Consider the following 288358-nt stretch of genomic DNA (forward strand, 5'->3'; position numbering starts at 1 on the left):
CACAAAACCATGGTTTTTAATCACTGAATTAGCTTGGTAATGCATTTGTAAAGGACAGATATTTAAGAAATCATTCGAGCCATTAGAACTTGTATCAAATTGGTGAGCAAAGTGTAGGAAAACACTGTTTTAGAACCAACAGGAGGTAATGAATAATAATGCAAATGATTCTGGGAAGATGTTAGCAAATCCTGCCTGCAAGGTCATTTACGTAGGCCACAAACATTTCTGAAGGCCCTGCTGTGACGCACGCATAGCCAGCGCTGAGCTGGGTGATGGGATGGGAACACAGGCTGCTGGCCACCTACTCCTTCAACAGTGGTTGTGGGATCTGCCCGTCTCTGCACTGAGAAACAGGGTAAACAAGTCAGATGCTGCCCCTGCCCTCACGCAGCTTTCCTGGGGAGAAAGACATTAAACAAATAAACAGATGGAGATGGTACCAGTGTGCTCTGAGAGAAGGGGGCAAGGTGAGCGTTGGGGTGCTACATAAGCTCTAAGCTGAGGCCTAATAGGTGAGAGTGGGCCAGCCTTCCGATGAAAGAAGAGTGTTTCAGGGAGAGACTAGCAGGGTCAAAGGGCTTGAGTGAGAACCAAGGTTGGCAAGTCCTGGGAACAGAAAGGCTAGTGTCATCAGTGAAATAAGTACCAGGAAGAGGAGGGTGAGGAACTAGGGCAGGGTGGTAGGAGCTTCCATTTAAGTGGGGGTGGAAGCGACTGGATAATTTTGAGCGAGTGACATGACCTGATGGACATGTCAAAAAGATGGCTCTGGCTCTTGTGTGAAGGATAGACTATAGTGAAAGTGGAAAGAGAGGGACCCAAGAGGATGCTGTGGCTGACAGCACAGAGCACTCATTAAACCAAGAGCACTCCCCTGGTTTAATCAAGGGAGATGGAAAAGCACTCTGGTTTATAATGTAGGGTAGAAATATGAGCAACTATCACAATACTTTTCTGACTTAAGTATTCATATGTGATTCAAAAATGCACATTAGTTTTTTTAAAAACAGTTCTAACAGGAGGCTGATGGGGTAGAGAGTGAGTCCAAATTTTGTGGATGATCAGTGCAAATCCTGATCCCTTTTATAACCTGGTTATAAAACCTTAGTCAAGTTAGCGTGCCTTTCTAGCCTTCATGTTTTTCACTGTAGAATGGAAAAATAAGAATACATACCTCAGGAAGATGCTGGAAGGCTTTTATGGGATAATCCATGGACAGAATTTAGCCCAGATTAGTGCTTTATCGTGTTAGTTACTTATTAATCTCTCTGAACTTCAGTTTCTTCTTCTATAAAAGCTTGTAAAAGCTGTGTCAAATTATAATGAGATCAAGTATGAAAAGCCTTAGTATCACAACAGGTGACACCCAGAGGTGCTCAGTACATAAAAGCATCTAAGGGAAAAGATGATCAGAGTTGGAGACACTGTTCATGGCACCAGGGCTGATGTTCAAGTAAAAGAAGACTGAAAATGTTTCACATCTTATAGGTCAGATTTACAATTATACTCTGAGAATATAAAACAAAATTTTTCTTTAGTCAATTACGTGTACTCCAAAGACTTAACATTTCAATGTGCCCTCCTCCCTCCCACACAAAAATAAACACCTCTTCACCCTCAGAGTCCAGACCATCACTCTGCATCTTCATGGACAGAAAACATAAATGTTGCAGAATTTTCTGTTTTGAGTTACTGTCTGTTATTTTCCTGGGTTTCTGCTGCTGAATTCAAAATCTATCATTATCATCAAGGATGAAAACTGAAACAAAGCCGAGATGAAAAATGAGCATTTCAAAGCTGAGTTAGAAAGACTGGAGAAGATAGTTTTAATCACTGAAATTTATATCCAAATCAGTTAAATGGAAAGATACTCCCTCATAAATGGCTAAAAATTCTGGAAAACAGAGATTATGTCTTTATTCTTTGGATAACTAACACCATGCTGTAATTTCATTTAAAGAGTGGATGAATAAATGAAGATATATATTCATTATATGGTATCAATTGAGACCACTACCCAAGCTTGTCTGTCATCCTCTCTGTTCTTCAAAGAATCCTGCTATAGACTGAATGTTTGGGTCCACACCCACTCCCCCAAATTAATATGCTGAAATCAAATTCCCTAAGTGATGGAGTTTGGAGGTGGGGCTTTGGGAGGTGATTAGGGATTAGTGCCCTTGTGAAAGAGGCCCCAGAGAGATCCCTGGTAAGTTTCCCACCACGCAAGTACAAAGGGAAAACAGAGCCCCTTCCTAGATACCACATGTGCCCTGATCTTGTACTTCCCAGAGTTCAGAACTGACAGAAATAAATATTTGTTGTTTACAAGCCACCCAGTCTATGCTATTTGTTACTGCAGCCAGAATGAACAGAGATAAGCCCCTCCAACCCGTGGCTACATGCAATACTAGGAGAGTTAAATCTTCGTGTTTCATAGTAGATTCTGCAGGAGGTAGGGAAGTCAATAATCACCAAAGAAGGAGAGTTCATAAACCATCTCACACTCTCAAAGCATCAAACAGTGATTCCTAACCTAAATATGTGTCAGAATCAACTGGGAAGTTTCTCTAAGTACCCACGGACAGACCCCCCCCCACCCCCCACCTCCCCGATTTACTGATTCAGTCGTAGGTGATTCTGATGCACATCTCTGGTTCAGAACTATTGTCTTCAGAATCTCATAGGTTATCAGGGATATGAGAATAGCACCCTTGACAAATATCACTAATTGGTTGTCACACCCTTACTAAGTCTATTCTAAAAAAACTGTGGTAAAATACATGTATAAAATTTAGTTTTAATCATTTTTTTTAAACAGTCGCATTAAGTGCATTCACACCACTGTGCAATGACCATCATCACCATCCATCTTCAGAACTTTACCTTCCCCAACTAACTCACTAACCCACTAAAGCCACTAATTCCCCATCTCTCCCTACCCCCAGCCCCTGGCAACCACCACTCTATTTTCTGTTTCTAGGACTTTGACTATTCCAGGTCCCTCAAATTAAGTAGAATCATACAGCAGTTGTCCTTTCAGGACTGGCTGACTTCACTTAGCATAATGTCTTCAAGATTTATCCATGTTGTAGCAGGTGTCAGAAGTTCCTGACTTTTTAAGGCTGAATAATCCACTGTGTGTATAGACCACATTTTATCCATCCATCTATCAGTGGACACTTGGGTTGCTTCCATCTTTTGGTTACTGTGAAACTCATTTGTAACTTGGTTGTAGAAAAAATTGTTCAAGTGAAAAGCTTTCACTTTTTTTTGGGGGGGGCGGGGGGAGTATATATCCAGAAACGGAATTGCTAGAATATATGGTAATTTTAATTTTTTAAAGAACTGCCATACTATTTTCTAGAGTTTGCACCATTTTACATTCCTACTGGCAACGTATAAGGGTTTCCAGGTCTCTGCATCCTCGCTGACACTTATATTTTCTGCTTGTTTTGGATAGTATTCACTCTGGTTGATGAGTCAGAATTCTTACCTGAGCACTTTAGACAGCCATTATCAACTGACCAAGTTGACAAATGAGATAAAAGCCCTTTGTTGTTCCTAAACTGTGATCATAAGACTTATACACTTTTCAAAGTGAAATGACTGAAGAATTTACCATGTGGGGATGGTCACAGTGCTCTTGGGATTGTATACACAGCCTGCTGCTTGAAATGGGGAAGAGGTGGAGGAGGAGGAAGGACACCAAGAGAAAGGATATCAGAGCTGCCATATGCAAACTGGCCAGATGGCAGAGGTTAGGTCTGAGAAAGGCTCTTCACTAAATAGCAATGGGCAGGTGGGGAACCATTCTGAGACCAGCTCCAAGCAAAGCACCAAATCCAAGAAACGGGGGATTGAGGGAGTGTGAGGGCTGTCTCTATATCCTGGCTTAAGTGGCAAGAGGGCTTCTATTCCTTTTCTTTATTCTCTTTTCTTCTCTGTACTCTTTACTTGTTTACTGGCTATGAATCCATGATATGAAAAATCCATCTTACAAAAACGGAGAAACAGAAGAATATATGTACACTAAACATACAGTATTTGCTTGCAGGTGGATGAGAATTTCTGAAAGTACACACATAAACCAAGTACAGTGGTGTCTCTAGGAAGGGACCTGGGGATCAGGGAGACAGGATGGAAGAACATTTTTCTTTTTATCTATCTTTTTATATGTTTTTATTAAAATCTTGACTGTGGAAATACATTCCATCCTTTTTCCAACATGCATGTCTGAGCTGCTGAGACCAGGAAGTTCCAACTCCTTCCCAGACTCCCTTGAAGTTGGGGATCAAGAAGAAGGTTCTGCCAACTGCATGTGCTTTCATGAGCTATAGACAAGATGGAAGTGGGTGAATGTCATCATCCTGCTGCTTTGTGCTGTGACTGCTGACGAGCAAGGCCATGGGTGTTGAGAGGCAACCGTGGTGGAGCTGGTGACAGCTGGACATTGTTCTTGCGCCCAGTCACCAGCTTCCTGGGTGCTGCCATGGGGCAGCTACGGCGGTGACAGACACCTCCTGAATCTGTGCGCTGCTCCCTGGATCACAAGTACATCTGCTGTTTTTGACCTCAATACCTTCCACAGCAGCCTCTGCGCTCCCTGAATTCCTTAAGACAGACGTTGTAGTTCCCCTGGCAGGAGGGTACTAGAAATTGCTGGGGCATTCTGGAAATTGTGCCTAGAGGCCCACAGGAGGTCATTCCCTGCATCCTTCTAAAAGATTCTGTAAGCACTGTTTCTTATGATTCCATTCTGCTTAAAACACCTACCGTAGTTGTGGTTTCTATTTCCTGTAATGGAATTGAAGTGAACTATGAAAGGACAGAGTAAACATTTAAATTAAAACTAAAAATGAAAGTCATCACTAAAAAAGATTTTAATTCTCACAAAAGATTCCTTCTTTTGTGACACACATCATTGGTGTGTCACCAATGATGGTTGATCTTTTTTTTTTTTTTTTAATTCTTACTATCTTGGCAAATAAATTATTTAATGCATACCTACTGGCTTAATAGGTGAGGTAATTTAACTCTTACCTTGTTGGATTAGCAATAAATGTTTATATGAATATGAGAGAAGGTTTGTGTGTGTGCATGTGAGTTAAAAGAAAAGACAGTTTGTGTCTCCATTATAAGATTCTGGCAGTAGAAGACATATTCAAACGCTTTGGGTTCTTCATTTTTATTTAACTCAAAATAGCTAATAACAAAAACATGTTAAAAAAAATCTCCAACACTTGACTCTTCAGTCATTTTTGGTTGATGACACTTGGTTATTCAGTTCTTACTTTCTTTCCCATGTTGTCACACATCTAGCATAAATACATCATCAAGAATTTGCAGCAAGCTTTAAACCTGTATGTTTAGAGCTTAGTCAAAAACCATGATCTACTTATTAGTTTTGAATTTAAATATTTTTCTCCTACACAGAAGCTTATTAAGCTAATAATCATAAATAGGCTAGCTATTAATTAGTTTTCAAGGAAATGCCCAAATACAGCACACATACACAGGCTGCATATACACTTTTATCCTTTATTAGACAAAATCTGAATGTCTGTAAGATGTACAGTGGAGGTGCATCATAAACCCATTTAATTTATATTAATGCAAAATATGAGGTCAGTGAAAAGGAAACGATAAACAATAAGGAAGATAATAATCAATCTGGCAACTATACCACCTATTCAATGAATGGATGCCCTTGAGTAGACCAAGATGAGTGTTGTCAATCTGGTGTTTCCTCAGTCACCATCAGGTCACATTTACCTTTTATAGGGCAAGCATCTTGCAAGGCTACATATAATTCTAGTGTTTAAAGGCATGTGTTTCTTCTACAAAATGGTGCCTGAACAAACACCAACAAATTTAATTGGTCTTCAACAGTTCTCTCTTCCAACACTGGAGGAAAAACTGACTGTGGTGGATGGAGATTTCCAATATGGCACCATTCTAAAGGGCTTTCAAGGATAATCTTGAGACCCCCATTCTATCTTCTGTGCTGACATTAGAAGCGAATCCCTGCATATGATGCAACTCCACTGTAATGCAAATTAAAATGCCATGATTTTTTAAATGCCCTAGTATGGTCAGTATAATTTCATTTCCAGTTCAGCTCCTTTTAGCAGTGTGTTTCTGTAATGCTCTCCTGGTGCCAGCATTTCAGAATGTTATCTATCATTGGCTGAGAAAAAAATCTCAGGATGAAAATATTAGTGTGCCATAGAATCTGAACAAAAAAAGCTACCAAAGCTGATCAGTCTCACAATGATTCAGGGTGAGGTTTTCAATTAGCAAATGGTGTGACTGAAGTGGAGAGGAAGTGTTTTGCTGCACTTGGAGGTCCCAAAGATCTTCTTTAGTCTTCTTTTCCCGGGGTTTCTAAATTGGCAGCTACATTCTACTTCTTAAACACTTGACCTTAACCTCAGCACCGCCCCAATTCGGCTTCTATTTTTAAAAGCACCATTCTAATGGAAATGTCCCTGCTCTGAATTACGCTGGGACTGTGAATTTTACCACTAGTGAGAGAGCCGTTATGTCATAGAGTTTAGGTTAATTTGGTAGGTATTGATTTCCTTGACTATGACTTCGAAACCTGCTTCAGCTTCTTCTAGCCATGGAGGATTTCTACCTGGGCTGTAGATGAGGGTAAAATATCCCATGGAGAACTCCTTCAATAACCACATTTGGAAAATCTGAAAAACAAAAGGAAAACTGATTTTCTTATGCACATCAATGAAACATACGTGCATTTTGCAGAACACCACAAGGTAAGGCCTGGGCATAACTTAGAGGTGTGTATCACCATATAGTTCGCCCTTGTTTCAGACGCGACATCAGACATGCTGCTTTGGCCTCGAGTCACTTGAGGGTACCACTGCGAGCTGCAGGAATGCGCAGCCAGATTTGTAGCTTATTGATTTAAGGGATGTTCTAATGGTTAATGCTGCCAGGCCCCAGCTCTTTATCTGAATGTTTTCTCACAAGGAAGATAGATTACACTGGCAATTCAATTTCTAACAAAATCTCAATATACTTGAAGGAATTCCAAGATTTCTACTGGGAATACTTTGCGGCAGTTTTTCCATCATGGTTTACAGCAGCGTTTAGCCCAAGGTGTCTTGAATCTGCTTGTTCTATTACACTAGTTTCTAGAGAGCAGGAGGATGGGAGCCTGTCTTCCTAATGTAAAAGGGCCAATCTCTGACAAAAGGCCCCCTTTGTCAAACTTGAAAAATCAGCTCCATTTTTATGGGAGACACAAAGGAAATTCAGAGGTGTAGTTTCTGTTGTATCACATTTTAGTTATCAGAGTAGGTAAGACATGAATGGATAAATTGAACAGGGAACCAATCGATCACATCTACACATAATTATACCCAGGATTTACATAAATGTAGTTATTATATGAGGAAAGCAAGAGATTCCTAAGTGTGTTCACTTATTAATTCAACCTGTACAGAGGACCCACTACATAAAACCACTTACAAGGGAATTGGACCTCATCAGGAGAATAGAGAGGCTCTTAGAGGAGAGAGCTCAGGAGAGGGAGCTGACTGGCTATGAATTCTGAGGCAGGTGGATGCCCTGTGGAGGGTTCAGAGACCTGCATGGAGGCTAAGGTAGCAAGAGGAGTTGCCTCAATGAGGGCAGGGGGACAATTCAAGCCTGCTAAGAAGGGACAGGAAATCTGGCTTTATCTGAAAAACAAGGAGACGCTATGGAGGGACATTAAACAAAGTGAGACAGAAATTAATTGTTTTGAAAAGTTGTCTGTGGTTGAGATTCAGACAGCAGTTCAGGAGCAAGGTGGTGATGGCTTCGATGGGACTAGTGAAGAAGGATTTCACAACAATACCTACAAAAGAGGTCACTGTAAAAATTGGTGAATGAAACAAAGTGTTTGGACCTGAATTGGCACAGGGTAAGTACCAGCTATTATGATATACCAAACACTGCCTAATTACTGGGGATATAAGTAAGAGTGCTTGCCTAAGCCATGGAACTTACATGTTAGTCAGGGAGATAAGTGAATAAACAAACAAAATGTGTTTAAAAATATCTTTTTTTTTTTTTGTAGAAATAACATTTTTATTTTTTATTTTTTTTTCATTTGGGAGGGGGGATCGGGATGGGGAATACATGTAAATCCATGGCTGATTCATGTCAATGTATGACAAAACCCACTACAATATTGTAAAGTAAAAATATCTTTAATACACAAGCAATTAATTATTCCATGACTGCCTGAATTACTCAGAAAACTGCCCTTGCCTTTGCTTCTCACTGAGAGGTGATGAGAAGGAATGTGATTTAGGGTAGGTTTTGTTGTTAATTTTGTTGGTTTTCATTTATTTTTAGAAACATTTATTGTGAAGCTTATTTAAAAAAAAAATAGTGAACAGGGTGGAAGGGCTCTTGGAGGTTACTCAAAAGGAAAATCAGTAAAGGCTCCCTGAAGTTGGACCTGAAAGAGGAGTAGGACAACGATGTGTGAGAATGAGAAGCGGGTTCGAGAAAGAAGAAACGGCAAGCACCCTGAGGGGAGAATTCACTACATCCGGGACCCAGGAGGAACTGCAGTGTGGCGGGATCAGAGTGTGTGAGGGCGTCCCGGCAGAAACCTGAGCCAGGGCCAGCCCATGGAGGGCCGTGTCAACCACGGCGCGAGGCTGGGGCTCACAGAGAGGGTTCAGATGGAAAAATAATACTGCGACTCAGCGGTACACTCAAGGTCTTCAAGGCCACAGCAAGGAGGAGATTGTTCCAAAGAAAGTAAAAGTAGAACAACAGAGAGTCGAGGAGAGCCTTCAGGAGAGCTGCCAGAACCAGGAAGAAGAGCAGAAAGGTGGGAAAGCCAAGGGGAGGTGGTGTCTGAAGACAGGGAACGTGGTCACCAGTGGCTAAAGTTGGGAGGTCAAGGAAGCGGGCTGAGAAAGCCCACAGAGGGTAAGTCACACAGCTGGCCCTGGGGACCTGCACAAGAGTTACCAGGAATTCCCCAGAAAAACCTAAACAAAGGCCAAAAACCACATGCTAAGGGAATAATGCTTTATTTTTAGCATTTTAGAAGAGGACAGTGCTTAACTGCCAAAATTTTAAAGACAGACACTCCTCTGGCTTTATGGGTCTCATTCTCAGTGTCTGTGTGAAAGTATTTCCAGATTCTGTATCCTCTGGAAAAGTAACCTCAACATTTTGTTAAGAAGCCATACAATGTGAATATGTGACCCAAGTAAAATTTATCTTTAAATTAAATGCTAAAGAACTGCAAGAATGCACCACTAGTATAATACCTCTAAGACAATAGGAATCTGATTTATGACGTGTCCAGCCAAAGTTCCATGAAAGGAGATTTAGTGACTGGCTCTCTCACACCTGGTTCCATCCTTTACATCAAATTCATGATTTTCACTTACTCTCAAGCAGGGATTCCCTTTTGGTGCAAGTCATTCCACTACATCAACATTCTACCAACGATCCATACTTTACTCTTTCCAGCTTCGGACTTTGGCCCCTGATACTCCTTCCCAGAAAGTTCTGCCATTCTTCATGGTCAAGCCAAGTGCATAACACATGTTACTTAACAACCTGGGTGAATTGAGTTCAAAGACCACAAAATATCTTCTCTCTTCTAGATAGCAAACTGGCTACTCTAGTCCACGGTGATCACTCTACTCTACACTTCTCTAGGAATTTCAGTCAAATGCACAAAATATCTGAGCAGAAACAATACCTGGAGAGAGTGCTTGTGGAACCATTATTAAAAGTTAGAAAGACTACTTTATAAATTACTGCCCATTTACTCTACACTAGGCTACATAATGAATATTTGTTAAATGTAACATCTTGTTAACATAATATCAACCTAACACACCAGGCATATTCGGTGCACATTAGAAGCAAATGCTAAAGAAAGGTAATTATTCCTCACTGAAAGAATTTTATAGGGAAAATACTATTACAAGACCATATGTGTATACAGTCAGATGACAAAAGGCAGCTTTCTTCTAGAACTGTCCCTCCACAGAGCAGGGCTGTGTCCAAGCCAGACTTCTTTAAATGGACAGCAAGTGGCTGACTTGAGCACAAGAGAACAGTCCCTTCTCTCTTGCTGGGGATAAGGTTTTACTGCCAGAATGTAGGAAAGGTGTCCACAGATAATCTATCTATTGCTATTTAGCTGCTATGCTATTTAGTTACTCGCAGAAACAAAGGCTGCAAATCCACTATATGCAGAGAGCACAGAAGGAGAGATTAGGCAAAAAGAGAGCCATCCCCCAGACCTGTGAAACCAGGCAAGTCAGGGACCTCCCTGAGATCCACTTTTCTCAAGATCCAATGATGATACCTGCCCTGCCAATTTCCTAAGGTGGTTAAGGAAATTAAATGAGACAATGTCTGAGAATACACTCAGAAAGAGCTGAATATCAGAACACTTTGAGAGGGACTCTGAATAATTTAAATTTCTTGGCACAAAGAAAGCACTTGGGCTAAAATACAGCATTACACTTAAATTAATCCCTTATACTTAAACATACAAGCTTTAAAAAGGTATATTTGACTGTCAAAGATGATGTAATCTAAAATGGAAATGGAGACAAATGCAATGTTTATACACAGTTTTGGGAAAGAAGCATAAAAAAAAAAAAAAAAAGACAAGGGCCTTGGATTCAAACCCTAGCATCTGGATAAAAACTGGCATAGTCCAAAATAACACCATCCCCCAAATTAATACCTTTACTCCCTTATCACTCTAATTCAAAACAGCCTGGAGAGAGAGAGAGAAAAATTACATTTCCTCCTGAAAGGCCTGCCCCAATTAAAATTCTGAATGTCTCTTACACCAAGAGCACTGGTTTATTGGCAGATTATTAAGCCCTGGACCAATGTCACTCTGTTAGACCTGTATTAAAAACGTGGTTTATGTGGTGCAGGGTCAGATCAGTAAAGAGCTGTTAGCAGATGACAGGTTTGATTACCGCTGGCTGCAGGCAAGACGTATGGATCCCTGAGGAACAGCAGCACCGGCTGGTGGGACAGTTTGCTGGAAAGGTCAAGAACAGCCATGTCAGCATCAGGGGACGACGGTAAACAGAAAACACTACAAACTAGCTTTGAGGGGATCAAACTGCTGTGCGGGGACATCTCAAGGTTTATGTATCTAACAGTGTGTGGGTGAACAATAGCAAGCAGGGCTGGAGGAGCAAATCACCAGCAGCGCGCTCATCTTCCATTCATGTCTTTGTGGAATCGGAAGCAGATATACAATAAATCACTGATGCAAAGTGTTTTATTTTTTGAAATCTTGTAGTACGACTATTGATGAAATAGTATTCTTATTTCATGTGTGAAACAATGTAGGGTTTTATTCCTTCACCCTTAAATAGAGCTGGCCACTTCTGTAACTTCCCATCAAAGATCTGTCATTTTAAAATGAATCTTCTATCAGAGATTTTAAAGAAAATCTTGACTTGAAACAATTAGATGATGGTAATGAAACATCTAACAAAACCACAGTTCTATTCTCGGTTTGCATAACTCCTGATTGACTGGTATTTGTTCTTACCTTGACTCTTCAGATTCTGTCTCATCAAAAGATCTAAAATTTTTTTGAAAAGAAAAGAAAAAGACAACAAAAGCTGGGTCAGTGTTTATGCTAACAAAGGAAGATACAGCTAGTATTCTCAGAGCTCTAAATTGGCAGACATTTTGAGAAAGAGACTTTGGTATTTTCACAGAGTCACAGCATGGCTGATGCCGCTTCCTAATGAATCCTAAGATGGTAATATTCTTGTATTTCAGTTTTCCTGAAGAAGATCACTCAAAAATCTACAGTTTTGCTTTTGGACTTATATAATGGAGAAAAGACTTCACTCACTTCATTCCCACTACTTCTTCTTAAAAATGCATAACCACATATGAAGCCCAACATCCCAGCAAATGCACCAAGTTGAAACAGGAACACACCGGCCATGTATGTGATTTGGCGAGTGGGGTATATGGTTCTTGTTCTGAGGTGACTGAAAAGTGGCCCTGAGTGAATGCTACCAGTGAGGGAGCTGTGAAGGTCTTAGTGACTTCTCAACCAGCAGACGGCTGGGGTTTAACAAGCCTTTGGGTGTGGTTAGCTTAAACCCCTTGTAGCTAGTGTGGGTCCTTCAGGCAGGTCTGGAGACAGCAAGCAAATGGATCCAACACTCTCCCCAACGTGGATCTGCAGAGAGACTGTGACGATGGAGTTCTGTGTGACTAGATCTAATATGTCAGGGGTGTTGCTGATGGCCTTTGGAGGTCAGATCATCACAGATGCCCAGAGCTGAGTGAGTGGCTTGGTTCAGAGTTAACTCTTCGGAAGAACTTTTCTTGATTGCTGCTGATATCAAATCTCTGGTTTCGTGGTACAGAGAGATTAGGATATGCAGCTCTGCATTCAGAAGTTCTTGAGGGAGGCAGCAGGGAGGCAGGAAAAGAGTTTATGACACAGACCTGGACTCTGCCAGCTACAAAGCAAGAGATTTGGGGAAAGGAGCTTTATTTCTGTGGCTCAGTTTGCTCAACTATAAAATGAAGGGAATTGTGTAAAATCATTTTTAAGATCATTTACAGCTTTAAACTTACATGAATAAATGTGTCGAGGGGATACACACTTTGCCCAAGTATCCACAAATAAATATGTGCTGTGCTTAGCTGCTCAGTTGTGTCCAACTCTTTGTGACCCCAGGGACTGTAGCCCGCCAGGCTCCTCTGTTCATGGGATTCTCCAGGCAAGAATACTGGAGTGGGTTGCCATGCCCTCCTTCAGGGGATCTTCCCAACCCAAGGATCGAACCCAGGTCTCCTGCATTTCAGGCATTTTCTTTATCATCTGAGCCACCAGGGGGGTCAAAAAATACAGGAGTAGGTAGCCTATCCCTTCTCCAGGGGAGCTTCCCAATCCCAGAATCAAGCTAGGGTCTCCTGTATTGCAGGCAGATTCTTTACCAGCTGAACCACCAGGGAAGTCCACAAATAAACATATCAATTCTTGAGCAGGCTATTGAGAGTCATAATTCCCATCATGTAACATCATTCCATGTAACTGAATAATTTAAAAAGTCAATTCTTCAAGTCTAAACCCGAGTTAGTTGGTCCCCTGGCCACAATATGGAGATGAGAACTCAAGAGCAATTCCTTTGACTACGAGTAGGGGGCGAGCGAGTGCTGTCCCAAGCCAGAAGAGTGGGTGTGCCCAGGCTGGCCCTTCTGGCATCATTAGGGTTATTTGTCAGGCCAATAAGTGATTGCAAAGCAACTTAAAGTACAAGTCCAATAGGTAAACAACAGCAACTCTTACCCACAACTCTCTGTCTTTGGTAGAGAGGGCAAATGTCGCACATTTAGGAAATCAAGAAACAGCTTAGGAAGTTCTTCATTTTCCAGAATGACAGCCTGTGAAAGTAGAAAACAATTAGAAAGTGAAGTCTGCTAGACAATCAATCAAATAAACTATTCTGAAAAGTCATAACCATCCATCAAAATTCTTACCAGCGTTATTACTCAACAGTGAAAAGAGAGTGGTCCCTATTTCGCCCACCAAGAATTCAGGCCAATACACATGCTATTCGGTGTCAGCAAATGCTCCTTTTATCTATTCCTTCACCCAACCAGCATTTACAGAGCATTTTCTATACATTAGATGCTGACGAGGGGGCAAGACAGCTGGGTACCAGGTAGACACAGTTCCCTGCCTTCAAGGAGGTTCTAATCCAGAGTACTTGAAAATCTGGGAACACTAACAATACTGCTAAGACAGTTTCATCAAGTTTTCTTTATTTAGTGATGAAATGGTTTGACTGTGTGTATATCTATAAGAGACCACAATTGTTCAGGAAATGTTATATATGGTTTTTTAAACCACAAGATTTAGTCAAGATCTTTTATCTATTACCTATTTCAGCAACAGGATCAACTGACATTTATTGCTATTTGGACAGCTCCACTTAAAGGGTCAGTAACAATTTTACCACTAAGTGTAAATCAGTGTGAATACTGAAAAAAAAAATCTATAGAGTTCTTCCATTTAGGGAGCTCAGCTAAATAGCTGCCATAATGGCATAACTATGTCAGTTCTCAGATACCCAAATTATGCAATTTCCAGGAGGGATCGAATAGAGAACTGTAAGAGTGCATTTTCATATATATTTATTTTTGAAAGGGTCTGCCAAAGAAATGATTGCACCTCCCTCCCCCGCTTTAAAAAAAAAAATAAAGACCATGGGAAAAGCACCAAACATTGTGCAAAAATTTCTAAAATTAATATAACTATTTTAAGGGTCATTTTTTGAAATTTACCATGGCTTTTTTTTTCACCCTAATACATACACTATTTAAAAAACAATGAGAATTAATGGTGAAATGTCACTCACACAGCTGATCAGGAATAGCTATGCAAGGTGATGCAAAAGGTATATAACAAATGACAAAAGTAAGATCAAACTGCATGTATCTTGTATACACATAATTCTACATAATGTATTGTGTTTCATTATGATTTATATCTGGAGCTGCCCCATTTCTCACTATGTTTTGGAATTCTGTTACCCAGTTCAGGACACATAAGTGGAATGAGCTACCACAGAGGTCACCAGTGCCAGCAGACCGATCTCTGCTTGATTCTAGTGCTCAACGCTCCTGCTGCTCCGTCCCTGGGGAGTCATCAGCTGAAGAACCAACCTTGTCTGGGGCTCTTACTATTCCTTACACAGCCCACTGTACTCCCTGAAGCTTAAGCAATGAAGAAGAGAGGGGAAAAAAGGGTATTGGGGGTAATACTTTATTCATTAAACAAATACTTACTGAGCACCTATTATGTTAGGCACCGGGATAGGGCAATGAATATTATGCGTCCAGTGGAGTGGACTGGTGTAGAAAATTGGTGATAAACAAGTAAACACAAACACACATATCTTAAACTTGCCTTAGAATATAGTGACACGGGGTCTGCACCCTCTGAATACTTTCGCATCCATCCATTCCCCCATCCGCTCATCCATCCATTCATCTTTCTCAAATGTTCACTCTTTTCTTGATTATAAAGTAGAAAAATGAAAAATTGACAAAATGGAGAGAACAAAAAAACAAGTCCTTTATTCAGAGGCATAGTTCTATTACTATTTCTGTGGCCTTCATCTAACTGAGGACATTTTGGGAGGTACCCAGAAGGTAATTATTTCAGTGCCCAGAAATGAAAGATTTCAGGAATCATGATACATGTGCGGTTCTAAGGAATTTCTGCCATAGTGCAAGATGCAATGATTATCTACTTGTTTGTAGATTATCTGTTTAAGAAGATGATATACTTATTTGAATAATAAAGCTTCATGTTGTAACAAACGTGGAGCTGTTCACCCTGGTGATAGTTTTAATTACGTGAACAAGTGGTAGCTTTCAGATTAAAAAAAAAACAACAACACGACAGGGGAGGGGGTAACCGTTCTTATCTCCACCCCCACCTTTTAAAATAAATTAAATCAATAACAAGTGTGGGACACTTTTAATGACCCGAACTACTTAATTTCCAGGATCTTTAGACACGTCATCCATCACTGTAGTATGCAGGAAGACATCTCCTGAGTGTTCAGGGGGTTACTTTCGTTTTATTAATGCAAGATTTAGGGAATTTTAACAAGGTGAATTGTTTATTGGCTTTGACAGATTGGCTTACAATGCACTGGGTACGTCTACAGCATGATCATTAATGACAAAAGACAGGCAAAAAGCTGTTTACACTGCAACACCAAGACAGGAATTAATCCTGCTCACCCTCCCTGAACAGAGTACTCCAAATAGATGGTCACACTGTTTTAGGTCAGATATACTGGGGGAAAAAGAATAGAGAAGACTTTAGAAATTTGTGAGCATTTTATTTAAATGTTCACTGTGCTGTGCTTAGTCGTTCAGTTGAGTCTGACTCTTTGCGACCCCATGGACGGTAACCCTCCAGGTTCCTCTGCCCATGGGATTCTCCAGGCAAGAACACTGGAGTGGGTTGCCATGCCCTTTCCAGGGGATCTTCCCGACCCAGGGATCAAATCCAGGTCTCCAACATTGCAGGCAAATTCTTTACCATCTGAGCCAGCAGGGAAGCTGAATAGCCTCAAATAATATTTTCCATAAAACAACGGCCAATGTGGATTTCAGGATTTACAGTTGTAAGAAAGCAGCACTGGGCAGTTAGTTAAGCATTCAGTTATGTGGAGGGAGTATTCCCTAAACTCTGCTAAGAAGTCTTGTAAGAAAATAATACTTAAGTCCAGAGATAGAACTTAACTAATTTAATAAAATATGTATAAGTGAAATGACTGTCATCAGTTAGTACAGAGATGCAGAAGGGAAACTGAGTTCAACCAAATCTTTTGGCTCAGAAACACATGACCTCATTCCATGAGAGATCCAACAGTGAAGAAGGGCCACATGACCTATTTCACTTAAATCTTCCTCAGTTTCTCAAAAAGCTGCTGCTCAAAAAGAACCACTCCTTCTTGATGCTGCATCCTGGGCCATTCCACATGCTTGGGACCCCAGTCTGGTCTAAATCATCAGAACTGTTTGCCAGATAAGCTCTTAATTAATATATATATATCCCATGGATGGAGGAGCCTGGTGGGCTACGGTCCATGGGGTCACAAAGAGTCGGACACGACTTAGTGACTTCACTTTCACTTTCTATTATATATATAAAAATTATATTTTAAATATCAAATCACATTTCCCTGTTGTTTTAGCTTGCTTATCTTTATTTTTGATTGATCTTCAATGGTTATTTTCATTCTTTATAGAGGTAAGTTGTGTAGCTAGAATATGTAGATTTAGACCAAGACCTGAGCTTGAGCATCTCCTCTGCTTACCCTAAAGGTCATTGTAAGGATTAGGTGATGTCTTCAAGACTCTCTGGCATAATTAGCATTTGATAAATGTTAATTCTCTTTTCTTTGAGTTTTTTTTTTGCTGTATCAATTCTCAACAATCTATTAGATTGGTTTTGGAGGTCTGGATTATTGTCTATTTAGTAAAACTTCTCAGTCCTCTGCGATTCATGGATCCCCTTGAAAATGATGAAAGCAGAGAATCTTGCTTGCTGAAACATGCACACACATATATAATTGCGCTGCCAGTGGTAGGGGGTCCCGCAGCCCTATGACAGCCGCACCAAGGATGCCTCCTCTCAGCTCGGGTGTGGAGCAGCACTGCTGGCCACATTCTTCATTTGGCCTGGAGCCTGGAGCACCGCTGAGCCTGTGCTGAAGGCCAGCCCCCTGAAGGACACGCTAGCCTAGCCTTCTTGCTTCAGTTTTCCACCTCTTTGTCAATTAGAACCCCGCTGCAGTGCGTGCCGCCTTGCTATTAGAATTCATGAGTGCTTTCGGCTCTAGGCTGCGGGTCTGGCGGTGAGGCAACCCTGGAAAAAGATTTTTTTTTGAAAGACCAAAATATATTGCTGTGCTGGATTTAGAAAGCAGTTCATATTTATGGCATCTACATCTTCTATACATAACTCTAGAATTCAACAAGCCATGGTGCTAAGGTTTCCTAAATTAGCCAAAAAGGAGGGAAAGATTTAAGCTCTATTTCTGCAGGGTATATGATAGTATGCCACACCTGTTATGAGGGGGAATTTGAATTGCTGGACAGTACTGGGTCCTGGGCTGAGTGCTTTCTAACTGATTAATAACTCGGAAGGTAGAGTCCTGACACCAGATGCAAGTAGAGATGGTGAGTTAGATTAACTAACCATTTTGTTAAGGAGGGTGGCATGGTTTGGTAGCTAATTTATGCAGTAAAACATCAGAGTTCAAAATGAAAGTAACACATTGGAGAAAAAGTTAGAAGTAATCCCATTAAACTGCACGGGTTAAAGTACCAAGTCAACTACTGTAAGAGGCAGAATGAAGCCCCCAATGCAAGCTGGATAATAGGTCATAAGCCCTGCTGGTTGCAAGTGGTGGGTCAGCAAGAAAGTGCTATTTCCACAAAGGTCTAAAATGAGCTGAGCAGCCCTCTCACTCCACTTAATGCAATACTATTTAACCCCTAAGGAAAGATAAATAAAAAAAAAACTCAGACAAGCTAGAGGTAAGCAGTGAAAATGACTAAAAGGTTCAGAATGGTTTCCATATGAAGAGGTTACTCAACAGTGGGTACCAAGCGTGGAAGGGGGTGGTGGAGGACCAAGGAGATCATGTGGCCTTTAGGTTAACTAACCATTCTGCTAAGGAGGGTGGCAGTTCCCAAAGCTGCTGGAACAAGAAGAAACTACTGTCTAAACCAGCAGAGAAGGAATCTATCTCTAGCTGCAACCTGGGCCATAAAACTAGGAGAAGCAGGGTATGTATGGGAAGAGTAGGCTCCTAAGAGCTTCTAAATATCTGGGTTCTGAATGTCTGTTACTTGCTCTTTCATACACATGCAGACTGGAGATGCTACCAAATTAACTGAAAAACCACAGTAAAGAAAGTTCCATCCAATTTGCCACAAAGGAAGGACATAGATTAAAAACCAGGTTGTTATTAAGATACACAAAGGAAATGGGGCTAAATCAAAGAATTTTAACAAGTGTGTGATAGATCATGTAACAGACTTTGCTAAGATGATATCCAACTCTGATAAACATGAACACAGGCAATTGGGTGTACCTTGTAAGAAGAAAAAAATAATCATTTTTTACAACCATGTTATTCAGTCATAGAAGAATAAACGACTTTCCTTATTATAGACCAAAATATCACTCTAAAAGAATGGGAAGAAAAAGTCTCTATGAAAGTATTTACCCAAAAATTGCCTAAAGGGGGCAGAAAAACAATAGCACTGGTACCAGCATCCTCCGCCAGCTAAGTGTTTACTCCAGGAGAAATGTCTCTTTTATTGAAAAGGTGCAATTATCATCATGTAACACAAATCACAAAATCCCGATTTTTCTACCTTATCAGCTTTATAAAATCATGTTCCCAAAGGATAGCATTGATTAGTTGCACATGTTCTTTCTGTGACATCCCAAACATTTAATTGTCAGTTATCTTTTCTTCTTCAGTAAGTAAAATGCAGTCACAAAATTACAGAGGGACCCGTGCTGCCTTAACCTTCACTAGATGCCATCACGCAGTGGAAAACGCTGGTAAAATATCACAGGATAACGCTGTCCGACAAGAGAGGCGTATAAACACTGTAATGATTTCCCACGAGTTTCCATTTTAGAAAATTGTCACTAAGGCGAGCATAAACGGTGACATATCTCCACCGAGGACACGGTGAAATCGAACGCTGGCATTCTAGTTAGGTCCAAACCTAGCAAGCAGCCAATTATAACAGGAACGGAGAATCTTGCTGAAAACTTGGACAAGACCACTGTGCTAACCTTCCAAGATCACTGCACAAAGCTGTATTGGTTTCACGGATTTGATCCTTTTATTCTCTTTTCAAAACATTAAAGGGAAAAAAAACCCCACCACATTTCTTCCCATTGTCTATCAAGGTTTGTTATGAACTGGAAGGAACCTCCTGGTCACAAAATTCAGGGTACTGAATTAAGTCGGGAGGTTTCCAAGAGCTTGGAAAGCTCTTTTCCTATTCCACCTCATTTGGTTTGAAATGTCCGACTAGGGTGACCAAGTTCGTGACAGTTTTTTCTCTCTTTACCAGAAAAGATGCTGCGCACCATTCTGACTTCAGAGGTGCAGCTGAGAACAGGGAGGGAGAAAAATCAATACCTTTTCACTGCAGTGAGTGGGCTTCAGTGTTCTGTCCTTTGGGAACCAAACCTACCAGCTCAGAGAGGCTCTGCGGGCCTCAGGCCTCCATGTACCTCCTCCCCAGCACTTGCTCACGATTTCACAAAATGAACCACAGGAAGGTTACTGAAGGAACTATTTTGAAAAAGTCAGCCAGTAAACAGATCTAAGAAGGTTCATGATCACCTGAAAAATAAAAATCAGATGTGCTTCCTGGGAGCCCACTGCAGCACACATCCTTCTGTGTCCCACCATTCCTCTGATGAGTCTGCTCTGGTTCTGTTGGAAACTGCACTATTCAGAGATTCAAACAGACATCTGCTATCGTTTCACAGGGCTCTATAGACTATCTTACAAGAAATCTGAGGACCTGCATGAAAAGCTGAAGGCTTCTGACAAGGGCCTGTTTAAAATGGTAAAGAATCTGTGTAAGGAAACAATGTGATTTGGCTTCAGGAATATTTGACAGAAGAAATCTAATTTCTGATAATATGGATAAAAAGATAAAACCAGGGGACAATAGAGACTGGAAAACAACCACCATATGAGCTATTCTAATATCAAATTTTAAGTCTCTTATGTTTCTAGAATATCTACTCATAAAAAAAGATATCTATTTACCAGGCATTAAGTACAACCCCTGGCATAATGGGTAACCACACAACCATGATCTTGTCTTCCCAGGACTCACAGTCTAGTGGGGAAGATGGATAGTGTTCAGATAATCACAGGGATGGATATGAGATTACAAGCTGAGATAAGTACCCTGAAGGGAAGGAATCTGTTTCTGTAAGCATTAGTAACAAATCACCCCATTTATGTATATGGATGCTCAGTCGTGTCTGACTCTTTACGACCCCATGGATTATACAGTCCATGGAATTCTCCAGGCCAGAACACTGGAGTGGGTAGCTTTTCCCTTCTCCAGGGAATCTTCCTGATCCAGGGATCAAACCCAGGTTTCCTGCATTGCAGGCAGATTCTGAACCAGCTGAGCCACAATGGAAGCCCAAGAATACTGGAGTGGGTAGTCTATTCCTTCTCCAGGGAATCTTCCCAACCAGGAATCGAACTGTGGTCTCTTGTGTTGCAGGTGGATTCTTTACCAGCTGAGCTACCAGGGAAGCCCCCATTAACTTGTGAAGTATTAACAAAGCTTCCCTGGGAAAGTGACCCTTGAGCTGAGAGTTGAATGAGCTAACAGAATAAAGGGAGTGGGATATTTCAGATGCAAAGCACAGCATACTGTTCAAAACCTAATGTGTTCAAAGGCTTGTGGAAGGTGGAAGCATGGCATTAGGAAAACAGAAAGGTCAGTGAGGTTGTGCCTGAGGAAAATAAAGCTGAGCAATCACATAGGAGAGTCTGAACTATAAAGGTGGGCTGGGGCCTCTGTGTCATATGAAAGATGATTTATGTTTTTGACCACAACTGGAACATCAGTGGCATTCCTCAGATCAGTGATCATGCATTATGGCCTCTCTCTTGCCTAAAAAGTTCAATGGACAGAGGAGCCTGGCAGGCTACAGTCCATAGGGTCTCAGAGTCGGACATGACTGAGTAACTAAGCATGAGCAAAAATCTACGGAGTTAATTAGATTTTTCATTTCATATTTGGTTCCTTTTCAATCCTGCCTGTTTTGCTATTTGTTGGTTCATGATCTTTTATGCCTTCACCTGTTTTAGACATTTTAATTTGGACTTTCCATTCAATCACGCTTGTACTTGAGCTTCTTGGGATTTAGTTCTGTTTTTGTGTCTCTCACTCGGAGCTGTTCATTTCTTCTGTTTTGCAGTTTTGGTTCATGAACTCATCTTCTGCAGGGATATATCTGTGGGAAAGGCTAGACCAGGTTCAAGGTATGCACTTCCTGAGTGGTTTTGCTTCTGCTCTGAGGAAACACATCCCTGACAGATACAGTCAGCTGGGGGAAAATAGGTTACTTTTCTAGATTGGAGTCATGAGATCATGCAGATGCAGAAAATGCAAACCCTAAACTCTCACAAAACATGGTTGGGAAGCAGGAGGAAAACTTTTGTTCACATTCAATGGATTTTCATAGGCCAGTGATCTCCAAAGTGGGTTACAGACATGTGGGGAGTTGAGCAAGATAATTAATTGTGATTCTGAAAAACAAATATTAAAAAAGATTAAAAATATATTTAAAAGATTGAAAATAATAATGAAAAATAAAGAAATCTATATTTTCTAATTTTTAATGGATTTATAGCAGTATATGTAAAAAACATGACTAAATATGCATATACTGAAGTATTATGCTCCAACTTTTTTTTTGATAAGGATAATATAGTCCTAGGTTAATAGATTATTACTCTGATTACAGTGCACACAGGGTTTATAAAAGCCATTAAGGACCAATCTGGCCAAACAATACTATTCAAATATTCTACCTTAGACTTGGTTATACTTTTACCAGGTGGTGGTGGTTTAGACACTAAGTCATGGTGGATTCTTGCAACCCCGTGGACCATAGCCAGCCACTCTCCTCTGTCCAAGGGATTTTCCAGGCAAGAATACTTGAGCAGGTTGCCGTTTCCTTCTCTAGGGGATCTTCCCGGCCCAGGAATTGAACCTGAATCTCCTGCATTGCAGGCGCATTCTTTACCAACTGAGCTATGAGGGAAGCCCTACTTTTACCAGGGGATAGCTCTATTATTAGAAATGCCCTTCCCACCTTCTCAACAGGCCAACTCCTACTTCTCCTTCAAGCCTCAGCTCAAGTGTTACTTTCCTTAAAAAATGTTCCCAAGATCCTCAGGTTGGGCTAAGTTATCACTTTGTGTGTGTGAAATAATAAAATCATTTTGTGATGTGATTGAGTCATACTAGCTTTTGACAATTTTAACCTACCACATATGGCATTTTTCATATGGTTTATAACAACAATAAACTTTATTTAAAGCCTGGTCTGTGCTGGGGTCTTATTTAATTTCTTACTTAATTTTCACAGTACTATGAGATATGTTCATTATCCACATTCTACATATGAGGAATCTGGGGCTCAGAAAAGGCAAAATCACCTGTGCATATTTTCTCAAAGGTAAGGGGTCAAGCAGGATTGGAACCCAAGTCTCACCTGCTGTAAAACTACTGATCTACAAATGTTATCTATTCACTGGGTCTATTCACTGTTATCTATTCATTCTGGAAATATTTACTGACATTTACTGCATGCACAGCAGCATTTGGCTATATAGTTTAGTTATTTTCTTAGTAAGTTTTATTGGAATCCTTTATCTTTTCCAATACATATTTTTCTACTGTTTTTATAGATTTAATTTATCCCATAAATAAATTTAAAGGAACCACTGAAATTAGCTCCCTTAAAATAACACTTCTAACTTTCTTTGGATTTAAAAATTTTCTAGGAACTTGCCTGGTTGTCCAGTGGTTAAGAATCTGCCTTCCAATGCAGGCAATATGGGTTCAATCCTTGGTTGGGGAACTAAGATTCCATATGCCTCAGGGCAATGAAGCCCATTCGCTCTAGAGCCCATAACTAGAGAAGCCCGTGTGCTGCAACAAAGAGCCTGCATGATGCAAATAAGACCCAACACAGCCCAATAAATAGATAAAATATTTTTCTAAAAGTTCTTAAGTCTCAACTAATTCTTACAAGTATATAAGGACTCCAAGAAGGAAAACAATAAACTCATTAATTTGTCCTATATTAAAAAAAAACAAACAAAAAACAGATGACAAAAAAAGAACAAAGACAGAAACATTTCAAAATCTATTTGACAACCTCCGACCAACTCAGTTCTTCTTTGACTTGGCAAAATGCTTTAAAGTGACATCTTATATACCTTTGATCTATTTAAACTACCTAACTATACACTGAAGAACAATGTGGCTCAATTACACATTACAGATAATGTCAGATTTATAAGAACAAGATGATCGTGTTCTTGATCATCCAACAGAAAAAAAAACATTCTAAAAGCAGTTATAAACTAGCTACTTACCTATAAGCCAAAACTGAGATCAAGGGACTGACACATTTGAATAAAACCATATATTACAAAGCACCTCAAAACTGATTGAGTTTTTCAAAGAATATGGTATGACACCAACTGAAATACAAATTATAGAATATGCCTATGGAAGCACTGTCTTTTTACTTTAAAGAAGAAATAGTAATCAGAACTAGGGTTGCAAGATATTGCCTGGAGAGAGTCTCTAGAGACTGGTTTTTAATGAAAGATTTACAATTAGCATAGCCTATGCATGTTGAGGAATTGATGTTTTTAAAGTGCTTAAAATGCTTGAAAACCATTTGCTCTCTCAAGTCACTTAAACATGCTCCCAACTATCTGCTGTATTCCTCTGATTTATTTAGTATTCTCTTTCTTCACATACTGTATACTGTGACTTAGCTCAAGCACAGCTGAGTTTGAAGAGGTGTAGTTTTTTTAAAAATTTAATTTAATTTTTAATTGGAGGGTAATTATTTTACAATATTGTGATGGTTTCTGCCAAACATTAGCATGAATCAGCCATAGGTATGCATATGTCCCCTCCCTCTTAAACCTCACTCCCACCTCCCTCCCCACCCCACTGGCTATCTATCTTACATATGGTAATGTATGTATTTCAATGCTGCTCTCTAAGTCATCTCACCCTCTCCCTCTCCCACTGTGACCCTAAGTTTGTTCTTTATGTCTGCATCTCCTTTGCTGGAGGTGTAGTTTAGATCAACTAGGCCTTCTGAAGTATTGCTTTACAGGTAAGATGTAGCATACTGGGCAAATATCTTTTTAAAATTTTAAATGAAGACTGCCAACAGTAACTGCCAACAACTTATAGTTGTTATAAGTACTGCATTGAATCTCCTGTTAAAATGCTGAAGTTATACATGTAATGTTTTACGTGAATGTAAGATGCTTGAATGAAGTTGAACTTGAAAGTTGACAGTGAATAGAATTCAGTGGGAACACAGTGGGAAGCAGCTAGAGTGAGACACAGACTTATTTCAGGATGCAGTAGCAAGTCCTCAGAGAAATGTGCCAGAAATGAAAAGTAGCCCTTGTGGAGACAGTTCATAGGTCTATAGTTAAAAATAAGTCTCTACAGGAAAGAATAATGGAAGTGGGAGAGGGACCCTTGACCTCTTGGCAGCAAGGCAGAATGCAGTCAATGAAATTGTCCACATAAAATACACAGGTGGGCTACCAGTAGCCCAAAGGGACTATACTAAGAAAGGTAAACCATAACAGCATGAAAGATGAGAGAGGGTCCTCTATACACATGACTACTAGCCATTGCATTGTATGTCCAAGCAGGAGCCTGTGCTCAAGTCCATGGAAAGAAGAACATACCTACTCTGGCCCTTCCCCCCAAATCTAATGCTGAAATAAGTCCTCCCATAACTTGGAGTTAAACTATACATGTCTATTCAGGAATTTATGGGCTTCCCTTGTGGCTCAGCTGGTAAAGAATATGCCTGCAATGCGGGAGACCTTGGTTTGATCCTTGGGTTGGGAAGAAGGGAATGGTTACCTACTCTAGTATTCTGGCCTGGAGAATTCCATGGACCCTATTGTCTATGGGGTCACAAAGAGTTGGACATGACCACGTGACTTTCACTTCACTTTCATTCAGGAATTTACACTCAACAATGAGTATGGATCCTTTCCTGGTGGTTTTCAGATTACACCAGACTTTTTCTGATAGGTTCCAAGGTTTTCCAGGAAGCAGGCAGAGAATGATGGCAGGGACAACTGCTTCACACATAACCTTGAATTCTCTCTGCCTTCTGCCACTGGAGGCTGTGACAGACTGTCAGTTGCTTAACACAGATTCATTCTCCCCTTCATCCTTATTAATGAAACACCAATTTGTTTTGGGGGGGGGGGTGGCAAACTGCCAAGCTAAAAAAAATTAAACAAGAATAACAAAAAACAATACCCGCCCCCAATACTTCCCAGATTCCCTTACCACATGGCACAGACCTGGTCACTAAGATGTCAGTGGTAGTCATTGAATGGAAAAAACCCAAAATGTTCCCTGAAAGTGAATAGTGAGGCTCTGCTGTCTCTCATCTTTTTGCTCATTTTCCCACCCCTTTCCTCTCCCTTCATGCCTGGAACAGGGGTGTAGTCCCTGAGTTTATCTATTATCTTGTGATCCTGACGGAAAAGCCAAAACACCCAGAGATCCAATCCCTGATGATTTTTAATTACGGTAACAAAACCCACAATTACCTGCCACTGGCAATGCTTGAGGAAATAATAAGCCTGCGAAAGAGAAATCCCAATTTCAGTTAAGTTCTTTCATTGGATTGTTACCTGTGGTAGAACACAAACCTCTACTGAGACAGACTTCTTGCCTCTGCAGATCATAAAGTCCAATTTTTGGCCCAAAGAGCAGAGTACTGGGTAGAATAATTAAGAGAAGAAAAGAAAAAACCCAACTCTGCTATTTTACTTTTAATTCACTACTTTAGTACTGGGTAGAATACTTAGGAAGGAGGGAAAGAAGGAAGAAAAGGAGAGAAGGAGAAAGAAAGAGAGGAAGGAAGCAACCTAGATATTTTTATTTTTAACTTACTAAGATCCCCTAGAGAAGGGAAAGGCTACCCACTCCAGTATTCTGGCCTGGGGAATTCCATGGACTGTATGGAATGGACTGTATGGACTGTATGGGATCGCAAAGAGTCAGACACAACTGAGCGACTTTCACTTTAAAAAAGCCCACAATATAAATGAAAAATGAAAAAGCAATTAGGGTTCACACATACACAGCACTGTCTATAAAAAAAGGACCAATACATGAAAAACTTGTCTGCCTAAAACAGTAGGTGCCAAGAACACATATTACCAAACAGTAAAGAATTCAAGCATATACGTAATAAGACTAAACAAGTCTAAATAAGAAAAATGTAAGCTGATTATCCAGAAAAATATCCTACTAAATTGAGTCTCTTACCCAAACCACATACAGCATCCCTATGTGTTTCATTAAACTTATTTTACAAAGGACTGTCCAAATCACTGTAAAATGACCCAGAGGGAATAATTTAGCATTGGCTAGTGGAAGAAAACACAATTCTACTTTAACTTTTTAATCACAAATTTTATGATCTTTTAACAGCTATTAAGAGCAATTAAAGGGAGATACCAAAGGTTTACAGTGGTACTTGAGCAAGTTGAAATGACTATATACATTTTCAAGCAGAAGCTTTACATTTTGAAGATCTTAGCAAAGTTTGAGAGTAAAACATGAATTTATTTTAAAAAAAGGAGGAGGATGAGAACAGGCTGGAAGATGTGTCTCTGGGGCCTGAAGAGAACATTTTTGGATTCACTTCTGCTCCCCGTCCCTGGCTGTCCCAGTGCTGTCTGGCTGTCCTTCCTGCTGAGGAGTCAGACATCACTGGGGCGAGGCAGGGATACAGGAGAAACACAAGGGTACAAATACAACAGTGGGACCGATGCACAACAATCTGGACATCTCATCAGGTGTACACACTAACCACACTAGTTGACCAGATCAACCATCCCAGGGAGTGGTCTACTCAACCACCGTCAGCCTCAGCCTGGTCCAGCTGTGCCCCAGGGAGGGAGCCAGGGAGCACCTGATCGGCATGCCCCTAACTTTTGCCAACACATCTTTTTCATGCATGTTTCCTCAAGGCTCACCTGGGTGCTATCACCTGGGGGTGGTCACTGATCAAGTGAAAACTACACTTTATTCTTTTACAGTTACTGAAGAAATGGTAGGTAGGTTGTTTAGGTTTGTAAGAATTGTATGTACTTCTGAACATTTATTTACTTAAATTGTTTAAAATTAATCATAGGCAATTTTCTTAGATCCTCCATGCTTCAACAAGGTCAATAACAGTCTACTCCAGAGGCTGTGGTCATGATGAAATAAGACTCATGCCTATAAGGAAACTTCTACAGTGCCTGCTGTATTGTAAGTACCTAATAAATGCTATTTATTATTATTCTGAGTAGCAGTAGTTTAAGATGAACAGAAATAATCTCTCACAGAAGTTGAATAATTTAAAAAGCTGATTTAAAGAAAGTAAACATTTTCTTATATGGTTTTACTTGTGTCATTGCTAATTTTTTTTTTTTTTTAAAAGGCTTGTGCTTTGTATGAGATCCAACTATCTTACAACTTCCTGGCCTCTTAATGCATACACTAATGCAGGCACACAGGCCAAGTATTTGTTTTACGGAATTTTTACACAGAACTCATTTAGTCAGATCTCTAAAGCACTGTCTCTGTGAATGCACGAACTCAGACATGACCTAGTGGTGCCATACAGAGCCCTTCTTTTCAACGGTGTTACCCCCCGCCCCCCGCTACCATGTGTGAAAACTTCAACTGATCTGGAGACATCTTTTTTTTTTAATTAATTATTTTAATTGGAGGCTAATTACTGTACAATATTGTGGTGATTTTTGCCATACATTGACATGAATCAGCCATAGACCTACATGTGTTCCCCATCCCGAACCCCCCACCCACCACCCGCCCCATCCCATCCCTCTGGGTTGTCCTAGAGCACTGGCTTTGAGTGCCCTGTTTCATGCATCGAACTTGGACTGGTCATCTGTTTCACATATGGTAATATACATGTTTCAGTGCTATTCTCTCCAATCACCCCATGCTTGCCTTCTCCCACAGAGTCCAAAAGTCTGTTCTTTATACCTGGGTCTCTTTTGCTGTCTCGCATATAGGGTCGTTGTTACCATCTTTCTAAATTCCATATATATGTGTTAATATACCGTATTGGTGATTTTCTGTCTGACTTACTTCACTCTGTATAATAGGCTCCAGTTTAATTCACCTCATTAGAACTGATTCAAACGCATTCTTTTTAATAGCTAAGTAATATTCCATTGTGTATATGTACCACAACTTTTTTGTCCGTTCGTCTGCTGATGGACATCTAGGTTGCTTCCATGTCCTAGTTATTGTAAACAGTGCTATGATGAACATTGGGGTACACATGTCTTTTTCAATTCTGGTTTCCTCTTTGTGTATGTCCAGTCATGGGATTGTTGGGTCATATGGCAGTTCTATTTCCAGTTTTTTAAGGAATTTCCACACTGTTCTCCATAGCGACTGTACTAGTTTGCATTTCCACCAACAGTGTGAGAGTTCCCTTTTCAATCTGAGACTTCTTACTTTCATTGGCCCCTTCTGACTTTTCTGTCCTCCTTCTTCAGCTTCAGATTGCATGACTGACCATCATAATCAGTTCCCTGAAATGCTTCCAGCTCCATCAGGCCCCCTCTCCCACCTCTGTGTACTTAGGACCTCTCAGTTCTAGTTGAATCCTGGCACCTCTCACCCATGCCTCAATCCCAGCTGCTAAGCACCAAGAGAAAACCACACAGTACAAACTGGTTTCACTTTAAATTCAAGGTTTTAGCTACAAAATGTTGTCTTGCTACTTTTCTCTAGAACAGTGGTTCTCCAACTTCAACTAGCATCAGTATCACCAAGATGACTTGTTAAAACACAGATCTCTGGCAGACCTCACTTTTCCTCCCTGGGATTCAGATCCGGAGTCCTCGCTATAGCGGACTATGGTCCAGAACTGTGGCGGTCATTATCCAAGTGGTTTACTGTGGCACTTAAGTATCTTCAAGTACTGTGGCACTTCAAGTATCTTCAGATCAAAAAGAAGTTAGAAGATGGGTTCCCAGATGCTTGGACATTTGCGGCGAGAGGACTTTCCAGGTCACTGGCTTCTTTGAAGTGTTCGTAGCAGGGAAGCTGGTTCACTCCAAGAAGGGAGGTGATGGCTATGTGGACACGGAGAGCAAGTTTCTGAAGGTGGTGGCCACCATCAAAGCTGCTCTGGCTCAGGCCTCACGTGCCCTGAAGGCAGAGGCCAGTGACCTTGGCTCAGCCCCTCTTGGCCGATGCTTCATGACAGGAAGGACTGAAATGTCTTGTGGACACCTGGTCCTTCCCTAATGTTCTCATGGCCATTGACTGAGGAGAGATAGACACTCCTGGTCTTTGCCTGTGTGAGTGCGTGTGTGTCCCCAGGAGTCTAACTTTGCACCCTGGTTCTGCTTCCCTCCTCCCATTTCCCTGCATGTCTTCTTTCTACCCTCCGGGCTTTGGGGTGGCTCTGCTCCAGGCTTCCTTTTCAAGGGGAAGTCAAGAGAAGGATCAGGATGAGTGAGTCTCAGATTTCAGCAATGACTGCAGCAGTTCACGACTCAATAAATGGTAAGGAGGTTAACAACAACGAAAACAACACAGATTGCTGGGTTCCACCTCCCAAGTTTCTGGTCTAATGGTACGGGATCTCAAAAACTGCATTTCAGAAAAGTTCCCAGGTGATGCTGATGCTCTCGGTCCAGGAACCACATGTTGAGAACCACTGCTCCAGAGGAACCACCATCAACCATGCCAGACCTTCCCCTCTTCTCTTTGAATCTCCCTTGCCCCTTCCTCCACCCTCCCTCTGAGCTGAGAACTGCTCTTCACACTTCAAGGAGAATACAGAAGCCATCAGACTTGACATCCCTCATCTTTACCCCTACTCTATCCGCATCACCCTCCCACAAACCTCTCTTCCTTCCTCTGCTATAGTGGAGGGAGTGCCTCTCCTTCTCTCAGAGGCCAATTCCTCTAGTTACATTCTAGCTTTCAGTCCACCTCTTGACTTTCTCGGATATTTCTTTAGTTATAACCCTTCCTTCCTCTACCTATTCACTAATTAATTCCACCCATCCATCTTTCTATTATCTCTGCTGAATCATTCCTATCAGCTTACAAACATGCTCTAGGATCTCACAGAACCAAGTAAACAAACAAACAGAAAGTCCCTCGGAGAACACAGCTTATTTCTCTGCTTCTTTTCATGGCATGCGTTCTCACCAGTGTACAACAGATGCTGTTTTCTTCTCTCATTTCTACTTCATCCATTACTCTACCTTGGACAAAAATGGCTTTGGTTGCCACCATTTTCAGCTTGTTAAGGTCACAGATCTCTTCCGTGTTGCTAAATTCCATGGCCACTTTTGTCCTCACCATATTCAACTTCGGAGCAGCCATCATTCAGCCAAACAACCCTTCTCCCACTTCTTGAAAAACTCCTTTCTTTGTTTCTGTAACTCTTCCGGTTTCCTCCTATCTCATTTTCACTCTCCTTTCTTGTCTCTTTCTTTACCACCTGACCTCAAAAATGCTGGGAGTTTTCAAGGCTTAGCCAGTGCCCTCATGTCTCCCCACATTCTAATTGGAATGTATCAATTGCCATGGATTTTAAAACCTTTATTCTGATGAGATGCAAATTCTTTTTTTTTTTTTTTTTTAGATGCAAATTCTTATCTCCAAGCTGGAACTTTCTTCTGGGCTCCAGACTCACAGAACTAAATACCTATGTAACATCTCCACTTGAGTTTCTTATAGATCCCTTCAACTAAAAATGTGCAAAACAGAAATTGATATTTCCTTAAAAAAATTAAATAAACCTGCCACCCGCCTCCTCTACCACCTCTTCACCTAAGCCATTGAAAGCACCGCCCGACCCAGCTGCCAAGCTGAAGGCTTCCTTCCCCTCACCTTCCACATCCATCACCTGGAGCTCCCCTCCCGCCGGCTCATAAAGCGATAGCCACAGTGGTCTTCAGAGCCACCAAGGGGCCTGTGCTCCTTCCCCAGCCTCTGCATCTGCGGTTCCCTTGGTCTTCTCAGGCTCGACATGATTAACTTTCCTCAGTCTTAGTCTAAATGTCACCTCAGAGGTGCCTTTTCTGACCATTCAAGCACTTGCTCTCACTCCCTGATCATCTTCTCCTTGCTCCATTATTTTTTGCTTCCCTTACAATGTTTGCAGTTATTTCATTTATAAGTTGACTTGGTTTTTGTCCCTTCAACTCCAGGTCCAAGATGGCAGGTCCGAGTCTGCTTCATTCACTCTTTTATCTCTGCATCCCAGACAGGCTGTGAATGCGTGAGGGTTATTCCAGAAGCAGAATGCAGCAGAGACAAATCCTGAGGAGGTAAATTTTGACCAAATATAAAGAGAAACTTTATGACTGCATTCTCTGATGGAAGATTATGCTTTGGGAGATAACAGGTACCACCCCAGCAAATATTTGACCAAACGTAGTCGAGGCCCAATTGCTGCAGAATGTTGTAGAAAGAATTTACAGACAGGAAATTAAGCAAGGGATTTGCTAAGGAAAACAGTAATATATAATACTGGCATAATATTGTATGGCTTGCTAAGTAGCCCTACATATACACAATCACTTAATTCTCATCACCACTGTTGAGATAGATAGGATCAAGAACATTTTATGGGAAAATAATTCTGTGATGTCAAATGACTAGCTGTTAATAACATCCTCTAAGATGGACAGTTTGCCCCTTGACGTGGGTGAATTGAGCATCCGGGTCTTGTACTATTTCCCAGCAGCATTGTCTCCCTAAAGAGTAGTTTCACTTCCTTCTTTAATAACCTTCTGGTCCTTCAAGAGTCAGCTGCTCCCCCCTCACCCTCTGGCAAGAAGGGGGCCCACAGCCCCTCCCCTAAGCTCTGGAGCTCAGCCAAGGTGTGGTGTGATCAGCAAGACTCAACAAAGGAGGGTGACAGGGGGAATAAACAAAGGGTCATGAGATTAGTGGCTTACAAATAACAACAAGTTTTAAGCAATTGCTCATCTATGTCTTAGGGAAAAGGAGCCAAAGAGAACTGTGATGCTGCCATTTGTTGTCCGACTTACCCTGCTACTCAAATGAGACCCCTTTCAACCTCTTAATTACAGCTCATTATAAGCTGAACGTCAATATGGATAAAAAGAGAAGCTGAAAATAGCCTTGTTTCAGTATACTTTTTAATGGGCAAAATGTAAGTCAAAAATTAATAAGCTTAATTTGTCTTCAATTTTTAAATCTTACTTTCATAAGAAATGCTAAAACTATTGTTAAAATGTCAACTATTTTCTTTTTTTTGCACTCAGCCCACCATGTCTTCATTTTTAGAAGGGGAAAACAGCTACCTGCTAGAGCAACTTTGTCTTCAGCACATGTCTGCAACCAGAAAATTACTGAGCCAGACAGCAAATAGGACTCTTTATAAAAACATGCCCCCGAGTAACGAATAATGCAGTGAGAAGGAGCTTCCCAACTGTGATAACTTTTCTTGTTTTGTCTCACTGATATTGTCTTACAAGGGTTTTTGGGTCAGAGTAAACTCCTGAGGACGGATCTGACATTCCCTTTGAAACTAATTACGTTAAACAGCAGGTACCCACTTCAAGTCTGAGCAGGAGAATGCAAGACGTTCAGGGAATTCAGTGCACTTGGGGTTAATGTTCTCATCTTTTAGGAGCTTCTTTAAGCTTAGATATCCCCAGGTCCACTAACGGTGTCATTTGTGCAGAGATAAAAGAAGGATTAATCTGATAAATTGGGGAGAAAAAGTGAAAAATGCTTTTTTTTTTTTTTTTTGCTGTATAGTAGCTGCTCTTAGAATACACTCTGAAATGTAAGTGCTTAAGAACTAATTGACTAATTATATTTTAAGGGGACAAACCTCTCAAGTTAAGACTTTCAACGGACTGTTGGATGATCATACACATATAAGGCAGGAACAGGCTGCAGAGAGAAGGGTGATGGATCTGTATTTCTGTCTGAACCTTCTACCAGTAAACCCAGTTTCAATAGATAGGCGTTTCTTCACTAATTTATGCAAAAAGGGATACTCTGAAAAAAGCATTGATGCTGACACTATACCAAACCAATGGATTTCAATGATTTTTCAGTGGCCTTCTATTATTAATTTGATGAATGACTACCACAATTAATAAGAATAGTTAGCAAACCCCAAAGTATACCTTTTCAAGTAACTTCACTATAAATAAAAGCAGAAGTGGTACAATCATAGCTTTAAAATAACTGCTCATTACTTTGCTGCATGTGTTTAAAGGATTTTGATGAAGTCCGAGTCATGCTAATGCTATAAACTAACTCTTGATCTTGGTTTGAAAGTCTGTTATGATCGGTGACTCACATGAAGCCCATGCAGGGCAGCTAGAGAGTAGCTCCCACTCTTTGCAGCTAGAGAAAGCCCATGTGCAGCAACGAAGATCCAGTGTAGCCAAAAATAAATCATTTTTTAAAAGTTTTCAAAATGGAAATATCTAATGAATAGGTAAATAACTTAATGTAAAAGTATAAGTAAATAACTTAACTGTACAAGATAATGTCATTATCTTGTAGATAATAGAAAAAACTCTCCAGTGGATAAATTTAACCTCAGTTACTCTTACTTTCTAATTTAATGCCAGTTTTTATTTTACTAAAATGCTTATTAGCAGTTAAGTAACTTCTGTGAACTGTCCACATGACAAATAAAATTGATATCCGTTTAGCATTTGTGTATTTCATCTACATTTCTTCTAAACACACACACCACTTCTTAGTTACTTGTTTAGGTACTGAATGGCCAAACCAAATCCCTCAAAGACAAGGATTAGGTGTGAATAATTTACTCTGTGCCAGGCAGCACTCACAGTAGATACTCAATAAGTATATACTGAACACTGACATCTTTTCTCTCAGCTGTTGACAGTAAGCTATGTATTTTGATAATCACAAAATTTATTCCATAAGAAATGCTTCTGTATTTTAGATGACCCATCAGTCTTTTTTCCCCATAGCAAAATAATTAAGTTGCCTAAATCCTAAAGCTTTGCAATACTTTAATACTAGACTATTAGTATTAAATATAAATATACTAAAGTATATATTAAATATATACTTTCAGTTCAGTTCAGTCACTCAGTCGTGTCCAACTCTTTGCGACCTCATGGACTGCAGCACGCCAGGCCTCTCTGTCCATCACCAGCTCCTGGAGTTTACTCAAACTCATGTTCATTGAGTCGGTGATGCCATCCAACCATCTCACCCTCTGTCGTCCCCTTCTCCTCCTGCCTTCAATCTATATATACACATATTTTCTAATACATTAATATTAAAGTATTAGTGCTTTAATAAGGCAGTTTAATTTGCTGCATAATACTACATTTTACATGCTAAATGGAATACGATCAAATATATGGTAAAAGAGCTATTCAAAAGGGGGCCTCGATCTTCATCAGGTGAATAAGCAGCACTGGGATTTGACACGTCAGCTCCTTCAGTTCAATTCTACCACATCTAGGAGCACCAGGGGGCCAGAAACACAGCAGGTGCTGGACGACCTCAGTTTCCCCTCTCTTTCCCAGTAGCATTCATTTCTATCTGGGAGACAGGGATAAAATCAATGCAGAAGAGGTTTCTATTATCTACCAGTCATTCTTCCCCGGAAAACCAATGTATGCCCCAAAGAAAATAACTCAGGCACAAAGATAAAGAGTTAAATTACTGCCTTCCTGCCTTTCTTTCCCACAACTTCCTATCTTCATTTTGTTCTCTTCACTCTTTGGGGGTACAGGTTCAAAAAGCCACAATTAAGATAAAGCTATCATCTTTCAAGATGGTCTACAGTGCAAGAAGTAGTCACCTCCCAAACCTGAAGCAGACTGACGAGAGTCAAAGACTAATGAATAAGAAAAGGGTGGCACCTTCAGCTGTTAACATGTATTTGTTTTTTCAAGTTTATAATAAGAGTTGCTCAAACTGGGCAGGAAAAGAAATAGATTCTGTAGACATGAGGATAATTGGGGGGGCGGTGTCATAGAAGTATTCTAAAACTGGATTGTGTTGATGGTCACATAACTATACATTTGCTAAAGATGACTGTACAATACTTAAGTGTATTTCATGGTATATAGTTCATATCTCAATAAAGCTATTTAAAAGTGTATCTTTTCTGTCCTTTCATCCTCCTGCAGTTGATCTTCAGGAGTCTCACTGTCAGTTGATTTTGCTAAATAAATACTGCAAGATGCTGACAAAGTTGTTAATGGGTCAGCAAAAAGACTGTTTTCTAAAATTATTTATTTATTTATTTTGGCTGCGCCGCATCTTCGGTGCTTTGCAAGGGCTTTCTCCAGTTGTGGTGAGTGGGGGCTACTCTCTAGTTGCAGTGCGTGGGCTTCTCATTGTGGTGGCTTCCTTTGTTGCTGGGCATGTGCTCAGGGGCGCATGGGCTTCAGTAGTTGCAGTGGATGGGCTCAGGAGCTTAGCTGCTCCAGGGCATGTGGGATTTTCCCAGACCAGGGATCCTGTGTCCTCTGTATTGGCAGGCAAATTCTTATGCACTATGCCACCAGCAAAGTTCCAAAGGACTGCTAAACAGAGATGATACTTGGTGTTAGATTTTGCCAAGAAAATGGAGTGGGGGATTTTTTTTCTTTTTTCCTAAGGAGTACATCAAGGCTGTATATTGTGACCCTGCTTATTTAACTTATATGCAGAGTACATCATGAGAAACACTGGGCTGGAGGAAGCACAAGCTGGAATCAAGATTGCAGGGAGAAATATCAATAACCTCAGATATGGAGATGACACCACCCTTACAGCAGAAAGTGAAGAGGAACTAAAAAGCCTCTTGATGAAAGTGAAAAAGGAGAGTGAAAAAGCTGGCTTAAAGCTCAACATTCAGAAAACTCAGATCATGGCATCTGGTCCCACCATTTCATGGCAGACAGATGGGCAAACACTGGAAACAGTGTCAGACTTTATTTTTCTAGGCTCCAAAATCACTGCAGATGGTGACTGCAGCAATGAAATTAAAAGACGCTTACTCCTTGGAAGGAAAGTTATGACCAACCTAAATAGCATATTAAAAAGCAGAGACATTACTTTGCCAACAAAGGTCCATCTAGTCAAGGCTATGGTTTTTCCAGTGGTCATGTATGGATGTGAGAATCGGCCTATAAAGAAAGCCGAGCACCAAAGAACTGATGCTTTTGAATTGTGGCGTTGGAGAAAACTCTTGAGAGTCCAAGGGACTCTGCAAGGAGATCCAACCAGTCCATCCTAAAGGAGATCAGTCCTGGATGTTCATTGGAAGGACTGATGCTGAAGCTGAAACTCCAGTACTTTGGTCACCTCATGCGAAGAGTTGACTCATTGGAAAAGACCCTGATGCTGGGAAAGATTGAAGGCAGGAGGAGAAGGGGACGACAAAGGATGAGATGGTTGGATGGCATCATTGATTCAATGGACATGGGTTTGGGTGGACTCTGGGAGTTGGTGATGGACAGGGAGGCCTGGTGTGCTGCTGTTCATGAGGTTGCAAGTGTGGTCGGACACGACTGAGTGACTGAACTGAACTGAACTGAATGAAAAACTAATGAAACATACATACCACTTTTATTCACAGAAAGGTATGTCAGCTAGAAACAGTAACTACCTGCTCAAAACATACTAAATTGGTCCAAATTACATATCTTGCCAGAATTAGGACAAGTTCAACATGAGAAATTCTAAGTGGATTTCAATAACCATGCCTAACTAACCGAGCTCATCAATCTTAACCTTAATCATCTTGCTTAAATTTTTTTCACCATCAACATATTGCCACGCAAATGTTGTGCTGATAGCTTGGTTTCAAAGCATCCTAGTAACTCTCCTACAGGGTCGATGACAACTTCAGCTTGCTGATTACCTTATGGCTTCATGAACACAGCTCTCGTCTGTCTGAGAGAAGGCATGAGCACTGTCAATAGCAGAGGCTCTGGCCTGACTCTCCCTTCCCAGATGTGTCCTGTTCCCCTACTCACAGGAGCAGGGAAGAGAAAGGTTTCCCTCTCTTTGGAGTCCTTTTGAGTTTGACAATCCTGATGCCAACTAGTCTTTTCTCTTTACCTTGGAAATGAGGGCTGCACTTTATAGAAGAAGCACAGAGTAGATATTCTCTGCCTCATGCTAGCCACTGGAAGGGACACAGTAAATAAAGCATGGTGATGGTCCATAAGGGCATGGCAGCCACTCAATGCGCCAGCATGTCCAGCATGCCTCTTTCTCCTTAATGCCTTCTGCTCTCCAAGCTTCTCTCTTGCATGAAAGGTTTGAGAAATTAGTTGGGTTTTCTGGTACTACAAGAAGAGAAGAGAAAGAAACGTAAAGGGTGACTGCTTTTTGTAACAGAGTAAATTAAATTCATTTCCCCAAATCTTTATCAGCAGGGTAGGGGTAGCGTGGAGAAGAGGCAAAGCTAACATTTACTGAGGAACAAGCAAGTAAACTCGCCGCTCTCCCATCACAAACAAGGGGCACAGCTTATAATAAAATGTTTCAAGTATAAGGAGTAACAGTTAGGAAAATGCTTTCAGAACAATCATTTGTAATAACAGTTTATTTATGAGAAGGAACCCAGTGAAGCAGGTCTGTAAAGTTCCACTCTTATGGGCAAGCCGCTTCATTATAAATTTTTGTTAAGATTTTACTCATATTTAAATTATAAATTGCAAGAAAAATTAAGATATTTAGCTAAGCTTGACTAATATATGTATTATTGAGTAATGAATACCTATTTTTATTATGCTAATATATTATTTGTTCCTATGGTTTTGGACGAGCGGTTTTCAGTATTTCAGGCATCTGGAAGGGGAAAAAAAAACCACAATTGGTAGGTCAGCCTATCCTTCGTTTTTGAGATGTAAAGTCATTGTTGGACACAGCTTCAAGGAAAATATTTATAAATTCAACATCTGTAACTACCTATTATGGAAAGACATTTTAAAACCAAATGTGATTGCTGACAAAGGATCTGGGTGGACCGTTGTATAAATGGAGATCACACAACTTGTAAATAAGAGGGAGGCTGTCAGCCCAACTTATGTGTACATTTATGTTAAGGCCAGAAAGCTCTGCCATGGACATCACATGAGACATGTGAAGATTACATAATTCTATCCCAAAGGAAGGAAAAAAATTTTTTTTAGTTTCCTTTAAATATAAATGCTTATAATCAGTATTCTGTGAAGATTAGTTTGTTATTCACAAGAGAGACCTGCCTTAGTACTGACCACAAATGTTGTTCCTTTAAAAGCATCAGCCCATATGTGACGACATTAATTCAAGTTTCCATTTAAGTAGATATTCATGGTTTCCAAATAAGGTTGTTGTTGTTTCTTCTTTTTCCTTAGGATTTTAGGGAGGGTCAATCAGGTCCTTCTTGGCTTCCATTCTGGTCCCCAAATCTACACACCCCTTCTCACAGTGGGCATGCAGGGTTGCAGGCTGCTCCTTAACTATGGAAGCAAATCAATAGCAGCTGAATGCCATCTGCTTCGGGCCGCAGAACAGAACCAAAGTGTAAGCCATGCATCTTCCCTTATTGAAAGGTTATTTTATGCAAGTAAACAATTCATCGTCTTCTTGCACGCTTGATGCTCATTTACCATTTTGATCAATAAAATATGCAAAACAACAAAAAAATTGAATCCTAAGAGTAGTTCTGATGCCAGCGTGATAGTTAATCAATAGCCGGCCTCTGTTCACTAGGGCAAGTGGTGGGGGCACTCCTATTGTAACCTGTGAAATCCAGAGTGGTCGACGTGGCAGGAAAGACTGTTTTCAGAAGGGAGATACATTACATTTGCCCTATAGATTAAAAAGGAAAACCATTCTCATTGAATTAAATCCAAACGCTAACATCAACAGGCTTGAATGTTACTGATTCAAACCAGTACTTCTCAAAGCTCACAAAAAAGCAATTTTGGTTCATATGCCTTTTAGAATCTCAAAGACAATTGGATGAGATCACCGACACAGACCTTTGGACAGCAACCGTTTGTAAGCTCTGTCTTATTAAGTCTTGGTTTTCAATGTATTCATGTTTCAGGTGAACTCAGTTTTTCTTCTAAAAACAAACTGCTGAGGGAATTTCTTGTGCACTGTGTTTCTGTTAGTCATACCACAAGCTGCCTTATTATATTAAACCTCTTGACAATTGATTCAGGCAGAATACTTTTCTCCCAACAAAGAAAACTATATCATCTCACAGATGCTACGATATAAGAGCCCTCAATTCAAGAATGTTTCTTAGCAAAACACAAAGCACTAAAAAAAAAAAAAAAAAAAAAGATCCCCCCCCCCCCATTTTGCCCAATTCTCTCCACCTGAATTGTGAATTTAAGCACATCACAGGAATTTTTTGTCTTAAAAATGATAAATTAGATACCTCTCTATAACAGAATACCTTTCTGTTAAAACACAGTTTAACAGGAAGAAAAACAATGCCCCGACAAGGTGGTGGCTTTTTTTTTTTTTTTTGGCAGATTTTCAGATTTTCTGTATAAGAGTGAGAATCAAATAGTCTTCAGTTTACTAGATAACCATCACAACAGTTTAAAAACCTAATCTTCTTACTCCTTACCCTGATCTACTAAATTCATCACACTTACCCATACCTCTGCAATCATTAGATACAATTAGTATCATCCACTAAACATATTTTATCCTATTTTTTCACATGTTTACCTAAGTGCACTGTGAAAGATCTTAATGATATATGGGGGAAATGAGTAATGCTGTTTAATGGATAAGAAGGAAAGAAAATTTTCCATCTTAATGGGATATCTTTAGTATGAAGGAAAAAAATGAAAAAATCCTATCAAATTTCTACCAGTACATGTTTGCAATAATTTCACATTGAATACTATCATAAATACTTCTCTTTACAAATTATTTAGCTGAGACTAAAATTTTCTCCATGTTCTCCTTTATGAAAGAGGCTAAATTATATAGCACTAACTGTGGGAAGTAATTTCCTTGTGATCTTCTTAGCTTCATATAGCAGAGCTCTCTATTTCTAGAACTGTATTTAATACTCTTCTCAGGTTTTTAAAAACACTACGTATACATAAAAATTTAAACATGCATTTAAGTCAAATAACTGTGATAAAATTAATAACAACAGCATGATTACAGAAGTGCAGAAGCTTTGAGTCAATGACCCAACCAGCAGCAAGGGTATAATTTAAAGGCAGAAATTTCCAGTGCATGCACCGTTAGCCACAGTGAACCTGTTACTGCTCTAAAGGGAATTGTTTGCCTCTTATTAGATTTTCTACAGCACAGCCATAAGTGATAAATGTACTGCTGTACTCACTGTCAAGTTAATCAATGCTGCCAAAGTTTTGTTGACTTAACAGTAATCCATAAAGTGAGCAGCATTTTCTCCATCCCTATGACATCTCAGTCCAGAGAAGGGTTACGAATTCAAGAGCAGCTTCACATGAGAAAGAGCTGTGTTAAGGGAATTGGAGCGAAAGAGGGTTGATAGGGTAGATGAACTGGGTGATTCTCAAAATTAAGCAGGTTTTAATCCCTTCTTCTGATTTTATTAAAAAAAAAAAAAAGCATTTACGATCACCTCCATAGGCACACAGAATTCACTTTTGTTGTTTATAATCCTAATAAATGAGTAATTCTCCTGATGAAAGTTGATGCTTTCCACAACCTGCCTCTCTCACCTCAAAACAAAATGGATGAACAAATAATAAAAACACCCAAACCTTCAAGAACCACAAAGTGAACTAGCCATTTCTACTGCGTGATCTCAGCCTGTTTACAGTTCAATGCACGGATCAAATCCGGTACAGGGCACCAGTAATAAGAATGGTAATGTGGACCAGAAAAAAAAAAGGTCCCAAATTTTGCTTCACTGTAATCTGAGCATGTGAAAGACGTGACCATTAGAACCAAGAAAAGAAAGGAGACAACAGGAGAGGAAGAGCTGCCCTGCCAACAAACCGCTGCCGTGCTTTCCCAAGCAATTACAGACATATGAAATATGAATTGCAATTGATTTTTCTTCCTGGGGTCACTATGCTCCGCGTTTTACACACTCGAGGCATTTATCTGGGCAGCAAACTGACAAGTTTTGTAGGATGACCTGAGCAGTGTAATCTCTGCTCAGTCCCGAGCACTTCATTGTGGCTTCTCATCCTTGACACTTGTCCCACCCAAAAACTTACTGGCGAGGGATTCCTTGATCAAGACACGGAACAATGCAATTACTGGGCGTAAAGGGCTGGCAGAACCTGACCAGGGGATGCCTAGCAACCTTCCGTGTGCCAGTGAAAAATAAATAGCATCAATCCGTACACTTCTACAACAGGTTTTCTTATATGGCTGGTGATAACACAATAGGATCACCAAACTCATGTGGCTTGTCTTGCCAAGAAGAGGAATAACAGTAAAAAGTTGTGGCTATGAGAATAAGTAATACAGATCTCATATGTTTTAAAAAGGCTTAAAACTTCAACGATAGAAAGATAAGGTCTTTTAGTTACTGGTTTTCTCTAACTCTGATTATAAGGTTTTCCAGTATTTTGGTCCTCACAGAGCTCTATATTGTGAATGTTACAGGTCATAAGACAAAGTATTACTTAAACATTTTTTTGTCTTTGGAGAACTTACTTTCTTTTTCTTTCTTCCTTCCTCCCTCCCTCCCCCTCTCTCTTTTCCTCTTTCTTTCCGTATCAGTCCATAGGTCCTAGACATCTTTTCCTGTTGGTACATACAGAATTACACCATTCTTTTGAACTGCTATTGTGTATTTTGTATCACAATTTGTATGGCTATTTCAATACATTTTTAACCAATGTTACTCCTATTAGGAAACTTTTATAATTACACACAGCATAGTCCAACTGTGCAAGAACAATTGTTGGATAAATTCAGAGACAAAACTGTCAAATTACTTTTCCAAAATGTTGCCACAATGGGCAAATGCCTCAAAGGTATATGAGAATGTCTATTCCTTACCAACAGTGAGTATAAACGGTTTGTTTTGATCTTTGTAGTTCTACAAGTAAATATACTACCTCATGAGTCTGAGTAAGCTCTGGGAGTTGGTGATGGACAGGGAAGACTGGCATGCTGCCGTCCAAGGGGTCGAAAAGAGTTGGACACGACTGAGCGACTGAACTGAACTGGTTACTAATAAAGCATTTTTCTTTTTTAATTTTTTTACTAATCACTTACAATGAATTTTTAATGAATGAATTCTGCTCACTTTCCTGTTTGATAATTTTCCTCCTAGCAACTTATAATAGGACTTTTCATACCATAGGAATCAGACCTTTGTCATACATGTTGTTCATTTTTTTAGCCTATTGGTCTTATGATTTGAATTTGTGGTGGCTTTCTTGCTAAATAGATTTTTAAAATTTTATGCAGCCTAATTTTAAATGTTGCACATAACAAATAATACGAAAGTACCATTGTCAACTCAGAGAGTATCACACAATGAAATACTGCATAATCAAAGCAGATGTTCCATTTGAATCTTTTTTTTAAAATTTATTTTAATTGGAGGCTAATTGCTTTACAATATTGTAGTGGTTTTCACCATACATTGATATGAATCAACCATGGGTGTACATTTCCATTTGAATCTAATATTTTATCCCAAACTATCAGAGAGGAGCAAAAATACCAAAAGAAAGAATTAGAATAATATCAAATATCATTCAAACCAAACTATCTATCTGGCAGTCTTGAAGTAGCAGTTACAGTCTGTGTTAAAGTGTTAGTTGCTCAGCTGTGTCTGACCCTTCTGCGACCCTACGGACTGTAGCCCACCAGGCTCCTCTGTCCACGGGATTTCCCAGACAAGAATACTGGAGTGGGTAGCCATCCCCTTCTCCAGGGGATCTTCCCAATGCAGGGGTCAAACTCAGGTCTCCTGCACTGCAGGTGGGCTGTTTACCGCTGACCCACCAGGGCAGCCCCAGGAGTCACGGGGGGCTGAGCTAACGCTACATGTTTGGGGAGGCAGATGGGTGGCATGCAGGACTGAAAAGTGAGTGTGGAGAAATGAAGTTAGTGAGCTATCACAGAAGGTAAAAATGCAATGGGATAACAGTCAACTATAAGGTATTCGGGTTTGAGAATATTACATCTGGGTGTGGAGAACTGAAAAAGGACCCATAGAGAGGAGGTCCTGGAAATGACCTTGTGGGATGCTTTGGTAAAGAGAGTGCAAGGTATGGTAAACACAGGAGCCCAGACAAGGGGCAGTCAGCAGGCTAGTAGGCATAAGATCCATGCAGAGTTAGGCAGCGGTTCCGAGTATCTGGCCTAAGAACATCACAGTTCAGTAGCTAGCAAGGAGCCAGGACATAATTCTTGGTAGGTGAGTATCATGAACAGAGATGAAGTCGAGAAGGCGCATCTCCCTGGATGCTGTGCAGAATAGCCGGAGCTACTGAGGAGACTACCATGATGATCGGGAAGGAATAATGAAAACAAAGAAAATGGCAGTGGGGGTGACAAACGAGGAAAGTGCTCCTTTGCTTGATCGAGAGTAGCTTCCAGGACACAGTCCTGGGGCTATTTTTAGTGAAAGGGTGATTTCATAAAGGAACCTAAGAATGGTCCAGATTTTTCTGGCTAGGAATCTCCAACAGCAGGATAACAAGTAGTACCTGAAATAAGCCCAAGAGCATCCTAGGCACGACATACTGGATTCAGTTGTATGTGTAGAATGTAAGGAAGCTCTCAATAGGTAGGAGGTGACTCTCCTGTCACGGATGGTTTAAAATCATAACAGAGACAGATGATCAGAGTTCCAACATCCTACCCTCTGCTCTGATGTTGTGACCCTACTCTCCTGCTCAGCTGGATGAGGGAAAAAATGGAAAGAATTCAATTTATTGGTGTGTCTGCTGCCTAAAAGGCACTCTGTGACAAGAGACAATAACAAGTCTTGAATCACTGTGAGGGGCAGGGTCAGAAGAAATGGGATAAAAGCCACAATTTCCCACTGAGGAAGCAAGCATTCCCTGTGAAAAAATGCCAGGCTTCCCTGTCCTTCACTATCTCCTGGAGTTTGCTCAAACTCATGTCCACTGAGTCAGTGATGCCATCCAACCATCTCATCCTCCACTGCCCCCTTCTTTTCCTGCCCTCAATCTTCCCCAGCATCAGGGTCTTTTCCAATGAATCAGTTCTTTGCATCAGGTGGCCAAAGTATTGGAGCTTTAGCATCAGTCCTTCCAATAAATATTCAGGGTTGATTTCCTTTAGTCCAAGCAAAATGGGGAGTTGGCCAAATTCTGAATTGGGAGAGGTCTTTTAAAATAAATACAGCATATTCTCTAATAAAGAAGAGCCACAGGAAGAATATTTTTAACAAATTCTAAACACATTATACTTAACTTAAAACACACTGGCATGAATGGAACAGGAGGTTCCAGTGACTTGGAGCAGTGTCTCCATGTCTCCCAAACATATCTCATCATACACATCTCCAGTGAAAAAGGGCTGAGCCCTCACTCTAATACTTATTTAATTATATGTGAAATAAAGGTGCTACTGTATTACTCATGTTCTATTTAAAACAAACACAAAAGGAAAAGTTTAAGTCATATAAAGATGAACGAATATTTAAATTCTCTTTATGGCATGTATTAATGATACAAAGACTTCAGCTCCTATTAAAAATTACAGATAATGATATTTTAACAGGAGAGTAATGTGACTGACTGAGCTCTCTTAGGTGGAAATACAGTGATTATTCTCCATTGTGTTGAAGAGTGACTGAAAATTCTGTTTATTTCATAATAGTTGATTTTAATGACCGCTATTGTAGATAAGAGTATCTCAAAAAGACAAATAGATCCAAGGACTGTACTTACTGAATCATAATAGTAATTTTTCAACTTCTAATTTCCAACAACACAAAGGCCAATTTTTTAATGAGATGTGGCCAGGAATCTCCCTTTCTTGATGCTGCTCAGTTGTTCTTACAGAACAACTACAAAATATTGTGTTTAGAAAAATCTGGGTCCAAGAGTCGCTGCAACTCTTCTTGTGAAAGATTTCTGAACAGGCTAGAAAATGCTATTTCCAAGTATTAAGGGAGCTGGAGAGAATTTCAGGCTATAAACATTAATTCTGGCAACAAAATCCCACAATGACAGAAAAATTTTCAAACATCCAATCTCATCATGTTCCTTCACAGGCTTGTGTTCTTTCAAAAGCCACTTTCTCTCCTATTTGATGTTCCTAGGCCTCTCATCTGAAGGGCCAGGTTAAGTGAGGGCCTTGGAGCTTGCAGAACCGGAAGCAGTGCTGGGATCAGGGTCGCATCTTTCTGCTGTTCACTGTGCACCTGGGTGAGCATTTCCTAGCTTTCTCTCCAATCTGTGACTTCTTTCCAGGGCTCCTATTAAGCTACGGAATCTTCTATGAGGTTTAGGGCTTCCCCAGTGGCTCAGTGGTGAAGAATCCACCTGCCATGCAGGAGACATGGGTTCGATCCCTGGGCCGGGAAGGTCCCCTGGAGAAGAGAATGGCTACCCACTCCAGTATTCTTGCCTCGAAAATCCCATGGACAGAGGAGCCTGGTGGGCTACAGACCATGAGGTAACAAAGAGTCAGACACAACTAAGCTAACCAAACAACAACAAACTTCTGTGAGATTTAGCTGAAAGGAGGTGATAAATCCACCTCCTTTCATAAATCCACCTAATCAAGCATCACAAAGTGCAACAGACTGGAATGTACAAGCCAATGAGGGCTCCTGGTTGTGGACCCCAGGCTGACCGATGTTTGGGCTTTCGAGAGCGCCAGTATTGGTCTGTACTGCAATTTTTTTTTTTCTTTCTTTGGCCATGTCATGCATCTTGGGGGATCTTAGTTCCCTGACCAGGAACTGAACCCGGGCCTGGACAGTAAAAGCAAAAAGTCCTAGCCACTGGATCACCAGGGAGTTCCCTCTAGCAACATTAATAAAACTTAACTTACTTCTTTATCTGACTAAAAATATCAATATACTTGCAAGTTGCATGACTGCTTTCTAACTCCAGTGGGTCATCAGGAACACTCCACCTTGGAGACTTGCTAGCAAGAGTCCTGCATGCACTGCTCCCCTAGGGACAAGATTCCCACCCCAGCACTCCTCAAATCTCTCCCTTGACTGGCAGCTTCTTTAAAAAGTTCAACCTGAAATGCCTGCCAACTGTCTGTCTATGGAAGGGAATGGAGGTACTTTACAGATGGGCTTACAGGTGTCATTCTATACAGAATGATCCATGTTTAAGTGGGCTGATTTTCAATACCAGATGATGCTACTGAGCATGGATGGTGGTGAGGATTGTGAAACAATAAATGTAAAGCCCGAGGCAGAGTATCTGATCATGAATAGCTCTTGAAAAATGTTTATTTTATGAATTAATGAAAACAGGAGTGAATGGATAGATTAACACTGGCACTTCCCCATGACAACATTCTGCATCATCTTCAAGATTTCTGCCTTGTATGGCCTCCAACAGCAATTTTAATTAGTTACAGTTTTAGCTGAATTGTTTAGATGGGTTCCTAAAAGAATACGTTCTAATTTAATTTTCATGGCCAAATAAGATTAGGCATTAATCCCCATGGCTCCGTGGAGTCCTAGGAATATTCTGGAATTTCAGAAAAATGAGACCAAACATGTCACATATGACCTGGATTTGATGGGGAAAAAATGATAGCTATTTTTTATTGTATGCCTCTTCTATATCAGGAACTACATAATGCTTCATGTACATTAGCCTATGTAATCCTCACTAACAACTTTATGAGGTTTATCTTCTTATTCCTTTTTACGGAAAAGGTGACTAGTGCTCAAAGAAGTTAATTAGCTACCTTAGCTGATACAGCAGCAAGTAGATTCAGGACTCTGAACCCATATTTACCTGATGCCAGGCCACATTCTTCATTCCAGCCATCTGCTGCTGCCTGTCCGCCCAAATCTGCCACTGGCCTCTAAATCCAGGACTCAACTAGAGCCCCAAAGTCAAATCGGACCTGCTGCCTGCTTTTATAAGTAAAGTTTTATTGGAACACAGAGAAGGCTGAGTGCCAAAGAACTGATGCTTTCAAACTGTGGTTCTGGAGAAGGCTCTTGAGAGTCCCTTGGACAGCAAGATCAAACCGGTCAATCCTAAAGGAAATCAGCCCTGAATATTCATTGGAAGGACTGATGCTGAAGCTAAACGCCAATACTCTGGCCACCTGATGCGAAGAGCCGACTCACTGGAAAAAATCCTGTTGCTGGGAAAGACTGAGGGCAGGAGGAGAAGGGGACGATAGAGGATGAGATGGTTGGATGGCATCAGTGACTCAATGCACGCGAGTTCGAGCAAACTCCGGGAGATAGTGAGGGACAGGGAAGCCTGGCAGTCTATGGAGTCGCAAAGAGTTGGACACGACTGAGCGACCGAACAAAAACCGGAACACAGTCCCTCTCCCCATTTTATATATCATCCAGGGCAGCTTTCACACTACAGTGGCAGAGGTGAGGGGTGTGATAGTCCATACAGGGCACACTGTCTAGAATATTTACTAGTTGGTCTTTCACAGAAAAAATTTGCCAACTCCTGCCTCGTGTAAAAACTCTTGTGTTTATAGCTGTGCCACTTCCTCTCAGAGGGACAATATATATTTCTCTTTTAATTCCCTCACTTTCACCTTCCAGATTCAATGATCAACTCTGATTCAGAACACATCAAAAGTCCTCCTAATGCTTCTTGAGATTTTAGAAAGCAAATGGCTTGGGGTATGAAAGATCACAAGCAATATGGTAACACTTAATAAATGTCCTTTTTTTGATGGACCAGAAGATACAAGTGACACAGGTATCAAGCCCCAAATTGTCAAAGCTCATTAATAATGTTGGTTCACACTTCCTGTTATAAGGAGTCTGGAACTAATGGCTCTCAATTAATCTGCTCCACTCTTTGATTGCTTATTTATCAGATCAGGAAAGATAGATTTAATAGTGCCTGCTTAAAACAGGTCCTTTAATTGGAAACATCACAGCATTTAGCTCACTTTGTACTCCAGCAATTAAGAACAATTTGGAAAAGTGTTGTTGATTTTTTTTACACTATTGTCTCCTTGATTAGATTTCCGAAGAGCCAGACAAAACAAATGACAATACTAGCTAGCGCTATTGGTACAAATAAAAGCCCAACAGCCAGATTACTTACGATGAGAAATGTGAGCCATCCTCATCCATTTCATCAGTGTCTTACATTCATTTCCCTGGATCCTTGTCTCCTGTGTAGGTAAGTGGCAATACCTCTTGTAAAAGGCATCATTTTTTGCGCCTAGCTTTACACGATTATCTTTTCTCCAAATAAGCCAAATCAACAGAAGAAATTATTTTTCGTGATTAAGCACCCACATTTCTCTTGGGAGAGAACAAAACAAACAATTAATCTTTTCTTATTTGTTCTCCCAAGTCCCTGCCTCCTTAAACACAGACTATCCAGGTACCTGTGGCAGCCAGTCGGCAGCAATTAGGCCTGAGCAGAAAATGAATGGACTCCAGGCTGAGCGCCTAATCTGCTGAGAGCCTGTGTGAGAGGGCAAGGTTATACCAGGAAAATTCCCCTGTCGTCGGAACACTGCTCAAAATTACTACCTGACTTCAGCATAATTAACCAGGCTTGGGAATTTATATGAACTAAGTAATTGGAAAGAATTAGCAAGAGATATGTACATTAATCTTTACCAGTTACACAGTGTTTAATGAAATTAAGGGTCTTGTGCTCATTCTTGCCTTGCTTAGTTTGCACACTTTCTGTTTCACCTGTAGAGCAAGGAGATTGTGCCATATAAAGATTTAAAAAAAATTTTTTTTTAGTGGAAAAGTAAAAAAAAAAAAAAAGAAAGGAAAACTCAACAGTAGGCACTTGGTTAAATAAATTATATCCACAGGATAGGGTAAATTATGAAGGCTTTATTAAAATTATTTTTTAAAAGAAACTTTCTGTTAGAGATACATACTGAAATATTTATAGATTAAAATATTTTGGAGTTTTTTCAAAGTAACATGGGAGGGTGGGGTAAGATATAGGTGAGGCTAGATTGTCCCTGGATTGACAATGTTTGATTATCAACCATGATGCCGATGTTGGAAATATAAGATTTTATTACATTATTCTGCCAAATCTTTATATGTTGAAATTCTCCATAATAAAAGTTAAAATAGTTTTTTTAAAAAACTTTCTCTTAGAGGAATACTTAACACATGATAAATGTTCATGATCTGTTTTTAAAAGAGGAGTTTATTAAGCATTATAGATGATGTAAAAGTATTTTAAAACACAGGATTAAAAATATGCATAGGAAAAAGACAAAGGAAGCACACTACAATTTTGAGATGTCTAAATCAGGGTTTCTCATCCTGGTCAATATTAACATTTGGGGTCAAATGCTTGTTTGTTTGGGGCTGTCCCATGCACTTTAGGATGGCTAGCATTCCTGAAGTACCCACTAGACGCATGCTTGCAGCAGCCCCATCCTCAGCTGTAGCAACTAAAGATATCTCTGTGCATCATCAAATGTCCCGGTTCAGAACCAGTGGTCTAAGTGGAAGAATCACAGACAATTATTTTTATTCTTTTGTGTTTTTCAATGTTGTTGAGTATGAACATATGTGTAAATCAGAGGAATAACAAAAAATATTATAATATTAAAAATATGTTGACCTGCAAGGAAAGAATGATTGATGCCTATAAAGAAACAGACAATGATCAGAAAATAAATGATCACAGAAAAGATATATAATATTCTTCCTTTGATTAAACTTCAGTCATCAAGCTAAAAGTGAACCTCAATACAAAAGCCAGTTTTAAAAAATTGATGAATCCATTACAATGAATCTGATAAAATACAAAAGTATCTCAAGAATAATGCTGGGCTTCCTAAAATCTTCTCTGAATAGAAAACAGCAGTAGTAGTAAAGAGAGACTCAAGACACCTTATAGCCAGCTTAAAGGAATCGAAAGCTAAAGAAATACAATGCTAGCTCAAGATGTGAAGTTTTTATCATCTAAATCCACCTACTTTTAAAGAGAAGTTTGAACATGAAGAAGTAATATGTAGTCTATCTTTCTCTTCACGAGCCTAGAATGGTATCACCAACAAACTACTTCTAGGAGGGGCTTTGAGCTGGCCTTGCATAAATGAATGTTCTCACCACACACACCTCACCCATTTTCTTTTTAGAAAAGGCATGCAGCCATGAGCTGGCAGCAAAGCACAGCCAGCTTAAGAGGAAGACTCAACCCAAAACATCCGTCTTATTAACCCAGTGCTCTTGTTCAGAGCACTGAACCTTAGTTATTGACCCCTTAGAGTAATTTTTTAAATCAGTACCGACTGCCAAACTGGGTGGTCAATATTTGATAATTCACAGGTTTGGGAAATAACTCCTAAAGTTTTAAGTTCTAAGTCTGATCAAAGCTTTCGGGCCACAGTGTACTGTAGTGCATATTTCCATTCTATCTCCTTCTTTCACACAGGTCTTCATGAAATCAGAAACATTTTTGAAGGCCTAAAGCTTCTTAAATTACCATTACTAATCACACCTCCACTGACCCATGTGACCTCTGAAAATTCAATATCTATAGTTTTGTAGGACAGGCTTCCGCCAGACTTATCCACCAAGGTGAGCAAGAATGCATATCAGAATTTTTAAAATACTGGTTTATTTCCTTGAAAGAAAAGTATATTGCGATCTTTAAAGAAATAATATGTGTGACTGCTTTCAGAAAATTAAAATATTTTTCTGCACTAAAAATTATTTTAAACAAAGTATTATTTTGAGATCAATGGGAAGTAGGTAAATCACTGGGGAAAAAAGGACATTTGAACTTAAACAGTACAATTCTCTGTAATTAAAATGAAAACCTTTAAAATACAGTACAATGAGAAGAAATATCATACATGGTCCTAAGTAATTAATTATAGACTTCATACAGTACTTTCAACTTAGCACAAAAATACTCTTACAGAACTACTATAAACCTGAAAATACACAGCTCACTGCCTACAAAAATGAAATTTAATAGCAAAGACTAGTACAGTTTTACTTTTTCCTTTGTATTTCATCAATTACTTCAACAATTCTGATGACAGACTTGTCTGCCAAATTCTGGATAAGTGGTTAGGGTTTTCTTGTACGAAAAACCAACCTCTGAAACAAGGTTATAGGATTTCTAACCAGGGACAAGAGAAATGTATGCACAACAGAATCTGAAAACACTTGCTAGCAATGATGGATTTAAGTTATTAACAGATCAAAAAGAGATGGATGGTGGTTTGCTTTTCTTAATCTACATCATCATCTAGATCTATTTAAAGATATGTGGTGCACTAACAAACTTGGTTAAGATTTCGATAAAATCAGTAAAAATAATCTGCTCCTGTTACACTGAGTCTGTATCAATCAATAAAATCACTTGTACAAGGAAAGTACTGTTAAGTACTGACAATCCTAGCCATTAATATTATTTAACACACTGTTCACAATCTTTAACGAGAACAAAGAACAGTTTGGCTCATGTTATAAGCAGGATCTTCACAGATACTCTTACTTCTACGGGTTTCTACAGGGATTTTATGAAATTCAAGCTGTACATCTTGCAAAAAAAAACCCCAAAAAACAAAAAAACATAAGGTCTTCCACCTCCATGGTGGGGCTACTTAATGCCTGTATATTTCAGGCTTGATTTTCATCTGTTGTTGAGAATAATAAGGTTCATTATTTATTTTAAAATGTATGTAAGGTCTTGTTCTTTAGTTCACTTGCAGTTTTAAAATAATCACTTATAAGAAGTGAAGCTGCCGTAGTATCACTTCTTAATCTGTGAATTAAACTCAAAATTCTAAGGACTTGGGCTATCAGGTCCTATGCTGGTCACTGGGGTAGCACAGGGCTTCTCTGCTGAGCTGAGTTGACTCAGCTTCATCAAGGCCTTTACCGAATCAAGGCTGGATTAAATGAGAAAATTTCAAATAGTCCTTAGCCAAAGTTGAATGGCTAGGAACAGATATGCAGACATATGACTTAAAAAACACAGAAATAAAATGTGGAGGAAAAGAAAGAATAAAATTAGGCTGTGTGTAAGAGAATTTTTAACTTTATAGATATCTATGATTACATGAATAATAATGAGAAAACTCCTTTAAAAAGTAAAACTAGCTTAGAGATTATTATAATTCTAACATCTTAATTAGAAACCTGTTCCAAGCTTAACCTTTGCAGTACTGACTGCTCACAATCTCAGCAGTGTGATACGTAGTGGTTTGCAAGTTTGCTGACATAAGCAAGAGGAAGCTGTGGACCTGGTGAGTGGACATTGAAAACATTAAAAACTGAATGTCAGTTCAGTATCATTTAGTCTTTTGTTCTCCACTGAGTTATGCCTACCGTGCAATTCTCATGGAATGACTGACAAAAACCAAAAACCTTTCGGGGGGTCCAAACAAGACTTGGGTAAAAGCTTCTCCCACCAAAGAATACTGATTGCTAGTACTGGCTCTTGGTCATAAAACAGATATTTTTAGTAACTTAACAGTAAAATGTCAAAGTTGTCAGTGGTTTACAGTTGTGAAAATTAAGTCCACAAATACACTGTAGTATGAAAGTAAGAAAATGTAGTTCATGAAATGTTTAAGGGCAACTAGTACAGTAACTGTACATGGAACAACAGACTGGTTCCAAATAGGACAAGGAGTACATCAAGGCTGTATATTGTCACCCTGCTTATTTAACTTATATTCAGAGTATATCATGAGAAACGCTGGACTGGAAGAAGCACAAGCTGGAATCAAGGTTGCTGGGAGAAATATCAATAACCTCAGATATGCAAATGACACCCCCCTTATGGCAGAGAGTGAAGAGGAACTAAAAAGCCTCTTGATGAAAGTGAAAGAGGAGAGTGAAAAATTGGCTTAAAGCTTAACATTCAGAAAACTAAGATCATGGCATCTGATCCCATCACTTCATGGGAAATAGATGGGGAGACAGTGGAAACAGTGTCAGACTTTATTTTTCTGGGCTCCAAAATCACTGCAGATGGTGACTGCAGCCGTGAAATTAAAAGACGCTTACTCCTTGGAAGGAAAGTTATGACCAATCTAGATAGCATATTAAAAAGCAGAGACATTACTTTGCCAACAAAGATCCGTCTGGTCAAGGCTATGGTTTTTCCAGTGGTCATGTGTGGATGTGAGAGTTGGACTGTGAGGAAAGCTGAGTGCCAAAAAATGGATGCTTTTGAAGTATGGTGTTGGAGAAGACTCTTGAGAGTCCCTTGGACTGCAAGGAGATCCAACCAGGCCATCCTTAAGGAGATCAGTCCTGGGTGTTCATTGGAAGGACTGATGCTGAAGCTGAAGCTCCAATACTTTGGTCACCTCATGCGAAGAGTTGACTCATTGGAAAAGACCCTGATGATGGGAGGGATTGGGGGCAGGAGGAGAAGGGGACAACAGAGGATAAGATGGCTGGATGGCATCACCGACTCGATGGGCATGAGTTTGAGTAGACTCCGGGGGTTTGTGATGGACAGGGAGGCCTGGCGTGCTGCGATTCATGGGGTTGCAAAGAGTCGGACACGACTGAGCGACTGAACTGAACTGAACTGAGTACAGTAACTGCTGATCAAGTAAAAGAGAGAACTTCAGAGAAGACACCATGGTGGTACCAGACACGCTGGCCTGTCTGATGACCACCTGATTCTGGGGGTAACTGAGGCCTTGTCAAGTCCTGGCACCTAGCAACAGGTGAAGAGGCAGCAGAGCAGATGTTAACCCAACTTTTTTAAAAAGAAAATACCTTTCCAGCATTTTAGAAGCAGTTCCTGGTGCACATTAGGGAAAGGGACCAAGTTACCAGAGAATCGTATCTTGAGAAAAGTAAAGAAGCTCATGGAAGAGAAAGATAAAGGACTGGAACACATGCCCAGTGGAAGTCGGAAGGCAACCTAATTTGTAAGAAAATGTCCTCTGAAGCACTGGGGGTGGTTAAAAAGGGTCACGGGCAGACTGAGTGTCAGTTACTCATTCATGTCCGACTGTTTGCAACTCCATGAACTGTAGCTCGCTAGGCTTCCCGTCCATGGGATTTTCCAGGCAAGAATACTGGAGCAGGTTGACATTTCCCTCTCCAGGGGATCTTCCCGATCCAGGGATCGAACTTGAGTCTCCTGCATTACAGGCAGATTCTTTACCGTCTGAGCACTGGTGGTTAAAAAGGGTCAACGACATACTGAGAGACCCTATTATACTGTGAACTCTGTAACATTAAGCCTATATACAGGCTACATAAAAATTAAAACAAAAACAAAACATGTTTAGGTCACGATGCAGCCTCTTTGGGGATTACCTTGTAGGAATGTTGAAAGTCTCTTCTATACCACATGTATATAAGTATAAAAAAGTGAAAATGAAAAGTGAAGTCGCTCAGTCGTGTCTGACTCTTTGTGACCCTATGGACTGTAGCCTACTAGGATTAGGTCATGATGCAACCTCTCTGGGGATTATCTTATAGGAATGTTGAAAGTCTCTTCTACACCACATGTATATAGGTATAACTGCTGCATTTTAAAAAGGGTATGTTCCAGTTAGGTTGAGTTGAAATGTACTATCTATATGACCATTCACTTTTACCACTATGGACCCTACCAGAGGTTCCTGCCTAAACATATTTTCACCCCTGAATGATTGAAATATAAAATCCATTTTGATTTGGGAAGCAAACACTGTCAAATAAACTCTTATAGCTAGGAAAATAATTAAACTCGTTTTCCAAACCTGTCCATGTATGTTTGAAGAATGTGTTATAGGAAATTATATAAGTCTCCGAAGTAGAGCCTGGCTAACTGTGAAGGGTGAGTTGGCATTTAAAACTTCCTATGGCTCAGATTATCTTGGAAAGGAAGCATTAAGATCCTAAAATCACATATCCCTGTCCTGTGGACATACTGTGAACTCTGTCACTTTGAGCATCTGTTTGGGGAGTGTATGGATAAAGGAAATGAAGATAAAGCCTGAGGTTTTCTCAGGGCAAGAGGGTATTGGGAATCTAAAAGATGAGCTCCAAGTAAAGCTGCTTTCTCCCCAGGGGAGGAGAGAATAAAGAACTGTGAAGAGTAGTCCTGGAAGGACAGGAGAGGAGAAGAAACAGCCTCTGAGAATTTAAAACCACAAACTGGCCCCTTCACAGGTTGGTAACCTAAATTAGTGCCTTCTCATGGCAAAAAAAACCCACAAAAAACCCTTCAACTATGAAGTCTCAGTTGACAATGCTCCCAGGCAATCAGCAGAAGCAATAAACACAAAAAATATCTGGACAAAACTCCATGTGCAAATTCACTTGATAAGTAAAAGAAAAAAAAAATCCCCAAGATAAAGATATAAGGACATTGATTAATCAGCAAATTCACTTGATAAGTAAAAGAAAAAAAAATCTCCAAGATAAAGATATATGGAAATGATTAATCAGCTCCTCCCAAAAAACCGACAAACAAATTACAAAACTATACACATATACTATGAGGAAACAAAGCACCATGAGCAAGAATCAGCAGAAACAACAATCAACTTAGACTTATGAAGATATCAGTTACTAATTATAAGACTCAAAAAATCCTCAAAAATATTAGTTAAAAAAATCTACAAAGATTACATGTAAATACAGAATAAATATCATAATAAAGATCTATAGTAAAATGCAATAACACCAAAGATAAAAAGAAAATTCTAAAAGAATCAGAGAAAACTGACATTGCTTTCAAAGGCAAAAAGTAGTTCTAAGCATGTGTAAGAATTGTTTTACCAAACAATGCTTTGCATCAAGAACTTGGAACGTCTCATTTCACTAAAACAACCTGGAATAGTATTCTTTCACTTATTGCAATGTTTGTATACCAAGATTTATTTGACAAGTGCTTTACTTTACTTGACAAAAGGCTATACAAAGATGACTAGAAGGAAACAGATAATACAGAAACTTTTAAAAAATTTCATCGATTTAGTCATTCTAGTTGGTATTTGTAAATTTAAAAATGAAAATATTTTGTAATTATGCAACAAAGATATTAGCCACTGTCTCCTCAAGAAAACTACTAACCATTGTGGTTTTGGGTTTTAACAATGCATGTCCAAAGAAAAGAATCAGAAACAATGATACACTGGAACCTATTAGAGATAAATATAAAAATCTGGAATCAGTATCTATAAGATGGTTTATGTTTCATGTTCATACACAGAAGCTGATGAACAGTTAGGTTTCCTGTTCAAAGGATGCTGGCCTTTTACAAAACAGGAAAATACGGACTGACTTTGGATCTGTCATGTTGAAGTTCTGATAAAAGTTCTAAAGAATCTCTGTAAATTATTTATAAACTATAATTAGAAAAAAACTAAACATGGTCCACTGAATTCAGATGATATGTGGTGGTGACCATTTTTCCTGAGAAAATGAGTTAACGTGTCTAAGAGATAAAATATAAAAGAGGTTTGAAAATGTAAGCAAAAATACAAGGACTACTAAAAAAATGTAAAACCCAGGCAGATTAGGAAAAAAATGAAAACAGAGTTCATGGAAACAAAAAACCATAATATTAAATTCAAAAATCAATGTATGGGCTTCGACTTCCAATAAGATGGAGCAGATATACTTTTCCCCATTGATCCTGCTAAGTACAACTAAAACCACTGGGTCCTGTATATAAAGCAAACAAGAAGATTATGACAGGTTGAAAGAAGAAAAGAGACTTTTTAGGACCAAAGAAATGACACAGTGTTGAGCTTTATCTTTCCTGGGTTTTCATTTTGCCTCACCTATCTTGACTGGGAGAAGAAAAACCTAGCAACCAGGAAATACCAACATATGTAGACAAATAAGGCCCTGGTAAAATCCTGTTTCCTCTAGCAAAACCATACCAGAGACAACCTAGCAAGACAGAAAACTCTCCAACTCTAAATCGTTCTACTATAGCCAACGCACCACAGAAGAAATTGTGGCCAACTGCCACTCATGCCAGTAATGTCCTCATGGGAAGCCTAGACTTCCATCCTCGTCAGGCGGGTAATGAAGCACTCCGTGCTGGGGTGCTGTCAGAGAAGGCCAAGAAAGCAGCCAGGACTTTCATCCCCACAGCCAGTAATGTGCCCCCACCTACAGGGTCTGTGGACACCATGTGGGGAGCTGGAACTCCCATCCTCTCAGCAGTGATGAGGAGCACCCAGCCCAACCCAGCTGTCAGTGATGCTAGCTGAGGGATCTGGTCTTCCATCTTCACTTAGTAGAGGGAAGGTGGAGTCCCTTGCCTTGACTGATCGGTATCAGAGAAAGCAAGCTAAAACAACCAAGATTTAAATAAGGTTCAGAGTCTCGTACCATAACACAAAAATGTCTAGAATTCAACCAGAATCATTCATTATATCAAAAACCTGGAAGATCTCAAACAGGATGAAAAAGTCAACCAATACATGCCAACACTGAGATGACAGAGATATGTTAAAATTATCTGACAATGATTTTTTAAGGCAGCCATGATAAATATGTTTCCATGAGTAAATGTGAGCATATTTGAAAGAAAAGGAAGAAATAGAAAAATTCAACAAAGAAATAAAAAGTCTCAGTTCCCTGGTGGTCTAACGGTTAGGATTCAGTGCTTTCACTGCTGTGGCCCTGATTTGATTCCTGGTCAGGGAACTGAGATCCTGAAAGCTGTGCAACATGGCTAAAAAAAAACAGGGGAAAATACACACACACACACACACACACACACACACATATTCATATAAAGTATCAGCAAAAAGTAAAAGCTACAAAGAAAAATCAAATGGCAAATGGGGATTTTGGAACTGAAAAATTCAATAACATAAAGAAAGGGCTCAGTACAGGGTTCAGTGGCCCAGTGGAAGGAAAAGAAAAGAATCAGTGAACAGGTAGATAGAAACAAAACAATGTATCTAATCTGACCAATGGAAAGAAACAGTAAAAATAAATAAATAAAGGTGTTAGGGCCTTGTGCAACTATAATAAAAAATAGAACATTCCCATTATTGGAGTCTTGGAAAGAGAGGAGTAAGAGAAAGGGGTTGAAAAAGTACCCAAAGAAATAATGGCTAAAAACTTCCACATGTGGCAAAAGAGATAAACCTACAGATTCAACACGTTGGTAGAATTCCAAACAGGAAAAACTTAAAGAAACACAAACCAAAACACATAATAATTAAGCTTCTGAAAACCAAAGACAAAGACAAAATCTTGAAAAAATGCCATTTGATTTTTACTTTTCAAGCATAAAAGTTTCCTATATTTCTTCCTCTCTTTAACTAATATTTATAGAGTACCCGGGGCTCCTCTGGTAGCTCAGTTGGTAAAGAATCCGCCTGCCATGCAGGAGACCCTGGTTTGATTCCTGGGTCGGGAAGATCCTCTGGAGTAGGCATGGCAACCCACTCCAGTATTTCTGCCTGGAGAATCCCCATGGACAGAGAAGCCCGGCGGGCTACAGTCAGTCCCTGGGGTCACAAAGAGTCAGACACGACTGAGCGATTAAGCATAGCACAGCACACAGAGTACCCATTCTGTGCCCTGAGATGCTTAAGTGCCTAGACAGTATTTGAACAATAATTGTTTCAATAAATAAAACATCTTGTCTTCACCATGCTAGAGTAGGCACAAAGTCTATGAAAACAGCCAGTTTAAAGCAACATCTTACACATACAGGAAAAACAATTAATATGACAGTGGATATTTAAATCAGAAACCACAGGGGCAAAATGAAGTTTCGAAATATTTTCCAAATGTGGAAAAAAACAAGAATTGTCAACCCAGAATCCTGCGTTCAAGGTGACCAGATTTAAAACATTGAAAGGTCCTTGTGAATTTCAGGAGGCAACTAAAGGTAACAGGTAATCACTGAAATGATATATACATACTCACGGGGTAAAATGGAAAGAGAAAAAGGGGAAAAAATCTGCCACCAGTCCAAAAGCAAGCAAGGAAGAAAAAATTCAGCAAAAAGGGAACTAACAAAAAAACATGGATAAAAATTAAATATACTATTTGAATATAAGCAAACAAGAAAAAATGGATGATTGCACTAAACCCAACTATATCAGTAATCATGAAAACATAAGTGGGAAATTTTAACATACATTTTTTTCTTATAGATCAAGCAGTCAAGTTAAGATACAGGAGATTCATTTTTAAAATGTCATCTGATTATATATAGTTCACTGCACTCAAGGGATTAGAAATTTGTGAGCGCACATGGTCAGTTTTAACAGATACCTCAGGCATTACTGGAAAAGTAAAAAATACAATACTCTTTAACTCAGACTTCTGACCAAATGGAACATTATACTGCATAGTATAAGTTAAAGAATGAGTGAGGGGCAGACTAGTCAGGTAAACAGGGTCTTCTGATGATAGCACTCTGCATCTACCCAGCCTGACCCAGCTGTGGCACTATTTTCTTCAAATGAACTTTTTTCTAAGGGGTTAAAATATTAGCTTCAGTTGCTATGAGCTATTTCTGGTCAGCTCCCAAAACTTTAATAACTTTTCACTCCAGGTGATAAAGATGAAAACATAAACAACTGCTGTTCCTGAATAAGTGACATAAGACATGGGTCCCTTTCTCAGAAAGATAAATTTCACATTATTGCAATAAACAGCACAAGTGTGCTGTTCATGCAAAATTCTGGTGAAATTCCTTGTCTGAAAATCATGACAGCTTCCAATTTAAAGTTGCTAATAAAGAATGATAAGAGACTTGCCAATTAAATCAACCTTAAATAAATATGTGAAGATACAACTAAACCTTAACTTTGCTAACCACTGTTTTCTCTTTCTGGAAGAAAGATCAAGGGGCTTCATCTCTGATGAAGTACTGAAATGTTGCCAGATTACGTCTAGGCATTAGAGGGTTTCTCCATTCATTCTGCTCTGCCCTTGGAGAACCTTGTCTGAGTAAAGGTAAAGTTGTTAAGTGTTTTTCATTTGATTATTTTCTTCCTCACTTTTGTATTTTCTACACTTCCTTCTCCCTGGGCCTCCAGCAGGAAAGAGGACATCAGACTTGAACTGACCTCCGTGGCTCTTGTCTTCTGTTGGAGCTTTTGTCTCTGTACTCTGTGGAACGGTTTCCCAACCAGGGAGAGCAGCTCCCCATCACTGTCAATTGGATAAAACAACTAAAGCTAAGAACGCCGTGTGTTCTCTGATTGGTCCTTTCACACAGTATCCTAGACTCATATTTTTTGAGTGCAGTACCTTTGGGAAGCTCTTGAGATTTATGAAATCCATTTTTATGATACATGTGGTGTTCTGAATTCTCTCTTTCCTGAGGAGTTAGTGCTTTTGTTCACCTTGGCCTTTCTCTTCAATGCTTGGAGATCCCTGGGGATCAGATCTCACTGCAGAAAGCAGCTTGAGGGGACTTCCTCTGCTGTTAGGTCAGTAGGAGTGCTTCCTTCTGAGGGGAAACAGTGCGGGTGGAGCGTGCAGTTTGAGGGGCTTCTCCTTGCGGTAAGAGGAGAGGGAGGGGGTTGTCAACTTGGGGGCCCTGATATCCACCCTAGAAGCTTTAGCTTCCCTCAGACATTCTGTTTAGTATTTTGTTGCGTTATTTTCAAGAAAATAAGTCTTTACAAATTTTGGACCTGGTCATAAACATGAGGATGTATTCTGTACAGAATAAGCAGTCACTGCTCACCTCAGCCTCTGCCTCGGGGGCCGACCCTAAGTCCAGAAGACGATCTCCACCCCAGCTGTAAGTAGGCTGCCTCCCACATCCACACAGGCTCTCATGGCTGAGCTTCAGTTTTCACTTTATAGCACTCATCGCATGCTACCAGAACATTCCATCTTCTAGAAAACTGTCACATGTTCCCCCCCCCCCCCCCCCCCCCCCCCCACTGATGATCCCCTCTCTTCCCTGCCCATCCACCACCTAACTGCTGTGGTTTATTTCTTTTTAAGTTTTTATACTTTTGTTTCTGTGGGGTCTTAGGGAAGGTGGAAAATCCTCCCAAACTAGGAGATAAAATATTACACAAACCATGTTTGATGGTCAAATAAGTTTGGGAAACCTAAGTTAATTTATTCTTAAGACTTCTGTTTTTATGCAGGTAACTTAACACAGAAAATAGATATATTGCTCACAGTTTTTAAAGGATTCTAAATATTGAACTCAAAGATATTTAAAAAAATCTATTGATCAAAGAAGTTGGGGATAGACAGTGAGTTAAATTGTGATGGTTTATAAGCTATTTTCCTTTACTTTTATTATCATATCCTTAAGACAAACAATATGTTAAGGCTGAAAATTTCTCCTGACTTAGAAAACCTACAATACACATAATAAAAAGAGTCTATACTGGGAGTTAAGAAATTAAAATTCCAATCCTATCTCTTTAACTAATACTCTAGGAAGTGAGCAAGTTGCTTAACCCCACTGGAATCCTGGCTCTCCATCTCTAAAATAAAAGAGCAGTGTGGACCAATTTAGCAAATGTGTGTTGAACCCATCTATGGTCTAGACTGTATTAGTTGCTTTGGGGACAAAATGAAGGGTTTCTCTAGCCCTTCCAAGAGTTAATCTGCCTGTTTTATGGGTGGTAAACTGAGACCAGAGGGATGCTCGTGAACTTAACTACAGGGCAGGAGACAAACTGGATTGGATAAGGTCTGAGATCTCTATGAGCTTAAGATGCTATGGCTTGGGTATTCATACTTTCTCAAGCATATGGGCCTGAACTGGGCCATCCTATGTACCTCGAGCTGAGATGGATTCGCTGCAGGGGGGTGCCTGCCAAGAAGTGCTAGTGACACTTACACTCAGAGGTTCAGACTGGTACAGAGGGTGAGTGGGATTCAAACTGGAGTTACACAGGTGAGTAGAAGGAATAGTGGGAACTGTCTTACTTCCGAAGAGACGTAAACACCAAAAGCTCTTAAGAACTGAGCCCTAAGCCAGGGTTTGCATTTCCCTGGGGATTGATCAAGTATCTGCACTCATCTTTCATCCACACTAATCTCTGTAACTTCCAGTTGGCTCCCATGGCACACACATAGAATCAGAGAGAAGAGGGAGAAGAGAAAGCATCCTTGAACTCCTTCAGGACTTTACTGACAACAAACTGAATATTAAACGCACAAGAGCAAACAAGTCCTCTCGGTCCTTCAACCACATCTTTCAAGCTCTGTTTCTGAGAATAGAAAATTCTAAGCTCAATTTGAGTGTCATTGTAAACTCCTCTCTATGCCAGATGATTTTATCTGCATATTTATATCCAAAGTACAAACATCTTAAAATGTTTACACTGAGTAGTAATGGGAGTCATGTGTCAAATACAATGGGAGGAAAGAGCAAAGCTTTCTTCAGAACTGAAGCTTGAAGATATACAATATCTGTGGAAAATCTGGCTTACAAATTAAAATGCATTGTTTACCAAGCCCATATAATTATAGAGAACGTGCGTTTTTACCCTTTGCATACAACATCCAAAGTCTCGTTTCTGGGTTTTGGGGTTTGGTTTTGCTCTGCAGTTGCGGCCCGAGGCCCTGGAAGTCTCATGGCTCCATACAGAGAGTCTCAAGGCACACGCCACACACTTTCCTGTCATTTGCAGTCTCTACTTCCTTTAATCTCCCACTGCCGGGGAGAGGCAGTGAAGGATCCATCTACCACATCCCCAAGCAGAAGAACAAAAGCAGTGAAGACAGCCCTCCTCTGGGTTCCGGGGGTTTCCACACAACAACTTTCCCCTGTGAACACTGTGAAGACCAAGAAAAGTGCGGAAGACCAGGGACGGCTCCTTGACAATTTTTCTACTGGGGGAGAGTCCTGTGAACTGATCCCTAAGTACAAGCCTGTGTCAACAGCCTCTCTTGAGCTCCTAGCTACTAGTCATTCGAGCACAACCAACCAGAAAAGCTCTGTAGAGGACACCAGATAGAGACTTCACGCAGTCCATGGTCGCCTGCCCAAACAGAATCCACCGAGGGCTAATGCTGAAGGGATTCACAAAGACGGCTATGGACGAACACCAACTTCTTTGCAGAAACATGTCCTGGCTAGATCACCACGGTAAATTCAGAACTCTGAGGTGCTGCCCAGCTCTTCGTTTTTGAGAGCCAAGATTCCCCTAGACCAACCCCTCACTCCCGGTCAGTCAGCCTCAGGCGTCAGCCCCTCGAGTGGACTCATGTCCTGAGGAACACAGGCGCCCAAGGCCCCGCCCTCCTCTCAGTGCCTGCTCCACACGGCGCTCCTTGGATTAGTGGTGACTAATTCACCGGAGGCCACTAGCACTTTTTGTTTTAAAACTCGGAGAAGTTGACATTGCCTCACTCTTTCGTTTTTTTCTGTCACTTGGCAGAGAGACTGCTTTGTCTTACCTTACTTAGGTAGATCTGTTTGCTCCTCATAGCTGCAGGAAAGAGAGTTCTATGGATTGTTTTAAAAACACACATTCTACTTTTTGAAGAAGTGAGTACTTTGTCAGAGGCAATTTTTATATCTTTATTCTCAATTTGATTCCAGATGTGTACCAGCCAGGCCCATTGAAAATGTAGTTTCTCTGATTATCTCTTGAACGCTCCACATCTAAAGGCTAGTAACACTATGCCACCGGGGAAGCCCTAATAATGAAGTCGCTCCGTTGTGTCCGACTCTTTGAAACCCCACAGACTGTAGCCTACCAGGTTCCTCTGTCCGTGGGATTTCCCAGGCAAGAGTACTGGAGTGGGTTGCCATTTCCTTCTCCAGGGGATCTTCCTAACCCAGGGATCGAACCCAGCTCTCCTGCATTGCAGGCAGATGCTTTACTGTCTGACCCTATGAGGAAGTGACAAATCTTGAAGAGGAAAGCTAAAAACAAAAAAGCAATTTGTAGGGTTGAACAAAAAAATAAACAGACATCTTGTACATTGGTTTTTACTTTTATAGTAAATTTTCACTTCCACATCACCATTTTAAAATAGAACCTAATTAAAAATAAAAGAACCAACCAATAACATATTTAGAATTTTAAACTTTCATTCAGAATGTTTAGCTTCTTGATACAGTCTGCATCTCACCCATAAGTTCTGAGAAAAAACATTGAGATGTATGATTCTTTAAGTGACAATATATTAAATGAGGATTGAAACACATCTTACCTGTAAATATGTTTCCAAACCTTGTCGTCTTTGTTCTAAGACTTTTGGGACCCAGTTCCGAACATGTTTAGAAGGAATTTCTGGAGTTTTAATGCATTTCTTAAGCTATAAAGACAGAAATGAAAACAAACACAGAAAATGCCTTTTGATTATAAAGACATTATTTGAGGGAAAAGCCAATAAAAGAAAGTAAACCACTGTGATCTCCAATAAAAAGAAAGAGTAAAGCATATATACATTGAAATTTCATCAACAATTCTTTCTTTAGCTTTCCTAAATATTCATGTTTCAGAACATGAGTTCTCTGTTTTAGTAGTTGTTGTTGTTATTGTTATACATCATCTGGTATAACATTGGATTTTTTTTCCTGAAAAATTAAGAGTTCAATATGTGAATTATAAAGAAAGTATAGAAGTTTATAATTTACAAAATCAATGAATATAATAACATTATGGTTGGAAGAAGTACATTTCTGATGAAAGGTCTTTCTACATATTGTTCACAGAAAAAGGCAAAACAAAATGCAACAGCCAATAATCATCATTCCTGGAATGCCATATGAACTAGACCACATCATATGGAGAGTTTCTTAAAAGCTCTATAAAAAAAAGAACTAAAAAAAAAAAAAAACCCAAAAAACAAAAAAGACTGCTCCTTCCAATATTCCTAAGCATTAGGTCTAAATTTTGTTCATGAAAACTGAGTGATGGTTCTCAGCTAAAGGGTTCTCTGCCCTTTCTGGACAGCAGTTTTAAGGGACTATATAAATAAAGGAAAATTCTTTTGGAAGTTGAGTTAGAGCTGCCTGTTGCAGGTTCCTCCTACCACATCCTAAACCTGTGAATATTACCTTATAGGGCCAGCTACCACTGTGTATATCTGATTACATGATATTACCATGGAGAGATTATCCTAGATTATACAGGTGGGCTCAATGTAATCATAAGGCTCCTGATAAGAGGGAGGCAGGAGGACCAGAATCAGAGAATGGAAGATGATACAGGACTGGTTTAGGTGACAAAGTAAAGGTCATGAGCCCAGGTGACCTCTGGAAGCTGACAAGGGAAAGGAATCAATTATCTCCTACAACCCATTCATATCTTAATTTTAGCTCAATGAAACTCAATTTGGATCTCTGACCTTGAGAGGCATAAGATAATAAATTTGTGTTGTTTTAAGTCACTAAGTTTATGCTAACTTCTTACAGCAGCAACGCATAAAAAACTAACACACTGCCTCTAAAGTGGAAATATTTAAATGCTCTCATTTAAAAACTTGGAAATCCTACTGAACTGCTCCTTTACATGAGAAGAAATGGCATAATGACCTCTAAGAAAATATTCATACAGACAGCTAAACCCCAGGATCTAAAACTGCAATAAAAATTTTTTCTCATTCATAAGCATATATTCACCACTAAGCAGTCTAGGCTGAAAGAAAGAGTCTTGTGCATTTCAAAGATCAGTGCTTCTGGTTCAAGATGTTAGGCTGAGTCTGTGTTTGCTCCCTCCATTCACACCTGAAGTGCTGCTAACATAGGGTAAAAGTGCTAACTGCAAACCCAAATCTATCCTTCTCTTGCTCATCAAACTCCTAAATTATTGGAAATAATACTGTATTCAGCTAAATTCAGCTTTAATTTCCCACATTCCCTTGCAAAGAGTGGGAGACAAAGGTAATCAGAAGTCATAAGGAAAAGTTTTCCCTAAATACTAAGTGCAGTACACTCAGCTCACTTGCACCATCTGTCCTATTTCCCCTTAAACTCTTCCACCCTAGAATGTGACTGTGATGGCTGGAGCTGCCATGACCATCTGCCACCATGAGGTGAGAGTTCTGAAGATGGAAGACCAGTGCCCAGAAGACTGAGCAGAAAAAATAGAGTCAGTACCTGAGCACCTCCTGGAGCTGCCACAACAGCCTGAATTGTTGTTAAAGACAAAAAAAAAAAAAAAAAGTCCCCCCCCCCCCCACTCCTGCTCCTATTTTAAAGTTACTGGTATGTGGACTTTCTGTTTCATAGACCTGAATTTAACCCTGGTAGACATTAAAAAAATAATGCCAATGGAAATAGGACTCACAACAACACAGAGAACAGGGCAAGGAGGAAGGAGCCATCACCAAGCAAGAGATTAACAGCTTTGTAAAAGATATAAAGCAGGAGCATGATGCTAAAGAAAGGACTGGAGCAGAGGAAGCCCCAGCCCAGACCTCCTCAGGAAGTAGACTGCAAAGGGTCTGGATGTCAGTCTTCTCAGAAGCCTGAGAGGCTGTGTGCTCAGGACTGGCGTTAAGAGGAGGAGGGAACAAGAAGCGGTACTGACTATGTCTTAGCCTGTGCCAAAGACCACAGAGACAAATAGCAGCCCAGTGTTATCCCTAAGCATGCACACCCCTATTCTATAAAAAGGGTCAGTGTCAGAGAGAACATACTTGTGGACACAGCGGGGGAAGGAGAGGGTAGGATGAACTGAGAGAGTAGCACTGAAACATATATATGACCATATGTAAAGCAGATAGCCAGTAGGAATTTGCTGTATAACAGAAGGGGCTCAAACTGGTGCTCTGCCATGACCTAGAGGGGTGGGGTGGGAGATTCAAGAGGGAGGGGACATATGTACACTTATGGCTGATTCACACTGTTGTGCAGCAGAAAGCAACATGACATTGTAAAGCAATTATCCTCCAATGAGGGGGACAAAAAAAAGAAGGTCAGCATTCCTAAGGAAATTTCATGAAATGTTTGGGTTGAAGTAGGGTGTCTGCCATTCTGGTCATTCTGGTTTTCATGAGGTTCCCAGTCTAGAATCTGCCTCTCTCCCCTCATTCCCTATAATGAAGCCCTTCAGTTGACAAACAGCCTACAGAGGGACCAGACTTATGCATCCAAACCGAGGAAGCAGTGAAAAATACCTAGAATAATTCATCTAACCGGATGGACAATCAAGGATTGCTTTCATAGGAAAGCGAGCACTACAAAGGAGAGAGGATAAGAAAAACAAATGGAACAACTAATTCCAAAAGGAACATAAATCAAGTAATAAAGAGATCTTTAAAAATTCTGTTTAGTATCTGCAGAGAGATTGGAGAAGATCATGCTTCTATTAAACAGGAACGGTTGCTATGAAAAGGAAATAATCAGAGAAGAAAGATTTCAGAAATTAAAGAACATGACAGAGAAATTAATAAATTAAAAGAGGCAGAATATAAAATCATGGAAGTCTCTCAAAGTATAGAATAAACAAAATGAGAGAAAAGGTAGGTAAAAAGATAAAAACACATATAGGATTAACCCAGGGGATTTAACATGAAAGTAATAAAGAATAAAAGACCATTTCAGAGAAAAAAGTTTTTCTATGACCTAATATATGTCTTCAGATTAAGAACCCACTGCCAGCATAATGTATAAAAAGAATCTACATTTACTGACATTGATCTGTTGAGATTTCAGAATATCAAGGAAAAAGAGAAGACAGAGAGAAAAACATAAGTTGGCAGACAAAGAAAGCAGAGCCACGCTGGCAGCTGACTTGTCATCAGCAATAATGAACGCTAGAGCAATGCTTCAAAGATCTAATCTGATATACATTTCTATAACTAGCATATCATCAATAAAGTGTGAGAGAAGGTTTACCTGCCCTTCCTTCTTTACACAGAAGTAAACATGTAATTCCAGAAAACTGACAAATTGAAGCAAGAAGAGGAAAACTGGTATGAGGACTTATAACTCTGTGCCATCATCATGGAGAGGGGAAGTCCAAGGGCAGTTGTGCATAGCAGGCCTGAGAACTATTTGCACAGTTTAGAGCAGGAGGTCAGAGCACTTGGAGAAGGCAGCTGCCCAGAAGAAGGCTGACTCCATGCAACAGACAGCATGGGTAAGACGGACAAATTCAAGATCTGTTAAAGTACATTATTCTTTGGTCTATCAGAAAAAAACAGAATAAAAGTAAGTACCAGGGAAGACAAAGAGGCCTAAAAGAAGGTCATGAGACAGAAGACAGTAAGCTTCTCCTCTGTGTTAGAGACACTCCTGCCTTTGTGGGGCTTCCCGGACAGACAAAAAACAAGAAATGCGTTAATAAACCAGGGTAAAGGCAGCCAGTAACAGACGGTGTGTGCACTGGGGCGGGGAAGGGCCTGTGTTAAGTGAGAATGCCTGAGGAGCCATCTGAATCACGCTGGGAGGGAGCCGCCGGGTAAGCGGCTGGAGAAGGAACGTACCAGCAGAGGCAGAGCAATGGAAAGGGAGGGCCGAGCCTGTTGTTCAAAAAGCTGAGCCAGAGAGGCAGCCGTATCAGACAGTGCGGGGCCTTGGAGGCGAAGGTGGGAACTGGACTGTCCTTTCACATGGGAAACACACTGTTTGAAACAAGGGAATGACTTGATACAATTTTTACTTTAAAGAGACTGTGCTAGATTCTACGAGCAAGATGGACTGTAGGGGGTGGAATCACAGCAGGCAGATCAGTCAGCAGTCCCTAAGGAAGTCCAGGCAAGAAGGACGGGGATGTGGGCGATGGTCCTGGCAGTGGGCTGGTGAGAAGCTGAAGGCTGGGACTGGACGTGAAAAGTGGAGGTGGTTAGAATGACTCCAGACCTTGACTCTTCTGGGTTTCTGACCTCATCTGGCAGCATCCTATTTACTAAAAGGTGGTAGAATGCCAGGTTTAGAATAGGTGGCAAAGAACACTACTTACCTCCCTAAAGCGACCTCCCCGAAGTTCTACAGAACAGAACTCCTGATTTTCAGCACAGCACATGACTGCCCAGAATAAAGAATACATCTCCCAGTCTCCCTAGAAGCTACGTGGAGCTGAATGACTGAATTCTGGACAAAGGCAGGTGACATTTGTGCAACTTTCAGGAAGTATTCTTTTTTTTTTTTTTTAAAGGAAAAAAGCTTTTAAAAAATAAATTTATTTAGTTATGTATTTTTGGCTGTGGTGAGTCTTGTGCTGCGTCTGTGCTGCCTGGACTTTTCTCTAGTTGCGGTGAGCAGGGGCTGCTCTCTAGTTGTGATACACAGGTTTCTCACTGAGGCAGCTTCTCTTGCTGCGGAGCATGGGCTATAGATCGCACAGGCTTCAGGAGCTGCAGTTCCCAGGCTCTGGAGCACAGGCTCCATTGCGACACACGGGCTTAGCTGGCCTGTGGCAGGTGGGATCTTCCTGGATCGGGGATTGAACTCGTGTGTCCTGCATTGGCAGGTGGATTCTTTACTACTGAGCCACCAGGGAAGCCCAGGAAATGTTCTTAAAGGGAAGAACATCCTTCTTTCCTTTCCTCCTTCCTGCTGGCACCCACGTAAGGGCTAGACCTGGAGCAGTCACCTTCCACCATGAGACGGAAGCTATGTGTTGAGAAGAGGAAAGCCACAAAAGTCAGGGTCCCTGAGGATCATGTAACTGTTACACTAGCCCTAGTCATTACATAAGGGAGAAATAAAAGCATATGTGTTAAGGTCACCATCATTTTGGTTCTAGAGTCACTTGCAGCAAAATCACACATCACATGAGTAAGGATATGGCTGATACTGCAGGTTGCCTATCCAAAATTCACTTCCCCCTTCTTCTTGTAAAACAAAACACAAAATGTCATTCGGAGGGCGACTATGCTAAGCAAAAAATCCTAATTTTCCAGGTTCCTTGGTAATGAGGATCACCAGGTGACGGCGTTGTTAATGAAATGTAGTGCAGGGGGTGCACTGCTGGCTCAGTGGTGAAGAATCCATGTGAGGATACAGGAGACACAGGTCTGACCCATGTGCTGCAGGGGCAATTAAGCCTGAGTGCCGCAACTACTGAGCCTGCGCTTTAGGGCCGGGGAGCCACAACTGCAGCAAGCCCACACGGCAGTGAAGACCCAGCACAGTCAAAAATAAACAATAAAAACAAAAAAAGGCAATAAAACAAACAAAAACAGAAGAAATGTAGTGTTAGTCCACTGAGGAGGTCTCCTCCTTTCCTCAAAAAAAAAGAAAAACACCTTTCTTCCTGCCAGAAACATGGAAGTAATGCTGGAGGGACAGCAGCTATGGTGGAACCAGAGGGTGAAAGTCATGTGCTAAGGTGAAGAAGGTAAAGCAGAAAGATAGAAGGAGCTTGACACATGGATATGGTAGAATTGCTACATCAACTTGGACTACCTGTCTTTAGTTTTCTTGCAATATGAGAATTATTAATCTCTTACTTGTTTAAGAAAACCAGTCAAATTTCTATCATATCCAAGAAAAGATATTCCTAACACAAAGGAATTGTTCCATTTTGGTGATTTCAGGTCAGCATTCAAGTAGAGAAAACGTGTAGGCAGTTAGATATGGGCCTGTAAACTGGGAGGGAGAATATGTGAGTGATACTGAGAGCTACAGAGCTATATGCCATGACATTGGGAATTAGGTATAGACAGAGGAAAAGGGCTGTGAGGGGCAGAATTCTGAGAAGCTCCTAAGACCTTGCCTCCTTTTACAGCCTGTAAAATCCCTCCCTTGGATCTGGAGAGGACCAGTGAATGAAGTAAGACAGTCACTCCTTTGATTGGATTCCACTCTATGAGATCCAGTCCTAGCAGACGGCTGGCTTTGAAGAAGTGAGCTGTGGGTAACCACAGGGACACATGGCTAGGATTTGAGGATAGTCTCGAGGAGCTGAGAACAGTCCCTGGCTAATAGTCAGCAAGAAAAGAATGGACTTCAGTCCTACGATTGCAAGGAATTGACTTTCATTCATATGAGGATAGGACAGTAAAGAGGCTCCTGAGCTTCAGATGAGACCACAGCCTTGGTGGCATCTGATTTCAGCCCCATGAGACCACAAGCAGAGAATCTGGCTAACCTGTGCCCCAACTCCTGATCCATGGGAACTCTGAGGTAACACATTATCTTGTTAAAGATGCTAAGTTTGTGGCCGCTATAATGCTGCAGTAGAAAACTAATGCAAAGGCCTTGGTCTGAGACACCCAACTCTGAGGGGCAGAGAAAAGAGGCTAGACAAGCAGTGAGGAGGCAGTGAAATGGTAAGCCGAGTTAAGAAAGTGTTTCTAGAAGAGACGTGATCAGACTGCGCAGACACTACAAAGTCAGAAATGCCGAAGCAGGAAGGCAGAGACGCCTCTTCCTAGGAATTATACTGAGAGAGGAGAGCAAGGCGGTGAACATAGGAGGGAAGCATGGAGTCAAAGTGGGTTCTATTATGTTCAATGGGAAATATTATAACATATTTCTTTATTGATGAGACTGATTCAGTTCTGGGTGGGATGAAAGGAATAATTGATGAATACGTGTAAGGGAATAAACATATACCTCATCGCTACACTATCTGAGGTCTTTCTCAAACAAGAACAAAGCCAAAAATTGCTAATTATCCTGTGCTAATAAGCTTCTTAAGTTTTACCTTAAACATGAAGAAATTTCCTTTAACACAACTGAACCACAACATTTCTTATGTTTCAGAATAGAAAATCAACTCCATTATCTGTCTCTCTCTCTCCTTCTTAAAACAAAAAAATCTTGAAGATATAGTGCTGAAAAGATTTTCCCTTTTTATTTATGTCAGAAGTACTGAGGAAGCCGATCATCGTAGCTGCTGGGTTCAGTGACAGCATTTGTAGGTGAGTAATGAATGGCTTGAGATGAGGAGAGACAAACCCAAGACAATGTGTTTCCAGGAGGGCTCAGCTGCTTACAAGAAAAATACTCTTCTGCAGCTCCATCCGATGATTAACTGTCTGGGCCAGGCTGCGTCCAGACCAGCGGCCTTTCTGATCCCCACAGATAGCAACCAGATTCCACCATGCCACAAACATAATCCCCCTCTGCCTGGCAGGACCACTCCCTTCCCTTTTCATACTGTTAGAGGACTTTACACAGAACTTATCCCACAAAGACCTGCCGTATGTACACTGGTGATAGCAACCATTTTCCACCAAAAGGAGCAGAAATACTTTCCCCAAGCACGGGAATAAAACGATGAAAAAGAGGAGAAAAATGTTAGAGAAAGAAGCGGGGAACAGCTCATGGTGGGTAGGGGGGTGGGCATTCAGTCCTTGACTTCATGTTGTCATCCTATCTTCTCAGGGTTCCCTTGAAGGACAGTTCACAAGGTGCTATACCCCCAGTTTAACCCCATATGGCAGTTTTTTGGTTCTTCTGAAACGTGGACTTTGTTAAATTAAATATGAGAAGGCAACAGTCCACACAAGTCAAAAGTAGGCAGGCACAAGAACTCGTTCATTTAGGAAGGAACCAGCACCAGGGTTCCTGGAAACCTTTGTGGATAAAAGGCTGGTTGGGAATGGACAGCAAGCAGCTGGGAAGGCCACGCAAACTGTGTCTAGCAGTTTGCCAGGTGGGGATGTTTCCTCTCTACACCGAGGATTTGGGCCAAGGAAGGCAGAGCTGCTTTCAGGGACCCAACACTGACAGTGCAAACACCTTGGCTGCAGAGCAGCAGAGCCTGGGCTGGGGGAGCGTGGAGAAGGCCCTTGTCTTATCCTGTCACAGCCTGGGTCTGAGCCGTAAGAAGAGAACCCTACAACTTCTGTTTTAAGATACTATGCTAAGAGTGTACCTTCCCAGGTGGCACAGTGGTAAAGAATCCGCCTGCCATGCCGGAGATGTGGGTTCGATCCCTGGGTCAGGAAGATCCCCTGGAGGAGGGCATGGCAACCCACTCCAGTGTTCTTGCCTGGAAAATCCCATGGACAGAGGAGCCTGGAGAGCTACAGCCATGGGGTCATTAAGAGTTGGACACGACTGAGCAATTGATCACGCACATGCATGCTAAGAGTGACCAGAGAAGAACAGGGGCAAGTGTAACCCGGGGTTAAGTGAAGTGAAAGGAACTTGCTCAGTCGTGTCCGACTCTTTGTGACCCCATAGACTGTAGCCTGCCAGGCTCCTCCGTCCAAGGGATTTTTCGGGCAAGAGTGCTGGAGTAGGTTGCCATTTCCTTCTCCAGCAGATCTTCCCGACCCAGGGATTGGTCTCCCTCATTGTAGGCAGATGCTTTACCGTCTGACCCACCAGGGAAGTGGTTAGACTTACCATAAACTAAACTCCCACAATAAAAACTGTTCTTGTTGACCAAATATTTGCCCAGTAATTCATAAAAATGAATAATGTTATCCAAATATCTCATTTGCCAAATACTTCACTTCAGTTCAGTTCAGTTGCTCAGTCGTGTCCGACTCTTTGCGACCCCATGAATCACAGCACGCCAGGCCTCCCTGTCCATCACCAACTCCCAGAGTTTACTCAAACTCATGTCATCGAGTCGGTGATGCCATCCAGCCATCTCATGCTCTGTTGTCCCCTTCTCCTCCTGCCCCCAATCCCTCCCAGCATCAGGGTCTTTTCCAATGAGTCAACTCTTCACATGAGGTGGCCAAAGTATTGGAGTTTCAGCTTCAGTATCAGTCCTTCCAATGAACACCCAGGACTGATCTCCTTCAGGATGGACTGGTTGGATCTCCTTGCAGTCCAAGGGACTCTCAAGAGTCTTCTCCAACACCGCAGTTCAAAAGCATCAATTATTCGGCGCTCAGCTTTCTTCACAGTCCAACTCTCACATCCACACGTGACCACTGGAAAAACCATAGCCTTGACTAGACAGACCTTTGTTGGCCAAATACTTAGTTAATGCCTAATATGTGCCCAACACTAATAGTGAGGAAGATACAAAAGACATGGTTCCTATTTTTATTTATTCATTCAACTTTTTTCCTTCTAGTTTTTTTTTTTTTTTTTGAGATTGTAGTGACACACAGTATTACATAAGTTTAAGGTATACAGTATGATGATTTTGCTTACATACATCATGAAATGGTTGCCACAATAAGTTCAGTGAATATCATCTCATATAGATGTAAAATTAAAGAAATAAAAAAATTTTTTCCTTGTGATGTGAACTCTTAGGATTTACTCTCTTAACAATGTTCATATATAATGTACAGCAGTGTTGATTATATTTATCGTGATATACATTACATCCCTAGTACTTATTTATTTTATAACTGGAAGTTTGAATCTTTTGACTACCTTAATCCAATTCTATTTCCCCCAAGACACTCCCCGACCCCTCATCCACTCCCGCCTCTGGTAACCACAAATTTGACTTCTTTTCTATGAGTTTGTTTTTGAAGTACAATTAACCTACAAACACTACGTTAGTTCCTAGTACTGACTGGATATTTGTATGCAATCTAAAATGATCACCTGGATAGTCTAGTTAAGGACACAGTTCCTAGTTTTTTAAAATGTATCTTCTAGTTCGATAAAACTTAGGGATAACTAAATTTTAACTGGGACTTCCCTGGTGGCTCAGATAGTAAAGAATCTGTTTGCACTGCAGGAGACCTGGGTTCAATCCCTGGGTTGGAGAGATCTAGAGAAAGGAATGGCTACCCACTCCAGTATTCCTTCCTGGAGAATTCCATGGACAGAGGATCCTGGTAGGCTACAGTCCATGGGCTCACAAAGAGTCAGACATGACTGAGTGACTAACACAACAAAAAAGTTTAAATTATCTCATAGCTGTTTTTAATTTAAGTAGAAATCTCCATTCTAAAAGGGAAAGGAGTTCCAAGGACAGAGAGATTCAGGAATAAAAGAAACTCAGCTTGAAGAAGAACCTGAAATGTTTCAGTTTTATTTAAACAGATGAGAACAGAGGGAAAGCGGTATGCCAAAGTCACAGAGGCAGGGATCTTCATATACTGGGTTGATGGGGAAGACTGGCTTGGGTGCCACTAGCATTTTCTTAGGAGAAGCAGAGAGAAAAACAGCTGGCCAGTAAAGGGGTATATGGTAGACAGAATCCTGGTCCTCCCAAAGATGCCCACGTCTTAATCCCTGGAACCTCTAAATATATTACCTTACAGGTGTGATTAAAACAAATACTTATAGATGGAAAGTTTGGGCTTCCCTGATGGCTCAGCAGGTGAAGAATCTACCTGCCAATGCAGGAGATGCAGGTTCAACCTCTGGGTCAGGAAGATCCCCTCAAAAAAGGAATGGCTACCCACTCCAGTATTCTTGCCTGGAGAATCCCATGGAGAGAGGAGCCATGGGGTCACAAAGAGTCAGACACAGCTGGCAACTAAGCTCATCCAGGTAGGCCCGATATAATCTCACGGGGAGGCAGAAGTGTCTGGGTCAGAGAGAGGAGATGTGATGACAGGAAATAATGGAAACAGAAGATGTGCTTTCTGACTCTGAAGACAGAAGAAGGCCATAAAAAGTGACAGCCTCCAGAAGCTGGAAAAGGCAAGGAAACAGATTCTCTTCTAGAGTCCCCCAGAATAAACATACCCCTACTGACACATTCAAAGTGAAATAACAAATGTCTTAAGCCACTGTGTTTGTGATTATTTGGTACAACAGTAACAGAAAACTAATGCACAAAGATTTCTGGTTTTGATAGTCAACATGCATTTCATCAAGTTGGTAGATAATACAGGCTCATTTCAGTGTTTTTGAGCTAAAAAATGAAGATGAAAATACTGCTTTAGGAAGATTATCTGGACCAGAGGATGAATAAAAAGAAAAGGATCTGAAACAGTTAAACAAATACATGAAGTAGCAAGACACTGTATTGAGATGATAAGAGCAGAAAATGAAAAATTAAATGGCACATATTATAGAAGTTTGGAAGAATGAATCAATAGGCTTGTTGACACTCTGGAAATGAAAGAGAAAAGAAAGGTAGGAAAGACTTCCACGGTTTCAAACCTTGTGGCTTCAGTGTATGTGTGATGGGGGTAATGTAGGGAGGGTTATGTCTAAGAGATGGACACCACATCAATTGTAAAATGGATTGTACACATTGTACAATCCACATTGTAAAATGGAACCACACAATAGGAATTCTCAAGCTTCAGTGATCATGAAGGTCATCTGGGATGCTGGTTTAACATACAGATTTCTGGGCTCCATCACAGTGATTCAATTCAGCATGACTGGTGATGCCCAGGAATTTGTAATTTAATAACCATTTGTTTGGATTCAAGTCATCCAAAATTCATAGTTTAAAAAAATAACCAATCAAGAAAAACTAAAAGAAAGTGAAATCAAATTCTTCCAGAGTGCTGGAAGAAAAACCAATCTTACATTAAAATCTGAGAGTGAAAATAGACATATGTTTGAGATCATAAAAATGTTATATAACTTTTATAATTTAAAATATCATAGCCAAAATAAAGAAGTCCATAGTGAAAAGTAGTTTCATCAAGTGACTAATATTTTATTAATAGACTATGCAAACTAACAAGCAAAAACAATGGAGGCCCTAGCAGATAAATGGGAAAGCACATAAATGGAATTCCAAAAGGAGGGACTACAATCCTAAATGTAAGAAATACCAACTAAAGCGGCAACAAGGCAACACACATTGCTTGCTAAGCAAACAAATATCGTGGGGGGGGGGGGTTAATATTCAAAGATGATGAGGTAATTTCATGCTTGCTGGTTGCATTATAAACTGGCTATAACCATTTTGTTAAAAAAAAAAAAAATTTAGCAATACATAACCAAAGCTGTAAAAATAGTCACACTCTTTGACAGAGAATGCTCCTTTTGTAATCTAGCTTGAAACTGTCTTGAATATGGGGAAAAAAACCCAAAACTATATGTAATGAAGACTATCAGTCATCAGAAGTTGACCATGTGATGCACACGATTTCATTTAGTCTGTAAAACAATCCTAAGCAGTTAGCACTTTCACTGTTCCCGTATTAAAACTAGGGAAATGGAGGCACTCAACTTGCTCCAAGGTAAAGGCAGGTTCAGGAACATTTCTGCCACCAGAAATTCTACACTTAGCGTTTATACCATATTATCACCAGGAGGGAATCCTGCAACACAGTAGCATTTGTTCCATTAGAAAATGCAAGAAATGGAGAACAGTATGGAGATTCCTTAAAAAAACTAGGAATAAAACTACCACATGACCCAGCAATCCCAATACTGGGCAAATACGCAGAGGAAGCCATAACTGAAAAAGACACATGTACCTCAAAGTTCACTGCAGCACTATGTACAACAGCTAGGACTTGTAAGCCACCTAGATGTCCACTGACAGATGAATGCATGAAGCAGTTGTGGTTTATATACACAATGGAATACTACTCAGCTATAAAAAGGAATGCATTTGAGTTGGTTCTAATGAGATGGATGAACCTAGAACCTATTACACAAAGTGAAGTTCGAGAAAGACAAATATATATTAACGCATACATATGGAATCTAGAAAGATGGTACTGATGAACCTATTTACAAGGCAGCAATGGAGATGCAGACATACAGAACAGACTTTTGGACACAGTGGGGGAGGGAGAGGTGGGAAAACTTGAGAGAGTAGCACAGAAACGCATTCATCACCGTATGTAAAGTAGATTGCTAGTGGGAATTTGCTGTGTGACAGAGACCCCAAAGGTGGTGCGCTGTCACAAGCTAGCGGGCTGGGATGGGGACTGAGGTGGGAGGGAGCTTCAAGAGGAAGGGGACATATGTGTACCTATGGGTGATTCATGCTGATACATGGCAGAAGCCAACAAAATAAAGTAAATAATTATCCTCCTAATAAAAACAAAATAAAATTTAAAAAACTTCAAGACAAGGAAGGAAGGAAAACAGTAATTGTAGCAGCACAGTAGAAATATATGTGACTAATGGGTTACCCTGCTTATTTAACTTATATGCAGAGTACATCATGAGGAACGCTGGGCTGGAAGAAGCACAAGCTGGAATCAAGATTGCCGGGAGAAATATCAATAACCTCAGATATGCAGATGACACCTCCCTTATGGCAGAAAGTGAAAAGGAACTAAAAAGCCTGTTGATGAAAGTGAAAGAGAGTGAAAAAGTTGGCTTAAAGCTTAACATTCAGAAAACTAAGATCACGGTATCTAGTCCCATCACCTCATGGGAAATAGATGGGGAGACAGTGGAAACAGTGTCAGACTTTATTTTTTTGGGCTCCAAAATCACTGCAGATGGTGACTGCAGTCATGAAATTAAAAGACACTTACTCCTTGGAAGGAAAGCTATGACCAACCTAGATAGCATATTAAAAAGCAGAGACATTACCTTGCCAACAAAGGTCCGTCTGGTCAAGACTATGGTTTTTCCAGTGGTCATGTATGGATGTGACAATTGGACTGTGAAGAAAGCTGAGCGCCGAAAAATGGATGCTTTTGAAGTATGGTGTTGGAGAAGACTCTTGAGAGTCCCTTGGACTGCAAGGAGATCCAACCAGGCCATCCTTAAGGAGATCAGTCCTGGGTGTTCATTGGAAGGACTGATGCTGAAGCTGAAACTCCAATACTTTGGCCACCTGATGCGAAGAGTTGACTCATTGGAAAAGACCCTGATGCTGGGAGGGATTGGGGGCAGGAGGAGAAGGGGACGACAGAGGATGAGATGGCTGGATGGCATCACTGACTCGATGGACATGAGTTTGAGTAAACTCCGGGAGTTTGTGATGGACAGGGAGGCCTGGTGTGCTGCGATTCATGGGGTCGCAAAGAGTTGGACACGACTGAGCAACTGAACTGAACTGAATGGGTTACTTCCCCCACCTCCAAACTTTCCACGAGATTTAGCTTTATTATCTAAAAATCAGCTTACTTGAGGGGAGGAAAATAAAGCACATAGGAAAGGGAAAAAAAAACCGCCTGAATTTTTCAAAAAATTAGAAAGAAACCTTAAGAAAAGTGCAGAGGATGAGAATGTTTTGAGAGAAGGATAATAATAATTATATAAAATTATGAGCTTGAGAGAAGTATAATAATAATCTTCATATAATTATATAAACTGTCAAATGAGTAATGGTTTTAGTTTGTCTCTAAATGGGCCTGACAGTAAGTCAGGAGGAATTGTTGTGTGTTTGTGGTACACGGATATAAACCATGCGTCTATTATTTTAAAGGTGCAAAGCACTTATTAATAGTTCATATATGACTTTAGAATTAATTTGGGAACATTGGATAAAAACTTTTAATAAGTGAGAAATACAATGTACAGTGTAAGAGAAATCAGTACACTGGCAACAGAGCAAACTGCATCCACTGCAGAAATAACTGAATATTCAAAAAAAAAATAATAATTTATTTAAAGAGAGAATATTCTATGTAAAAACAGAACAGTCAAAGTACACAACAAATTCAAACATGGAAACTGGAATACCAAAATTCTAATAAAAGGATAAAATTGTACAACATGGCAGCAATGATCAGTAAAGCTTGTGTATTCTGATTAAATTTTTGACCGTGTCAATCCTCCTGAACATACAACTTTACAGTCAGGATTACAGATTTATATGTATTTTTATACCCTGCCTTTATTTGCACTTTATTGCTTTTTAGTTACTTTTTTGCCAAATCTAATACAATTAAAATGGAACAAATAAAGAGGACTTCGAACAGCCACTTTCTGCTCTGTAATACATACGATTCAGTGTCTCCCCACTAACTCTGCTGTACAATGTTATTTTTCTCTCCAAATCCCTGTAATCATGTTTTAACGAGGCTGCTAAAAACATGCAAAATTGAGAGATTTGAGAATTTCTCTTTTCTCTTACTTCTAATCATCTTGATGATATAATTTTAAGAGTAGCTCAAATTATTAACAGAACTGCAGAAGTTGAGAGAAGCATCTTAGGAAATCTAGGAAATTTTTTCTGGCTGAGAATCTAAGAACTTGCCTATAATCACTGGGGAGAGGGTCCTCCTCTGTAGAAGAAAATAAATCGTAATAGAGAAGAGAGCATGAGCGACCCTCCGCTGATAAGCAGTATGGGCAGCCTCTTGCTCAGGGCGGGCCTAATTGGCAGTCACCCAGCTGTGCCTCGTGTGGAGCTGGCCCCCAAGTATCTTGGGGGACAGCCGGGCTATGCTGGGGTCATGGAGACCTGGCAGGGAAGGAAGGAGGCTGGCATGTGACAGGCTGCCGGGTCCAGACTACAGCATCAGAGGCCGGGGAGGGGGAGGAGTTCGGGTTTTAATTTCATTGTATGGACAGATTTCCTAAGGTCCCCTGCAGAAATCTCTCTAGAGTCTGTTTCCTCAATAAACAAGCGAACAAAACCAGAATTCCTTGAGAAGGAAGTGAAGCCCAGACTCCACGTCTGTTTCTCTGTGAGGCCCTTGCGTGGGGGGAGCTTTTTGTAAAGTCGGCTGGCAATGCCCAGCCTGATTCTTGCTTCACCTGTGCTGTTTCTTGTGGAAGTAAACCTGGTCGTAACACAACTTTAAGTAGAAAATTCAATGTTAATTATCCCTTGCTATCCTAGTGGAAAAGTGTACAGATAACTGATAGCTCCTCAAACAAGGGGAGAAAAAGCCTTACTCACTTCCCAGTATAATCTTTCAAGTTTTTACTCAATATTCTGATTATAAAATAAAAATTTTAAGTTTTAAAAATGCTACCAAAAAAATGCTACACAGCTTGTAATACAGAGTAAGCCCACTACCACATCATTTACACATTGATATTTAAGTTGTCCTTAATGAAACTAAAAGTATAGATTATTTCTGAACATACTATCATTCCATCCAGCTTTTTTTCCCCCACGTAACTTCTTACCTTGAAGAAACTGAACTGTGCCACACATTTTATATGTGTGTGTGTATATAATAATACATATTCATATACAGGAAGTATATATACATACATACATATATATATACATATACAAAGATATGAATATATATGTATATGAAAGAAAAATGCTAAAACTGGGTTAACTCATATGTGGTGATTTCCTAGGCAATTTCATGAGATATTTCTAGTTATTAAGGCATTTTAACACTTTAATAATAATTTATAACCTGTGAAATATTAAAATTTGATAGAAAAAAAAGGTATTCTCTCTTCTACTTTTCACTGACCATTTTTCTAAAACCTCAGCTATTCTTTTCACTTTCTTATTTCTTTTCTCAAAGACTTTAACGAAATGGTTCTAAGAACTGAAAAACCAATCTTGTCACATGGCCTTGCTAATTCAAAAGAAAGCCTTGAGCCCACTTTACATGATCCCCAAACAGTCCTTGAATACATGAGACATAGATTTCATCTTTTTCAGATAAATTTAAGTATAAGTTGATTTTGATGAATTTATTTCTAGTAAAATAATCATTTGACTTTCCTCCCTTTTTGTAAAGCTTTAAGTATATTTTATGGATAAAACAGGATCTGGGTCTTATTCTTTCTGAACCTACAACACCCAACATAGTACACTACAGTTTGCCATCATACATCTATTTATGCAAAAGATCTTAACGGAAAATCCAGCTAGTCAGAAAGCATACCTTTGAAAGGACTGAACAATTCATTTTAAAAGGAAATTTACTTCATGATAAAAGAAAAATCATACTGTTCTCAGAACAGTTAAAGCTCTAAGGAACCACAGAAAGCGGTCTTAATGTTATACCATCTGCCCTGTAGAGAAGAGCTGGGGGGAGAAGTTACCTTTTTGTGCAGGGCATGAAATTCGCTGTACCTTTTTTCAACAAAATGTTTTCTTCCATTCATTAGAACTTCTATTTTAAACACCTAAAGGAAAAAAATAAAAAAGATTAATTCCACCAGTTCCAAACCCTCAATTGTCTGATGTGGTAAGTTTGTGACCATGATATATTTCATCCCTTTAATTACAGTAGCTGATCCCCCAAAACCCAGAAGGCTCAGGAGACCCTGGCCCAACAACACTGATTAATGAGCCCTGGAGCCAAATGCTCACTAACAAAGGACAGCAACCCTGCAAACATGTTTAAAAATAGAGGCGACTTAAATGTCTTAAAACGCTCCTTAACTTTTTAATCAGAGAAGACTCCTCTCCTAAAATTATTTCACTAAATGCATACGACGGCATCAAAATACAAGTGTGATGCCAGAGAAACAGTCTGTCAAAAATCACAGCCCATTATGGCTATCTCAATGACGGCAGGGCTGTGTCATCTTTAAGACAACCAAGCAAACAGTAGTATGTTTTAGGTTAATTTCTTTCTAACCTGCATATTCATCTCCAGTCTCAGCTGGGCTTATTCTGCTGTTTGCAAAGTGGGGAAAATGCAGTAAAGGTTCATTTTCCCTCCATGACGCGAGTGACAGCTTGTGCTCCCACCTTCAGGAGGCTGAAAGGCCAGATGAAAAGGCTCTCTGGGTGCACTAATTAGTCAGCACTAGCATGACACTTTCTTGATTCTTAGGTCATGGGTCAAGACTGGGAACAAGGGATGAGGAATAGGGTGAAATGCTCATGAGAACACAACACTAAGGTAGATGGGGGAAGGACGCCAGGCAGGAGCTGAAGAGCAGATGCTCTCTATTTCCAAGAGTTTGTCTTTGGTTCTGTCTGCTTTGCTGAGGGAAAGTCTGTCATCACCAAGATGAAGGAGTATTGTTCCATGACCTAGAAATGGTTTTCCATTTCAACTGCCCCTTTGAAGGAAACAAAACTAAAGTTGAGGTCACGTGACGCTAAAGAGTGTTAAAACACATTATGCTAACCCTAAAAAGAATTACTTAAAGCAAGCCTATGAGATACAAGATCACACATCTTCATTATGAAAATAGCTCTCTATGGCTCCAAATTTCTGCCTTACTTGTAAATATGACCATTTTGGAAAGCCAGAAATTATGTCACCAAACATAAAATGTGTCCATATTTTTGTACTTCTTCCAATTAGAAACAAAATCTTCTGTTCCATGACTCAGTTTAAGAAACCTGCCTTTATTAAATAAGTGTTACATTTTTATCAATTTAACCAACTGTTCTTTTTTTCCTCAAGAATCCCTCTAAAAAATACTTTTCTTTGGAGAATTAGTGGAAATATTTTCTTCAAAAAACATATGCATATCCTTCAGACTCTAAGATATATGTACATTATTTTTTAGAAAAAAAAATTGTTTACTAGTTCACTAAAGCAAATCCGTCTTCTTCAAAGACCCTTCAAAGCCAGGAATACAATGAGAAAATCACCCTGAGAAATGCAAACAAAAGCAGCACAGCTTCAACTCAGGGGCCTGGTTAATAGAAATCAGAGTCTCCTTTTTAGTGGCAGGTCTCAGATTTAAATCAGGACAATGTGGGAGCAATGAAAGTACTTTCTATCTGCAGAGCTGTATGAAATAGATGAAGTTACGTTCTGAGTTCAGTTACTTGAGGCTTCATCACAAAAACCACCCCTTTAATTGGCACGTTTGCTGAAGAACCCATAGAAGGAGAAAGTTGAAGACTCACAGAGGTTCAACTTACTAGGCTGCCCCTCAGGTGCTCGCTCCTGAAGGCCACAGATCATTACACAGCAGCTGCCTCATGGAATGTCACCCCTTCTATCGAGCAGATGGCTCCATCACCAAATTCCACAGTTCCTTCACACAATCACTAAATTTCACTTTGAGGGGGAGGGGCTGGGGTGTACGTAACACACACAGACACACAGAGAAAACTATGTGGTACATTTTCATTCTAATATTTTTACTGGGTTGCTATTTTTGAAATGCACAATATACCTAACACCGTTAAGACGTTTTTCTTTTAAATGGGAAAATACCTCGGGAAGGAAGTTTCTTAATCAGAATTTCCAAGACAATATGAAGCAAGAAGTGGAGTCCACTTAATAAATCTTATGTTCCTAAATTCCATAGCAGACCTATTTTTTTTTTTTTTTCTTAATAGTTTCTGACACACGTTGTCCCTGCTGCCAGGAAAACATTTTCCCTCTTGTCTTTCCTGGCAAACTCCTAGTAGTTGTTATCTACCTCTAAGGTGGGGGCAGCACAGACGATATTTGGAATGAATGTGCGGTATCTGGCATTCACTCTTTTCAGTTATTTAACAGATATTTACTGAAGGACTAAAATGTGCCCAGGAGCTGTTTGAGGCTCTGAGGATTCAGCAGAGAACAAGACAAACAAGAGCCCAAACTTCATGGAGCACACCTCCTTTATAGTATCCAGTGAGGAAGGCAGATCATAAACGTATAAAAAAACATGGAGAAGTCGAGAAACAAAAGCGCAGTGAAGAATACAGCAGGGTAACAGAGAGCTGGACAAGGGTGCCGTTTTAGACACCGTGGTAAGAAGAGGTCTCTGAACACAGAGGCAGTGAGGGGTACAAAATCTGACAGGAAATACCAGGAAAAAGTGTATGCAGGAGTTGAATGTGGCTGCCTCTGGATTTTCAGACTGGGTGGGCAAGGATTGTTTGTTTCTGTTCCTTCCCCTCGCCCCCCATTTATTTAAGGTAAACCCTACAGCAGGGTGATTTCCACTTCTGACCAAGATCGAGTAACAGTGTCCAATAACCGTCCCAGTTGAAACTGGCTGAAGAATCCAGAGAAGGAGAAACAATTACACAAATGGACAAAATAAGTGGGAGACTCGGCTCTTAAGACATTGGACATGAGGAAATGAATGACACTGAGAGATGGGAAAGAGTGATTCCTAAGATTAACCCAGGCCATTAGGGACAGGGAGGAGAGAGTGACAGGAAGCCATGGCGATTTCTGGGGCACCGTTTTGGAGAGGCATGAGCCACAGATGAGGGAAATTTCTGTGACTTGCCTGGTCTCCCTCCAGCATTCAGTTAAATCCTCATCAGTACAAGAGACTGAGGAAGCTACTCAAGAACAGAAGAGATTAGAGACACCAGCGCTCAGGGCTCCCAGACACCTGGGCACAGCGCTTGTTCCCAAAAGCCAAGGCAGAAAATCTCTTAATTCAAGAAGCACTTGTTAGAGAGCTCACAGGGGTCCTGTCTCAGTAGGATAGCTAAAGTAACTGTAAGAAAAAAGCTTTTCTAATCCAGAGTAACAAACCTTAAAAGCAAGACCTGAAGAGAGTAAACTGTTTCTGAGTAACTTAACCACTTGCCAGAACAAAGTTCAAGAATATTTTTGAGAGCATAAAAATGTTCAGTACCCAACAAGACAAAATGTACAAAGCCTGGCATTTAATCCAAAAGAAGCAAGAAAATTCAACTCATAATGACGGGAAACAACAGTAACTAGAAACTAGTCCAGAAATGACACAGATGATAAAACTAGTAGATTAAAGCATTAACTTGTTATAAGAAAATTTCTTATGTTCAAGAATCTAGAAGAAAGGTTGACTGTGTTAAGTGGAGGCATGAAAGATATAAACAAGACTTAGATAATAGGTCTGGGTCCTACTGAAAAGTAAAAAATGTCTATGAATAAAAATATATATATACTTGAGGAGATTAGCAGCAGGTAAGACACTACAGAAGAAAAGATAAGTAAAGTTAAAAATCCAGCAGTAGCAACTTAAATCAACAAAGCATTTACGAACCATGGGACAACTTTAAACATCAAAGTGTATGTATAATTATAGTACTCATAGGAGAGGTGAGATGTGGGGAGAGAGGTTGGGGAGAAAGACAAATATGTTTGAAGAAATCTTGATCAAGAATTTCCCCAATTCAGGCTTCAGCAATACGTGAACCGAGAACTTCCAGATATTCAACCTGGTTTTAGAAAAGGCAGAAGAATCAGAGATCAAATTGCCAACATCCACTGGATCATCAAAAAAGCAAGAGAGTTCCAGAAAAACATCTATTTGTGCTTTATTGACTACGCCAAAGCCTTCGACTGTGTGGATCACAATAAACTGTGGAAAATTCTGAAGGAGATGGGAATACCAGACCACCTGACCTGCCTCTTGAGAAACCTGTATGCAGGTCAGGAAGCCACAGTTAGAACTGGACATGGAACAAGAGACTGGTTCCAAATAGGACAAGGAATATGTCAAGGCTGTATATTGTGACCCTGCTTATTTAACTTATATGCAGAGTACATCATGAGGAACGCTGAGCTGGAAGAAGCACAAGCTGGAATTAAGATTGCTGGGAGAAATATCAATAACTTCAGATATGCAGATGACACCACCCTTATGGCAGAAAAGTGAAGAGGAACTAAAAAGCCTCTCGATGAAAGTGAAAGAGGAGAGTGAAAGGGTTGGCTTAAAGCTCAACATTCAGAAAACTAAGATCACAGCATCTGGTCCCATCACCTCATGGGAAATAGATGGGGAGACAGTGGAAACAGTGTCAGATTTTATTGTTTTGGGTTCCAAAATCACTGCAGATGGTGATTGCAGCCATGAAATTAAAAGACGCCTACTCCTTGGAAGGAAAGTTATGACCAATCTAGATAGCATATTAAAAAGCAGAGACATTACTTTGCCAACAAGGGTGTGTCTGGTCAAGGCTATGGTTTTTCCAGTGGTCATGTATGGATGTGAGAGTTGGACTGTGAGGAAAGCTGAGCACCGAAAAATTGATGGTTTTGAACTGTGGTGTTGGAGAAGACTCTTGAGAGCCCCTTGGACTGCAAGGAGATCCAACCAGTTCATCCTTAAGGAGATCAGTCCTGGGTGTTCATTGGAGGGGCTGATGCTGAAGCTGAAACTCCAATACTTTGGTCACCTCATGCGAAGAGTTGACTCATTGGAAAAGACCCTGATGCTGGGAGGGACTGGGGGCAGGAGGAGAAGGGGACAACAGAGGATGAGATGGCTGGATGGCATCACCGACTCGATGGGCATGAGTTTGAGTAAACTCCGGGAGTCTGTGATGGACAAGGAGGCCTGGCGTGCTGCGATTCCTGGGGTCGCAAAGAGTCGGACACGACTGAGCGACTGAACTGAACTGAACTGAACTGATAAACTTGTAAGTCCAAGATGACCAATGGACCCAAGTACAAGAAATAGGGGAAAAAAAAACAAGGCAAAACATAATCTAATTGTTAAAAACCAGTAAGAAAGAGAAAACCTGAAAAGCTGTCAGAAAGCAGAGATATCACATAGAAAAGAGAGATAAGTTTGAGAGCAAATTTTTCAAATGTTTCTATAAATAACCAACCCTGTAAGAGTGAGTCAATGCATACATATTTCGGTTATGTAAACATGTTCTATGTAAACTGGCATATATAAAATCAACGTACGATTTAGTGTTAAACTTTTAATCATTAAAGTGTTTAGGTAACTTTTCCCAAATAGTAAGACCAATAATAACAACAACAATAACAAAGACTTTTATAATACTTCTATGCAGGCACTGCTCCAAGCTCCTTTATCATGACAATTACTCATTTAATTTTCATAACAACCAGTCACGGGATAGGTAGTATGATCCCCATTTTACCAGCAAGGAAACTGAGGCATGGGTTAAGTATCTTGCCTATGGTAGCTACATTTTGAGCTCAGTGATTTGGTTCCTGAATCTGCCTTCTTAGCCACTGCACAATACTAATTCCCCATGAACAGACTCCCTTATAGTCCCGTTCACTGGGGGAAAAGAAACACGTGCAAGTGGGGAGAAACACTCTGGGGTGAGAACTATGCCTTCCATCCAGTCTCTGCTCAAGGCCGCTCTGCAGGAACCAAGGACCCTTGGCAGAGAGGGTGGTGGTGATGCTGGCATGAGGAATTTACCCCTAACTACAGCCTGTACTCCTCTCAAACACACACTGACCTATATAGAAGGCACACAGTTCTGCAGAGTAGAAAAAACACTTCTCCTGCCAGGATCTGTGCCCACCACCCCCTCAGCCAGTCTCCTTACATCGTTGTCCCAATTCTAAGTTCGTATGATTTTGCTACAAAAATATAGGCTTACAAGGAAGACTCTTCAAAAGTCCAAAGGAAATAAACTGAAAAGCATGTTTAATACATAAGAGACTTGGATAAAACCATATTAAGTTTTTTATTTGGATCCGTGTAAGCTACGTGTTTCCTTTCAGAAAGTGTCTATACTCACATAAACTCTTTATGTACATATAAAATATAAGCTATTTTCCTAATACAACTGTAGCTAGAGTATATAGTTCTACTACTTTTGTTTTTTCTACTACTTTTATTTTCTACTTTATTTACTTAATACATAGACACCTTCATTAATGAACACATTTTGACATACTTCATTCTTTAATGGCTACATAGTACTACCATGTATGCTGTTACCAGACTTTATTTAATTAGGACCCTAATCAAGGTGAATATGAAGTTACTGGAGTATTTTTCACTGTATATTTTTAATATGTTTATATACATTTGTTTATATAAATATGTACACACATATATTTATGTCTACATATACCTACATATGTTTTATTTATTTATGTTAATGATTAATGTATCTGTATAGACATACACATCTCATTCCTGTTCCTGTCTATGAACTTACACACATACATACAGAAGATAAATTACCAAAAATTTTACCAAATTCATCCCCCTCAAATGTGCTAAGTTACCCTGCCACCAAAAGGATATGGAACGCCTGGCTCATCCTGACCAACAATGGCTACCAGTCACTTTGGCAGTATAATGAGGAAATGAGAACGAATTGGGAATATTTTGCCCAGGGTTTATAGTAGCATAAGTTTCCATTCCAACTGTCTTACATAAAATCACACAGAGACCTGACCCATTCGTCTAGCTCTTTACTCTTGGAGACATCCTTGCCTTCAGAGATTTCTAGAAATTCCTCTGTATAAAGGAAGGGAAGCTTCATGTAACTAAATAAACATATTAAGATTTTCATTTAAGTTTGTTTAAAAAACAGAAACTATACTGTTCATGTGACTATTCTGGCCATAGTACTAAGAACATTATTAAGTCCTTAGACTTCCAATTGAAAAGAAAAATAAATACTACTTTAAAGAGAAGATTTCAATTTGTAAGTGCGGTTTTGACTACATGTTAGAGTCAGTTTTTTTTCCCCCAGTTCGATAACATCTCTGAAGTTAAACTGTAAATCAATGATAAAATATTTTATAATTTGGTTTACACACAGTTTTTTCAGGAATGTACCTTAAAAAAACAAAATAATCTTAAGCTAAAGGACTTAACTTCTGTTCTAGGTTGAATGATCCCTGTCTTCAGAAGCTTGTGTCTTTCATAGTCATTTATTTTCAACAGAAGAAAAAAAGGTTTTTGCACCTAAAAGTGTTTAATAAATAACTTTTAGGTGCCTTACAAATATGGAGACTCTATATAAAATTAAAGTTTTAAGTCCAGTCTTCCAAGTAGTTTGGATCACTAATGCATTATAATAAGTATATAGTAAAGCATTATACTAAGAATACACATAAAGATACACTATCAGCTTCAAAATGACTTTTCTTTATATATATACATATACATACTAAGCACATTTTCCACCAGGAAGATGGGAAGGTGCTTGTCTCAGACATGCAGGAGGGAGAATATTTTATGTACTATGTTTATGTTTATGAAATTCTCCTTGAAGATTTTTTCAAAAAAGGAATTCAAGAAAGCAGCCAAGAATCAGTGGAAATCTAGAAACAATATGTGGGTATTGGGGAATCCTAAAATAACAATTTTGCAGCCTAAAAAGTATTCAAATTAGCGTAAGAAGCCTAAGGATTCCAAGAAGAATGTTTTCAAGAACAAAATGGGTATGATTAATACCTATTATCATTAATGAGGTTTTAGTGATAGCATCAAAGCATTCACCTTTCTCTGTTAAGAAAAAAAAGTGCTTAAGAGTTTCAAGAAAACCAACTAAACAAAACTGTATACAATGTACAGTTTCAAATATAAAGCTTTAAAATAAATGCAACATGACCTGAAACAATTTAGAGAATTAAGAGTGTCAAGACTTCCCTGGCGGTCCAGAGATTAAGGCTTCGCCTTCCAATGCTGGGGGTGAGGGTTACCCTGGTTGGGGAGCTAAGATCTTACATGCCTCACAGCGAAAAACCAAAACATAAGACAGAAACAAGATTGTGACTAATTCAATAAAGACTTTAAAAAATGGTCCACATAAAAAAAAAAAAAAAAAAACAAACCCTGAACAAGACTGTCCATTTGAAGCAATGCTTGAAACATTCTCCATTGAGCAGTACAGGTTAACAATTTATAAGGCTAGCTTTCCTTCTTTACAATTCCCAAAACTTGATTACATGGTGAAAACATAAATAAATATCTGTACACACACATATATAATTACCATACGGGAACATTAATTATTGTACTCAGCTTTTAGAATCAACCTGTACAACAGAGAAGACAATGGAGTCCAAACCTTTCCATCTTACATAACTGACAGTCAAAGCATGCTGCTTAAAAGTTGGTGAATGAAAGTTGTTCAAGCTACAGAGTAACAAATATAAAGTCATAATGTTGATTTTAATTATGAAATTAAAATCATATACATAGTGAAAATGGAGTAGAGGCGAGCTTAATACAGGAGTGGAATCAATTCATATTTCTAAGAGATTATAAGGGACAAAGAGATTTTTCAAGACACCACAAGAAATAGAGATTCAGATATATTATTAATACTTACAGTAACATTGCTTAAAATAAATTAGTAACTTTTCAACTAACTTCTGGTGTATTAGACATTTTATTTTTCCTTTTACATGTTTATGAAATGTTGAAATTTTTTCCTTGTATATGAAGTACTTTCAGATAACCTAAAAATGACATGACCTCTGCTAAATGTTTTTGTTTTACATCTCTCTGGTTATAAAGGAAAGATTCTCTTGAGTTTATGAATATTCACAGAATTACAGATTTTTAGTATAAACCCTACTACTGACTAATTTTAGCTGCAGCTCCCTGACTGATTACTTGATTATGAAAAGTCTTCATTTTTCTTTTCCTCTTCAGCCACATCTGTGACACAAACCCAATCAATCAATTCAGGATGAGGGAAAAAATGCACTCAAATACATCAGGTCATACATATTGATTGGTTAACATAGTTTTTCATTAGTTTCAATATCATATAACTTTAACTTAGATTTTATATAAAATGTGAGTGCTGCTAGTTCTTTGCTTACCTGAATTGTTATGGCAATAAATTTTATATGGCATATTATGTTAAACAATTAAGCATTCTGGAAGACAGATGCTATGTGAACCTTGCTATTTTATTTTATGACCTGCTTTGAAAGAACGAAAATAGATAAATAAATTTTATCTGCACTACGTCCTAACTTGGGCAAATCTCTTAAGTTTCTTTGAGCCACAGTACCTTCATTAATAAAATACAGAAGACAAAATGATACCTACTGTATTAGTTTGTCAAATAATAAATGTCTTGGTGCTTTGTAAGATGCTCTGAAATGGAATGAAAAATTGCTAACTATGAACACTATAAAGCAATTATCCCCCAAATAAAAATTTTAAAAACTTGCTAACTATGAAGCAAAGATACCACTTTGCCAACAAAGGTTCATCTAGTCAAAGCTATGGTTTTTCCAGTAGTCATGTACTGGGGTCACAAAGAGTCGGACACAACTGAGCGACTGAAGTGAACTGAACTGATGCAGATGACGGATTTTATTTTCTTCAGCTCCAAAATCACTGCAGGTGGTGACTGTAGCCATGAAACTAAAAGACGCTTGCTCCTTGGAAGGAAAGCTATGACAAACCTAGACAGCATATTAAAAAGCAGAGACATCACTTTGCCGACAAAGGTCCATATAGTCAAAGCTATGGTTTTTCCAGTAGTCATGTATGAATGTGAGAGTTGGACCATAAAGAAGGCTGAACACTGAAGAACTAATGCTTTCAAACTGTGGTGCTGGAGAAGACTCTTGAGAGTCCCTGGGACTATGAGGAGATCAAACCAGTCAATCCTAAAGGAGATCAACCCTGAATATTCATTGGAAGGATTGATGCTGATGCTGAAGCTCCAATACTTTTGGGCACCTGATGCAAAGCTCCAAAACTTTGGGCACTTGATGCTGGGAAAGATTGAAGGCAAAAGGAGAAGAGGGTGGCAAAGGATGGGACAGTTAGATAGCATCACTGACTCAATGGACATGAATTTGAGCAAACTCTGTGAGACACTGGAGGACAGAGAAGCCTGGTGGGTTACAACCCATGGGGTCAGAAAGAATTGGACATGACTTAGCGACTGAACAACAACAACTCACTGGGCTAAAATCATGGTATTGACAGGGCTGGGTTCCTTTTGGTGGTTCACTGGGAGAAAACGTTTCTGTTTCCTTGTGGTTGTAGGACTTGGTCTCCATTTTCTTGCTTATCCTCAGCTAAGGGCAAAGTTTGCAGCTTCTAGAAGGCACCTGTATTCCTTGGTTCATGGTCTCCTTTCTCAATCTTCAAAGCCAGCAACAGGAGATCAAGACTCTCATGTCCTATTTCCGTGACCTACTTTTCTGCTTCCCCTTCTTTTTAAGCGAGAGACTCATGGGATTATATTGATCCTATCCAGATAAGCTAAATTGTCTCTGTGATCTCAAGGTCCGTAACATTCATCACCTCCATTAAGTCTGTATATCAGGAAACATATTCACAGGTTCTGGAGATTAGAGTGCAGACATTTTGGGAGATCCACTATTTCTTTTATCACAGACCTAGAGGAAGTGAGAATAGCTGGGTGTGGGGGCAGGATGGTCCCGGCAGGTGGAAGATTAAATGCTTGACATAGTTATGCCTAAAGTGATGAGAAGGGAGAAGAGTCAGAGATAAGGTCTGAATAGTAGTGGAGAGAGGTGAGGAGAAGTAGAAACAAAGGACTGGCTAACATAATTAGGTGTGGAGTTTCTTTAAAAAAAAAAAAAAAGAATGAAAGAAAGAAATGGAAACAAATATAATGGTGAGGTTTGGGAATCTGAGCCCCCTGAAGGATGGTGGTGCCAGTAACTGAGCAGGGAAGACTGTCAGGGGTGGAGGGCAGGGGGCGGGTGCAAACAGGGGTGCTGTACTTGTTGCATTACGTTTGAGATACATGTTAGATAGACATTAAGTGGAGATGTTCAGTGGGCTGAATTTACATGTTTGGGGCTTAGGGAGAGGTCTTGGCCAGAGATATACATTTGGGACTCATCTAATTGTGAATGTGATCTAATGTCAGGAGACAGGATCTGGTTACCTAGGAAGAGAAGTTTATTCTGCAGTCTTGAGACCATATCAGGGCTTATGGTTTTCCATTTCAGTATGAGAAAACTTTGCCGCATTTTAAAGTCTTCCCCTTCCAGATTGAAACTTCTCTAGCTCCTCTAGCTGTCCTTCAGAAGACCTGGCCTTCAGGTCGTGCACTACTGATCACCTTCTGGTTAAAATACAGTTTGTCACTGTTCACCTAAAATATAGAATCCAGGACTTAAGAAAATATGGCCATTCCCCAGTTACTGAATGGATTATGTCTCCAAAATCTACAACTGAGGTAGTTTAAAACTCAACACTGATTTTCTCATATAATAAGTATAAAAGATAGATTTCAACTCACACACAAAAAAACTGTTTAGCCCATATATGCAGAAATGACAGTAATATTTTTTGGTAGGAATTATTCATATCCATGTTTTTATTGTAGATTTCTTTTTGTGCTTCTATGAAATCTTAGGAACACAATTTCTCATCATTTAATAAAGACCTTTTTTTTACCTGAAGAATTAAACATGTTCATTACAAAAAACAAGCAAATAACAGAGAATAGAAAAGACTCTGAGTCATCACATCATACCTACTTTTTGTAATTTTTTTTCCATTTAGACATCATAAGCTACCTTCCATTCTAACAGATTCTGTCCTATATAATGGTTACATGAAATAATGCATGCATGCTAAATCATGTCCAACTCTTTGTGACTCCATGGACGGTAGCCCACCAGGCTCCTCTGTCCATGGGATTCTCCAGGCAAGAATACTGGAGTGGGTTGCCATTTCCTTCTCCGTGAATAATATTTTTATTTCACCCACCAGCTTTGCAGGATAACACAGTGGTTAAGACTTCTGACCCTTGAATCAAACTGCCTGGGTTTGAATCCTATGTCTTCTATGGTTCTCTGCTGGGCTTGGGTAGCACTTCATGATTTGGAGCAAATTATTTAACCTTTATCAACCTCAATTTCCCCATCTATAACATGAAGCTTATAATGGTACCCTTCAAATAGGTTTGTTGTCAGGATTAAATGTGATTATCAGTGTCAATAATTTACCATATTACCTTGCATTTAGCAAGAACCCAAATGTGAATGTTATCTATTAATATCATTATTAACATCTAGTCACTTTCACAGCTGTTTCTGTATCAGCACGGGGGAGGGGGGAGGGAGACTTGGTAGATAGAGAGGGAAAAAAGATGATCCCATAGGAGTGTAACTACTGACCACATCCATCCATCTCCACAAGGAAGAAGGGAATTTTCTCCCATCAGCAGAGGTGGTTGAGCCTGCAGGGCAAACCTGTGGCTTCTGCACTTACCTCTATCAGCGACCACTCAGAATCCTGCATTGCTGATAAGACCCATCAACTAAGACCCAGTGGAATCCTGACTTCCCTTGATCTTAGTTTAAGATTCCTTACGTTTGACCCATATTCTCCTAAATCTTTTTGGAAGCTCTAGTTCACTGTCGGCTCACGGTGAACCTTGTGGTCAAACAAAAGTGCTAGGTCTTCCCCGAGAATTCTGGAACAGGTGATTGTGAGAAATGAGGTCTGGCTTACAAAGGACCATGTCCATTGCCACCTATCACATGAGGATGCTGCAACTTTTCTGAAAATTTATGCTGTCATCCAAATCATAAGCCAGCATTTCTGCCAAGCCTTGTGTCATTGGAGAGTCTGCAGTGCCTTCCTTCATTCAGGCTTGAAAACTCATTCTACAACCTCCCCACTGGTCTCACTGCTCCATTCTTGCCCTGTAACCATCTGTGTTTCACAGTAGCCTTTTTCAGGCCTCTACCAGATCACATGACTCCTCTGTTGTACTCATTCCATGGATTTCCACCACTCCTGGAGTAAAATTCCAGTCCTTACTGTAGCCTACAAAGCCCTATACCCACAGACTTCAAAGCCCCTCTCTCTTCTACATCTCCCAATACACCCCTCTTACTTATCCTGGTCTATGCACACCAGTCCCTTTCAGTTCAGTTCAGCTCAGTTCAGTTGCTCAGATGTGCCTGACTCTGCGACCCCATGGACTGTAGCATGCCAAGCCTCCCTGCCTGTCACCAGTCCCCTTACTGACCATCAGATGTATCAAGCACATTCCCAACTTTAGGATTTTTGTTATTGTTTAGTTGCTGAGTTGTGTTTGACTCTTTGCGAAACTATGGACTATAGCCCACCAAGCTGCTCTGTCCATGGGATTTCCCAGGCAAGAATACTGCACTGGGTTGCCATTTCTTTCTCCAGCCTTAAGCAATATCTGGCAACAAAGTAGGCTGAATACAGGAAATAGATGAGGAAGCAAAGAGGGAAAGGAGAGTGAACAAGTAATTAACAGCAAGACAACGCACTGGGAAGAACATGTCCACAACTAAGCCCAGTTCAGCAGTCTGATAGTGAAAAAAGTAACATGAATAATTTTTGTCAGAGAGAAAAATCAGTAAGTTAGACATGATAGAGCAGACAGTGCAGAACCAGATCATTTCCTATAGAAAAATTTGTGGTAGCTGGTCTAAAGAATACTGTTCATGAGGACATGAGTGCTATGAAAAGAGTTTTGAAATACAGCCCTTTTATTAAAAAGAAACTACCCATCTTAATAATCAGCACTACTGTGGAGAAGCTACATGATATGGTACAAAGAATGTCAATCTAGAGTCAGACACATCCGACACCCAGATCTGTCATTTGCCAGCTGTGATTCCTTAAGGATATTTTTTATTCACTTTGAGCCTCAATTTCCTCATATGGAAAATGGGGACGATAATCCCTGTTTCTTTAGGCCGGTAGCAGAGTAAATATGTAAGACATGGTATATAAAACACTTGGCACTTCACCAGACACAAGACTGGTGCCCAATACATCCTAATCTCTTCCAAAATGTCATTGGGTTTCTCACAAATCTAAATGGAATCTGAGGCCATTAATAACCTCCAATTCGCTAACACACCATGAAGCTCTATGATGCGCTTTGCTTCTGTCTTTAAAAACATCCTCACAAAAAATCATGCAACTCAAAAGTTCAAGTATTCCCAATGACATTTGGGAAGAAACTAGAATGTGTATTCTCTATATATAAACGAGCTTCACAGGTGGTGCAATGGGAAAAAACATCTGCCTGCTGATGCAGGAGACACAAGAGACAGGGGTTGGAGCCCTGGTTCAGGAAGATCCCCTGGAGAAGGAAATGGCAATGCACTTCCCAGTATTCCTGTCTGGATAATTCCATGGACAGAGGCGACTAGCAGGCTACAGTTCATGGGATCGCAAAAGAGTTGGACACAACTGAGTGTACACACACACACACACACACACACACACACACACCGTATGAATATACATATACACACAAACATATATATGCAGATAGATAAATAGGGATAGACAGATGATTATTTTTTAATTCAAAGAAGTGCAAAAGGTAAGCTTGGGTGGACAAGAAATACGGCTTATTTCTGACAAGCTGAGCTTCTTCCTATTGGCATCCAGAAGATAAGATCTAAGACCCTCCTGTGTTCTCTCAGTACAGAACTGATGGTCCTCAGCGGACCCACAGAGGAAGTTTACTTGAGCACAGGCCATTTGCAGTATGCCTGCCAGCTCCAAGGTTCCGCTGCTCAGCCCTGAAACATGGGCAGAGAGCAGGTGCAGGGGTCAAGCTCTGTTTCCGTAATAAAATACAGACTGTCTTACAGACTTTACAAGCAAGGATGCTGAAGAGACACCCTGTTATTCCTGCTGAAGGGAAAGACGCTTTTTTTGTTCTATAAACAGTATTAGAAGGCAGGCATCCACATTTTTAAAATGCCCACCTACACAAAGGAAGGAAGCTCTTAAAGACTGTAGAATTCTCAACCTTCTTTCAAAATTCCAAATGAGAAAAAATATCAAGTATTTTATGTTCCCAATATATGCTTGGTTTAAAAACAGATGATGATGATATTTATTTATCCACATATTTATTGAGCACTTCAGTTTAGTTCAGTTCAGTCGCTCAGTCGTGTCTGACTCTTTGCGACCCCATGAATCACAGCACGCCAGGCCTCCCTGTCCATCACCAACTCCCGGAGTTTACTCAAACTCATGTCCATTGAGTCAGTGATGCCATCCAGCCATCTCATCCTCTGTCGTCCCCTTCTTCTCCTGCCCCCAATTCCTCCCAGCATCAGGGTCTTTTCCAATGAGTCAACTCTTCGCATGAGGTGGCCAAAGTATTGGAGTTTCAGCTTCAGTATTAGTCCTTCCAGTGAACACCCAGGACTGATCTCCTTTAGGATGGACTGGTTGGATCTCCTTGCAGTCCAAGGGACTCTCAAGAGTCTTCTCCAACACCATAGTTCAAAAGCATCAATTTTTTGACACTCAGCTTTCTTCACAGTCCAACTCTCACATCCATACATGACCATTGGAAGAACAATAGCCTTGACCAGACGGACCTTTGTTGGCAAAGTAATGTCTCTGCTTTTTAATATGCTGTCTAGGTTGGTCCTAACTTTCCTTCCAAGGAGTAAGTGTCTTAATTTCATGGCTGCAATCACCATCTGCACTTACTATGTGCTAATTCCCATTCAAAGTGTCTGATGTTTATCAGTGAAGTAAAGTGGCAAAGGGAAACGCCCTCATGAAATTTACATTCTAGCAGGGAAGACCGACAACAATAGATATATTTTTAAAATAAGTAAATTATACAGTATGTTTTTAAAAGTGATTATCTGGTATGGGAGAAAAAACAGAACCAGGTAAAAGGAGCTTGGAGCGCTGTAGGGGGACAGGAAGAGAGGAGGGAGGCGGGCAGTTGTAAGTTTGGACAGAATGGTTGGACAGCACTGAGATGGCAAGGGCAATGAAGCTGTATCGCAGAACTTAGTAAAAGTTTTGTTTTCTTAAATTTAAGTCAACCTATCAGTCAAGCCATTAAAGGAGAATGAAATAATGTCATTTGTAGCAACATGGATGAACCTAGAGATTATCATGCTAAATGAAGTAAGTCAGACAAAGACAAATATCATACATATGGCTTATATGTGGAATAACAAAAAGATACAAACGAACTTATTTACAAAATAGAAATAGGACTCACAGACTTACCATTATCAAAAGAAGAAGGGCAGGGGAAGGGATAAATTAGGGGGTTGGAATTAACACATACACACTACTATATATAAAATACCTGGAGAAGGAAATGGCAACCCACTCCGGTATTCTTGCCTGGAGAATCCCATGGACAGAGGAGCCTGGAGGGCTACAATCCATAGGATTGCAAAGAGTCAGACATGATTGAAGTGACTTAGCACATATATAAAATAGATAAACAATAAGGTCCTACTGAATATCACAGGGGACTATATTCAGTGTCTTGTAATAATCCATGATGGGATAGAATCTAGAAAAGAACATATATATACACAACTGAATCACTGTGCCGTACACCTGAAACTAACACAACACTGTGAATGAACCATGAAAAGTGAAAGTCACTCAGTCATGTCCGACTCTTTGCGAATCCACGGACTGTAGCCTGCCAGGCTCCTCTGTCCATGAAATTCTTCAGGCCAGAATACTGGAGTGGGCAGTCGTTCCCTTCTCCAGGCGATCTTCCCAACCCCGGGATCAAACCCAGGTCTCCCACACTGTAGATGGATTCTTTACCGTCTGAGTCACCAGGAAAGCACATGAACTATACTGTAATTTAAAAAAAAAATTCAAATTAACCTACTTTTAAAAATTTACTGATACAGGACTATTTAAAAACTGAATTTATCTAATAAAAAACTTACAAGCAAATGTCTGTATTTAAACAAGCACCACTTTTTCTAAATCTATGTAACACACACCACTGCCAAAGACTTTCGGAGAGAAGTCTGCAGGCTAACGAGGCCAGGCCTCAACATGTATCACTGCCATTCTTCATGTAGAATCAGCATTTCTAAATCCATATAGAAGGAGCTGCTAAAGAGGAAAGAAAAAAGAAATATTCCAAGAGTTTCTTGTATTGATTTCTTTTACCCTAAACAAAGAGATTCTCCTAGTTACATGATATATCATAATTACTTAATTTGTCTGACTCCTTTAAAGATATAGAATGCTGAACTCAAGAAAAAGGGTTGACTTGCAAAAATAGAATCATTTTGCAAGATTCCGTTGTTTGTATGAGTACTTTTACCTTAGTAATAGGACATATGTGGTCTCTATAGAGAAACTGAAAAAAAGCATTAACTCTAATTCCTGCCATCCCCGAGGGCCTGAGCTAAATCTAAAGTGGTTAGCGTCTGAAAAGTCTAAAACTGTTCCCGAGGGTAGGAAGGATGAAGCCTTTCCCTAAGCCTTACCTCTAGATTTAATGTACTAGACACTCACAATTAAATCATCTTCAACACCTGGACGTGATCATCTGCTTTTCTTCTCCTCACTGTGTTTCTGCACGGGCAGAGTGGGTGCGACTGTGAACCCTGCGCCTGGCATTTCCCCACAGAGCACAACACGGATGTGAAGGGAACTCTCTGATGAAGTCCTTTCCTGGACAAAAGAAACTGGTTCACCATTTAGGGAATTCACACCTACGGCCACGATTGGTCCATTCCTTTTTCCAAACGTTTGCTCTGTGAGTGTCTGAGCACGCTACTCCTCACCAAGGTTTTGCCAAAGTGATCCTAAATTTTACAAACCGAAATGTACAAGATCAGTGTAATATGGAAACCTGGAAGCATTTCCAGACAGGTGAGCTGCTTGGCCCTCAGAGATGAATAGTACATTCAGTTTAAATAGTTGGGAGTAGAAAAGAGGAGCTATATCCATTTTATTATATAGCTTTCCAGAGGCAGACTGCAAAAGTATATTAATCTGCAAAGATACACATGAAGAACATAGAACAAAAATGTATAAGGATAATTATTTCTCAATTAACATGTGAATGTAAGTTGATATGAATTATTTGCTCAACACAGTGGCACCAAACTGAAATTGAAATAGGACTTTCAAAAGCAAAAAGTATATCCATAATTATAAAAATGTGAACAACCTAATATTTAGTAGAAAAGAGTTAATAAACATAGCACATTCACATTATGTCATAGAAGATACATTAACATGAAATGAGATGTTAATCTTGTTAAAGAGCAAGCTATATAGAGAGTATACTTTTGTGTTTAACGAAATACATACTTTTACATACTAAAAAAGTCAGAAGAAATAAAAAACCACTAAAATGTTCTGAAGGGATGAATAATGTTTTTCCTTCTTTTCACTTTTCAAGGTTTTTGCCTCCAATTTTTCTGCATTGAAGATATATCTCATATTGTTTTTTTAATACCCTCTAATGGTGTATAATACCATGGTGATAATGGTGATAATACCCTCTAATGAGAGGATATAAGCTGCAAATCAGCTATCCTGAGTGCCAGGTTCCTCTTTGACCCTTGTTAGCCATACAGATAGAAAAACCACTTCTGAGTATCATGCCCTTTCACCATCTATAACATGAGGGTGTTGACCAGATGCTCTCTAATGTCTTACTATTTTACTTATGTATAGCATAACAACCATATATTGCTTTGTCACATGTATTTTTCTCCACATCCACTCCACGGCAGGGACTGTGCCATATGCACGTATTCTGTGCTTCGTTTTACACAACCAATGATCAGGGCAAATAAATGCTAACTCATTCACAATAGGTACCCTATTGTTCAAAATCACTGTCTTCAGGGTCAGATTCTATTCAGTTAGTTGTTTTTCTCTCTCTGTCTCACCAAACAGCAAAGTCAGTTCTCAAGGCAGACAACACTGCTCTTTATCACCCTCCCCCTATCCTCCCCTAGGGCTTCCCAGGTGGCTCAGTGGTTAAGTACCCGTCTGCCAGTGCAGGAGATGCAGGACAGGAGGGTTCGATCCCTGGGTTGGGAAGATCCACTGGAGGAGGAAACAGCAACCCACTCCAGTATTCTTGCCTGGGAAATCCCATGGACAGAGGAGTCTGGTGGGCCATGTATATGCCATGGGGTCACAAAGAGTCAGACATGAGCAACTGAGCATGCACGCATGCCCCATCTTCCCTACTGTATGTGCAATATCTGGCTGTGAAATTAGAGTGCTCTTTCAAATGTAAGCCCCAAGCTGCTCTGGGCCAGACAATGGCTTTCAGAGAGATGAGACCACACGTCCTCTGCTCACTTCTCATTCCATTGTTTCTTTTTCTTTTCCAAAATGCTCACCCCTCTTTCTTCCTTGGTCTGGAAGCGAATGCAGTAGGTCCTGTAGGCAATTATTCACCTGAGTTCTCTAGTTCCTAGACATTTCCTCTTGCCTTGGAGGGGAATGTACAACATCCCATTGTCAGAAGTTGTGAGCACACCCTTGCACTTGCTCAGGAAAGGATGGATGTGGCCAACAGTTTGCTATTAAAAGGATGCAAGCTAGGATAACCAGGATAAAGGGACACATAAAAGCAGGTCCTCGGAAAGGCACTTTTCTGAAGCTATTACAACCTCGTGCCTCTACAGCATGAGAGGGTGTGCTGGGTCCTGACGTGGGTGAACTCTGAAGCCAGTCTGGCGCCAGTGGGGAGCGGATCCATTAGTTGGCTGCTCAGACCCTTCTCTTGCTGCTGTGACAAAGTACACTGTCCGTCTGACAGGTGAAGAGGTACCAAGTTCGTTTTTTAAATTTTGTATTGGGGTTTAGCCAATTAGCAGTGTTGTGATAGTTTCAGGTGAACAACGAAGGGACTCAGCCATGCATATACATGTATCCACTCTCCCCCAAACCCCTCTCCCACGAGGCTGGCACATAACATTGCCTCGAGTTCCATGTGCTATTCAGGAGGTCCTTGAGGTACCAGTTTTGCTTTGCTTTTCTAGTTAACATCATTACATCTCATTTAAATTATTTTTCTAATATCTAAACAACCTGGAGCTAATCTACTGTTGGGATCTCTTGAATAGGCTTTCTGAAGTAAATATAACTAAAATGAGTAATTTTTCTGGCCACAAAGTAAAAGTACTGTACCAAACCCTACAGATGCAAGTTAAAAGAAGCCCTCCCCCACTTTGCTGTTCGGGTTTGCTTCTGACTGCAAGATAGGACCTCCAGCTGAGTTTTGTGCTTTTTTTAATCCAAAGATATTCCTACTTCATTAACACAATTCTTCATTTTTTTTTACTGCTTTGTTAGCACGAAGGAGAAATTCCAGGCTTTAAAAGATTCAAATGACTTGTCTCTAAATCAGACCTGGACTCTCTCCTCTCAACATGCCGATTTACATGAAATCTCTTAGAGTTTCTCTGCTTCCATAAAATGCGTGTGCTACTGCCCATCAAGGCCCAGGCTTGCCTCTTTGCACAAACAGTCCAAAACAGTTTTCCTGATCTGTTTCAACTTGAAGTGTTGTCAATATATGGATTGTCTTGCTTTCTAATTCAGTGAAAAATCTAGTTTTCCATTAGTCTCTGCCTTTCTAATTTTCGATACAGCTTTACTAAATGTAATTATTAAAGGCAGATTCAAGAAAGCAATTACTGAGCTACTGGTTTGTATCTCTGAAGTCTTAATAAGTGGTAAAAAGTTGTAATCGCACTAAGAGTATAAAACGAATTTTTCTATGGATTCAACATATACACCCTTGAATCTGTATATTGGGAGACATATTTAAAACAATATATAGAGCATGCTCTCTTCAAGCCTGCATTTAAACTTTATTCAAAGGCAGTGCTCTGTGCTGGAAAGAGCAGGAAAGGACATTTCAGAAAGGCTACACTCTGCTCTTTCTCCAGGACTCTATGACTTTGGTAAAGGACTTACCTCCCCTGGATCTCCTTTTTTTTCATACATCTATAAATATTAATATGTGAGAATGTTAAACTAGATGGCTACTAAGTACTCTTTCAGCCTAGAGCTCTATGAACTATTTATTAAATGCTTAATTTCTGGTAGGCTCAGTATTATACACACACAGTTTCCAAAGCTTGAAATTTAGTGAAAAATAAACATATAATTAATATTAACAATATAAATGTCAAGCAATATATAAAAGTGCTATCCACTGATATAAACCAAATTCATTTTCCAAAATGTCCTAAGGAATAGCTGTACATATGAAATGGAGGATACAACTTCTTTGACAGTTATCCAAACTATATAACTTGGTTTTCTATCTATAGGCAAATAGTGGACCATCTGCTATATAGTCCAAACAACAAACTCTGAATGGAGCCACTGTCCCCAAACCAAAATGCCTCTGAAACATTTAGTAGCATGTAGCAACCATTCAATATTCATCTCAGACCAGTCAACTTCATCTCAGTATTATGATATTATTTATTAACACACAAGAGGCAGAAGGTACAAGAGGAAGAAGGTACAGGTTATTGTCATTATTTTAAAGATAAGACTGAGAATGAGAAAAATGGATGACTTTTCAGAAGCCTCATAGCTAATCATGGCTTTGTCTTCTGGAATACAATCATGAGTAGTCTTTCTACAAAATTAATTGGTGAATAAGGCCATAGAAGCCCTTGTCCCTGTGATTTTTCACCCTTACACTGAAGCTTTAAAGTTTACACTGAACATCATCACTACTACCATTATCTGAAGGGACAACTGCAAACTCAAAACCATGCTATAGTGGTTTCTTCAAATCCTCCTTCATGAAGGTCTAACAACCAAATTTCAAGTCAAGGGGCAAAAAATGGGAAACAGAAGCCATCAGGCAAACAAAACACATGGTTCTTCCTTTAATTCTAAGTTGAAAACCTCTATACTATGTCCATACTGAATCACCCTTCAAGGTGGAAGCTACATTTTAAGAACACTGCTGTCACAGGAGACAGGGTCTTTTCCATGAAGAAGCCATGGCAGGACCAGAGGTCTTTCCCTGTGGCATTTGAGGAGCAAGGAAAGATGTTTACTGGGGGAGCAAATACAATCTTTGAATATTTACAGAGCAAATGAGTACAGGAATCACGGTGAAGTTATATCGACCCCAGTAGCAAAATTAAGGCCAGCTAGTAAATTTTCCATATAGTCTAAAGCTGAGAAAAAGGATTGTGACTTTAGAGTTTGCCATGCAAGCATAATGAGCCCACACTTCAAGTTACCCACCAGATAAGGCTGAACGGACAGTTTCCAGGCAGCTTATGTGAAGGACTACTGTTCAACCCATTCTCTGGTCAAAGATTGTGTTTGGGGAAAATAGACTGCATGCCACTGTTAAGTAAACAGCCCCTTTCTTGAGAGTAAGTCAACATGGGCCGGAGTGTCATTAAGCCAGAGAAATAACGAACATAAAATCTGAGATGCAGAATGTTAAAGATACAGACCTCTGATTCACTATTCAAAGAAAAGCATTTTACAAGGAGGCTCTGAGACTTAGATCCAGAGTAAAAGCTTCTAAAACAAGAAAGCACAAATAATTATAAACACAAAATCTGAAATAGTCACTTGAAATAATTAAGACAAAGGGGTAAACATTCGACTTCCAGCTTTGAAACACCAAGAGAGCAAATCCAGGGATGAACCTTAAGAGAGGCCACAGAAAATGCACCCAAAGGATTCAAATCCACCAAGGAGTGGGGAACAAAGAGTAGAGATCCAGTTCACCCTGAAAATAGTCAGGAGCACACTTTCCTCACAGAGTCAGAATGAACAAGCCACACGTGTGGACACAGACTCTGAACAAAGACGCAAAAACTAGATACAGGGCAACGTCCTCTGGGTTTTGAGTTAATTCTGGTATTAGGTAGCCATGCTACCTGAAGGGTCATTTACTCTCACTTCTGATCCTACTCTGTCTATCTACCCACCCATCCAGCCACCTGGTGAAACTGCTGGATTTCAAGGGTTTCACATGTGCGTGATGCTGCAGTGTTCAGTGAACTAACAGCACAGTGAACAGCCTTACACGTGCTAGCCAGAAAGGACAACTACTGAAGCAGGACACCCCGGTCAGGGCTACGTCCTTGGGAAAGTGATGCGGACACTGAGACCTGAAGCCTCAGGGGGAGGTGGGCAGGGCCAAGGGCCAACGTTACTTTAACTAAAGAAGATTCATTTGAGTAGCTGCACGGTGAGACTAAAACTCAGGCTCAGGAAAGAGGATCCTTAGGAGGGGAGGGGCCAGACCACACTGGGCCCCTTAAGCCACACTAAAGACCCACTGGCCTTTACCAAATGAGCAATGAGGAGCTGCTCAGAGCTGGTAAGCAGGAGCCAACTTGATCCGATGTGCAGAAAAATCATGCTGACTGCAAAATGGTGCATTCCAAAGAGTTCAGAGTGGATGGGGGAAGACTGCGTAGGAAGTTATTAAAGTCTTCTCCAATGTTCTGCTTCACGCTGAAAATTTTATGTTCCATACATTTTCATTTAAGCATTTTAAAATTATAATATATCAATTCTAAAATGAACTCAGTCATATAACAGTTATTAAACTCACTCTTTAAAAGTTAAATAGTTGGCCTTTTAAAAAGGAAGTCATGAGGACCCTTTAAGACCCTCTCTTCAAAGGCTATTCTCCCTTCCTCACCCACCCAAGACCAAGAGAAGGCTGCTCTGCTGGTTAAGACAGCAGAGAAAGCCACTGTAGGTTGTGGGCATTGGTCTGAGGAATAGTGGGGGCTGGCTATCCTCCACCTCACAGGGGATATGTGGAGGCCCCCTCAGGCAATTCTCAGGTGTCCCCAGAGGAAACAAAACAAATCAAGAAAAAAGGAGGGGTGGGACTTCGGGAGGAGGGAAGGGAGAGGAGAGGCACTGGGAGTCAGGAATACTATAAAGGCTGGCTAAAGGAGAATGCAAAGGCAGAAGGCATTCTCAGGGCCCTCTTAGTGCTGGATTCAGGGTGAAGTCAGTTGGCCATTTAGGTGAAATGGAAAAGAGTGAAAATCAATGGATATATGAAAACCAAAGTCACCATCGGGGTAAGACCACTGAGAGAATAGCATTTTGAAAGAGAATCAGAACTACTTCATTTGTCCCATAACAGATACCATAGGGGAAGAACTCTGAGGCCTCAACATAAACTCTACATGCTAAGTATCTGATGATGGAGATCCAGGGAAAGATGGGCTATAATCTACAAGCTCTAGGTTTGTGTTCATCAAGATGAAGTGATGCATTCCACTTACAACTGGGATTCCATGTTACAAAAATCAACTCTGGGTTCTGTCAAAACTATGTAATGATTAGGCTGGTGACATAATTCTGAAGTGTAGGAAGGAAGTACCAGCCAAGGGCCTGGTTCCTATCCAGCACGTGACTGGGAGTATGGGTAGCCCATTCATGCATTGTGGAAAGTGCTTGAGGACAGAGCAAGCCAGTCTTCAAACGGGGATGGATAGGAAAGGGACTGATAATAATCAAAGCAGAGTTTTTCACATATCCATTAGTAGCATCCCCCTGCCCTGCTCATCACCCCAGTCTGATTAAAGGGAGAGATGGCCAGGAACCACCTACTCTGTCTCCATTCTCAACCCAGTCACCCCATCTAATATCCTTCCCTCCCTCACCACTCACTCATTAACACCTGTCTTGTCTCAGACTAGGGCTTGGAAGACCAGTCGGGATGGCCCTACTTTGAACCAGTCAGTCCTAAAGGAAATCAACCCTGCATATTCATTGGAAGGACTGATGCTGAAGTTCCAACACTTTGGCCAACTGATGCGAAGAGCTGACTCACTGGAAAAGACCCTGATGCTGGGGAAGACTGAGGGAAGGAGGACAAGGGGGTGACAGAGGATAAGATGGTTGGATGGCATCATGAAATCAATGGACATGAGTCTGAACAAACTCCGGGAGTTGGTGATGAACAGGAAAGCCTGGTGCGCTGCAGTCTGTGGGGTCGCAAGGAGTCAGACATGACTCAGTGACTAAACAACCACCACCACCATATTCTTATAAGCTTGGTCCTGAAATAAAGGGAAAAGAACTTCAAAAGTAAAAGTGACAGCAAAATGAGTGGCGACGTGATGGCCATGAAAAAAGCAGCATCCTGGGCTGTAGTCCAGGGGATGAGCCCAGGAGAGCGGAGGTCTCAAGACACCCAGACAGGAGGCAAAGAGTGCTTCAGATCCTGGAAGTTCTAATGCAACTCTGTTACACTGGATTCTTTTAATTACATTTCCCACTGTCAAAGTCAACTTTATCTCTGGTGATTGCAACTTCCTAATCATCTCCCTTTACAGTTGCTACTCCTAACAGTAAAGTGATGGTTGACTATTTATAGAATAAACTGATATCCTTCTGCCTTGAACCTACAAGCCCTCAATCCTCTCTGGCCTCAAAGTTGCATTCCTCAATAATGAAAAGCATGCACTAGAAAGGATTACTCCATTAGGTAGTTTGCAAAAGATAACCACACCAATGTAATGGGATCCAGTCATTACTACAGGGCCTGCCTCTGAAAATAAGTCATTCCCTTAGCGAGTAATTTTTAAGTACTCTGGTGGATCAGGCTCTGAGCTGGCATACAGTGGGGCACAGAGACAGTCTCTCCCTGACGGAACTCAGAGAAGAGCTAGAGATGAATTACTACATGTAAGTATATATTGTGACTGCAATAAAAGCTGGAAGGAAGTCATCCTAACAGGGAAATCTAGGAAAGTAAGGACAGCCCCACAGTTTAACACTGTGCTGTATTCCTGATGGGGCTTCCTAGGTGGTTCAGTGGTAAAGAACCCGCCTGCCAATGCAAGAGACACAGGTTTGATCCCTGGGTCAGGAAGATTACCTGGAGAAGGGAATGGCTACCCACTCCTGTATTCTTGCCTGGGAAATGCCATGGACAGAGGAGCCTGGCAGACTATAGTCCATGGGGCCACAAAGAGCCAGACATGACTAAGTAACTAAATAACTACCTTGATAAGAAGGATAGGCTAAGGCCATTGTCTGCAGGGTTTACAAAGGCCTGTGTTGCATATAGCTCTCTCCACTCTGCTACTCAGACCCTAGACTTACCCTTGGAAACCAAAAAGCCAGGTTCATACTCCAACATGATTGGCTGGGTGTCTATAGTTACTTAAACTCACTGGGCCTCAACATTTTCATCTGTTAAATAGAAATAACACCTTTTCTGTGAGGATTTAAAATGAATTAACTTACAAGTGCACTGTAGGGTATCTAGCATACAGTAAGCACTCAACAAATGTTTAAAAAAATTTTCTATGACGTAAGGGTCCCTGAAGTTTAGTCAATGCTACTAAAATTATTTGAACTAGTATTTAATGACCTCTCATTTAATACAGCTGAACTGAACTGAATGTCTTTGACTCACTTTGGAAATGAGGAGTCTAGAAAGACTGGTCTTGAAATATGTGTCCTTTGTTAAATATGGTAACTAACTACTATATTTCCTTTTGCTCATTTAATGCAGTTTCATATGTGAAATAAAGAAATGTTTTTTATAATTCATAAATATAATTATAATTTTATATTACCTATTTTAAATAGGTAATATGCTCCTATAGTTTTAAAAGCTTTTTTGAAAAAAAGATATGAAAACATACACAGTGAAGCCTCCCCTGAAACCCCAACACTCTGTGACCAGGCTGCACCCTGCATCCTGCTTCGGATGCTGTGAACAGGCCCTTTCAGCCTCACGATGCGCACGTCTGACTGAGTCAGCCTTACGTTCCTCCCTTGAGCACCATAGGCAGCACATCACACATCGTTCTCCCTCTTGCTTTTTCACTTAGCAACGGGCCCCAGCATTTTCCCACAGGAGGATGTGAAGACTGTCCTTCCCCTCCTTTTACTGTTACATAATACTGTCTTGCATGGATACTGTTTTAACAAAAGTCTCTTTGGCTACATCTCTTTCTGGATTGACACGAACTTTCCTAATTGTAGTCTTGGCAGCCGGTGATGGAGAAAATGGGTAGAAATACACTGTCATTTGCTTAGATGATTCTTAGTCAGAAAATAAAGTGCAACTCATTACTTTTGGTGGATTTTACCTAAACAATTTACAATCACTATGCTTCAGTTCACAATAATAACTTTTCCCTTAAATTATTTCAGGACATCTGTTCTGTATTTTACACGTTCTGGGATCGTCTTCCTTCGTGTTTCTGTGGGGAAAGCGCTGGCTGCTACAGTATCCAGTCAGTTACCCCGAGGAGATGTCAGCTGTCAACCCCGTCTTCTGCTGTGATTTCCCTCTCCTCTCTCCCTTCCCACTCTGGGTGAGCTGTCAAGTTTGTAGTTTCTGACGTGCATTTACATCACTCAATGACATCTGGCAGCAGTGAAAGGCCACAGAAAACTGCTTATTGATCAGAGCAAAACTAGTTGACGGAACAGATGAGGTTGTATCACAGAAATGCAGCCACATTCAGGTGATGACATTTTGCTCCCCGTACACAAGAGCTTAATGGAATACAACTTCATTATATCATGCCACTTGTGCTTACAGCATCAAGCCCATCTCCTGACTGTTTTGTCTATGTGGTGATGAGGACAATCTATTTGCACTGGTTTCAATGTATTGCTAACCTGATTTGTTCATGGACACTTGCAAACTGCTTGTGGTCTGTCCTGACAAATAGACCAAAAGACACTGAAATCTCAATCTTGCTAAAATCTAATTGCGCTGTCCTTTAAAAAAAAGAAAAAGAGAATTACCACTTAGTGAGCTGTAACTACGTAGTTTAAATAAATAGGAAATTTTAGTTATTTCTAAGAACTAAAATGGAGAAGGAATAGCAACCCACTCCAGTATTCTTGCCTGGAAAATTCCATGAATAGAGGGGCCTCGTGGGCTACAGTCAGTCCATGGGGTTGCAAACAGTCGGACACAACAAGTAACTTCACTAAAAAACACCAGATAAGGCCCTTGGCATACAAACTGTTCTTTTTTGTTTTAAAGATAACCATTTCAACAATTTCCCATTTCCACTGCCAATGCAGGCAGAGTTGAGTATAAAGTTATAAATCAGTATGTGTCTGATAGAAGGATCATTAAGTCAAACAGATTCAAAACGTTTTGCCACAAACATATAAGAAAAGGCAGAAAAAAGGAAAAGGCTGCAAATGGGACAGAATTACCAGCCCTCCCTGACTCCTAGCTGAAAAAATGCTAAAACTTTACCCTGAGGGTTGTCTGGCTTTCATCTCTGTCTTTAATTCCTCCCTTGAGGCAGGCAAAAGTGTTCTCCCAAATTACGCATTCCCACAGCACCTTCACAACCTGTCCACATCTGCATCTTATCTGGACTCAGTATTTTTCTTTAAATAGCCTTTTTACTTCAATAAAAGTTAAAGAGAACTTTAAGGTGAATATGAAAAGAAACGCTTGTTTTAAAATCATGTTTCCTGCTGAAACATGATTATAAGCCTGCAACCTGCGCTCCAGTCCTGAGAAAAGGGAGATCAGCAAAGTAACGCCAAGTTAAATGCTTTGGGAAAATTTTAGGAGGGGTGGGCAAAATGGCATAGGATGAAAAGGTGAGTGAACAGGAGGAAGCTTCTCCCCTGTCTATCAGCGTTATTGGAAGTGTAGGCAACCACTGAAATCATGCCCTGTAGCACTGATGGCCTGTATCTGGTACTCTGCAGGGTCCTGTGGGGCTCCTGGGCACAAGGCCTTTCTGTGTCCCCCATGTCTTTGATTACAGCAACAGCCTTCATTCAATCTCCAGGACCTTCCCAGAGTTCCAATGGGCAGATTCAAGCAGTTGTTAATTACAGAAGAGAGGGGATGGGAGACCAGGGAGAAACAGTGAAGAGCAGCCTTGGGCGAGGTCCTGTTCCCCCACCAAGGGATACACACCACAGGATCTTTGAGCTATTCTGCAGATGGGGCTTCCAAGGAGGCTCAATGATAAAGAATCCGATTGCCAATGCAGGAGACTTGGGTTCAATTCTTTGGTCAGGAAGATCCGCTGGAGAAGGAAATGGCAACCCACTCCAGTATTCTTGCCTAAGAAATCCCATGCACAGAGGGGCCTGGCAGGCTACAGTCCATGGGGTCACAAAGAGTCAGACATGGGACTTAGTGACTAAACAACAAACAACAATTTTACAGAGAAGTTAATGATTAACGATGGTATGCTGCCCACAAGCATGTAGACCCCAGACAGCTGAACTTGAAAGTTGACAAGGCTGACTCCTACTTAGCTCACCACTGGCCCATCAGAAGAATGTCCATGAGCTGATATGTCCTCTTTGAACCATTACTATAAAACTTGTCACTATTTTTCCAAAGCTGGGACACACAGTTTTGAAGGGATTAGCCTGCTGTGTTCCCCTTTGCCTGGCAAAGCAATAAACCGATCCTTCTCTACTTCACCCGAAACTCTGTCTCCAAGAACTGATTTGGCACCAGGGTACAGAGAGGGCTTCCCAGGTGGCGTTAGTGGTAAAGAACCTACCTGCCAATACAGGAGATATAAGAGATGCGGGTTCAATCCCTGGGTTGGGAAGATCTCCTGGAGGAGGGCATGGCAACCCCCTCTAGTATTCTTGCTTGGAAAATCCCATGGCCTGGCAGGGTATAGTCCATGGGGTCACAAAGAGCCAGACATGACCAAAGTGACTTAGCATGCACATACATAGAAGCTGAATTTTTGGCATCATATTCAAACCCAGGGAACACAGGCACAGTACAGTGAATGAGCAGGAGCTGGGTTCAAATTCCATCCCTCCCACTTCCGGTATGACCCCCATCAAAGTATTGAACCTCTATGAGCCTTACTTTCCTCTAACCTGTAACAGGAGATTCTGACCACATACAAACCTTAAAGAATTGTTCTGAGGAGTAAAAGAGATCATGCATGTACACTACTTAGCATAATAAGCAACATTAAGAAAATGGTTGTTGTTATTCCTGTCTTCCCATCTCCTTGTGTATACCTTGAGTTTAAAAAACATAAAGCAAAAGGAGAGAGGATAGAAGAAGCTCAAGGCAGAGGGTACATGAAGAAAAGAAAGAAACGGAAGGACTTCTCTGGTGGTCCAGTGGCTAGGACTTGTGCTTATACTGCCAAGGGTCCAGATTTGATCTCTGGTCAGGGAACCATCCCACATACCATGCAGCAAGGCTAAAATACACAAAGGATCATAAGAGACTACTACCAGCAGCTCTATGCCAATAAAATGGACAACTTGGATGAAATGGACAAATTCTTAGAAAAGTATAACTTTCCAAAACTGAACCAGGAAGAAATAGAAGATCTTAACAGAGTCATCACAAGCAAGGAAATCGAAACTGTAATCAGAAATCTTCCAGCAAACAAAAGCCCAGGACCAGATGGCTTCACAGCTGAATTCTACCAAAAATTTAGAGAAGAGCTAACACCTATCTTACTCAAACTCTTCCAGAAAATTGCAGAAGAAGGTAAACTTCCAAACTCATTCTATGAGGCCACCATCACCCTAATTCCAAAACCAGACAAAGATGCCACAAAAAAAGAAAACTACAGGCCAATATCACTGATGAACATAGATGCAAAAATCCTTAACAAAATTCTAGCAAACAGAATCCAACAACATATTAAAAAAATCATACACCATGACCAAGTGAGCTTTATCCCAGGAATGCAAGGATTCTTTAATATCCGCAAATCAATCAACGTAATACACCACATTAACAAATTGAAAGATAAAAACCATATGATTATCTCAATAGATGCAGAGAAAGCCTTTGACAAAATTCAACACTCATTTATGATTAAAACTCTCCAGAAAGCAGGAATAGAAGGAACATACCTCAACATAATAAAAGCTATATATGACAAACCCACAGCAAGCATCACCCTCAATGGTGAAAAATTGAAAGCATTTCCTCTGAAATCAGGAACAAGACAAGGATGCCCACTCTCACCACTACTATTCAACATAGTGTTGGAAGTTTTGGCCACAGCAATCAGAGCAGAAAAAGACATAAAAGGAATCCATATAGGAAAAGAAGAAGTGAAACTCTCGCTGTTTGCAGATGACATGATCCTCTACATAGAAAACCCTAAAGACTCTTCCAGAAAATTACTAGAGCTAATCAATGAATATAGTAAAGTTGCAGGATATAAAATTAACACACAGAAATCCCTTGCATTCCTATACACTAACAATGAAAAAACAGAAAGAGGAATTAAGGAAACAATACCATTCACCATTGCAACAAAAAGAATAAAATACTTAGGAGTATATCTACCTAAAGAAACAAAAGACCTATACATAGAAAACTATAAAACACTGATGAAAGAAATCAAAGAGGACACAAACAGATGGAGAAACATACCGTGCTCATGGATTGGAAGAATCAATATTATCAAAATGGCTATTCTACCCAAAGCAATCTATAGATTCAATGCAATCCCTATCAAGTTACCAACGGTATTTTTCACAGAACTAGAACAAATAATTTCACAATTTGTATGGAAATACAAAAAACCTCGAATAGCCAAAGTAATCTTGAGAAAGAAGAATGGAACTGGAGGAATCAACCTACCTGACTTCAGACTCTACTACAAAGCCACAGTCATCAAGACAGTATGGTACTGGCACAAAGACAGAAATATAGATCAATGGAATAGAATAGAAAGCCCAGAGATAAATCCACGAACCTATGGACACCTCATCTTTGACAAAGGAGGCAAGGATATACAATGGAAAAAAGACAATCTCTTTAACAAGTGGTGCTGGGAAAACTGGTCAACCACTTGTAAAAGAATGAAACTAGAACACTTTCTAACACCATACACAAAAATAAACTCAAAATGGATTAAAGATCTAAATGTAAGACCAGAAACTATAAAACTCCTAGAGGAGAACATAGGCAAAACACTCTCCGACATAAATCACAGCAAGATCTTCTATGACCCACCTCCCAGAATATTGGAAATAAAAGCAAAAATAAACAAATGGGACCTCATGAAAATTAAAAGCTTTTGCACAACAAAGGAAACTATAAGTAAGGTGAAAAGACAGCCCTCAGATTGGGAGAAAATAATAACAAATGAGGAAACAGACAAAGGATTAATCTCAAAAATATACAAGCAACTCCTGAAGCTCAATTCCAGAAAAATAAACGACCCAATCAAAAAATGGGCCAAAGAACTAAACAGACATTTCTCCAAAGAAGACATACAGATGGCTAACAAACACATGAAAAGATGCTCAACATCACTTATCATCAGAGAAATGCAAATCAAAACCACAATGAGGTACCATTACACGCCAGTCAGGATGGCTGCTATCCAAAAGTCTACAAGCAATAAATGCTGGAGAGGGTGTGGAGAAAAGGGAACCCTCTTACACTGTTGGTGGGAATGCAAACTAGTACAGCCACTATGGAAAACAGTGTGGAGATTTCTCAAAAAACTGGAAATAGAACTGCCATATGACCCAGCAATACCACTTCTAGGCATACACACTAAGGAATCCAGATCTGAAAGAGACACGTGCACCCCAATGTTCATTGCAGCACTGTTTATAATAGCCAGGACATGGAAGCAACCCAAATGCCCATCAGCAGATGAATGGATAGGGAAGCTGTGGTACATATACACCATGGAATATTACTCAGCCGTTAAAAAGAATTCATTTGAATCAGTTCTAATGAGATGGATGAAACTGGAGCCCATTATACAGAGTGAAGTAAGCCAGAAAGAGAAAGAACATTACAGTATACTAACACATATATACGGAATTTAGATAGATGGTGGCGATAACCCTATATGCAAAACAGAAAAAGAGACACAGAAGTACAGAAAAGACTTTTGAACTCTGTGGGAGAACGTGAGGGTGGGATGTTTTGAAAGAACAGCATGTATATTATCTATGGTGAAACGGACCACCAGCCCAGGTGGGATACATGAGTCAGGTGCTCGGGCCTGGTGCACTGGGAGGACCCTGAGGAGTCGGGTGGGGAGGGAGGTGGGAGGGGGGATCGGGATGGGGAATACGTGTAACTATATGGCTGATTCATGTCAATGTATGACAAAACCCACTGAAATGTTGTAAAGTGATTGGCCTCCAACTAATAAAATAATATTTAAAAAAATAAAAAATAAAAAAAAAAAAATAAAAAAAAAAAAGGCTAAAATACAAAAAAAAAAACAAAAAAAAAAAAAAAAAGAAAAGAAAGAAAGAAAGGAAAGAAATGGAGAAAAAGAGAAAGAGAAGTACACAGATTAAAGAGGGAAAAAATGGAGTTGAAAATACAGAGGGTTTTCAAACTCATTTCTGCAGCTTCCTTGCTGGCAAAGCTCTCCTTCCCCACCTCACCCAGGTTCTGATCCCTTCTTTCTGGCAAAGCTCTTGTCTAGGCTCCAGTAACACTTTGCTCAAATTCAGCTGCCTGCCCTTTCAGATCTGAGGCTTCTTGAAGACAGTGGCCTCATCTCCCCCCACACCATCTCATCCACCCTCCACCTTCCTGATCCTCAGGATCTGGCTGAGCACCTGGCTGGCCACAAGCATAGGGTGGAGTGAAATGAAAGCCACCAGATCACTCCAGTATCTTCATTTCAAACATGTCAGGTGTTTCAAGAAATACTTTTTTGACTTTTCACAAATCACAACATATAAAATGCTTCTGCCACAGGCCGCATGTTATTCTCCAAATACTTTTGTTTCATGCACTAAATGTGCTTTCTACATGGGAGCAAAAAACTGGCTCAAATCAGATCCATCCTGCTGCACTAACACTTAATACGGCACATGACAACCATTATACATAATTGTGCAAGGCACATGATGACAGGAAATAGACATGGCAGCATGGTGAAACCCAGTCAGGTGCAAGTGATAAGTGCAGAGAGCAAGCGTGCACCCCCCACCAGCCCCAGAGAGCCCAGGTTTAATGCTCTTATCCCAGCCCAATGACCAAAACCGCCCTTTCACTTTCAGAAGTATGTCAGTTTGGATGATAAATTTTGTGGTCACCCTAAGAATGAAGAGGAACATCCCACTCCATGCAGGTTTCTGTGGTCTTAAGGCTCTTTATATACACTGACGTCTTTGTGGCTCATTGTTTTATACATATTTGTCTTTATATGCATATCTTCCCCCTGACTCTTAGTTGTTATTCTAATTCTGCCTTGAGTATCTAATTGAGACCTCTCCATATAGTAGGTATTTAACTGTGGTTGAATGATTCATCCCAAGACATCCTCAACTCAATAAAGGAGAATATAACACGGGATGGAATTTAACTAAGTAAGCTAGTGAATGGCCAAGTGAAATCCATTTAAACTGAAATTCTTAAGTAATGTCTGTGAATCTGAAAACCAAAATTATGAATCTTATAGAGAGGAGTAACATCTGAGGTGGAAAGTAAGGACTAGTGCTCGGAAAATGTGGGCAGATCTTAAAGTAAGTGTTCCCAGGGGAAAGCTGCAATGCTTTACCATAAAGATTTCTGGATGCAGTTAGCCAGTATTACCTGTATTTAGGGAAACTCTAGAATGAGTGGCTTAGACAGGCTACCCCTAACCAACAGAGCAAAGATCTAGAATCTCAGGCTTCGTCTCACGTGCACTGGCAGAATGAACCCAACTGTCAGGAATGGACCCTCTCGCACACGCCTCCCACCTCCCAGGGTCCCACCCGCTTGTCTACCCTCTGCCCCTACTGATAACCTCAGAGTGAAGTCAGGACCCTCACCTACCAGAAAACCCTTGAAATCAAACATGTCTACTGGAGTTCTGGTTCACATCTTCACTGCTGGAATGTGGGTTGTAAATACACACTACGTTCTAATGTATACTTCCACTGAGGATATTAAGGACTTCGAAGAACTTTTCTGAACTGAAATATCTTTCTCTTAAAATGACGCCTATAGCTAAGACCCTCACCAGGCCCCCAGAAACCGACAGTGTGACAGCTCAGGGGTGGGCAGGTACCTGGAGACCAAGGCTGTCTTCTTCCACATAGCCTATGATTTAGCCCAATGGCATTCTTTTTTTTTCCACTTAAACTCCATGGAGCTTAAGTCAAAAGTCAAAAGCAAAACTAACCTTGGATTTATTATCAAGAAACATTCTGCATTCGTAACTGTGTTTCCTTGGTCATAGAGTTTATTTTAAATAGCATGTTGAACAGATTAAACACATGAAGCCAAATCACTGATGATTATGTAAATTACTAGTAATTTAAGAGTCTATAAAATATAGACAAAAGCTAAAAGACATTTTGTTTAAAACCTAAGAGCATATAATTGTGGATTTGTAAAAAAGGCATTTAGACATTTAATGACCTTAAAATAATTAAGAAACAAATAATTTTTTAAAGACAAAACATTCCAGTGGGTGACTGTTTTACTTCAACAAGTGATTAAGGCAATGGCAACCCACGCCAGTATTCTTGCCGGGAGAGTTCCATGGACAGAGGAGCCTGGCAGGCTACAGGCCATGGGGTCGGACATGACAGAGAGACGATCACTCACTCATTCTCTTGCTCTAGTTTTTAAAGCTGTGTTAAACTTAACCCACCTAACTCAAGACTTTACAAGGGCTGCAAAAAACAATTGCAAGGTCTCTTGTTCATACTGTGTCATTTACTCTAGGACCAACTAGACACAATATTCATAAGATTGCTTTTCATTTTATTATGCATTATGCTTGTATGTCTTTTGATGCAGTTATTAGAAAATACTGTATAACTAGGAAAAGAAGAGAGCCAGATGCATTTGTACAGTAAATGGAGTATTTCAATTAGGAACAGGAGTCCACCCAGATGGGACCACATCATCAGTGGAACAAAGCATGTTATCAAAAGTAGGGAAATTTAGAAACATACCCTTCTCAAACAGATTCACAAAGTATTTGTACTTTAAACTATAGGAGCAAGGGGCAGATATACTGCTACTGCTAAGTCACTTCAGTCGTGTCCAACTCTGTGCGACCCCATAGATGGCAGCCCACCAGGCTCCCCTGTCCCTGGGATTCTCCAGGCAAGAACACTGGAGTGGGTTGCCATTTCCTTCTCCAATGCATGAAAGTGAAAAGTGAAAGTGAAGTTGCCCAATCGTGTCCGACTCTTAGCTACCCCATGGACTGCAGCCTACCAGGTTCCTCCGTCCATGGGATTTTCCAGGCAAGAGTACTGGAGTGGGATGCCATTGCCTTCTCCAGGCAGATAAACTACAGTAAACCAAAACTAAGAATATTTAGGAAACAAAACTCAATATTAAACACATGGCCCAAAACTCCCCAGGTTTTAAAACTCCATTCAACGTGACTCTTCTTTCATCCAAAAAAAAGATGAACACCGTGAAGATGCCCAGTACACGGGATATAAGTGGATGCACAAAGCATCTGACCTGAAGATCAGAGTTCATAGACCAGTAGGGGGGACACACCTGCTCACTGATCATTATAACAAGTGCAAAAACTGGCATAAAAGAGACATAAACAGGGTGGAGTAGAGGCACAGAGAGAGTACGAACAATTCTACTGGGGGCCGTTAGCCCATGATGCGCAGAGAAGCAAGTGTCTGAGCTGGGTGCTGACTGGGTTCTCTGTCGACAGGGCAGACATGGCCCCAGGACGACAGAACAACAAGGGCAAAGACAGAGATCCAGAACTGACATGATACATTTGTGTGACCTTCATAAACTGGTGGGAGGCGAGGCTGGGCTGAGTCTTGGGAGAGGGGAGAAGGGGGGCGGGCATTGTTGAGAGGAGGGGAAGAGGCAGATTGGGATGAGGTCAGGAAGGGGCTTTCCTTAACCTTACCCACAACTCTGAGCTTCGGGCTGTAGAGAGCCAAGAGGCAGCAGAAAGGCAAATTCAAAAGAGGGCGTGGAGGGACACCATGGGGGAGAGGCTCCTCTAGAGGGCTGAGGTGACGCTGCCACCGTGAGAACACGGGGGAGACGGAGGGGACGGAGAACAGGGACCTGGGGCCATAGACGTTTCCCATAAGTCGCTGAATCCCAGCTGAGGGAGAAACAATGATCATCTTGTGTTTTATGTCAGGAACCTGGGTGGATGGTGGTACCCAGACTCAAAAGTTACAGAGGGCAAAACAATACTGTTTGTTTCTGGAAGAGAGAAAGAAAGGAGGCAATGAAATCAGTTTGGGGCATCCTGAATTTAGGTACCTACAGAGTATCAAGACAGACACCATTAAAAAGCGGGACACGGAAGACTGACGGCAGATGGACGAAAATGGAGGAGGGCACCGTGTTTACCTCAAGGCCAGGGTCAGACAGAACAGGAACAAGTATGCAAGACACTCTAAAGGAGAGGATGGAGGGTCAAGATCCTGGAAGAAATACGCAGAGCCCAAGGGGCAATGACAGGAGACAAAGTCAAAAGAGTCAGAGGCTAGGTAAACCTTGGGGTACAGTATGGAACAAAGTCAGCAGAGGAGCAAGGGGAATACAATTGCTTTACAGTGAGTGAATATAATTGTGAATATAATTGTTTTAAAGCAACAAGGAGAACATGAGCAGTAAGGGACCAGGCTGATCATTCCTGAATTCCAAGACCACTTATTATCTTTTTGCATTTTGTCCTTAACTATCTACTGGTTTTCGCTGTTATAACTGCAGTATCTTCAAATAGCCTATATTCCAAAGGAAAGCAATTACTTTTTATGTATCTTGTACATTCTCCTTAGTATCACCCACAGTACAAGGCATAATGGAGGAACAACAAACACTAGTTAAATGAAAAGAAAACAAGCTATATTTCAAGAATTTCAAAACTTAAGTAGTATGGAATAGTTCCTCATAGTAAAAACTAGCATGTGTAAGATAGCTAGTGGGAACCTGCTATAAAGCAAAAGAAGCTCAGCTTGGGACTCTGTGATGACCTAGAGGGGTAGGATGGAGGTGGAGAGGGAGGGAGGGATACATATGTACATACACTGATTCACTTCATTATACAGCAGAAACAAACAACACTGTAAAGCAATTATATTCCAGTAAATAGTTTTTTCTTAAATATCCAGGTCTTTTTCTCACTCAACAACAACAACAACAACAACAAACCAAGAGTCAAGATGGTGGAGGAGTCGGTAGACATGGAGTATGTCTCTCTCCATGGATGCATCAGGGATATATCTTCAGATGCAGAAGATCTCGTGGAGAACCAGCTGGGTACTTTCAGGAGTCTCTGACCATCAGAAAGGAAGATATAACTCTGCTCAAAACTTGGTAAGACGAAGGAAGGAAGGGAAAAAGAGCAGCATGAACAGGACTTGAGCTGCACCTGGGGGGGTGAGGAACTGAAGCAAGGGTCAGATCCCCACATGGGGGCATCAGAGGGGACAGAGGGGAAGCATCTGAGACTGTTGGAGACTGCAGCAGCTCATTTGTGACAGTCTGAATGGAGTGAGAACCACACGGAAAGTCTGTGCCACAGCCCTACATACAGGGACGCAAGGCCACCGGAATGCACGGGGCTGGGAGCTAGAGGAGCATGGGGATTGGACAGCAAACACAGGGCACGGACTGCTGTTGGCTGTGGGGAGAAAGTCCATGGTGGGGAGTGCTTTTGGAGGAACGCTGGGCAGCCACCTCTGAGTCATGTGCAGGGAGTGAAACCATCACTGTAGCTTCTCTCTCTGCAAACGCCAGCGCTGGCAGCCGACCAGTAGAGAAAAACCCTAGATAGGGGGGCCGTTTTGAGTGCCTGAGGCAGTGAGCAATAGAGATGGGCCCGAGTCAGGGAGGCCCTATAAGCACTAGCTGCCAGAAACTAGAAAATTCTAGTAGTGCCATATCTCTGGCGCCTGTGGCTGCTGGCTTCCCTGCCCACCTGTTGCTGCTGGGATTCCCGTGATCCAAGCAGCTGCACTACCTTCATGCTCAGTCCTCACTGCGGCAGACCCAAGCCCTCCAGGGCTGCCTCAGGAGCAAACTCCTGTGGATGATCCACATGCAGAGGTAGGGATAAAACCACAAGTGAGCTTCAGAGGGGGAGTGACTAAGAGGATCGAAAACCTTTTCACCAGCCACATAAGTTGCAGATTAAATCCACACGATCAAGCAGGTAGACTCTATGTTGATGGACTACAAAGGACAGTGAGAATTCACAGAAAAGAAAAAGCCCTAGCTCTGGCAGCTGTGAACATTGGAGGTGAGAACATGCAGGAGGAGGACTAGATTAGAGCCTGAGCTGTCCTTACGGCAGGTCCAGAGACCAGCTGCCACAGTATTGGAGGGCCTCCTAGGGAGGCAGAGGAGGGCTGTGGCTCACCAGTGGGGGAAAGGACACTGACAGCTGAGACCCAAGAAAAACTTTTATTATCATTCTTACATTTTGATTCATTCTGTAGTTGGTTCTGGATTTTTTTTTTCCTCTTCTTTTTTTCTTGTTGCTGTGGCTATTTCATTACTGCTATCTCTATTGAGGCTTTCAAGAACTCTTTTGGTTTTGTTTTTAATCATGTTTTTAATTTCCTTTATATATTTCCACTTCTACTTTGGCTTTCTGTGTTTCTGTGGTTCTTTTTTCCTTTATTTTTTGCTGCTGTTCTTTTCTTGTTGCAGTTATTCTTTAATATATACAGATCTTTTTAATAAACTTCTATTTAACTTTGCTTTTCTTTTTTTTTCCTTTTTTTCATGTTTGTTTTGTTTTCCTTGCTTTATTCCTCACTGGCACTCTGCTTTGGTCTTTTGTTCTGTTTTGTGTCTTAATTAGTTCTGTTTTTAATTGGCTGATATCATTTTTGGTTTCCTTTGCTCACCAACTCACTGTCTTGTACTTTGCTTTCTTTGGTCTGTTTTGGGGCGGGGGTGGGGGTGTATATGTGTGTATGTTCCCGTGTGTATGTATGTTCCTTTGTTTTTATTTCTACTATTTGTCTAATTTTACTTTTACCATTTGTCTGGGGTTTGTTTTTTGTTTGTCTGTTGTTTTTTGTTTGTTTAATCCCCTTTACTGCCATAACAAATGGCTTGTGGGATCTTGATTCCTCAATCGCAGGTAGAACCTGAAGCTCTATGGTGGGAGTCCTGAGTCCAGGACACTACACTGCTGGAGAATTCCTGATCCCAGGGAGTATTAATCAGTGGGAAGTCCCAAAACCTCCACCTGTATCCAAGACTTGGCACCACCCCTCTGCTGGCCTCATCCAGAGCAGAATGCCTCACCCAAACCACAAGCAATACAAGGATACAAACCCAATCATTAGTAGACAGACTTCCCACAGACATCCCAGAACATAATCACCTCACACAGCCCTGCCCATCAGAGGGGAAAAAATTCAACCTCTTCCCACCAGGATGCAGGCACGAGTCCCTCCAAACAAGAAGCGGACACAAGCCACTGGACTAACCACACCCACCAAGGGCAGAGAACAAAAGCAAGAGGAGCTGTGACCCTATAACCTGGGGAAAGGAGACATCAAACACAGTAAAAGTTAGACAAAATGAAAATACAGAGAAATACTGAGCAAATGAAGGAACAAAATAAAAACCCACAAGATCAAATAAATGAAGACAAAATAGGCAAACTACCCCCCCCCCCAAAATTCAGAGTAATGATAATAAAGGTGATCCAAAATCTCAAAAACAGAATGGAGAAAATGCAAGAATCATTTAACACATTTAACAAGGACCTAGAAGAAATAAAGAAAAAGGAAACAGTGATAAACAATACAATTAGTGCAATTAAAATTTTTTTTCTAGAAAAAACCAATAGCACAATAACTGAGGCAGAAGTATAGGAATGTTAGAAGAAGAAAAAAAAAAGGGTATGAAAACATTTTTTCAAGAGATTATAGTCAAAAACTTTCTTAACATGGGAAAGGAAATAATCAATCAAATCCAAGAAGCAGAGAAAGTCCCATACAGGATAAACGCAAGGAGAAACACACTGAGACACATATTAATCAAACTAACAAGATACTATAAAAGAATTACTAGAGCTAATAAGTGAGTTTAGTAAAGTCGCAGGATACAAAATCAATAAACAGAAATTCCTTGCATTCCCATACACTAGCAATGAAAAATCAGAAAGAGAAATTAAGAAATCAATTCCATTTACCACTGCAACAAAAAGAATAAAATACCTAGGAATAAACCTACCTAGAGAGACAAAAGACCTGAATACAAAAAAAAAAAAAACTAAACTATAAGACAGTGATGAAAGAAAGCAAAGCTGGCATAAACAGATACACCATGTTCCTGGACTGGAAATATCAATATTGTGAAAACAACTCTACTACCCAAAGCAATCTACAGATTCAATGCAATCCCTATCAAATTACCAATGACATTTTTCACAGAACTATAACAAAAAATTTTACACTTCGTATTGAAACACAAAAGACTCCAAATAGCCAAAGCATTCTTGAAAATGAAAAACGGAGGTGGAGGAATCAGCCTTTCTGACTTCAGGCTATACTACAAAATTATAGTCATTGAGATAGTATGGTACTGGCACAAAAACAGAAATACAGACCAATGGAACAATATAGAAGTCCAGAGATAAACCCACACCCCTATGAGCACCTTATCTTTGACAAAGGAGGCAAGAATATACAATGGAGTAAAACAGTCTCTTCAATAAGTGGTGCTGAGAAAACTAGACAGTTATATGTAAAATAATGAAATTAGTACATTTTTTAACACTATGCATACAAAAAAAAACCCAAAATGGATTAGAGATCTAAATATAATATCAGAAACTATAAAACTCTTAAAGGAAAACATATGCAGAACACTCTTTGATATAAATCTCAGAAGATCCTCTTTGACCCACTTCCCAGAGTAAAGGAAATAAAAGCAAAAACAAACAAATGGGACCTAATTAAACTTAAAAGCTTTTGCACAACAAAGGAAGCTATAAGCAAGGTGAAAAGACAGCTTTCAGAATGGGAAAAAATAATAGCAAATGAAGTAACTGACAAAGAATTAATCTCAAAATTATACAAGCAGCTCAAGCAGCTCAATTCCAGAAAAATAAATGACCCAATCAAAAAACGGGCCAAAGAACTAAATAGACATTTCTCCAAAGAGGACATATAGATGACTAACAAACACATGAAAAGATGCTCAACATCACTCATTATCAGAGGCATGCAAATCAAAACCACAATGAGATACCATCTCACGCCAGTCAGAATGGCTGCTATCCAAAAGTCTACACACAATAAATGCTGGAGGAGGTGTGGAGAAAAGGGAACCCTCTTACACGGTAGGTGGGAATGCAAACTAGTACGGCCGCTATGGAGAACAGTGTGGAGATTTCTTAAAAAACTAGAAATAGAACTGCCATACGACCCAGCAATCCCACTGCTGGGCATACACACCAAGGAAACCAGAACTGAAAGAGACATGTGTACCCCAGTGTTCATTGCAGCACTGCTAATAATAGCCAGGACATGGAAGCAACCTAGATGCCCATCGGCAGATGAATGGATAAGAAAGCTGTGGTACATATACACAATGGAATATTACTCAGCTATTACAAAAAACACATTTGAGTCAGTTCTAATGAGGTGGATGAAATTGGACCCTATTATACACAGTGAAGTCAGTCAGACAGAAAAACACCAATACTGTATATTAATGCATATAAATGGAATTTAGAAAGATGGTTAACGGCGACCCTATATGTGAGACAGCAAAAGAGAAACAGATAAAAAGAACAGACTTTTGGACTGGACTCTGTGGGAGAAAGTAAGGGTGGGATGATTTGAGAGAATAGCACTGAAACATGTATATTATCATATGTGAAATAGATCGCCAGTCCAAGTTTGATACATGAAACAGGGCATTCAAAGTCAGTGTAGGTGTCCCCTCTGGGGACAACCCAGAGGGATGGGGAGGGAGGTGGGAGGGAGGTTCGGGATGGGGGACACATGTATATCCATGGCTGATTCATGTCAATGTATGGCAAAACCCACAATATTGTAAAGTAATTAGCTTCTAATTAAAATAAATAAATTAATTTTAAAAAATCTACAAACAATAAATGATGGAGAGGATATGAAAAAAAGGCAACCCTCTTGCACTGTTAGTAGGAATATAAACTGATACAGCCACTATGGAGAAAAGTATGGAGCTCTCTTAAAAAACTAGGAATAAAGCTACCATATGACCCAGCAATTCCACTACTGGACATATACCCTCAGAAAATCACAATTCTAAAAGACACATGTGCCCCAATATTTGGGCTTCCCTGATGTCTCAGTGCTAAAGAACCTGCTTGTCAATGCAAGAGACATGGCTTCAATCCCTGGGTCAGGAAGATCCTGTGGAGAAGGAAACGGCAACCTACTCCAGTATTCTTGCCTGGGAAATCCCATGGATAGAGGAGCCTGGTGGGCTACAGTCCATGGGCTCGCAAAGACTCAGGCATGATTTAGCAACTAAACATCACCACCACCACCCCAATGTTCATTACAGTACTATTTACAAGAGCCAGGACATTGAAGCAATCTAGATGTCCATCAACAGGTGAATGGATAAAGAAGTTGTGCCACATATATACAATGGAATATTACTCAGTCATAAAAAAGAACAAATTTGAGTCAGCTCTAGTGAGGTGGATGAACCTATGGCCTGGTATACAGAGTGAACTAAGATCATGGCATCTGGTCCCATCATTTCATGGCAAATAGATGGGGAAGCAATGGAAACAGTGACAGACTTTATTTTCTTGGCTCCAAAACCACTGCAGATGGTGACTGCAGCCATGAAATTAAAAGACGCTTGCTCCTTGGAAAGAAAGCTATGACCAACTTAGACAGCATATTAAAAAGCAGAGACATCACTTTGCCGACAAAGGTCCATCTAGTCAAAGCTATGGCTTTTTCAGTAGTCATATATCGATGTGAGACTTGGACCATAAAGAAAGCTGAGTGGTGAAGAATTTGTGTTTTTGAACGATGGTGTTGGAACAGACTCTTGACAGTCCCTTGGACTGCAAGGAGATCAAACCAGTCAATCCTAAAGGAATTCAATTCTGAATATTCATTGGAAGGACTGATGCTGAAGCACCAATACTTTGGCCACCTGATGTGAAGAACTGACTCATTGGAAAAGACCCTGATGCTGGGAAAGATTGAAGGCAGGAGGAGAAGGGGATGACCAGAGAATGAGGTGGCTGGATGGCATCATCAACTCAACGGACATGAGTTAGAGCAAGCTCCAGGAGTTGGTAATGGACAGGGAAGCCTGGTGTGCTGCAGTCCATGGAGTCACAAAAAAGTCGGACATACTGAGCAACTGAACTGAATACAGAGTGAAGTAAGTAGAAAAGAGAAAAACAAGTGTTGTATATTATCACACATATAGGGAATCTAGAAAAATGGTACTGATGAACCTATTTGCAGGGCAGCAGTAGAGACACAGACACAGAGAGTAGACTTGTGGACACAGTGGGAGAAGAAGAGGGTGGGATGAATGGAGAGAGTAGCACTGAGGCATATACCTTACAGAACTGAAACTTGAACATGTGTACTTTCCAATGCACCAGGACTTCCCTGGTGGCTCAGATGGTAAAGCATCTGCCTACAATGTGGGAGACCTGGGTTCGATCCCTGTGTTGGGAAGATCCCCTGGAGAAGGAAATGGTAATCCACTCCAGTACTCTTGCCTGGAAAATCCCATGGACAGAGGAGCCTGGTAGGCTGTAGTCCATGGAATCACAAAGAGTTGGACACGACTGAGCGACTTCACATTCACTTTCCAATGCAAAGACTTGTGTTTTTCCTGCCTCTAATTTTTAAAGAAGGTTTTGTATTTCGCATTTTTAAAAACTGTTTCTACTAAGACCCTTATGTTTTTTTTTCCACTTGTAAGTCAATCATTCTTTAAAAAGTTTCCCCTTCCTCTGCTATGGATTATCCTTAGAAGAGCATATGCTGTCCTCAAAATTAAGATTTCACTGAATTCCTTCATCATTGTCAGAAGCATCCAACAAAAAGTGAAGCTCAAGTAACTGCTGAAGGAATTTTATATTACTCAATGGATGCATAAACAATAGACTATATGTGAAGACTTTTTTTTTCCTGGTGCAGCAATAAACTTCCACTGACCTCATGATAGTTGAAGAAATAAATTCACTGAAGTTAGTGATAGAACATCTGATGCCAGAAATCTACCAACAGCAAGGGATGCACTGTGCTAGCTCTGAAGTCATCGTGACAGCTCCCAGGTGGACACTGATGATCACGGCAGGGCAAGAGCAGAGACCAGGCTATTTCAGACAAAGCAGAGGGTGGCAGGAGGTACTGAAAGTTAATCCACTGGGAAGGGCAAAGAGCAAAGTTTTCACACCTAGAAAAAGTTATCGAATGGGCAGGATAGCCCACCACCAATAATGCATATACATGAAGACTCTAGCCACCAAATAAAATGTATACATCCACCAATGGATGGGATCCACTTTCAAGGTTCTTTGACTCCAACTCTTGGACTTCGATTTGGAAACTGCCCCATCACCACATTTGGCCCACTTGCTTGGTAACAAAAAGCTCTTAGCAACAATAAAAACCCTGCTTGGTAACAAAAAGTCCTGGTAATTCACAGCTCTGGTCTATAAACCTGAAGGATGGTTTGAAATTATTAATGTCCAGGCCTTCAACCTGACCAATTGCACCAGAGTTTCTGGGCAGGAAATAGTACAAACAGACACATCCATAGTCATTAAGATTTGACAGATATTTACATTTTTCCATATTGACTTTGATTTCACTTTTTCCTCTAAGAAATGAAATGTTATTGATTCAGCAGAACCCATATTTAACCTTCACATTACCACCATCCCCTTCCTTCCTTGACCTGAGCTCTGCCATAAATACACAACTGGGAGTGCTGGGGGACTGACCAGAGCCTGCCGCTGACCCCAGGCACATGGCCGGCTGCACTGTTCCACCCTGCCTGCAGGAACCTGGGTTTTTATTATTTAAAAATGGAAAGGGATTCTAAGTAAGATCCACTGCATTTTAATCACAGCCAACCTTCCCCTTGCCATCAATAGAATACACTTCCATTTTTATAATATATGTCGGGGAAAATAAAGTTGAAGGCAATTTAACACTGGCTCTATAGGAGCACTTCTATGCCTTGAAGTTTCACACGGGCATGCTCACTGTGCATCTTCTCTAAGTCCCTATATAACAGGAATATCAACCTTCTTCTGAACAGAAAAATCACATTTCACCCAACACACAGAGATCAGAATATACACACACACGAGAACATTTGTATCACCTTGATTTGTAACTACTAAATCAATACTGCTGATCTTAACATTAAAGCCTTATAAATGAATAAACAAGCATCTGTTTCCACGCACCACCACCCCGCCCCCGCCAAAGGCAACAGAAGACAAAAAGTCAAACACTCACTTTTTTTGAAGGGCTCAGGAGAACAGTGAACCCATAAAGTCTCAGATATTTAAAGAATTAAGTTCCACCAATATTATAGGAAACATGATCAATGAACAGTTATTTTAGTTAGAAAAAAATTTTAGAAATCTAAAAAGCAGCCTAATAAATAGGGAAAATATCCAAAAATAATCATTTTTTAAAAACTTTTCAGGTGCCCATGTGTATATGTTTGTGCCCATAGAGATTAACTCACCGCACCTTGTTAGGAGATTTTAAAAAATACTCTTATGTTGTCTCAACAAAATATTTGGAATGAAGAAATCATATCCCTCCCCACAAACAGCTGGTATGATCAAGTTTGACATCAACAAAGTGACATATACAAGTGCAAAATGATCCACTCTTTCCATTTAATAGGTTATATAGTGTCTTCTGCTTCTTGTGAATGCACCCAAAACAAATGTTTGTACATGTATGTAAAAGCTCATAGAAAAAAGTAACATAGCACAATGGGGAAAGAAATAATTGGGCCGTATCTTCTTACAACAGCTTAAGAAGGTAATTAAAAAAAAACAAAAACAGGAAGGGGTAACCATATTCTTGCGTACTCTCATAAGCTCTCTTTTTGAAAAACACTATAATGATACTTAAGTTTGGAAATTCGCTTAATGACAGCTTTTGATCTCCATTTAATGTACACAGTGACACCTACTGGCATACTTATGAGGCAAGGAAGATCTGAAATTTATGCATAAGCAGAGACCTCTGAAATACATATGTTCATGCCCCTCACGTTAAATGACTCTTCAGTTAGTAGGATATTCTAAAGCACGGTACTGATCTAATGTCAGAAATAAGCTAGAGGAAAGGCCACATTTAGGGCTTTCAATTTTAAGTTATGAAGTGCTATGAAACTGACACACATGGGGTTTTGGAGATTTAAACATTCAGTTCACATTTTCCAAAAGCCATAAGCATTTATTCTCAGTGGTTGGAGTTAAACCTCAGACCTCACTGAGTCAGTACGTTTGGCTGAGGGCAGTCGCATTACGTGATAATTTTTTTAAAATATATAAACCAAGAAAATAGTAGTTGGGAGGAACTACCTGCTTTATAAACAAGCTGTGGAATATTACAAATAAGCTGGGTCCTATTACAATAAGCTGTGGTCTATCATAGGAAAAAGGCGAGACTTACAAGACTTTTTTCCCCCAACTATGTATGTGCTATTGTTGAGCCTGGCCATAGGCAGAGAAAGAAACTCTGGATGAAGCTGGTGGGGAAAAGAAGGGCAAGTGAACAGAGGATCCATCAGAAATCTAGTAAACTATAGGTGGTCTAACTTTAAAATAGAAATGGAATTAAAAATTAAAAAAAAAAAAAAAAAGAAACAGAAGGGCTGGGACAGGACAGGAGGTTTCCAAGGTAACAGGAATGGCAGCTGGCTGCCTGCCAAGGAGGCCACCAAGGTCGGAGAGGAGACAGGCATTGGCCAGCAGCAACTAAACTGGCCTCAGTCAAGCAGAATCAGACAGAATGCCGTGAACATGCGCCTGGTAATTTCTGACTGTGAAGTGAACTTGTTGACAGAATGCAGTCACCTAAAGAACAGGATAAGCATCTCACCTGCCAAGTCGGATCGCCAAGGATGGCTGCACTGCACTGCTAAGGTTCCCAAGGACGAGTCAACAGAAGAGAGTGCTGGGATTGATTGGCAATGTCTGCCACGGGCACAGAGGAGGAAAATGACAACGCGTGTGCCAAAGATCTGCAACCTCATTACCCTAAGATTTAAAAATAAACAACTCTGCTTCATAACTTTACCCATGTCTATCCTGCTGCAAATTTTTTCTTGTATGTTTGGACTTTGCCTTTGTTTCCAAGTGAAATTTATTTTGAAACAGACCCATTTTGGCTCAAATAAGAAGGGGAGATTTTCTTTGGCTGGCTGGAAAGCACAGGGAAGGTGGCAGAGACCACTGCTAAAGCAGGAAGGTCACTGACCTGGAATGGGTGTGACTGCTGGTTCTCACGGAACACACGACGCAGAGGTCCACCCCCTCAGGGGTGACAGCTGAGGGTCCTTAACACAAAGGACACAGCCCAGGTTGTCTGTCAGGTCACCAGGACCCCAGGGCGCCTACACTCTTGGCCCAAGATGTGGAAGACAAGATGGTGTGAATTACCTCAGGGGGGCTGGCACGCAAATCCAAACAGTGAACTCGCTTCTCCACCACTAAATCCCTGGAACTTTAAACCCGCCTATAATGTATTACATTAGTTAGACATGATATCATAGTAAAATGAGATGTGTTTTACATAAAACTAATGCAAATGGAATAAGTCAACCATAAACAAATTAATGGTTAAACCCATCCCCTAGGTTTATTTATTTACTCCTCTAACTTTTCTATTACAGATACATACTACTCTCTTTGAAAGTAATTTAAAAACAAAAGATGACCATTTCTTCCACAACTATGAAAAATTATATAATCTCTGGGACTTCCCTGGTGGTCCAGTGGTTAAGAATCCATCTTGTAATGCAAGGGACATGGGTTCGATCCCTGGTCAGGGAACTAATATCCAACATGCCATGGAGCAACTAAGCCTATGTGCTGCAACCACGGAGCCTACAGGCCACATCTAGAAGGTGTGCATGGCAATGCAAGACCTCGTGTGATGCAAGGAAGATCTCGCATGTTGCATGGAAGATCTCATACATTGCAACTAAGATCTGACACAGCCAAATAAATAAATAAATTAGAACATTTTTAAAAACTGTATAATCTCTAAGTTTTTCATAGATTTTGTTGGGGAGGGGGGTTGGCCCAATTAAAATAAAAAGTGAACTATCTCTGAAACAAGTTAATAAGATTTATAAAATTGTCCTTTAAATATAGGGAGTATTTATTTGAAACTTTCTCTAAAAATTAATAGCTATAGGTTTTAGGGGTTGACCATGGCAGAATGAATGCCAAGGTGGGAACAGGCAACAGGCAGTACAAGGCTAGGACAGATCTACACAATGAGGAAGGAGAACTCGGAAAGAGAGACACCAGACACCGCTCAGGTCAGCTGGAAAACTGTAATCGTGTCCATGTGCTCAATCTCTAAGCTCCCTGAGCCAAAATGTATAATCCAGGTGTAACCACAAACCAAAAACCAAAAAGGCAGCCATCACATATGGATAACACACTCCATGTGATTTGCAATGAATGTAGCAATGCCAATGTATTCAGAGTATATGTCTACATCAACATTAAATATTCTGTAATATCATGTAATAACTGCATGAGATGAAAAAGGTATTTAGTTTTAAAGAATCTGCCTGCAATGTAGGAGACATGTAGAAGACTTAGGTTCGAACCCTGGGTTGGGAAGATCCCCTCATGGAGAGGAGTCTGGCGGGCTATAGTCCATGGGGTCGCAAAGAGTCAAACACGACTGAACATGTGTGCATGCACATTCATTAAACCTGTGAGTGTGATGCTAAAGACTATTTAAAAATCAAACAGACTGTCAGAAAACCAAGGCAACAAGTCCTCCAGAACTATGAATGGGTCGTGCAACCATATTTGTTCTCACTGTGCAGGAATGCAAGTTAGATAAAAAGCCTTAAAAAGAAACAAATAAGACAGACTTCCCTGGCTGAATAATACCAATAAGAGAAAAATTTCCCTAACTATATTTTACATCTAGAGAGTGCTGCTAAACTAAGACGATTTCATAAAACCTAGCACTTGTAGCTCAATAAAATTATTTAGTGCTGATTTATTGAAGAGTATTTACCATAAAAGGTTTCCTCTTATTTTTACTTGGAAGCTGGACAACAGCATAATATGTGCTCCCATACATTTGTCTCATGTTGTCTCTATGAGGATGTGCAGTTAGATAACTAAAAGTTACTGAGAATATCTAGATTATATTAAACTACTAGATACTGGGCCATTTCTTTTACTAGTCCACTTCTAAAAAACCTCCCCGCACTGGACTAGCATTTCAAGGGCAGAAAATAAATCTTATTCACTATGTCACAAAGGGGCTTCCTTGGTGGCTCAGATGGTAAAGAATCCACCTGTAAAGTGGGAGAGCTGGGTTCGATCCCTGGGTTGGGAAGATCCCCTGGAGGAGGGCATGGCAACCCACTCCAGTATTCTCGCCTGGAGAATCCCCGTGGACAGAGGAGCCTGATGGGCTACAGGCCACGGGGTCACGAAGAGTTGGACATGACTGAACCAACTAAGCACAGAACAGCACATGTCGCAAAGCAGTACTGAGAAAATGTGTCCATCAGTCATTCAGTTCAGTTCAGTTCAGTCGCTCAGTCGTGTCCGACTCTTTGCGGCCCCAGGAATCACAGCACGCCAGGCCTCCCTGTCCATCACCAACTCCTGGAGTTTACTCAAACTCATGCCCATCGAGTCAGTGATGCCATCCAATCATCTCATCCTCTGTCGTCCCCTTCTCCTCCTGCCCCCAATCCCTCCCAGCATCAGGGTCTTTTCCAATGAGTCACCTCTTCTCATGAGGTGGCCAAAGTATTGGAGCTTCAGCTTCAGCATCAGTCCTTCCAATGAACACCCAGGACTGATCTCCTTTAGGATGGACTGGTTGGATCTCCTTCCAGTCCAAGGGACTCTCAAGAGTCTTCTCCAACACCACAGTTCAAAACCATCAATTTTTTGGCATTCAGCTTTCTTCACAGTCCAACTCTCACATCCATACATGACCACTGGAAAAACCATAGCCTTGACCAGACGGACCTTTGTTGGCAAAGTAATGTCTCTGCTTTTTAATATGCTATCTAGGTTGGTCATAACCTTCCTTCCAAGGAGTAAGCGTCTTTTAATTTCATGGCTGCAGTCACCATCTGCAGTGATTTTGGAGCCCCCCAAAAATAAAGTCTGACACTGTTTCCACTGTCTCCCCAACAATTTCCCATGAAGTGATGGAACCAGGTGCCATGATCTTAGTTTTCTAAATGTTGACCTTTAAGCCAACTTTTTCACTTTCCTCTTTCACTTTCATCAACAGGCTTTTTAAGTTCATCTTCATTTTCTGCCATAAGGGTGGTGTCATCGGCATATTCTGAGGTTACTGATATTTCTCCCGGCAATCTTGATTCCAGCTTGTGCTTCTTTCAGCCCAGCATTTCTCATGATGTACTCTGCATATAAGTTAAATAAGCAGGGTGACAATATACAGCCTTGACGTACTCCTTTTCCTATCTGGAACCAGTCTGCTGTTCCATGTCCAGTTCTAACTGTTGCTTCCTGACCTGCATACAGGTTTCTCAAGAGGTGGGTCAGGTGGTCTGGTATTCCCATCTCTTTCAGAATTTTTCACAGTTTATTGTGATCCACACAGTTGAAGGCTTTGGCGTAGTCAATAAAGCAGAAATAGATGTTTTTCTGGAACTCTCTTGCTTTTTTGATGATCCAGTGGATGTTGGCGATTTGATCTCTGGTTCCTCTGCCTTTTCTAAAACCAGCTTGAACATCTGGAAGTTCACGGTTCACATATTGCTAAAGCCTGGCTTGGAGAATTTTGAGCATTACTTTAATAGCGTGTGAGATGAGTGCAATTGTGCGGTAGTTTGAGCACTCTTTGGCACTGCCTTTCTTAGGGACTGGAATGAAAACTGACCTTTTCCCGTCCGGTGGCCACTGGTGAGTTTTGCAATTTGCTGGCATATTGAGTGCAGCACTTTCACAGCATCATCTTTCAGAATTTGAAATAGCTCAACTGGAATTTCATTACATCCACTAGCTTTGTTCGTAGTGATGCTTTCTAAGGCCCACCTGACTTCACATTCCAGGATGTCTGGCTTATGACTATACAGTGGAAGGGAGAAATAGATTTAAGGGACTAGATCTGATAGAGAGCCTGATGAACTATGGACGGAGGTTCGTGACATTGTACAGGAGACAAGGATCAAGACTATCCCCATGGAAAAGAAATGCAAAAAGGCAAAATGGTTGTCTGAGAAGACCTTACAAATAGGTGTGAAAAGAAGAGAAGTGAAAAGCAAAGGAGAAAAGGAAAGATATTCCCATTTGAATGCAGCGTTCCAAAGAGTAGCCAGGAGAGATAAGAAAGCCTTCCTCAGCGATCAATGCAAAGAAATAGAGGAAAACAACAGAATGGGAAAGACAAGAGATCTCTTCAAGAAAATTAGAGATAACAAGGGAACATTTGACACAAAGATGGGTTCGATAAAGGACAGATATGGTATGGACCTAACAGAAGCAGAAGATATTAAGAAGAGGTGGCAAGAATACACAGAAGAACTGTACAAAAAAGATCTTCACGACCCATATAATCACAATGGTGGGATCACTCATCTAGAGCCAGACATCCTGGAATGGTGTGTCCATAGCAGTTGCTCATTAAAAGTTGCTGCAAAAGTATTATTTGTAAGAGCAGAACAATGAAAACCCAATGCCTATCCATAGGAGAGTAGCCACAAATGAAGGACCATGTACCCATTACAAATAAGGAGGATTCTTAAGAACTCATATGGAGGATTTTCTAGGATATACCAACTGAAAAAAAATAAAGAAGAAAGATTATATATAGTATAGTAATTGTTATGAATGGTAAACCAAGGAATGGAGATGCATTAGGATAAGTGTATGTGTGTACAAAAAAAAGAAACACAAGAAGTATAAACCAGAACGGTAACACTAACTCCTGTAGATATGTGCATAGAATGCAAGGGGAGCCTCACTTTTCCAAAAGTACATTTTTATATCGTTTCGAACCAAATATATTGTCCTACATATTCATAAATTTAAATTAAACAAAAAAGCTAAAAAAAACAAACAACCCACAAATTGAACATAAACAAAGAACCTAAATGTACATTAAACTTTTGACATAACAATATGGAGTAAATAGTTCAAGTAACTTTTGAACACAGTACTCTAACTACACAAACATAACAGGTCATATTCTAGGATAAAGAGGATTGCATAAAGATCTTACATTTTATTTGGTAGGCTTACTGTTAGAATGATTTTGGGCTTGAAATGCTGGAAATTTTACGTATGAAGAAAAAACAGATACACAAAATGTCAAAATTTTAAAAGTGCATATATTCATATGACTATTGTATGTATAATATATACCCACATATATATGTATAACACACATGCATATATAATAAGTATACAATATATTTTATATATTTGTTTTTTCTAGCAACTGAAAGGGTCTGGTAGCAATGATAAACTATAGCACACTCAGCATCCATAACTTCATTTCTAGATGTCATTCCCCACTAAAAGGAAGAGGGTCCTTGGGAAAGTCTAGTATTGGGCAAGTCCATGGTGAACCTTCATAACTTGTTGAACAGAAAGCAAGAAATGGTGACCAGAGACAAATGGGGTCATGTCAAAAGGACACAAGCGTCGACTTGAATGAGATCCCATGGGACAAACTGGGGCATTAAAAGAATAATGGCAACATTAGAAAAAACCTGTAATTTAAAAAAGTCTACAGAGATGTAAGGGGAGAACTAGGAAGTGGAGAAACTCCTCTTCACAGAAGAATACCAGTTAATAGACATGGAAGAAATGACGGAATTAGAAAATCATTTTGCAACTATCAATTTAATAGCTTAACCAGGCCAAAGACCATTACTGTAGTTAACCACTGGGTCAAAGGAATGAAATGTTGCAATTTAGGGGTGAAAGTAATTGTGTGGCTTATTTTCAAAGGATTCATCCAAAATAAATAAACAGCAGTATGCCTCAGACAGAGAGAGAGAGAACAAAACGTTAAGTGGCAAAATGTTAACTGGTGAGTCTGCGTGAATATAAGTAGTCTTTGTACTATGATACCAATATTCCTTCAAAATAGATCACTGGAAGAAAAACAAAAAGAAAGAAACCTGCTACAAGGACTACTCCATTGTTTGTTGGAGCTATGTTAAAGACATATGCTTCTGACCTCACAGCACTCATATCCTTACCCTTACTAGTCATATTTCAGTGACAGAAGTGTTGGTCACTAGAGGGTCTCCAACTTACACACATTCTTTGTTCTTATGCGTTTGCCCCTAAGTCAGTATCTACCACTCACTACACATTCCTTCACAGAAACATTTATTTTCCTGGCTATTCCAAAAAATCTATTCAAAGAATAATACAGCTGAATATAATAATGAGTTTGAAACAATCAGTTTATACATAAACAACTCAGACCAAAGCCAATTTAATTTTTAATAAAACCTGAAGATCTAGCAATATTTCTCCAGAATAATGAGAAGCCTTTTTTGGGAGGATGCATTATTACTGGAAAGTGAATAAGTGTTAGAGGAGATAAATGAACATTTGAGGTAACTGCACAACTTATACTTTTAACAGGTAGACTATAATTTATTGTTTCATATGGATATATTGTCACTGTAAAAAACACAAGCAAAACAAAGTTAAAATTCCCACATTTCCCCCTGTCTACATTACCCTCCCTAGTGATAACTATGATTATCATGTTGGTATATTTGTCCCTGCAAAAATAAAGCTGACTTTTTTTTCCCCTACAGTCTCATACTATACATAGCTTTTTGACAACTTCTTTTTTTAATTTAACTTGTTTATTACTATTATTTAACACTTTTCTAGAGAGAGTTCTTAAAGTTACCTACACATCAGTATTTTTTAAAACAGACTATGTTAATATTCAAATAAATAAGCACTTTAAGTCAACACTCCTAAAAATTTCAAATAGGAAAAAGAAAAAAATACTGTCAGGTAAAAAGTGCTGGGTAAGATTGTATAAGGTCAAAAAGATTTGATACATACATCCTCCATTTAAAAAAGCAATTTGGGACTTTTCTGGTAGTCCAGTGGTTAAGATTTTGAGCTCCCAATTTAGGGGTTCTGGGTTCAATCCCTGGTCAGAGAACAAGGTTCCTCATGCTGCCAACTAAGACCCGGCACAGCCAAAGAAACTTAAAAAGGAAAAAAGCAATTTGCCAAATAATAATTATATTTTGTCTGAAGGGCATATATACCTATTACCTCTGAGAGATGAGCAAAAGGAAAGAAAGAGGCTTTTCATTTCTATTTCACACCCTTCTGCTGTGTTTTATAACTCATACAGGAAGATATTGGAGGGATAAAAGTTTTAACTAATAATAGCTTTGAATAGGTTAAAAAAGGATTATGATTATAGTCACTGCACACCTAGGGCACATTTCCTTAAAAATAATCAATTTCAGTCAAAGAGAGGATAACATTGGGGACTTAACGGTTAGGACTGGGCTGTTTGAGTCTGCACTTTTAAAAACCCCTCTGAAGGCAAACCTCTTCCTTACATGAGAAAGAATGATGGAGTTAGAAAATCTCCATTTTGCCACCATCACAGAAAAAATTCAGGCGAGAATCATCAGTGGGTGCTGAATCAGGGAGGAACCCTCCAGAGGAAGAGGACGTTTAATCATAAAATGTGTCTTCAAATGTTACGTATTAGTTACAAAAGTGAAAACAGTAAATCTACAACAGTAAAACCCAACAAAACCTAACCAGGTGCTCAAAACGATCATCACCAACTGAGGCAAAAATACCAAGCGCCTCTGAATGTGAAACCCTACCAAGGACACAATGACATGAATGGGGATTTCCAGGCCGAAATCCATGACCTGAGTCTACCCATCAGAAGCCAGTGGACAAAGCTGAAGTTAAGGATGGTCTATTTGAACTGTCTTTTATAAAAGCAACAGTGTCGTGGAAGACAAAGAAAGACTGAGAGAGAATTCCAGGTTAAAGGGGCCTGAAAAGACATGACAACTAAATAAAATGCTTATCTGGACTCTGTACCAGCAGGAGTGAAATGCTCTAAAGCATCGGTCCCCAATCTTTTTGGCACCAGAGACCGGTCTTGTGGAAGACAATTCTCCTACAGACCAAGGTGGGAGTGGTTTCAGGATGATTCTCACACATTACATTTATTGCACACTTTATTTCTATTATTATTGCATCAGCTCGACCTCAGATCATCAGGGATTAGGTCCCGGAGACTGGGGCCCTCTACTCCAAAGGGTATTATTCAGACAACTCACAAGCTCGTGATACAGCCTACCAAATAATCCTGGGTCAATGTTACATTTCCTGATTTGACAATGTCACTGTGGTTATGTTAAGAGAGATATAAAGTATACAGTCTACTCATAAATGGTTCAGAAAAAAACCCTATGTATATTAAGAGAGGAAGGCAGGGAAGAAAACAAAGCAAAAGTGGCAAAATGTTTAAAATTGGTAAATCTGGTTATAAAGCAATGAGAATTCATTGTATTACTCTTGCAACTTTCTGTAATTTGAAATTATTTCAAAATAAAATTTAAAATACATTTCCTCTGGTCCCATTACCTCTATGACCTGCCCTATCTCTGTTTAATATGCTGATATTGAATAACAGGTGCCAAGAAATTGCAGGGGGTGGGGAGCTATATGGGTACCAAGACTGGGAGCATCTCTGGGAGGGGTCTGTGTTCAATCTCATCTGCCCACTCTTCCGTCAGAACCTTTCTCTTAGTCTCACCTGACATATCGTACAGTCTCTATTGTTTACTCTGTATTATTAAAGTTTGTTGTTGTTTAGTCGCGTCCAAACTCTTTTGCGACCCCAAGGACTATAGCCCGCCAGGCTCCAATGTCCATGGGATTTCCATTTCCTTCTCCAGGGGATCTTCCCAACACAGGGATCGAACCTGCATCTCTTGCATTGGCAGGTGGGTATTTTTTACCACTGAGTCACCAGGGAAGCCCTATGAAAGTTTAAGATAGGTCAGCGGCAGCTGGACTACAAGGACCGAGTACAGACGTGACTGTGGAGGGAAATGGACTGTCCGATGTATGTTTTGTCAACTGAGGGCCCAACAAGGACGGCTGCACGGTCCATGGAACCACGTGATGTGGCAGCTTGGATGGGACAGGGGTTTCGGGGAGAACGGATACAGGTGTAAGTATGGCTGAGTCTCTTCAGTGTTCATCTGAAACCATCACAACATTATTAATCAGCTGTATCCCAGTATAAAAGGAAAAGTTTAAAAAAACTAAGAGTAATTCAACATCACAATAAGTAGAAAGAAGATTCATAATTCATATAAACTGATGTACTCCTATACGAACCCAAGGAAAAGTTAGAAAATGTGTTTCACATCTGAGATGTCCAAATTCTAATTTCATAAGATAAAATGGACTCAGACACTCAACTGAATAAATCAAACTGTGTCATTAACACTCTGACACTAAATCTGCTCCCTCTACACAGCCAGTGAGTTCACCACAGAAAACAGTTATCAATCTATCCAGGCAAAGCTCTAACATAAGAATCAATGACATGACAATCTTGGGTAATACATTTCTGACAGTTCTGAAAGCCTGTTGGATGCATTAACTCCTTAATGGAATGCACAAACATTAACAGAAGTTCAGAGAGTGATGGCAAAAGAGAACCATCTCGAAAGAAAAAAAGATGCAATATTCAGGAAGATATCCCATTTGTTCAAGACTCATCAAGAAATTGGGCTGGATAATAACCATATATGAACAAATACAGAAAGACGCTATGACATGAACAAGACTGCTTAACGAAAGAGGAAATCAAATACACAGAAATACAACTTAGAAAGTTGTCATCTCTGACAGGAAGGTCACCTGGAATTGCGATTTAGAGTAAATGATTTCTCAGCCTTTCTTGGGGTCACAGATGTGAAAATCTGCAGAGCTCCATGGAAACATACATACACATAACGTGGAAGATTTTACGTGCAGTTTCAAGATGAGGAAATCTCACTGAGGGACCATTACCTTCTATCTTCTGAAACATAGAAGCACTAGCTAATTTAGCCCACTGGTAAATAATCTGCCTGCAAGGCAAGAGACTCTGGTTCGATTCCTAGGTTGGGAAGATCCCCTTGAGAAGGGATAGGCTACCCACTCCAGTATTCTCAGGCTTCCCCGGTGGCTCAGCTGGTAAAGAATCCGCCTCCAATGTGGGAGGCCTGGGTTTGAGCCCTGGGTTGGGAAGATCCCCAGAAGAAGAGGATGGCAACCACTCCAGTATTCTGGCCCAGAGAATTCCACGAACTATGTAGTCCACATGGTCGCAAAGAGCTGGACACGACTGAGTGGCTTTCACTTTCACAACTGATCTGCACAAACCTGGGGAGCCTATCTGACTCTCCCTCTTGCCTCTATGCTCCCTGCTGTGTACACCATCCCTTCCTCTCTGCTCACCCATCCACTCCTACCCCATGTCCCCCTGTCTCTGCGCTCGGTCTTGCCCAATTCCTCACCCCCTTCCATTTCTCCCTTATATCTTCCACTGCCTTACCTGGTCCAGATATGGAAATAAAATATGATCTTTGAGTGATTTAACTAAAGTTTTATGTTATTGTTCATAATTTTTTAATTTATTTTAATTGGAGGCTAATTACTTTACAATATTATAGTGGTTTTTGCCATACATTGACATGAATCAGCCATGGGTGTATAATTTTAAAAGCCAGTGAGCCCAAAATTTTACATTTACAGACAGAGACTGAGAGATTAGAAGGGGGGGAGAAAGAGATGAAGGGAGGAAAAATCAGGGTTTTCTAATTTAAAAAAGAAAAGTTGATTTATATCTGCCTGTTACTTTATGTCTCTGTACTTTCCCCCAGCAGGCCCACACTAGCAGAAAGTGCCTGCACCCGCTGCCTGTGACGATCAAGAGGTTTGGGGAAGATAGACTGCCCTGAGCAGCCACAGCGGGACCAGAGCACAGGGCCTATGGATGAGAGTACGCTTCTTCCACGCTGGACCAGGGGCTGGGCATCACCTGCAACCAGGACCTGCAGAAGGTGAGGTGGCACCGAGCCGGGCCTCCAGGAACTGGTGGGTGCATCTAATATAGCTCTCCAGGGACAGGCACTGTCCATCACGCCGCCATATACTCTAAGTCATGACAGAACAGCACTGTAGGACAAAGGTGAGCACACGGGATTATGTGAGGAGGAAGACGTAGTCACACTCAGCTACAGTTCTTCAACAAATTCATAATCCCTCTATTGTGGGAATTATTTGCAGGTGAATTACTTCACAATTAGACCAATTTCTCATGTTCTTAAGGCAAAATCCATGGAGGTACCACCACCCATCTTTCATTTATTATATGCCCCCTCTGGGGCTCCCCAGGTAGCACTAGTGGTAAAGAACCTGCCTGCCAATGCAGGAGACATACGAGACGTGGGCTCGATCCCTGGGTTGGGCAGATCACCTGGAGGAGGGCATGAGGCAACTCACTCCAGTACTCTTGCCTGAAGAATCCCTTGCACAGAGGAACCTGGCAAGCTACAGTCTATGGGACTGCAAAGAGCTGGACATGACTGAAGCGACTTAGCACGCATGCATGCCTTCCGTGTAAATACAGGCACCATATAAATACAGAGGATGAGATGGTTGGATGGCATCACCAACTCAATGGACATGAGTTTGAGCAAACTCCAGGAGACAGTGAAGGACAGGGAAGCCTGGCGTGCTGCAGTCCGTAGAGTCGCGCAGAGTTGCAAAGAGTCGGACACAACTGAGAGACTGTGAACAAGCACCACCACCATATACAGAGGTGTAGGTAGAGACACATTTGTACTCAATCATAACTTAATTCCATCCTCAAAATAACCATGTGATGTAGTTATATAAACCCCACTCCGTAGATGAGGAGTCTGGGGCTTTAGCACAAATGGTCCAAAGTCAAACACAGACAGAAAGATGGAATCTGCACACAGCTCTCTGACGGGAAGCCCTAAGCCTGAGATTCTCAGCTTCTCACCCTCCCTTGTGCCTGTGCATCTCCTGGGGATCTTGTGAGGATGAAGAGTGACTCCCCTAGGTCTGGCGTGGGGCCCGAGAGTACATTTCTAACAAACTTCCATGCCTACTGCTGCTTCATGGACCACATGCAGAGTAGCAAGGGGGTTAAAGAAACAGTTACATTTACTAGACTGATTCCATCCTTACAGCTGTGACTTCTAAAAGTTGATACTGCTGCCAGCCATACATGTCTAAAGAGTCAACCGCTTTAAAGAGAAAAACAAGCATGTTCAACCTCTCTGAAACTGTGCAGGGAATTATTTTTTTCTCTATAATTCAGAAAACACAAACTTGTAACCTAAAACCAATTTTTAATGAAATAAAATGCATTGCCAATGTTTTCTGCGTGCATTCCTGTTGTTTTCGGCCAGAAGAGTTTCTTCGGGGTCCTACGCCCAAACCAGATGCATTCTGAGTTTCTTACCAGGAAGCCATCAGAATCTATTAAAATTACTGTACACTGATAGCAGCGGGGACATGACAAATCACAGGCCAAGAGTCAGATACCGCAGAATGTATTTCGGGGCTTTGGGGGCAGGCCCATTTGCAACCAAATGATATTGTGTGAGGCTGGCATGCTCGGTGCATGACAAACGGATGCAATTTCAGCCCTGTCTGCGGGTCAGGGGAGATTTCTCTGATGCTGCTTGGGGTTGGTTTACAGAATTGTGCAGAGTTCCCAGATTTGAATCGCTTGGGGCTTGAGAGGGTTTCCCTTGACAAGCTACAAATAATTACACTCTACTCTTTCCATTGTACTCTATTATTTTGCCCCCTTATCTACAGGATTTGAGCTTTTGTGAACAAGCAAGGTCGGCTTCTATTCTGACCACAGCACAACACAACATTGTTCTTCTTTTCTGATATGATAAATAAAACAAGGCCTGGCAGACTAAACATTTTTTATCAGTCCCATTTTCCCCTTTTAGAGGCAAAATTCAACTTTGGGCTCAGGTGGAAAGGGTGAGCTGGAAAAGCAGACAGGCAGCTTCCTGCAACCCTCACTTAAGGATGGGTTCCCACTATCAGGTTATTGCAAAAGCTCATATGAAAAATGGGCGACTGACAGATGAAGAGCACATGAGCAGCAGCTTTTACAAAGTTTCTACTTCCTGTTCCCCTCCCCCTTGTCTCCAGCTCCATCCTAGCAGCTCTTACTCAGATATTCAAAATAAAAGAGTTTTCCCAACGTGGGATGCAATTAGAAACAAGCTGCCCTGTCGGTGGCATGCTTCTCAGAAACACCAGAGATGCTACATTCAAGCCTGCTATTCCACTTGTGAAAGATTTCAGAGCGTAACACCCGCCTGCAGGTGGCTTCTAAGGATGATGCGCTGATTGTTGCTCCACATATTTTAATTAAGTAAATGTGAAGCTTTATACCTCCTGAGAAATCTGTACGCAGGTCAAGAAGCAACAGTTAGAAGTAGACATGGAACAACAGACTAGTTCCAAATTGGGAAAGGAGTACGTCAAGGCTGTATATTGTCATCCTGCTTATTTAACTTATATGCAGAGTACATCATTCAAAACGGTGGCTGGATGAAAGACAAGCTGGAGTCAAGATTGCAGGGAGAAATATCAATAACCTCGGATATGCAGATGACATCATCCTTACAGAAGAAAGTGAAGAAGAAATAAAGAGCCTCTTCATGAAAGTGAAAGAAGAGAGTGAAAAAGCTGGCTTAAAAATCAACATTCAGAAAACTAAGATCATGGCATCCGGTCCCATCACTTCATGGCAAATAGATGGGGGAACAATGGAAACAGTGAGCGACTTTATTTTCCTGGGCTCCAAAAATCACTGCAGATGGTGACTGCAGCCATGAAATTAAAAGACACTTGCTCCTTGGAAGAAAAGTTATGACCAACCTAGATGGCATACTAAGAAGCTGAGACATCACTTTGCCGACAAAGGTCCATTTAGTCAAAGCTACAGTTTTTCCAGTAGTCATGTATGGATGTAAGAGTTGGACCATAAAGAAGGCTGAGCACCAAAGAATTGATACTTTTGAACTGTGGTGTTGGAGAAGACTCCTGCGAGTCCCCTGGACTGCAAGGAGATCCAACCAGTCCATCCTAAAAGAAATCAGTCCTGAATATTCATTGGAAGGACTGAGGTTGAAGCTGAAACTCCAATACTTTGGCCTCCTGATGCAAAGAACTGACTTGTTAGAAAAGACCCTGATGCTGGGCAAGATTGAAGGCAGGAGGAGAAGTGGACGCCAGAGGATGAGATGGTTGGATGGCATCACCAACTCAATGGACATGAGTTTGAGAAAGCAACGGGAGTTGGTGATGGACAGGGAAGCCTGACGTGCTGCAGTCCAAGGGGTCGCAAAGAGTTGGACACGAATAACTGAACTGAAATGATGTCTTCATATTTTTCCAAAGGAAAATACAAGACGGAAGGAGGTGGTGTTTTGTTTGAACTCCAACCTCGAGTAACATTTCATAAGGTTCTAATTCCTAGAAAAGTTTATTTAAAAAAAAATCTGTAATGATGGCTAACACTGACACAGAGGAATCTGAACATCCTCTTTTAAACTTTGTTAGGCCTTAAGTATAGGTCAGCCCTTCACTCTTACTTTTGCAACAATACTATGACACGAGCACAGAATTTCATATAAAAAGGCTGCCATTTACTATCCCCATTTTAGAGACCAGGAAACTGAGGCATGGAAAAGTAAAGTGACTTGGTCTGTGAGTCACAGCTAAGTGTTTGCAGCTGGAAATTGAGCCCCAGGCGCTACAAGCATGACATAACCTCACCTGAGCAGAAACGAAGAGCCTGGAAACTACTCAGCTTGACAACATAGACAAAAAAGGGTGAGATTAAATTCTCATCAGTAGTTGAAATGAATATCTTGACTTCTCCTCTCCAAACCTGCCGTGTCTAGCGTGGCAGCACTCGTGACAAACTTCTATCGGGCATCTGAAATGTGGCTAGCATCTGATTCAGAGAACTACTACAAAACATACACTATCTCATTAACAACTTTATACTGATGATGCGTTAAATACTATTTGGATTTACTGAGCTGAATAAAATGTATTACCACAATTCATCTCACCTGTTTCTTGTCACATTTAAAAATACGTCTACTAGAAAAATTTTAAATCCGATGGAGTCTGCGTTATACTTCTATTAGGTGATGTGCTCTCCACTCACAGTGCCAGTCTTTGCATGGCTGAGTCATCGGCACAAGTTGGTCCAAAGAAAAGCAACTCCAAGAAGAGCAGTCTGCCTGGCAGGAAGCCCCCTTCCCACCCCGTCTCCTGCTCTCAGAATCCGCAGGCTCTCACACCAGTGCCCCTGCCCTGGCCCTTGACGCGCTCCCTGTCAGAGTTCTGATTTAGAAAGGGCCTTGGTCTGACCCTGCTCTCCTTCCTGTCGCTGGGCTTTCCCTCCCTCCTTTCACTGTCAGAGCCCCTGAAAGGGCCCACCCTCCATTTTCCTCACCCTCGCTCCAACTTCCCTAATTCACTGCAGCCCGACTTCCACCCCCCCACGCTCAAACTGCCCCTCGAAGGTTCCTCATCCTCACTGGGTCCTCCTGACCTCTCTGTTCTCTCTAGAACAACCGCTGGGCCCCACACACAGCAGGTCTCACCTACCCATGCGCTTCCACCGGGCTGACAACCGATCAGGAACTTGAAAGAGAGGGCCGGAAACCTACGTATCAAGCTCTGTGAACAAAAAAGGTCGTGGCACCAACCTCCCCCTCAAAACGCCATTCTCCCACCGCTGGTCCCAAGGAGGATGCTCTCTCATTATCCAGGAATTCTTTGGCTCATGGCAGCTGTGCTGTTCATGGATCCTCCCTGGTGGACCGTGATTCTGCTGTAGGGTCCTGTAAGCAGCTAGGGTAGGGGCCCCCGCAGAAAGAGAACCAGCCATGGCTTGCTTTTTTTTTTTTTTTTTTTGGCCACATCATGTAGGATCTTAGTTCCCAAACCCGGTATCAAACACACACACCCCACAGCAAAAGTGTAGAATCTTAACCACTGGACATTCAGGGAAGTCCCTGGCATGACTTTCTTGACATAAAAGAAACCATTTTGACCTCAGTCATTTTGTGGTCCAAAGCTGGCCAAGATTCTAGTCCTTGAACATGTTCATCAATGATCATAAGGGGAGTGAGAGAAAGCAGAAACAATGGAAAAGCCATCAAGAAACAATAGTTCAGCAATTAGAGTCCCAGTTCCTCTTTAAGGGATACACATCACAATCTGATACAGTCTTCGAGCTCTGCAGGAACTAACACTCCCACCACGTGGAGGACGGAATGATGGCGTTGACCCTCCCGACCTCGATCCACTAAAGCTTGGACCCTGTGGACTTTCACCCCAATTCTATGTGAATTCTCAGCTCAAGCCCCTTTATGATCACATACGTATCCTCAGCTGAAAACTTCTCCAGTTTTGCTCTTCAGGGAGACACTGCTTTGGGAAAGATCCCTGGTGTTCTCCTAGCTTGCTGCGAGCCAATAAATCCTTCCTTCTTCAGATCTGTGGTTTGGCTGTATCTGTTAGCTCAACTCCCACCGAGACACAAACCCAGTTTTCAGGTAACAGCCCTCTCCCCTTGCCTTTCCTGCCCAGAACCACGCTGAACCTCAAGCATCATCCAAATAGTGGACATGTGTGGATCCACCTTCAGGCCTACAGACTTGCAGGCACAGTTGAAGGAATAAGAAGCCAACTCTGGGGCGAAGGTGAAAGTCTCATCACTGGCTCCTAGGAGGAAGTGAAACTGGAACCGGTTCAGAAAGGGAAAACCCACGCGAAGCAACTGCAGGTGGGAGAGTGGGGTAGGCTTCCTACAGACTGAAGAGCATGAGATTCAGAGGCGTGAGAAGCCCAGGGCCTCCAGCAACAGAGGGCTTGGGGTACATTCAGGCGTGTAGGGCAGAGAGAGCCAAGTGAAGAGACCAGAGGTGCGGGACGCTACGTTTTATTTTTGTATTTGCCTTTTTCTCTTAGTTACCCATCCTAGACAGTTTCTCAAGACCACTGTTCTGGACTCTGTCATGTCCACTTCACAGTACTGCCCAATCCAAACCTTCATCGGGCCATTTTTCCAATCTCCTACCCTAGCCTGGGCCACTGCAATAGTCCCATGCGTGCAGGCTAAGTTGCTTCAGCCGTGTCTGACTCTGCAACCCTACAGATTGTAGCCCGCCAGGCCCCTCTGTCCATGGGATTCTCCAGGCAAGAATACTACAGTGGGCTGCCATGCTTTCTCCAGGGGATCTTCCAATCCAGGAATCAAACCCTCATCTCCTGTGGCTCCTGCATTGCAGGGAGATTTTTTTTTTTTTTTTACCACTGAGCCACCAGGGGAAGCCATGCCTTAATTAATCACTAAATGAGGCTTATAGCTTCACTGAGTTAGACAAGGTCCCTGTGATCAGTTTGATTAGGTTTCTGTGATTGTGGTTTTCATTCTGTCTGCCCTCTGATGGATAAGGATAGGAGGCTTATGGAAGCTTCCTGATGGGAGAGGCTGACTGAGGCGGAAACTGGGTCTTGTTCTGATGGGCGGGGCCATGCTCAGTAAATCTTAAATGGAATTTCTGTTGATGGGAGGGGCTGTGTTCCCTCCCTGTTGTTGACATGAGACCACACCATGGTGGAGGTGATGAAGATAATGGCGACCTCCTTCAAAAGGTCCCATACACGCGCTGCCACACTCAGCGCCCCCGACGCTGCAGCAGCGCACCGCCAGCCCACACCTCCGCCGGACACTCCTGGACACTCGGCAGGCAAGTCTGGGTCAGCCTCTTGTGGGGTCGCTGCTCCTTTCTCCTGGGTCCTGGTGTGCACCAGGTTTTGTTTGTGCCCTCCAAAAGTGTTTCCCCAGTCCTGGTAAGTTCTGGCAGCTCTATGGTGGGGGTAATGGCAACCTCCTCCAAGAGGGATTATGCCACACCCAGGTCTGCTGCACCCAGAACCCCCGCCCCTGGGGCAGGCCACTGCTGACCCATATCTCCCCAGAAGACACTCAAACACTCAAAGGCAGGTCTGCCTTAGTCTCTGTGGGATCTCCTGGTGCGCACAAAGTCTTGTTTGAGCCCTCTGAGCATCTCTGGCAGGTGTAGGGTTTGATTCTAAATGTGATTTCACCCCTCCTACCATCTTACTGGGGCTTCTGCTTTGCCCTTGGACGCAAGGTAAAAGTTGGCTTAAAACTCAAACATTCAGAAAACTAAGATCATGGCATCCGGTTCCATCACTTCATGGCAAATAGATGGAAAAACAATGAAAACAGAGACAGACTTTATTTTCTTGGGCTCCAAAATCATTGCAGATAGTGACTGCAGCCATGATATTAAAAGAGCTTGCTCCTTGGAAGAAAAGCTATAACCAACTTAGACAGCATACCAAAAAGCTGAGACAGTTCTTCGCCAAGAAATGTCCATCTAGTCAAAGCTTTGGCTTTTCCAGTAGTCATGTATGGATGTGAGAGTTGAACTATATAGAAAGCTGAGCACCAAAGAATTGATGCTTTTGAACTGTGGTGTTGGAGAAGACTCTTGAGAGTCCCTTGGACTGCAAGGAGATCCAACCAGTCCATCCTAAAGGAGATCACTCCTGGGTGTTCACTGGAAGGACTGATGCTGAAGCGGAAACTCCAATACTTTGGTCACCTGATGCAAAGAGCTGACTCATTGGAAAAGACCATGATGCTGGGCAAGATTGAAGGTGGGAGGAGAAGGGGATGACAGAGGATGAGATGATTGGATGGCATCACCGATTCGCTGGACATGAGCTTAAGCAAGCTCTGGGAATTGGTGATGGACGGGGAAGCTGCAATCTGTGATGCAATCTGTGATGCAATCTGTGGGGTCGCAAAGAGTCGGACAAGACTGAGAGACTGAACTGAACTGAAATGAGGCTTTCGTGCATGCTAAGTCATTTCACTCATGTCCGACTCTTTGTGGCTCTCTGGACTGTAGACTTTCAGGCTCCCCTGTCCATGGAATTCTCCAGTTAAGAGTACTGGAATGGGTTGCCATGACCTCCTCCAGGGGATCTTCTCAACCCAGGGATCAAACCTGCATCTCTTACATTTCCTGCATTAGAAGGACTCCAATCAACTCCTTTTGGAAACATTCTGTACATCAAGGTTAAGTTTAATGAACATGATATTCTCATTTTCATGTCACTACACTGTGCAGAAATATGATCTGCAGCCCTGTTTATCTCTTATTAAGGTTTTTAAAATATCATTTATTTCTTGAAAGTTAATATATACATAATAGAAAACCAAAAAACACAAGAAGCAAAAAACAAAAGTCATCCATAATGAGAAGCACTTTACCATTTGATATGTCCTTCCAGGTTTCATATGTATCCCGCTTTTTCACACATCATGAATATTTACCATTTCAAGATCCCACAGTGCGAAAGGCACTCAGTCATGTCCGACTCTTTGCAACCCATGGACTATATAGTCCATGGAATTCTCCAAGACAGAATAGTGGAGTAGGTAGCCGTTTCCTTCTCCAGGGGATCTTCCCAACCCAGGAATCGAACTGAGGTCTCCTGCATTGCACTCAGATTCTTTACCAGCTAAGCAAGGTCCCAAAGCTATGGGTATTTTGATAACCAAGGATACACTACACCAACTCAATCTGGAAGGAAAAAAGAAATGTAACCCTGCCTTGCTTGGTGACAAAAATTTCAGAAAAGACAAAAATGGCAAAGGGCCTCTAGATAAAGATATTGGCAGAATTATGATTAAAATACTACAGTTCCTTAATATTCAATTTAAAAATGAGACATAAAGCAATAGAGTAGACAAAGTACAATGCTTCTAGGAGGATTCACTGTCCACCTAAACTATTAAAGCATTAGCAAGGAGGTACGTTTCCACTGAGTTACCGATGTTAACACTGAGTTAACAATGCATTCCTATAGGATAGCCAAGAGATGCACACTGAGTTGTTATTAAACACATCCACACACACGCCTCCCTTTATACTTCTTCTGCCCCTCTGCTGCCAACCTACTGAACGAGTACTGATGGTTTAGCAAGTCCATGCCTGAAATGTTGCCTTTTTAAAAAAATTAATTATAACAAAGATATTTACAAATGAGTGAATTTATTAGCTTTACTTTTTATCATGCATTGTCACTTCAGGACATCTAGGAAGTCTAGATGTTGCGAAATAAAGAATGAACCTTGTCCACAATAAACATAGGTACTTTACAAAAATGCACATACAGACTTACATTGTTCTGTCACTAAGTTGTGTATGACTCTTTGCAGCCCTGTAGACTGCAGCACGTCAGGCTTCCCTCTCCTAAACTATCTCCTGGAGTTTAATCAAAGTCATGTCCATTGAGTCAGGGATGCCATCCAACCATCTCACCCTCTGTGACCCTCTTCTCCTCCTGCCCTCAATCTTTTCCAGCATCAGGGTCTTTCCAGTGAGTCAGTTCTTCCCATCAGGTGGCCAAAGTTTCAGAGCTTCAGCTTCAGCATCAATCCTTCCAATGAATATTCAGGACTGATTTCCTTTAGGATTGACTGGTTGGATCTCCTTGCAATCTAAAGACTCTCAAGAGTCTTCTCTAATACCACAGTTCAAAAGCATCAATTCCTTGGTGCTCAGCCTTCTTTATTGTCCAACTCTCACATCCATACATGACTACTGGAAAAACTGTGGCTTTGACTAGATGAACCTTTGCTGGCAAAGTGATGTTTCTGCTTTTTAATATGCTGTCTAGGTTGATCATAGCTTTTCTTCCAAGGAGCAAACATCTTTCAGTTTCATGGCTGCAGTCACTGTCTGCAGTGATTTTGGAGCCCAGGAAAATAAAATTCTGCCACTGTTTCCACTTTTTCCCCTTCTGCTTACCATGAAGTGATGGGACCAGATGCCATGATCTTAGTTTTTTTAAATGTTGAGTTTCAAACCAGCTTTTCCCCTCTCCTCTTTCACCTTCATCAAGAGGCTCTTTAGTTCCTCTTTACTTTCTGCCATTACAGTGGTATCATCTGCATATCTGAGATTATTGGTATTTCTTCTGGCAATCTCTATGGTTTTAACCTAAAACTGTCTTCTAGATATGGAGATATTACTTACTGGCACCAGGTAGGTGATATGGGGATACCTACTTCTGCACAAAGTTATCAGATTTCACAGTTTCATAGTTTCCAATATCATTCTTACTTGACACTGGTGATGGGCGTTTTCTCCTCTCCAACCCCAAGCAATTCAGACATTCCACCTACTAGAATGCGCCCTCCTCTCCCTGCCACACTTTGAGAGTGGAATAGACTCTGATATCTCAACACTGGTGGTGCGCACCCTCCAGGGGAAACGGAAAACGGCAATCCTTCACAGGGACCTCTGATGCCGGGCTCAGCTCCAGACACCTGGAGTCCTTCACTCTCCACTCACCATGACCTCCGGCACACTGGACATTGCTCTCTTCCCATCTCCCATCACATAAATTCACTTTCATGTTTTTAACTTGGGTGAGGTGGGGTCCTTCACAAAACCCTTATCCTTTCCATATGCTTATTTAGATGCTACCTACACTTCAGAATGCAGCGTAAGCCCAATTCCTTGTAGGAAGTCTTTCTAATACTTCAGTCCTCACTGATGCCATTCTCAAAACCTCCATTCAATACAACTTGTTCCTTTCCTACATATTATCATAAAGCATTCACTATAGCTTCATGAGTGCTGAGTCATATGTGTGGAACTAAACTGCAAACTCCTTAAGGGTTAGAGTCATGCCTTATTGTTGTCAACTGCCCATGGTGGGCACCAAGCAGGCACCCGAAGACTTGATTTACTCAGTTATATTGATTAATCAGGCTACTTTATAAGAGATTAAAGCTTTAAGGCTTTAAGAGCACAAGAGGTTAAAAGGCAGTCACCATTAACCATCTCCATCTATCTTTCATGGAACTATCCCTAAAAAAGAACTGTTACAATGTTATGAATATATTAACTAAGCAATTGATCAGTTCAGATTATGTTAAGGGACTTTCAAAGACTAATGTTTCTTTATTTTTATATAAACTGATGCTAAAACAAATGCTAAACAAATGTTAGAAAATATCTCTAACATAAAGCAAATGCTGCTTTTTTTTTTTTCATTTATTTTTATTAGTTGGAGGCTAATTACTTTACAATATTGTAGTGGCTTTTGTCATACATTGACATGAATCAGCCATGGATTTACACGTATTCCCCATCCCGATCCCCCCTCTCACCTCCCTCTCCACCCGATCCCTCTGGGTCATCCCAATGCACCAGGCCCGAGCACTTGTCTCATGCATCCAACCTGGGCTGGTGATGTTTCACCATAGATAACATACATGTTTCGATGCTGTTCTCTCGAAACATCCCACCCTCACCTTCTCCCACAGAGTCCAAAATTCTGTTCTGTACATCTGTGTCTCTTTTTCTGTTTTGCATATAGGGTTATCGTTACCATCTTTCTAAATTCCATATATATGTGTTAGTATACTGTAATGGTCTTTATCTTTCTGGCTTACTTCACTCTGTATAATGGGCTCCAGTTTCATCCATCTCATTAGAACGGATTCAAATGAATTCTTTTTAACGGCTGAGTAATATTCCATGGTGTATATGTACCACAGCTTCCTTATCCTTTCATCTGCTGATGGGCATCTAGGTTGCTTCCATGTCCTGGCTATTATAAACAGTGCTGCGATGAACATTGGGGTGCACGTGTCTCTTTCAGATCTGGTTTCCTCAGTGTGTATGCCCAGAAGTGGGATTGATGGGTCATATGGCAGTTCTGTTTCCAGTTTTTTAAGAAATCTCCGCACTGTTCTCCATAGCGGCTGTACTAGTTTGCATTCCCGCCAACAGTGTAAGAGGGTTCCCTTTTCTCCACACCCTCTCCAGCATTTATTGCTTGTAGACTTTTGGATAGCAGCCATCCTGACTGGCGTGTAATGGTACCTCTCTGTGGTTTTGATTTGCATTCCTCTGATAATGAGTGATGTTGAGCATCTTTTCATGTGTTTGTTAGTTGCTTTTTAAAACTCTCCAAATCTAAAACACTGGAAAATACATACTTTCAAAATGACAATATGGAAGCTACTGAGAAATGAGGGCCTACCCACATTCATTTAAGAACAGTTCATACATCACTTGAGGAACATCAGTGGAATTGCTCAGAAGGCAAAAATACAAAATGGGGTAGGGAAACCCAGGAAGAAAGTCATAGCTCTACAGTTCTGTGTCCGGCCAGGAGGTGTTCCTGCACAGACCTAGGGGAGCCAGCGGAAGCAAACAACGGACAAATCAAACACAAGAAGCACTTAGTCTACCTGTCACATACTATAACACACACAAGATTTTAAATCATTTTTCATTATTATTATTTAACAAAACTTTTCCTGGAACTTTTGGTTCCACGCACACATAGATGCTAAGTCACTTCAGTCGTGTCCAACTCTCTGCAACCCCATGGACTGAAGCCTACCAGGCTCCTCTGTCCATGGAATTCTCTAGGCAAGAATACTGCAGTGGGTGGCCCTCCTCCAGGACATCTTCCCAACACAGGGGTTGTACCCGTGTCTCTCCTGCATTGGTAGGCAGGTTCTTATCACCAGCGCTACCCTGTTCTATACCCATATTCAATATGAGAATGTTTCCTATATTTTAACTCTGCACATTACTGGACATTAACGCTTACAAAACACTTCCTCCAATTACCAAAATTCATTCTCTGATGAGCTGGTACAGAGTTTCTGTTTCAAGCTCCTCTCCAATAGCAATACTGGAAAACTCTTCAATTGCCTAAATTAAACTCCCAGTGAACTGGGTGCATATCTTCCAAATCTGACTACAAATTCCAGGAACTTCCCACATGGTACTAGATAATGCCCCTCCACCATCACCACTCAGGCAGCAACAAGGCCAGAGCCCTTGGGGTCCAGCTGGTTCAGGGGGGAGCCCTGCTCACGGGGGCTGCTGGCACACTGGTCCCAATAAGAATAACTCTACACACACCTCTCACAACGTGAGAATCACAGCACTCTTCATTATAATCTCCAGACTGAAGGCTTATCATGTGCAATCTACCTGGCAGGCCAAACAGTTTCCTCCTGTGCAGTGTAAACTCCAAGGGACTTTGAACCCCTGGGCAGGTGGCCCTGAGCAGGAGAGCAGAGATGCCCAGGCCAGAGGTAGAGAAGACATGTGAAACGGGGAGACACGTGCTTCTCGTGAGCTGCTACAATAAAGAAATCTATCATTCTCCTCCTGTTTTTCGGATCCAGGATAGTAACAGCAACTATTTTTTACTGTATATCCAGCACCATACTATGTGCCTTTCATTTATTATTTCAGTTACATATTTATCCTCAAGATTCATGGTGCCAGCATATCCTCAACCTTACAAATGAGCAGACTGCCATGAACAGACTGATCCAAGTGAGCACCCATCTCGGGGTTAGCTTCAGGCCCAGACACTTTCTGCCCCACTGCACTCCCCTTAGAAGGCATAGCTCAGTTCAGTCACTCAGTCGTGTCTGACTCTGCAACACCATGGTCTGCAGCATGTCAGGCTTTCCTGTCCATCACCAACTCAGAGAGTGTGCTCAAACTCATGTCCATTGAGTTGGTGATGCCATACAACCGTCTCATCCTCTGTCGTCCCCTTCCCCTCCTGCCTTCAATCCTTCCCAGCATCAGGATGGTTTCCAACGAGTCAGTTCTTCGCGTCAGGTGGCCAAAGTATTAAAGCTTCCACTTCAGCATCAATCCCTCCAATGAATATTCAGGACTGATTTCCTTCAGGATGGTCTGGTTGGATCTCCTTGCAGTCCAAGGGACTCTCAAGAGCCTTCTTCAACACCACAGTTCAAAAGCATAAATCCTTCCACGCTCAGCTTTCTTTATAGTTCAACTCTCACATCCATACATGACTACTGGAAAAACCATAGCTTTGACTAGAAGGACCTTTGTGAGCAAAGTAACGTCTCTGCTTTTTAATATACTAACTTTGTCATAGTTTTTCTTCCAAGGAGCAAGCAGTCACCATCTGCAATGATTTTGGAGCCCATGAAAATAAAGGCTGCCACTGTTTCCATTGTTTCCCCATCTATTTGCCATGAAGTGATGGGACCAGATGCCATGATCTTAATTTTCTGAATGTTGAGTTTTAACCCAACTTTTTCACTCTCCTCTTTCAATTTCATCAAGATGTTCTTTAGTTCTTCGCTTTCTGCCATAAGGGTGGTGTTATCTGCATATCTGAGGTTATTGATATTTCTCCCAGCAATCTTGATTCCAGCTTGTGCTTCATCCAGCCCAGCATTTCACACGATGTACTCTGCATGTAAGTTAAATAAGCAGGGTGACAATATACAGCCTTGATGTACTAGTTTTCCTATTTGGAACCAGTCTGTTGTTCCATGTCCAGTTCTAATTGTTGCCTCTTGACTTGCATACAGATTTCTCAGGAGGCAGGTCAGGTGGTCTGGTATTCCCATCTCTTGAAGAATTTTCCACAGTTTGTTGTGATCCACAAAGTAAAAGGCTTTGGCATAGTCAATAAAGCAAAAGTAGATGTTTTTCTGAAACTCTTCCTTTTCTGATATCCAACAGATGTTGGCAAGTTGACTTCTGGTTGTGCTCCCTTTTCTAAATCCAGCTTGAACACGTGGAAGTTCATAGTTCACATACTGTTGAAGCCTGGCTTGGAGAATTTTGAGCATTACTTGGCTAGCATGTGAGATGAGTGCAATTGTGCGGTAGTTTGAACACTCTTTGGCATTGCCTTTGGGACTGGAATGAAAACTGACCTTTTCCAGTCCTGTGGCCACTGATAAGTCTTCCAAATTTGCTGGCATACTGAGTGCAGCACTTTCACAGCATCACCTTTTAGGATTTGAAGTAGGTCAACTGGAATTCCATCACCTCCACTAGCTTTGTTTATAGTGGTGCTTCCTAAGGCCCACTTGACTTCACATTCCAGGATGTCTGGCTCTAGATGGGTGATCACATCATCGTGGTTTTCTGGGTCCTGAAGATCTTTTTTGTATAGTTCTGTGTATTCTTGCCACCTCTTCTTTATATCTTCTGCTCTGTTACATCCAAACCACTTCTGTCCTTTATTGTGCTCATCTTTGCAAGAAATGTTCCCTTGGTATCTAATTTTCCTGAAGAGATCTCTAGTCTTTCCCATTCTATTGTTTTCCTCTATTTCTTTGCACTGATCACTGAGGAAGGCTTTCTTGTCTCTCCTTGCTATTCTTTGGAACTCTGCATTCAAATGGGTATCTTTCCTTTCCTCCTTTGACTTTCACTTCTCTTCTTTTCTCAGCTATATGTAAGGCCTTGTCAAAGAACCGTTTTGCTTTTTTGCATTTCTTTTTCTTGGGGATGGTCTTGATCACTGACTCCTGTACAGTGTCACGAACCTCCATCCATAGTTCTTCAGGCACTCTGTCTATCAGATCTCATCCCTTGAATCTGTTTGTCACTTCCACTGTATAATCATATACAGTGGTATAGAGCTATGGGTTTTCTAGTAGTCATGTATGGATGTGAGAGTTGGACTATAAAGAAAGCTGAGCACCGAAGAATTGATGCTTTTGAACTGTGGTGTTGGAGAAGACTCTTGAGAGTCCCTTGGACTGCAAGGAGATCCAACCAGTCTATCCTGAAGGAAATCAGTCCTGAATATTCACTGGAAGGACTGATGCTGACACTGAAACTCTAATACTCTGGCCACCTGATGTGAAGAACTGAGTCATTGGAAAAGACCCTGATGCTGGGAAAGATTGAAGGTGAGAGGAGAAGGGGACGACAGAGGACAAGATGGTTGGATGGCATCACCAACGTGATGGACATGAGTTTGAGTAGGCTCTGGGCATTGGTGATGGACAGGGAAGCCTCACATGTTGCAGTCTATGGGGTTGCAAAGAGTCAGACACAAATGAGTGACTGAACTGAACTGACTGATCTGCATGTCTCAGGTTATCGATACTTCTCCCTGCAATCTTGATTCCAGCTTGTGCTTCATCCAGTCTGGAATTTCACACGATGTACTCAGCATATAAGTTAAATAAGCAAGGTGACAATATACAGCCTTGATGTACTCCTTTCCCAATTTGGACCCAGTCCATTGTTCCATAAACCTTAAGCAAATGATGGAAAAATTTTAAAAGGAGAACTGCATATCTGCACAGCCAATCCATAAGACATTTTCCCCATCAAAATGAAGTCATAATAGTTGAGCTCTCAAGTTCTACTTTTACTCAAGTTCCACTTTTTCCCCATCAAAATGAAGTCATAATCGTTGAGCTCTCAAGTTCTAAACAAACTTTATTCATGGCACCAAATTTTGTATTTTGTAAAACTTTATCATTAATTGGTTTTGATGAAGTGCATCTACTGGATATGAGAAAGTTCTAAACAATTCATGAATAAAGCAAATATAGGTCAAACTTTAATTCAACTTCATACATCCCAAATCCCTTTGCTACACTGGAATTTCTATCAAGTATTTACTTGAAAGGCATTATTTTTGTTGTTTTTGTTTTGCTTTGGTGGTAAAGAGAAGGATCAGGAGAAGGGGTTACAGTGGCAAATGTATTCAAATCAGAAATTCCATAAAAGCTTAACTCAGGGAACTCACCCTAGAAATTCAGCATATAGATTTAAATTTTTAGAAACAAATGCCAAAAACTACTACAGAACCAACCACATGTTAAGGGATTTACACTTATTATTTCATTTGATTAAAATAATCCCAAATGGATATGAAGCAGTTTCTATTATCCCTATTCATGGGAGCCAAAGCTCAGAGGATTTAAACAAGTGGAGACCATCAAACACATGGTTAGGGAGTGGCTGGAAGGCATCCAAGGTCCACTCTTCAATGATATTGCTCCTTCCCTTCTCATGAAAGTTCTCTCAAGGAGGTCAAGGTTACCAAATAAACCTAAGGATCTGCCTGATTCACAAAAGCTGGCTCTCAAGTTGTATGGTGCATGGGGCTAAGTCACATCAGTCGTGTCTGGCTCTTTCTGACCCTGACTGTAGCCCACCAGGCCCCTCTGTCCATGGGATTCTCTAGGCAAGAATGCTGGAGCGGGCTGCCATGCCCTCCTCCAGGGGATCTTCCCCACCCAGGGACTGAACCTGCATCTCTTTTGTCTCCTGCATTGACAGGCAGGTTCTTTACCACTAGCACCCCCTGGGATGCCCCAAGCTGTATGGGCCAGTATTAAAACAAGCAGAACACAGTGGTACTGGTCAGCACCCAAGGACACATATCAATTTTCCTCTCTACTTGGACAATCACATCCATTAAACGCACCCTGGTTTCCCCAGGAAAACTTGGAAGATCCTGGTCCCGGCTGTCTTTCACACAGGCTTCTACACTGTGTTTCAGTATCTGGCTTTCAGAGAAGGACTGAGCTAAGGTGTGGAGGCAGAGAGAGGCCTGATTACAGTGGCGATTCTTTTTGCACTAAATGTAATCTGAGACAGACATCCTGCCAGACAGTTCACATGCCTTGTGCCATTTAACGCTGGCAACGACTTTATGGTTAGGTATTATCGTTCACCTATTTTAAAGATGAGAAAACTGAGGTTAACAGTCTGCTCACATTTCAGCTTGTTAACACAAATGTAGTTATACATTTAGCTCTCCATGCAGAGACACAAGATTAGTTGATTAGGTGGTGTTCACAAACAGGAAGAATCTTCTGAAAGAGAGTTTTGGAATTTCTTGAGGATTTTGGAAAGAAACTGCTCAAAGTGATGGCATCCATGCAACAGGGGGTGTACTGCGGGCCTTCAAGAACCACAGGTCGGGTAGTTCCTTGGTGGTCCATGCTATTACTGCCAAGGACCTGGATTCAATTCCTGGTCAGGGAACTAAGATTCCACAAGCCTCACAGCCAAAAGAAAACAAAAAGAACCACTGGCTGAGTAAATGAGTGCAAGTACATACTAGGGCTGATGAGATGGAGCCTCACTCCACATCTCCGTGCCTGCCGCCCCGGCCCTCACCCATCGCCCCGCTCACAGCCCTGGCTGCGCCTGCTACTCGTGCTGGGCCCTCCCTGCCAGCCCCCTTGAGGCCCTGCATAGCAGCCTGTCACAAACGTCTCACCGAATCACATCGACTCTGACCTCGGCTTCCCGTGAAGCTGACGGTCAGCCTCCACAGCCAGGCATTTAGAATCCTCAAGATCACAGAAAGATGAACTCCACAGAACTTTTCTAGACCCAGAACTGACTAACGGAGCAAACCCCAGCTGCAGAAACAGCTTCTAACACAAACCCCCAGGTTATCATGACATTTACTCAAACTGGTGTCATCTGAACCTGGCTAAAGCTGATGACTCAGAAGTCAACAGTTGTACTTCTGCTCAGGGCAAAGTATAAGAATGGGTCTGGGTGGGGACTGGCCCAGCCCCATTGCCAGGTCAGAGCCATGTGCTAAAACACAGATTTGGCTTTGGCTGTCTGACTTCTTACAAAAAGACCTTCTTCTATCAGGAGAAAGAAGGAAAGCAATTCAGTTTTACCTGCAAACACTGTTAGGATACTACGGTGAAGGAGAGGGCCTGGAATTTCATTGGGCGCTCAGTGATCAACAATGGATAGCAGTTGTAAAAACTGGTTGTTTGACCACATAATCAACATTCCTCATTTATTTTTACATATGGCATGACAAGCACGCTTCAGATGTCCTTCTCTAATGTGAAAGCATTGCAAGGGTCTATCGATAATGCTTTTGAAAATTAATTCACTTAAAAAGATACAAATGGACTTATTTATAAGATAGAAATGGACCCACAGACATAGAAAACAAACTTATGGTTCCCAAGAGGAAAAGGGGAGGAGGATAAATGAGGAGTTTGGGATTAAAATATACATGCTAGTATATATGAAAGAAACAACCAACAAGGACCTACTGTACAGCACAGGGAACTATACTCAACATTTTGTAACAACCTATAAGGGAAAATAATCTGAAAAAGAATATATATATATATATATATATATAAAACTGAATCACTGTGCTGTATATCTGATACTAACACAACATTGTAAATCGGTAAATAAATAAATACAATAAAAATCTAAGATAAATAAAAAACAATCATTCATTTAAAGCAGTGAATAAAATATGAAACTACTCAAAGGTGAAAAAATTTCCTAATAGATGAAAGCAAGGTAAAATACATGATGACATATTAAACTCTACTGGCAAAAATTTAATTAGAAAGATTAGAAATAAAAATAGCTGCCCCACACAGCGAGTCCCATGGGGTCCTTGAGAGGAAGCTGAGGCCAGCACTTTAGGGAGCCAGGGGAGGGTGCTGACGCGTTCCCTGGCTGGGAAGTTACAACTCAGAACGTGGAACCAGATCCTCTCACTCCAAAACTTTCCTTAGAAGTTCCTCAAACTTGCTGACGTCACGAAAGCTTTCCTTAAGTTCATTTGTTCATGGATCCAAAGACTTAAGAGGGTTTTAAGCACTCCATCATAGGTGCACTTTGGCTGAATCAGAATATAAATCAGCCTTTAAAGCTTTAAAACAAACCTGACGTTTCTCCTTCATGCTAAATATACACTCTACAGGGCGTCTTTTTCAAAACCAGCTACTCCGTAGTTTGCTGGCTTAGCTACAAATTAAAATCACCTGAAGGGCTCAACCTACCAAAGGCTGGGCCTTAGCTATACTAAGAGCCTCTGGGAGTGGAGCCTGAAATTTCTCTTAAGAACCAATGACTTCTGCTATTAAGAGGTGCTGGGACAAGTGACCTGCCTTTGTGGTCTCTACAAGCATTGTGGGGACACTTTTAGTGCAGTTCAGAATCACCCAGGGGACTTTAAAAAATTCCAGTGTTCAACCCATGCTCCAGACCCATCTAACTCTGAGGGTGGGACCTGGGCATCTCTAGCTTACAAAATCTCCAGGTGATTCCAAAGTGCAGCAAGACCTGAGCACCACAGCTTTAGTAGCTAATTATTCGCACCAGAAGTTCAGTCCTTCATTTGGACAGCATCCCAGTGAATCATCCACCAGCAGCATGTCACATCAACCACTGGCCTTTTTCTCCAACTCCCTGCCTTGTCCCGAGGTTGCTGCTGACACCCTAGTCTTCCCATCTGTCAGTCACAAGTGTCTGTCCACTTACGAGTAATGCTGCCTGCCTCTCCCCTCGGTCCTTCCGAATCACTCCCACTATTGAATGATTCATCTCATACACACAGGGAACATGGGTCATGCTCTCACCACTTTCAATTTTCTTATCTCCACTTCCTTTTCTCACTTATTCACATTTTCAACACTGTCACTTCTTCTGACCTTATTGACCATATGAGGTTGAGGCTGTTCTGGGCATTGAAACCTGGGCTGAAAGCTACAATGTGGCTGAAACTAACCCTACAGCCCAGGACTCTGCTGTTCACTGTTGGGGGGCAGAGCTGTTATCCTCTTTGCTCTAGACCAGTGGTTCCAACCTTTTTGGCACCAGGGACCAGTTTCGTGGAAGCCAATTTTTCTACCGATGGTGGTGGGTGAGGGCAGGAGGAACGGTTTCAGGATGATTCAAGTGTATTACATTTATTGTGCACTTTATACCTATTATTACATCAGTTCTGAGATCAGATCAGCAGACATTAAATCCCGGAGGTTGGGGACCCCTGCTCTAGAGGGTAGTTCTTCTTACAACTGTAAATGTTCACATGAAAAGTCTTAAAATAGAGGAACTTTGGGCTTTCTTTCCTTGAGAAGCAAAGCTCAAAATTCCCAAAGCACACTGTTTGATTGATAACAAATCTTCACAGTTTAGAAGAATAAAAACCTTTGCACATTTCAGTTCTAAACCTCTGAATTATGTAAACCTTCTTACAAGGGACATAAGTGAAAAAAAACTACACTGAAAACAAAATGCTTTCTTTCCAGCAATATGTATATGCAAAAGAAGCAGCATTCATTATGAAGATATTCTCCCAAACAGCAAGTCATGTGTTGATTAAAGCTTCCCTAAAACATATACTACTTTGGACTACTAATGAATGGCTGACAAAATTAATCCACATCTTTACCGTGAAAACCATCCCTCCTTCAGGCACACATAACACATCAGTAAAAAAGAAAGAAAAAAAAAAGTTCATGGAACTAAAAAAATGTATTTGCTAGATAAAGTACTTCCTGAACTACGTAAGTCTTCGTTCATTACTTTGCCAAATGTTTTCCATGCTATCTCAGATTATTTCTGCAAAACCATCAATGGAAAACCTGCAGACAAAACATTTGGAGTCTACGGTGAGAAAAACAGATCTAATTTCCCTAGAAACTGTAAGATAAAATGTAGCAATAGTTTACTCCAATAATTTTTATGGGAGAGATCAAGACTATTGATTTTTAAAATAAGGTGTCCACCAGTGTCCTAAGTTAATTCCAATCCTCTACCTAATAATTCGTAGTTGAGAAGGAATTTTAGGATAATATTTAAAAGTTAATTAAAAACAGTGTAAGCATTCATGTCAGTCAAGCATGACCTCCACTCTAAATGCATTCAAATGCATGTCACCTTGACCTGTAACACAGCAATGTAAAAAATTTTGGTCAATATAAATCAAATGTACACTAATTTATTCAGCAGGTTTCCTGGTATCTGAATCAACATTAGAAATCTAACCAGTATTTGTTATTCTGCTATTGACAAAAGGAAGCATATTTAAATGATAACAAGTACTCATGGGTGTCATTTGGAAGTTAAATTGTTCCCCAAGGACAGTCTCTGTAAACATCTACATTTAAAGGTCATTTACCACCAAATTATGGACAACTGTTGCATTTATTAGCACAAGCTCAATAGTTTGGAAGCTGCAGCCATCAATTTTTACTGACAATGAGATCTAATTGTTCACTAACAATAAACAAGGAAAACAGACCATCTCTATAAACTTTTATTCCCTGCACTATGATCACTTTTCAAAAATGGAGGTACAAACTTTCCATAGTATGTATCTGAAGAGCCAACTTTCCAACTGCAGGAAGGACTAAATCATAGTTTAAAATAAATCTCAGATAATAAAATATAAGAGCTCATTTTCTCATGTTATTTTCATCTGAACCACAACAAAAGGGAGAACAACATTACAATGTTTATATACAGATGAAGCGTCTGATTTTACTTTTAGAAGGAAATGTGATGGTTAATATATACAGATGAAGCGTCTGATTTTACTTTTAGAAGGAAATGTGATGGTTAATTTTAGCATGAGGTGCCCAGATATTCAGATAAACATTACTCTAGGTATTTCTATGAAAGTGTTTTGGGATCAGATTAATATTTAAACTGGTAGGTTGAGTAAAGCGAGTTGACCTCCATGTCATGGGCCTCTTTGGATTTTGGACACAACATATCCCGGTCCCTTTACCAATGACCTAAAAAGCTGCTAGTTTTAAGTGGACCCCGGAACAAGGGGAGGCTCTGCAACTGGTCCTGCTGCTGTTCAACCTGCTCTGCCACTTCCACGATGATCCAGCATATCCAACAGTGCCAGAAAGGCAGGAGCACATGGGGATGATATTTGGAGCCTTTGGCAGGACCTTGCAGGCTCATCACAGCACGGGCCTTTAGGATCCTAGATCAAAGCCCTGCCACCCTCTGTGGATACCAACTCATCCTTTGAGAAACAGCTCTTTACCTGCTACTGAGCCTGAGCAGAGCTTGCACACTTAGTCACGGACCAAGTTACCAAGCACCTTGAGCTGTTCCTCATGTACTGGGTGTTACCTGAGACTCACCAGGCTGTAACACTGGGCACACACAGCAACACACCATCGTCAAATGAAAGTGGTGCAGATGTGATAGGGCCCAAGAAGGCAGTGACGGTCCAAGCAAGTTACTTGGAAGAAGTGGCCCAAATGGCCCATGGTTCCCACTCCAGCTATATTACATTCTGTCTCCTAGTCTAACCTATGACCTCTTGGGGGAATTCCTCATGATCAAGTGATAGAGGAAGAAAAGACTCGAGCCTGGTCTACAGATGGCTGAAGCTCCAATACATTGATCACATGATGTGAAGAGTGATTCATTGGAAAAGACCCTGATGCTGGGAAAGATTGAAGGCAGGAAAAGGGGGTGACAAAGGATGAGATGGTAGGATGACATCACAGACTGAATGGACATGAGTCTGAGCAAACTTCGGGAACGAAAAGGAAGCCTGGCATGCTGCAGCCCATAGTGTTGCAAAGAGTCAGACACGACTTAGTGATTAAATGATGACGATGATGACAGATGGTCCTGCACCAAAGGCAGGCATTACCTGAAAGTGGACACCCACAACAATACAAGCCCCTTTCAGGGACATCCAGAGACAACACTGGTGAAGGGAAAGCCACCCTAAGAATTAGAATAATTTTAATTATTCAATAAGTAGAATTATGAGCAATGCACTTGGTGGTTCAGTTAGCTAGGAAGGAGAAATAACCAGATGTTACCTTCCAAGGTACCAGATACCAATTCACAATGTGAGCAATGACCTGGCTGGATGATCAGAGAACTGGAAAGAACACGACTGGAAAATGATGACAAGGACATGTGAGGAAGGACATGTGGCCAGATCTCTCCAACAGGGCAAAGCAATGATAGGTTAGCACTTATCAGTGGCTGGAGCCAGGCTGGCCTTGGTGAATGGAAGGTCAGGGATAACCTCCATCCCTACTATCATGGCTGCTTGTTCATAAGCTCCTTAGGGATGAGAGAGAGGGGTGACTGGGGAAAGAAGCTGACTTGCATCCACAGAACAGGTCCTCCTATCCACGTGACTACTAAAATCTTCCTCTGCTGAGGTCCCCCTTCGGTGAGCATTCACATGGGACACAAATATCTTCACGTTTTTTGCCCCTTCAGAGAGGTCTGTCCAACAGACAGTAAAGAACCTGTCTCCCTCACCCCCATTTCCATCAGTGCTGGTTTTTATTAACCTTTTTCATTTTGTCTACTGAAATTACAAAAAAAAAAAAAGAAGAAGAAAAAAGCTCATTTTCAACTCTGCCCTTCTTTAATTACCAGTGAGACTATCTTATCACGTTTTTGGTTATTTGTGCCTCTGATATTTCTCTCCTCTTAAAAGCAAGCAAATACTCTCATTACTTGTTCCTCCAGGACAACATTTTATCTGGGCATCTACAGCGACACTAAACCACGCAACCCACCCTTCAAACTCCAGTCCTGCCCCCACCACCTACCCCCCTTATGACTACTCACACTTTTCATCCTTCCCCAGGCCCTTTCTTGAACCTGAAATGATCTTACTCCCCCTTCTCAAACTGGCAAACCTTCCATCATCTTTCCAGGACAAGCCTGAAGTCAGCTACCCTGCACCCCCAATACTAGTGCATTGCCTGAGAGAGGAGAGGCATGTAATAACCACAAGAATGAATTTCTGCTCTACTGGCCTCGCGTAATACTGCGGGGGTATGGGAGTTGCCTTGTGTAATTTGGAAAATAAGATTAAGTTCCACTAGCAAGGTAGAGAGAACATGGAAGGTAGAGAAGAGAGAAAAGCTCACAGTTTCTAAAACAACTTCTAAATTCCTAAATTTATCTAAATTCGAAGAACTAAAAAAAGGCAGATGGTGAGACTCAACCCACATATTGGTTCTACCTTAGAATAAAAATTATAAGGTGAAAACCTGGGGTAATCTGTGTTTTAAATAAAAATCAAGAAGAGGACAACAGTGTATTTCAAATACCCACAATACTCCCGTATGTCGGGGGGCGGCGGGGGGCGGCAACTAGAAGGGAACACAAGTCTGTTTCAAATACGCCCAATCTAGTCATCAGAATTCAGCCAGCACACTACATGGATATACTGTGCACCTATCAGATTGGCAAAAATCCAAAAGCCTGACAACATACTCGTTGGCAAGCCTGTGAGGAAACCAGTACTCTCATAAACTGCTCTGGGAGTGCAGAGTTGCACAATCCCAGGAAGGGGATTTGACAATACCTGGCAAAATTACATATCCATTTGCCTTTTGATCTCATAACCCACTGCTAGGAATCTAAACAGACACTGCCAAACATACAAAAAGAATATGGACAAGGGTAGTGATGCAGCCCACAACAGAAAGCAAAGAGCTATAGAAAAGAAGGCAGTATCTCTGCATATGCCCATGGGATCTGCAGGATATACTGTTCCATTAAAAAAGGAAAGAAAAAAAGCAGGAGGAAGATGTCTTAGTGTCCTACTGTTTAATCTAAGAAAAAGAGTAGGGGAACAAGTATATTTGTTTTTCTGCATATATATTTGAAATATAAGGATAAACCATAACTTTTTTCATAATGGACATTGATAGCACTCTCTTAGGGTGAAGAAGACACAAACAGAAGCTAGATTTCTGCAGATACACCTGATGCAGCAGATACTTTACACGAGTTCAAAACAAAATTAATTTTTAAACATCTCTGGTGGCACAGACAGTAAAGAATCTGCCTGCAATGCCCGGGACCTGGGTTTGATCCTTGGGTGGGGAAGATCCTCTGGAGAAGGGAATGGCTACCCACCCCAGTATTCTTGCCTGGAGAACTCCATAGACAGAAGAGGCTTGCGGGCTACATTCTTGGGTTGCAAAGAGTTGGACATGACTGAGCGATGAACAATTTAACACTTAAGGAGAATATAAAATAAAATGAGGATGGGTAGCTAGTTGGTGTTATCAGAGGCTGACCACAGGGCTTTAACATCCTCCAATCTGAGTATGCAGATGGGGTCCCAGAACCAACGGGTCACAGATAACGAGAGCCAACTGTACTGAGATTTTTAGTGTGGGAGAAAGAGGACACAGTTGAAGCCACAAGAGACTAAGAAGATCAATTCCTACCTTGACCACAGAAAAGGTCTAGAAATCTCCAAAAACCCAGTCAGCCCTTGGAAGCCCTGGGGAATGAGTTCCAAGAGCCCCAGCCAACCTCACACGCTGAGTGTGCTCAAGTCCTTCACATAAAAGGACACAGTACAGCGAAGACAATCAGCTCTCCACATTGGCCCATTTGGCATCCAGATTCAACAAACTGCGAAAAGGTTTTGGTTGGGTGAATGGGTGTGAAGCCCACAGAGATCCAGACAGCTGACTGTATGTATCTCGTGTCCAGATCATGGTCCCTGAATCATTTCCCATTAAAGGGAACTGGGGACCATTAGAGAAAAAGCTAATTCCAAATCTGGGGCTGGAAAGGTAAAAGATTTACTGGGAACATCTTGTTATACTAGAAAGCAAGGAAGTTAACAAAGACATACAACAATTGAAAATTAAAAACAGACACATATAAAGCAAAATAACAGGAAATTGCATTAAAAATCTGAACAAGTACTTGCAAAATCATTATAAGAATACAAGGTATGAGCCTGATGACTCACTTGCTTTGGAGAGATGCACTGGGGAATGGAAGAGAATGGAGAAGATGGGAAATGTGTATCCCCATGCCCTCCAGAAGACATTCTGACATTTATGTAAAGATATTAGTCGCTAGGATCTTGAAGGAAAAAAAAAATATGTAGTAAATAAGGCTAGAAAACCAAATCTGAATTGAACGCACAGTTAAAAGCTGTAATAAGAATACGAGTTGGTTAAATGTAACTGTTCCCTCTGTAGTACTTCAAAGTATCCGCAAGGAGTTTGTCTTATATAGCACAAATATTTATTCTGGACTTTGGTTTACATTATTAATTTACATTAAATAACTTTTTTTAAAAAAAAGTAAACTTCAAGGCAGTTCATACTTGAAATAATATGAATAAATCATGAACATAGCTAGAGACAGCATTCCTTGCACTTAGTAAAGATTCTCTCCCCATCCTTAAACCATCTTACAAAGTAGGTACAGACAGACCTCATTTTATTGCACTTTGCTTTATTGGGCTTTGCATAAATTGCATTTTTTTAAAATTGAAGGTTTGTGGCAATCCTACGTGAAACAGGTCTACTAGCATCATTTTTCCAACAGCATTTGTTCCCTTCGTGTGTGTGTCACATTTTGGTGATTTGTGCACTATTTCAAACATTTTCACTACTATTATTTTTATCACAGCGACCTGTGATCACTGATCTTTGATGCTACTACTGCAACTGTCTGGGGGCACCACAAAGTGTGCCCAGATAAGATAGCACACTTGACGGATAAATGTTAAGTTTGATTGTGCCATAAACTGACCATTAACCATCTCTCTCCCTCGCCATGGGCCTCCTAGTCCCTGAAACACAGCAATATACACACAACAGACGTAACCTGGAATCAGGCTAATTAAAAATCCTACAGTAGCCTCTAAGTGTACAAGTGGAAGGAAGAGCCACACACCTGTCACTTTAAACCAAAAGCTAGAAATGATGAAAGCTTAGTGAGGAAAGTATGCTGAAAGCCAAGATAAGCTAAAAACTAGACCTCTTACACCAAATAGCTAACCAAACTTGTGAATGCAAAGGACAAGTTCTTGAAGGAGATTAAAAGTGCTACTCCAGTGAACATACGAATGATTAAAAAAGGTAAACAATTTTACTGCTGACACGGAGAAAGATGTGATGGTCTGGATAGAATATCACACAAGCCACAACATTCTCTTAAGCCAAAGCCTGATTCAAACAAGGCCCCAACTCTCTTCAGTTCTGTGAAGGCTGAGGGAGGTTAGCAAGTTGCAGAAGAGAAGTTTGAAGCCAGCAGCGTTTGGTTCATGAGGCTGAAGGAAAGAAGTCGTCTCCATAGCGTCAAAGTGCAAGGTGAAACAGTAAGTGCAGATGGAGAACCTGCGGCAAGTTACCCAGAGCATCCAGTTAAGATAATGAATGAAGGTGGTGACAGCATACAGCAGACTTGCAGCATAGGTGAAACAGCCTTTTATTGGAAGAAGATGTCACCTAGGGCTTTTCATAGGTAGAGAGGAGAAGTCAAGGCCTGGCTGCGAAGCTTCAAAGGACAGGGTGATCTCTTGTTAGGGGCTAATGCAAATGGTGACTGAAGACAAAGTCAATGCTCCTTCACTATTCCGAAAATCCTAGGGTCCTTAAGAATTATGCTTAATCTACTCTGCCTGTGCTCTCCAAATGGAACAGCAAAGCCGAGGTGACGGTACATCTGTGGACAACATGGCTGATCCAATATTTTAAGGCCACTGTTGAGGCCTACTGCTCAGAAAAAAAAGATTCCTTTCAAAATATGACTGCTCATTGACAATGCACCCGTCACCCGAAAGCTCTGATGGAGACAAAGAGATTCATACTGTTTTCCTGCCTGCTAACACAACATCTATCTACAGCCTGTGCCATGGATTAAGGAGCAGTTTCAACCTTCAAGTCTTATTTCTTAAGATACATGCTTTGTAAGACTATAGCAGCCATAGACAGTGATTCCTCTGATCTAGCTAGGCAAAGAAAACTGAAAACCTCTGGGAAGGATTCACCATCCTACATGCCATTAAGGACATTCATGATTAATGGGAAGAAGTCAAAACATCAACATAATCACATTTCTAGAAGAAGGTGATTCCAGCCCTTCATGGATGACTTTGAGATGTCCAAGCCTCCGGTGGAGGAGGTCACTGTGGATGTGTTGGAAACAGCAAGAAAATTAGAAGTGGAGCCTGAAGAAGTAACTGAACTGCTGTAACCTCATGATAAAATATAAACGGATGAGGAGTTGCTTCTTATGAGCAACAGAAGTGGTTTCTTGAGATGGAATCTACTCTCAGTGAAGATGCTGTGGAGATTGTTGAAATGATAGCAACGGATTTAGAAAATGACATAAATTGAGTTGATAAAGCAGCAATAGGGTGTAAGAGGGCTGACTCCAATTTTGAAAGAAGTTCCTGTGGGTAAAATGCTATCAAACAGCATTGCCTGCTACAGAGAAATCATTCACGAAAGGAGTTCATCAATGCAGCAAACTTCACTGTTGTCTTATTTTAAGAAATAGCCAAAGCACCCCAACCTTCAATAACCATCACTCCGATCAGTCAGCAGACACAACATCACGGCAAGACCTGCGACCAGCATAAGGATGATCATTCACTGAAGGCTCTGACGAAGGTGAGCATTTTTAGCAGTAAGGTATTTTTTTAGTTGAGGTGTATAAATTGATTTTTTAGGCATAATGCTACCGCTCACTTAATAGAGTACTAGAGAAGGAAATGGCAACCCACGCCAGCATTCTAACCTGGAGAATCCCGTGGACAGAGGAGCCTGGTGGGCTGCTGTCTGTAGGGTCGCAGAGTTGGACACGACTGAAGTGACTTAGCATGCATGCACGCATTGGAGAAGGAACTGGCAACCCACTCCAGTGTTCTTGCCTGGAGCATCCCAGGGACGGGGGAGCCTGGTGGGCTGCCGTCTATGGGGTCGCACAGAGTCGGACATGACTGAAGCGACTTAGCAGCAGCAGCAGCAGAATGTAAACATAATTTTTATAGTTCTGGGAAACCAAAACATTTGTGTGACTAGATTCTCTTGAGGTATTTGCTTTACTGTGGTAACCTGGAACTGAACTTGAAACAACTCTGAGGTATGCCTGTACTAGTATCCTCTTTTGTTGTTTAGACGCTAAGTTGCGTCCAACTTTTTTGCGACCCCACAGACTGTGGCCCTCCAGGCTCCTCTGTCCATGGGATTCTCCAGGCAAGAATACTGGAGTGGGCTGCCATTCCCTTCTCCAGGGGATCCTTCAGACCCAGGGATGAGGCTCCTGCCTTGGCAGACGGATTCTTCACCACTGAGTCACCAAGGAAGCCCATAGTAGTTTCTTTTACAAATGAGGAAAATAAGACACAGGGAGATTAAGAAGCCTGCTCAAAGTCCGGCTTTGGGCTAAATGCCGAGAACACGATTTGGGGCACACAGAATGAGTCCCTCCATGGCCTGTGCTTTTCATCGCGATGCTGTGTCAGCTTCTGTCATAAACTGGTGGAACATTATCACCAGGGCTTTGCCAAATGGCAAAAATTTCCAAGGAAGCATGTGAAATAATCAAAATTTGATTCAATCCATACAGGATCATATCTAATAACACGCCGGCCTCATTTTTAGAGACAGCATGCTACAACTTGGGACTACCAACACAGTATCATTTCAAAGCAGACGGAACTAAACGCATGGTGGTATCCTGGATGAGATCCTGGAACAGGAAAAGGACACGAGTGGAAAAATTGGTGAAATCCATAAAGTCTGAAGCTTAGTTAGTTAACAAGTACTGATGCTAGTTTCCTTGTTTTGACATCACCATGGCAATGCATGATGTTAAAAAGTAAATTAGGTGAGGGGTGTATGGAACTGTTGGTACTAATTTTGCAGCTTTTCTGAAAATCTAAAATTATTTCAAAATCAAAAGCTTATTTGAAAAGAATAGATCGATTTCTAAGCACCATCCTTGCAAAATTCAATCGTCTTGTAAAATTTTGAATTTCCAAGTGAATGCAGCATTCTGTTTGTTAACGGTCAAGAATATTTTCAAACTGCATATCTTGTCTTTCAGAGTAAGGAACATACACAATGCTTGACTTAAATCACTCAACACATGTTCAATGTGCGCTTATGCTATGAGTTGACCATGTGTGAGGCACTGTGCCAGTTTGTTACACAGAGGCCTTCAGCACCAAAGATGCTTATAAGAAAGGGTGGCTGGAAGATACTGCTGTGGGCACTGTGGCTTCACCATCCTTCCGACCTTCTCCCACTGCGGTGTCTAACAGGGTCAGGTGGCCGGGATGAACTGACCTCATTCCGAGCTCCAGAGATGCCCCCTAACTATTTTCACTCCATCTGGTTAACTTATCCTTGCCAGGGTGACTGTAATGAAACATAGTGAAGACAGCCAATCAGCACACAGAATCCCCCCGGCAATGGTATCGGTTGAGGAATCAACTAGGGATAATGAGATACAAAGGAGGAAAAGTAGCCTTGCTCTGAAGAAGCATCCTCTCTTCCTCTGGATGTTGTAGAATACAATGTTTTTGTTTTTTTAAATCTGAAACATGTTACCATTTGGTCACTTCAGTTCAGTTCAGTCGCTCAGTCGTGTCCGACTCTTTGCGACCCCGTGAATCGCAGCACACCAGGCCTCCCTGTCCATCACCAACTCCCGGAGTTTACTCATGCTAGGTGGAAGCTACTCTGAGGATGGAGGTAAAGAGAGATAGGAAGTGGCCAGGCCCCTTACTCAATCTCTCGGTCTCACTCCCACAAATATAAAATGCCAGTAATAATACTTGCCACAGATCACTGTTAATTCTCAGGCAATATCTGCACTAGGGTTATATTAAAAACAACAAAAACAACTAAGAATTGGGATGATATTAAGGCTTTGCTAACCTTGCAAGAATATTTACCTTTTGGTTATGTTTCTTTAAAGTCTAGCTGACAGATATTCACAGTAAAATATTTACAGGTGAAATTTTATTTTGGATTTGCTTTAAAATACTGCAGAATTGTTTTAAATGGAGGAATGAAAGGTGGTGAATGAAATAAGTATTGTAAAATATTGAAGGTGAGTAATGAGCAAATGGTGGTTCATTATATTGTTCAATTTGTGTATTTTAATCCAGAAAATATTAAAGTAACTATCCCTACATACATCTCAATATTATGACCATGTATATATGGAGTTGCCTCATGCACTAAAAAACATAATAAAAAGTAAACCAGTGAAAGAGTCAAGATCTCGAGAAAAAGACAGATTTTATAAGCACAATACACTCAGTCACACACATATAATTAAAATGGACTTGAAAATCTAATTCAATGCCTTGATTTTTACAGCCATGGAAAATGAAATCTAATACATTCAGACTTTTATGTTGTTACCTGAACAGTCTTTCTAGTTTTCTTTTGTTTTTCTCTCTCCCTTTAGTCACTAAGTCGTGTCCGACTCTTGCAACCCCATGGACTGTGTAGCCTGCCAGGCTCCTCTGTCCATAGGATTCTCCAGGCAAGAATGCTGAAGTGGGTTGCCTTGTCCTTCTCCAGGGGGTCTTCCCGACCCAGGAATTGAACCCAGGTCTCCTGCACTGCAGGCAGATTCTTAACCAACTGAGCTATGAGGGAAGCCCATTTTGTTGTTACCAACCATGTATCTGAAAATGGAAAATATCAACACTAGCCTATAGGATGGGAACCCAGGGCCTGCTTACGCTCATGTCCAATGGCCTGTGCTTCATCCTCTCCCGGAAAGGCCAGAGAGTCACATCCAGCACTGTGCTCCTTGTAAAGCGTCTAACCTTCTTTCTCTTCCTGCCTCAGCCCTGGGTTTCCTTGCTGCTCTGGCTGCTGTGCAGAGAAGGGCTTTACCTTCAGTCCTGCCTCCTTCCTCACTTTTACGTGCTTTTCCTGGGAAGAGCATCAACTGATATGGTGTTTTCCATCTTTGATGCTAAAAGACCCCCTGGAGCCATATTTCTAGCCTGGACCTCTCTATGTATCCTGAATTCCAAAACAAAATAGCTTCATCTGCCACAAAAATGCCCAGCAGGCCCCCAAATGAAACCGACTGCGCGCCAGTTCTGGTCACTGGCACCCCTGTTTGCAGGAGTCACCCTGCTGCCTCACGTCTGGTCACCAGACCCTGGGGGTTCCTGTAAGACCTCCCCCTTCCCTGCCCAGTTGCCTTAGTTCGGCGCTCATCCTCTCCTTTTTGGTCATTTTGCAAGCATCTCCTCCATGATTAATGCTCCAGGGTTATCTTTCAAAACGCAAAGCTAATCACGTTACTTCCTTCCTTAAAACTCCAGCGACGTCCCACGGTCTGAAGCTGAACTCCATATCCCTTTACCGTTCTCAAAGCTAGCGAGCTGGTCTCTCCACACATCCCTGCGTCAGGAATCACTCGGCACCAGCCCGGTCCAACTCGAGGAGCTGTTTCACACCTCAGGATCACTGGGCTTCTGACTTTCTTCTATCAGAAGACTCAATCACTCACTATTTATAATGAATTTTCACTATGGATAAACCCTGGACAATATGCATGATCCCAGGACAACATGGATGAGCACAGGAGACTGACACTCTCCTAGCCTCAAGGAGCTTATAGCCTAGAACCGAACAGATATTAAACACACACACAGCAGAGGGTGCGTCCCGGGGTGGGAAGGGTTGACCTGCATTTTGTTACACTATCCTTTCCTGCCTCTTTGTAAACTACAATGATGTAGAAGTGTCCTTGTTGTTGCTGATTTGTTTGTCTATTCGTTTTGGTGAATCTGGGAGTTTAAAATGCCTTTCCCCCCCATCACTGGGTGAAGAAATTTCGCCCTGCACTTCCTCTTTTTAGAATTCACAATCCCAGCAAAACCCTCATCAGATTTCAAAAGTCAGCATTCCTGAACACCCTCCCCCACCCCCAGCACACCACCCTAAGGCTGAGCAGAAGTGCCCAGTTCCTCCTCTTCCTCCAGACTCCAGCTGACATTAGCACCCTAACTTTTCCCCACCTGGCCCCTGCAGGATGGGCTGCGAGTCCCCAAGGAAAGAACAAGATCCTTCCACCATTCAGTTCCCCACCTAACGCACGCAGTGCAGGCCCACAGTAAATGTTCAAATAATCAAAGGGCAAACATTCACTCTTTAAAGGTAAATTACTTTGTACACAGAGCATAACTTTGCATATGCTTTTTGAATAACAGGGCTTGAGCAATACTGATAAAAATGTAGAGGCCCAGAAGTACCTTCTATTTATGGTTCTATAGAAATCCTAGTAGCTTGCATAAAAAGGCATGTATAAGGATGTCTTATTTCAACATATTTGACATAGTTGCTAAAAAATAAGAAGCAAATGTCAATGGCCATCAGCAGAGATCTGTGTAAACAAATTATGGTACATTCCTTCCGTGAAATATCCCTTTGCTATCACTAAGAAAGATACAATCCCGTCCATATTGGCACTGAAAGATATCTATAAGTTATACGATGACAGCTATAGTGAAATCCTGCTGTTTATTCTAAAAAAGAAAAAACATGTTTTCATAGCATAGGGGGGAAAGTCTCTAAGAAATTATCCCTATGCTTATCTTTGAGGGCATGGGACAAGAAGCAAGGAGGGAAAATCATCTTCTACTTAAAATATCCTATCACTGAATTTGTTAGATTGCAATTTAGTATTTCTTAAATTTAAAGCACAGTCACTAAAGTAGAAAGGTACTTTTTACAGTAAAATATACATTATTTGGAGACTTCCCAGGTGGTGCTAGTGATAAACAGCCTGCCTGCCAATGCAGGAGACTTAAGAGAGTCTGGTTCAATCCCTGGGTTGGGAAGAAATGCGAACCAACTCCAGTATTGTCTGGAGAATCCCAGGGATAGAGGAGCCTAGGGGGTTTACAGTCCATGGGGCCGCAAGGAATTGGACATGACTGAAGCGACCTAGCACGCACGCATACACATGATTTTACCTAGGAAACTGAGATTAGAACTGAGATTAAACTTTTAAATTCTGGGTTTTTGTAAGAAGGTGAACTACTATTCAGGGCTAACTTCCTAGCATCCAGAATAGAGACACATAGCAGGCACTCCATTAATACCTGCTGAATGAATAAACTGCCAAACAATTACAAAACTGTTATGCCAAGGATACAAAATATCTGCTTCACAAACTCACAAAGGAAAAAAAATCACTTGCAGAAGTAACAAACTGCTACCAACCTAAATACATTAGGATTGTTTTTTTAAGTAAACTTTTAAAAAGCAAACAAACTCTCCTCACAAAAGCAATCTTCTAATTACCAAGTTTACCAAGACAAAGGTGCCTTCCTAATCAGATTAATTCACAACCTGGAGTCGGGCACATGGCTGGCCATAACACCAGGAAAAAAAGAAACATGCAAACTTGGGTTAAAAACACCAATCCTCTAACTGAAGAAAATCAATCATTCTGATTCACTTAAGTGCTTATTTGAGAAGGTAATTAACTTTTAGCTTGGACTACTGAGACCAAGGGCTGTGACAAGCGGCCTTTTAATCTCCAAATCCTTAAAGAATGCCCTAAAGATGGAAGGCCTTCCATGACTGTTGCTGACTGGGGCTGACGGGACAGGTAAGACACCTGAAAGAAAGAAAGACAACCAAGGGTTCAGGCCTAAGGAAAAAGCCTAAACAGGTTCACATTCAAATTCATTTCCCCCGCCTCCCTTTTAAAATAAGATATGGTATATTTTTAATCAAATTCATAACTCATATAACTCACATTACTCATAACTCATTCATAACTCATTTGAGCCACGGAGCTCAGCTCTCCCTTGGTTGACGTCTCCCCATCCCCCTACCAAGGGAAGGGACTTTGAGTACTTGTTTGGGGGGGTACATGGACCCAGCAGTTTACTAATTCTACAAACCCACATACTTCTTGGATTTCCTTTTTTCAATCACTACTCTTAATTCTAAAAATTCCTTTGAGGGGGGGATTTAATCCTCTTTATGAAAAAACAAAGGTCCAAATAAGCTGTGACCAAAACCCAACAATCCTTAGAGGAGACAGAGATTAAAATACCTCTCTGCCAAATTAATGCAACTGGAGTTTAGTAAGTGAATTAGAAGTGAATAAAATAAAAATCCTTCATAGTGCCCTACGCAAGTCCCACAAAGCCTACCAGCTCTCTAAATGGAAATAGAATTGTCCAAGGTCCACTCCCGGGTGAAGCATTTCTCCCTCTAGCAATGACTGCCTAGATGAAGATGTCTAAGTTCACTGGGAAATCAACTGCTCCCATACTAAACTCATGACCCAGAGGTTCCAGGCATGGTCCCTGCCCTCCCCGCCACTCCTCCACTAGTGAAAGCAGGGACCCTGTTTCTCATTCCTGAGACCGCAGCCCCCCTAGGTATAGAACAGGTGCTCAGTGAACACCTGCCTTTGCCATTTCAAGGCACTGCAGAACTAGAAACAGCAAAAACAAAACTTTGGAAATCATCTAAAAGCAACACACGTGTTCACTTCGGGGAATAAATTCTACAGATGATTATTTTTCTTAATGAGCACGTTTTCCATCTGAATGAATCCCTACCGAACTTGGAAACCAACAGCATCAGCCAAAAAGCCGCAAAAGCCACTTGTCTGGACGGAGCGGGCAGCTGAGCCAGAACCAGCGCAGCCCATCCCGGGCTCCAGGGGGCGGGCGGCGGGGAGAACGGCAAGCGCCGCGTCCGAGGACTCGACGCCCGGCGCTGCAGCCCGGAGGCCGGGAGCGGGGCTGGGAGGGGGAAGGGACCAAACCGGGGCGCCCCGGGAGCCCGCCGCCGCCGCCGCGCCAGGGAGGGGGCGCCCGTTTCCTTGACAACCGCGCCCGGGCGCAGCGGTCCGAACGGGCCGGGGGAGGGGAGGAGAGAGGAGGGAGGGAGCGAAGGAACCCCCCCGACACACACACAGCCCCGCGCAGGGGCGGCGGCGGCCGGGGGCACCTCCCGGGCTCGGCAGCCGCAGGTCCGGCTCGCGGGGCCCTGTCCGGACCTACCGTGTACCCCCGCTCCAGGTCACTCTCCTCGTAGCGAAAGGACGGGATGTAGACCTCCATGGTCGCGCCAGCCGGCCGGCGGAGGGCGAGGAGGGGAGGGCTCACGGCCGCGGCCGCCGCCCCGCCCCCGGCCCGGCCGCCCCGCCTCCCTTCCCCGAGCCCGCCGGATCGGGAGACCGCGCGGCTCCGGCCCGGCTCCGCCGCCGCCCGCCGCTCCCAGGGCGGCCTGGGGCTGGCTCCGGGCGCCTGGATTCCAGGCCCTAAGGGCGGCGGAGATCAGCTGGGCCCGGAGGAGGCGGGGCCTGGAAACCTGTGAGTCTGCAGAAAAGGGGTGTGCGCGCCACCGCGCCGGGGACAGGGCCGCACCCCGGCGCTCCCTGCCCTGGAGGCTTGAGCAGGCACTGGGCTTGCAGTTTGCAAGACACCACCCGTAACAGATCGCAAGACAAGGAACAGAAATGCATGGGGCTTCTGGCTTTTGTTTTGGTTGGTTGAGTTTTCGCTTTAACTCTCGGTTGGCATGAACAGCAGCGAACCCTGCACTACTTTTACCAAGACTTTACTGTTCCCCTTCGATGCCAGGGTCAGCGTCTAGTTCCGAGTTAGCCGTCGAACCACAGAATTCAGCGTCTGGTTCTGAGTTAGCAGTCAAACCACAGAATACAGGCTGTAATACAGAGCCCGAAAGTCGGCTGCTCACGGAGACCAACATTCCGACTTCTTGCTCCAGTTCTAAAATGCTGTCGGTATAGAGTTTCTAAACTATAAGAGAAAACAGAAGAAAAAGGAAAAAAAAAAAAAAAAAAAGGCAAGGGCTGGAATGTGCCCCTCAGGCCAGAAGCTGAAAGTACCTGAAAAGTACCTGAAAGATAAAAGTGCTCCAGTTGAGCACTGTAGTTATCAGGATACCTTTGCAAACCACGAGTTTCTTTCTTAGGTTAGAGCAGGGAGCAGAATAGAAACCTGAAGGTGAGTTGTGCAGAGAGCTTCTTGGGCTGCAGGTCAATGGCTGCGCCTAGTTTGCTCTTGAGGCCAGGGGGACATTTCAGCTTGAAACTGCTCTTAAGTTTATGATGAGACCTTAGTCATGGAAAAGAGGACTAATCAGGCCTTCTGCTTTAAGAACTTGTCTGATGTGGACCTTAACCTCGGGTGAAGCCCTCACCCACACACTTACAGCTCCAGGTTGTGTCTGCCCCTCAGAACCCCATAGGCTGGGCCCTGGGAAGACTAGCCCTCCTTTTTTCTTCCACTGGCCAACGCCTCCAGATGTGACCAAATAGCTCTGTGGGCTCCACGCTGCCCCGGTTCAGAACCCAGCTTGTAGGTTCCCCTTAGCCTCTGTGACTGTATCACACTGTATTGTGCCGTGTACTTACCTGCCTCACCCCCTAGATTCTAGAGAAAGTATTAAAAAAAAATTTTTTTTTATCCCCTTCTTGGTATATTGCTAGACACATTTTTCTTCAAATTTTTTTATAAACACTTCAGTGCTCATCTTTACAAAACCAATGGGATACAGCAGTTACTTTGTGGGATGTTATTACATCCCATGCCTCATTTAAGCTTCGTGTGAGGAAGTGTTATGTACAGTAGGACTTTAAAGGACTTAGATGTAGTGTTCCTGTTTTTATTTTAAAATAATGGCTATTGATAACGGCAGACTCTGCCCCCAGAAATGATTTCATGATTGGTTCAAACAGGTTATTAAGATCTCAAGTGTATAATGTAAATGAGGATTGTGTAATCATAAAATCCTTGCAAAATAGATTGCTGATCAAACTTTCAATATGACTTTTACATGATTCTTTCACAACAGCTTGTTAGTAGCCTGGCATATGTATTTTTGGCTGGCGGCATAGCGGTTCACCTATTTACCTTTGAATTTAATAAGAGTCAGAAATGTATGGGTCCAAGAAGATCTGACAAGTGGTTCAAATGAATCTTTTCTTTTTTCTTTTTTGCTGTATTCTATTACTAGCTGTGTATAATTTAATTTTGCCTTGCTAAAAATATATACAGGTTCTCAGGTGTGTTCTGAGGGTCTAAAAGCTCAGCTGTAACTGTTATTTCAATTATTTCAGATGGCATAATTAAAGCTCAGAGAAGATAAATAACTATAAAATTGAAAGTGAAAGTTGCTCAGTTGTGTCTGACTCTGCGACCCCCTGGACCATTGCTCGCCAGGCTCCTCTGTTCATGAAATTCTCCAGGAAGAATACTGGAGTGGCTAGCCATTCCTTTCTCCAGGGGATCTTCCCAGCCCAGGGATTGAACCCAGGTCTCCTGACCTGCGGATTCTTTACCATCTGAGCCACCAGGGAAGCCCAGGAATACTGGAGTGGGTAGCCTATCCCTTCTCCAGGGGATCTTCCTGACTCAGGAAGTCTGGGAATTGAACTGGGGTCTCCTGCATTGCAGATGGATTCTATAGCAGCTGAGCTAATTATTATTCTAGCTAATAATTAGAAGAGGCAAATTTCTAATCAAGTTCTGTGGGTAACCACTATAAAGGAGAGGAGAGAATAGCACTAAAGTAAGAGAACATGGCCAATGTATCATCCTGATATTCTTACCTATCTTCTCTACACTCTGACAGGTCAGCTAAATAGTATCTCCTCACAACATTAATAAAAATACACGGCAAATACTACATAAGAAGTTGTACACTTAATATCTGTTAATAAAGGCAAAAACCTTACATAAGAATATGGACTTCCCTGGTAGTCCAGTGGTTAGGGCTCTGCACTTCTACTGCAGGGGTGAGTGGATGGCAGGGGAGGAGAGGGGAAAAAGAAGAAAGAGAAAAAAATTTTGCTGCAATCAGAGTATGAAATCCGTGCACTGAAAATACAACACCTAGTATTGGGTAGATAAATACTTCAGCAAATTTAATGATAAATTGCTTTAAATACCAACTTATAAGTCCTGACCAATATCTATCTAAAATACATTACTTATTCAACATTCTATTATAAGACTAGCATATCATAACCAAACAAGATTTATTCCAGAAATATAAAGACAGTTAAACTTTAGAAAATCTGTTGATATATATCTCAACATTGTCAGATTAGAAAAGAACAAAGATAAATGAGTATGCCAGTAAATTCTGAAGCAACATTAATAAATCAGTACACCTCTTCCTAATAATTCTTAACAGCCTAGAAACAGCAAAAAAAACAAAAAACAAAAAAAACCCAAACCAGCTTTAATTTGATAAAAGTACCACAACCCTACAGCAAATATCCCATTAAACATCACAGGAGGAAGCATAAGAATAGTGTTAATATCTTTATCACAATTATAGTTTGACATTTTGCTGGAGGCACCACTCAATACAATAGGAAAAGCAAAATAAACAGGTACAGACACTGGATTGGAATATATAAAACTAAAGTTATTTGTAGATGAAACAATCTAAACACATAAAGCAGAATCAACTAAAACTTTGTTAGAGTAAAAGTTTCATAAGGTGCCAGAGAGTAAATCATCACATAGCAATCAACAGATTTCATAGACAATAACTTGCTTACACATACCAACATTAACCAATTCAAAAATAACAGGGAAAACCCAATTTCATGAATAACAATATTAAAAACTTATACATTTCTAAAGATGAATTTAAGAAACATGCAAAATTTATATGAAGAAAACTAAAAAGCTATGCAAGGACACAAAAGAAAGTTTGAAAATAGTTGTATCACATTTATGAATGAGAAGAATCAATATTTTGTTGCTTTATTTGGATAAGTTTTCACCAAAACAATTTACAGAGCTAATACAATCAAATAACCAACATGCTAAGCAAAGGGACAAGCTTGTTTGAAAAATGAATAGCCAGGGCAGGTTTGAGCAAAAAAAGGAAAGAAAGAATGAGAGGATAAGTTAATTTGTAGGACATCAAAACATACTATAGAGTAATGGTATTTAAACCAGTATGATCCCAGAGAAAATTAGACAAATGATGAAGTGGAGCTAAAATTAGACACATGACGAAGGGAACCAAATAGCTCAGAAATAGATTCCTTAATATATAGGAACATAATATGAAACAACAATGGTATTTCAAAGCCATGAGGGTAAAAAAAAATAAGCTATTCAATAAATAGCTGAGTGCTTATATAGTTTTAATAAATATTTAAATACTAAAGTTTTAGTAAATGTTAAAAATAGTATAAATAAATGGTGTAATGAATAGTGTATGAATAACTGGCTCTCCACCTGAACGAAAAGTAAAATTTATTTTTAAAATGAATTCCACGTGTAGTAAAAAAGCTCTGTGGAAAAACAGAACTGTAAAACACCTCAAGGTAGACAAAATCTTATTACAAAAGCCAAAACAAAGACTTTGGGTGAAGGATTATACTATATAAGACTAAATAAGGATTTTAAATTAATGTAAAACAAAGACCATTAAGTTAAAAAATGTTCAATAAACTGAAACGATATTTGCAACATGTATAACAAAGGATTAGTGTACATTTTATGTGTAAAGAATATATAATTTTTCTTAATAGCACTATAAAAAATGGACACAGTATGAACAGGGAATTTCCGGAAGAATGGAAGCAGACAAAAAAAAAAAACCTGTATAAATTATTATCGAGTAACAAATTATCCCCAAATTTTAGCTTCTTAAAGCAAGAGGTACTTATACAGTTTCTGTTGGTCCAGGAATCTGGGAGCAGTTTAAGATGCAGACAAGACATATACCCAGGCTACAGTCATCTCGAGTCTACTGGGCTGCATGCCTTGAAAGTGAATGTTGATTGTTGGCAGGAGGCCTCAGCTCCTGGCTACTCGGACCTCTCCCTAGAGACAGAGGCTTCCTCCAAAGCAAAAAATCTGAAAGAGCTCAGGGTGAAGACTACATCTACCCTAAGAATTTACACTCCATCATTTCTGCAATATCCTGCTGCTTACAAAGGTTAGCCTATTCAGTGTAGGAGGGACTATGTGAAGGCTGGAGTCTCAGGCAGCAAGAATTAATCCGGGCTCTCATGGAGGTTAGCTGCCATGTAACCATGAGCAGAGGAAAGAATTCTATCATGTTATGGATTAAAATATTTCAGTACACTTACACTGTGAATATTATGTGGCACTTAAAAAAAAACTGTTAGGATTTCTGGGTTAAGGTAACGAATTGAACATACATAATTAACTTCACTGCTTCTTCTAGCTCCAGTAAAACTAAAAGGAATTTCTTTAAAAACAAAACAAACAAAAAAACCCCATAAAGATCGGAAAAGCAGAAGAGAGAACAACAAAAAGATTTTTATAAACTAGAAAGCAGATGAATGAGAAGCAACCATTCTGGTAAACAAGAAAAAGCCAAATTTAAGCCAATGGTGAGAAAGTGGAAAATCAACCTGATTTACACAGGACAATACCCAAAAAACTCAGTGAGAGGGGTAGAGAAGATACACCTCATCTAGAATGGGAGATGGGTTGACTAGAAGGAAGACTGAGTGAAAGTTGAATGGGAAAATCCTTCAATCCCCTCTTCCACATTGGCATAATTCCAGAAGATATTTCCTGGAGAGAGAGAGTAAAACAGAGAGTCTTTGCACTGGAAAATGACTTGCCCACTTGAGGGCATGGGAACTTTCATCAAAAAATAGTTGAGGCCTGGGGGCACATGATCATACACACGTTGAATGATGAGTATTAAAACCTCACAGAGGCTGGCAGCTATACCGTTACCTTCCATGCAAGAAAGTGGAAGATATTCTCTGGGAAGTCTGATGAGCCCAAGAGAAGAAAACTCTAGAAACACCAACATTGGAAATTCAAATAGTCTCAAAAGTAAGTTTCTATGCATCATTTCCAAGAACTGTATATCTACCCAAATGAAGGAATAAATCAAGAGAGGAAAATGTGGGTTATAGAGAATAGGAAACCAGGGGGAGAAGCAAAGGGAATCTTCAGGATCCTCTGGGCAGCAGGCAGAGAAAGGCAGCCAGTCCAGACCAGAGCAGTCTGACTCAAGAGGTGGACATCGTGAGAGCTGTCTTCATACTTTCTGTCGTATCTTCTTTTTAACTGAAGAAACTACTTGAGAACATACTATTCCAACACACGGAAATAAATCACGAAGGAGGAAAGCACGAAGCCCAGGATATAGGGAATGGGTCCCAGGAGAAAGGTACAGGCAATTCCAAAGTTCGGGGCAAATCCAGAGATACAACATGCTCAGAGAGCAGCAGTTCAGAGAAAACCGAAATCCTCAGGAGAGCAAGCCCTAGGGAAAGCAATTGGAATGGTTGAATTACTTGATCCAAGTGGGCTTGTGGGAATTGTACTGTAGGAAGACATGGAAAAAACTGGCGTTTAAAAAAAAAAAAAGCATCAGCCAAATTGAGGGAAAAAAAAATCAAGGTATGTTCTACCTTAAGAAAAACAAAAAACAAAAAAAACCCAGTAAAGTCACTGAAGAAAAGGAAAGTCTAAGAAACTGTCACAACCAAGAGTAACAGGAGAGATGACAACTAAATGCAACGCGGTATCTTGCATGAAATCTTAGAGGAGAAAAAGGACATTAGGCAGAAACAAAGGCAATCTGAATAAACTATGGTCTCCAGTTAATAACGGGCTTCTCAGGTGGCTCAGGGGTAAAGAATCTGCCTGCCAATGCAAGAGACGCAGGAGACGGGTTCTGTCCCTGGGTTGGGAAGATTCCCTGGAGGAAATGTAACCCACTCCAGTATTCTTGCCTGGAAAATCCAATGGACTGAGGAGACTGGTGGGGTACAGACCATGGGGTCTCAGAGTTGGACATGACAGCATTCATACATGCTAGTTAATAGTATAACTATATTGGTTCATTAATTGTAACAAATGTACTACCCTAACACGTTAATAATGAGAAGCAAGGTATACTATAACTGTATGTGTACTACCTTTTTAATATAACTCTAGTATTGTTCTAAAAAGTTTTTTAAGGAAGACAATAACGATTAAATATACTAAAATGTTCAGCAGTGAATGATATTTATAAGGCATTAAAAATGAAAATACTGATTTAACCAAAAACTTTTAACTACACTGGAAGTGGGAGATAAGCATATGAAGCAGATGGACGGTAGCCGAAGAGAAAAACTCACTTGCCATAAAAAAAGATGTGGATGATGTCTAAAATTGATGATTCAAATGACAGCAGGATATGCATTTTACTTAGAAATGTGAAGGTATTTAAACGCTGGAAGAAACAGCTTAGAAAGAGGTTATCTTTGAGGAAAAGAACCAGGGAAATCGTGGTTTGTGGGGCAGAGAACCACTGTGTTTTATATTTCCAATGCTAGTTTTCAGACTGTGCATGGAGTGATTTGATGAGATAGACATTAACTTAAAAATCAAGAGACTAAAGTCAACATGCAAAAAGCTTTCGATACTTTAGCAAACCAAAAAGTACAGTTGAAGAACCCACAGAAATAACCTTGGTCGCACTATGAGCTCTATGCAGCTGTCATATTGAAGTTATTCTTTTAAAAAGGTGGCAATACACTAATTAACGTCACTTCTTAAATGCAGTTTTCCTCCTTTGACTGCTTTCTTGACTCTTGCTTCCTCTTACCAGAAAAATTATTCTTTCACCTCATCATAGCTGCATTCCCCAATCTGTGCCTGTCACCTCACTTACCTTCATCTTTTCAGTCTTTTAAATCATTCAAAATCCCTCCCCCCTCAGCTTTCTTACATATACCACCAATCCCTAATCTTGAATAAATCAAACTTTGTCTTGCTTTCTCATGGCTGAAAAAAAAAAAAAGGATACTTTGGTTGACTTCATTTTAAATTCATGATTTCCAAACTTATTTGAAAGTGGGTACTCATCCATAGCTGACTCTTCTCAATTTCTGTTTTCTAGACATCTACCACTTTCCTGTGGCCCCTTTTTCTTTGGCTTTTCTGCTGGTATTCCCTGATGATGGTTTAATTTCCTTTTTCACTGAAAAAATAAAAGCATTCAGGCATTATTTCCAAATAATGGAAATGTCTTCTTTCCTCTCCTTTTTGTTCAGAGGAAGAAACTCCCTTTTTTCCTTGAGGCTCTCTGCACTTCCCTGACTTACTCACCTCCACTCTTCCCTTAGATGTTACTTGTATGTGATGTTTTGTCCTCAGCAGGCTGAGTCACATTTTATTTGTTCTCTGAGAAGGCATTCATTAATAATCATGGTTTCAAGGAACAGAGCATGTTCACATTCTAACTTGATGACACAACATCTAGTCCTGACTTATGTTTTCATGTATTTTCATCTTTGATGCCCAAAGGTACATCAAAAAACATGGTGGATGGGGTGGTGGGTGGGAGAGGGATGGATTGGGAGCTTGAGGGGGTTAGCAGATGCAAACTATTACAAGCAAAATGGATAAACACAGTCCTACTCTATGTACAGCACAGGGAACTATATCAATATCCTGTGATAAACTATGATGGAAAACAATATACCATGCCCAGAACTCTCTCATACTATCTCAGTTCTTCAGAGCACAAGAATCCTAAGTCATCAAAGCCAGAAATCAGGGGAGCATTCTAGACAACTTTCTTGTTCCTCCCTGATACCAATCCATTACTTCAGTGCCTGACGCAGCAGACTGAACAAATACTCCATGAGTGAATGAATGAGTGATGCTGGCCTCTTCTTACCATCCCCCCCCCTTTCAGTTACCACTGCAGTGTCTGCCCTCACCATACAGTTGGCTGTGTGATTACTGTCCCATCAATTGCTGTCAAGATCTTTTTATTCTCCACTGATTACTACTTCCCTTAGTCTACAACACATTCAAGGTTCTTCTATGTTTCTGTGTGGAAACAAACTTTCCCTAAGCAGTTGCCCCATTTTTCTCCCACCCTTCTTTCATTTGTCCCCAGGCTTCTTTAAAAGTCTCTAGTTTCCTGACAAGACTCATTTAACTACAGCATCTTTGTAGTGGGGGTAGATCTAAGCTTTTGCTGGCTGAAAGAAAAAATGGATTTTGTCTGCAAGCCTTCTTCCCCTCCACCCCTGACCCTCAGCCTCAGGGCTCTAAGAGCAGATCTTAGGGACAGACTTTTCTGAGGACTCTGCTGGGTAAGTCCATTGAGATCCCAGTCAGGTGCACACCTGTTGTTTTAAAGAAGCAGTAGAGACTGGTAAAATAACCAAAATGCAGGTCATTTTGTTCAGACTGAGATTAAATATTCAGTAAAGATTTACTGGATGCATAACAGCTAGTATTTATTAAGTACATGCTATCGCTGAGAAAGTCACATCAATTATCTTAAATCCCCTGAAAGAGCACCTGAACAGGTACTATTGTTACTTTCCAAATAAGGAAACTTTTACAAATAAGGAAACTTTAAAGTTTTAGAGAAAAATAACTTTCTCTAAGTCAATGGTGTAGATTCTTGAGCCAGGGTTCAAACAGTCAGGCTGGATGCATAATTGTATATTTCATCACCCCATTACACTCCCTTGATTGTACCATACTGGGTTCTAGAAGAAATAACAAGAACATAGTCGTTCCTCAAGAAGCATACAGACTACTCAAAGTGGAAAGATGGCTATAATGCAAGGTAAACATCAGTAAACACAATCTGAAAGTTGCAAAATGTTACCAAAGTCCTGCTAGGAGATCCAGAAGTTCCTTGCTTCCTTCTAGTTAGAAGACTAAAAAGGATATATGGAGGATGTGGACTTCATAAAAGACTGAATAGGATTTAATGAGTTGCTGGTAAAGAGGAAAAAGTTAATTTAGACAAGGCAACACCTACAGCACTGACCCATAAAAGGATAGACAGGGGCATCATTTGATTAAAGCAAAAGGTGGGTGAAAGCACGGAGTAAGATCAAGACAGGAAAAGTGGTTTGAAACCAGGTTCTGGATAATTTGGACTTTATCAAGGTCACAAGATCTTGTGAGGAGAAAGAAAAGAAATGAGAAGGGAACAGATTTTACAAATACAATCAACTCAAATTGGTCTTGGCAAAAAAAATCTCAGCTATGTAAATGAAAACATAAGCATTTTTGTGTCTCAGTTGCAAGAAGATAAGAAGCACTTTTAACTGAAATTTAGCAGCAAGGGTTGGTTAAAGTCTCCTCTCATGCATGCACATGCACATTCATGTACACACACAAGTCCACACACACTTATACACACATATACTGAGAACCACCTGAAATAAAGATCTAGGAAATAAATATAGATTAAAATCAAGATAACTCAAGACTTGATAATGGAAGCAATAAGAAGGCAATTTATTGTTCAGTTTTGTTAGATTCTGTCTGATTTTAGTTTTATTAAACAGTTACACATATAAATTTAAAATAGAACTTTTTTCCTCAAAGCAGTCCCTTAAATCAGTTTAATCCCATTAACTGGTGTTAATTAAAAAAAAATTTCTGTGTATTAACAAGTGGGCAGCTTCACCTTAATTGTCTTTAGTTACAAAGCTTCCATTTGACTCAGTGTATTAAGAAAAATACTTAAATTTATTCAATTTCTTGAGAATTAAACTATGTGACAAGAGGAAGGAAGATGAGGATTTTTAATTTCTTTATGTGCATTAAAGGATCAGATAGCAAGCCACAATTTTCCTGTTGTGTACCATTTTCTATTCTTAGCCACTTCTGAAGTAACAGTTTGAAGAAATAAATTCTCTGTATACCAAAGGACTATCTAGAATTCTATGTTAATGATTAGAAGAAGAATCGCTAATGTATCTTTTCATACATTTTCAAGAAAGAATGTTTCAACAGATTTAAGAAAAAATCAGTTCATTATGATGATTCAGATTCCGGGCTTGCTTATCTGTAAAAGTTGTACTAGAGTCTCTTAATTTTCCATCAGGAAATCAAGTGCTATCATTTGTTGAATGTTACGAGTGCTCACTACTTGCAAAGTACTGTGCCGCAAAGTCTTATACTTGAATTGTCTTATACCTTTTGAGAGCACCACCACCAAGTCCCTTTTATTTAGCTTTTAACACCTCACTGGATTTGGAGTGGTAAACAAAAAAATCGCTGTTGGACGTAACTCTCCTTTTCCAGTTCCATGCAATTATCTAAATCTGAACTGGCCAGAGTCACAGCCACTAGCCACACATGACAACCGATCACTTAACATGTGGCTAGTCTGAATGCACATACAAAGTGTGAAATACACAGGGGATATTGAACATTTAGTACAAAAAACAGAATGTAAAACATCACAGTAATTTTTAATATACTGGATTGCACGCTAAAATATTTCAGAGCTACTTAGTTAAAAATTAACTTTACCTGTTTCATTTACTCTTTAAAATATGGGTATAGAAAACTGAAAATTATGTATGTGGCTCACACTGTATTTCTATTGGCCTGTAACACTAAGGACGTCATCCACAGATCACCATGACCTCTCCTCATGGCCTTGATTACAAAGGTGAGTAATCAACAATTTTGATACCATTCCTGTAGTAATTTCCCTCTTCTTGCTATTTCTGTGTCTGGCCAATCATTTATCTTCATTATTACTTGAAACCATATCCTTCACTGTGAAGATTAGAAATGAAACTTGATTTTGGATTTTATTCTTTTTTTCAATACTTTGAAAGATTATATCACAGATATGATAACATACACATTTCCTGCTAGTGGATATGGAAATGTGTCCAAAGATCTCAAGTCAGTGACTGCACTTTCTTTTCACAGCTGTTGTCTTCCCTCCTACCAGCGACCTTCCTTCCTCTAAAACAGGATGACCTCTGCTCCTTCTATCTATAGTCCTGAGTCTTGTTAGTCACATGACTGCCCATGCAGGGAGCCGTAACAAGAAAGTGAAGTAGACATTTGGCTTTATAACTAGTCACGTGCTATAGGACAGAAAAACAAAAATCTCTGTAACTTCCTTAGACGTCAAAAAGTAATTTTTTTGAAGGACTATAATCTTCCGTTTTTACTCATCTGATTTCCTTCTTTTAAAGAAACCTGATTTGTTGAGACTTATTTTATATTTAAAAGCCACTTATGGAACAATCTACACAAGAAATTGGTATAACTTTGCTATATCTGAATAATAAAAAGGTTAAAGAGTAGCCAACAATGTAATAAGGGTATGAGATTAATATAAATATATCTATATGTATGTATAAAAAAGAAGATGGATAGTTGAAATTACTCATCAAAAATACAATAAAAAAAACTTACCTTACGTTTTAGAAATTTTTATACACATTTGTTTTGCTTTAGCCTTGCTTTTACTTTATTAATAGAAGGTGATTTTGATTAGAATTTGACTCTCTAATAGAATAATATTTATGCTAAAGCTTGGTAAACAACGTACTTTAAAGTAGAAAGGCACTTTAGGAATCGGTTTTATACCCTTGTTTTATAGATGGGTCACACAGCTACTGAGTGATAAAGACTGAACACAGTATGCTGACTCCAAGTTCAGTTTGTTCCGCTGTATTATGCTCCCTTAGTCCTTCTTTAACTTTTATCTGGTTAAACAGAAAAAAAATTTAAATGCGTATGTTTATAACTAAAAGATTACATGAACTGTACTATGAAGGCTCTTGCTGTTCTATTTACTTGGAATGAAAGTATTTTAGTAAGAGGAATAAGAGATGTGAAGACTGATAGCTAAAGATGAATGTAGTGCTGAAGAAATTAAATCCTGTCTCAGAGGCTCACATAATTTATTTGAAATTTCCAATACTCTATCTTTTAATAAAAAGATTGTTAACGGGAATGAAATCTGAAATAGACTCAGGTCTGTTACTCTCTTCAGCTTAAGTCTGAAAATATTTATTATTTTATTTGGTGGTCCTGAAGGTTGTTATAAATATATCACAGCAGAATTGAAGATTTCTGCTTGAATAACTAAGTTACTATCCTATGTGTAAACTGAATCTTGGAAGTAACAAAACTATATACTGAATACTAAAACATCATTATAGTGAAACTGTTCCCAGGAAGCCTGTATTTTGCTCAATATTAACGAGACAAGGTAGGATCTGATATATATTAATATGAATTACTCATTTCTTAAAAGTATCTCAGTCACCTCCAAGAGAAGCAACAACAGAAGACTGTACTATTTCCGATTCAGTTTCTCCTTGTTCTTAAGACAGCAAACATTATTTTGCATCGTCCAGGATTTTTTCTTTTCTGTTCAATTCATCAAGTCTTTATTATTAACCTATAAGTATCAGGTATTCTTCTAGGTTCTAGGCTTATAAATATGAACAATACCTACAGGAGGCTAAGAATTTCAACTAAAATAAGTGGAAGCAAACATAGCCTGAGGATACTCTGCTATGTTAACTGTGTTCAGTAAGCTGTTAGAAAAGGCTCAGTCACACGTACATCTTACCCTTCCAGAAGGGAGATATAATTGTTAAGCCTGAGAAGGGGAGCATCTTTAAGAAAAGCCTGATGCTACTCACAACTTAAATTTTCATCAACATTAAGGATTATGTAACTGCCATGTAAACATGATACAGAAATAGGTGAGATGGCTGCCAAAGACAAATTTCACTTTACTTCAAATTTTCTTTGCACTACCATTGGTTGTTCATCAAATAACTGGGTATTTTAGCAGAGCACTTTTCTCTGTCAATGATGACCACAGATGATCTTTTTAGCTTAAAACAAAAAATAAAGGCAAGGTAAGGAATAAATTAAATATATGCAAAGTCTTAGACTTTGAAGGTAATAGAAGATGAGCAAAATCCATAGGACCTGTAACAGAAACAGATAAATTTTTTTTTAATTGTTAAATTGGGCAGTTATAATAGGAAAGGATAAAAAACAAGCAAATACAACTACTACTCCTTTACTCAAGACAAAAGCATTCCCCAAAGTTGAAGCAAGAGATAAATGTTCTTTGGTTTATGATGATTTTGCAAAAACAAAACTTAATTAACCTTCATTTAGTGACTCAGTAATGAAAGAGTTCAGCTTTTTTGGTCAATTAAAAAATTAAAAAAAAAAAAAAAAAAAAAAAAAAATTAATGATCATAGCATCACCTAAATACATCTAAAAGAAAAAGTTTCTTTGTATTAAAATGCTTTCAAAAGATCTCTGTTTACATACCCAAATAATTTGTTACTAATACTTCACAAGGAATATCATTTTATTACTGTAATCACAAAATCATAATTTCTGTACAGGAATGTATAAGTGAACATTAATCAATGCATTGATAATTCACTTCATAAAGAGGGTGAACACACTACAGAACATACTGTAAAGAAAAAATATTGTAAAATTTTCTGGCCTTGCAGCGCACTTTTTAGTGCAAGTATTTAAGACACAATAGTGTTCAATTCAGCAAAGTATTGCAGAATGTCATGCCACAGTCCACTTAATTCAAAGAGGGTCAGGACATGCAGCTTGTAATAAAATGTCAGAATATATATTTATAAAAAACCACATGTAATTCATAAAATATATAGTGGTTTATTTAGATGGTTTTTAATGATTTCACTATGGAATTCTGCATAACTGGAACAAGCATCCAAGATCTTCTTAACAGGAATAATCTTCTTGCTAGGCAATGGCTTTGGCCTCAGGTAGGAATGCCTCCCAGTATTTTATCAGCTGTGGATGATAATAAAAGATATTCTTATAACCTGTCATATATATAACATATTCCATGAAGCATTAAAAAAATCTAGCTAACAATAAATAACATTTACTAAAGTCTGATTCTTAAAGGGATCATCTAAATTCCCTTAAACAGTTTGTCAATATAATTAGTTTTTAATTATTGAAAAATATTAACTATTCATGGCTAATTTCAATTTTTGTTAACAAAAAACAATTTAAAAAAATACCTAAAAATTTAAGATTAATTTATGCAAAATTGTATATATAAAAAGTTTTGCTAGTGTAAACTATGTAAGATTACCTTAAATAATAAAACTGCAATGAGTTTTTCCAATATAAAGTAATAACATCTCCTAATTCAGAGGATATTCACATTTTATGTTATTGCCAGCCAAAAAGAATGATTAAAAAAAGAAGGAAGAAAAGAAAACATCCAAGCAAGAAAGGGAAAAAGAGACTGGAAAGAATTATTAGCTGTCAGTCTTTCCTGGATAGTCCAGAAAATAGTACAGATTGACATGAAAAGTAACATTAAGTTTAAAACAATTCTTTTAAAATCAAGTTTATATAACCTAATTTTTACATTTAAAAAATCTGACTTTATGAACTAAGTACTTAAATATTTTAAAATGTATTAAAAAATTGAAGATACAATGTCATCACCTAATTTAAAAATTTAATCTATTATATAGTTTTAAAAGAACTGGGGGAAGAAATCCTTCTGTTCAAGACATTAAGTAATTTGATATATTACTCAAAGTTACATTAAAATACACAGGGGAAAAAACCTCTATTATCTTGTTACAGACTATACTATAATGAAAACCCATGGTTTTCTCTATTTAAGGAGACAAATGCCACTTGTGGTATACAATCAACATGAAACTTATACAAACTAAAGCAAAAATCAAACCAATATTTTTTTAAAAACCTTCAAAACTTAGTTTTTAGTTTAAGTTCTAATTTAAACAACTGTGATCAATAGAGAAATAAAACTGAGAAGACAGAGAAAAAAGGAAAAATAGTACAGCATGTTTCTCAAAAGTTTAAAATTGAGAAACCCATCTCTCTCCTAGGGGTCAGGAGTAGAGGCAAAAAGAATTTCAAAGTGAAAGTGTTAAGGTGCTCAGTCATGTCCCACTCTTTGCGACCCCATGGTCTGTCCATGGAATTCTCCAGGCAACAATATTGGAGTGGATTGCCATTTCCTTCTCCAGGAGATCTTCCCAACTCAGGAATTGAACCTGGATCTCCTGCAATGCAGATTGTTTACTACCTGAGCTACCAGGGAACCCCAAAAAGGACTTGAGGATTTCCAGTTACTTTCACTATACCATTTTATTTTCCATTTGCTAGCTTTGATTTTTTCTACTCCATTTGTTGCTTCTCAAGTTTAAAAGCTCGTTTCAGTGGTTATCATCTTTAAAATAAAAAAAGTATATCAAAAGCAAGTTCTAGAGGTCTGTAAGTTTAAAAAAAAAAACTACCTTACCTGTTGTTGTGTTTGTACTAATGATTCTAAGTACTTGATAATAACAGTTTTAAAATCTTTCACTCGTTCTTTCTGTTAAAATATAATAAATGGGGGGAAAAAAGCTCCATTAGTACAAAACTAAAATTGATTTTACCACAGTATCACAGCAAAATGTGACCACGTTAAGAAAAGTGTAAAATTATTATACTTGCCTCAAATCTTCCCACTTCTTTTCGAATTGTTTTAGAGATCTGTTCAAAATCTCTTTCTCCTTGTTGTACTTTTGCCTCCCACTGACAAAAACAAAAGGTACAAATTTTTAAATCTTGCTTGGGAACAATCATTAGAACTAGCTGTCATGACACTCATTTAATTTATAACACAATGCCTAAAAATCCTGAAAGCTCACCATTGGCAAGACCCAGTTTGGCATCACTCAAACTTGTATCTAACTTTCCAGTAGTGGAAGTGCATTATCAGCTTAATTTCCATTAATATTTTACTGTCAGATATACTCAGATCAGGATATTATAGTGCTTAATGAATTACAATCTCCATATCTTAATTTAGATGAAAAAGATTTCAAATATAAAGTTCACCATCAAATAATTCAGCAGTGATAAGAGCATAATTCTCTCATTTCTTTATACAACTAAATTATTTCAAAATATATCAATAATATTTGCCTAATTTCAAGAAGACATGGTCATCACAATTTATATGCCCATGGAAATCATTAGAAAAATTAATGTGACATACATTTAGGAAACATTTTTGTGATGGTGTAATGTCCAGATTAAAAAAAAAAAATTATGCAATTATGGTCTAGTGAAGAGCTATTAGTAAACATTAAACTCACTACAGAAACAATGAACACTGTGATCAGTGACCAATGGAACAGCTAGAAATAAAATAAATGAAGAGTTAAGCGATGGAAGGCTCCTCCCCACTATGTGACCGAACGGGCACGCGCTCCGCGGAGCAGGCCCCTCGACTGTAAGTGAAATAAAGGTTGTCATACCTCTTCAATTTCCTTATTGAAGCATGGCAAGAGAAGTGTACACATTGTAATAAACTCACACAGATTTGCTAGCAGACCATATATAGTACATATATATGGGGGGTAATACACAAGTCACTCTCTGAAATCAAAGCATCTCAAAAGAAAGGTTAATTTAAATGCTTTCCCCGTATGCTTCTTTATCCGTTCCATAATTATGTGAAAGTAATAAAAGCTGCTGGAGATTTTTACGATGATCAAAATGCTAAAATAATTCTAAAACAGTTTACAAATTATGAAAAAAATTGCTAGGTGTAGCATGATTCAGAAAAAAATTTATGAAAAATTATGCATATATGAATGACTTATGGAAAACTTGGGTAAAAGATAAAGCATTTTATATTAATCACCTCTCTTATTTCATTTTTAGCTTGCTGTATTTTATCTGGTTTGTTAGCAACCATCATTTTTGCTTCAGTTTCACGTTTTTTGAGCAAAGTAATTTGGGCATCTTCCCATTTCTGCCAGCATTTCACTCGATGGTCAAACACACCCTATAAATGAATGACATAATATTATTAACTGGGAGCTAACACTGAAATTCTTTCAAAATACCAGAAGTGCTACATACTGAAAACAATAAAACCAAGTGTTTATATGCTATTCTTTATACTAAGATACTGAAAATAAACATGCTAATATCAAAGGAAGTAGATTTCCATACTCATTTACACAAAAATAAAAACCCACCCATAACTGGATGAAATATACAAAATTCATTTCACTAGACTGGAGGGTTTAAAATGTGGCCTATAACAAGGTTTCTAACAGAGTTTTATGCCTTGAAGAAAGACTTTTTAATAGGAAAATGCTGGTATCATATCTACAATTGAAAGTTTTCCTACTAAAATATCAAAAGCAGATGGAAATATCAAAAGTTTCGGAAATATGTCAGAAAATTGAAAATAGTAAGTTGGAAAAGCTGTAAGATAAGAAAGTAAAGTAAAAATGTAGTGGAAGAGATTATCAATAGCAAATAAAAGAAAAGCCAAACAATTTAAAGGTATAACAAAATGGGGGATGGGGGAAAGAGAGAGTCTTACACAAGATGAAAAGGGCAAATGGATGTACGTATCTAGTATGCAGACCCTAATGAAGAAATAGACAAAAAAAAAAACAAAAAAAAAACCCAGAAAACTCCAACCCACTCCATGACTTCTTTCAAGGGGTTTGGCAGAGCAAGAACAAGTTAATAGAAATAAGACAGTTACTAGAAATTTCTTTAGAAAAACAAAAAACTGATGGACAGGATGGAATACAACAGCAATCCCTTTTCTAACTTGATGTTGAGGATCTATTCTTTTTTTTTTTTTTTTCGTATTTATTAATTGAATAAATGAATCAAGCATTAATAGGTGAAACAGTTATTTTCATTTATTCCAAGTAAAGTGTTCTGGATCAAGAAACAATAAATTAATAAATGTTCTTATAAGAACTTGATGAAGAAGAAAGCACCTAGATTGTGTATTTTCAAAATGTAGGCTTTGGAAAAAATCAAATTTGGATTCGAATACTAGTTTTGCTCCTTAAAACTTTGGGTAAATTCCCAAAATACCCAAAAAATTGGGTAAATTACCCAAAGTCAATTCATTTAATTTCTATAATCCACAGTTCTCTCACATATAAAAGACGAAAATGAGATCTAGATTTATGCACTAGAAATAAACTGAAAAAAGTATATAGCATGCACAGTAACTTAACCTACCAGATTTTAATAATTAGAAGATACTATTATGGCTTACATATAAGTAACACACACACAAAAATGTAGTTGATTAACTAGATTTCTACTAGAAGTGCACATAATAATAACTTAGTAGGCAAAAAAATAATTGGACTGTATTTAGAAAAATACTAGTACTGTATTTGTATATTATTAAAATATGGGCAATAATATTAAAAACTCCAAGTCAACAGAGAGTTCTTAAAGACCATACACATTTTAAGTAACCAGGACAAGAGACATCCTAGACAAACTGGTAAGTTAAAAACACTCTATCTACAGGCACTGAAATCCATTTTACTAGATTTGTCACCTCATATCATTTTTCTTCTCTCAGTAGTGAGTCTTAGTGTCCTCTTTGCTTTTCTTGTTTAAAAGACCATATCTGCCTTAAAACATTTCTCATTATGAATTAATTTTGCTTCAGTCAAATCAAAGTGGGTCAAAATCACAAAAGTAACAAATCTAACACAAATACATTCCAAAAGTCACTATCATTTAAAAGAAACAAATACACAAATTTTAAAGTAATTTAAAATTTTCAGGCCTAGTTTTCCTTTAAAGGGACAGAGCCGTATCAGCTCTTTATTTTTAAATTCCTCTGTTCAATAACTAAATTTATTATTTAAAATATTTACCAATACAGGGCAGAAGCAAACTAAAAAGCCCTTTAATTTCAATATTTGCTCAAGTTCTTAATATATATCAATGGCCCTTTACAATGGAAAGTAATTTGGTCTCTGCCCAGGTGGAAATATGGAACATTTCATAATATTTCAGAATCATCACATGTTTACTGTGGTACAGATACAGGAACCATGATAAAGGCAAAACAATTAAAGTCTGGTTATTTTGGGGAAAAAATTAATCTTAACTCCACAAAAATTAACTTTTTCTTCATTTGTCTTTCCATCCTTGTAACACTAGAATATAAAGAGAGAATCAGAACCACACTTAATCTTCTAAAAATGTGATCTTAACGATAACCCTATATGCAAAATAGAAAAAGAGACACAGAAGTACAGAACAGACTTTTGAACTCTGGGGGAGAAGGTGAGGGTGGGATGTTTCGAAAGAACAACATGTATATTATCTATGGTGAAACAGATCACCAGCCCAGGTGGGATGCATGAGACAAGTGCTCGGGCCTGGTGCACTGGGAGGACCCAGAGGAGTCCAGTGGAGAGGGAGGTGGGAGAGGGGATCGGGATGGGGAATACGTGTAACTCTATGGCTGATTCATGTCAGTGTATGACAAAACCCACTGCAATGTTGTGAAGTGATTAGCCTCCAACTAATAAAAAAAAAAAAAGAATCAGATTATTGTTTAGGTTTGACAGAAAACAACAAAATTCTATAAAGCAATTATCCTTCAATAAAAAATATATTAAAAAAAATCAACTTATAATTAATGTATGCCCCTGCTTGGTAAGATACTAATCCACTCTGGTACAACCAGTTTCATCTGTAAGAGGGAAACATTTAGACTGGTGATTCACTTTAGACTCCACACCCCTGGAGATTATATGGTACCTATCTATATGCAAGCTAGTCTAAGTTAGATAAGGTTGCAGTTGTGAAGCAGTTTTCCTAGTCAACCAGGAAATTTGACGCTACAATTTTAATTTAATTAATACCATATTCCAATTCAGTGAATCCAAAAGTATGTGGCCCAGATTCCTGGAGTCCTGAAAGAATGCTGATTATATAGACAAACAATGAAGATGCTAAACTCCTTGGGGAATCCATCTATTGGCTTTTAAAAAAAAATTACATTTTATATATTTTATACATTTACTTTCAGAGTAAGAATTCCTTATAAAGAATTCTAGTGCTGAAAACACTGAAAACTACCACCTCAATTCCTGACCCTACTTTAGAGGTTCACAGGAGGCCAACACATGAGAATGTATGCAACGAGTTTACCACTTAATACATGTCAATTAACAGTACTACCCAAAATGTGGAGTCCCAGATGTCAGAGGCTGTACAAGAGGAAAACAGGAGTTTTCTGGCTTCAAGGGCAGAACTGGAGAGTATTTTGAGCAGGTGAACTTTATCTCTTTCTTTAAGACCCCAATTTCTCCTATTGTCAGCACAGTCACTTTAATTTTAAGCTAGTTCTCAAAGTACTTTAGCTTCAAAATTACCATCATTTTGAAAAATACTCTCAATACAGATAGAATAAAGGGCTAAGTAGTATTAAACAGCTGTTAGAAATCAGTTAAGACAAAAAATTAAAAGAAAACTGGGCAAAAAAAAAAAAAGAAAACTGGGCAAATGACACAAACAGTTCATAGAAAAAAGAAATGCAAAAGGCTTACCATTTGTAAAAGTGCTTACATTCACAATAACTAAAGAAATTAAAACTTATACCTCTTTAGAGAGTAACAAGGCAGTTAATTTTAAATCATGGACATTTAAGATTCATATATCCACTGGTCAAGTAATTCTACATCTAGGGATTTTATGCCCAGAGAGTTATTATCAAAATACTTAATATTAGACTGATCAAATAATTCAAGGTCTATCTATATGCTAAATGACAGAATATGATTAACCATTTAAAAGATTAGAAAATACATTTACATAAACTGATAAACAGATCTCTTAGAAATGGAGTGGGTAAAAAAAGCAGGCAAAGAACTGTGCATATAGTATACTCCTTTTTGAAGAAGGAAGAGATAAATGGAGAGAAAAAGGTAGTTGAGAAAAAGAGATAGAAGGAAAAAAAAGAAAATCAGTTTCATATACATGCATGGCTAATTCTGTAAAGACACCTCACAGTATTTGACTGAAGGAAGAGAGATTAGAGGTCTTAGGTAGAAAAGAAATTTACCTTTTAGGGCTGCTAGAATTATTTTATGCATGTATTACTTATTGAAATACAAATGAATTAGTTTAAATTTAAAAACAAACAAAAGATAAAGACCATAAAAATTACCCAAAAAATTATGTCATTCATAATTTCTCAACTCCTTTATGAAATTGAGTTGGGCTAGGTTTCAGTAGAAAATCAGTCTGAAACAGCTTAATGCATCTTAACGTACAACTTGACCACAGACCATACTAATTTAGTATTACCCAAAGGGTGTTCCATATATGTGAAAGGACATTAAGTGGAAAAGAATTCCTATTCATATGAATTTGGAAGCCTCCGGATTAAACAAAGTTAAATGTCTATTTCATTTTTTACTACTAGACAGTCCTGAGCTTTTTAAATGTACACTGAATCCACAAGACATGGATATCACAAACATTATCTCAAAGACTTAGTTGACTGTGGTACATATTTCAGTGTAAGCGTTCTGTAGGAAACATTCTGGGATGTGAATATAACTGTAACTTCATGAGATGTAAAAATGCAGTAAGAAGGTAGAGACAGTTAAGAGAAACGCTGTTTTTGAAGGATGAGCATCCATCACACAGACGGACACTGAGAGGGAGTCTTCTCCCAGGTTAGCTCCTGTCAGCACGTACTACCTCTCATAACAGACAGCGCCAAGTGGCCCTTTTTGAACCCACAGGTTTTTTCTGGAGGTGTTATTCTTTTTAACAACAGCTCTCATGCTAGTGGGAGTTATGGAATCAGGTGAGAGCAGGTGGCAGAGAAACAAGAACCATTATCTATAAACTGGACTTCTGTGTATCACAAGTTGCCTAGTTAAAATGAAGTATACTCTGATAACTATCTATATTAACATCTTTAAACAACTGAAAAGAAAAACTAACCACCAGGAATATAAGGAGTGACATCTAAGAGTAAATACAAACAAAATTGGTAATTTAGCGAAACCTAAACCTAAGAAGGAGCCTCTATGAAGTGCTAAGAACCCTCTAGCAGTAACTGTCATTAGCCTGAGAACAGAATCATCTAAAAGATGAAATGCATCAATGTTCTCTGATTATACATGAATACCAATTTGATCAGACTTAAGATGAAAAAATTTTGTGTAAGAAAGCAAGGAACAAGGTTACATTAACTTTCTAGATGTTTGAATTCAAAGTAAACTTCCAGTTCCCCTTATTCCATGATAACTAATGTTCATAACAATACTTCAAAGACAGCATCAGATCTTTAAAAAGTACATTCCAAAATATGTAACAGACAAAATAACAGTTCAATTACCTGAATACTGGAGATATCTGTAAAAGGCTAATTTTTGTAAGTTAACAGGATTACCTTCCCAATTATTCAGAAACTTAAGACTGCTCACCCTCAGACATTACAACTCGAAAACAGTTCTTTATCTAATCTAGTCCCATGTCATCTATAAACACACAGTGACCACCCAAAATATTTTCTTATAGTCTAAACTCACACTGAAGTCACTGTTAAGTATATTCATGCAACGGTTGGTCAGTTCTGGTTTTGTCTGACTTGCTGTAACTTTACTAATGAGAACAGAGTCCAGCCGGTAGTTTCAGCTCATGCCAGAAAGAGTAAACTAATGCTATCAGTTAGCTGCAAACTTCTATATGTAAATATGTAAGTAAGTATGTACTGGTTTTACCATATTTGGCATCCTTGGATCCCTTAAAAAACATCAATTCTGTCTATGGTACTAAGTCGTGGGGAAGAGAATATTAAGTTAGGAATAACCATCTTGAAATCATTTTATAGATACTAGTGTAGTATGTAATTTACATATTTAAATGCATGCCTAATAGGAAACCATATTCTTCTTATAAGCAAAACACTGAAGTATGAAAAATTCAAGGAAGATTACAAAATAAGGCTTACTTTCACTGCAGCAATAAGACGAATGTAGTCACTAAGTAGTTCTGAAAACATATAAAAATCAGCAAAAGCTTGTTCTTGATGCAACTGGTCTATCTTCTCCTCAACCTCCGCAAGCTGGGACAGAGCTCTGGATAGAGCAGTGTGATCTTCAGAATTGCCTAACATGGCGGCACTTTTAGCAAAGGCAGCTGTGTTGGCTGAAAGTTCTGAAACAGAAAGGTGTTCAGTTTAGTGTTCACTCGTGAAGCTCTCAGATGTTGCACTGATATTTTATGTTCTCTTTAAATTTTACCTATTTACAAACTGCTCAAGTATTTTAAAATAACACTGTAAAGCAATATGCTCCAATTAAAAAATAAAAAAAATTTTTAAATAATAACATGAAAAAAAGTCATTAAAATGCCTTGGGCATATAAGTGTCAACTGTTCAGAGCTCTACTGAAAATTTAAAAGTATACTGCATAAACTATGTTTAAAAATTTAATATAATAATCTCCCTTCCCATTCTCCTCCTAAGTGCTTCTCTGTATAGTCCTAAAAAAGACAGAAAATAAATATTTTTATATGGAAAGCACTGGGAACACTCACAATTGATTTGTATTACATTATATGGCCTTTAAACATGTATTTATCATTGAAAATAACAATTCTTATGAGATTATTATTTAGCTCACAGGAAGAAAGCAGGGCAAAACTGTATATATAATTCACATAAATCTTATTTTTTGTGTGTGGGCAACACCAATGCTTAGTGATACATTAAGAATTTTTGAATGTGATCATTTTAAACACATCAAACAGAAAAACAGATGTTAAGCACTAACGATTACTTTGCCTGGATTTGCTCTGTTGATCTGCATTTTGTAAAGTTCTCTTAAAGAACCATAAAATGTTCCCTAAGAGGGGATATAAATAGCAAAAACTGTTATAAACCACTTTCAATAATAAATATATTAGTAGATTTTTTTATTACTTTTTTTTGCAATGTATTACTGATAATGGCACTTACAAGTAATAAATTATTTACTAAGTGGTTTAGAAAGTGTTCTAGAAAGATAATTACTTACTAAGTGTTTCAAAAAGGTAGTTCTAGAAGTCATGTATTCTTTAAAAATAAAACAAAACCAAAAACACCTCACAATGGAATAAAAAATTAGAACTCAATTTTTTTATGAATTTTAAACACTCCCCTTTCTGGGTTTTTAAATATTGTGGTTGAAAAATAAAGCAAATGCTTCACAGTTCTTTAGGAAATATAGGCACAAAACTACATTTTAAAAACAAACTTCAAATATCAATTTTTGAATTTCATTCTTTAATTATTAAGAGTTATCAATAAGACATCTTCATTCATTCAGTATATATGTTTAACAAAGAGTTAATAATCAAGCAGTTTTAATCTAAAATTCAAAATATACTTTTACAAACCTAAGATTTTTTTCCTTCTAAACTAGAAGATTAAAATACAACAAAAAATATTAAGTAACAAAGTTGAAATAGAAAACATCCTCTTAAAACTATTCATTTCACAACTTTAAAATAATCATTTTTAATAAAACTTAATAAAATATCTGAATTAACTTACAGTGTTAAACATATAAAAAACAAGACAAACCTTTTCTATGACAGACCAAGGCTTCAACACTGGCATGAAGTTTCCTAAGTTGCTGATCCAGATTTTCAAATTGCTGCTGCTTTTCTTCAAACCACTAAGAAAAAATGAAAAATGGAGCTAATTTAGCCAGAACAAACCAGTGTAAATTAGGTTACCAATAGCAAGCTACATTCCCTGTTTTAAAGCAACGAATTAACCATGTATAACCATGGTGGTCAACTGATGTGCTGAGAACTAAACTCAATAAGCAAATTAATATCCTATTTTCTACTTGTACAGCTTTAAAATGCAATTGTTGGGCTCATTAATTCATCTCATTATTCAAGTCGAAAAATCAGCTCTTACTGCATCCGATTCATTCATCTTGATTGTCATTTTGTTGACAGCGTCGGCAGCCTTGTTCACCATCCTCAATATTCCTGCTCCACTCAGAGCCTGTGTATTAACTGCTCTAGGCAGCTGGAATTGAATGACAAATAAGGGCAAACAAACCGGTTAAAAGCCTAGAGGTTTAACTGGCCACAAAAGGGACAGACCCCACATAACACCCCCGAAAAAAAAGAAAAGAAAAAAAAGGAGGTTGTATTTTCTTCACTCTCATACATTTCAATAGTGAGATCTAATTTCTCAAATACACTACTTGTACATTCTCAAAGGAAAACTTAAAAAATAGACTTTCCATTTGTTTTTCTTCTGCACGTTTACATTTAGATGGAACAACACTCTGTTTGTCAAAATATATTAAGAAATTGCCAAGCACCTTAACACTGGCCACCTGTTTGCTAGCAGATATAAACTGTTTAAAAGGAAAAAAGGAGCAAGTCTTGAGAAAAATCTCCTTATGCTTAGTCAGGGCTGTACGATTTGGATTTTTTTTTTTAACAATTCTGGAGTTCAAGTAGATTAAAAAAAAAATCTCATATGGTAACAATTAGAGGATAAAATGTGCCAAATATAAAGATCAGCATGGTTATAATTAAAGTTCTTTCAAATCACACATTTCCATTTCAAAACCTTAATAAGACTAACAGAATGTAGACATACAAACCCACATTCAACTATCTCTAAAATGAGGTCTGAATAAACTTATTTCAACACAATGCCTAAGCAATGACTTAGAGTATTCAGAATTAGACTATTTGTAAGCTTTTCTTTTAAATCTGGTTTTAATATATTTCAAGAAAGGGAATAATCATCCTACAATTATTGATATGAAGAAGATATTATGATATTGCTATGAATTTAGTTAAGTAATTAAAGCTAATTAAAGCACTAAGCAAAAAAACCCCACATTGTTTTAATCCATTTATTAATGCAGCTGTTTGCTGAACACCTATACTTAAATTACTACATTGATAATCATAAATGAGAACATTTACATATAACAATTTAAAGTAGAAATAGTACCTCCGAACTTTCTAAGAACTGCCTTAAATCAGGATCCTGTAGTAAAGTTGGATGCTTTACTGTTCTTTGAAGATACCTAGATTTAAGAATAAAATGCTTTTATTTATCAGTAGCATCTTATTTTCAATCTTATTTCAACAAAAGAATATTTAAAAATTTTAAAAAGATGCCTTCTGTTTGCTTCCTATCAGTTTGCTTTCACTCTAATTATGTAGAATTTTACAGTAATTTAATAATTAAAAAGCTTTGCATTCATCTTTTGAAAATTCATAATTATGTAAAAAGAGGCATGGTAGGGGTAGGAATGGGGAGAGGTTAAATTACTTACCAAACTTCTCACTGCAAAGTATTAGAGTTAGGGTACATATGTAACTTTATCAAACAACTCTTATCTTTTGGTAGGTCAGTATGTCCCCAGTCATTATTATATATATTCTATTAATATATATATTACTAATTAGTCCAAACTATTTTTTTTAATTGCCATCATTACCAGAATGGAGAACAGCCTACCAATATTCCCCCCCTTGGCAGTAGATTTAAATAATCAAATCAGTTTTCATCCTCATTTGACAAGGACTAAATTTTTTTCAATATTTCTATTTCCAAGGTTTTGCTATTTTTGATGTTTTCCTTATACAACATCACATAAAATAAAAAGTAAAGAGAAACATCACTATTAAATCACTATCAGTTTACTTTAGTAATTTTCCTTTACGAGAAAAGGTCAAACCTTTCATTCATAATAAATTACCAATCTTTCTTTCATAAGAAAAAAAATTCCACTATTTGAATCACTGCTACTTATCTAATCCCATTTTTTAAAAATTGATCTTTCCCTAGATTAATAATTACAGATAGTAATGTCTCAATTATAATAATTTGCCTAACAGTTAATATGCCTTTATTCTATTTATTCAGAACAGACTATAGAATATGCCTAAGAGTTTCTGGAAAAAAATAAAAGCTCAAATGTTAACTTCTGTTTTTACATATTTAAATAAAATACTCACCATATTAAACTTCATTTTAAGTCATCAGCTCACTTAAGAGGTCATTATAATAGAAGTGGTTATTTAACAGATACATACAATACAATCTACACTGGTTTTAAAAGCTATTTATTTGCTGCTTAGTTTATAAAACTAAAAAAAAAAGTACAGTAGGAACACTAATCCTGTAAAGTTTGAGAAATGGTGATATTTTTCCACTGGAATTTTACTTAAACAATTTTAACACTGAAGTTCTCTGGTACTACTCTAGCTGAGTTATTAAGTTGTTTACGACTGTGTGCTGTTTAAAAGCAGTTTGCATAAGCTGCTCATTTGAGTGCACACAACAGCTGGTAAATAGCAAGCACTTAAGACATTCATAAAATGAACAAGCACGGAAGACAAAACATCTAGTACACAACCTTCAAGAAAAATTGCAGTACTTTAAACCTAAATGGAAATAGTACTTATATTCTAAAATAGCTTTTTAAAATGAGTTCTAGTGACAATTTTTGAGTGAATTCTATTAAGTGAGAATACTAGTCTCATGCAATATTCCAAGAAAAAGAGTGTTTCTATAACCAACAAAGTGTGAAATATATTACATACATATTCCTTTAAGAGTCATAGTGAACAGCAGCATATTAAATACTGTGAGAAGTACTGCAGGAAAAAGATTTGGTTTAACTTTGTTAAAGCCTACATTAATAAACCTCAGACAGTAGATTTCTTTTTTTCACCTTAAAACATACTAGCATTTTGAGGAATCAACGTTGAAAAATTATGTTCTAGAAAAAGACAGTAAAACTTTCTTAGGGGTTACATGAAAATAAAGAGTAATTAACCACTTTAAAAAGGCATTAAACTTACATAATGTTAAAATTAAGAAAAGAAACATAAAACGGATTTTTAGTTGATTAACTATTTGTAACTACACACCAATTCAGAATTAAGGTCAGAGAAAGTTATAGATGTGTAGAAGAAAGATAAAGAGCAAAAACGAATGTAGGAAATAAAATGAAAAGAGGTATTGGGAGAAGAACAAACACTGAAGGAACACATAAATGAAAGATGCTTGGAACCGATGAAAAGTAAGTATCAGACTCTACAAAAAGTGGTCAGGAGTTAGTTCTTAAGATTTGTGCTAGGGATCAGTATATTTACAATCACTAAGGGCTTTCAACTGCTTCCCTGGTGGCTAAGATGGTAAAGAATCTGCCTGCAATGCAGGAGACCTGGTTTGATGCCTGGGTCTCGAAGATCCCCTGGAGGAGGAAATGGTCCACACTCCAGCATTCTTGCCTGGAGAATTCCATGGACAGAGAAGCCTGGAGGGTTATAGTCCATGGGGTTGCTTTCAAATTTCTACTTACTTACCAAAACAGAATAAAGCAGGTTATACAAAATGCTTGAGAAACAGAGTTAAAGATATTTCTCTTGCTTTAAGACTCAAACAAATGTGCTAACAAAGACAGACCACAAAGGCACAAAGAACCTGGGTCTCTGATGACATTCATTTGTTCCTTCAAGGAACATATCTTGATACATCAGTTACTGTTCTGAGTACTCAGAATGTATCAATGAACAAAAGATAACAAGATTCCTTTCCTACTGAAGCTTTAATATCAGAAAAAGAAGACAGACAGCAAATCATAAAAATTATGTAGTATGAGGTAAGATGGCAAATGATGTGGAGAAATGAAAGGACAAGTAAATGGGATCCGTGAAAGTGAAAGTTGCTCAGTCGTGTTCGACTCTTTGCAATTCTTTGGAATTCTCCAGGCCAGAATACTGGAGTGGGTAGCCTATCCCTTCTCCAGGGGATCTTCCCCACCCAGGAATCGAACCGGGGTCTCCTGCATTGCAGGTGGGTTCTTTACCAACTAAGCTACTAGGGAAGCCCGATGGGATCAGTGGTTGATGCCAATTTAAATAGAATAGGTCAAGAAAGGTGATACCTGAATGCCTTAATTTTAAACAGGCAATAGAATTAGCCATGCAGATACCCCAAGAGCAAAGGCTTTATAGGCAGTGCCACAGACAGTAGGGGAGTGTAAACCCAGGTGAGAAAAATACCAGGGATCTTTGAGAAGCAACAAAAAGGTGAGTGTGGCCTAGAGCAAAGTGATCAAGGAAGATATGAGATCAAGTACGTAACAGAGTGAGCAGTGCATGTCATGGAAGATTTTATAGGTCATTATAAGGATTATGGCTTTTATTGAGTGAAATGAGGTGCGTGTATGAGTGGGGATGATTCATGTTTTAAACAGATGACACTGGTGGTTAAATTAAAAAAAGAGTAGAGGTACGAGGATGAAAACAGTGAGATCAACTTGGAGTCTACTGAAGTTAATTCAGACGTTTCAACTAGTAGTGAACAAATGAAAAAACTGTTGTCCAGATATCAAAAGGAAACAACAGGATTTCCTGATGAATTTGATAATATTAAAATCTGCCTATCTCCAAACCTTCTGATATCAGCGGATTAATCAATCTACACTAACTGTTGAAGCTTTGCCAGCTGGGTTTTCAGGTACTTATTAAGATACAATTACATTTTTAGAGATAAGGAACAATGAATTTAGGTTAAATAATTGGTCCAAGACCTCACAAATAGTGTGCAATGCATAATGGAGTGCAGGTTTCAACAGAGAAAGGATTCTAAAAGCTACTTTACATTTCTCAGTTTATATTTACAGAAGTGTATCAATACTATAAAACAAACTCAATATGCTCGTAAGGTAACACACGAAGCACTCATAAGAAAATCAAGTGAGCTATCTTTAGGATACTTAGAAGATGTAGTTTCCACTTACTGAGTGTGGCACAGGAGGAATGTTTGGGTTCTTAACCACTCCCTTTCTCTTCCCATATTTTAATACCAGATATTAGTCTTTTTGCTCAAGACAGTCATCTGGATTCTCAAAGTTCAACAAATAACTATGTAAATGACTACTAGAGCGTATATGAAGAAACACATCCTTGACCTGCCAGATCCAACTAGGTCATGTATCCCACAGAAATGCCTAAATGTTTAAATTTTAAGAAATGCCACAGAAAACTCACAATAAAAATCATTCCAGTTCCTCTGCTTCTGTATGTTTACACCTGTATTTTCTTTAGTTATCTTCTCTAATGTAGAACTCATAATAGGCTTTTTCACTACTGCAAATTCTACTAAGGTACTAATAGTATTTAACAAATAATATTTACTAGTCAAGAAACTATCTTCACAAATATACTAGGTCAAGCTTCAATACTTCCTTAAAACTCTCCTCAGTGTTACATAGTGAATGAAGGTACGGTTTAAGTTCTACGCAATGCATTCAAGTTAAAAGAAAAGGTGAGTGGAGAATCAAATATGTCCTTGGTACAATAAATCTTCATTAAGTTTCTTATCAAGGATGTCATCCAAAATATTTCAAATTTACTCACAGGAAAACAGGACTGGAAAGGTTTCTCAAAAGGTCATGGTTATACTTTCATGAAGAACTAAGTGAAATCAAGGCAGTACATTATCTATCTTTATTCTTAAACATACTCAGTCTATGACTTCTTTCACAACAGAATCAATTCTAATGCCGAAATTAAACTTCTACTGATGCAATTTCCACCTTTTTCCAGAGTGATTGCTAGTCTCACAGACACAATCTCATCTTTTAAGTCTTCTCTAACATAAGATTTTAAGTTGCACACTAGCTATTCTTATTATGAATTGTTCAAACCTGACTTTACTGTGGCATTTTCTTAAAATTGAAATAATTACTAAAACCCGGAACTATGTTGTCTCAAAAAGAGTTTTAAAAACTAATATATACCCAGTAGATATATATGCTATTTCCTAAAAACTGTCCTTATCTACTCTAACCACTAATTTTAAGCCGAGAGAGAAAATAAATAAATTTGATTAAAATTAGAAACCAAAAAACTATGAAAGTAGCAAGTATTTTAAATCTTCATAATTACCAACTATAAGTTGAACTTTAAGATAGTTTTGAACTTGTTTTCTCATATTTTCAGCATAGAAAGGAAGACGTGTTAAGATTCTGGGAGTAGATTCCTCCCATCCATTTCTTTTTGAGCTGGCCACAATGAACACAAGTCTTCAAAGCTATAAGAAATGTGTCAGGTCAAGAAGTATAAAAGAAGGTACAGTATACATATCTATCAGCCTTTAACTATACAGTCAGTTCAAGCATTGACTAACACTTTTGTACACTCAAGTCACAATCAACTATAAAGAACTGAAGGAGGGAGCACAAACCTAAGTTTTCATTGCATTTACTAATATTTCAATATCACTATTCAAAAGGAAAATTAATGTAGATGAAAACAAGTATCACTTTGTTATGAGAATTAATAGAGATGGAACAAGTATACAGTACCATATTTTGTAATGAACCAATTTTCTTTAAAAAAGCTCACAGCACTCTTAAGAGTAACTGAGTGGTACTTCAGAATTTCCATACTTAATAATATACTTGTGCCACTTAGTGGAATCAAACTTATATTACTGAAGTAAAAACATAAGAGTAATAAACATAGCTGATTAGAATTACCTTTCAAGAGCTGCTCTCCGTTTTTCTACAAATTCTGTGGATGATGAATCTTCTTTACCCACCTTGACCTTGGTCATGCCTTTGAAAAAATTGAATGAGATTCATGATTTTCTACTACTGAGAAACATTCTTTAAAAATAATTTCTGCATAATTTGGCTTCCCTGGTGCCTCAGAGATGGTAAAGAATCTACCTGCAAAGCAGGAGACTCAGGTTCAATCCCTAGGTCGGGAAGGTCCCCTGGAGAAGGGAATGGCTACCCAGGCCAGTATTCTTTGGAGAATTCCACGGACAGGAGTCTGGCAGGCTACACAGCTCATGGGGTCACAGAGTTAGATGCAACTGCGTAATTAACACTTTCACTTTCTGAATAATTTAAAATATATTTGAATTTGACAAAAAAGTGCCAAAAATTATAACTAGTATCATACGTTTGACAGATTAATATATATACTTGGCAAGTACTTTTAATGTAAGCTATAAAAGAGTACAGCTAAAAGCAGAGGTTGAGCTACGTCTATAGTTTTCCAGTTTGGAATCCTCATTTTATTTGATATATATTATACTCCTGGTAAATTAAAATGTGTCTGCACTGCAATATGTATAATGGAGTTCAAATTCATGAGTTTAAGCTCACTTGATATTTTTATCTCTTATGAGCAATAATTAAAAGTCTTTACTTTTGGTATTAGAAAAATAAGTGTAATCTGTGAATATGCTAAGTATTTCCTCTGCCACAGATTTTAAGAACATGTTCTTGTTTATTTATCATATTGGCTTTATAACAGCTGAAATAATGAGCTCTTTCACAGAACCTCTTTGAATTTAAAAAATAAAGTCATGTGCAAATTTTTTCTTAGTTAATGTATTCATTTTTGAAAACTTATGGACAACATGAAGTTTTTAAAATGACTCCTTCTCTACTTGATTTTCTGCCAAGAACTTCACAGAACAACTTGTTATCCACCTTTAATAATTGCTCAGACTTTATGCACACATTTAGAGCAAACTAACTTGACTTTATCTTTTATTTAACTACATTTATTTTTCCTGTTAATCTCTTTATATCTTTTTTAAAACTGCATTTTATATGGTTGCCTCAAATTCTTCCTATCTTTTCAATCTTTGTAATCTAATAATTGGTGGAAGGTTGAAGATTATAGAGAAAAATATTAGTTTGAAACACAATAAACTTGGCAAAAAAATTGAGCTTTTAAATTTTTTTTTCCTGGCTCAATGTTTAAAGACTAATGTATCTAGTCACCAAAATGAGAAAAATTATTTTGTTTTTCCTCTTTTGACATATTAAAAATAGTTGTACAATTTAAAGCTAAAAAGGATATTAATAATAAATAATTTATGATAAATGAAACAAGTTCACTACACAGATAATGGAAGGCCAAAGGATACCACTGCAACAGTTTAGAGAAATAAAAGTATTAACTAGACTAGCAGTTCACAAAGCATGGTTAGAGTATCTGGAAGCATTCTGAGACCTTTTTGAGGAGTGGCAGGGGATGTGTACAAAAATCTATCTTCATAATACACCACGCTGTTATTTTTGGATTTTTCACTCTCATTCTTTCATGAGAACTCAGTGGAGCTTTCCTAAAGTTATATGGTGTGGTGTATTACAAAAGAGAGTGCAGAAGCAGAAGTAAAAATAAAGCTATTTTATATTAAGCCAGAAATTAAAGGGATTTTGCAAAACTTTAAAAAGCAAAAACTGAAAGCCATTCTTATCATTATTTTTTTGTCTGACAAAAATAGTTTTTCACAAAAACCTTATTTGTTAATAACAGGTTATGAGTTTATTATTTTTAAGTCAATTAATAAACACAATTTAAAAATTCTCACATGTAAGTATCAAGAGATGCAGCTCCAAAAGCAAAAGCTCTTTAAGGTCCTTCAATAAATCTGAATATACAAGGGGTCTTGAGACCAAAAAACTGAAGAACTATACTATAGATCTTTGAATTTTAAAAAAGAGCAAGAATATAAAAATGTTTTTGAATATATCAAGGTTTCAAAATCATAAAAGATACAGATAAAGCTCCTTTTCAAATCAAATGTTTAAAGAGGTAAAAACAGTAACTTAAGAGTAAAACTTATTTCAAATATATTTCAGAATAACAATCTTAGGTATATAAAAAATTGATTTAAATAAAAACCTGTGACTGGGAAATTGGTTCAAGATGATGGAGAAGGAGGATGTGCACTCAACTTCTCCTGAGAGAACACCAAAAATCTATGACTGAAAAGAAAGAGTGGAAAAAATACTACAAAATTTTAATGGTGGGACAATAGAGGTTTTTCTCTTTTGTAATATTCTACATATTCTTAACTAAGTAAGGCTTTATTACCTGTAAAAGTGAAATGTTTTTAAATGTTAAATTGAGGTATGTAATAAAATAAAATGAGTTTAAATAGCTCCTGTGTGAGCAAGGCTAGATCAAATCTTTTTGTACAATGTATAGCTGAACACAGAACATCTCCAAGTTCTCAGAAAAATGTTAATATGCTAATAATATTAAATATTCTCTAAATGTTACTCAGTAATAAGGTACTCTGCTACTGCTACTGCTAAGTCACTTCAGTCATGTCTGACTCTGTTGCGACCCCATAGACGGCAGCCCACCAGGCTCCCCCGTCCCTGGGATTCTCCAGGCAAGAATACTGGAGCGGGTTGCCATTTCCTTCTCCAATGCATGAAAGTGAAAAATGAAAGTGAAGTCGCTCAGTCGTGTCCAACTCTGTGCAACCCCATGAACTGTAGCCTACCAGGCTCCTCCATCCATGGGATTTTCCAGGCAAGAGTACTGGAATGGGATGCCACTGCCTTCTCCGATAAGGTACTCTAATAACCCTAAAAGGGTTTTTAATTGCTTTCATCTTGCTAAATTCCAACTTAATATTTAACATCATCACATTGTATAAATCAAAATCCTTAGGTATTAGAAATAAAATTTTTAGCTACACACTCTTCAGTTGATAAATGAATAGAATATTTAAGTAGAATATTTAAATTCAGTATCTCTTAAGAGACACGGGTACCCCAATGTTCATCACAGCACTGTTTAAAATAGCCAGGACATGGAAGCAACCTAGATGACCATCAGCAGACGAATGGATAAGAAAGCTGTGGTACATATATACAATGGAATATTACTCAGCCATTAAAAAGAATTCATTTGAATCAGTTCTAATGAGGTGGATGAAGCTGGAGCTATTCTACAGAGTGAAGTAAGCCAGAAAGAAAAACACCAATACAGTATACTAACGCATATATATGGAATTTAGAAAGATGGTAATGATAACCCTGCATGCAAGACAGCAAAAGAAACACAGAGGTACAGAACAGTCTTTTGGACTCTGGGAGAAGGCGAGGGTGGGATGATTTAGGAGAATGGCACTGAAACACGTATATTGTCATATGTGAAACAAATCGCCAGTCCAGGTTTGATGCGTGAGACAGGGTGCTCGGGGCTGGTGCACTGGGAAGACCCAGGGATGGGATGGGGAGGGAGGTGGGAGGGGGGTTCAGGATGGGGAACACATGTACACCCATGACGGATTCAAGTCAATGTATGGCAAAACCAATACAATATTGTAAAGTAATTAGCCTCCAATTAAAATACATATATTTAAAAAATAAATAAATTAAAAAATTAAAACCTGAAAGTCGCTGAAGAGAGACTGAGAGAGATGTTTGGAGTGACTCCTCTCTTCCTTTAAGAAATACTGTAATATTTTACTTAATAGATATTTAAACTAGAATTACTGGAGCCATGAAAGACTTTTTTGGAGGCAATGTCAATAACATAAAGCCAGGGTTATTTTTGATGAAAAGTGTCTCGCAAAGTTAGAAAAAATTCAAAAAAATAAAAGCTTGTATGGTATTTATAAAAAAAATAAATAAATAAATTCAGTATCTCTTAAGACATTGATATGTCATGATAGTGAATGATCATGGAATACACAAATCCATACAGTTAAAACTGAACGTACTAGTACCAGTAACAAAAGTCAATTTTTAAAGATTCATACTTACCTACTATACTCTTTTCTGGTGCTGGTGGCACAATATAACCAACGTGTAAATACTTGCTTGCTAACTTGCTATGCAAACCAAGAAAGTCACTAAATCTTCTTTTAACTGAAAATTCACTTTTACTGAACATGGAAAGAGAAGTCTACAAGTGAAGAAGAGGTATTTCAAATTTTGAATACTGAACAGTTATTTAAAAGTTAATGTAATACATAACTGTGAATATGTATATACACACACAGAGGTCTACATTGCAAAAAAAAAAAGTAGAGTAGCTAACCAATGTGAAACAAAGATTTCTAACAACTGGAAAAACCCCAAATCATAGTTGTTGCTGTGTTTTTTTTTAACAGAAAACACCTGCTTTATTCTACACTTAACTCATCTCACCAACTCTACCTGTATTTATGCTAATGATTCTTAACTTCTGATCTTTACCTCTAGCCTAGATCCCCACTGAGCTTCAGTCTAATATACAGTCCAAGGGAAAACCTCCACTTAAATTGCACTGCCACCTCAATTTCACCATATTTTCCCCTGCTGGAAAAGTGAAGGGAACTTCTCTGTATTGTTTACTATTATATTCTAGCCTTTGGAAGACAGCCTGACTCCAAGGTATATAAATAAGTATCTGTTTAATGAATTAACAAATTTCAATCCATATTGGTTCCTCCCTTTGTACTGCCTTTTCTCCAGGATCATTCCAACAACAGAGTTCCTCTAGACAAAGACTCCGGTTTCCCTCCTTCCTGACTTCTTACATCCAAGCTCTACTGATCACACCTCCTATATAACTCAAGAAACCATTTTCTTCACTCATCCCCAGAACCAATTCCTTAGTATTAAGTATCACTTCTCACAGTAGGACTGCTGCAGACCCCCTGTCTTTAAGATCTGAAGGTCTACAATCCCTTTAAGAATCGCAACTGCCTCAACTAGAGATCCTGACCTTTCTTTTTGTTTTGGCCGCACTGTGCAGCACGAGGAATCTTAGTTCCTTGACCGTGGACTGAACTCACACACTCCCCAGCAGTAGAAGCACAGAGTCTTAACCAGTGCACCACCAGGGAAGTTCCCTGACACTTTTATCCTCCCAAGCCAAACTGAGTCAGAGAGAGCTTTCTAGAAGAAAAATCTCATTGAGCCACACTCTTGTTTGAACTTCAGTGGTTCTCCATCATACAATTCCTAATGTGACTGTTCATAGTAAAGGCAGGCTTACTGCCAAACAATTTAATCTGGCACCACTTCCGGCGGCTCCTAGAAAGCACAATGTTTTCTTGTTTCTGGCTTTTACACAAGCAAATCCCTTTGCCCCCTCTCCCACCCGCAACACTTCTACTTTGCCTAGCTTAGATCCCTTCCTGCAGAGCCTCCCAGAACACTCTACCTACCAAACCACTCAGGACTCACTGTGACTATTTATATGCAACTTTTACTGGATAATAACCTTGTAAAGACAGGGATCACGTACACTTTAATCACTGTAGTATCCTCAAACTACACAGTGCGGGCTCGGTATTTTTTTAGAGGAGCAAAAGGCTTACCTTTGTCGTTACTCTATAAGCCATGTAAGCATTCATGCCATCACCTATAAGAAAAGCCAAGCTATTAAAATTCGTAAGCTTAACACACAAGGTAACTATGTGAGGTAATATATTAACTTGATTGTGGTAATCATTTCATAAAATATTAAGCTATCACATTATAATTGCGATGTGTGTACATCCTAAATGCACGCAATTTTTATTTGTCAATTATTTCTCAATAAAGCTGGGAGAAAAAACAAACCACCAAACTGCCACAAGTTTAAAACTTAGAAGCACTGCTTTAATATTGTAACAATGCATGTAGTTAAGAAAAACAGCACATTAACAACCAAGTTAATTATCAAAAAGAACCAAGTACAAAATATAATAAGTGTTGACTCACCAACTTTCTCTGGATCTGATACACCAATTTCTATATCAAAAACATCTCCATTTGCTTCTTCTTCAATCTAGGAAAATTTTTTTTGGTATTAAAGATTCCAATTTGTATTATTGTCATAATATCAGTAAGTATAATTTTTACCATCTATCTTTTATTAGGATCACTGCCACATGAAACAATTTGAGAGTCACTCAGCACTCCATTTCTGAAAATCAATGAAAGCTTTTACATTTCCTGTCTATGTGAAAAATACACACACACACACAAAGACAATAGGAAAAGGATAATTGGAAAAAGTAACAAAATTTTGCCTTCCTCTGACTCCTCAGATGTAAAGAAAACTTCTGGAGGAATACTGTGGAATATTTTTGTTCAATCTTCAGAAGCAGATTATGAAAATAATTCCTTAATTATTTTTAATATTATTATTTTTCAAAGCTGTATCTCTCCTCTTTTTTTTTTTTTTACTTAACTCTTATCTGTTTTATTTTTTATTTTATTTATTTTTTTTTCATTTATTTTTATTAGTTGAAGGCTAATTACTTCACAACATTGCAGTGGGTTTTGTCATACATTGACATGAATCAGCCATGGAGTTACATGTATTCCCCATCCCGATCCCCCCTCCCACCTCCCTCTCCACCCGATTCCTCTGGGTCTTCCCAGTGCACCAGGCCCGAGCACTTGTCTCATGCATCCCACCTGGGCTGGTGATCTGTTTCACTTTAGATAATATACATGCTGTTCTCTCGAAACATCCCACCCTCGCCTTCTCCCACAGAGTCCAAAAGTTTGTTCTGTACATCTGTGTCTCTTTTTCTGTTTTGCATATAGGGTTATCATTACCATCTTTCTAAATTCCATATATATGTGTTAGTATGCTGTAATGTTCTTTATCTTTCTGGGTTACTTCACTCTGTATAATGGGCTCCAGTTTCATCCATCTCATTAGAACAGATTCAAATGAATTCTTTTTAACGGCTGAGTAATATTCCATGGTGTATATGTACCACAGCTTCCTTATCCATTCGTCTGCTGGTGGGCATCTAGGTTTTCCATGTCCTGGCTATTATAAACAGTGCTGTGATGAACACTGGGGTGCACGTGTCTCTTTCAGATCTGGTTTCCTCAGTGTGTATGCCCAGAAGTGGGATTGCTGGGTCATATGGCAGTTCTATTTCCAGTTTTTTAAGAAATCTCCACACTGTTCTCCATAGTGGCTGTACTAGTTTGCATTCCCACCAATAGTGTAAGAGGGTTCCCTTTTCTCCACACCCTCTCCAGCATTTATTGCTTGTAGACTTTTGGATAGCAGCCATCCTGACTGGCGTGTAATGGTACCTCATTGTGGTTTTGATTTGCATTTCTCTGATAATGTGTATCTCTCCTCTTTAAAACCCAGGAAACAGCCATTATTTTTGCCCTTAGAATCCTACAAACTTGCAGAAATTATTATAAGCAATTTGAGCATCATGATTTCTCTAATTACCTAGTAAACACATGTTTTTCTTGAAGCCAAAAAAAGCACTACAAAGCTGAGGAAAAAAGTAGGAAAAATGATAAACCTATGAGACTACAGAGAAGCACTTTTTATGCCATTATAAGTAAGCAATCCCTATTAACAGTAGCTCTGAGAGAAAGGTTTATTATCTTCAAGAAGAAAACACAGGAACTGTTCAATTTTTCAAAATTTAAAAGCAATATTAATATTCTAAGACGTCAGAAAAGCATTTTTTTCTAATGGTAATTTTTTTTCAAAGTTGCCCTACTGCACAGATTTTTGAAAAGTAAGCCTTATCTGAACTGTAACATACATAAAGTATATAAATCCTAGGTATAAAAGCTCAATAACTTTTACAAAGTAAACATATCTCTGTAACCAGAAACGAAATCAAGAAAGAAAACCATCATTACACCCTAAAAGGCCCTCATGCTTCCTCTCCACTCACAACACACCCCCTGCTCGGCCAATGCAGTCAGTCGCTCAGTCCTGTCCGACTCTTTGCGACCACATGAACTGTGGCCGGCCAGGTGCCTAAGTCCATGGGACTGTTATGGTAAGATCACAAATGACAAACTGTCTGACTTGAGAAGGAAAGTGATGTATTCAAGTTACTGGATTAAAAAGTGTGGAGATAAATTAAGAAGTCAAATCACCCAACCTCTGTAGTGTTCTTTTTGGAAATGTCTAAAAGGCTTTGATTACAAATGATGGACAGGAGAGAAATGCTGGGTGGAGAACAAAAACAAAAGTATTATTTACATATTACTTTAGAATATAAACATTTTTCCATACCTCATCCCTGGATCTATCAAAGATCACAGGAGCAGACATACTCTTTGATTCAATTCTGGGAGCAATGAGTGTTGTGGGGGTCACAGGTGTGACCGCAGGAGAAGGTTCTGAGGAGAGTATAGGTTCCCTTTCTGGACTGTCCAGAGAAACTTCTTCTGTAGCTTCTAGACACAAATTAAACAAGTTAGTTGAGGATACTGGTAGCAAGTTGAGCAGGCAATGAATTATGAAACATTTTTATATGACCCATAATATCAAAATATTATTTTAAAATAGTTGTTATAAATAATTTATGAATCCTTCCTTAGTGGTGGTTTACTTAAACTTTAAATCCAACAGTGATTTTGTTGATTTTAGGAAGAATTCTAGTATGTCAACATAGTTATCTATGCTAGTGGTAGGGATAAAGCTAGTAGGAAAGCAATGATGTGAATAATTCCACATTCAATTGTGTCTGGATCTATAATATATCTAATACTTGTGGTAACTTACCGTCCAAAATCTTGTATTCAGGCTAATATACACACGAACACAAACTTTAGAGTGGAAAGCTGCTCCCAACTATCCCAACTGGGATTAAAAATTTGTTATGGAAAGTCCACAAAGTTAGTAATCTAAAGCAATTAACTGCTAAAGATTACTGAATATTAGCTGAATACACAAATATACACAAAGCAATAGATATTTAGGTTTTCATTTAAAGTGCTTGTTCACTTGAAAAATCTAAAACTAAATATATTTATAAACAAAACAAATCAATAAACTGAGTGTCTAAAAGCTATGTAACATTGTGCTAAATGCAATGAAGAAACACAAAAAAATGCAAAGTATCATACCTGCCCTCAGGGAGTTTATAATCTAGTCGGGAAAACAAGACATAAGCATGTGGAATGTTAAATAATAAAAGACAAATAACAGCCAAGAGAACAATATAAAGAGCATAACAAAACGTTTAACTGCTATATGAACTACAAAACAAACTATAATTTGAGTTGAGATGGGAGAGAATAATCCAGGCTGGGGAAAATAGGGAATATTTTATGAAACTGAATTGAAAAGATCTGAAAGGATTTAGAGAAAAAATGAGGGAAGTATTCCCCAAAAATGAAACACAGTTGACCCTTGAACAACATGGGGGTTAGCGCCACCAACCCTCTACACAGTCAAAACTCTGGGTATAAATTATATTTAGGACTTTCATATATATGGCTCCTCTGTTTTAGAGGTTCCACATTCTTGGATTCAGTCAACCTCCGATCAAGTTGTACTGTAGTATTTACTAATTTAAAAAAATGCGTTATTAGTGGACCTGAGCATTTCAAACCCATATTGTTCAGGAATCAATCATAACTGAGTAAGTTAAAAGCAAAGCCAGAAAAGTAAAATTTATAATCAGTGGCCAAAATAATAACCACAGTTCTGCTGGTTTATAGAACTGATACCAAGAAAATGCAGGAAGGACTGTAAATGAAACAGGATTAAATCAGTGGTTTCTAACCTGAGGTTCTTAGATTCCTCAAAGTTTAAGAAGGTAGTAACAATACACAGTGAGCCATTTTAATACCTCAAAAAGTATATCAGTAATAACATATATGTTATTTACTTGAAGCAGTAAGATACCTCTTGAATTTTTGAGGTATTAAAAATTTCTACCTCTTTGAATTAAGAGGTACAAACTATTATGCATAAAATAAGCAATCTACAAGGATATATTGTACATCACAGGGAATACAGCCAACATTTTAAAACTATAAATGGAGTATAAACTTGAAAAATTGTAAATCACTATATTGTACACCTGAAACTTAAATGATACTGTATATCAACTATACCTCAATAAAAAAATAAGTCAAAGTTTTTCTTTTTTTACAGAAAAAAGTCTCATATATACTATGTATAAAGATTGATATTTCCTTGAAAGAGTCACTTTGAAGGTAAGTGTAAATTGATTACGTCAATGTCAGCTAAGTAACATTTCACTCATACCACAGACAGCAGAGAATTTTTCAAACAAAGGAATACTTGTTAAACTTTGAATTTGGTATAATCTGCTGAAAAGCGTTAAGGGAAAAACACTAACTACCCTGGCAAAAACAAGTTCTAAAAGTCTAGGACAATTTCAACACTGGCAATTTGCTCACCCTCACTTACTCCTCTAGGACAGTTTCCTAACGTGTTCAGTGAAGCTTAGTGCAGGATGGTACTGATGGGAAAGCAGCTCTCTAGTTACCCACGTTTGGTGAACATCCTGTAAGTAAGCTAGTAACAGTAACAAAACTCATGTTTGAACTTTTTCTGATGCCACTTCTGACATAATAGTATTTGAAATGCTACCCAAAGTATATTGGCATACATACCAATTACAATCTAATCTCATTATGGCTTTAAAACCAGAATGGCTAAGGCACTAGAGCAATACCTATAGTTTCTTCCCTTATACAGGTCTTAGGAAACCTAATGACGTCATTATGAAATGTAGCTGAGTTTAAGATAAAAGATAAAGCATAAAAAGTGTCTGCAGGTAACAAAAGAAACAGATGACTCTTTTTACTGCCTCATCTCTGTTTCTCCTTAAAAACAAACAAAAACACTGACATTAACCATGGATCAATCACTATGTTTAGTATAGTCTGCACTAGGTACACTAACACAAAAAAGATTTTTCTAGTTGAGCTTTGCGGGCAAATATCACTGCTCAGCCCTGACGGGGCAAACTGTCTGGTCAGCAGGGCACACTGTGAACAAGAACACCATCTCTCCTATGCGGACATCAGAGTTCTGCTTTTAGAGTTTCAGCACACTCACTAACATAGAATTCTGAGACTAAAAGGTTAAAGACTCTTTAATAAAATGGATAATCCAAGTGTTCTATGTATGACCCTCTACTATTAGAGGAATAACCACAATTTTAGATTAGCAGCTACTTTTGTCATCTTTCAGATTAAAACATAAATGCCACGTAGAAACTTCCAAGGATCTCCTGGGAAAAAATTAATGAAAGAAAAGAAAAAGTATTATTACAATTTTGGTTAACTGTCATTATACTCTTAGTTGTTAGGTAGCGACAGAAAAAGCGGGGGAGGGGCTGGGAATATGATTGTATTCACATTTTAATTTTCTGACATGAATTCATAAAATACATGAATTCATCTGCAGTGAAAACTTTTCATACATTAAACAAGAAATTATATGGACCTCTGTCATAGAGGATTGTATTTTTAAACATACTTGTATTAAAAAACTACAGGATGGTTTCAATATTCAACCACTATAAAGGCTGAGGGAGGATACATTATCAAGTTTTAACTCAAAGAAAGCCAGTTTAGGTAAATTAAGCTCTTAAGCACACAAAGATTTACTATTGCAATTATTTGTGCCATTAATTCTAAGGAAGATGCTGCTTTTTAATATCCAAACATTAATTTGAATCTAAATTTTAATCTTAACTACTGTTTTCAAGAGGGTCCAATTTTTTAAAGGTAGAAATGGACTACACCAAATCCTGCTGCGGCTGCTGCTAAGTCGCTTTAGTTGTGTCCGACTTAGTGCGACCCCATAGACGGCAGCCCACCAGGCTCCCCCGTCCCTGGGATTCTCCAGGCAAGAACACTGGAGTGGGTTGCCATTTCCTTCTCCGATGCATGAAAGTGAAAAGTGAAAGTGAAGTCGCTCAGTCGTGTCCGACTCTTAGCGACCCCATGGACTGCAGCCTACAGGCTCCTCCGTCCATGGGATTTTCCAGGCAAGAGTACTGGGGTGGGTTGCCACTGCCTTCTCCATGACACCAAATCCTGCCCCCATATCAAAAATAAATTCCTGAAGAATCAATTTATTCACTTAAAATTGAATCAAAATGGTCCACATGGTAAATACTGAAACATTTTACTGAAACAGATTTCAAATATATATAGACTATAAATAAAGTAATTCTTAAGTCCAGAGTTTAATTTTCCATTGTGAAAAATTGTAAGTAGTAAGAGAACATAATCATTGCTATTTCTCAAAGTCTGAATGCCACAACCATTAGTTTGTGTCCAAGTACTGCTTGAAATAATCAAATTATTAGCGTGACTTATTTCCAAATGCTTAAAACCAGAAAGGATCACATTCGTGCTTCTCACAACATTCTTTATTTTTCAGAAATCAAAGTAACTAAAATTTCCTATCATCCTAAGTCATTAACAAGAAAAGCCATCAATAGTACTTCACAGAAAATGTTAGTTTTGTTTTAGAGAATATTTTCTAATAGGATATATGCTACAATGGACAATTACTTAAAAAAAATAAAAGCATTTACAATTACCTGCAAAAAGATCTTCTCTGTCATCATCTAGCACAACTTCTGCAGGCTTTGGACCATTGGAGTTCGTACTAATATCTTCTGCAAGAAAGCTAGCTGGATCCGGAGATGATGGACTTGACTGTTAAAAAAATAATTGATAATGGATTGCCATGTTTGTCTGTTATAATTATGTCTCCAGATACTACAGAAATAAAACATTCTACTGATAAGCAGAGAAGAAAGAATAAGAACAGCTATTTACAGTTCCTCCTCTGAGGGTAAGAAATAACCAAAAACACACTTTCACTCACCTTCTTTCTTAACAAGAAGTCACTTAAGATTTAAAACAGAAAATCTTTTCCAGTCACCCAGTTAGATATACTAATCTGTCATGTCTAGTTATAATTAACAAAAACAAATTTTAATGTTTTATACAGTATATAATATCATATAATAGTAAAAATCAGACCTTGCAAATATGTTGCATGAATAAGAAGTTCAAATTAATACTTTAAGAAAAAGGTTTAGCAGTAGTGGACTTAAGACTAGAATTATTCTAAAATTTCTGTATTGTTAAGCTAAAAAATTCCCATTTACATTTCAACTAAGCTAAAGGAATATTTTTGTATTTCTGAAAGTATAAAAATCAGCAAAATGGAATCAACACTGTTAGATTTACCACAGTTTTCTTATAATTAGTTAAAACCAGTACTTAAAAAAATACATAACACAAAAAGTAAGTTTTATATATCAAAAGTGCACAGCTATATATTTTCAAAACCCAACACACCTGTGTAATCAGCACCCAGATCAAGAAAGAGAACATTATCAAATCGAAAAGCTCCACTCATGCTCTCTTCCATTCTTTACCCTCTCTCAACCGAGGCTTCCACCAGCAAGGATGATTTTTTCTGGTTTTTGCTCTTCACAGAACTAGAATCATCCAAAACACAATTTTGGTTTTTTTTTTTTTTATCTTAATACTATGTATACAAGACTCTTTTTTATTGTTGCATGTAATATTAGAACACTCATTCTTGTTGAGGTAAATATTCCACTGTGTAAATACACCACAACTGATCCATTCTGCTGTTGATTAGCATCCAGGTTTTCAAATTTCATTATCAGTTTGTTACCACTATCAATAGTGCTGTATGAACTGTCCAGCACATGTATCTTTCAGCAAACAGTGAACAAATTTCTGTTTGGTATGTACCTAGGAGTGGAATCACAGGATAGGTAAATTTCTGCTTTAGAAGACATCACTAAATATCTTTTAAAGCAGTTATATAATTTACACTCCCCCCAGTAATACAGGACTTCCCCGTAGCTCAATGGTAAAGAATCTGCCCGCAATGCAGGAGACCAGGGTTCGATCCCTGGGTCAGGAAGATCCTCCAGAGAAGTGAATGGCAATGCACTCTAGTCTTCTTGCCTGTAGAATCCAATGGACAGAGAAACCCGCGGGCTACAGTCCATGGGGTTAGAGTTGGACACGACCAAGTGACTAACACACACCAATAATATAGAGAGCTTCCAGCTGCTTCATATCCTTGTCAACACTTACATATATTTCATGTTTTCACTTAAGCTATTATGGATATGTAGAGTACAGAGTGCACGTTACTGTGATTTGAACTGGCACTTTCCTGATGAGTAATAACGGTGAGCAGTTTTTCATATATTTAACAGACATTTGGATTTCTTCTTTTGTGAAGGATCTCTTAAGTATTTTCCCTATTTTTCTATCATTCTTATTGATTTGTAGGATTTCTTTACATATTCTAGATACAAGTTCTAGATATGTATCACATATGTATGGAAAAAAAATTTTCTCCCAGTTTGTACTGTTGCCTTTCCACTTACTTAATGGTACATACGAATGAATAAAGTTATTAATTAGTAAGGGTAAATTATCAACTTTAAGGCCATTTCTAATTAATAAGATTTTTCTGATCAGTTTTTTGAGTAAACTATCCCCTATGGCATAAGGACATTTCTTTACAGCTTTCAAAAACAGTTTAAATTCCTTATGGGAAACTTTTAAAAAGCAGTTTCTTTTCTCTCAGGAGCTCATTATTACATCTCCAAACTCTCACAAAGGTATGCGTCTACTCACCTTAGCATTTTCTTCTTGAAGGAACTTAAAAACAAATAAGCTTTTCCTATAAGCTTTTTCCAGAAGATGTTACTGACAACCTCCTCTCTAACTGAGTGTGGTTAGGTGAGTGGTATATATGCTTCCAATGCATATCTGTTTCTTTTGTCATAATTTCTCTTACCACACTGTATTATCACTATTATCTATTTATAGACTACAAACTCTGTATGAAAAGAAGAATGTCTTATTTTATTTTTTTACCAGGTTCCTGGCAGCAAACACTCAATGACTCTCTGTTAACTCAACTCTAAGAAAATAACTATGAATATGTGTAAGAAATGGCAGTAAGTCTGTCAACCAGACTGTCTACAATAAAGTTTGAAATACCCTTAAGTACACATACATAAAAATGTAGCAGAGTGGCTCCAACACCCATTCATGGAAATACATAATTGCTGCAATTTGAGGAATAGCTAAAAAATCTACCCCTAACATTACATTTAATGAAAAACTAAGAGCTTTCTCACTAAGAGCAAGAACAAGGCAAGGATGCCTGCTGTCATTACTGCCTGTCAACATCACACTGCAAGTCCAAGCTAATGCAGTAAAGATAAAAAAGGAAATAAAATCCAGAAGAACTGACAAAAGAGGCTTCCAGAACTAATAAACAATTATAGCAAAGTTACAGGATACAAGGCTAACCTACAGAAGCTAATTATTTCTATATACCATCAACAAATAGAATTTTAAATTTTAAAAGAAAAAAATGCCATTTACATCAGCACCCAAAACAACTAAATACTCAGGAAGAAATCTAACAAAACATGCACAAAATCCCTCTGAGGAAAACTAAAAAACCCTAGTGAACAAAATGAAAGAAGAGCTAAATACATGGAGAGATATTCCATATTCATGAAAAGGAAGACTCAATACTGTCAAGATATCAGTTCTTCCTGACTTTGATCCACAGGTTCAATGCAATACCAATCAAAATTCCAGCAAGGTATTTTGTGGGTATTGAGAGAATGATGATAAAGTTTATACGGAGAAGCAAAAAACCCAGAAGAGACAATACATTACTGAAGGAGAAAAACATAGTGGGAGGACTGCAGCTACCTGACTTCAAGACTGACCATAAGGCTACAATAATTGACACAGTATGCTACAGGTAAAAGAATAAACAGACTAGTGGAAAAAAATAAGAGAACCTAGAAATAGATTCACTTACTATAAGCAAGTCCTTCATGGATGGCAGTCTTGTGGCAAAGGGGCTTGTGTAACTCAATGAAGCTATGAGCCATGCCATGCCATGCAGGGCCACCCAAGAAGGACAGGTCACAGTTGAGAGTTCGGACAAAATGTGGTCCACTGGAGGGAATGGCAAACCATCCCAATATTCTTGCCCCGAGAACTCTGTGGACATTATGAAAAGTCAAAAAGATATGGCACTGGAAGATGAGCCCTTCAGGTCAGAGGGTGTCATATGTTACTGGGGAAGAGCGGAGAAAGAGCTCCAAAGCGAAGGAAGAGGCTGGGCCAAAGTGTAAACAATGCTCAGCGGTGGGTGTATCTGGTGTTGAAAGGAAAGCCTGACGCTGTAAAGAACAACAAAGCATAGGACCTGGAATGTTCGGTACATGAACTAAGGCGAGCTAGACAAGGTCAAGCATGAGATGGCCAAGAGTGAACACTGACAACATTAGAAACCAGTGAACTAAAATGGATGGGAGTGGGTGAATTAATTCAGATGATCATCATGTTTACTTCGGGGGGCAAGAATCCCTTAGAAGAAATGCAGTAGCCCTCATTATCAAGAAAAGAGTCTGAAACGCAGTACTTGGTACAATCTCAACAACAGGATGATCTCAGTTTGCTTCCAAGGCAAACCACTGAACATCACAGTAATTCAAGTCTATGCCCCAACCACTAATGCTGAAGAAGCTGAAGTTGAAGGGTTCTATGAAGACCTACGAGACCTTCTAGAACTAACACCCAAAAGTGGTGCCTTTTTCATCATAGGGGATTGGAATGCAAAAGCAGGAAGTCAAGAGATACCTGGAGTTAAGAGGCAAGTTTGGCCTTGAGTACAAAATGAAGCTGGGCAAAGGTTAACAGAGTTTTGTCAAGAGAGCACACCTGTCATAGCAAACGCCCTCTTCCAAAAACAAAGTGACAACTCTAGACAAGGACATCACCAGAGGGTCAATACTGAAACCAGTCTGATTATAATCATTGCAGCTGAAGATGGAGAAGCTCTCTACAGTCAGCAAAAACAAGATCTGAAGCTGACTGTGGCTCAGATCATGAACTCCATATTGCAAAATTCAGACTTATATTGAAGAAAGTAGGGAAAACTACTAGGCAGTTTAGGTATAATCTTAATTAAACCCTTTTGATTATACAGTGGAGGTGACGAATAATTCAAGGGATTAGATTTGATACACAGAGTGCCTGAAAAATCATGGATGGAGGTCAGTAACTCTACACAAAGTGGTGACCAAAAACCAGCCTAAAGAAAAAGAAATGCAAGAAGGCAAAGTGGTTGTCTAAGGAGACCTTACAAATAGCAGAGGAAAGGAGAAGTGAAAGGCAAGGGAGAAAGGCAAAGATATAACCAATTGAATGCAGACTTCCACAGAACAGCAAGGAGAGATAAGAAAGCCTTTTTAAGTGAACAATGCAAAGTAAGAGGAAAACAACAGAATGGAAGAGACAAGAGATCTCTTCAACAAAACTGGAGCTATCAAGGGAACATTTCATGCAAGGATGGGCAGGATAAAGGACAGAAATGGTAAAGACCTAACAGAAGCAGAAGAGATTAAGAAGACATGGTAAGAATACAGAGAACTATACAAAAAAAAGTCTTAATGATCCAGATAACCACAATGGTGTGGTCACTCAACGAGAGCCAGACCTGCTGGAGTGTGAAGTCAAGTGGGCCTTAGGAAGCATTCAGTTCAGTTCAGTTGCTTAGTCTTGTACGACTTTTTGTGACCCCATGGACTGCAGCACGCCAGGCTTCCTCATCTACCACCAACTCCCAGAGCTTACTCAAACTCATCTCAATTGAGTCGGTGATGCCATCCAACCATCTCATCCTCTGTCGTCCCCTTCTCCTCCTGCCTTCAATCGTTCCTAGCATCAGGGTCTTTTCAAGTGAGTCGGTTCTTCTCATCAAGTGGCTAAAGTATTGGAGTTTCAGCTTCAGCATCAGCCCTTCCAATGAATATTCATGACTGATTTCCTCTAGCATGAACTGACTGGATCTCCTTGTAGTCCAAGGGACTCTCAAGAGTTCTCCAACACCACAGTTCAAAAGCATCAATTCTTGGGCACTCAGCTTTCTTAATAGTACAACTCACATCCATACATGACTACTGGAAAAACCACAGCTGACTAGATGGACTCTTGTTGGCAAAGTAATGTCTCTGATTTTTAATATGCTATCTAGGTTGGTCATAACTTTTCTTCCAAGGAGCAAGTGTCTTTAATTTCAAGGCTGCAGTCACCATCTGCAATGATTTTGGAGCACCCCAAAATAAAGTCTATCACTGTTTCCATTATTTTCCCATCTATTTGCCATGAAGTGATGGGACCAGAGGCCATGATCTTTGTTTTCTGAATTTGTTTTAAGCCAACTTTTTCACTCTCCTCTTTCACTATCATCAAGGGGCTCTTTAGTTCTTCTTCACTTTCTGCCATAAGGGTGGTGTCATCTGCATATCTGAGGTTATTGATATTTTTCCCGGCAACCTTGATTTCAGCTTGTGATTCATCCAGTCCAGCATTTCTCATGATGTACTCTGCATATAAGTTGAATAAGCAGGGTGACAATATATAGCCTTGAAGTACTCCTTTCCTGATTTGGAATCAGTCTGTTACTCCATGTTCAGTTCTAACTGTTGCTTCTTGACCTGCATACAGATTTCTCAGAAGGCAGGTCAGGTGGTCTGGTATAACCATCTCTTGAAGAATTTTCAGTTTGTTGTGATCCACACAGTCAAAGGCTTTGGTGAAGTCAATAAAACAAAAATAGAAGTTTTTCTAGAACTCTCTTGCTTTTTTGATGATCCAATGGATGTTGGCCATTTGCTCTCTGGTTCCTTTGGCTTTTCTAAATGCAGCTTGAACATCTGGAAGTTCATGGTTCACATACTGTTGAAGCCTGGCTTGGAGAATTTTGACCATTACTTTGCTAGCATGAGATGAGTACAACTGTGCAGGTAGCTTGAGCACTCTTTGGGATTGCCTTTCTTATAGAGATTGGAATGAAAACTGACCTTTTCCAGTCCTGTGGCCACTGATGAGTTTTCCAAATTTGCTGGCATATTGAGTGCAGCACTTTCACAGCATCATCTTTTAGGATTTGAAATAGCTCAACTGGAATTCCACAAACTCCACTAGCTTTGTTTGTAGTGATGCTTCCTAAGACCCACTTGACTTCGAATTCCAGGATGTCTGGCTCTAGGTGAGTGATCATACCATTGTGATTATCTGGGTAATGAAGACGTTTTTTGTATAGTTCTTCTGTGTATTCTTGCCACCTCTTCTTAATATCTTCTGCTTCTGTTACATCCATACTATTTCTGTCCTTTATTGTGCCCATCTTTGCATGAAATGTTCCATTGGTATCTCTAATTTTCTTGAAGAGATCTCTAGTCTTTCCCATTCCATTGTTTTCCTCTATTTCTTTGCACTGATCACCGAGGAAGACTTTCTTATCTCTTCTCCCTATTCTTTGGAACTCTGCATTCAAATGGGTATATCTTTCCTTTCCTCCTTTGTCTTTAGCTTCTCTTCTTTTCTCAGCTATATTTAATGCCTCCTCAGACAACCATTTTGCCGTTTTGCATTTCTTTTTCTTGGGGATGGTCTTGATCACTGCCTCCTGTACAATGTCACAAACCTCTATCCATAGCTCTTCAGGCACTCTGTCTATCAGATCTAATCTAATCTAATCTAATCCTTGAATCTATTTTTCACTTCCACTGTATAATCGTAAGGGATTTGATTTACGTCATACCTGAATGGTCTCTAGTTGTTTTCCCTACTTTCTTCAATTTCAGTCTAAATATGGCAATCAGAGGTTCATGATCCGAGCCACAGTCTGCTCCCAGTCTTGTTTCTACTGACTGTATAGAGCTTCTCCATCTTTGGCTGCAAAGAATATAATCAATCTGATTTTGGTACTGGCCGTTTGGTGATGTCCATGTGTAGAGTCTTCTCTTGTGTTGTTGGAAGAGGGTGTTTGCTATGACCAGTGTGTTCTCTTGGCAAAACTGTTAGTTTTTGGTCTGCTTCGTTTTGTACTCCAAGGCCAAATTTGCCTGTTACTCCTGGTATCTCTTGACTTTCTACTTTTGCATTCCAGTCCCCTATAGGACATCTTCTTTGGGTGTTAGGTCTTGTAGGTCTTCATAGAACTGTTCAATTTTAGCTTCTTCAGCATACTGGTTGGGGCACAGACTTGGATTACTGTGATATTGAATGGAAGCATTACTACTAACAAAGTTAGTGGAGGTGATGGAATTCCAGCTGAGTTACTTAAAATCCGGAAGGATAATGCTGTTAAAGTGCTGCACTCCATATGCCAGAAAATTTGGAAAATAAAGCATTGACCACAGGACGGGAAAAAGTCAGTTTTCATTTCAATCTCAAAGAAGATCAATGCCAAAGAATGTTCAACTACCACCCAAAGGGACTTATTTCACATGCTAGCAAGGTAATGCTGAAAATCCTTCAAGCTAGGCTTCAGCATTAAGTGAACCAAGAAAATCCAGAAGCTGGATTTAGAAAAGGCAGAGGAACCAGATATCAAATTACCAACATTTGTTGTATCTCAGAGAAAGCATGGAAATGCCAGAACATCTACTTCCCCTTCACTGACTGTGCCAAAGCATGTTACTGTGTGGATCACAACAAACTGTGGAAAATTCTTAAAGAAACGGGAATACCAGACCACCTTAACTGTCTCCTGAGAAGCCTGTATACGAGTCAAGAAGCAACAGTTAGAATTGGACAAGGAACAACAAATTAGTTCAAAATTGGGAAAGGAGTGCATCAAGGCTGTATACTGTCACCCTGCTTATTTAACTTATATGCAGAGTACATCATGTGAAATGCTGAACTGGATGAATCACAAGCTGGAATCAAGACTGATAGGAGAAATAACAACAACCTCAGATAAGCTGATGGTATAAACTTTTGGCGGAAAGCGAAAAGAAACTAAAGAGCCTCTGGAAGAGGGTTAAAGAGGAGAGTGAAAAGGCTGGCTTAAAACTCAACATGTGAAAAACTAAGATTATGGCGTCTGGTACCATCACTTCACGGGCAAATAGGGAAAAATGGAAACAGTGACAGTTTATTTTCTCAGGCTCTAAAATCACTGCGGATGGTGACTGCAGCCAAGAAGTTAAAAGGCACTTGCTCCTTGCAAGGAAAGCTATGACATATATAGATAGCATATTAAAAAGCAGAGACATCACTTTGCTGACAAAGGCCCATATAGTCAATGCTATGGTTTTTCCAGTAGTAATGTACAGATGTGACAGCTGAATGATAAATAACGCTGAGCATCAAAGAATTGATGTTTTTGAGTTGTGGTGTTGAAGAAGACTCTTGATCAAATCAGTCAATTCTAAAAGAAATCAACCCTGATCATGCACTGAAAGGACTAATGATGATTTAACTCATTGGAAAAGACCCTGATGCTGGGAAAGACTGAGGGTAGGAGGAGAAGGGGGCAAGAGAGGATGAGATGGTTGGATGGCATCACCAATTCAATGGACGGGAGTTTTAACAAACTATGGAAGACAGTGAAGAACACGGAAGTGTGGCATATTGCAGTCCGTGGGATTGCAAAGAGTCAGACATAACTTAGTGACTGAAAAATAACAAAACAACCAAATGACTCTCAACAAATGAGCAAAGGCAACACAATGTAGAAAAATTAGTCTCTTCAACAAACAGTGCTGGCAACAACTGAAAATCTACATGTGAGAAAAGCATCTAGAAACAGACCTTACAGGCTTTGCAAAAATCAACTCAAAATGGATCACTGACCTAAAGAGATAGAGCACTAAAGTATAAAGTTTCTAGAAGATAACTCAAGAGGAAATCTAGATGACCTCATATTTCATAATAAGTTTTTAGATACCAAAGAGGCACAATCCATGAAAAAAATTTGCTAAGACAGACTTCACTAAAATAAAAACTACTCTGCAAAAGACAATGTCAAGAAAATGGAAAAACAAGCTGCAAACTGGGAGAAAGTATTTTCAAAAGATACAGCTGGTAAAGCCTTGTTATCCAAAATATACAAAGAACTCTTAAAACTCAACAATTAGAAAATGAACAACCCAATTTAATAACAGGCCAAAGACCTTAACAGATACTTCACCAAAGATAAACAAATGGCAGATAACCACATGAAAAGATTTCCCACATCATATGTAATCAGAGAAATGCAAACTAAAACAACAGTGAGACACTATACCTCATAGTGGATTCACTCCATACATCTATTAAAGGGGTCAAAATTTCCAACACTGATACCAAATGCTGATGAGGATACCAAATGCTGATGAGGATGTGAAGCAAACAGGAACTCTCATTCACTGCTGGTGGGAATGCAAAGTGGTACAACCACTATGGAAGACCATTTTGGCAGCACATTTATAATATAAGCATACTCTTATTATGTGTTCCAGCAACTGTGAACTTTAGTAGTCATCCAGGGGAGTTGAAAATTTATACCCACACAAAAACATGCACATAATGTTAACAGCAGCTTTAATTATAATTGCCAAAATTTGGAAGCAACGAAGATGTTCTTCAGTAGGTGACTGGGTAAGTAAACTACAGGATATCCAGACGACGAAGTATTATTCAGACCAAAAGGAAATGAAGCATCTAATCATGAAAAAACATAGAGGAAACTTAAATGTGAAAGAAGCCAGTCTGAAAGACCTACATATTATATATTTACAACTACAATGCACTGTTGAAAAGGCAAAACTATGGAGATAGTAAAGACTAGTGGATTGGGGGAATGGTGGGGTGAGCAAGCAGAGCAGAGAGGAATTTCAGGACAGTGAAACTACTCTGTAATATACTATAACATATAATAAATACTACAGATATAAAACTACTCTGTAATATATTATAATATATAACACATGTCATTATACATTTGCCCAAACTCAGACAAAGTACAACTCCAAGGGTGAACTCTAATGTAAACTACGGATCCTGGGTGATTGTGATTCATCACAATGTAATATGACGTCACAGTGTAGTTTTACCAATTGTAGCAAAGGTACCACACTATGGTGGAGGATATTGATAATGAAGAAAAATGCATGTGTAGGCACATTAATATGGGAAATCTCTATACTTTCCATTCAATTTTGCTATGAACGTAAAACTGCTCTAAAAGGTAAAGTCTATTTTCCAAAAGACAGAGCAGCAGAGTGGCACTTGGTGTCACAGAAAGATGCTTCGAATATGCCACTATATAAAAGAAATAGTTACCTATGAATATGATCCAGTTTCCTGACACTACTCATTAAAAATACATGCTGCTGGGCTTCCCCAGTGGCTCAGTGGTAAAGAATCTATCTGCCAATGTAGGAGACACGGTTCAATCCCTGATTCAGGAAGATCCCATATGCCCCAAGCAACTAAACCTGTGCACCAAAACTGTTTATTGAGTCTGTGCTCCAGAGCCTGCGAGCCACAGTTACTGTGCCCACGTGCCACAACTAATGAAACCTGCGTGCCCTAGAGCCCATGCTCCCCGACAAGAGAAGCTACCACAATGAGAAGTCTGTGCATCGCAACCAAAGAGTAGTCCCTGCTTGTAACAACTAGAGAAAAGCCCTGCAGCAATGAATGCCCAGCACAGTCATAAACAAAAATTATAAATAAAAAAATAGACACATACTCTAAAAACCAATCAATCAATACACAAATAAATATTGTTTTTTGCAACTGGTCCTCTCTTTGTGGGGGTCCCAACAGATTCAATCAATTGCAGATTGAAAATATTTTTTAAAATTCCAGAAAGATTCAATAAAATGGATTTTGCCACACGCTGGTAAAGAACCTGCCTGCAATGTGGGAGACCTGGGTTCGATCCCTGGGTTGGGAACATCCCCTGGAGAAGAGAAAGGCTACCCACTCCAGTATTCTGGCCTGGAAAATTCCATGGACTGTAGTCCATGGGGTCGCAAAGAGTCGGACACGACTGAGCAACCTCCAGGGATTCCCTGAGAGCTCAGTTGGTAAAGAATCTGCCTGCAATGCAGGAGACCCCGGTATGTTTCCTGGGTCACGAAGATCTGCTGGAGAAGGGATAGGCTATCTACTCCAGTATTCTTGGGCTTCCCTGGTGGCTCAGCTGGTAAAGAATACACCTGCAATGGGGGGATACCTGGGTTCGATCTCTGGGTTGGGAAAATCCCCTGGAGAAAGGAAGGGTTACCCACTCCAGTGTTCTTGCCTGGAGAATCCCAGGGACAGGGGAGCCTGGTGGGCTGCCGTCTATGGGGTTGCACAGAGTCGGACACGACTGAAGCGACTTAGCAGCAGCAGCAGTAGCAGTGTGTCCTAAAACCAATGCCGTATGGATACTGAGGGAGATTATACTTGCTTTGAGTAAGAAACAGGCATTATAATAGGCCTGTGCACTCAACGTGATTATTAACATAGATTTTTATTTTTAAAATGTCAAAATTTCCTGGGCATCAAAAGTTTTGGATTTTAGTTCTGCCTGCACACTAACTTACCTATGGTTACATAAATTTCCTTGCTGTTGTTCAGTCACTAAGTCATGTCCAACTCTTCACAACCCCACGAACTACAGCATACCAGGCTACCCTGTCTTTCACTATCTCCCAGAATTTGTTCAAACTCATGAGAAGTACATCAGAATTGCTATAATGGTGCTTTTTTTTTTTGACTACCCACTTCACTATTTTACAATTTCTAAATCTAGTCATCTAACTTGATTTCTTTTTGTATTTCTTAACTTTGCTTGATAATAACTTTGAAAAACACCAAAATTTGTAAAAATTACATGCAATCTTAAAAATAGTCAATCTCAACTCAAGGCTATTATTTAGTGCTTGTGTAATGAACCTGTGATCAAATCTCAAGAGAAAAGACAATCAACAGACACTAACCCCAAAACAATCAGGTATTGGAAGTATTAGCCAAGAAAACTTTTACAAGGTTTTCGAACTATGCTCCAGGAGATAAAGGTAAATATATTTGAAGTGAATGAAAAGATGAATGTTTGCAGCAAAGAAATAGAACCTACCAAAAAAACAAATAAAAGAGAGAGAAAAGAAAGAAAAAAGGAAAACTCCAGAACTAAAATCAAACTATCTAAAAAAGTTCACAGACTAGGTTCAATAAAAGAATGAAGATGACACAGAAAGTGTCAGTGAACTTGAAAATAAATCCATATGAAGTATCCAATCTGAATAATCATGAAAAAAAAAGTTGAATAAAATGAACAAGACCTCAGAGGTCTGTGGGATATTAGAAGGTCTAACATTTATATAACTAAAGTCACTGGAGACATGAAAAATTTCTGCAGAAATATATACAGAAAAAAAAATGTTGAAAATTCCTGAAGCTGAAGGATATAAATGTATAGGAGCAAACTTCAAAGAGTATAAAACCAGAGAAAACGATGACTACAACATATTATCACATTGCTAAAAATATAACTATTGGGGGAAAAAAATGAAAGTAATGAGAGGAAAAAACCCACCATTTTCACAGGGACATATCAATTTTAATGACTGTAGATTTCTCATCAGAAATCATAAGACTAAAACAGTCTAAGAATAGTTTCTAACTGATGGAAAAAAGACTGTCTACCCAAAAATCTATAAACAGCAAAAATATCCTTCAGGAATAAAGAAAAAATAGCTTTCAGATGAAGTACAAATAAGATAATTCATCATCAATAGACCTGGTCTAAAAAAAAAAAAAAGCTAAAAGAAATTTTTTAAGCTTAAGAAAAATTATACAAAAGGAAACAATGAAAGAAGGAAACATAACAGGAATGCTAAATATCTGAGTAACAAAAACTACCTTTCCCATCTTCAATTCGTTAAAATATATATGACAATTCAAAGTAAAAACTGTAATACAGGATACAGTTATAACACATGCAGACTATTAATAACCTATGATGTATTCTTATCATAAATAAACATTCATACTATGCTAATATCTTGGATAGTCATAGTTCTTTGACAGCAAAGTCACAGAGAAAGAAAAACTAGAATGTTTATGCAACCGAAAGGACTCTTTAATATCACAGGTCAGTGCCTGGGAGTGGAGAACAAGATGGGAATGGTGTGGCCACGAACAACTCCAGTAATGGCTGAGGTGGCAGCAGTCACCCCACTGCGGGGAGGCTATGAGGTCTGCACTTTCTATCAGGGCCCATCCATCAGCAGCACAGTGCTCTGCTCCTCTGCTCACCGAGCAGTCACTCAGTAAATGCTCTCAGGACTCACTCACCTCTGCCTCTGCCTTTCCATGTCTCTCTTGTTTTCCAAGTGGGAGCAGGAAGAGTTGTTCTCAGTGGACAGAAGGAGCATGGGGAGAGTGGCCACTGAATGAGGAAGTGATGGCAGAAGAGCAGTGGGACAGCTTCTGGGTGATCAGAATTACCCAAGACAGGTTATTCAACACAGGTATTGAGGAAACATACTTAACCTCTTTCCCCTCAAAAGATTAGGTCTGTTTAATACCCAGTATAATAAAGACAAGGCTTCCCTGGTGGCTCGATGGGAAAGAATCCATCTGCAATGCAGGAGATGCAGATTTGATCCCTAGGTTGGGAAGATTCCCTTGGAGAAGGAAATGGCAACCCACTGCAGTATTCTTGCCTTGGAAACCCCATGGACAAAGGAGCCTGGCAGGCTACAGTCTGTTGAGGTCATAAAAGAGTCAAACATGGCTTGGCAACTAAACAACAATAAAGATACTGTATTTTCTAGAGCAAAGAACAGGCAGACATTGTCTATTATAAATGATTTAGGTTTTGTAAACTTAAGTTTCTCAGCTATGACACAAACCAAAGGCTGGTGCAACGCTGCTCTGGGCACCTGTGTCTTATCATGCTGGCAAGAGAGGGGCAAGGGAAAGAGTCACAAAAACACTCATGCTATTTGCTAGGCACTGAGTATAAAATCCTTTATTACACCAACTTCTAGCAACCATAAAAGAAATTAATCTGTCAGCTGACCAGGGAAGGAAAATTTACCCTTTACAGTTCTTAAAAGAAAAAGTCAGTGATCTTGAAGATAAGTCTCGGGAAATATTCAATCTGAATAATAGGGGGGAAAAAATGAAGAAAATGAACAAAATCCTAAGGATATGTGAAACAATATAAAAAAGTTTAATAATCACATTACTGGAGCCCCAAGAAAGAGCAGCACAAAAAAATGTTTCAAGAAGTTATGGCTAATTCTCCAAATCTGGTGCAAGAGATTAATTTACAGATACAGCAACATGAGAACTCCAAACAGGACTACTTCAGAGAAAACTAGATGCAGTCTCATCATGAAAAAGGGCTGAAACCTAAACATTAAAAAACTAAAAACCTGAAGCAGCTAAGGAAAAACAAACAAAAATTACACTTATGGAAACAGAAGAACTGAATATTTCTCATCAGAAATCAGAGATCAGAAACAGTAGCACAAAGTTGTTAAAGTGTTGAAAGAAGTGCCAACGCAGAATTCTATATCCAGCAAAAATACCCTTCAGGAATGACAGTGCAATAAAGTTATTCTCAGATTAAAGAAAACTATAGGAATCTGCCATTGATAGATCAGCTTCTTTATTAAAAAGTGCTAAGTTCTTTGGCCTGAAGATACATGATACAAAAAATGTAAATACACCAGTTATAATATAGAGGTGGCCAGACTGTGTATAAGAGTAAATTCACAACAATATGCTGCCTACAAAGCCCTACTTTAAAGATATAAATAAGTTAAAACTGAGAGAATGGAAAAATCATGCTACGCTACCAAAGAAGAGCTGGAGTGTTACATTAACGGTAGATGAACTTAAGAATATCATCAGCAGTAAAGAGGGGTTTGTTGCTGTTGTTTAGTCGCTAAGTTGTGTCTGACTCTGAGACACCATGGACTATAGCCCGCCAGGCTCCTCTGTCCACGATATTTCCTGGAGCAAGAATACTAGGGTGGGTTGTCATTTCCTTCTTCAGGGGATCTTCCCAGTCCAATGATTGAACCAGTGTCTCCTGCTTGGCAGGTGCATTCTTTACGACTGACCCACCTGGGAAGCCCAATAAAGGAGCAGTGTCATATGATAAAAGGATCAATGTACCAAGAAATTGCAATAATACTAAATTGTAGTAATTGATACAATAAATACAGATAATAAGAGAAGATAGAGAAGACCTGGAAAATACTATCAGTCAACCTGACTTTTAGGGAATATTTCAACAATAACATCAGACTATACATGTTTTTCAAGTACACACAGACTATTCACTATAAGAGGTCACATTCTGGACCATCAGACAAACCTTAACAAATGTAAAAGAACTGAAATCATAAAACATTCTCTGACAATAATCAAATAAACAGCTATCAGTAACAGAAAGCTATCCAGAAAATCCTCAAATTTTGGAAATTAACACTTCTAAATAACTTGTAAGTCAAAAAGGATGTCACAAGGGAAACTACAAAACAGTTTAAACTGAATGAAGACAAAAACAATATTAAAATTTGTGGGAGACAGCTAAAGCAGTGCTTCAGAGAAATACATAACTAAATACTAGTACTCAAAAAAAGCCTTTTTTTTTTTAATTTATTTTTTAACTCTGTCCTTTTTTTTTCTTTCATTTATTTTTAAAGTTGGAGGCTAATTACTTTACAGTATTGTAGTGGTTTCTGCCATACATTGACCCTTTTATCAATAATCAAAGCTTTTATTTGACAAAACAGAAAAGCAAACCAAACAAGCAGAAGAAATTAATAAAATTAAAAAAGAAAACAAAAAACAGAAATCAAGAAACCAAAAACTGATTCTTTGAAAAAGAAAAACAAATCCCAATAAAATGACAAACCTTTAGCAAGATTAAAACAGAACAATAGGAAGCAAACAAAGAGATGGCGTAAATTACCAATATAAGGAATAGAAAGGGAGGGGCATTACCCACAGCCTCCACGGATACAGTAGTAAGTATGCAGTATTATGAAAAACTTCTGCCCATAAACTTCACAACTTACACTGAAAGGAAAAATTCCTTTAAGGTCATATACCACCAAAGTGCATCAAGAAGAAACGCCACGCTAAGCTGCTTCAGTCGTGTCCGACTCTGCGCGACCCCATGGACAGCAGCCCACCAGGCTCCCCTGTCCACGGGATTCTCCAGGCAAGAACACTGGAGTGGGTTGCCATTTCCTTCTCCACAAGAAATACTTTCATAACTGTCAGAGACACTGAATTTGTAGTTAAAAATCTTCTAACAACAAACTACATGTTCAAATGATTTCACTAGCAAGTTCTGCCAACAGTTAAGGCAAACATAATTCCACACAAACTCCTCAAGACTACAGAAGAGGAGAAAAACACTCATCAATTCATTTAATGAGGTAAGTATTTCTGATACCCAAAATCAGACATCACAAGTAAAATAAAACAGCACCCAAGTATCTGTCACAAACACAGACACAACAGCAGCAAAATACTAGCAAACTGAGTGCAGCAATATATAAAAAAGATAAATACATTATGACTGTGTAGGAATTCAAGGTTTACTCAATATTTGAAAATCAATCTATACCACTTTACCAATAAACTAAAGAGAATCACATGAATATATTAGGTGCAGAAAAAGTATTTGCCAAAATCAATATCCATTCATAGGTACAAAATTCAGAAAACTAGGAATAGAAGGGAAATTCTTTAACCCAATAAAAGCCATCTACCAAAACAATACTCTAGAAAGAAAAAAATGAGCATTTTCCTCCTATGAGCATGAATGGGGAAAAGATACTCACAATCACCACTTCTATTCAACATTACACTGGTGGATTCAGCTAGTGCAATAAGGCAAGAAAAAGACATAAAGATTGGAAAGAAATAAAACTCTAATCACAGACAACATGACTGTCTACATAGAAACTTTCAGACTCTAAAACTCTACTAGAACTAGTGTCTAGCAACAGCTGCAGAAAACAGAGAAAATGTGCCATTAATGAGTGAATGTAAAAGATATAAAAGCACCAAAAAGTCATAAAATAGGTATAAACTAATAAAATGTGCACTAGATCTGTATGCTGAAAAGTAGAAACACAAATGAAAAAAACCAAGTAAGATCTAAAAGAAAAAAAAGAGAGAGAGAGAGAAATAGTATACTTATGGCTTAAAGGCTCTCAATATGCTAATTCTCCCCCAAACTAATCAGTGGGTTCATCGTTATCTCAGTTAAAATCTCAGCAGGAATTTTTGATAGAAATCAATAAATAGCTTCTAAAGTTATATGGGCAAGCAAAAGAACAAGAAGAGTCAAAAAACAATTTTGAAAAGAACAAAGTCACTGGATTCACACTATTTGATTTCAACATTCAGTTAATCAAGACAACATACAACTGGCAGAAAGACAGTCAAAAGACCAACTACACAAAGTCCAGAAATAGACCCACACATAAATGTTCTATTGATTTTTCGATAAACATTCAAAGAAAACCCAAGGAAGAAATTTTTTTAAAAGTCTAGCTTCTTTATCTTAATACAAATCTTAAACCTACTGATGTCTCATGTACTGAAAAATACAGTCAACTAACAGGATTTATAGAGCATTCTGCTCAATATCAAACTAAATATATTCTTTTCAAGTACACACATAATATTTACCACAAAAGACCATATTCTGAGCCATAAAGGAAACTGTAACATGACTGTCTTTCAATAATTGAAACGAGATTTCATATGCAAAAAAATGAACCTCAACTCATAAGAAAATTAACTCAAAATCAATCAAGTCTAAATATAAATAAGCTAAAACTTTAAAACTTACAGAAAAAACAGGAAAACTTTTGTGACCTTGGGCAATGTTACCCAAGGATTTCATATGCAACATGTAGAGCACTATCAACCAAAAAATGATAAAAAAAAAACCAGATTGGGGAAAAAATACCTAAAAAACATATCTGATGAAGGATTTATATTCAGAATACATGAAAAAATTCTCAGAACTCAATAAGGAAACCTATTTTAAATGGGAAAAAGACATGAAAGAACACTAAGCACAACTTTCAGATGGTGAGTATGCAGGCAAAAAAGACTCACCGTCATTAATCATTAGGGAATGTATATTAAAACCACAATGAGAGAACACTACATATCTCTTAGAATGATTAAAAAGCAGTGGTATGCTGGTATATATTTAGCAATCAGGTCTTTGGGAAAGAAGACCCTGAATTTTAGCTTTCGCTGATTTCTGTGGCATAAACAATTTCCTCTGTGGCTGATTACTCCTTACTGAAAATGGAGCTAGTAAGACACTTTACACCACACAGATACAATAGGCACATTAATTTAGGAGCACAGAAACTAGTAAAACACAGTAAGAAATAAACAAGTGACAAGTTCTAAGTATTTACTGCCTTTTAAAATATAATTTATGTTTATGTAACATTTAACAATGGCTGTTTACTAACCAGTTTACAAAATTCCTGAAAATTTAGAGATCAGTTCTTTCAAGCCAGCATAAGTCAGATCTGTGGATCACAACAAACTGTGCAAAACTCTTAAAAAGACGGGAGTACCAGACCACCTTATCTGTCTCCCGAGAAAACCCAGGTCAAGAGGCAACAGTCAGAACTGGACACAGACAGACAGACTGGTTCCAAACGGGGAAAGGAGTACCTCAAGTCTGTATACTGCCACGCTGCTTATTTAACTTACATGCAGAGTACATCATGTGAAATGCCGGGCTGGATGACTCACAAGCTGTAATCAAGACTGCTGGCAGAAACAGCAACAATCTCAGATATGCAGATGATACCACTTTAATAGCAGAAAGTGAAGAGGAACTAAAGAGCCTCTCGATGAAGGTGAAACAGGAGACTGAAAAAGCTGGCTTAAAACTCAACATTCAAAAAACAGAAATAATGGGATCGGTACCATCAGCTGATGGCAAATAAATGGGGAAAAAGTGGAAACAGTGACAGAATTTATTTTCTTGGGCTCCAAAATCACTGCAGATGTTGACTACAGCCATTAAATTAAAAGACGCCTGCGTGTTCCTTGGAAGAAAAGCTATGACAAACTTAGACAGTATATTAAAAAGCAGAGACATCACTTTGCCGACAAAGGTCCAAACAGTCAAAGCTATGGTTTTCCTAGTAGTCATGTACAGATGTGACAGGTGGACCATAAAGAAGGCTGAACGCTAAAGAACTGATGCTTTTGAACTGTGGTGCTGGAAGACTCTCAAGAGCCCCTTTGACAGCAAGGAGATCAAACCAGTCAATCCTAAAAGAAATCAACCCTGAATACTCACTGGAAGAACTGATGCTGAAGCTCCAAAACAGGTCACCTGATGCGAAAAGCGTACACACTGGAAAAGATCCTGATGCTGGGAAAAATTGAGGGCAAGAGAAGGGGGGCAAAAGAGGATGAGATAGTTGGATGGCATCATTGACTCAATGGACATGAGCTTGGGCAAACTCCGGGAGATGGTGAAGGACACGGAAGCCTAGAGTGCTGCAGTCCATGGGGTTTTAAAGAGTTGGACAAGACTTAGTGACTGAACAACAAAGCATGCCACTGTCTAAACAGAACTGATACTAACAAATAGTGACAAGGATGTGAAACTGAATTCTCAACCATTGAAGGGACTTCCCTAGTGGACCAGTGGCTAAGATTTCAAGCTGTCAATGCAGGGGACCCATGTTTGATCCCTGATCCAGGAACTAGATACCATATGCTGCAACTAACAGTTCGCATGTCATATTAAAGATCCCACATGCTACAACAAAGATCGAAGATCCTGAGCACCTCAACTGAGACCCACTGCAGCCAAATAAATAAATAAATATACTTTTTAAAAATGGCTCAAAACACCATTGAAAACTGTCTCTTCTTCTTCTTTCTCAGAATGTTTTATAAAGTTACTAGATTTCAGAGATAAAATGAATGAAAACCTGACCAGATACTAAAACAGGCAAAACCAGCTGCACCTAAGATTCCTTTAGGCGATCCTTCAGGATTCAAACACTCAATAAATAGATACAAAGCTCTCTAAGTAGGAATAAGATTTCAATATTAAAGCAACTTTGATGATGGGAGGAACATACCATAACATGCTTCTGTCTTGAAGAGTCGCGCTGTTGTCGATCAGCTTTTAAAAATGACTTTGTCTATTTTAGCCGCACAGGCTGTTCTCCCGCTGCTGGGCGCGCTCCTCACTGCAGAGGCTTCTCTTGTTCGGAGCACGGTGCTAGGGCACCTATGCTTCAGCAGCTGCGGCACACGGGATTGGCTGCTCCAGAGCATACCGTGATTTTGTTTTAGTGAAACCATATATTATTAGTTCTCAGACTTGGAGAACTCTGTCTTAATGGACATGGTCTTGAGTCATATTGAGCTGGCCAAAAAGTTCACTCACTTTTTTTCACACGAACTTTTTGGCCAACCCAGTATTATTACTACAGATACCTATTATAATTTGAGTTATATTTTGAACGAGCCATCAACCTGCAAGACTAAAAGTAAATAAATTCATCTCCCTTTGCTTTATCCCCCCACCCCAAACCTTTCTGGCAGAAAGTTCGGCAGTGTCTTAGAAAGTTAAACATGTGTTTACCACAAAACCATCCATCCTACTTCTAAGTATTTTCCCAAAGGAGATGAAAATTGTGTTCATACAAAAATCTGTACATATATGTTTATGTCATCTCTATTCATTAATGCCCCCAGACTGTAAACAACAGAAACGTTCTTCAACAACAAAAAACTGTGACGCATAATACAATGCAATACTAAATTCAGCAATAAGAATGAATGACTCTCGATACATGCAACATCCATAAATATCAGATACTTTAGGTTAAGTCAAAGAAGCCTCATTCACAAAGTTTCACACAGTTTTGTTTGTACAAAATATAATTCCATTTATATGATTCCATTTATATGAAATTCTGGAAAAGACAAAACTATAGGCAAATACAGATCAGTGGGTGCCAGAGGCTGGGAGTGGGTGGAATTAACTACATGAGAGAATTTTTAGAAGGTGACAGAAACGTCATGCATCTTCAGTGAGGTGGTACTGAACTTTACTGAGGTAAGTTTTATCACAACTAAAAACTATCATCACAGGGAAAAAACACACAGAGTTCAATTTTATAGCAAAGTATGGGCATTCGAAAATTAACATTAAGGAGAAATTTTACGAGTTCCCTGGTGGTCCAGTAGTTAGGCCTCCATGTGTTCACTGCCAAGGGCCTGAGTTCAATCCCTAGTCGGGGAACTAAGATTCTACAAGCCATGTGGCATGGCAAAGGAAAAAAAAGAAAAAAACATTATTCTATTTCAGGAAAAAAATGAAAATAATTGAGCACCTCTGCCCCAGCAACTACAGAGTAACATTTTTTTATAGGCACTAAAAGTAGTTCAGTCCTTATATTTAATAGTTTCCTGGAAAAGTGGTCAACTAGTTATACCTTGTCATAAATCTCTTTCTAGTATTTCCCATGCAGTTGTCTTTAAATACCTGGTCACAAAATGTCTTTCCTCTGAAACCGGTAATTCATAATGTAATTTTTAAAAAAATTTTTTTAAAAGATGGATGCCAACCTAAAGATTACAAGACAGAATTAGGAAAACAAGATACTTGTTTTTACTACCTGTTGGGTTGAAACAATAGATACTGAACTTCGGTTCTTTATCAAGACTCTTCAGTTTTTCTCTACTTGCTCTCTGTTGATGTCATCTACTTTTCATGGTTTCAAAGATCACTTCTGCACAATTAAGTCACTCCAGGCTTCTATACTATTTCTGCTGTTGTTGTCTGCTATATCGTGTCTTACTCTTTGTGACCCCATGGACTGAAGGCCGCCAGGATTTCCTGTCCTTCACTATCTTCTGGAGTTTGCTTAAATTCATGTCCAGAGAGTCAGTAATGGTATCCAATCATCTCATCCTCACAGTACATGGTACTGTTTTTGTACCATGTACATATTTCAGTTACACACATCTTCACCTCATATTGCAGGTGTTTTTTCACAAAGCTGTGTTTATTATGTTGACTCCTGTTCATTCATATATTCCATGAGGACAAGGACTAGATTTCCAAAGTTCAATTTAGTGTCACCATTCAATAAATTGTACTGAATCTGTATCTCTACTCCATCCAGGATTTCGAGCTGTCTGATGGTCTCTTCACTGATGTAACTTATTCCCAAATGAAATAAATTTATAACTCCTTCCCCAAGACATTCAAAGCTTTAAGATGGCCATCTTTTAACCTTGTTATTGTATCAACTTCCTTCTCTCCTTTATTAATTGCACTATTCCTCTTGAGGTCTTTAAACTTAGACTTAAAATAACCTCCAGCTCATCAACCTATCAATGACACCTCCTACAAATTTATCCCCCAAACTGCCAGAACATTAAGCTTCCAAGGCAATCATCTTACTGCCCAGAAAATCCTGTAGGGCTCTCATGCACCTATGTAACAAATTTCAAAGCTCTGCACAGTCTCACCACATAAACCTGTAACATCCTATATAGAGCCACTCAAAAATATTTATGGTTCCTTAGAATACGGACTGAACCGTAAGTGACATTTGCTATTTTCCCACATTGAAAATTTCATTCCACCCTTTAAAGTCTCTCTTAAATATTACCATCTCAGTGGCTGTTCTTAGCCAGTAGAAACATTTATGTTCATCTACTATGTGTCAGGAATGCTGATAGGAGTTAACAATCTCCCCCAGTTCACTGGTACTTTCAGTGAAAACTGGTGTGTTTTCAGAACATAGTCACAATCTCTTTGGATCTGAGTTTTCTATACTTCTCTTTCTTCTTCACCAGAGATTTTCTTTCCTCAAAGATCTGCTGATATCTAGTTCATATTTGTACTCCCACTATCATCTAAAAAGTACAGTAGAGAGTAAAGAGTCAAGTATTTACTGAAATCAACCAAGTACAGCATCTTCTGAGCAGGCATGGGGTTACATGGTGAGGAAGGAATTCTAAGACCTGTGAACCACCCATCTGGAAATTTCATTTGAAATATTCTATAAATCTATCATGTGACAGTGTTTGGGAAACTCTGGTACTCAGCTTAACTTCAGTTGACCTTAAGATGAGAGGCTAGTACAAGAACCAAGTGTAAACATCTATAGTCAACCAATTTTCAGAGTGCCAAGACCATTCAATGGAGAACCAGTCTTTCAACAAACGGTGCTGTGACAACTGGACTGCCACAAGCAAAAAGAAAAAAAAAAAAAAAACATTTCTCTCATACCATATACAAATGTTAACTCAAAACAAATCAAAGCTGAAACTATAAAACTCTTAGAGGAAACTGTCATGATCTTGGATTGGGTAGGGGATTCTTCTATATGATGTTGAAAGCATGAGCAACAAATAAAAAGTAGATGAACTGAACTTCATCAAATTTTTAAAAACTTTGTGCTTCAGAGGACACCATTAAGAAATGAAAAGACAATTCATGGAATGGGAGAACATTTGCAAATCATGTATCTGACAAAGAAGTTATATCTAGAATACACAAGAAAATTCTTATAAATAAAAAGACAACCCAACTAAAAAATAAGCAAAGGCTCTGAATAGACATTTCCTCATAATGTACAAATGGCCAACAAGAACATGAAAAGAAAATATAACCTTTAAGAAAGTCTTTTAATATAGTCTTAAGTCTTAAGAAGACTTAGTCTTTAAGAAAATACAATCTTTCTGTTGCTATATGTATGTTCTGGTATACAGATGTCATTTTTGTTGTCACAGCACTCAGTAAAATACACAAATAAAAACTTAAATTCATAAAAAAAGAAAATATAATCAAAACCACACTAAGATAACCATTTCTCAAGCATTATGATGGATAGAATAAAAAAGGTCGAAGAACAACAGGTATTGGTGAGGATGTGGAAAAATTGGTTCCCTCATACATGGCTGGTAGGAATGTAAAATGGTGTGCCCATTTTGAGAAACTACTCCAGCAATTCCTCAACTGATTAAAAGCAGAGTCATCATACGATCGAGCAATAATAATACGCAAAATGTGGAAACAATGCAAACGTCCAACAAATGACAAAATGGATAAACAAAATATGGTATAGCCACACAATGGAATGTTATTCAGGCATAAAAAGGAATACATACATAGACTCTGAAAACATCAGGCTAAGTGAAAAAAATCAGTCACAAAAGACCACATATTACATGATTTCATTCACATGAGGTCCAGAATAGGGAATATATAGATAGAAAATGAATTAGTAGTTGCCTAAGGTTGAGGGAAGAGGGGTTTAGGGAATGGGGACTGGGGTGATAGTTAAAAGGTACAGGGTTTCTCTCTGAGGTGATAAAAATATTGCAATATCTGTGAATATACCAAAACCCACAAAATTGTACATATTAAGTGGGTGAACTGTATGGTCTATGAGCTAAAAAATGAACACTGCAAATCAACTATTAATTTACTTCAACAAAAATTAAAAAAAAAAAAGGAAAAGGAACAGGGCTACCTAGGTGGCTCAGTGGATAAGAATCACTTGCCAATGCAGGAGACACGGGTTCAATCCGTGATCCAGGAAGATTCCACATGCTGCCGAGCAGCTAAGCCTGTGTGCCGTAACCACTAGACCTCTGCTCTAGAGCCTGGGAGCCCCAACTACTGAAGCCAGCGCACCCAGAGATTACTACCTAGAGAGGAGCCCCCACTCGTCACAGCTAGAGAACGCCATCACATAGCAACAAAGATCCAGGGCAACCAAAAATGAAAAAAGAAAGAAAAGAACAGGCATGTAATACATAAATTTCCTGACTTTTTTAAAGGTATAGTCTTACTACTTCATGCTACTTTAGGGCAAGCACCTCTTAACCTTAGGACTGTATCATTTTTTTTTTTAAGGCAGCATTGCAAAACCATCTAAAGCTTCTCAGGGACCAAACAAGAACAAGCTTTGCCAGATTTTTTTCCCCTCCTCATTTCCTTCCCTGTCCCCTATGCCAGCCCTTCACCACTTTGTTTCACAGTCACAACAGAAACATACAACTAGATGTTTCAAATATGCTTTAACTACTGAAGATGGCTTTATGTGACTGTTCTTCATTTTGAAAAGAAAGGATTTTAATACTGGGATTAAAATATACTCACAGCATACAATACACTAAGTTGTGCAGTCATCGCAAGGTTAACAATTATGATATTGAAGCTGTGTATAATTTAATTTTTACTTATATGGACTTCAATAGATTTTTTTACTCCCAATGCCCTCAAAGGAGAAAGTTTCTACATGAACAATTTTAACTCTTTTTTTTCAAATAGAAAAGATGTTAATTTTAAGTCTATTATAATTTATAGCTTAGGTAATAACTATTCAAAGCAGATGACCTGCATCACCTGGAGCTTTGCAACTCATCCTTGTCTGTGGACTAAAAGCAATGTCACAATGAGAGTTTGTTAAAAATGCAGAACACTGGCTTATCCCAGCCCTACAGAATCAAAATTTGCACTTTAACAAGATCTCCAGATAACTGACATATGAAGTTTGAAATGCAACGATAGAGAACACTTAGAAAACATGCAGATTCTAGTGAGGCAAAGGTATCTGCATTTTAAACAAGAATCCTATAGTTTCTCCTCCACACTGAAGTTTGAGAAGCACTAGTCTGTTCAAAAGAAAAATGACATTCTGAAAAAAATATTCCTTTAGAGAAGCTTTGGTATACTAATAAGTATTGCTATGTACCCTTCCCAAAATAGCTTGAAAAGCAAAAAATAATAATAATTCCGAATTTATAAGCCTCACAGTTACACTACTTTAAAATATCCTGAGTCTCATGAAATAAAGGGTTTAGATGAATAATCAAAACCAACGTTTTAGAAAGCTTTCATAATGCACTAGCTTTCATAATGCACAATACATTTATTCACACTCAGAACTCTATAGACTTTAACTGGGGGGAAAAAAAAAACCACACCACCTTATTAAACAGTCCCATTCAAATGGGAACTAGAAACTGTAGTTCCTTTTACTCAACTTTAAAAAGACCTCAATAAAACAGAATGCTTAGTGTTCACAACATTCTAGTTTACACTATCATAAGTTTATTCTGATCCTTGTTGGTGGAAAACCTTTGTAGTCCCACAGGGAATCCAGGTCTTTCAATCTTGCATAGACATTACCTTTCAAAACATGTTAAGTAGCTGTAGAGTAAAAAGGAATACAAGGATACTACTCCCAAAAGGTAATTTGCTGTACAAGATAATTTTTATTAAATCTTAGGAGATGCCGGTTTTGACAATTCATTCAACAAGTATTTGCAAAATGCAAATGTTCGATATTTTGTGAGGAACACAAAGATGATCAAGGTACTACCCCTTGCCCCAAGAAGCCTATAATCTTGAGGAGAGGTGAGGTTTGGCCAGGAACATGAATATACAAATAGCAGAATATGGTCAGTACTGAAAACTGACCAGGGAAGTTACCAGTTCCACGTAACTGAAAGCTAAATAAAGGATATTCTACAATAATTTTCAACTAATTTGGTGCAGAGTGGATCAAGCTAGGGAAGCTTATTAAAAAAGCATTTTATAAGGAAGTAGAGTCTAAGGTAAACAATTCTTTGGAAAATTTGCTTATATTTTAATACACATACACACACACACACTTAAAGTTCAGCTATCAGGTGTGTGTGCTCTCATCAAAGGCAAAGCAACTGAAACATGAACTAGATTCAAGAGGCCCAATACAGTTAAGTTCATAGAGGGCGTTTCCTTTGACAAAAACAGGAACACGTAGCTTCAGAGATCGCTGATCATGCGAGAAAAGAGGAAAAAGGAGTGAGGATCTCTTATTTCTCCCCTGGTAACTTAAAAAAAAAACCTCCCCCACTGCCCAGCAGTTTCCTGGACTACTCCCTCCCTTCAACTTTGTATTTTATCAACACTATGATCCTTAAAACGCTTAGAAACTAAAGACAAGCAAAACCGGCCAAATTCATTTACCTATTTAACAGTCTAAAACAGAGGTACCTCCCTCAAGGGGAACTAGCAGCCCTTGAAGGTCCAGGACCGGGAAAAGTGCATCCACACGGTCCCTCCAGCGCCCCGGCCACTCAGCGCGCTCTCTTCACTGCTCTCCCTTTTCAGAGGCACACCCTCCCTTGGGAAGGGAAAGGCAAGCACCTCTTGGAAGAGGCTGCGGAGGTCGCCCGGCGGCGCGAAGAGGTGTGCTGAGACCCAAGGCAGGACCTTCAGAGCTCTGGAAGAAGAGACGCAAGTGACACCGAGGAGGGCCAGCTGAGCGGGGAAAGGACACTCGATGCTCTGTCCGGTCCCGGCCCTCAGGGGATCAGGTCGGCCCCCGGCCCCGCAGGTCGCTCTCCTAAGCAGGCCTGGCCGCCCAGGCCAACTCCAGCCCAATGACAGGTACGCGAGGTGGGGCCCGCGTCACAGGTGTCGCCCCATCCAGGTCCTTGCAAACCTGGGGGCTAGGGGGAGCGGGGGACGCGGAGGGTCAAGTCGAGGCAGGGCAAGCACCAAAAGGTGAGACGCGCGGCAGCAACGGAGCGCAGCACCCACGGCGACGCGGTCTCACCTCTAGGGTGGAGACAGTGCTGGTGAACAGGTCCTCTCCGTCCTCCAGCTCTTCAAAGTCGGTGGGTTTCCCGTCCCCTAGCGGAGGAGGCTCCCTCTCGGCCGCCATCTTCGCTCGCCCAGACGACTGCGCGAGCGGGACTTCGCGGACCTGTCACGTGAGCACGCACGGCTAGGCTCGCGCGCCGGCCGCCGGGCTCCCCCGCCTCCCCGGCCCGCCGCGCGCGGCCCCGCCCAGCGGCGCGCGGCCCCGCCCCCGGCCTCGTGAAGGCGTCAGTCCCGAGCGCGCCGCGCTCAGCCCCGCCCCTTTGCCTCTCCTTCCACCCCCACGTCTGGTCCCGGCTATTTTTTTACCGCCCACTTGCTCTATTGACTGTTGTGGAAGAATCTTGGCGTTCTATTACTATGTCTCCTTCTTAGCGGGACTAGGCCAAACGACTTTTGTTGTTGTTACCAGTTTTAAATCTTCTTTAGGAAGTGGAAGAGCTTGGGGACCAATCTTTGGGTTTGGGTTATGCAGACTGGGGGTAGATTGAGGATTGGCAGGAGAGAGAGACATCTCTCTTAGATCTGTGGGCTGTCCTGTAGAACTTTCTGACATGATGGAAATGTTCTGTCTCCGTTCTGTCCACCAGGACTTATCTCGTGGCTCAGTGGTAGAAGAATCCGCTTGCAATGCAGGTGTAGGTTCCATCCCTGGGTTGAGATTCCCTGGAGAAGGAAATGGCAACCCATTCCAGTCGTCTTGCCTGAGAAATCCCATGGACGAAGGACCCTGGCGGGCTACAGTCCATGTGGTTGCAAGAGTTGGACACAACTTAGCGACTAAACCACCACCACCGCTGTCCACTAGAGTAACCGATGGGCATTGCAGATAGCAACCTGAGGTTAGTATTTTGCTGGAGAGGAAACCTTAACAGGGATTCTTTACAAATTATCTAGAAGTCTTCAGCTCTCAATGGCCGGGGAGTTAGAAGTCCTGGGTTTTACTGGCTATGTACAAGACTGACTTAGCATCACTGTAATTATTATTATCTTTTGAAGTGCATTGAGCAGAAAGTTTTCCTAGTTGCTAGGATTTCTTCTACCCCTATTTCTTAATTTTTATGATCATTGTCAAGAAGCATCAACCCAAACCACAACTAATTTAAATAAGTATATCAAGGTCCAAATGTTGCTTGGGTGAGCTGGATGCATGGGCCAGTTGTCACTATCATGCCACATCACCATCACCACTGCCGCCGGCCTGTCTGGAATAATCAGCTGTTGAGGCACATTCCCCTGCCTGCATTCCACCATCTATAGACAGTCTGTGGTCTGTCACTGATCAGAAACTTTAATCTCTTTTGAAAGTTCACAGTCTGGCTTGAAGTGATTTTCCTCTGTATCCTGTTTATCTGTGCCTCTGTATATTGCTTACTACTTTCTGTCTTATGCTATGGTCATTTATATTCCCAGCATATCTTTTTTACTGGACATCTGAATTAGTTGAAAGGTAGGTCCAGTCACTCGTAACAGAAAACCACATTAAAAGAGGCTTTTTAAAAAGTATAGTTTAATTATTCCTCATGTAAGATGACAAAGGATCCATGACATCATCCAGGGAATACAGACTCCTCCTGTTGTTCCGCCCTCCCTAGGAATAGAATGTCTTCCTTATGGTTCAGGTTGGCTCACCACCACAACTATATTTGAGCAGACAGAAAAGGAATAAAGGGAGATGGAATGACATCCCATCCCCTTTAAGGATATGGTCCAGAAATGGCGCACATACCACTTCTGTCCGTATCCCTTTGATCAGCTTATTAGTTACATGGCCATTTCTAGCTGCAGGAGACTAATAAATACTATCATTATGTGCTTCCCCCACCCCTAAAAACTAGGGGTTCTCTTACTCTGGAAGAAATGAGCACTACTGTAGGAAACCAGCGGTCTCTGCTATAAAGCATCCATTCACTCTTCTCATGGTCGCAAACCTGAATTTCCTTCTGCGTAATCATTCTTTCCCACTCTCAGCTAGAAGTCTCCTCCAATTAGGACTGGAGTATATGACCTAGGCTTAAGTCAAACCTAGCATTAACTCCCTTGGCCCTAGTGATTGGTAGGAGGTCAGATTTGGCGACATTTCCCCAAACTCTGAGCAGCTTTGACTGTCTTACTTTCTCTATCCATCCTAAACTCCACTGGGACTATAAGAATGGTCTTGCTCTTTTTCTTCCTCAGTCCTTTGCTTTTCTGTTTTATCTTCTCTGAGATCCCAAATCCAATCATCAATTTCTGTAATCATATATACATATTGCCAAGAACATTTTTTTTCCATTCATTTTTATTAGTTGGAGGCTAATTACTTTACAATATTGTAGTGGTTTTTGCCATACATTGACATGAATCAGCCATGAATTTACATGTGTTCCCCATCCCAAACCCCCCCTCCCTGCTAAAAACATTTTAAAAAAAGTAAACCCCAGTCTCAACTAGAGATTCTGCAAGTCCATGATTCTTAACCCAACTCCTCACTGCCTAGATATCATCATTGGCCTCTCTTCTAAATCTTTCACCTATTCTTTCCAGTAGAGGTTCTAAAAATTCATTTTCTCCTCAGGTATCCCATCACCATTTCTCCTCATTTTGATCAAATGACTTAGCCTGCTCATTCAATGACAAAAATAAAATCTGCCAGTTAAAGCCTTCAGTCTTCAAGTAGGATGGAAGTTCTTTTCTCTCTGTGCTCCCGTCACTCACTGTGTGTGTTTCTATAACACCTATTATACTGTGGTGTGATCATGGCCACTTTTCTGTCACCCCTGATAGTCTGCAGGGTTGTTGCATGTCAGGGCTCTTTCTTATTTGACTTTGAATCCTGGGTAGTCCTCTTGTTGTTGAGTCACTCAGTTGTGTCCGACTCTGGAACCCCATGGACTGTAGCACATGAGGCTTCCCTGTCCTTCATCATCTCCTGGAGTTTGCTCAAACTCATGTCCATTGAGTCAGTGATACCATCCAGCCATCTCATCCTCTGTTGTCTCCTCCTCTTCCTGCCTTCAGTCTTTCCCAGCATCAGGGTCTTTTCCAATGAGTCAGCTCTTCATGTCATGTAGCCAAAGTATTGGAGCTTCAGCTTCAGTCCTTCCAATGAATATTCCTTTCCTTTAGGGTTGATTTCCTTTAGGATTAACTGGTTTGATCTCCCTGCTGTCCAAGAGTCCTCTCCAGCACCAAAGTTCAAAAGCATCAATTTTTTGGCACTCAGCCTTCTTTATTGTCCAACTCTCACATCCATACATGCCTACTGAAAAAAACATAGCTTTGACTAGACAGACCTTTGTCTGCTTTTTAATATACTGTCTAGGTTTGTCATTACTTTTCTTCCAAAGAGCAAATATCTTTTAATTTCATGGGGGCAGTCACCATCCACAGTGACTTGGAGCCCAACAGTCTATCACTGTTTCAAGTGTTTCCCCATCTATTTGCCATGAAGTAATGACTGGATGCCATGATCTTCCCTTTTTGAATGTTGAGTTTTAAGCCAGCTTTTTCACTCTTCTCTTTCACCTTCATCAAGAGGCGCTTTAGTTCCTCTTTGCTTTCTGCCATTAGGATGGTGTCATCTGCATATCTGAGGTTACTGATATTTTCTCCCGGCAATCTTGATTCCAGCTTTTGTTTCGTCTAGCCTGGCATTTCTCGTGATGTACTCTGCATGTAAGTAAAATAAGCTGGGTGACAATATACAGGGTAGTCCTCTCCTAGTCATCAATCACTGTAAACCAAATTATACCAAACTTAGCAGCCTAAAATCACAAATATTTATTTTCTCATAATTTCTGTGGGTCAAAAATCCAGGTGCAACTTAGCCGAGTGCCTCTGACTCAGGGTCTCTCACAGGACTGCAGTAAAGTTATCTAGCAGAGTGGGAGTCAATTCAAGCAAGACGCAATTGGGAGGGGACCTGCTTCCGCGCTCACTCGTGTGACTGGTGGCAGGTCTCAGGTCCCTGCTGGCTGTTGTCTGGGGACTGAGTTCCTTTGTATACAAGCCTCTACATAAAGCTTTTGTTTTGTTTTTAATTAATTTATTTGTAATTGGAGGATAATTGTTTTACAATATTGTGTTGGTTTCTGCCATACATCAACATGAATCAGTCATAGGTATACATACGTCCCCTCCCTCTTGAACCTCCCTCCCGCGTTCCAACCCATCCCACCCCTCTGGGTTCTCACAGAGCACCAGATTTGAGCTCCCTGCCTCATACAACAAATTCCCACTGACTACCTAAACCATAAGGTTTTCCAAACAGCGTGTCAGCTTGCTTCCCCTACATGAGGACTCTAAGAAAGACAGAATGAGCCAGGAAAGGACAGGAGAGGGTGAACAAGACAGAAGCCAGAGTCTTTTTGTAACCTAATCTCAGAAGTGGCATCTCATTACTTTTGCTGTGTTCTGTTCACTAGAAGCTCACATTCCAGGGAAGGGATTAAATGGGGGATATGATTAACAGAAGGCAGGGATCTTGGGGGTCATTTTAGAGGTTGCCCCAGTAGTGTTTAGTACTCAATAAAATATATAGTATGCTGTTAATACCTTTAGTGAATAAATGAATGAATATATGAAACTCAGAAGAGAGGGCTAAACGGAAGGTATAAATTTGGTAGTTAATACCACTAGAATATGATATGACTCAGGAAGTCTGGGAAGCACAGTCCTCAGAATCATTAAAGAAGCATGTAAAGGAAGACCTGGCATAAAGAAAACTAAAAAGCAGCAAATAGATAGGAAGCAAGATAGGAAGGAGGCAAAAGAAGTAAAATGTTTGGCAGTATTCATTGCCTTGAGTATATTAATAAGGTGGTAACTAAAAAGGTGAATGATTAATGAGTACAAAAAATGAAGATAGCAAGTTGTGATGGCTAATTTTATGTGTTCCTTTGGCTGGACCATGGTGCCCAAATATTTAGTGAAGTATTACATGGATGTTTCTGTGAAAGTGTTTTTGGGATGAGATGAACATGTAAATCAGCAGCCTTTTAGTAACAGATTACTCACCGTTATGTGAGTGGGCCTCATCCAAATCAGGTAAAGGCCTTAATAGACCAAAGACTGACCTCCCCCCAAGCAAGAAGCAATTTTGCCAACCGACCTCTGCCTTTGGGGTTGAACGGTGACTCTTCGCTGAGTCTCCAGCCCAACTGACCTACCTTATCAGATTTTGGACTCACTAAAGGCTTCCCTTAGTGATGAGATGGTTACAGGATATCACTGAGGCAATGAACATGAACTTGGGCAAACTCCAGGAGATGGTGAGGGACAGGAAAGCTTGGCATGCTGCAGTCCATGGGGTCACAATGAGTTCGCATGACTGGGCAACTGAGCAACAACAAAGGGCTTCCCAGGTGGCACTAGTAGTAAAGAACCCACCTGCCAATGCAGGAGACATAAGAAACCTGGGTTCCATCCTTGTGTTGGAAAGATTCCCTGGAAGGAGGGCATGGCAACCCACTCCAGTTTTCTTGCCTGGAGAATCACAAGGACAGAGGAGCCTGGCAGGCTACACAGTTCATGGGTTGCAAAGAGTCAGACATGACTGAAGCAACTTAGCATGCATGTATGCCACACTTGTAAAAGTCAGTTCCTTAAAATAAATCTCTGTCTATATGTAACACATCCTGTTGGTTCTGTTTCTATGGCAAATCCAGACAAATACACATGTATAGACTATTCTTTTAAAATATATAAATGGAAGCAATAATAGAATAGGTCAGTAACTTGCTGAAAACACAGGCTTACTTTTTTGTGTGTATGTTTTAATTAGATTTAAACATGTTTATATATTACAGAAAGAGGTGAAAAGACAACAATAAGATGAGAATATAATAATAGAGAAATGATTGGAATGGTTGAGGTCTGAAAGCATACAGGCAGGAATAGGATAAAAGTAGAAGAATGTGCCTTAAGAAAGAGAAGGTTTACTTCGTCCTTTTGTATGGAAAAAGAGACATTTAGAGCCTGTATTAGTTTTCGTGCATAACAAATCATTCCAGATTTTAGTCACTGAAAACAACAACCATTTCTGGTTTCTCATGAGTCTGAAGCTCTACAACTTAATTCTGCTGGATCAGATGTGGCGAATCTTATTATAAGGTTTGTTCATTTATCTGTGGTCAGCTGAGGGATAAGTCTAGGGGCTGGCTGACAAGGCTGGTTTGGGATAGGACCGTTCAGCTCTGCTGCATGTGCTCTCATACTCTTAGACTGGGCTTCTTTTCTTTTCTCTTTTATTTCTCTCACTCTCTCCCTTTTTTAGTTTTGTATTTTTAGACTGGGCTTCTTTGCAAGGCTATGATAGGATTCCAAAAAAGAAGGTAGAGACATACAGGTACTTTTCAATCCTTCACAATATAAAGTCACATAGCCAAGCCAAGGATCAGAGTGAGAAGTGACTACAAAATTATAGGGCGAAGGGTGTGGAAAAAGGAAGTCATTCATTAGGTTCATTAATGCAATCATTTTACCACAGGGTGGATGCAATTATAGACATGTTAATAAATAGAGGGGCAGGAAATGAAAAAGTCCACACCCAACTTTATTTATAAGACTAGAGATCTCTTCAAGAAAATCAGAGATACCAAGGGAACTTTTCATGCAAAGATGGGCACAATAAAGGACAGAAATGGTATGGACCTAACAGAAGCAGAAGATATTAAGAAGAAGTGGCAAGAATACACAGAAGAACTATACAAAAAACATCTTCATGATCCAGATAACCATGATGGTGTGATCACTCACCTAGAGCCAGACATCCTGGATTGTGAAGTCAAGTGGTCCTTAGGAAGCATCACTATGAACAAAGCTAGTGGAGTTTGTGGAATTCCAGTTGAGCTATTTCAAATCCTAAAAGATGATGCTGTGAAAGTGCTGCACTCAATATGCCAGCAAATTTGGAAAACTCATCAGTGGCCATAGGACTGGAAAAGGTCAGTTTTCATTCCAATCCCAAAGAAAGGCAATGCCAAAGAATGTTCAAACTATTGCACAGTTACACTCATCTCACATGCTAGCAAAGTAATGCTCAAAATTCTCCAAGCCAGGCTTCAACAGTATGTGAACCGTGAACTTCCAGATGTTTAAATTGGATTTAGAAAAGGCAGAGGAACCAGAGATCAAATTGCCAACATCCGCTGGATCATCGAAAAAGCAAGAGAGTTCCAGAAAAACATCTACTTCTGCTTCATTGACTATACCAAAGTCTTTGACTGTGTGGATCACAACAAACTGTGGAAAATTTTTCAAGAGATGGGAATACCAGACCACATGACCTGCTTCCTGAGAAATCTGTATGCAGGTCAAGAAGCAACATGACATGGAACATGTCATGACATGGAACATAGAACTGGACATGGAACAACAGACAGGTTCCAAATTGGAAAGGAGTACATCAAGGCTGTATATTGTTACCCTGCTTATTTAACTTATATGCAGAGTACATCATGAGAAATGCTGGGCTGGAAGAAGCACAAGCTGGAATCAAGATTGCTGGGAGAAATATCAATAAGCTCATATATACAGATGACACCACCCTTATGGCAGAAAGAGAAGAACTAAAGAGCCTCTTGATGAAAGTGAAAGAGGAGAGTGAAAAAATTGGGTTAAAACTCAACATTCAGAAAACTAAGATCATGGCATCTGGTCCCATCACTTCATGGCAAATAGATGGGGAGACAGTGGAAATAGTGACTGACTTTCTTTATTGGGGCTCCAAAATCACTGCAGATGGTGACTGCAACCATGTAATTAAAAGATGCTTGCTCCTTGGAAGAAAAGTTATGACCAATCTAGACAGCATATTAAAAAGCAGAGACATTACTTTGCCAACAAAGGTTCATCTAGTCAAAGCTATGGTTTTTCCAGTAGTCATGTATGGATGTGAGAGTTGGACTATAAACAAAACTGAGTGCTGAAGAATTGATGCTTTTGAACTGTGGTGTTGGAGGAGACTCTTGAGAGTCGCTTGGTCAGCAAGGAGATCCAATCAGTCCATCCTAAAGGAAATCAGTTTTCAATATTCATTGGAAGGACTGATGCTGAAGCTGAAACTCCAATACTTTGGCCACCTGAGGTGAAGAACTGACTCATTTGAAAAGACCCTGATGCTGGGAAAGTTTGGAGGCAGGAGGAGAAGGGGCCGAAAGAGGATTAGATAGTTGGATGGCATCACCAACTCAATGGACATGAGTTTGAGTAAGCTCTGGGAGTTGGTGATGGACAGGGAGGCCTGGTGTGCTGCAGTCCATGGGGTCACAAAGAGTTGGACCCGATTGAGTGATTGAACTGAACTGATGAAAGTGAAAGTTGCTCAGTTGTGTCTTACTCTTTGTGACCCCATGGACTGTATAGTTCTCCAGACCAGAACACTGGAGTGGGTAACCTTTCCCTTCTCTAGGGTATCTTCCCAACCCAGGGATTGAACCCAGGTCCCGCATTGCAGTCCGATTCTTTACCAGCTGAGCCACAAGGGGAACCCAAAAAACTGGAGTGGGTAGTCTATCCCTTCTCCAGCAGATCTTCCCGACCCAGAAATCGAACTGACATCTCCTGCATTGCAGGTGGATTCTTTACCAACTGAGCTATGAGGGAAGCCCACGTATATAAATATATTTATACTTATTTATTGTGATGGGAAAGGTTAATATGTAAACAAAAAGAAGTCAGTACCAGCATAGATGGCAATTCCAAGTATTTTCAGTAGATCTTGTGAAGATTTGATGAGGACATTCACCAGGGACATACGGGGAACTGGCGAATACTACTGGAAGCCTATTGAGGTGGAGGCTGTATGTTTCTGGCAGCAATAATCCCAACGCTTATCTGATTTTCTCCTATAGTCTGGCCCTGGAGGTGTAGGAGTGAGGTGGATGATAGGGCTGATTCAAGGCTAGATATTTTGGGGATGAGCTTGGTAGGGAGAAAAGGCAGCTAAGGATTTTGAGGCTCCTTCAACAGGGAGGAGGAACCAGAATCAGATGGTTTCCAGTGATAAGGATGGATATCAAGTTGCATGAATCTCCAAGAAGAGACTTTTCCAGAGGGGATTAAAAATTGATAGTATTAAAGTGATATTTAGGTCTTCCCTGGTGGTTCAGCAGTAAAGAATCTGCCTGCAACGCAGGAGTAACAGGAGACCCAGGTTCAATCCCTGCAATGAGAAGATCCCCTGCAGGAGGGCATGGCAACCCACTCTAGTACTCCTGCCTGGAGAATCCCATGGACAGAGGAGCCTAGTGGGCTACAGTCCTTAGGGTCACAAAGAGCTGGACACCACACGACTGAAGTGACTTAGCACATACCTAAAGTGATATTTAGAACATATGTGAACTATATTTTTGGTGAAAAGTGACATATAACTCCAGGCAAGGAGGCTGAAGGAACTTTCTGGGCAGAGATTGATGATGTAAGAGCATGTGGATGGGAATTGGGGTTCTAGGAGGCATAGAGAAAATAGTGAAGACGGCAGGCAGACATGGACGGACAAGTGTGTAGGAGATAAGGGGGAACAAGTTGAGAAGACCTAAACAGACCTTGTCCATGAACATAGCTTCTGGTGAGTGAAGTGGCATGCAGGGTAGCAGCTCTGAAGAAACAAGATTCATTATCATCTTCTTTGCAATCATTTGTTTGCTTAACTGTAATGGTAATTAAGTGAAAATATTTAAGCTTCTTACTGGAAGATAGTGAAAGACTTCACATTTGTTAAAGGAAGGAAGTCAGTGAAGCATTGTGTTTTCTTTATCACAGGTCATCAATGCCAACAAACTGCCATGACTCTGAAAAATATCAGCAATCCCCTAAATAGTGAGATTGCTACTAATTCTAAAATGACTATATAGTTATGACCCCCATATCTCTCACTCCCTGAATGGCACAGACGCCTACAGAATAAAACAACCTTTCAAAATAACTGTTTCTTCATTTCTATTTCTTCTTTTTAAAAATAATTAATTTTAAATTTTATTTCAAGTATAGTTGATTTATAATGTTTTAGGTATGCAGCAAAGTTACACATAGATACATGTATATGTATTTTTTTCAGATTCTTTTCCATTATAGGCTATTATAAGATATTAAATATATTTCCCTGTGCTGTATAGTAGGTTCTTAATATTTATGTTTTATGTACAGTACATGTACATACATGTCAGCAAAGACAGCATATTAAAAAAGCAGAGACATTACTTTGCCAACAAAGGTCCGTCTACTCAAGGCTATGGTTTTTTCAGTGGTCATGTATGGATGTGAGACCTGGACTATAAAGAAAGCTGAGCACTGAAGAATTGATGCTTTTGAACTGTGGTGTTGGAGGGGACTCTTGAGAGTCCCTTGGACTGCATGGAGATCCAACCAATCCATCGTAAAGGAAATCAGTCCTGGGTGTTCATTGGAAGGACTGATATTGAAGCTGAAACTCCAATACTTTGGCCACCTAATGTGAAGAACTGACTCATTGGAAAAAACCCTGATGCTGGGAAAGATAGAAGGCGGGAAGAGAAGGGGACAACAGAGGATGCAATGGTTGGATGGCATCACTGACTCAATGGACATGAGTTTGAATAAACTCTGGGAGTTGGTGATGGACAGGGAGGCCTGGTGTGCTGAAGTCTATGGGGTTGCAAAGAGTTGGACATGACTGAGTGACTGAACTGAACTGAACTGATGTACATGTCAATCCCAAATTCCAAATTTATCCTTTCCCTTCTTTCCCTTTTGGTGACCATAAATTTTTCTCTGTCTGAGTCTATTTCTGTTCTGTAAATAAGTTCATTTGTATCATTATTTTCAATTTCATGTGTAAGTGATACAATATGATATTTGTCTTTCTCTGTCTCACTTAGCTTCTGTTAGTATGATTATCTCTAGGTCTATCCTCTTCACTTCTATTTCCTTTTTTTTTTTTTTAGGTCTATTTCTTGAACACCCAAAAGGGAGACATGAAGATTATAACACTCCAAACAAGAAGTCTTTAACCTTTCCATTCCCTCCCTTTTCTCATGCTATAAATGACCTCTGTACTTCTCTCACCCCAAAATGCCCCTGAAAAAATACCTCATCCCATGTCTCTGGGCCATGTTTTCCTGCTACCCGCCTCCCAGCAACTTTTCTGGCTCCAAGTGTTCACAGGTCCACAACCACAGTCGTGGCCAACTTCATGGCCCTGAGAGCCATGTAGCCAACGTGGCACCCTGCACTCAGAAGCACCTCATGCTCAGTTTAATGCTTTGCCATCAATGTCTTGAAATTCTTTCCAAGTCTAAACTCTGGGCCCTGCAAATTATATAGCGGGTCCTGACTCCAGCCTGCCAGTCATGATAGCACCAGAGGACAGTGGGAGGATTGGGCATCCTGGGTCTTCCAGGGCAGGGGAAGACGCTCAAGTCAAGAGAACTGCCTGAGTGGTACTGGTGGCTCCACCCATGTCTCTCACCTACTGGGAGGAGCAGTAGTGAATGCTGTAGACACTTACATATTAATCATATTAATAATTTTGTCCTATCACACATTCTTCTGAGGATAAAAAGTTCAGATATAAATTACATCATACAGGTGTATATGGTTAAACTTACAAGGACGAGAGCATGTAAAGAAAGGCTTAAAGCAGTTTTTCAGTAGAATAGAACACTGGCAACAAAATAAGAAAGAGAATATTTGATATTTCTAAGAGATGCATTTATAAGTGCATACTTTGAGAGACAGAGTTATTTGCTTGGTTGAACTGAAGTGGGAATGGGAACTATTAAACGTGGGGAAAAGATCTAAGGAAATAAGATACAGTGTTGGGGGTCAGGTAAAGAAACTGGGCCAAAACCAAAAGGAAATAAAACTAAAAATGAGTTACTGCAACCTCTTTTTAAAAAATTCTAGTCATGAGCCCTGTCTCCTACATCAGAGACTGACTTGTTCCTATGAAAGATTACATCTTTTTGTCTTTCATCGCCCTTAACATGGTGCCATACACATTGTACACCTCAGTCAATATGTTGTTTAATTGAAAATAAAGCTAAAAAAGAAACAAAACCAGCTCTTTTAGATCAAAGGAAGCAAACTTGCAGTCTGAGGTCTTGGCACAGATGGGTTTTATTTGGCCCACACAGTTTTTAAAAAATATTTTAATCAACTGGTAATTAAAAATCAAGAAATTTCACATAAAAATCCAGTGTCCTGGCTTCTTTTTAAAAAATTAAAAGATCTGGGTACATTCGGCCCAGACCTTTATGGACGTATGCTGTCGTTTTCTTCATAGTCCTGAGTTCATCCTGCTGTCCTCTCAGCTTGGATGAACTGCCCCCCTCTCACCCTGGACCCCCTCTGGGCAGAGACTGTGTGCTGATCCCCTAAATCCAAATCTAATCATACCCTATTCTTCCTTCATAATAAGCATCAGGCTTCAACAAGCATTGTGGTAATTCAGAATAAAGAGAACTTTTCCTCCTCCCTTATAGCCAGGGGTGGCCATGTAACTAAGTTCTGGCCATCCTATGTAATATAAGACTTCCCTGGTGGCTCAGACGGTAAAGCGTCTGCCTACAATGCGGGAGACCCATATAATGTAAACAGTTTTATGTACAACTTCTTTATTAAAAAAAAAAAAAAGGAGATATGCCCTTCCCCCACCTACTACTTCTGCAGGCTGTAGAAGTAGTATGTAATCAAATATAATCACTGGCATTCCAACAGCCATTTGGGACCATAAAGTAAACTTGGGACTGGTAGAGCAATCAGGTAGATGGGGCCTGAGTCCTTGATTCAGAATCTGCTATATCAGCTCCAGGCTTTTACATCAGACAAAAACAAGCTCTTCTTTTGTTTAAGCCATCATTGTTTGTGAATTTTTCTCACACACAGTCAAACCTAATCCTAAATAATACAACTACAAAATCATCTCAGATAGCAGGATTTTTCTTCTTTATCATGACTACTATTACTGTAGGGTAAATATTATGAAAAATCATAGTCTTTGGAAAGAAGGATTTGTGCAGTAGATTCCATAATTTGGGATTGATAACTTGTTGAGGCTCCTCTGTCTCTGCTAATATTGTGTGGTAGTGAAGCATGCAGGCTTTGGAATTTCTGAGTAAAAATAGGAACTTCCTTAATGGCTTTTTACAAAGATCAGATGAGAAAAAACACTTAGTGTATAGTGTTAGTCACTCAGTTGTGTCCGACTCTTTGTGACCCCATGGACTGTAGCCCACTGGGCTCCTCTGTCCGTGGAATTTGCCAGGCAATAATACTGGAGTGGGTAGCCATTCCCTTCTGAAGGGGATCTTCCCAACCCAGGGATTCAACTTCTGTCTCCAGCATTACAGGCAGATTCTTTACCATCTGAGCCATTACTTAATAACTTTTTGGGAAGATTAGATGAGATTAAAGCACATAATCAAATGGAAAAGTCTCATTCCTTAAATTCTAGGCAGATGAGACAGAATGATGGCCTGGGGGTGGCAGGGCATATGGAGGTAAATGAAGTGAAGTTGCTCAGTTGTGTCTGACTCTTTGTGACCCCATGGACTGTAGCCTACCAGGCTCCTCCGTCCATGGGATTTTCCAAGCAAGAGTACTGGAGTGGGTTGCCATTTCCTTTTCCAGGCGATCTTCCCAACCCAGGAATTGAACCTGGGTATCCCGTTTTGTAGGCAGACGCTTTACCGTCTGAGCCACCAGGGAAGAGCATATGGAGCTAAAGAGAGGCACATTTCACTTCCTGTTCACTCTACTCTTCTGACATTAAGAAGTATTAAAGATGGCGGGATGGTGGGACTGATAGTGAAAAGTTTTCATCTGACCATGAAAGAGCTCAGCGTATTGTTACTTCAAGCCAGCATATATATGATCTATTTAAGGTTAAGACTATTGAGGAAATCTCAGATACTAATGTTTTTATATCACACTTAAATCATCCCTAGTAGTGGGGAATCTGATGATATTTGAGTGGGAATTATATTTTCTTAATCAAAGTACCATTATTAGACAAGTATTAATAAACTCTTAAAAGGGTCCTGAGTTTACCAAGAAACTTAATTCCTGCTGTTGGAGTGAGCTCCTGGCCAGAATACTTCTCATAAACTCAGAACAATGTATGTACAGAACACAGACAATTCTCCTTCTATCAACAGGGAGATTTCTATATATTTGCATAATATCTATGTATTTTTGGAAACCAAACCAGTAAACTAGAATCAGAAGAAATTCCATCCATTTGGTAGTTTTTATGAAATTAAATTTTTTCTTATTTCAATATCTAACTCTCTTTTAAAACAATATTCAGTGAAGCCTGAGACTTCAAAAATATCTTTAGTTAAAAGTAAACATACAGCTTAGAAGAAATAAAGAAGGTGCTGCCATTTTAAGGAAGTAATTTAAAAGTGGTTTTATCCTGGCACATAGAGTATAAATGGAAAATATTTGCATAGATAGAAAAAGAATACTATTCATAGAGTCAATATGTTATTTACATAGAGTTAGACTGTGACATTTTTGTTCATTACTCATAAAAGTGTCCACAGTGAAAACATCTTATTCTTCAGTGTATTTTATATTAAAGTTGTCATTTTACCAGTGAAGAAGCAGTCTTTACATATCATTTCCTTGTCCTCTATGTTTAAAGGTATATTCCAATTAAAAAATCCTAAATCTTCTTTGTATTTAATTATGATATAATGATTAATTAATTGGTTATACAAGATGGCTCTAAAAAGGATCTGAGAAATCATATTGTAACTGGGAGAGGTTATACTAATAATTTTTTCCAATGATTTTTAAAACCTCTATGAAGATGCAATTGTGGGGACATTTAAAAAAAAATTATAGTTGTCAGCTGGACTTTGTGAGAATTCCCTAGGATAATTCTTTAGGATGGGACCAAGACCCTCCATGTCAGCACCGATTATAATGAGGCTTTCTATCTTTGATGTCAGATTCTCAAAATATTTGAAGCCTTTAGATTAATCTTTAGATTTAAATCTAAAGTTAAATTAAATCTAAAGATTTAAATCTAGATAAGTCTTTAGATTTAAAATAGGCTGATGTAATACAATTAAATTTAGCAGTTTAAGTTGAGGTACCAAAGTTCTGTCTGAATTTTAGTGTGTAATTGGCTTTGGAATATATGTTTTCAAACGCTTGGAGTGTCCCTTTCTCCTGGCAGCCCCATCCCTAGATGCCTGGCTTCCCTTGATGTGACTGAGCCGTCCTCTGCCTGTTTCTGTCAACAAGAGGACCCGTCCAGCCAGCCCAGTGGGAGGGCGAGAATGATAGCATCTCTTGGGACAGCATCATGCAACAGAGCACACACCCAGATCATGCTGCCAGTGTCAGAGCTACTTGCTAATTTAACCTGACCTTGTTTATTGGGACAAAGTCAGACTCGATTTCCTTGAAGACTTGTTGGCTGTCTCAATGCCTCCATCCACCCATCTCCTCCACTTGCCTAAATGGCTAGAGAAACTAACTCTTGGCTACAAACCATGAAAGCTCATTTCCTTTCTCCCCCATCTGGTTGTGAGACCATGGTGAGATGACAATCTGTTTATGCTTTTTTCACACTCTGTGGGACTATGCCCTTCTGTTAAAGTTGACTTACAGAAAGCAGTGATTCTCAAGTTTTAGTGTGCCTCAGAATCCTCTAGAAGGCTTGACAAAACAGATTTCTGGGCTTCACCCTCATATCTCTGAATCAAAGGGTCTGAGGTGGGACCAAGAATTTGCTTTTCTAAACAGTTCTCCATAAAGCTAATGCTATTGGTTGGAATATTAGACTTTGAGAATCACTGATCTAAAGGATAAAATCCTTTGGTTCTGGCTCTGGAACAAGAAAGTTAGTTCTTTAATCAACTGATATGTAGCTTTATGCCTATCAGATCTTTCAGTATTTAAGTGTGCTGTCATATACATCCTGCATGCATGCTAAGTCACTTCAGTTGTGTCTGATTTTTTGTAACCCCATGGACTGTACCCTGCCAGGCTCCTCTGTTCATGGGATTCTCCAGGCAAGAATACTGGAGTGGGTTGCCATGCCCTCCTCCAGGGGATCTTCCTGACCCAGGGATCGAATCCTCATCTCTTACATCTCCTGCATTTGCAGGCAGGTCCTTTACATATACATCTTAGGGATTCTTATTGTGTTATTCAAATAAGTGGTCTTTGATGATGTTCAAAACCTAAGGCTGTGGATAGAGACCCGAGTTTACATAGAGAGGAAACAAACAGCCTCCTTCATGATTTGCCTCCTTTTTCACTTGGTTCGCATTTGGTTCTTCAGCCGATGTGACCTGAAATTTCTACAGTCACTTTCTAGTTTAAATAATGAATGCCAGAACACTGTCACCAGAAAGATATGGTTAAAAAGAAAGGAAGCAAGAAAAAAAGAAAAGGACGGATGACAGGAGGAAAGCAAAGAAGGAAGGAGGGGGCGAGGGAGGCAAGAAAGGAAAAAAGAAAACTTCAATCATTTTTTTGTTTGTTTTTACTTACTTTAAAAAATTTACTTTAATTGAAGGCTAATTAGTTTACAATATTGTGGTGGGTTTTGCCATACATTCACATGAATCAGCCATGGGTGTGCATGCGTTAAAACACATTTTTAAGATGATACATTTAGAGAATGTCTGGAAGGAACTATATTGACTTAATAATAATTAAAATAATAATGGCAACTAAAATTTTTATCCAGTGCTTACTCATGACAAGTAACTGCTAACTACTTCATACGTTGTATCATTTCATTTTACAAAAGTCCCATAAAGGCTGCTATCTCCATTGAAAATGTGTTAAGTGATGTTGAATCACATTTAGAACCAGATTTTAATGAAAAAAATTTGATGTATTAAATCACAGGGTAGGGAATGTTTACATTTCATATAAGCTGAAAACCCAGAACCATAGCACTAAACAAATAGCTTGTTCCCTGGTCTTGTTTTTCTCTTGCAATGTTTTCACTCCTGCTGTGAACACCTTTTCCATCCCTTTCCCCCAGAGCTGAAATTCTGCCCACTCCTCTGGTTAAATTCAAGTGACACCTCCTCTGGGTTTTCTCTTCTCACTTCATTTTCTTTTGAACAGTCACATATAATGAAGAGGTGAATGTGTTTGGATAGGAAATAGCAGGTGTTCACTTTATTTTTGTCACATATTGGCTTTGGAATTTTGAGCAATTAATATCTCTGTTTCTCTGCTTGAAAAGTGGGATGAATAACATACTAGTATGTTGTTGTTCAGTCGCTAAGCCGTGTCCAGCTCTTTGTGACCTCATGGACTGGAGCACACCAGGCTCCCCTGTCCTTCACAATCTCTTGGAGTTTGCTCAAATTCATGTCTGTTGAGTCGATCATGCTATCTAACCATCTCATCCTCTGCCGCCCTCTTTTCCTCTGCCTTCAGTCTTTCTCAACATCAGGATCTTTTCCAATGAGTTGGCTTTGGCATCAGGTGGTCACAATATTGGAGCTTCAGCTTCAGCATCAGTCCTTCCTATGAGTATTCAGAGTTGATTTCCTTTAGGGTTGACTCTCAAGAGTTTTCTCCAGCACCACAATTCTAGTATACTGCACCCCAATATTAGTATACTGGCCTGTTTTTATCCTATGAATTTATGAATCAGTAATTGAGTGTTCTCTGTAGTCTTCTAGAAAGCTCGGGGATTAATTGGCAAGCCCTCTCTAGGAAATGTACTGGATCTCATGGCATTTTGTCTCTGTACTACTAATTTGTACCATTTTCCTTTAGACTTTCCTGAAAATAATAACTTAAAAATTAGTTTACAAAGGTAATTCAACTTTGTGCATACAAATTAGAAGATATAGCATCTCCACCTCCACTCACTGAGGAATAATAACTTCTAATATACACAGTTTCATTTATATCCGTCTATCATGTGCCTATCTGTACCAGTATAAAATGGTATTCTACTATACATAGAATGTAAATACTATGCATAGAATGCAAAGAACTGACTCATTGGAATAGACTCTAATGCTGGGAAAGATTGAGGGCAGGAGGAGACTGGTTAACAGGGGATGAGAAGGCTGGATGGCATCATCGACTCAATGGACATGAATTTGAGCAAACTCTGGGGGATAGTAAAGGACAGATAAGTCTGGTGCACTGCGGTCCATGGGGTCACAAACAGTCAGACATGACTGAGCAACTGACATGCATATTGTTGTATAGGCTTATTTTTTAAATTTAGGAATATATTGTGAACATTTTCCCACATCAATAGGAAATGTAAATATTCACATGAATGTTTGTTACTTATGGAGTTTTCCACCCTAGGCCTCCACCATGATTACTTAAAATTTGAGCAGATGAAAGGAGATGGAACCCAACACAGAGGAGAAGGACTGACTTTAGGTAGGGGAAGAAACATTTCTCCCATTTTAATGGGAAGAAAGGGCATATGCAGATAAAGGGAGATTATATAAATATATAATTTATATTGTATGGGCTTCCCTGGTGGCCCACATGGTAAAAAATCTGCCTGCAATGGGGGAGACCTGAATTTGATCCCGGGGTCAGAAAGATCCCCTGGAGATGGGAACAGCAACCCACTCCAGTACTCTTGCCTGGAGACTCCCATGGACAGACGAGTCCGAAAATGTACCGTATATAATATATATATATATAGGTCTGTCTAGTCAAAGCTATGGTTTTTCTAGTAGTCATGTATGGATGTGAAAGTTAGACTATAAAGAAAGCTGAGTGCCGAAGAATTGATGCTTTTGAACTCTGGTGTTGGAGAAGACTCTTGAAGTCCCTTGGACTGCAAGGTGATCAAACCAGTCAATCCTAAAGGAAATCAGTCCTGAATATTCATTGGAAGGACTGATGCTGAAGCTGAAACTCCAATACTTTGGCCACCTGATGCCAAGAACCAACTCATTGGAAAAGACCCTGATGGCTGGGAAGGATTGAAGGCGGGAGGAGAAGGGGACAACAGAGGATGAGATAGTTGGATGGCATCACTGACTCAATGGACATGAGTTTGAGTAAACGCCAGGAGTTGGTGATGGACAGGGAGGCCTGGCGTGCTGCAGTCCATGGGGTCACAAAGAGTCACACACGACTGAGCGACTGATCTTAAATATATATATATATATATATATATATATATATGTATGTATATGTGTATATATATATAGTTTTTCCCCTTAGACCATATAGTAAGAAGAAGCATGGATATGGTGACCTGAAAGCAGAAGGCAATCAAATCTCTACTGCCAGAGTTCAAAGAAAAAAATAGCAGCAACTTGAACAGAATTTTGTGGCAAGAGAACTGCTTGGCCTCCTTATGCCCAGATCTTCAGGGCTCATGTTTGTCCCTTACTATTCCCCACAGGGGAAACTCACCTTAAACACCTGCTACCCAGCTTTCTGTGTTATTCTTGTCATCTATTTCCTGGGAACTGGGCCCTGATCTACCTGTTTCACATGCTGTATTTTTGCACTTACTTCTCTGGCTCTCTGTGACCTTCTAGTATCCTCACTGCAAACCCCTGAAGGCATGCCTCTTATCTGATCCTAGATAAGACCCTTTGCTCCCTACCTTACCATTAGCTTCCCAATTATCTGCCTACCTTGAGGTCTCTCCAGCCACTCCCAAACCACTACAGGACATTTTCCTAAAACATCATGAGACCCTGTCTAACTTGCGAGCAAGAACTGTTGTTGTTGTTTAGTCGCTAAGTTGTGTCCCCCCTCTTTGTGACCCCATGGACTGCATCACGCCGGGATCCTCTGTCCTTCACTATCTCCTGGAGTCTGCTCAAATTCATGTCCACTGAGTCAGCGATGCTGTCTAACCTGTTCATGGATCACAGCCTTGTCGTGGCCAAGGGGCTTGCCAGGAGCCATGCTGTAAGGGGCCACCCAAGACAGACAGGTCATACGTGGTGAAGAGTTATGACAAAATGTGGTCCACTGGAGAAGGAAATGGCAACCCACTCCAGTATTCTTGCCTGGCGAACCCCATGAGCAGTATGAAAAGGCAAAAAGATACAATGCCAGAAGATGAGCCCCCTAGGTCAGAAGGTGTCCAATATGCTACTAGGGAAGAGTGGAGGGTAATTACTAATAGCTCCAATAAGAATGAAGCAGCTGGGCTGGCACAAATACACAGTAGGAAATAATCCCTGGAGCATAAACCTAGAAACTCACCAGTACAAAGAAAACATGATACATATGATTAGTGAAGTTCACACAACAAACAGAAGCCACTATGATCACTTTTTACCAGGAAATCTATTCAGAGATGAAGATGAAACTGTTTATATTTATGCAAAATACAGTTTATTCAGGTTAATATTTAAACAACAAAAAAATTTCTAGCTGAGTGACTGAAATCTACAATAAAAAATGTAGTCACCTTCTGTTTCTGTAACAGCCTGTGTTCTAGGTGAATTCTTTCTGCAGATAACATCTATACATTATTTGCTTATTTGACTTTACAATTACTAGCTCTCAAGTGTAAGCATTCGAGATAAACAGTCACATGGTTAAGAGATCTGAACAATTTAATCCTCTAATGCCAATAGGTTTGTTGAATATAACAATAAAAAAACCAAAATCAACTAACAGATATTGATGCAAAAGGTCAATGTTTCTATGTTTGTATGTGCCAGTCCTTAACTAAATGAGTTTATTTCCTTACAAAAGGTTTATTTTTTTATATGTATAAATGTGTAGAAAGCTCATCAGCTTAATGAGATAAAGGCTTGTCCAGGAAGGTTTGGGGAGTAAAAATTATGGGAGAAGGATGGGGGAAGGAGTCAGCAAAAGCCTTAAGGGTGACAGAGGGAAAAATGATATTCATAAACTCACAGTAGCAGTAAAGGACACTAGCTAAGTAGGCAAAAGCAGGTTAATATGTATTCATCTGAGTCATAAGACCCGGGGGTTAGGTTTATATCTAGGTAAGAATGAGAATTTTAAGAGTCCAAAGGTCAAGTGGCAAGACCAAAGAAGGATCACAGCCCTTCTGTGGCATTCTCTAGTATCCAGAAAGCATGTTACATTTCTCCAAATGTCACTACTTCATTAAATTCAGTAACCAAGTCAATGTTGGCAGTATGACTATGGCTGATAAGACTGTTCAAGGAAAATTTTATAATGATTATGTTGATGGTGTGATTTTGGAGTTAAAAAAGGAAGCACAAATTTCACTTAGTACCCATTATCCCACACCATTTCTAATGAGAAAGAGTGGGCAAAAGGCAAATGGACAACGTAGCCATCAATATGTGTACTGTGTGATTCTCAGTGGACCTCTTACAGGCAATGAATGTAGAAAAGGGTAGCAAATTCTTCCTGGATGTTCTCAGGTAAGGAATAATTTTACCTCCCACTCATTTCTTACTGTGAGACCTTAATAGATCAAACTGGGAATCTGACCCTAAGTCGTGTTTTTCCTGTTCCTCCAGATTGTGCAGAGGTGGTTGGAACTGTGCACCCTATTATCTTAATACGAGGTAATTTTCCCTCCTTGTCTCTTTATCGATTGCCTTTTATGATCAGCGTCAGGGAGAAGTATCTTATATGTGAAAGTGTGCTCAGTTGTTTAGCTGTGTCCGACTCTTTGTGACCCCATGGACTACAGCCTGCCAGGTCCCTCTGTCCTTGGGGGTTCTCCAGGCAAGAATGCTGGAGTGGGTTGCCATGCCCTCCTCCAGGGGATCTTCCCAACGCAGGGATCCAACTCAGGTCTCTTGCATTGCAGGTGGATTCTTTACTATCTGAACCACCGGGGGTGCCCACAGAACAGCATAAGGGACTGAAATTAACTACATGCATGCATGGATGGCGCAGTTACAAATAATGAGATACAAACAGGCTACAAAGCAAATGCCATTCTTGAGGTGGATGGAGGGTACTGCGCATGATCTTTGCACACAGCACCACCAAGGGGGTGGGGAGACCATTGAAGCCACCTCTCCCCACAACCTCACTCCATTTAAGGAACCAGCCTGCCCTCATCAGAGAGTGAGCAAGAGCATCTCTTTCTTATTTTTGATCTCGTGGTGCAGCAATAAAATACCAATAAAGCCTTGCTTAAATTCCTTGTCTGGCCTCTTATCAATTTCCATTGATTAAAGAGTCCAAGGATCTGAGTTGGTAGCAGCATAGTAGCAATATACTTCATTTCCACTGGTCACATTCCATTGGTCAGAACTAATTACATGTCCCAAGTTACACGTGAAGGGGCTTTGGGATGAGGTCCTTGGTTGAAATGAAGTCTCTGACTCCTTCCTCTCAGACCCTGGGAGCATTCTGGGTATTCTCTCCTTAAAATTCCATTAGATTGGGCCTCCCTGGTGGCTTAGTGGTAAAGAACCCACCTGCCAATGCAGGAGATGCGTGTTCGAGCCTTGATCCAGGAAGGTTCCCACATGCCTCGGACCACTAAGTCCCTATGCTGCAATGTTGAGCGTGGGCTCTAGAGCCTGGGTACCATGACTTCTGAGCCCACATGCTGCAACTGCTGAAGCCCGCGTGCCATGGAGCCCATGCTCCATAACAAGAGGGGCCACCACAATGAGAAGCACACGTGCGGCGGCTTAGGAGTAGCCCCTGCTCACTGCGACTAGAGAACAGCCCGTCCAGCAATGAAGACCCAGCACAGCCAGAAATAAATTAAAAAAATTTGTTAAAGTTTTCATTAAAAAAAAAAATTCATCAGGTTGTTGGCTGAACTGGGCCTCACACAAATTTTATGTGGCCCATATAGCATTGGTTAGGAAAATATAAGGCCAGGGGAGGTGGCTCAGACGGTAAAGAATCTGCCTGCGATTCAGGAGACCCAGGTTGGATCCTTGAGTTGGGAAGATCCCCTGGAGAAGGGACGGCAACCCATTCAGTATCCTTGCCTGGAAAATTCCATGGACAGAGGAGCCTGGCAGGCTACACTCAGTGGGGTTGCAAAGAGTCAGACACAAGTGAGTAACATTTTCACTTTCAGGACTTTATATACAGGACTTTATATACTTTATATACAGACTTCTTCAGTTAGTTATCAATATTTAAAAATAGGAAGCTTTCTATATTAAAAAGTCTACATCTTGGGTTTCTCTTAAAAGAGTCAGATTCTCTGGCAAAGCTAGGCCTACAGTTATGCATGCTAACATATAACTAGAGCTAGATCCTGTCTACTTTCCAGTTTGCTTCCGTCTCCTTTAACAATTCCATTTAGCCCTTCCAGGTAGTTTCACTGCTTTGGATTACTTGTCTTGGCACTGCTGGCATTTGAACTTGTGTTCGTGGAGCAGAAACACAAATTATGGTGTGGTTTGGTCAGAGGTGGAGGAGAGTGTCTTGTTTTGCTATATGAAGTAGTCTGCTAGCACTGTTTTAGCAAAGTACCAAAAACTGGGTGACTTAAACAACAGAGATTCAATGTCTCAGTTCTGGAGGCTGGAGGTTTCATACCAAGGTGTTGGCAGGGTTTTTTCTTTCTGGGCTATGAGGGGAAAAACTGTTTTAGGCCTATGTCCCTGGCTTGTAGATGGCCATCTTCATTTTCACATGGCACTTTCTTTATATGTGGATCCCTGAGTCCAAATTTCCTCTTCTTATGAGGATATCAATCATATTGGATTAGGACCTGCCTACCTTAAGGAGCTCACTTTAACTGGATTACCTCTGCAAGGATCCTGTCTTCACACAAGTTCATATTGTGAGGAACTGGGAGTAGGCCCTTCAACATATGAGTTTGGACAGCACACAATTCAACTCGTAATACTGTATTCACTCACCTGGCTTCATGTGCATTTCACGATTACATAAAGAAAGGAAAGGGACTTCTTCCCAGGTGGCCCAGTGATTAAGAATCCACCTTGAAATGCAGGGGACACAGGTTTGAGGCCTGGTGGGGGAGCTAAGATCCCACTGCTGAGGAGCAACTAAGCCTGTGTGCTACAACTACTGGGCCCACACACCACAACTAGAGAGTCTGTGCGCCACGACGATAGGTCCCGCACACCACGAAGATTCCACGTGCTGCAACCAAGACCCAGACCTGGTGCAGCCAAATGAATTAACTTTTATTAAAAAGACAGAAAAAAAATTCTCAAAATAATCTCAGCTAGAAAACTGATCGTGTTATACCATTGTGTTGAAAAAAAAAAAGGGCATATTTTACAGAAGAGTTGAGATGCAATATCAAAAGTAATCTCTATTCTTTGCCAAGAATATCACATATTTGGTTTTCACTGTGCAGCTGACATGGTCTATTCTGAGGCCCAGAAGAATCCTTCCATCCCAAGTGGAAAGGCTTTTTCTCATGGGAAGGGGCAGTGCAAAGGCTGCTGTTGTGAATTAAAAAGGTTGCCGGCCACATCAGTAAACAAAGGATGTTGCAGCCACTAAGCCAGCAGCCCCAGCTATGTGCTGGAGATTCAGGTTGGAGAAAAGCAGGATACTGAGCCTAGACCATTGAAATGCATATTAAAGGAATGACTTCAGTGAGTCCCGATTCTTGCATCTCCCCATACACAGAAAACCACTAAAACACATCAACTTGAGATGTCCGGTTTTCTTTAATTAACAGTAATCTTTTGATGGGGCTTCCCGGGTGGCACTAGTGGTAAAGAACCCTCCTGTCAATGCAGGAGATATAAGAGATGTGGGTTCAATCCCTGACTTGGGAAGATCCCCTGGAGAAGGGAATGGCAACCCACTCCAGTATTCTTGCCTGGAAAATCCTGTGGACAGAGGAGCCTGGTGGACTGCAGTTCATGGGATTGCAGAGTTGGACACAACTGAAGCAATTTAGCACAGCACAATCTTTTGATGTTCTGACTACCTGGTTTTGTTGCAGAAACTCCCTTACCTCTTCAGAGCAATCCCTCAGAGCTCTCTGAGAGGCTGCCTTCTGGGCTTGAATCCTCAGAAAGTCTGCCAAGTAAAACATAATTCTTAACTTTTAGGTTGTGCTTTTTTTTTTTTTCGATTAACACTGTGTTCCTTGACAAAAGAATAGCTCTGCTCAATCTTGCATGGACTTTTCTTCTCTCCCAGGCAGAAAAATATGTTCCTTTTCATGTAATTGTCCACCCACATCTGCTATCTGCAGAGCAGTTGTGAAGTTACCACACAGATCCAGTGAGCTGACAAGTCTTTCAGTAACAGAAAGCCCCCCACAGAGCAAGCTATGAAATGTCGCCAGAGTTCAGCTGCGGTAAATCAAACTGTTTATTGAGGTGCAGAGGAAGAGTTCCTAACTGCCACTCACATTCTTTCAACTTCTTCCACCAAAGCATTCTCTGACTTCCCTGAGGGGGTGTGGGGGCCTTTGTGGGGGAAATAACTGCCTGGGACAGCCGGGACAGGCCATGGTGGCTTGAATGAAAAAACTCCCAGCAGCTGGGCGCCACAGCACAAAGCACAGCACCCTTTGCTCATAAAACACAGTGAAGGGAAGTATGTTGTTGTTCAATCACTAAGGAGTGTCTGACTCTCTGCAACCCCATGAACTGCACCATCTCCCAGAGTCTGCCACCATCTCCCAGAGTTTGCTCAAGTTCATGTCCATCAAGTCGGTGATGCCATACAGCCATCTCATCCTCTGCCACCCTCTTCTTTTGCCTTCTCTCTTTCCCAGAAAGGAAGTATAGTAGCACTGAGTTCTCAAAACTCTGTTGATGATACACTTGGGAACGCAAAGAGCCAAGCCCAAGTGAACTGATATAGATATAAAGGGCTACTGAATCATCATTAGAAGTGGGAAAAATGCCCAATGTTTGAGTTTTCAAGAAGGTAAGTAGTCTACTTAACTGTGTGTGTGTTTGAATTTTTTGTTTTTCTGTTAGCCAATGACTTGACTCACTTCAAATAGATCAGCTGTTTGGAGACACATAAGCACAGTCCCACATAAAAGACTATTTAAAAACCTTTAGGGATAGTTAGGGAGTTTGGGATGGACATGCACACACTGCTACATTTAAAATGGATAACCAACAAGGACCTACTTTAGAGCCCATGGAACTCTGCTCAATGTTACGTGGCAACCTGGATGGGATGAGAGTTTGGGGTGGAGTGGATATGTGTTTACATATGGCTGTGTTGCCTTGCTGTCCACCCGAAACTATCACAACTTTGCTAATCGGCTATACTCCAATATAGTAATAAAAAGGTAAAAAAATAAAAATTCTAAAGTCAAATCAGACAGTTATGAAGATAAACAAACAACCCCAAAGAAAAAGATTGCAAAATATTCTCCTCACTTAGGTGGAGATTTCTTAAAAAACTGGAAATAGAACTGCCATATGACCCAGCAATCCCACTCCTGGGCATACACACTGAGGAAACCAGATCTGAAAGAGACACGTGCACCCCAATGTTCATCGCAGCACTGTTTATAATAGCCAGGACATGGAAGCAACCTAGATGCCCATCAGCAGACGAATGGATAAGGAAGCTGTGGTACATATACACCATGGAATATTACTCAGCCATTAAAAAGAATTCATTTGAATCAGTTCTAATGAGATGGATGAAACTGGAGCCCATTATACAGAGTGAAGTAAGCCAGAAAGATAAAGAACATTACAGCATACTAACACATATATATGGAATTTAGAAAGAGGGTAACGATAACCCTATATGCAAAACAGAAAAAGAGACACAGAAGTACAGAACAGACTTCTGAACTCTGTGGGAGAAGGTGAGGGTGGGATGTTTCGAAAGAACAGCATGTATATTATCTATGGTGAAACAGATCACTAGCCCAGGTGAGATGCATGAGACAAGTACTCGGACCTGGTGCACTGGGAGGACCCAGAGGAGTCGGGTGGAGAGGGAGGTGGGAGGGGGGATCGGGATGGGGAATACGTGTAACTCTATGGCTGATTCATGTCAATGTATGACAAAACCCACTGAAATGTTGTGAAGTAATTAGCCTCCAACTAATAAAATAAAATTAAAAAAAAATCCAAAAAAAAAAAAAATATTCTCCTCACTTAGAAAAATCAAGATTCAGAATTCCTGGAGTTACTGAGACAGTTTTAAGAATACTTGGTGCCATACACTCATGATTCACTTCCTTCCTCATGATACGAGGATATGAGAGGCTGACATTTTCTTCCATTAGCACTGGTTGAAAAGAGGATCGGGGAAGTCCTCTCTGGCTGCAGAGGTGCTGAGTAGCTGAATGTAAATGTAGAATTCTGTAACTCTGCAAAAATGAGATAGTCTGTGATTTGATCCTAGGAACAATGACAGGAAATAACTCATCATCTCTTCTCTGGAGAAGGGTTTTCCTTAAAAAACCATGTGACTACATCCTTCTTTATCCTAAGCCTCTGCTGCCTGGTAATTCCCTAACCTTCAGTCCTTCTGGAATCACCCTTTTCTTTATAATAATCAAATAACATGCCCAAGCCCCCATCCCACTCCCTGCAGCCTGGTGTCCTAAAGACACCCTAATACACCCTCCTGAAGAAAGGAATGCCCATGCTCCTTCTGCATTCACTACTGCTGCTGTCTCTCCCTACAGAGCCAACTGCATCCTTACATTACTCTTGGCTATTTGCTGTCATATGTATATGTTTCAAATATAAGAGAATTGGACTTCTGCTGAAGCTGGGAGGCAACAGAGGGTAATTGCAACTCAGGGTACTAGACGTTCCTGTCTTAAAATTTGTCAGTTGCTTTCCCTACATAAAATGTCTTCTTGAATAACTTTCTCTCCCACCTCTGCCTGCCACCATACAGCTTGGGTCCCTCTTTCTTTCAGGTTATCCCAACCTTCCTTCCTTCAGCTGCTACTAAGACACTAATACCCAAGTCTCTTGATATAGGGTCTATAAAAGTTGACTTAGCTTGTTGCTCAAGGTTATGAGAAAAGTTGTTTTAAGTGTCTCTTATTCTAGCTCTCAAACCCTGGCCAGAATCTTTGGTTGATATGCAACTTCACCTAGCAGAAAAAATATTTCCTCAAACTTGCTCTACAAGAGCAAATCACAAATTATATTATAATTTCTGTTTAGGGAGCAGATATATTTCTATCTGGGAAAATTTGGAATTAAATATGCAAGTGATGAAGTAGATAATCCATATTATTAGTATATTTTTCGTAAGGAATAATCTATCTTCAGATATTTATATTATTTTTGACAATTTGGCCTGTTAGAAGGGTTCCATCATTCCAATTTAAAGTGAGTAATTGAGTAAGTGTTTTACATTTGTGATATTAAGTTAAAATCTAAGTTTATAACAAAGAAACACATGAAATATCATGTGTTCAATATCATCATTATTAGAGAAATGCAAATCAAAACTACAATGAGGTATTACTTCACATTGGTCAGAATGGCCATCATCAAAAATTCTACAAACAATAAATGCTGGAGAGGATGTGGAAAAAAGGGAGCCCTCTTGCACTGTTGGTGGGAATGTAGATTGATACAGCCACTAGGGAGAACAGTATGGAGATTACTTTAAAAACTGTGAATAAAACTACCATGTGCTGTGCTGTGCTGTCACTTCAGTCGTGTCTGACTCTTTGCAACCCCATGGACTGTATACCGCCAGGTTCCTCTGTCCATGGGATTCTCCAGGCAAGAATACTGGAGTGGGTTGCCATGCCCTCCTCCAGGGGATCTTCCTGTCCCAGGTATTAAACCCTTGTCTCCTGCATTACAGGCGGATTCTTTACCACTGAGCTATCAAGGAAGCCCCTAAAACTACCATATGACCCAGCAATCTCACTAGTGGTCACATTCCCTAAGAAAACCACAATTCAAAAAGACATACATACTCCAGTGTTCACTGCAGCACTATTTACAATATTCAGAACATGGAAGCAATCTAAATGTCTATCAACTGTTGAATGGATAAAGATGTGATACATATATACAATGCAATACTCTCAGTCACAAAAACAACAAAATTTGGTCATTTGTAGTCATGTATATGAACCTAGAGCCTGTCAAATAGAGTGAAGTAAATCAGAAAAACAAATATTGCATATTAACGCATATATATGGAATCTAGAAAAATGGTACTGATGAACCTATTTGCAGGGCAGGAATAGAGATGCAGGTGACTCTTTGTGACCCCATGGACTGTAGCCCACCAGGCTCCTCTGCCATGGAATTTCCCAGGCAAGAATACTGGAGTGGGTTGCCATCTCCTTCAGGGGATCTTCCTGAGCTAGGGATCGATACCACATCTCTTGCATCTCCTGCACTAGCAGGTGGGTTCTTTACCACTAGGCTTTCCTGGCGGCTCAGACACTAAAGAATCTGCTTGCAGTATGGGAGACCTGGGTTCAATCCTTGGGTCAGGAAGATACCCTGGAGAAGGGAATGGCAATCCACTCCAGTATTCCTGCCAGGAAAATCCCATGGACAGAGAAGCCTGGTGGGCTGCAGTCCAAGGGTCGCAAAGAGTCAGACACAGCTGAGGCGCCCGAGCCCACATGCACTCACGTGTGTAAAACAGACAGCTAGTGGGAAGCTGCTGTATACACTGGGAGCTCAGCTCGGCGCTCTGTGATGACCACAGGGGTGGGGTGGGTGGGCGGGAGAGAGGTTCAAGGGGAGGGAAATACATGTACACCTGTAGTCAATTTATGTTGATGTACAGCAGAAACCAAAAAAACGTTGTAAAGCAATACACTCCAGTTAAAAAATATAAGTTTATAAACCATACGATTAGAACAATTAAGAGAATTTACGATTCATCTTATCTACAAATCTAGCTTTTTGATTTATAAGAATCGCTAGATTAAGGAGGTTTCTTTATGGCGTGATGGAAATAGTCTAAGGTTGATTGTGATGGTGGTTGTGCTCTGTAGATACACTGAACTATACACTTTAAATTGTACATTTCTTGTACTCTTTAAATGGGTGAACTATATGGCGTATGACTTATATCTAACAGCTGTTAACAAAAGAATCATTTGACTTCTTGAGAACATGAGTCCATTGTAATACTGAAAAAATACAGTACACTTATAAATTTAGTATCAGAATATTTTCCCCCTATTTATACGTCAGAGTATTTAAAAGCATTAGATTAAATTATAAAAGCTTCCTTAGGGCTTCCCTGGTGGCTCATTGGTAAGGAATCCACCTGCCAAACCAAGAAATGTGGGTTCACTCCTTGGGTTGGTAAGGATAAGGAAATGGCAACCCACTCGAGTATTTTTGCCTGGGAAATCCCATGGAACAGGGAGCCTAGTGGGATATATATAGTCCATAGCGTTGCAAAAGAGTTGGACATGACTTAGTGACTGAACAGCAACAAAAGCTTCCTTAAAACTGATTGTGAAAATTTGCCAAATAAAATAAGAGGATTTATAAATTATAATTAAAGTTTAAGGCAAAAGTAGGTTTTCAAAATTTAATCTTAATAAATTGAATACTAATAAAAATAGAATATATTATGCATGCTTAGAACTTCCTTATGGAGCAAAGGGGATGAGGCTTATATAATATTGTTAGTCATTACAATATAAATTAGCAGTCTTGAGATCCCTGAATGATGGAGTAACAAAATTCCTATGAAATTGAACTTGAAAAACCTAGTTATTCTGAAAGTAGAGTTAACACCTTTAGCTGGTACCAGCTCTGACTGGTTCTATTTTATAGAATGGAAGTTGATGAAAGGACAGATTTTTCTGTTTTCTTCACTGTGAAACAGAGAAAGAAAACTACCTGCCTCCCATGACTGTTGTGAGGATTAAATAAAGGAGTCCATGTAAATGGCTGAGTTATTGGCACAGAGAAGGTGCTACGTAAATGTTACCTGCTGTTATTAGCTGGTCAGTATCAGAACATCCTAGGTAAATGCACAGAGTGGACATCTGAGGCTTTGTTGTTATTTTTGGCCAGCTAGTGTCCATTCTCCAAGTCTTGATTTCGTTTTTGAGAAGTTACCCATTTCTGAATGTGCGGTATCCCTGCTGGAAATACCTAGGCACTTGTCTTCATGGGCTGGCAGGTAATCCAAGTTAGACTGACTGGAGCCCCAAGCTCAGCCTCTGGAGAATTTGATTCTTGAGTGAAGCGGTGCAAGAAGGGAATGCCTTCATGGTGTAGTTCATAGTGAGCCTGGGGCCATGCGTGGCCAGCAAGGCCGACGGACAGCTGAGCAGGACAGGGGACAGTAAGCTAGGACCTGCCGCGTGCCTCTGCATTTGTTCATTACTGCATCTGACAGCCTCCCTAGAGGTTCTTCTCTGCTCAGCTTTAACTTGGAACAGTACAGAGAAGGGGATTCTGAGAAAGAGAGCTCCTAATAAATCAAGTTGACAACTATGCGTTCCAGCATAGTTCTTAAGGAAATAAATGGAGGTGATATACATGAACATGTCAGTGCAGGGCCTGGCCCACAGTTGGTGTTTACTAAAAGCTCATTTATTTGTCATTGTGTTAGTAAATCAAGTGACCTGTGCTAATATTATTGAGACTTGACGTCATTGTTTATGACCGTTTTAAACATGTGAAAAGCTGACACACCTGATGTTGGAGTGAATAACATTGCTGGTACCCTGTATCTCTTCATATGAACATATTTGCAAACTGTTTATATGAATAAGAAGACTAAATTTGGTTAAATGTCAAAAACAGTAAATACAAGTTGTGTATTTCCTGTGATTAGATTTATTTTCACTAGCCTTGTATCTTGAGTTTTAAGAATAATGATCTTTTTCTCACTTTCCTATCAAATGTGTGATTTGTATTTGTTAGAGTAAGACCTTTTTATTATGCTGTGCTTCCTTCATCCCAATTTGTTTCTTCCAGCTTTCCAGCATAGACTTCATTATTTATTAAACTATTCCAATTTACTGCCTGTGTTCTTCTTGCCTGAACTTTTCTTACAAAGAGAGATAGCTAATTAGCTCTTAGATAAGAGTCTCCATAAGTGTAATTGTATCTGAAGGGTTCTATTAGGAAACAGAAAGCATGCTTAGCTGGGATTTAGGAGAGAATTTATTGAAGGAGCCATTTACAGAGATGAAGATAGGGCTACAGGAATGAAAGAGAAATGTCAAAGCACCCAGGAACCAACCACGATTGAAAGCTGCTATGACTGCCCCGAAGGGATCAGGAAAGGAAATGGCCTGGCAGATGCTGGAACCAAGCCAGAGAAGTTGGCCAACAGGAGCTTAGGGATGAAGCACCCTCCAGACTTTCTACTGAAGCAAAGCAGGAGTGCAGGCTCACTGAGCTCCCGCCAGTGCCCTCCCATTAGCTAAGCCCCGTTAGCGGCGAGAGGGCAATGGGGTGTGGCTGGTGCGGTCCACAGAGGCTGGCTCCCTTCAGGGCCAGAGGGCTCACTCATGTGCAATTATGTGTGTGTAAGCACCAAGTGGGTTCTGTGGACACCCCGGGACAGCGTCTCAGAAACCCCAGAATAGGGAGCAAGAGGTATTTGGACAGGCTGAGGTGAGGTGCTGTCCCCAACAGGCTGAACGGGAAGCCAGTGGAACTGTCACTGTGTCTTAGCCAAGATATTTAACCTCCTTCAAACCCTTTTAACGCCTGAGGAGAAAAGAGCAATGCCTAACTTACAGAGTCTTTGAAAGGATGAAGTGATAGCACAATGTAGAGTTCTGAGCGTACTGGCTGGTATGTGTGAGGCACTTCATAAATGGTTGATGCTTTTACAATGAGACCTGAAAATCAGCATTGATAACTTTAATTTCCCCTTTTTATTTATCAAGTCAGATTATGTTCAAAAATGAAAACCTGACCTAGGACCTGTATACACCCTACACTTGTCAGCATCCCCACCCTTTTGAAACTGCAGAAGAAAGCAGAATACAAGACTGTTATTGCCTTGAAAATTACCACATACTCCTGCCTGACTATATAACCTTTCCTTACTCACCAGGGAGAAGTGTTCCCCCTTTGCCTGGCAAAGTAATAAAGCCACTCTTTATTTCTTCTCCATTAAAAAAAAGAAAAGAAAACCTGGAAGATAGAAGGGGAAAAATCTTCCTCTAAATCATACCACCCAGAGAAAATTACTGTTAACACTGGTATTATTTGTATTCATGTGTATCAAAACACTATTATAGTTTCTATGTTGCCATGTGGCCTACTTTTTCATTTTGTGTTCTGTCATGAACATTCTACAAATAAATATTATTTCACACAATTATGTTTACTGGCTGCATACTATTCTAAGTAATAAACAGCATAATTATTTTTAATGATTACTTATATAGACATATAATGATTACTTACATAGGACATTACTTATATAGACATATAGTTCTCTGATTTTGGACTTTTAGGTTATCTCCAATTTTCTTATTTTATAGACTATTCTGAACTCAGTAGTTCACTTAATAAATGTACCCATGTTTGACTTTCTTCAGGATAAATTTTGAAAAACTGGGTTGTTCTGTCAGAGAGTATTAAAAAAAAACAACAATGTTAATTTACTTTGAAATAGTTACCTAATGTTAAAATGCCTCTCATATGCAGTGTATCTCACTAGTAACAGCTTGTAAGCTCTAGGAAGACAAGGATTTGGGTCTATAGTGTTCATAATTGTATCCTAGGTGCATAGAGCAGTGTGAATGAAGAAAAAAATTGCTTTTCAGTGAAGGAAACAAAACAATACTGTGAGTACATGCTAGTATGAACCAAGGTCAGTAAGATGATTTTAAAAGATTTCTACTAACAATACAAAAATGTATTGAGGAAAAAAAAAGAACAAGTGTTATCTATTTTTTAAAGGAGACTACAATATCTTAACTATTCCAGAAGAAGGCATCTGGATGGAATGAGGATTTTTTTATAAAGATGGAAAAAATGGAGTGGCTGTTGAGTAGGCAGCCAACAACGTCTGCTGCACAGCTAAAAACATAGCTTTCCTAAGTCTTGAATTATAATGAACATGTTAAGTTTGTAGCAGTGTTCTTGATTGCTGTATTAGAATGTAGCAGGAAAATTATTTTTGAAAGAATTAAGATTTGTAGTCTTCTAAACACACACACACACACACACACACACACACACGCATACACACATACTTCTGGCCCATGAAATTTGTGGAGAATCCAGTTGAGTGTCTAAGGGGTAGATTCTGGGAAATTTTTGATCTTAAAAAGAAATTCAGGGAAAAAAGGGCCTTTCCTTTTCTCTGCTTTTATATCTCTAATACTGTATTCATTTCTGAAATGACCCATGGAGGGACTTAGTCTGATGATGAGGCTGATGTGCTAAGAAGGCAAAACAGAAGGATGGAAAGAGTTAGGGTCCTTGGACATGACTTTGGGCTGCTAACTTTACCAGTACTGAATTCATCTTATCTCAAGGCTTCCTATCACCTGAGAATCAGTTTTCCTACTGTTTCAGACCATTAAGACAAGGCCTTCTGTTCCCAGAAATGGAAAGCATCCTAATTATAAAATATATCACAGGTATCATTCCAAATATTTTGGAGTAAGCCATGTGTGTAGTATATTTACAGTCATTTGATAATTCTTAGAGCATGAGTTTTAATGACAGTAGATGTATAAAGCTATGTATTTAGTATATATGGTATACAATCGGTTATAACATCTATAAAATACTTATAATATGGCAGGCATTAGCCTCAGCTTTGGGAATCCAAGGGAAAGTAAAACAAGGCCCTTTTCCTCTGGGAGGAAAACATGATTATTTCCTAATAATTTTTATTCTTAGCATATGTCTCTAGGAATGAAAAAATGAGCTTTGTTTAATGTAGTTTACCTCTTTTTAAAAGATCTTTAATGTGATCATAAAGAAATTATGCCATTTTAAAGCCCTAAAAGAGAACTAAGAACATATGTGTGAGGCTCAAAGGCAAATTCTTATTTATGAGCTTTGCTATATGTGTGTGTGTGTATTTTCTGAAGTTCTGTACATGAATCCTACTTTTGAAAAGTCCAAAGGAAGCATATTGTTTTGGATTCATAGCATATCCCACTAGAGAGGTAAATCTGTATATTAATGTCCTAATAAATTTTTAGCACATATTTTATGAGAAAGGTGAAATATTATAATATTTTTGACAGCTAATCAATAAGGTAGGCATTTAGTTTTACTCCTTTCTGGGTTATTAGGCTGCTGAGTGAAAGCAATATAGCTAGTTAAGGGAGGTATCCATTTCATAAAAGGCATGGAGAATATTAATTGGTCTTTAAGATATATGCCATGTTCCTAGCTGCCTTCTCTGATTTCCTTAGCTTGACATTTAAAAAAATTAAGTTCCAAAGTTCCCAGGTACCTTTCTCCTTCCCTTATTGATCTTCCTTTATATCTGTCACTGACTAAGATTTAAATGTAACACATAAATCATACATATAAAGTTATAAGGCTAAAAGAGTAATATAACAAGCAATAAGATAAACCTGTAAGATCCTGGTTAAAAACCTTTTTATGTGAGGGAGTTGTTTTCCAGAGACTGGTGCTATTATGAGTCTAGTCCATGAATTCACACTCTCTTGCATTAGGCCATGAAGCGTGCTAGCACAAGAACTGAGTCTTTATTTCATTGCAGCATTTCCGTGCCTCCCATCTGGTGGGCAATGTTGGCATCTCCAGGTCACCAATCCAACTAACTGACCAATAATATTTTACAAGGTCTTTCAGGGCCTTGGGGCTTCCCCTCAGCTCAGTGGTAAAGACTCTACCTGCAATCCAGGAGTTTACTCTTCCTGTTTCTGATCATGTCACAAATGACTCTAAGTGGAAGATTCTTGCCTTTCAGGTTGTTTCTGATATGTCTGAGATAATCTCAGGACTCACTGCAGTCATTGCAATTAAACTATGATCCCTCCCACGGATATGGAAGTTCTGTTCAACTGTTCTGAGATAGGTTAGTGGACCCTGCCGGGATCCACTGCACGCACACAATGTAGAGACCAAGTAGTTTGTGAAAGGCAGTCTCGGGGATAAAGAGTGAAGCCGGAGAGCCAGTCCCTGCTCTCAGTGGGTGACGTGAAAGTGTCACGTGCCATTCTGGGTTCATTCCATATGCATTCCAATCTGCTGTCTGCCCCAGGAAGCTGACTGGTAGGAATTCCATCCTGACTCCTGGATGGGGTCAGCTACTGGGCTGTCCTGATAAGAAACTAGAGAAAGGGAGGAAAAAGAGGTATGTATGTATGGCCCTCGTGACCTCCCTATGAAGACTGGGCTGCTACAGAAAATCTCAGCTCCTCCCATGGAGGTTCCCTGTTTACATCTCTCTCTCCGTGTGGTGGGCTTCCCTGGTGGCTCAGATGGTAAAGCATCTGTCTGCAATGCTGGAGACCTGGGTTCGATCCCTGAGTCTGGAAGATCCCCTGGAGAAGGAGATGGCAACCTACTCCAGTACTCTTGCCTGGAAAATCCCATCGACAGAGGAGCCTGGTAGGCTACAGTCCATGGGATCACAAAGAGCTGGACACGACTGAGCAACTTTACCTTGCTTTTACTTTACTCCTTCTGGTATCCACTTCCTCTCTGTTCTTGTGGCAGGGACAGCACCCCTTAGCTAGCCTAGATTCCTAGACAATCTCGTGGTTTCTCTATATAGTGCCCAGATCCATATAACAAGTTCACTGTAAATTATTCCTGTGTGTGTGTGTGTGTGTGTGTGTGTGTGTGTGTGTGTGTGACATCAATGTAGTGTTTGGATCCTGTTACTGTAGGCTTGTGAGATATACATACAGAAATTCATAAAGAGTTCAATTGTACAAATGAACCAATGTAATAAGATTCTATAAAAAGGAGCAATTCAAGCTACCACTGGGTGACGGAGGAGTTTTCCTCAAAGAGGGGGCTTTGTACAAAGTGCAGAGGAAAACGAAGCATTGATCTGTTTCTCATGATCATGTTTGAGCACAGGTCTCCACCAGCCGTGTACATTTTGAGAAAAGTGTGGAAGATAAGATGTTAAAGATAGTTATCAGTAGCAGCCAGGTACATTTATCAAGTGCCTACTTTAATGTGAGAAATCTGGTGATAAGCATTCCTTTTTTACATGAACAAACTCTTATCTTCACCATTCCATATATTACCTGAAAGATGCTAAAAAACACCTTTTTGCTCCTTCACTATTTTCTATAAATTTGCTCTCTGTTCCGAGGGGATAGAGAATGGAAATAAGTTATAGCCCATTAGTTCTTAAGCAGTCTCACTACTATGCAGGTGGTGAATTTATCATCTATGCCTCCAATGCTCATTTGCTACAGTTAGAAAATCTGTCTGTGGTTGTCCCGTAGACCAATAATCATGATCACAGATATTCAGATATTTATCAGAGTGTTTACATGATCCATTTAGTCAGCAAATATTTACTCAGGGCCTACTATGTGCCAGGCACTCTTCTGGGCTGCAGGCAGAGGAGAGTGAACAAACAAAACCCTTGTCAACATGAAGCTCACATTTAAGTGGAGTAAGCCTGACAGTAAGCAAAACAAAAGTCAAATATATAGAATGTTAGTGCCTTTGAGAAAAATATTGCAGAGGGGAAGGATAGTATGTGCTGGAGGCTGTACTGGGTGATTTTGGATGAGTAATCATGGAAAGGGTGGTGGATTTGTAAT

At 39.7% G+C, this 288358-nt stretch overlaps 2 protein-coding genes across 2 annotated transcripts; both read right to left on the reverse strand.

Annotated features, from left to right (window-relative positions):
* Positions 1 to 5521: 5521 nt before the first annotated feature.
* On the reverse strand, positions 5522 to 178354 carry SNX24 (sorting nexin 24). Its single transcript, XM_065934443.1, has 7 exons — positions 178133 to 178354; positions 82122 to 82205; positions 64658 to 64762; positions 13346 to 13440; positions 11579 to 11611; positions 10992 to 11056; positions 5522 to 6704 (listed from the first exon to the last, which is right to left on the reverse strand). Exons 1-7 carry the CDS (start codon positions 178190 to 178192, stop codon positions 6637 to 6639), a joined length of 510 nt encoding a protein of 169 aa, XP_065790515.1. The 5' UTR covers positions 178193 to 178354; the 3' UTR covers positions 5522 to 6636.
* A 13868-nt stretch (positions 178355 to 192222) lies between these two features.
* SNX2 (sorting nexin 2) lies at positions 192223 to 250963 on the reverse strand. The gene is made up of 15 exons (XM_065918213.1): positions 250808 to 250963; positions 222869 to 222986; positions 218566 to 218729; positions 216270 to 216336; positions 215885 to 215928; positions 214341 to 214482; positions 210291 to 210369; positions 204740 to 204815; positions 203678 to 203791; positions 203333 to 203426; positions 201718 to 201923; positions 195601 to 195744; positions 194403 to 194483; positions 194209 to 194280; positions 192223 to 192707 (listed from the first exon to the last, which is right to left on the reverse strand). The coding sequence occupies exons 1-15, from the start codon at positions 250913 to 250915 to the stop codon at positions 192657 to 192659; spliced, it is 1560 nt and encodes a 519-aa protein (XP_065774285.1). The 5' UTR covers positions 250916 to 250963; the 3' UTR covers positions 192223 to 192656.
* Between the last annotated feature and the right edge of the window lie 37395 nt (positions 250964 to 288358).

This window comes from Muntiacus reevesi, chromosome 1 (genome assembly GCF_963930625.1).
Source record: "Muntiacus reevesi chromosome 1, mMunRee1.1, whole genome shotgun sequence".
NCBI classification, from domain to species: domain Eukaryota; kingdom Metazoa; phylum Chordata; class Mammalia; order Artiodactyla; family Cervidae; genus Muntiacus; species Muntiacus reevesi.

What these genes read in the sequence shown, in the direction of transcription:
- SNX24 (XM_065934443.1), bottom strand. Translation starts at nt 178,192, where the DNA reads ATGGAGGTCTACATCCCGTCCTTTCGCTACGAGGAGAGTGACCTGGAG. An exon ending in ACCTGGAGCGGGGGTACACG is followed by an intron (nt 82,206 to 178,132) that starts GTAGGTCCGGAC and finishes TTTTTCCTTTAG; the next exon opens with GTGTTTAAAATAGAAGTTCT. An exon ending in CCAAAGACAGAGAGTTGTGG is followed by an intron (nt 11,612 to 13,345) that starts GTAAGAGTTGCT and finishes AAAAAATTTTAG; the next exon opens with ATCTTTTGATGAGACAGAAT.
- SNX2 (XM_065918213.1), bottom strand. Translation starts at nt 250,915, where the DNA reads ATGGCGGCCGAGAGGGAGCCTCCTCCGCTAGGGGACGGGAAACCCACC. An exon ending in CTTGGTCTGTCATAGAAAAG is followed by an intron (nt 201,924 to 203,332) that starts GTTTGTCTTGTT and finishes TTTCTGTTTCAG; the next exon opens with AACTTTCAGCCAACACAGCT. An exon ending in AAGAAGTGGGAAGATTTGAG is followed by an intron (nt 194,281 to 194,402) that starts GCAAGTATAATA and finishes ATATTTTAACAG; the next exon opens with AAAGAACGAGTGAAAGATTT.